The sequence below is a fragment of the Aethina tumida genome, chromosome 1 (genome assembly GCF_024364675.1).
Source record: "Aethina tumida isolate Nest 87 chromosome 1, icAetTumi1.1, whole genome shotgun sequence".
In the NCBI taxonomy this organism is placed as follows: Eukaryota; Metazoa; Arthropoda; class Insecta; order Coleoptera; family Nitidulidae; genus Aethina; species Aethina tumida.
The window spans coordinates 10242330-10499641 of NC_065435.1; the positions used below are offsets into that span (position 1 = coordinate 10242330).

General features: G+C 27.9%; 13 protein-coding genes across 23 annotated transcripts; 5 read left to right on the forward strand and 8 right to left on the reverse strand.

Moving 5' to 3' along the window:
* The first annotated feature begins 673 nt into the window (after positions 1 to 673).
* On the forward strand, positions 674 to 5887 carry LOC109595079 (procathepsin L). Of its 2 annotated transcripts, XM_020010359.2 has the most exons (7): positions 674 to 1512; positions 1558 to 1635; positions 1708 to 1857; positions 1911 to 2161; positions 5030 to 5165; positions 5222 to 5382; positions 5639 to 5887. In XM_020010359.2, exons 1-7 carry the CDS (start codon positions 1402 to 1404, stop codon positions 5832 to 5834), a joined length of 1083 nt encoding a protein of 360 aa, XP_019865918.2. In that variant the 5' UTR covers positions 674 to 1401; the 3' UTR covers positions 5835 to 5887. The 2 variants fall into 2 exon arrangements, with proteins under 2 accessions (XP_019865918.2, XP_019865917.1); XM_020010358.2 differs by lacking the exon at positions 1558 to 1635 and having other exon boundaries at positions 676 to 1512.
* A 688-nt stretch (positions 5888 to 6575) lies between these two features.
* LOC109595073 (phosphatidylinositol 3-kinase regulatory subunit gamma) lies at positions 6576 to 136030 on the reverse strand. Of its 3 annotated transcripts, XM_020010351.2 has the most exons (8): positions 135431 to 136030; positions 131767 to 131856; positions 131636 to 131710; positions 121181 to 121228; positions 75140 to 75243; positions 13587 to 13721; positions 12673 to 13526; positions 6576 to 11031 (listed from the first exon to the last, which is right to left on the reverse strand). In XM_020010351.2, the coding sequence occupies exons 1-8, from the start codon at positions 135621 to 135623 to the stop codon at positions 9621 to 9623; spliced, it is 2910 nt and encodes a 969-aa protein (XP_019865910.2). In that variant the 5' UTR covers positions 135624 to 136030; the 3' UTR covers positions 6576 to 9620. The 3 variants fall into 3 exon arrangements, with proteins under 3 accessions (XP_019865910.2, XP_049817746.1, XP_049817747.1); XM_049961789.1 differs by lacking the exons at positions 121181 to 121228; positions 131636 to 131710; positions 131767 to 131856; positions 135431 to 136030 and having other exon boundaries at positions 75140 to 75908; XM_049961790.1 differs by lacking the exons at positions 75140 to 75243; positions 121181 to 121228; positions 131636 to 131710; positions 131767 to 131856; positions 135431 to 136030 and adding an exon at positions 42302 to 42566.
* Positions 136031 to 136463: 433 nt separating this feature from the next.
* On the reverse strand, positions 136464 to 142282 carry LOC109595084 (actin-related protein 6). Of its 5 annotated transcripts, XM_020010366.2 has the most exons (8): positions 142129 to 142282; positions 141992 to 142073; positions 140991 to 141346; positions 140830 to 140939; positions 140261 to 140778; positions 140080 to 140208; positions 139752 to 140025; positions 137960 to 138161 (listed from the first exon to the last, which is right to left on the reverse strand). In XM_020010366.2, exons 1-8 carry the CDS (start codon positions 142265 to 142267, stop codon positions 138093 to 138095), a joined length of 1677 nt encoding a protein of 558 aa, XP_019865925.2. In that variant the 5' UTR covers positions 142268 to 142282; the 3' UTR covers positions 137960 to 138092. The 5 variants fall into 5 exon arrangements, with proteins under 5 accessions (XP_049818066.1, XP_049818065.1, XP_019865926.1 ...); XM_049962107.1 differs by lacking the exon at positions 137960 to 138161 and having other exon boundaries at positions 138947 to 140025; XM_049962109.1 differs by lacking the exons at positions 140080 to 140208; positions 140261 to 140778; positions 140830 to 140939; ... (1 more) ...; positions 141992 to 142073; positions 142129 to 142282 and adding exons at positions 136464 to 137081; positions 137133 to 137300; positions 137357 to 137545 and having other exon boundaries at positions 137600 to 138161; positions 139752 to 139891.
* Positions 142283 to 142524: 242 nt separating this feature from the next.
* On the forward strand, positions 142525 to 143368 carry LOC109595071 (UPF0547 protein C16orf87 homolog). Of its 2 annotated transcripts, none has more exons than XM_049962110.1 (3): positions 142525 to 142714; positions 142768 to 142941; positions 142984 to 143368. In XM_049962110.1, exons 1-3 carry the CDS (start codon positions 142679 to 142681, stop codon positions 143191 to 143193), a joined length of 420 nt encoding a protein of 139 aa, XP_049818067.1. In that variant the 5' UTR covers positions 142525 to 142678; the 3' UTR covers positions 143194 to 143368. The 2 variants fall into 2 exon arrangements, with proteins under 2 accessions (XP_049818067.1, XP_019865908.1); XM_020010349.2 differs by having other exon boundaries at positions 142533 to 142714; positions 142993 to 143368.
* Positions 143369 to 143589: 221 nt separating this feature from the next.
* On the reverse strand, positions 143590 to 160000 carry LOC109595086 (monocarboxylate transporter 14). The gene is made up of 3 exons (XM_020010370.2): positions 158835 to 160000; positions 145792 to 146031; positions 143590 to 145739 (listed from the first exon to the last, which is right to left on the reverse strand). Exons 1-3 carry the CDS (start codon positions 158983 to 158985, stop codon positions 144172 to 144174), a joined length of 1959 nt encoding a protein of 652 aa, XP_019865929.1. The 5' UTR covers positions 158986 to 160000; the 3' UTR covers positions 143590 to 144171.
* A 6292-nt stretch (positions 160001 to 166292) lies between these two features.
* Positions 166293 to 168298, reverse strand: LOC109595063 (protein jagunal). Its single transcript, XM_020010341.2, has 4 exons — positions 168057 to 168298; positions 167810 to 167951; positions 167530 to 167754; positions 166293 to 166833 (listed from the first exon to the last, which is right to left on the reverse strand). Exons 1-4 carry the CDS (start codon positions 168146 to 168148, stop codon positions 166705 to 166707), a joined length of 588 nt encoding a protein of 195 aa, XP_019865900.1. The 5' UTR covers positions 168149 to 168298; the 3' UTR covers positions 166293 to 166704.
* Positions 168299 to 168534: 236 nt separating this feature from the next.
* Positions 168535 to 170410, reverse strand: LOC109595060 (dual specificity mitogen-activated protein kinase kinase dSOR1). Its single transcript, XM_020010338.2, has 4 exons — positions 169988 to 170410; positions 169299 to 169935; positions 168916 to 169245; positions 168535 to 168861 (listed from the first exon to the last, which is right to left on the reverse strand). The coding sequence occupies exons 1-4, from the start codon at positions 170095 to 170097 to the stop codon at positions 168766 to 168768; spliced, it is 1173 nt and encodes a 390-aa protein (XP_019865897.1). The 5' UTR covers positions 170098 to 170410; the 3' UTR covers positions 168535 to 168765.
* Positions 170411 to 171136: 726 nt separating this feature from the next.
* On the forward strand, positions 171137 to 179731 carry LOC109595052 (myotubularin-related protein 14). Of its 2 annotated transcripts, none has more exons than XM_049970617.1 (7): positions 171137 to 171798; positions 171867 to 172075; positions 175157 to 175537; positions 177072 to 177351; positions 177413 to 177714; positions 177767 to 178045; positions 178100 to 179731. In XM_049970617.1, the coding sequence occupies exons 1-7, from the start codon at positions 171577 to 171579 to the stop codon at positions 178227 to 178229; spliced, it is 1803 nt and encodes a 600-aa protein (XP_049826574.1). In that variant the 5' UTR covers positions 171137 to 171576; the 3' UTR covers positions 178230 to 179731. The 2 variants fall into 2 exon arrangements, with proteins under 2 accessions (XP_049826574.1, XP_049826575.1); XM_049970618.1 differs by having other exon boundaries at positions 171149 to 171798; positions 177770 to 178045.
* Positions 179732 to 183297: 3566 nt separating this feature from the next.
* On the forward strand, positions 183298 to 191553 carry LOC109595059 (long-chain-fatty-acid--CoA ligase ACSBG2). The gene is made up of 9 exons (XM_049960985.1): positions 183298 to 183675; positions 183894 to 183948; positions 188903 to 189110; positions 189166 to 189300; positions 189351 to 189546; positions 189601 to 189702; positions 189760 to 190157; positions 190215 to 191056; positions 191334 to 191553. The coding sequence occupies exons 2-9, from the start codon at positions 183921 to 183923 to the stop codon at positions 191405 to 191407; spliced, it is 1983 nt and encodes a 660-aa protein (XP_049816942.1). The 5' UTR covers positions 183298 to 183675; positions 183894 to 183920; the 3' UTR covers positions 191408 to 191553.
* Positions 191554 to 193314: 1761 nt separating this feature from the next.
* On the reverse strand, positions 193315 to 206565 carry LOC109595085 (protein patched). The gene is made up of 5 exons (XM_020010369.2): positions 205929 to 206565; positions 199863 to 200389; positions 196935 to 197418; positions 196246 to 196872; positions 193315 to 195589 (listed from the first exon to the last, which is right to left on the reverse strand). The coding sequence occupies exons 1-5, from the start codon at positions 206052 to 206054 to the stop codon at positions 193688 to 193690; spliced, it is 3666 nt and encodes a 1221-aa protein (XP_019865928.1). The 5' UTR covers positions 206055 to 206565; the 3' UTR covers positions 193315 to 193687.
* A 15665-nt stretch (positions 206566 to 222230) lies between these two features.
* Positions 222231 to 225070, forward strand: LOC109595082 (ADP-ribosylation factor 6). Of its 2 annotated transcripts, none has more exons than XM_020010364.2 (2): positions 222231 to 222386; positions 222875 to 225070. In XM_020010364.2, the coding sequence occupies exon 2, from the start codon at positions 222921 to 222923 to the stop codon at positions 223446 to 223448; it is 528 nt and encodes a 175-aa protein (XP_019865923.1). In that variant the 5' UTR covers positions 222231 to 222386; positions 222875 to 222920; the 3' UTR covers positions 223449 to 225070. The 2 variants fall into 2 exon arrangements, with proteins under 2 accessions (XP_019865923.1, XP_019865924.1); XM_020010365.2 differs by lacking the exon at positions 222231 to 222386 and adding an exon at positions 222484 to 222781.
* Positions 225071 to 227549: 2479 nt separating this feature from the next.
* Positions 227550 to 239278, reverse strand: LOC109595069 (uncharacterized). Its single transcript, XM_020010347.2, has 6 exons — positions 239199 to 239278; positions 238792 to 239112; positions 228942 to 229166; positions 228349 to 228874; positions 227940 to 228132; positions 227550 to 227887 (listed from the first exon to the last, which is right to left on the reverse strand). The coding sequence occupies exons 1-6, from the start codon at positions 239274 to 239276 to the stop codon at positions 227614 to 227616; spliced, it is 1617 nt and encodes a 538-aa protein (XP_019865906.2). The 5' UTR covers positions 239277 to 239278; the 3' UTR covers positions 227550 to 227613.
* Positions 239279 to 246464: 7186 nt separating this feature from the next.
* LOC109602615 (Na(+)/H(+) exchange regulatory cofactor NHE-RF2) lies at positions 246465 to 247932 on the reverse strand. Its single transcript, XM_020019036.2, has one exon. The coding sequence runs from the start codon at positions 247532 to 247534 to the stop codon at positions 247046 to 247048; it is 489 nt and encodes a 162-aa protein (XP_019874595.1). The 5' UTR covers positions 247535 to 247932; the 3' UTR covers positions 246465 to 247045.
* Between the last annotated feature and the right edge of the window lie 9380 nt (positions 247933 to 257312).

Sequence of the window (257312 nt, forward strand, 5' to 3'; positions counted from 1 at the left end):
ATTTTTTGACTTTTTAGTTATTTTTTTAATTATCAATAATTTTAGTACTTTTTTTTGGTATTTTAGTGTTTTTTTTTATAGAAATTTAGTAATTGTTTGCCTTTATAGTGATATTTCACACTTTTAACCTTCAGATTTTGGTAAATTTTATGGTTTTCAGTGATTTTTTATGTTTTTAGTATATTTTTTTGTATTTTTGTGTTTTCTACGTTTTAAATAATTTTAGTGATTTTGGGGATTTCTTGAGTTTTTAATTATTTTTTTTAATTACTAATGATTTTAGTGATTTTTTACAATTTTAGCAATTTTTTTAGTAACTTTTTTAGTATTTTTTTATATTTTAGTGTTTTTTACGGTTTTTGTTCTTTTTATGGGATTTTAGTAACTTTTTGCATTATATTATATTTATATTTACATATATAATATTATATTATATTTCATATTTTAAACTTTTAACTGTTAGTGATTTTATTAACTTTTTTAATTTAATAATTTTCAGTAATTTTGTATATTTTCAGTATTAACTTAGAATTTTAGTGTTTTTTTTTTTGGTTTTTAATGATTTTTTGTTATTTAGTAATTTTCAGTAATTAATATCTTAATATTAATTCAAACTGAAGTACTTTAGTACAACGTAATTTAATTTAAATTATGTAATTAATTAAAATATTTTATAATAAATAAAATCAAAGGAAATTACAATGAGGTTTGTGTCAATTATGACCTTTAACTTATTGGCAAAAAAATTAAGATAAAAAATCTCCCTTGAAAAAATATAAAACGTTTCCCACTCATTAATTATTGTTTGGGGATTATAAAATTGAATACACATCCTTAACTTAAAATTGTTGTCTCTACTAATTTTAAATAAAAACAAAAGAAGAAACAATAGAGATATAAAATAATGTTTAATTCAAACTCTGTTAAAACAATCTAATGATTTTTAACAGATGTTACTTCCCTTTTTTGTAGAGTTTCTGATTTCATACATCATACTGAGTGACTATTTCTCATTAATATTGTGATTACTATTATTATTGTGTTTTTTCTATGTAAATTTATCCAATGTATCTTGATATTATACCACTCGCCGAAACCTGTTTATAATTTAATATAATGATAATTATTTCCTAGTAGTTGCACACACTATTATTAATTAACAGTACTAGTAATTACTAATTGTTCTGAGATTCACAATATTCTGAATAAAATACTTATTTGTAACGTTCAATTTTTCGCTTTATTGAATATGCTGGTCGAACATATTTGTTTTGTAAATAATATATTAAATTAGCTTAACGACACACAAATTCGTTTTTGCCGATTTAACCGTCAGCATTTTTACAAATTAACTGACGCATTTTTAATTAGAAACAATGAAACCGTGTTAAGTCGTCTACGATGCGTTGGGAATTGATTTTCCTAACGCTGTTTGTGCCATTTTTCTTCGCACCCTGGTCAATATGTCAATTCGTAGAGGAGGATTTGGATAAATTGTGGCAGCAATTCAAGGTACAGACATTTTATCCAGAGGGATTTGTTTAATGGTCGGTTCAGTTTACAGAAAATAACCAGTACATGTATAAACCAATTAAAATCGATAACGAATTAGACCGTTATTGGGAAGAGTTTAAGGTACAAACTAAAATTTATAATAAAACTAAACGAATCCCGTGTTGCGTGGTTAAAATCATGTTTTATTTATAGGAAAAATTTAACAAGACCTACTCCGGATTCCACGACACGAGCAAACGGGCCGCCTGGGAGGACAACGTGAGGAAAATCAGGAAACACAATGAGGAAGCTGCACAGGGACACCATTCGTATTTCATCAAAGAAAACCATCTGTCCGACTTGGTAGGGTTTGCGATTTAATACCGAATCCTTCAATTGACTCATTAAAATTTCAGTCACCCAAAATCTACCTGCAAAAAATGGTCAAACTGACCAAAAGCATTCACAGGAAGACGCCCCACGAAAACCTGATCGGCGACATCTACCACCACATGCACGACTTGCCGGAGGAAATCAACTGGGTTGAAAAAGGTTTTCGCACCCCGGTTTACAATCAGAAGGACTGCGGTTCCTGCTACGCGTTCAGCGTTGCTCTAACCATCCAAGGACAAGTGTTCAAACAAACAAAGCAACTGGTTCCTTTGAGGTAATGTATGTTTTTAGTACAAACAGATAATGTGCGGTACAACAAAGAAAATTCTTTGGGTTTAACCAAACCTGATTAATGTTTCCTGTTTAATATTTCCTGTAGGTTTCGCCGATTATTTTATCCATTGTTTATTGCTGACGGTTGGAAATGTTTTATATTTCGAGAAGGGAGGATTTTATCTCCTATTTTTTGGCATAAGTAAACTTTTGAATTATAATTTTTCTTAAATTTAGAAAATTTTATCAGCAATAATTCACAAATAATTTAATATGTTTCTAGAATAAATTTATTTTATTTATATAGAATATATAAATTTATGTTCTTCTATAATACAATTTTACTATAAAAAACATATAAATTTAAAGCATTTAAAGCATAAAGCTAAAAATTCATCATAATTTCTCTTAATTTTAACCTCTTATTTATATTTTATTAATTACACAATAAAATTATATTTAATTATAATATAGAATCGAAAGAAATTGATTTTTAATAAAATTTTAATTAATTTTCTTATCAACTATAATTTACTTCACAAATAATTGAATTTGTTTCTATAATAAATTTATTTTATTATATTAAAATATGTGAAACTGGAAATTACAAATATAATAATATAAATTTATATTATTTTACAAATTAAATTTATTATTAAGAATATTATAGTTTATTTTATATACATGCAACAATTAAATTTACTTCTAAAATAAATTTGTTTTAAAAATATTAAATTATGTGAAATTGGAAATTACAAATATAACATATTTATATTAATTTATAAATGAATTTTATTATTAAAAAATTTATTCTTTTTATTTAAATGAGCTAAAAATATTTTTATTAGCATATATTTTTTGGCAATAAGTTGAAGCTTATAATTAACTCGAATTCATCATAATTTCTCTTAATTTCAACCTCTTAGAAATAGAATGTTGTATTATAGAATATTTTAATTAATTACACAATTAAAATTATATTTAATTATAATACAGAATCGAAAGAAATTGATTTTTAACAAATTTTTAATTAATTTTATTATCAACTTCACAAATAATTGAATTTGTTTCTAGAATAAATTTATTTTATAAATACTGAAATATTTAATACTGGAAATTACAAATTTTAAATTAATTTAAGTATTAAGAAATTTATAGTTTATTTTTTAAATATGGTAAAAATATTTGTATTATTATATATTTTTTAAAAATAATTCGAAGCTTATAATTGACTCAAATTCATCATAATTTCTCTTAATTTTAACCTCTAGTAATAGAATGTTGTATTCTAGAATATTTTAATTAATTAGACAATTAAAATTATATTTAATTATAATACAGAATCGAAAGAAATTGATTTTTAACAAAATTTTAATTATTTTTCTTATCAACAACAATTTATTTTACAAACAATTGAATTTGTTTCTAGAATAAATTTATTTTATAAATATTAAAATATGTAATACTGGAAATTACAAATATATTAATATAAATTTATATTATTTTATAAATTAATTTAAATATTAATAAATTTATAGTTTATTTTTTAAATATGGTTATAAATATTTTTATTATTATATATTTTTTGAAAATAATTCGAAGCTTATAATTGACTCAAATTCATCATAATTTCTCTTAATTTTAACCTCTAGTAATAGAATGTTGTATTCTAGAATATTTTAATTAATTACATAATTATAATATTATTTAATTATAATACAGAATCGAAAGAAATTGATTTTTAACAAAATTTTAATTAATTTTCTTATCAACAACAATTTATTTTACAAACAATTGAATTTGCTTCTAGAATAAATTTATTTTATAAATATTAAAATATGTAATATTGAAAATTACAAATATATTAATATAAATTTATATTATTTTATAAATTAATTTAAATATTAATAAATTTATAGTTTATTTTTTAAATATGGTAATAAATATTTTTATTATTATATATTTTTAAAAAATAATTCGAAGCTTAAAATTGACTCAAATTCATCATAATTATCCTTAATTTTAACTTCTTAGTAATAGAATGTTGTGTTCTAGAATATTTTAATTAATTACACAATTATAATTATATTTAATTATAATACAGAATTGAAAAAAATTGATTTTCAACAAAATTTTAATTAATTTTCTTATCAACAACAATTTATTTTACAAATAATTGAATTTGTTTCTAGAATAAATTTATTTTAAAAATATTAAAATAGGTGAAATTGATAATTATACCTTTTGTTTAAATATGCTAAAAATATTTTATTACTATATATTTTCTCTCAATAAGTCGAAGGTTACAATTAACTCGAATTCATTATAATTTCTTTTAATTGTAACCTCTTAGGAATAGAATGTTTTAATTAATTACACACTTTTCAACAAAATTTTAATTAACTTTCTTATCAACATCAATTTATTTTCCAAATAATTGAATTTGTTTGTAATTTATTTTAAAAATATTAAAGTATGTGAAAAAAATTACAAATATAATAATATAAATTTATATTATTATATAAATTATTAAAAAAATATACTTTTTTTTTCTGTTAATTAACTTGTTACAGGAATAAAATTATTTTGTAAGTGTTAAAATATGACAAATTAGAAATTACAAATACTAATTACAAATAATTAGAAATAACAGTTTTACTGTTAAAAACAAAAATTTATATTCGATGGAGAGAGAAATTTTATATTTCGAAATAATTGATAATAATTTTTTTATCTGTAATGAACATATTTTCTAATTATTTTCAAAAATTCAGTTTAAAAAATGTTATTTGTGCTTTAAAGTCGAGTCAATTAATTGTTCAGACTTTTCAACATATTTTTTTATCACAAACTTTTGGCAAAATTTCAGCGAACAACAAATAATAGATTGCAGTGTGAAGAGCGGAAACTACGGTTGTGGTGGAGGTTCCCTGAGGAACACTCTAAAATACTTGGATAACAGTGGAGGGCTGATGGCTTACAGCGACTACCCTTACAAGGCAAAGGTAATTGTTCAATGACGTTGGAAGTCCAATACTCGAGTAATATTCAATAATTTCAGCAACAAACTTGTAAATTCGACAAATCCAGGACGATAGCGAACGTGAGCTCCTGGGCCATATTACCTGCAAGAGATGAGAAGGCGCTGGAGATTGCCATAGCTAAAATCGGACCAATAGCAGCTTCCATCAACGCCAGTCCCAGAACGTTCCAGCTTTACCAGTAATTATATATTTTGATTTGTCCTTAAGAACAAAAAGTCTTCGGGCGTGTTGTCACATGCATCTTGCCTACTTACAAACTGGCAATTTAATTATAAGTTCATATTTTAAAATAATATTCCCTTTGTTTATCAACGCTCGAGGGGAAACGAAGAAACGTAATTTCCGATTCAAGTAAATCCCCCGTTTTCGTATTCACTCATAAATCCCCCCGCGTTGAAACGGCATACAAATTATAATTCCGCTTTAATTTTCAGCAAGGGAATTTACGATGATCCACTGTGCTCTTCCAACGTAGTAAATCATGCTATGTTGATTGTCGGCTACACGAAAGACGCTTGGATTTTGAAAAACTGGTGGGGCAATCACTGGGGCGAAGACGGATATATGAGGCTCAAAAGGCACAAAAATAGATGTGGCGTTGCTAATTATGCGGCGTATGCGATTGTATAAATGCTTCTTTTTTGTATAAAATGACTTAATAAAATGTTTTATTATCTAGGAAACGGGCAAAACTTATTTTACACGATTAGTACCACTTGAAGTATACAACTCACATTACATTTCAAAACTGTGATCATAGGAAAATCGTAAAATCTTCCCTCAAGTCAAAAATGAAGCAAGATTCTTTGCTTTTCATAGATAAAATTTAATCCACATATATTATATTATAAAATTATCAGATGATCTAATGTTAAAATTATCAGTTGATTAATTTATCTGATGTAACTTACATCATGTAAGGTATTAAAATAATTCTATAAAATTATCTTACAAAGTGCAATAAGTAATTTTTTATGTACTAATATCTTTAAATACATAGATTACATCGAGTAAATGTTATTTGAAGTTCAATCAATTTGTTATATCCTCTAATTGGAGGAAATTTGCTTAATATATAATATGTTAGTACCTCAAAAATAAATTCGTACTATTCAAAATTTGGAAACATTACTAAAATATAGATAAATAGTAAAATAAATGAATTTACTGTAGAATGTTTATTATAATGGTTTATTTTGTTGAATAAAATACATTTTATTGAAGCTATTATTTTGAAGTTAAACGTTAAAAACATAAATTACTTTTTGTGGTATCTAATATTTATTTAATCATAACTTATTTATGTTCAAGTTATATACTCACCTGCATAAATCTAATTTTAATCTTGCTTAAATAATACAAGCTGCTAACTGTTTTAATTATTTTTTTATTTGAGATGACATTCAACAGTATAAGAACAGTTTTATTACAAATTTAAAAAATACTATATTCAAAACCTTAATAAAATCTTTAAACACTATCAAATATTAAATCTAGTTTTAAAATGGATTAGTTGTACATGAGTTTTTGTGGACTTACATATATATAAAGAGCAATGAAGGGGTAAAATAATAAAATCTCATCACAAAATGTAATTATATATAATTATGGACCTGTTCTTGTTATGCAATGTCGTGTTTAAGATTTTGCTCCCTTCAGAAACACAGTTTTGTAAAAGTCTTTTAAAGACTGAGAGGTATAAATTACTTTTAAACAACTATGTTAGCCATGGAAAATTTATAAAGACATACTAGTACGGCTAGTTCTCCCAGAACTCGACACAATTATCTTTATAAAAATGAAATATTGTAAATTGTTCCCACTAGCAAGTTACATGCTGTTTGATATAAGAGAGAATTGACAACAACATCATTATGAACTTCAAATTGACTGAATTTATCAGTAAGTTTTATAATGGTTGAACCGGGCAAAAGTTTTATATGAAACAGATGCAACCTGCACGTTTATAAAGCTCTGAACTTTATACCAAGGGTCCATTTTCAATATGTACACGAATTGTATGAACAAGCAGTCTATTGGCTTCAATTGTTACATATAACATTAACTATAATTAAAAACTGTTGACATGTATCATCAAATATATTTCAACAAGTTCTTTAAAATTCCATATATTTATCCATTAATAGCAGTAGGAAATAAAATGAAAAAACATTCTAGATATTTCTGCACCTGTTCATATGCATAATAAATACTGAATTAACAGTGCACATTCAATCCGTAATTCAGCTGGTTTGTGGACATCACAAAAATGCTTAGAAATTAAAAAGAAGCGTAAGAAAAAAAAAAATTAAAGAACTTCGCAAAATAAATTAAAATCTGCACGTTTTTATAAAGTGATTTATAAAAAGTATTGGATATAAAATAATACAAAAGTTTGTACTCTTTAAAATTTGCAAGCAAACGTTACTAAAATATAAATAAATACTAAAATAAATGAATGTAAACTGTTTATAAACTACAACATTGCACAAATACAACTAATTACATCACATTTTTTTTCAAAGTTATATATATGATATATATGATAATATATATAGATATTTATATATATATAAATTTTTGTGTTATCTAGAATGCTTTTCTTATAAGCAAATAAAGTACCAGGTAATATACATTATGCAGAATAACAAAAATATCTTAAAGACAGATCACTAGAATAATTTTGTGGGCTTGGCATAATCATCTCCTTCATATGGTCACTTCCAATGCTTTGCTACCAAAAATTGAAAACATATGGTAACGAGCATTTTACATATTTTTCATCACACATATAGTTTAACACAACAAAAACGGCAAGTGACCCTAGTCTTATAAGCCTACAGCACCATACAATTCTAAAACAACATCCTCGAACTACAGCAAGATACAGGCCAGGATAGACACATTAAATTTGGAAAACAACAATAATAAGACAGTGGAAAGTACTCGGTTCCTCGTTTATTTACAGATTCAAATGTGCAATAGGTAATTTATCCATGTAACAAAATAAAAATGTACTCCTCAAATTAATTATTATTAACTTATTACGATTCTGAAAGGTGGGTTGTCAAATAAACGATAATTAAAATATGCATTGAATTTTCCACATACATATTGAATAATAATGTAAGAGATAAACCTGTTTAATTTTCAACCTTGCAATAAAGAATATGAATTTACGTCTCGCAATATCCAATTAATCGCAAAGAATGTACGTTGACAGCATTAATTTTTCCTTTAAGAATCCATAAACAATTGGAAAATACCCATTACAAGTTACCTTACGTTTAAACACACATATATACACGCTTATTATTGTCGTCTTTTGACGAAGAAATGGCCTGGCGCAAATTCATTAAACATTAAACAACCGAATGTAACGTTTAAAACGTGTTGCTTAACATTTGTGTGGTACTGTGTAGATTGGCTGCACCATTCGGACCGATGTCTAAAACACATCGGCGTGGATGCTAAAACGCATCTTGTAGCGTTATAGTTCCGAAACACGCTAAAATTCCAAAATTCAAAAAACGATTATTAATATTATTATTATTATATGCAGCTAAGCTGTAACATTCATGATAAAAAGAAACTAAAACATAAGGATTCTATTTGCTTTCGACACAATTAATGTTAAATAAAAAAAGTTATAACTGTATTTTTTTTGTTTTTAATTTTTTTGAACGTCGGAATTAGCCTAAAATTGTTTGATACAAGTCCGGCCTGTTTTCAAATATTTATCACTCACTCACTATTTTCTGTGCTAATATTCATAAATGTCCATGTGAATTTCTAAACTTGTTTCTTTAGTACACTATCACAGTCAATTTAATCCTGGTAAATAATTATATAAACTGTTCATATTTTTTTCAATTGTAAACCAGTCACATGTATATGTGGAACTTTCATTAAAACCCCACAAGTGAACAGAGAAATACTTTCAATTTCACCCTCACACTTTAAAAGTACGTTCGTGAATCGTTCATTATTTAGTTGTCGCCCCCCAAGTTGCATCATCAAATTGCCCGCAGTTGTTAACGTGAAAAAATGGCACAATGTTTCATAGCTTCGTGATCAAACCCAAAAGTACGGCGGCGCAACTTGATCCGCATCCCCGGGCAAGGCAATAATGACTCCAATTCAGTACATCTAGGCCGGAAACGTTACATTTAATTTCTTTAATTGAGGAAGGTCCACCACAACATTTGGCAGAACTACAACATAATTAAAATTGAAAGTGTTTAAACTGAAGGATCAAATGAAAGTTCCCGCCGCATATGTAAATATAAATTTTATATAATACATACTTTTCGATAAAAATTTGTTAGGGTTTTTTAAAATTATCACCATCACATTATTTTAACATGGGAATAAAAAAGTCACAGCAGCTTTTTAACTATCACAAAACTCCGTATTTTATGTGTAGGAACTGGAACTTAGGTACACCCCCTCATCTGCATAGTATAAGTACTGTCCGTTGATCGGGTATCGCAGAACCGTGTTAAGAGAATCGTTATGGATTTCCAATGAATTGGTGGCATAATGCAATACTAAGTCCTTGAGACTGGGATAAATGTTGTACGGCTCAGTGAAGCCGTATCCCCTATTTGATTGATCAATAATGCAGTGGTTCGTGTTGCCGTTGCAGGCAATAGACAGTGCATACTTGTTCAGTCTTGACGAGTATCTAATCAAAAAGGTGCCGTCCGGCTTCTTGTCCAACATTTTCTCGGCACTCTCCCTGGAGCAGTCCCTAATCAGCCAGGTCTTTTCGTCATTGTGCGGCAGGGTGTCGAGGTCCCACTCCTCAATCGTCTCGCACCTATCGTCCTCGTTCTCGGAGTTTCTATTCAAGTACTGGTTCAGTTTGGTGACGCTGAGCCCTCGCTCTTGCAGCCAACGCACGTGTTTTTGACGCTTCTTGCTCAAAATGTGTATATCGGGTCTAATACTATTCAGTTCTCTAACAACAGATCTATTGTAAGCTTCCATTCGTTGGACTTGCTTCTCCAACTGCTCGCAAGCCTCCTCCATCATTTTCTGCCTCTCCTTGAGCAACCCCGAGTTGATTTTCAGGTTCTTGATTTCGTGCGGCTGCGCCTCGTTGCACAGCTTCTCCTGGATTTTGGTCTGCTCCTTGAACACCTTAACGATCTCCCTGAACGCCTCCAGGGAGTTCTTCTTGTTTTGTATCTCGGATATGTTGTCGGTGTGGATCTTGGACCACTCCTGCAACGACTTGTTCTTCGATATGATCTCGCGGTCGATCTTCTTAAATTCATCGCACAAGATATCCAAGTTCTGCGTCTTGGCGTTCTCCTCCTCGACGCTAAACTTGGATATCGGGTACAGCAACTTAATGTCCAGCGAAGCGTTGTACTGCGACAGCGAGTGGTGCCTGAAGTGATTGACCAATTCGACTACCGACGTGAAGAGCAACGGTTCGGTAAACCCGTACTTCCCGTTCTTGTGGCATATCTTGATCAGCTTGTTGGCACCACCCTTACGCAACGTCAAGGTGTACTCGCCGCATTTGCTCGACGCATCCCTGACGAGGAACGTGCCGTCGACCTGTTCGTTGAGCAAATCGTTGACGTCCTCACGCGTGATGTCGCCCCAGTACCACTCGGCCTCGCTTAACGAGACCGCGTTTCTCTTCTCCTTGTCCATGCCGACGTCGTGCAGGCTGCTTCCCATCCTGTTGTAGACTTTCTTCGGCGGCAGGCTCGGGGCCGTCGCGAATTCGGGTAGCTTTTCTCCCCACTCGCAAGACAACAGCAACAGTTCCACGATACGGTTATGGGCTTGCGTATTGCAAACGATTTGGCTGCAACAATATACGATATTAATGATTATGGCCTGTTATGGGTGGATTATTTCCGTGTTGTACGGTTTTCGCACTCGGTTTGCGTAAGTTAAACTTAAAAGGTTAAAGGCGACGCGAATTCTTCCACTGGACGTTTCAGATAATTATTAATTGTCACATATCAATGATTTGTGCACGCCCAATAAAAGAAAACTGGTAAAGTCAGTTTCGATCGGATCGTATTTTCACTGTAAGTGGTTAATCGTGCCCGGTGCAACAGTATAACGATTAAATAAAGGCTATTGACTTAAAATCATAACCAGGAGCTTACACTTTAATCCAATCATTTTTCTCCAACGTTCAACAACTCACTCAAAACTATTTCAACACATATAAGCATGAATTTAGACCATTAAAGGTTATTTAAATCAATATAACGATTAAATGAAGGCAATTAACTTGAAATACTAACCAGGAGCCTTCTCTTTAATCCAATAATTGCTCTGGAAGGTCCAACAACTCATTCTAAACTATCTCAATGTAAAGATGACTCTTAAAAGTTATATAAACCAGTGTAACGTTTAAATAAAGACAATTGATTTAAAATAGTAACCATTATAACTAGAAGCTTACTCTTTATTCCAATAATTACTGAATGAAAGTTCCAACAAGACTTTGACATCGTAAAGATGACAGAATTAGGCTTTCAAAAGTATTTAAATCAAATCAATGATTAAATAATGGTAACTGACTTAAAATAATTACCAGGAGCTTCTTCTTTATTGAAATAATAGCTCTGGAAGGTCCAACGACTGACTCTAAACTATCTCAACGTAAATTTGACTGAATATGGACTGTTAAAAGTTATTTGACTCAGTATAATGACTAAATAATGACATTTAATCTAAAATAATAACTAGAAGCTTACTCTTTACTCCATTAAGCATTCCAGAATGTCAAACAAGTCACTGAAGACTATGTCAACATAAATATGATAGAATTTAGACTTTTAGAAGTATTTAAATCAGTTCGAGGATTAAATAAAGACAACTGACTTAAAATAACAAACAGGGGCTTCCTCTTTATTCTAATAATTGCTCTGGAAGGTTCAAGAACTGATTCTAAACTATCTCAACGTAAATTTGACTAAATTTGGACTATCAAAAGTTATTTGACTTAGTATAATGATATTTAACCTAAAATAATAACTAGAAGCTTACTCTTTACTCCAATAATCACTCCAGAAGGTCCAACAAGTCACTGAAGACTATGTCAACATAAAGATGATAGAATTTAGACTTTTAAAAGTATTTAAATCATTTCAAGGATTAAATAAAGACAATTGACTTAAAATAACAACCAGGTTCAAAAACTCACTCAAAACTATCTTGACATAAAGGTGACAGAATTTAGACTGATAAATGATATTTAAATCAATATAACGATTAAATAACAGCTACTGATTTAAAATAATAACCAGGTGCTTACTTTTTATTCCAATAATAGTTCACTAACGTCGTACAACTCACTCAAAACTATCTCAATATAAAGTTGACTGAGTTTACGCTATCAAAAAGTTATTTAAATTAGCACTAAACTTATCTTATCAAAACTGACAAACTTATCTTAATTAGCCATCAGCATATCTTAACGGATACTCACATTATATGTTCCCATGGTGGTCTGAGGAATATATGACACATAACTTGAATGAGCACCGTCGGAGGGCTCTTGTTACCCCTGGCGAATTCCATTTGGCACATCCTGCAAAGGTGGATCATGATGAATTTCAAGGTGCTCTTGTGGTGTTCGGGTAGATCGTCGATGAGTTGCTTCAGTATGGAGGTGCACTCCTCGTTGCCCTTCTTGGAGCTGGAGACCGAAATGAACTTGTCGTACCATTTCACCGGTATCAAGGGATCCGGCAACTCCCGCAAGTACTTCTTGAACGCGCTGGCGATGCACACTGGGGTGAACTCGGACAGGTCGACGTTCGACGGGTTGTCCTCGATCTTCTTGACCAGGCTGGCCAGCTGATCGGAGGGTGGGGTGACGCTGTAGATGTTGTACAGCTCCAGATTGGGGTCGTTTTTGGCCCGCAGCTCCAGCTCCTTGGTCAGATTGATGAGGAGGGCCGGCGCAGGAGATTCGTTGACGTTGAACTGGACGCACAGCCCCTGTCCGAAGAACGACTTGAATTGGATGTAGTGCTGCTTGTCGTCGCCCGGACGCGTCGTGCAGGACGGTAGTCCGGTGGCTGCGCAGGTCCTGTGCGCCACCAGTCCGCAGTCCTGACAGATGAAGCCCTGGTGAAGCAAACCTCTCAAGTACTTGTTGCACTTGTCGCATCTTTCCATCGAACTGAAGCTGTGCTGCGTCAGCTTGTGGGCATACTGATCATAGTTGTTGTCGTCGCTTTTCTCATTTGTCATCTTATTATTGTCCGGTTTTTTTATGAGCTCATCTATACAGGATAACAGTGCCTTCTGATGGAACTCATCTTTTATTCCCATATTCTGTAAACGAAATCGATACGTTAACATCCCAGGAGGGGTGGAATGGTACGTTTTACTTACAATTAGTTTCTCCCGGTCTAGATTTATTAGATCGGATCCTTTAATGTCCTTACATCGGAACACGTCCGAGTAAACGTAAAGATTTAGAGCGGCCATCCATTCTACCACGTGTGTTGATGTCCATTCGGATATCGGCTGCAACAAATAAAAATTTAATTAAAAACTGCTATTAACTTGAAAAAGTTTTAATAAGATCTTAAGTTCTGTCCACTGATATGTCTAGTATTTGACATTAGTGAAGACTTAACCAAACTTATTGAGTCTCAGTGTCTTAGTGGTGGTCATTAATCCCCTATTCTACTTCTATTACGCTACTATTAAGCTACGTGTACAATTTCAGGTCAAACCTTGATAATCGTTTTTTTGATTCTTAGATTAGATTGCGATAGCGTTATTTTATTAATTTACATTTCGTGTCATACATCTTCAGTGTTTTTTATTTAAGTGACCTATCTACAAAAATTTGACGTTTTAAATCTGTATATTACATATTTTACTTAATTTTATTATTATTATTTATTGTTCATATGTTTTATTATTTAATGTTAATATTATTAATTAATAGTATTGTGCATTTGTGTCATACTTTTTAGGTGACATTTAGTATTTTAACTGTCATTTTAAGTGTACTGGCAATAATAATATGGTAATATGTTTTGATTTTTATAATTTTTGATATTTCATGTTATAATTTACTCTGTACATCCAATCTAAAGTTTGTGGCATACTTTTTAGGTGTTAATTAGTTGTTTAGTTATTATTTTAAGTTTACTGGTTATAAAAATGTGTAATATATTTTGATTTGTATAATTTTTTGTTATTTAATGTTAATTTTGTATATTCAACCTAAAGTTTGTGCCATACTTCTTAGGTGTTATTTGGTATTTTAATTGTTATTTTAAGTGTATTGGCGATAAAAACGTGTAATATGCTTTGATTGGCACACATTTTTGTTATTTAATGTTATCAGCTTATTCTGTACATCCAACCTAAAGCCTGTACCAATATTTTTTAGGTGTTATTTGGTATTTTAATTGTTATTTTAAGTATATTGGCGATAAAAATGTCTAATATGCTTTGATTTGCATAAATTTTTGTTATTTAATGTTATCAATTTATTCTGTACATCCAACTTAAAGTTTGTACCAATATTTCTTAGGTGCTATTTGGTATTTTAATTATTATTTTAAATGTACTGATGATAAAAATATGTAATATATTTTTATTTGTACAAATTTTTTATATTTAATGTTATCAATTTATTCTGTACATCCCACCTATAGTTTGTACCATACTTTTAGGTGTTATTTAATATTTTAATTGTTCTTTTAAATGCTCTGGCAATAAAAATGTGTAATATATTTTGAGCTGTATAATATAAGTTATTAATTTATCTTGTTCATCCAGTGTAAAGTTTGTGCCACATTAGTTAGTTGTCATATAGTATTTCAGTGCCAAAAATTAATGTGTTCAATAACAAAATAAAGAAGTTATTAATTTATACAGTAGTTCCAATCTAAAGTTTGCCCTCTCTAACAGATAAAATTGATGTGTGCTGTATTGACATAAGTGAAGCCTTAATCAAACACTATAAAGCCTCAGTATCTTAGTATTGGTCATTAATCTGATTCTATTTTTATTACCCACTTTATAATAGTAGAAGGTACGTGTATATTTCCAGGTCAGACCTTGATAATCGTTTTTTCGATTAACAGATTAGATGCGATAACGTTGTTATATTAATTTACATTTTTCCACTTCAAGATTTTTTTCTCAATCGATTTGCCTAAGTGTTGCGTTTTAGTAAATTTTTTTGTTATCTTGTCAGATCGCAATCGGGACGCATAAAACGGAGCCTCTTATTGTTAATTTACGATGACTTTTAAGAAACACCAAAAACGTCCAGCGTTGTCCGACGAAGAAGTGGAACGTTAGAGAGTTAAAAATCGCGGGCATTAAAAATAGGCATGACATAACGTAAAAGCCGATGAGTTTGAGAGCCGTTCGTAATGTATTAAGTAAAAATTTTTTTTTTTTTTTTGAAGGTAAGGCCGCGAAATTGAATCGAGGAACCGTCGTCAGTCCGTCCATTCAGTTTCGGTTGATGTGGAATATATATTGGCGACGTTGCCGCGGCCCGCGGAGGACGGTGAACAAAGTGGATCCCGTTCGAGCGGTCCTCGTCGTGTCGGGAATGCCTCCTGGGGGACGGCACCCGGGGGCGGACGGTCCGGCGTGCATCAATCGATCTTCGGGCGATTGACGGGGCGACAATTAAAACGGCGGTGGGCCGCCGATGGTTGAATAATTGAAGCGGTCGCGACGTACTTACGCGGCGCATGGTAACGCAAAAACCACGCCGAACGAAAAAGATATCTGGCGGAAAATGTGAGCGCGGAACGGCAACGCGGCCGCAATGTAATGTGCTAGGAACACGGTCAGAGGACCGCATAGCAACAACCGACAGCACGAGCCACGCCATTGGCCCGAGCGAGGCCTATCAGATCCAAGTATATATAAAATCGAGAGTTTGCTTCTCCTCTCTGTGGACACATACAGACTTATGTATGTATGTATATATAATTTATCATCGAAATCGTGAAAAGAAATATAATAAATTAATAAGTATGTGGACGTCCCACATAGCCACATAGTTTTATACGGACTGACATTTTAACGTGCCCCCCAGTTAAGGCCGTACTGTTGCCAGTTAAGGTCCAAAATTAATGACGTTTTCGTTTTCGAATCAAATACGAATTCAATTCGGTGTCAACGCACTTCGTTGGGTGCAAATTGAACACAATTTTCACCAAGTCAAACGACAACATCCCTTTTATTATAATGATCGTCTATTAATCAACTAATTAAACTAATATAATTGGTGTGTTCAATGCTTTTAAGTTTACATTAGGTGCAGGAAAGAGGAATTTACTACATTTCTGACGTTTATTATTCAACATTGTAACCAACAATTTATGGTCCTAACCCAACATTTTGAAGGTAACTTCTTGTCACGTAAAAATATTGGAACTAAAGGAAAGTGAACTCTAGTTTTGACCTCTCCGTCTATTAATCAACTAATTAAACTAATATAATTGATGTGTTCAATGTTTTTGAGTTTATGTTAAGTGCAGGAAAGAGTAATTTACTACATTTCTGATGTTTATTCACCACTGTAACCAACAATTTTTCGTCCTAACCCAACTTTTTTTTTAGGCCACTTGCCACGTGAAAATACTGGAACCGAGGGAAAGTTAACCTTAGTTTTGACCTTTCTGTCTGTTAATCAACTAATTAAACTAATATAATTGATGTGTTCAATGTTTTTGAGTTTATATTAAGTGAAGGAAAGAGTAACCTACTACCTTTTTGACGTTTATTCACCAATGTAACCAACAATTTTTGGAGGCAACTTCTTGCCATATAAAAATATTGGAACTGAAGGAAAGTGAACAGTAGTTTTGACCTCACCGTCTAATAATCAACTAATTAAACTAATATAATTGAGTAACTTACTACGTTTCTGACGTTTATTCACCACTGTTATCAACAATTTATGGTCCTAACCCAACTTTTTTTTAGGCCACTTCTTGCCACGTAAAAATATTGGAACCGAAGGAAAGTTAACCCTAGTTTTGACCTCTCCATCTATTAATCAACTAATTCAACTAATATAATTGAGATGTTCAATGTTTTTAAGTTTATATTAGGTGCAAGAAAGAGTAATTTACTACGATTTTGACGTTTATTCAACTCTGTAACCAACAATTTTTGATCCTAACTCAATATTTTGGAGGCAACTTGTTGCCATGTAAAACACTGGTACTGTAGGAAAGTGACCCATAGTTTTGACCTCTCCGTCTATTAATCAACTAATTAAACTAATATAATTGAGTTGTTCAATGCTTTTGAGTTTATATTAGGCGCAGGAAAGAGGAATTTACGTTCCTGACGTTTATTCACCACTGTAACCAACAATTTTTGATTCTAACCCAACTTTTTTTTAGGCCACTTCTTGTCACGTAAAAATACTGGAACCGAAGGAAAGTTAACCCTAGTTTTGACCTTTTCGTCTATTAATCAACTAATTAAACTAATATAATTTAGGTGTTCAATGTTTTTGAGTTTATACTAGGTATAGGAAAGAGTAACTTACTACATTTCTGACGTTTATTCACCACTGTAACCAACAATTTTTGGTTCTAACCTTACATTTTGGAGGCAACTTCTTTCCATATGAAGATACTGCAACTGAAGAAAAGGTCAACCCTAGTTTTGACCATTCCTTCGGTTTATTACGTAAAAAATGAAGAATAAAACAAAGGGTGAACGTTGTAAGACATGGAGAACCAGAACTTTGAGGTAGCTGGGTAGTCAATATGTAAAATTTCACGCCCAGTCCACACAGCCATCAAAATCTTTCTCGACTTAAGTAGTACTTTTCCACCAAGTTTACCAGCTTCAATCCATTGTCTAGACCGACGAGAATTGTCATAATTAACCCATTTTTCTACGTATTTAGGATCAATAAAAGGCTCATTTGCGTTGCGTGCAAGGAGAAAATTGACAATTTATTTTAACTGTCATTTTAAGTGTAATGACGATAAAAATGTGAAATAAATTTTGATATGTATATTTTTTGTTATCAATTTATTCTGTACATCCAACCTCAAGGACGACCTTCATTCTTATTTTAAACCAACGAAACCTTCAAGTACTTTGCATCACTCCAATACACCATTTTAAACTGGAAAAATTGTTTGAAATATGATGCAGGAAAAAATGGATAGCAAATAATATACCCATAGGGTTTAATATAAGTATGTTCAAATGTAATAAAAACCGTATTCAAACAAAACATGAACCAAAAGCGTAAATTACTTTCCCCTATGCCCTGTCCCCCTACAAATTCAATTCGGCGTTAACGCACTTCTATGGATACAAATTAAACCCAATTTTCGCCAGGGCAAACGACAAACAGCCCCGTTTTTTTGGTAAATGCCACGTATTAATTAACTAATTAAACGTTAATTTATACGTTCAATGCGTTTGAGTTTATATTCGCATTCGGTACAGTAACAAACGGCTAATTCACTGGCTTCGGGAGCTTTGAGAGGATTGTTCCAAATCCAGTTCTATTATCCCGAATTGTCCTTCCAATAAACGTTTCAGCAACTATGATTTTATACGAAAGGAAATCGGGTTAAGTAATATTAATATCGTAAAATGTTTCCACCAATTGTCCGGAGCTCACATTCGGTCCGGGGCCCCGCAGCGATTTTTCCATTTAATTTGATTGAAACGGGTTCGATTAATCACTACCGAAAAGCTGCGCTGAAAACACACAAACAGTAAACCCAATAAAATAAAAAGATGTAATTAGATGGAACGGTGAAAAAATAAATAAATAAATAAACCGTTTTTCATTAAACCAACACTCAAGCTTATTCGGCCAATTAATTTACAAATGAGCTTTCACCAACCATATTCGTTTGCACAAAAACTGGTAGGAAACTTTTTCCTCTTCCCTTTCCACGTTTTGCCGGCTCGTTACATGTTTCTTTATGACAACAACACAAACAAGGATTTTTTTTTAATTACGGAATATGTGCCCGTAACTTTTTTAAGGGCCCAAAAAAAATATTTTACATTTTGTCAACCATGTATGTTACAAGTTAAAAGTTTTTAATGATCAAAATATCTTAATGTTATTATTTTAATTATTATTTTAATAACAAAAAAGTTTTTTAACTTATTTTATACATCTAAGCTAATATTTGTGCCATACTCCTTCACTGTTATTCAGTATTTTAATTGTTAATTTGGAGATACTGTACATAAAATTTAAAGTATTTTAATAATAAGAAAAATTACATGTTTTTAACTTATTCTGTATATCCAACCTGATGTTTATACCATACTTTTTCAGTGTTATTGCTTATTTTAATTGTTAATTTAAAGATACTGTTCACAAAATTTAAAGTATTTTAAAACAAAAGAAGTTACATGTTATTTACTCATTCTGTACCTCCAACCTGATGCTTGTGCCATACTTCTTCAGTGTTATTCATTATTTTAATTGTTATTTTAAAGATACCTTCCACAAAATTTTAAAGTATTTTAATAACAAAAAAGTTTGATTTTAACTTATTCTGTACATCCAATCTAATGTTTGTGACATACTTCTACAGTGTTATTCATTATTTTAATTGTTATTTTAAAAATACTTTCCACAAAATTTTAAAGTATTTTAATATCAAAAGAAGTTACATGTTATTTACTTATTCTGTACCTCCAAGCTGATGCTTGTGCCATACTTCTTCAGTGTTATTTATTATTTTAATTGTTATTTTAAACATATTATCTATAAAATGTTGAAGTATTTTAATAACAAAATAAATTACATGTTATTTACTCATTCTGTACCTTCAACCTGATGCTTGTGCCATACTTCTTCAGTGTTATTCATTATTTTAATTGTTATTTTAAAGATACTTTCCACAAAATTTTAAAGTATTTTAATAACAAAAGAAGTTACATGTTATTTACTCATTCTGTACCTCCAATCTGATGCTTGTGCCATACTTCTTCAGTGTTATTCATTATTTTAATTGTTATTTTAAAGATACCTTCCACAAAATTTTAAAGTATTTTAATAACAAAAAAGTTTGATTTTAACTTATTCTGTACATCCAATCTAATGTTTGTGACATACTTCTACAGTGTTATTCATTATTTTAATTATTTTAAAGATACTGTCCACAAAAATTTAATGCATTCTAATAAAAAAATACTTTTTTAAGCTTTGACGTAGCTTCTGGTGATGACCCAAAAGTGAAAACATTATGGTTTTAAAATAAAACAAAACAAGAGCATCGAAGAACATTTTCCAACCCAAAATAAAAAAAATATATATGTCTATCATCCCACATAGTTTAGCTTAAGGGTTATTCCACTCCTACTTCGTGTATAATTTAATAATAAAAAATAAAAATGCGAACTATGCCAACATCTTTTTGGCAACGAGAAATCAAACAGAAATATTTGTTGTTTTTGTGTGTTAGCAGCGTTTAAATCTGCGAGATATTCAGCACGTTTACCCCATAGATAACGTCGTCGAACGGCAATAAAATTGAAAAAAAAAAAAAAAAAAACTAGAACAAGTCAACTGCGTATCATGTAAAAATCGGCCATCACCAATGTAGCCAATATTGTTACTCTATTAATAACAATTGGTAATATATAGCCACCGAATTTATGCGGGGCACAATGCATCTAAAAATACGTCCGCCCAACCAAGATTAACAAACAGAACAACGTTTCACTTGCGATTAATTACATATTTCACGCGAACAATCCAGAATCAGTCTGGAAATAAATAAAAAGCAGTTTAGATCTACTGTAATGTTATTAAATGACAATGAATTAACTGTTGTTAATTATATGCCTCGAGAAATATTTATGCGGTTTACAAATGATGTCTCCACGTGTTATAAAAGTGCACTTTCATATATATATTTACATGCGGATTGTTAAATATTCCGAATTGTTCAAACGTTTTGTTTATGACATTTTTTCCAACTACTCACTGCTCTCGGTTTAAGTGCTGAAGCACCGGCTGTAAACAACGATGTTTTGACGGGAAAATCATCACTTTATTGAATCACACGTTACATAATTATTATATACTTATATAAATGTGTGTTTATACATATACATATATTTCTCATTCATATCGGTGAATCCCTACTACGACGAGCGTGTTTGTTGTGAGCCAGTGGGATTGTTTATTTATCGTCCGACGAAACAAGGAAACCGATGAGTGTAAAACGTTTTATTGAAAGTGACACTCAATGAACCAAATACAACAAACAATGCACAGAAGTCGGGCCAGGCGTTTCGAAATTTTAAAATTTCCACTACTAAGGTTTATTTTTTTGTGAAGACCTCATTTTTCAACACTCTATACTAAAAATAGACGGCTATTAGATTTAGATCTATCTTACGGCCAAAAGATCATTTGACACTTCTCATATTATAATTTGAAATGATTTATTTATAAATGCGCGTGTTTGACAGATACACGTGAATTTTTAATGGCATGTAAATCGTTTCTGCGTCTTACGTTAATTAGCGGAGGCTGAGTAATTTCAGTGGTTCTGTGGTATAATGCACGTGAGGTGAATTTTCCGTTTTTTTTATTGTGATTAGTTGTTGAAGAAAATTTTAATTTTAGAACACAGTTTATAAAATATCCGTTGTATAAATATTTAATGTCAAATAAATAAACAAGTTTAATAAATGATAAATTATTATTACACAAATTATTTATTTTACCTAATAATTTTATTATCTTATTTTAATTTTAAAATTAAATTGTTTCATACAATTATAAATAAAATATATTTATCAATTTTCATCTAAAAAATATATCTATTATTATTTAAATTATAATTTTAATTGAAAAACTTGAAAATTTACATAAAATATTGAAAAATTTCAGAAAATTTTCAATTTTACAAAGTATAAAAATATTTAAATTTTCGACATTCAATTTCTGAAATTATTTTTAATGTATTTTTGTATTTTTTAAAGCTTTTCAGCTTAAAAAAATAATTAGTATAATAATAATTTCAAAAAGTACAAAAATATTTAAATTTTCGACACTCAATATCTGAAATTATTTTTAATATTTTTTTGTATTTATTAAAGCTTTTCAGCTGAAATAAATAATTTGTATAATAATTGTGGTTAAAATTCCATTTTTTTTTTCATCATTTCAACTTAGATAACTTTAAAATAAACTTCCATGCTGATAATTTTTTCTTCCATTTTCTCAAAGTTTAAAAATAAAATTTTCGACATAAATTTCTGAAATTATTTTTAATATATTTTTGTATTTTTTAAAGCTTTTCAAATAAATAATTTGTATAATAATTGAAACATAAAAATGGGTTAACAGATTGTGGCTAAAATTTTATTTTGTCTCATCATTTCTGATATATTAACTTCAACTTAATTTTAAAATTAGTAGAATGTTTTTTAAATTTTTCTTCCAATTTTTCAAAGTATAAATAATAATAAAATAATTAAATTTTCTACATTCAATTTCTGAAATTATTTTTAATGTATTTTTGTATTTTTTAAAGCTTTCAGCTTAAAAAAATAATTAGTATAATAATAAATATCTTATTTGAAGTGGAAAAAAAAATGTTTTGTGTAATTTAAAAATTTATTATTTTTTATTTTTCATTTTCTGAAACATAAAAATGGGTAAACATATTGTGGCTAAAATTTTATTTTTTCTCATCATTTATGATGTATTAACTTCAACTTAAATAATTTTAAAATTAGTAAAACTTCAATGTTTATAATTTTTTTTTCCAATTTTTCAAAGTATAAAAATAATTAAATTTTCTACATTCAATTTCTGAAATTATTTTTAATGTATTTTTATATTTTTTTAAAGATTTTCAGCTGAAATAAAAAATTTGTATAATAATATCTTATTTGAAATGGAAAAAATGTTTTGTGAGATTTCAAATTTTAGATTTTTTTTTCTTTTTGTGTAATAGAAAAATGGACAAACATATTGTGGCTAAAATTTTATTTTTTTCCATCATTACTGATGCATTAACTTAAATAATTTTAAAATTTGTAGAATAAAACTTTTAAATTTGTAAAAATGAAATGAAGGAAATAATAAAAAATGAATAGAAAATGAGAAGACAATAATTTTCTATTTCTAAAATGAATGTAATAATTGTTGAGCAGATGTTCATGGCCTGAACTTCACCCAAGAAGACCGACTGACCGGTGTATATTTATGATAAAAGTGTAAAATGATCAGTTGTGGAAATGTTCTCGAAAACGAACGTGCTGAACAGCGAAATAAATTGCGCGAAATCGAAAAACCATTCGTAATGGCGTAGTTAAGTTTAAACGGCATATGACCCGTGCGCACAACACACAACATCAATTTCATAATTATATTAACAACTTTGGCGCCTCGGCGACATGAAAAATTCAATCATAAAAATGCATACTTAGTAAATACGAAAGAGTCAAAGTTAATAATTGTCGTCGACAGTGCAATTGTGCAACTGGTACGTGTGCAGATGTATAAATAATATAAACCCGATTTGTGTTAGACGGAGAAACAAAATATTGATGGCCTCAATAAAAGTGCCATTGCATTTCCCATTCCCATTGATAATTCGGATGTATCGGGCCTTAAAGAAACTGTACCACGTAGGTGACCCGAGCCAGTTTCTTAAGTCACTTAGAAAACTTCATTTCACAACCAATAAAAATTTATACTGCCGAATATAAAAGAAAGTCACCATTTGCTGTAAATGGTGCTGTAATATAATTTTATACACCTAGCATCGAAGTTGTAAACTCCTGCGATGAAAAATCTGACGGGGAAACAACGTTCGATACGTCGAAACACGCCAGTTTATTAAACCTTTCAATAAACAAACCATATTGCACGGACCCCGCCAACTTCTCACATCCCATCGTGCCATACTAAAATGTTTTAACGAAAAAAAAAACCTGATACACGATATACAGTTGCTGCTGACACCGGACACCCATAAATACAACAAATGCAATTTTAACATTGCAATTCGCCAGAAACAATTTAATTTATAAATAATATGCCATCCAACCATTTGCTTATGGTTTAGTTAGCTGAAAAAATCGCTTAGCCGTCAACGCCAATCTGGACGTAACCGGAATGCGACTACACAAACCCGAATATCGTTTCTGTACATAAAAACTGACCAACCTCAAAAACGTCTTGGATCCAGTTTAGTTAGTATGGCACGTAGGTGTTTCTATGGGTTCTAGCCACGGGACCGTCAGGTACCATAACCCCGTTTCAAAAACACAAAAAATGTTTTTCCATTTCAAATATTTTCGTACAAACTATTTTTTTTTTAAGTTTTATTCTACTATTTTTAAAATTATTTAATTTAAAGTTAATACATCAGAAAATATGGGAAAAATAGAATTTTAGCTACAATTATATATTTCAAAAAATGAAGAAAATTTCACAAAATATTGTTTATACTTTAAATAAAAGATTTATTATTATACAAAACATTTATTTTATCTGAAAATTTCTAAAAATTGATTTTTTCCACTTCAAATAAGATATTTATTATTAAACAAATTATTTATTTCAACTGAAAAGCTTTAGAAAATATAAAAATACATTAAAAATAATTTTAGAAAATGAATGACGAAAATTTAATTATTTTTATACTTTAAAAAATTGGATGAAAAACTTATAATCATTGAAGTTTTATTTTACTAATTTTAAAATCATTTAATTTGAACTTAATACATCACAAATGATGAGCAAAAATAGAATTTAGGCCACAATAAGTTTATTCAGTTTTATATTCAAAAATATTTTAAAAAATCTAAAATTTGAAATTACACAAAACATTTTCATTTCAAATAAGACATTTATTATTATACAATTTATCTATTTCAGCTTAAAAAAGAACAAAAAAATATTAAGAATATCGAAACTTTAATTATTTTTATACTTATGATTTATAATCATTGAAGTTTTTACTAACTCTAAAACTATTTAAGCTGAAGTTAATACTTTAGATATGATGAGAAAAAATGAAATTTTAGTTAAAATATGATTACTCAATTTTATATTTCAGGAAATGAAAGAAAAATCTAAATTACACAAAACATTTTTTTCCATTTCAAATATTTATTATTAAACAAATTATTTATTTCAGCTGTAATGCTTTAAAAAATACAAAAATATGTTAAAAATAATTTCAAAAATTTTTATACTTTGAGAAATGGAAGAAAAATTTATAATCATTGAAGTTAATACGTCAGAAATGATGAGAAAAAATTAAATTTTAGTTAAAATATAGTTACTCAAATTTATATTTCAGGAAATGAAAGAAAAATCTAAAATTTGAAATTACACAAAACATTTTTTTCCACTTCAAATATTTATTATCATACAAATTATTTATTTCAGCTGTAACGCTTTAAAAAATACAAAAATATATTAAAAATAATTTCAAAAATTTTTATACTTTGAAAAATGGAAAAAAAAATTATAATTATTGAAGTTTTTACTAATTCTAAAACTATTTAAGTTGAAGTTAAGACATCAGAAATGATGAGAAAAAATTAAATTTTAGTTATAATATGGTTACTCAATTTCATATTTCAGGAAATGAAAGAAAAATCTAAAATTTGAAATTACACAAAACATTTTTTTCCATTTCAAATATTTATTATTATACAAATTATTTATTTCAGCTATAACGCTTTAAAAAATACAAAAATTTTTATACTTTGAAAATGGAAGAAAAATTTATAATCATTGAAGTTTTTACTAATTCTAAAACTATTTAAGTTGAAGTTAATACATCAGAAATGATGAGAAAAATTTAAATTTTAGTTAAAATATGGTTACTCAATTTCATATTTCAGGAAATGAAAGAAAAATCTAAAATTTGAAATTACACAAAACATTTTTTTTCCACTTCAAATATTTATTATCATACAAATTATTAATTTAAGCTGTAACGCTTTAAAAAATACAAAAATATATTAAAAATAATTTCAAAAATTTTTATACTTTGAAAATGGAAGAAAATTTTATAATCGTTGAAGTTTTTACTAATTCTAAAACTATTTAAGTTGAAGTTCAGAAATCAGAAATGATGAGAAAAATTTAAATTTTAGTTAAAATATAGTTACTCAATTTTATATTTCAGAAAATTTAAAAAAAAAAAAAAATGATATTAAACTTGTTTCACAAACAAGTTTTATCCTATTAGTTTTAAAATTGTTTAAGTTGAAGTTAATAAATCACAGATTTGTATATACAAAAACTGACCAACCTCAAAAACATTGCTGGCTCCAGTTCAGTATGGCACGTAAGTGTTCCTACGGGTTCCACCACGCAACCACCATCAACCAAAACCCCGTTTCGAAAGCGAAAACCAAATAACAAGTTTCATGACCAACGAAAATCCCAGAACAAGAGAAAACCGTCATCTTAACGCTACGGTACTCCCAAACGGAACGACGCGACATCACTGCCGTGTTACCATTTCGCCTCATCGCAAACTCGTTCGTCGAAGAAGTCATTTGTTTTTTCTTATTAAATAATTCATTAGTTTACACGTTTCTATGTTTAAAACTGACCTTTTCGTATTAATAAATGTTACCGTGCCTCGCTTTCGTTCTTCCTTTTGGACCTGCTGCCCACCTGTCAATGCTACCTCATTCTTTTTGCTCGTACCATCGACGAACGTTTATTTTTTCTTTGACCTTCACTCAAAAAGATCGCAGTTTGCATTTTTTATGCGAAGCGTGCGCATTTCAAATTATTGCGCTGCGTCTAAATTTGTACCTGTCTAAAACTGGCGTAATTAAAACGAGGGTGGATCTATTTATTATTAAACCGGGGGGGAGTGTTAGTTTGACGTGTTTACTCCTTAAATTGTCACTTTCGTGCATCGGACGTTGAGATAACTGGGCGAGATTGGGGGCGGCCACGCGTGAAAATTGTGCGGCAGCCCAGGCCTACGGAGGAGGCCCCCCAGCCCGGTCGGCGGGTTTTTTCGTTTTATAAAACTGTGCGTTTAGGTTTATGAATCACCTAATAGAAACATGTAAATGTGGCTTATCAATAAACAATAATGGACATTTACGGTTGTCATTGCTTAAATTTGAATGGCAAATAGTCCTCTATTTACCCCGAACGTTGCCAATTTTATGTAACCCAGGTATCGTTACGGTAAAGACCGGAGGTACGGCGATAAGTTTTAATGTTATTCATCGGGAAAACAAATGGAAGTTCCCCAATAACGCAGCTGGAAAACAGCGGACGTTTTCCATTCGAAAGCGCCGTAACGAAACTGGTGCATTAGAGACGTTAAAAAGTGAAAAGACTCCGTTGCGCTAATATAAAACTCGTTCAATAAGATAATTTTCCGGGGTTCAATTTATAGCCGGCCCCCAGGTCAGGGATTATATTTTCCTTTGCGGAATTATTCGCGAGACAAATAAATTTGATTCCAGGAAATTTCTCCTCAAGGCTGAATTTTCTTTGAATTACGTCCCGTGTTTCTTGTTTATTTGAAATATTACCGACGGCGAATTGAATTTTTACTATCAATTTATATATTTTTCCAACTTTTCCAACGTTGTGAATTGATAAAATATTTTTATGAGTGGACGTAAATTAATATCTGAAGGTTAGACGATTTATATTATGTTTAATTTAATGAAAACTTGACTTTTAATTTAAAATGTCCTTCGTGAAAATTGGCCAAATGCATAAAAATAAACTTAAAGCCTCTCTATAATTATAAAAACTAAAACTGTTCATTTTTATTATCAAATTGTGATATTAAATATTTAAATTAACAAAGCTAATAAATAATCAAAAATGAACTTAGATCTACACATTTTGAAGATTTATACTACAAATTTTATTAAACATTTTTGGAGCTGAATAAATCTAAAATTTGAAATCTCACAAAACAGATTTTTCCATTTCAAATAAGACAATTAGATATAGATTATTTATTTCAACTGATAAGCTTAAAAAATACAAAAATATATTAAAAATAATTTCAGAAACTGAATGGTGAAAATTTAATGATTTTTATATTTAAAAAATTGGAAGAAAAATTTATACACATTGAAGTGATATTCAATTAATTTCAAAGTTGTTTAAGTTGAAGTTAATACATAAAAAATGATGAGAAAAAATGAAAAATTTAAAATTTCACAAAACATTTTTTTTTTCATTTCAAATAAGACATTTATTAATATACATTATTATATTATTTCAGCAGAAATGCTTAAAAAAATACAAAAATATATTAAAAATAATTTCAGAAATTGAATGTTGAAAATTTAATTATTTTTATACTTTGATAAATTAGAAGAAAAATTTATAAACATTGAAGTTTTTTTCTACTCATGTTATCATTACTTAAGTTGAAGTTAATACATCAGAAAGGATGAGAAAAAATAAAACTTTAGCCACAATATGTTTAGCCAATTATGTATCTCAGAAAATTAAAAAAAGTTCTAAATTTCACAAACCATTTTTTTCCACTTTAAATAAATTACTTATTTCAGCTGAAAAGCTTTAAAAAATACAACAAACTATTAAAAATAATTTCAGAAATTGAATATCAAAATTTCATTATTTTTATACTTTGAAAAAAAGTTTTATTCTACTAATTTTAACATTATTTAGTTGAAGTCAGAAATGAAGAGAAAAATTATAATTTTAGACACAATATTGTTTACCTATTATTATGTTTCAAAATACAAAAAAAAATGAAAATTTTGAAATTTCACAAAACATTTTTTCCACTTCAAATAAGGACATTTATTATTATACAAATTACTTATTTCAGCTGAAAAGTTTTAATAAATACAATATATATATATATATATATATATATATATATATATATATTAAAAATAATTTCAGAAATTGAATATCGAAAATTTAAATATTTTTATATTTTAAAAAATTAAAAATTTTCTGAAATTTTTTATTGTTGAAATTATTTAAGTTGAAGTTAATTTATCAGAAACGATCAGAAAAATTAGAATTTTAACCACACCCATTTTATATTTCAAAAAATGAAAAAAAAATCTAAAATTTGAAATTTGACAAACCATGTTTTTCCACTTCAAATATATATATATATATATATATATATATATATATATATATATATATATAATATCAGAAATGATGATAAAGAAGAGAATATTAACCACAATGTTCACCCATTTTTATATTTCAGAAAATTTAAAAAATCTAAAAACTTCAAAAAATATTTTGTTCCATTTCAAATAAGACATTTATTAATATACAAATTATTTCATAAATTGAAGTTGATCAGAAAACATGGGAAAAATAGAATTTTGGCTACATTATGTTCACCCAGTTTTATATTACAGAAAATAAAATAAAAAAATCAAAATTTCACAAAATATTTTTTATACTACAAATAATTATTTTAATTTATTATTATACGAAACATTTATTTTAGCGGAAAATCTTTAAAAAATTAATTAAGTTAGTACATTAATTAACAGAGAAAAAATGAGACAAATTTGGATTTTAGAGAGAAAACATTTATTATTCTGCTTTATGTAAGACATTTATTGTAATAAGAATTGTTGATTTTAACTAAAAACTCCACAAAACAGTTAGTGTTAAAAATGTCAAGAAGATTAAAGAGATAAAATTAAAACTGTACTGTACTAAATTCTGGTAGATAATCACCGAAACTGAATTAAATTAAAAACTAGCATCTAGAACGTCAACTTTTAAAACTGTGCCAATAAAATAATAAATAATTTAAAATTGTAATTCTCATTATCAGTGAACACAGTCTTTTTTTTATTTGAAGTTATCTCTAAAACTACGCAAGATACCTAGAATTGCATCAATTACTTTTTTAATTAGGGCTCATTATCTAGAATTATTTTTTTTGTCAAACCGTATTCTACATGTTCGAGAGCAGTACCTATGTTATCGCTCCGAGTGTGTATATCATTATAATAATGTAACCCTAGGAATATATAGGTCAATTCGGCAATTTTTTTAATTGCTTCTTGAGAAGATAAAAGCTGATTCAAACTCTCAACTACTCGACTCTGACGTACGTACTTATCAGCGTATTAATTTATATCTAGCTCTAATTATGCCACCAGTGAACCGCCGACATAACCAATTTTTTTTACATTTGATGCACAAACGTGATCGTTAAGTGACACCGCCTAATTTGGGACGTGCACGGCGGAAACAATTGGGTGGTTTTTCAATTTTTACGGGCAGGAACTGCCCCCTTAGAACACTGCACACGGCACAAACGCATCGGCCTTCCAAAGTCAGGTGTGGTAAACAATTTCAGGCCATTAATACCATTTGCCTTCGCGTCCGCGACACAATGGCGTAAACGACACGTACCCGCGGACACTAAAAAAAAAATTAAATTTAATTATTCCCCATATTTGTTAAACAGCACGATGAAACATAAACTGTAGTTCTATTAAGCATTAAAATTGAAATTTGAAACTGAGCTTTAACATCCTGCACGTATGCAGCTGACGTCTTAAATTAACGATGATCTAACGCAGTACGAAAGCTATACAGGGCTGTCGGTCGCTAAGGTCATCGAAATCTTTTCTAATTCACATCAACATAATTAATTGATGTATTATTTTAACTGTTTTATGTTTCTGAACTAATAAAATATGTTTGACAATTGTATTATGATAACGTAGTGAGTAATGGCCATTGTGGACGAGTTAAATGTTGAATTTAATCTAAAACTATTTAAGTGATGAAAAACATTAAATGGCCCACAATTATATATTAAAAATAGTTATTAATTATTAGGGGCTTATTTAACCATATAATGTTGAATATATACTACATTACGTTGTAAAGTGATTTAACTGTTGTAAACTGACTTCAATTTGTTTTTTTGTTTTAAACTTCATTCTTTACGATTCAAGTAAAGTAATTCAACAATTTTAAGATGTTTCCAATTTTCATTTTAACAAATTATGAATTCTAAACTAATAACAGATTATTTGACAATCACCTAATGTTCATTAAGTGAGTAATAACCATTATACATGAGTTAAATATTGTATTTCATTTACAACCATTTAAATGGGAAAAAACTTTAAAATTCCTATAATTATATATTAAAAATAGACTAGTTAATAATTATTAGGGGTTGATTTAACCATATGATGTTGAAAATATACTACATTACGTTGTAAAGTGAGTTAAATGTTGTAAACTGACTTCAATTTGTTTTTTTGTTTTAAACTTCATTCTTTACGATTCAAGTAAAGTAATTCAATAATTTTAAGATGTTTCCAATTTTCATTTTAACAAATTATGAATTCTAAACTAATAACAGATTATTTGACAATCACCTAACGTTCACTAAGTGAGTGATAACCATTGTACATGAGTTAAATATTGTATTTCATTTACAACCATTTAAATGGGAAAAAACTTTAAAATTCCTATAATTATATATTAAAAATAGACTAGTTAATAATTATTAGGGGTTGATTTAACCATATGATGTTGAAAATATACTACATTACGTTGTAAAGTGAGTTAAATGTTGTAAACTGACATTAATTTGTTTTCTTGTTTTAAACTTCATTCTTTACGATTCAAGTAAAGTAATTCAACAATTTTAAGATGTTTCCAATTTTCATTTTAACAATTTATGAATTCTAAACTAATAACAGATTATTTGACAATCACCTAATGTTCGCTAAGTGAGTAATAACCATTGTACATGAGTTAAATATTGTATTTCATTTACAACCATTTAAATGGGAAAAAACTTTAAAATTCCTATAATTATATATTAAAAATAGACTAGTTAATAATTATTAGGGGTTGATTTAACCATATGATGTTGAAAATATACTATATTACGTTGTAAAGTGAGTTAAATGTTGTAAACTGACATCAATTTGTTTTCTTGTTTTAAACTTCATTCTTTACGATTCAAGTAAAGTAATTCAACAATTTTAAGATGTTTCCAATTTTCATTATAACAATTTATGAATTCTAAACTAATAACAGATTATTTGACAATCACCTAATGTTCACTAAGTGAGTAATAACCATTGTACATGAGTTAAATATTGTATTTCATCTGTAACTATTTAAATGGGAAAAAACTTTAAAATTTCTATAATTATATATTAAAAATAGATTAGTTAATAATTATTAGGGGTTGATTTAACCATATGATGTTGAAAATATACTACATTACGTTGTAAAATGATTTAAATGTTCTAAACTAAGTTCAATTTGTTTTCTTGTTTTAAACTTCATTCTTTACGATTCAATCAAAGTAATTTAGTAATTTTAAGATGTTTCGAATTTTCATTTTAATAGTTTATGATTTCTAAACTAATAACAAACTATTTGACAATCTCCTAATGTTGCCTGAGTGAGTAATAGCCATTGTACATGAGTTATAAATTGTATTTCGTTTGTAACTATTTAAATGGCAAAAAAACTTTAAATAACCTACAATTATATATTAAAAATATCCTATATTAAGTTGTAAAGTGATTTAAATGTTGTAAACTGACTTCAATTTGTTTTCTTGTTTTAAACTTCATTCTTTACGATTCAATCAAAGTAATGTAGTAATTTGAAGATGTTTCCAATTTTCATTTTACCAGTTTATGATTTCTAAACTAATAACAAACTATTTGACAATCTCCTAATGTTGCCTGAGTGAGTAATACCCATTGTGCATGAGTTAAATATTGTACTTCATCTACAACTATTTACATCAAACTTCAAATTTTCAATTAAAAATAGATTAGTTAATAATTAACATTAAGTTGTAAAGAAATTGATGCAAGTTGTAAATTTAACTAACCTATTTTTAATATGTAAATCGTAGATTATTGCCATTTATATAGTTATAGAAGAAATACAATATTTAACTCATGTACAATGTCTATTACTCACTTAGGCAACATTAAGTGATTGTCAAATAATATGTTGTTAGTTTACAATTCATAAAATGTATAATTGTAAACATTCTAAAACTGCCGAATTACTTTGACTGATCTAAAATAAGGAAATAATTGAAAACTGTTTACATTTCAATCTTTGCAACGTAATATATTATCAACATAAAACTGATTTTTTAGAGATCTCTTTAATCAATATTTAAATTTATTTGGTTGTAAATAATAATGGACAAAATTTTAAATGTAACTGATACACAATATCCATTACTCACTCACTCATCATTAGAAGGTTATTAATTAATATGCTTTGTAATGTTATAAATGAACAACCATAAAACCAATACATTATTTGCTCTGAATTGTAAAGAATCGAGTGGAAACAAGAACATAAATTAAGATTTGTTTACAACATTTCAATAAGTTTGCAACGTAATATGTGTGGTGCATTATCAACATCAGACTGTTGAGTCGGTCTTTAAAAATTATTATTACGTATTTACGTAGTTGTAGGTAAAATATAACATTTAATTGTGGTAAAATGATTATTACCCACTCACTCACTCATCATTATTATAGGACTGTTAAATAATATATTATTACTACATATCATCAGTAAAGTAGATGATTGATTGAAATCTAGTTATTGCCAATTGGGGCAAATTTAGAGAAACAATTTAATAAAAACGCCTCGACTTGTTGAATAAATAATTACATGCAACAGTTTTTCCTGATAACTGTTTTGCATCGATTAATGGTCTAGTTTATAAGACACAATTACTACGACACATGACTTAATATCGATTAATACATATATAAATTCAATTAGTGTATAATTGCTGCATTTCATTCGTCGGAGAGAGAGAATAGGTTTGAAATGTAACGTAGAAGGACTCGTTTCGACGTCAAAGATTTACATTAAATAATCGGTAACCTTTTACTGAACTAGAATATGTATATTAATGTCTGCAGTTCAAAAATTATTATATAACACCCAGTTAATTATTGTAATATTCACAATTAGAGCCGAATGTGACGTTGTGAAATATACGGGGGGGGGGGGGGGCAATGAGATCAAAAAAGAGGCGAAAAAAAATTGGCGACCTCGGAAACGGTTTGGCTGGAGAAATGTGTCCGGAGATTCGTACGAAATATGAACAAAAGTTGGTCGATTTAATGGTAATTATCATATTACATCATTGCCGGTGTTCTTTCCAATGGTAATGGAGCGGGCAATTAATTTTTCACTTGAACCAAGTCCAATGTGCCGCCGCCGCGGCACGGATCTATCCGTCTCGCATACGTACAGATTAAAATGTGCGTTACGTGAGGAAAACTTGTGCAATATCTGTAGGCTTGGTGATATCGTCTAAATATAAATAAATAGTTAGTAAGTAAGTAAGTGAAACGTGTAAAGTGGCCAATATCGCGTTTGACAGGAATATAAAACATACAAGTTCTTTGATAAGCCGAAAGGTCGATCCTTAGTGTCAGAGTTTTCTGATATGCTATCTGACATTTTTTATACTTAATAATTAATATTTCATAACGACCAATGCATAAGACGCTTATATCAATTAATTATTTTTAATGTGGCCGCATAAAATGATGAATAAGAATTATTTCGATGACCTTCGCGACCGACAACCCCGTTGTGGTTTACGAATTGCGCTTCGGATCGTTGTTAATTTGTGGCAGTGGGCTGCGTTCCTGCTGAATGTTCAAGCTCAGATTCAAATTTCAATTTTGTTACTTCACAGAATGTTTAGAGTTCATAAGGTGTTAAAATGAATGACAGTAAACATTTTAAAATTGCTGAATTACTTCTCCTGAATCATTAAGAATGAAATCCAAACTGTAGATCATTAAACTATTTCAATAATTGTAAATGAAATAAAATATACAAGTAATTCAGCAATTTTAAGATGTAACAATTTTTATTTTAACAGTTTATGAACTAATAACAGATTATTTGACAATCACCTAATGTTACCTAAGTGAGTAATAGCCATAGTACACGAGTTAAATATTTTATTTCATCTGTAACTATTTAAATGGGAAAAAACTCTAAAATTTCTATAATTATATATTACAAATAGATTAGTTAATAATTATTAGGGGTTGATTTAACCATATGATGTTGAAAATATACCACATAACGTTGTAAAGTGATTTAAATGTTATAAACTAACTTTAATTTGTTTTCTTGTTTAAAACTTCATTTTTTACGATTCAAGTAAAGTAATTCAACAATTTTAAGATGTTTCCACTTTTCATTTTAACAATTTATGAATTCTAAACTAATAATAGATTATTTGACAATTACCTAATGTTGACAAAGTGAGTAATAGTCATTGTACATGACTTAAATATTGTATTTAATCTACAACCATTTAAATAGCAAAAAAATATAAATAATCTACAATTATATATTAAAAATAAATTAGTTAATAATTATTAACCATATGATGTTGAAAATATACTACATTACGTTGTAAAGCGATTTAACTGTTGTAAACTGACTTCAATTTGTTTTTTTGTTTTAAACTTCATTCTTTACGATTCAAGTAAAGTAATTCAACAATTTTAAGATGTTTCCAATTTTCATTTTAACAATTTATGAATTCTCAACTAATAACAAATTATTCGGCAATCACCTAATGTTATCTAAGTGAGTAATAGCCATTGTACATGAGTTAAATATTGTATTTCATCTACAACCATTTAAATGGCAAAAAACTTTAAATAATCTGCAATTATATATTAAAAAATAGATTAGTTGATAATTATTAGGGGCTGATTTAACCATATGATGTTGAAAATATACTACATTACGTTGTAAAGTGAGTTAAATGTTGTAAACTGACATCAATTTGTTTTCTTGTTTTAAACTTCATTCTTTACGATTCAAGTAAAGTAATTCAACAATTTTAAGATGTTTACAATTTTCATTTTAACAATTTATGAATTCTAAACTAGTAACAGATTATTTGACAATCACCTAATGTTACCTAAGTGAGTAATAGCCATTGTACATGAGTTACATATTGTATTTCATCTACAACCATTTAAATGGCAAAAAACTTTAAATAATCTACAATTATATATTAAAAATAGATTAGTTAATAATTATTAGGGGTTGATTTAACCATATGATGTTGAAAATATACTACAATACGTTGTAAAGTGATTTAAATGTTGTAAACTGACTTCAATTTGTTTTCTTGTTTTAAACTTCATTCTTTACGATTCAAGTAAAGTAATTCAACAATTTTAAGATGTTTCCAATTTTCATTTTAACAATTTATGAATTCTAAACTAATAACAGATTATTGGACAATTACCTAATGTTGCCTAAGTGAGTAATAGCCATTGTACATGAGTTAAATATTGTATTTCATTTTCATCCATTTAAATGGCAAAAAACTTTAAATAATCTACAATTATATATTAAAAAATAGATTAGTTGATAATAATTAGGGGCTAATTTAACCATATGATGTTGAAAATATATAACATTACGTTGTAAAGTGATTTAAATGTTCTAAACTGAGTTCAATTTGTTTTCTTGTTTAAAACTTCATTCTTTACGATTCAAGTAAAGTAATTCAACAATTTTAAGATGTTTACAATTTTCATTTTAACAATTTATGAATTCTAAACTAATAACAGATTATTTGACAATCACCTAATGTTACCTAAGTGAGTAATAGCCATTGTACATGAGTTAAATATTGTATTTCATCTACAACCATTTAAATGGCAAAAAACTTTAAATAATCTACAATTATATATTAAAAATAGATTAGTTAATAATTATTAGGGGTTGATTTAACCATATGATGTTGAAAATATACTACATTACATTGCAAAGTAATTTAAATGTTGTAAACTGACTTCAATTTGTTTTCTTGTCTTAAACTTCATTCTTTACGATTCAAGTAAAGTAATTCAACAATTTTAAGATGTTTCCAATTTTCATTTTAACAATTTATGAATTCTAAACTAATAACAGATTATATGACAATCACGTAATGTTGACTAAGTGAGTAATAGTCATTGTACATGAGTTAAATATTGTATTTCATCTACAACCATTTAAGTGGCAAAAAACTTTAAATAATCTACAATTAAATATTAAAAATAGATTAGTTAATAATTATTAGGGGCTAATTTAACCTATGATGTTGAAATTACTTTGTAAATTGATTTAAATATTGTAAACTGACTTCAATTTGTTTTCTTGTTTTAAACTTCATTCTTTACGATTCAAGTAAAGTAATTCAACAATTTTAAGATGTTTCCAATTTTCATTTTAACAATTTATGAATTCTAAACTAATAACAGATTATATGACAATCACGTAATGTTGACTAAGTGAGTAATAGTCATTGTACATGAGTTAAATCTTGTATTTCATCTACAATCATTTAAGTGGCAAAAAACTTTAAATAATCTACAATTATATATTAAAAATACATTAGTTAATAATTATTAGGGGCTAATTTAACCTATGATGTTGAAATTACTTTGTAAATTGATTTAAATATTGTAAACTGACTTCAATTTGTTTTCTTGTTTTAAACTTCATTCTTTACGATCCAAGCAAACTAATTCAGCAATTCTAATAAGTTTACTATTTTCATTTTAACAGTTTACGAATTTTAAATGAATAACATATTATTTGATAGTCACCTAATGTTGCCGGAGTGAGTAATAGGCACAATTTAAACATTATATTTTATCTAAAACTATTTAAATAACAAAATACTTTAAGTGTTCAACAATTATGTACTAAAAATAGATTACTTTAAATTTTTTGGGGACTCATCTAACCGTGTGTGATCTTGATAATGTATTGTTTTGGACAATTATTTTAATTTAAAGTTCAATTATGAATCAAAGTAAACCGATAGTGTTCAAGATAATAACAATTATCCATTAGTCAATTTATGAATTCTGAACTAAAATATATTAGCATCTATCTGTTACATAATAATGAGTGAAATTGTCCATGAAATAAATAATTTTTTTTATTTATTATTATTTAAATAAGAAACTTATTTAAAGAGGATTCTTTGCCTGTGATTAAACCATTTTAAGTCCACTGTCGGAAGGAACATACATATTTGAATTTGACAGATGGATTGAATAATATTATTCAATCGAACTGCCATTATTATTTTTATTCACCATATTCAACAAAAAATTAAAATCAAGCCAATAAAAATAAGTATATGAATGTTTGTTTAGTAAATTAAATTGCCATTTTGCCCGTCCGTTTTCTACATCCTTAATAACGTAACATTTCAATTCCGTTTCATCTTATTTCCCAAACGTTTCATAATAATTCCAAATTCCGGTACACAAAACAATTCCGTACTTAACAAACATTATCCCGGATCCTTTGCGAAGGTTTCCTTCCCGGCAAATATTTGCCCTGCCCCTTAATTTTTTCTTCCTCCGCCGTTTTTTGTCAGGACCACGCTTTGCGAGGGGGAAGAAATACGGAAAAACTGAGGCCCGCACAAAGATCCATTGTGCGGTGCATGTCCGTCAATTCATTAACGACAGTTGTTGTGTGTTTGATACGTGACATTTTCAATGGTTTTTAAATTAGTCGAGAAGGCTTCCCCGATACGCGGCTCGCCGATTATTTCGTTCTCGGTGGTTAGTGCGAAATATAAAAGTTCTGAACGTTATTGTTTAATTTTCATGGCCGTTCGAATCGTTCGTTTCGTGATTTACGACGTGCGACGTAAGGTTTTCCGGGACGCTGGTCTGTCTGTAATTATCCGTGGTGCGGAGAGTGGAATGAAATAATAAATATCTGGTATTGTGAGTCGTACAACAGGAGTCTGGCGTTTTATATAAGAATTTCCACGTAATTCCACTTGCTTCTCGTGTTTGCACAGAACTTATTCATATTCCTCGTTGCTAGGTTTTTGTATCGCCTTTGATATTTTCGTTTCGGTGCCGAAGAAACGACAAATTCCATAAATATTTTATTAAAGGCGATTTCCAACTGATACGTGTACAAAAGGGACCGATATTCCAGGTCTTATTCTTTCGACAAAGGGGAACAAATGTTAAAAAATATTTATAACGATCCGACGACATAACAAATAATTTCCTTTGTGCGTAAAATACCATTGAAGGACCCCATCTAAAATTATCGATCCACGTCCGGACCTGCAGGGAAAACATGCGATTTTTTATGGAAGACTAAGTAACTAAACGATGAGCAAAAACAAAAAAAAAAAAAAGAATAACGTGTATGTTGCGAACAAAGAAGTCTTTTGTTTTCCTAATTCGGTGTTTTATTATTTAAACGTTTGTCAGGCACAGACACGTTTTAAAAGTAAAATTTGTGTCTTCCTATACTAAAAATTCAAATCAATTATGTATATTTTAAATGGCTATAAACATGCAATAATGGTGTCTAAGTCATTAGAAAACAGCAATAGTTTAGATTTATAAAACAATAAATTTTATTGGTCTATAATTCTTATTGGAAACGTGTCGATTTGTTTGTAGACAGTATTTTAACGGAATGTTTTATAATAAATACGAGAAATAAAAAGGTAATCGATTATTAAAATAATCACAAGGTTCTGCTTATATAATTTGTGTTGATGAATAAAGTAAAAAATTAACAATACTGGAAAGTAATAAAAAATATAAGAAAATAATTGGAAATTATATAAAGGAATAACAAAATGCTAAAAATTATTTGAAATAACTGTGTTAAATAAAAAAAGACATTATAAAAAATAAGAAAATCTTAAAGAGAAATAAAAATGATGAGAATAAAGGATAAACATACAAAAATACTTCGGAATATTTGAAGTAACTGAGTTAGTAAATTATTAAATGTGCCAAATTCTAAGAGAAAAGCATGAGAAAATATAGGAAAATCGCTAAGAAAAATAAAAATGAACAGAATAAAGGAAAAACATACAAAATGTTTAAAATTATCTGAAGTAATTGCCTTTATTAAATTAAAACAATATTAATGTAATGAAATTCTAAAAAAGAAACGAATATAAAATATAGGAAAATCACAATGAAAAGTAAGAGTGAAGAGAATAAAGGAAAAACATACAAAATACTTAAAATAATCTGAAGTAACTGCGTTAGCAAATTATTAAATGTGATTAAATACTAAGAGAAAAACATTACAAAATTTCAGAAAATCACTAAGAAAAGTAAGAATGATGAGAATAAAGGAAAAACATACAAAATTCTTAAAATTATCTGAAGTAACTGCGCTAGCAAATTATTAAATGTGATTAAATACTAAGAGAAAAACATTATAAAATTTAAGAAAATCACTAAGAACAGTAAGAATGAAGAGAATAAAGGAAAAACATACAAAATACTTAAAATCTACTGAATTAATTACGTTAGCAGATTATTAAATGTGATAAAATTCTATGAGAAAAACATTATAAAATATAATAAAATCACAAAGAAAAGTAAGAATGAAGTTAATAAAGGAAAAACATACAAAAGGCTTAAAATTATCAGAAGTAACTGCGTTAGAAAATTATTAAATGTGATAAAATTTTAAGAGAAAAACGTTATAAAATATAAGAAAATCACTAAGAAAAGTAAGAATGAAGAGAATAATGGAAAAACATACAAAATGCTTAAAATTATCTGAAGTAACTGCGTTAAATAAATTGTAAAATTATTAATGTGATAAAATTCTATAAAAGAAACAAATATAGTAAGATCACAAAGAAAAGTAAAACTAAAGAGAATAAAGGAAAAACATACAAAAAGCGTATAAATATCAATATTATTAAATTTGATAGAGTTGTAGGAAAGAAATATCATGAAATACACAAAAATTATACGACATAATAAAGAAAAGTAAAAATGATTCATTCGAGAATAAAGGAAAAACATAAAAATTAACAAAATTATTAAATTTGATAAAGTTTCAGGAGAAAAGCCTCATGAAAATTATATAAAATATTAAAACAACGATTCAATAATAACATACAAAATGTCTAAAATGAACAAAACTATTAAATTTGATGAAGTTTCAAGAGAAATGTGTCGTGAAATACACGGAAATAAAATGAAATAATAAAGAAAAAGAAAAATTAGTCATTCGACAATAAGGAAAACATACAAAGTGCTCAAATTATCAAAATTACTAAATTCGATAAAAGTTCTAGGAGAAAAACGTCATGAAATACACACAAAGTATATGAAATAATAAAAGAAACTAAAATTTTGTCAATCGAGAATAAGGGAAAAACATACACAGTACTTAACTAAGTAAACGTGTTAAAAATTATTAATTTGATGGTATTCTAGAAAAAAGGAAAGTAAAAATTACCTATTTGTAAAATTAGTTGTTGTATAAAAATGTTCTGAATAATGCTTTAACATAAATGTCTTCAGTAATGTCTCGAATTTCTAACTGTAAAATGGATATTAATTAAAACTATATTTTAAACTTTCAAGTTCAAATTACTAATGGCCGTTGTTATCTATTCGAAAATAATCTCGTAGTTTAAATAAAGAAAAGCTAGTTTTATTATAAAAATATAGAATTACCAAACTACATAATGAGTCCGACTTAATAATGAGACTTTCAGAATTTTGATACTCTGTGATTTGAAGTCATCTTTTTAGTAATTTATGACTTTTATTATCTAGGGATAAAAATGTCTTGAAACGAGTAGAAATACTTTATTTTATCAAAGTTTCCTCACTAAAACGTTCCAAGATTGGTAAAGTATTAATTAAAACAATCGTCCACCAACACCAACCCGGACAAAATGAAAAAAAAAAAAACTTCCACCGAGCGGCAAACATCCGCGTCTCCGAATCAATTAAATTTTTTAAAAGAAACAAACTTTACATAAAATCAATAAAACCAAATCGACGTTGAGACCGATCGAAAACCTCGAACGAGCACAACACGTAAAAAATAAAGAAAAACCGACGGTGTACAGTCGAACCGGACGTGAGGCAACGGAGGTGACCGCGTGCAGCCTTGACGACCCTCCCCAAAACCGGGGGGATGACGTGAATTCCGTAGTAGGTCACCCGCCCCGAAATCTCGAACGTCGGCGCAGCAATTGCCCCCGAAACGTAAACACTGTGAGCGCCCCCAAAAAACTTACCCTGAACAATGATCGGGTGTTTCCGAGCATTGAGGCGGACGGTGTGGACACTTCGAATCACTTGGAACGACCGCACAATAAATCACGTATGCAATTGTTATCAGTTATTGTTGGGAGATAAGTATCTATTATTATTTTTTTTTTTTTTTTGTCCTGACGATTCGTACGACTTATATAATGTACTGAGGCCGTACAGACGGTCGCAGGCTGATAAATACATTGCGGTATCTACGGTATCACGGATTTTAAGATAGGTTAGGTCTGCTCCACTTTGTTTACCCGTGATAAGGACTGATCTCCCCCGTTGATATTGATTTTGTCGCACACACACGATTTCCGTGAAATGTGCAGATAATTCCCAGAAAACGGTGTCCCCCTCGTTTTTGAATAATGCCGCACGAACTTAATAAGACAAGTTATAACATGTTATAAAATACACGGGAAACATTTGAAATTGCAATTTGGAAAATAAAGGAAAAAATTAAGAAGTTATTAAATTGTTAAATTTAACTTAAGTCAAAAAATATATGGAAATTATATTAAATAACAACGAAAAATGAAACTATAAATTAGGAAATAAACATACAAAATAATTAAACTTGAAAAAATTAAATGTGATATTAATTTATTTAATTTAATAATGTTATAAACGAAAAAACGTTATAAAATATAAAGAAATATGTAAAATAACAAAGAAAAGTAAAAAATGGTCGATTCAAAAATAAAGGAAAAACATACAAAATTCTTAAAATTATGAAAAATTTAATTTAATGAAATTCTAAAAGAAAAACTTTATAAAATACACGGAAATTATAAGAAATGACAAATTAGAAATTCGAGAATAATGGAAAAACATACAAATTGTTTAAAATTGACAGAGGTAAATGTGTTAATTTATAAAATTTATTAATTTTATACGAGAAAAGCGTTGTAAAATAGAAGGAAATATGTAAAATAACAAAGAAAAGTAAAAATGATCGATTCAGAAATAAAGGAAAAACATACAAAATGCTTAAAATTATCAAAAATTCCTAAATCATTAAATTTAATTAATTTATAAGACAAAAAACTTTATAAAGTATTCAGAAATTGTAAGAAATGACAAGATAAAATTAGCAATTCAAGAAAAAAGGAAAAACATACAAATTGTTTAAAATTGCCAGAGGTAAATGTGTTACTAATTCACGAAATTTAATAATGTTATACGAGAAAAAACGTTATAGAATAGAGGGAAATACGTAAAATAACAAAGAAAAATTAAAATGCTCCATTCAGGAATAAAGGAAAAACATATAAAATGCTTAAAATTAACAAAAGTTACTAAATTATTAATTTTAATGAAGTTCTAAGAGAAAAAACTTAATAAAAAACACTGGACTTACAAGAATTGGCAATACAAAATTAGAATTTCGAAAATAAAGAAAAAACATACAAAATTTTTAAAACTATCAAAGGTAAACGTGTCCCTAATTAAAGAAAGTTAATAATGTTATACGAGAAAAACGTTATAAAATCGAGGGAAGTACCTAAAATAACAAAGAAAAGTTAAAATGGTCGATTCAGGTATAAAGAAAAAAAATGTTTATCAAAAATGATTAAATTATTAAATTTAATGAAGTTATAAGAGAAAAAACTTTATAAAATACACGTAAATTATAAGAACTGGCCATATAAAATTAGGAAATTGAAAATAAAGGAAAAACATACAAAATTGTTAAAACTGCCAAAGGCAAATGTGTCACTAATTCATGAAATTTAATGTTATACGAGAAAAACGTTATAAAATAGAGGGAAATACGTAAAATAACAAAAAAAAAAAGTTAAAATAGTCGATTCAGTAATAAAGGAAAAACATACAAAATGGTTATAATTATCAAAAATGGATAAATTATTAAATTTAATGAAGTTATAACAGAAAACACTTTATAAAATACACGGAAATTATAAGAACTGGCCATATAAAATTAGAAAATTGAAAATAAAGGAAAAAGATACAACATTTTTAAAACTGTCAAAGGCAAATGTGTCACTAATTTATGAAATTTAATGTTATACGAGAAAAACGTTATAAAATAGAGGGAAAAACGTAAAATAGCAAAAAAAAGTTAAAATGGTCGATTCAGTAATAAAGGAAAAACATACAAAATGGTTATAATTATCAAAAATGGATAAATTATTAAATTTAATGAAGTTATAAGAGAAAAAACTTTATAAAATACACATAAATTGTAAGAACTGGCCATATAAAATTAGAAAATTGAAAATAAAGGAAAAACATACATTTTTAAAACTTCCAAAGGCAAATGTGTCACTAATTCATGAAATTTAATGTTATACGAGAAAAACGTTATAAAATAGAGGGAAAAACGTAAAATAACAAAAAAAAGTTAAAATGGTCGATTCAGTAATAAAGGAAAAACATACAAAATGGTTATAATTATCAAAAATGGATAAATTATTAAATTTAATGAAGTTATAAGAGAAAAAACTTTATAAAATACACGTAAATTATAAGAACTGGCCATATAAAATTAGAAAATTGAAAATAAAGGAAAAACATACATTTTTAAAACTGCCAAAGGCAAATGTGTCACTAATTCATGAAATTTAATGTTATACGAGAAAAACGTCATAAAATAGAGGAAAATAAGTAAAATAATAAAGAAAAGTTAAAATGGTCGATTCGGAAATAAAGGAAAAACATAAAATGGTTATAATTATCAAAAACGGTTAAATTATTAAATTTAATGAAGTTATAAGAGAAAAAACTTTATAAAATACACGTAAATTATAAGAACTGGCCATATAAAATTAGAAAATTAAAAATAAAGGAAAAACATACAACATTTTTAAAACTGCCAAAGGCAAATGTGTCACTAATTCATGAAATTTAATGTTATACGAAAAAAACGTCATAAAATGGAGGAAAATAAGTAAAATAATAAAAAAAAGTTAAAATGGTCGATTCGGAAATAAAGGAAAAACATAAAATGGTTATAATTATCAAAAACGGTTAAATTATTAAATTTAATGAAGTTATAAGAGAAAAAACTTTATAAAATACACGTAAATTATAAGAACTGGCCATATAAAATTAGAAAATTAAAAATAAAGGAAAAACATACAACATTTTTAAAACTGCCAAAGGCAAATGTGTCACTAATTCATGAAATTTAATGTTATACGAAAAAAACGTCATAAAATAGAGGAAAATAAGTAAAATAATAAAGAAAAGTTAAAATGGTCGATTCGGAGATAAAGGAAAAACATAAAATGGTTATAATTATCAAAAATGGTTAAATTATTAAATTTAATGAAGTTATAAGAGAAAAAACTTTATAAAATACACGGAAATTATAAGAATTGACCATATAATATTAGAAAATTGAAAATAAAGGAAAAACATACAAAATACTTAAAACTATCAGAATCTACCATTATCAGAAAAAACCATTTAAAATTGTATGAAATAATAAATAATGATATAAAATTAGCATTTCAAGAACAAAGGTAAAACAAAGGTAAATACGTTACTAAAATATTAAATTTAATAGTGTTCCAAGAGAAAAAAAAACTATATAAAATAGATGTAAATTAAGTGAATTATATGAATAAAGGAAAAACATACAAAATGCTTAAAATTATAAAAACTAAATCCATTACTGAATTATTGAATTAGACGTTCTTTTCCGTCGATATTGATTTTGTGCCACACACACACACACACTCGTGCACACAAGCACGGGCGATTCCCGTGAAATGTGTCGATGATTCGAAGAAAACGGTGTCCCCCCAGTTGTTAAGTTTTTGAATAATGGCGCACAAATCCTGTCGCCGTCCGAGGAAGTGGCCGAGGAATACGTGCAAAACGAAACGCGACGGCATCTTGCATTTTCGAGACGCGACGCGATAAAACCGTTGTAATCAAAAGTCCGCCAGTTATAATTCGTTTTTTCGAAATCCGGTTTATACTGAACATTCCATCACTTTCCGATGTCTAATGTGTAAACCAATCGAATAAAATTTTAAAGTAAAAATAGACCACGTGTGTATACGAAAAGAGATGGAAAATAAATAAACATTTCTCGGGCCGATTCTATTTTCAAAGGAGCTCGGCTTATCATCGGATTGTTGGAACTTAATTATAATTATCAGCCATTAATTTATTTAAATAGACAAATTCGGCCGTCGGAAATTTCCACGGCTTGCAACGTACGAGTGAATCTGAAACGTTTCTCTTTTATGATAATTTCGGTGCTGTAAAATATTGAAACTTGCACACACGAGGTTTTGTGATATTAAGTTAGGTATCTGATACATTTCACACTACGGATTTCCGGAAACACTTCCCTTATCACGACTCGTTTGTATAGTAGTAATTTATAGTAAACAAATTTTACAATACCACACATATCACCCAGTCTCAACAGTTTACCATAATCAGAGTGTAAAAATATTTTTCTGAATGTAAACCAATATTGCGATAAATATTTCACTTTTAATCGCGTTGTTTTCAACTTTAACCACTGCTGTTCTCACTTTTTAACGGCTTTATATTAATAGAACATTCTCACATTTAATGGAACACTTTCAAAATTAACAAAACTGTCACTATTTATAATAATTTATTATAATTTTAAATTTATTTATCATTCTAAAGAAAACATTTAAAAAAGGAACATTATCAAATTTATTAGAACATTTTCAACATTAAAGGAACATTCTCCAATTTATTGTGAATTTCTAGGATTTAATGAAAAAACATTCTAAAGATTTATAAAATATTCTTAGTTAAGTGGCAGAAGTTAAATAAAATCAGAGAAATTTTAGTTTTTAATAAGCTTACATATCAATTTTAAAGGTACATTTTCAACTTAATACTGAAATTTAAGGTAACATTCTCAAATAAGATAATAAAACAGATTTCCTATTTTTGATACACCTTCAAGTGTTCATGAATCTCTAAACTATATTGACTTAAATTAATGGAACATTCTCACATTCAATGGAACATTCTTAGTAAGAATGTAAGAAACTTACATATTATCAAATTTATAGGTACATTTTCAAATTAATATTGAAATTTAAAGTAACAATGATAATAAAGATTTTCTATTTTTCTTACACCCTGAAGTATCCATGAAACTTAAAACTTTCTTAACTTACATTAGTGGAACATTCTCAAATTGAATGGAACATAGTAATAATTTTTTGTGTGCCACTAAAACAAAATATTCTAAAATTCTAAATTTATCTTTCCAAAGAAAAAACTCAAAAAAGGAACATTATCGAATTTATTTGAACATTTTCAAAATTAAAGGAACATTCTCCAATTTATTGTGAATTTCGAGAGTTTAATGAAAAAAATATTCTGAAGTTTTATAAAATATTCTTAAGTAGCAGAAGTTAAATAAAACCAGAGAAACTTCAGTTTTTAATAAGCTTACACATCAATGTTAAAGGTACATTTTCAAGTTAATACTAAAATTTAGGGTAACATTCACAAATGAAATAATAATAATAATATTACAGATTCTCTATTTTTGGTACACCCTCGAGTATTCATGAATCTCGAAATTTTATTGACTTAAATTAATGGGACATTGTTAAGAAACTTACATATTATCAAATTTATAGGTACATTTTCAAATTCAAATATTGAAATTTAAAGTAATATTTCCAAATGAAATGATAGTACAGATTTTCTATTTTTGTTACACCCTCAAGTGTATCCATGAATTTTGAATCTTTCTTAACTTACATTGGTGGAACATTCTCAAAGTTAATGGAACAATCTTAGTAAGAAAAAAGGATTCTCAAATTTAATAAAATATTATCAAGTGACAGAAGTCTAAAATATTATTAAATAAAATCAAAAAATTTGAGTTTACATATTATCAAATTTAAATATACATTTTCAAATTAATACTGCAATTTATGTAACATTCTCAAATGAAATGATAATATAGATTTTCTATTTTTGGTACACCCCCAAATATCCATGAATCTTGAAACTTTCTTGACTTAAATTAATTGAACATTCTCAAATTTAATAAAAACTTTGGGTTTTAATAATCTTACTTATTATCAAATTTATAATAAGTACATTTTCAAATTAATATTGATTATTTTGTCAATATTTTTATGATGAAATAAGGAAATTCAAAATTATAAAAAATTACTGTTAATGTGAACACAAATAATTATTATTAAATATTGAGACGAGACATAATAAGGCAAATTATTTTGAGATAACTGTTACAACATTAAAATAACAATTTCCTGAGAATTCGTCAAATTGGATTTTTTTGCAACAGTTAACATTCAAAAAAATGGCTTATACAAAACTGTACTCGTAAAAGAGCATATAATTATAAGTGGATTAGATGAAGGGTTCATGCCATAACAGCAACAATTACAATTATAAAATTGAACTCATGATTATAAACTCGTGCGTTTATTTCAGTCAAAAATACCTGAACGTTTATTTTTGGCCTGTATAGTTTAAAAATAATAACCTCGCAAAAATAAAGCAGTGTAACTTTTTGTTTTACTAAATGCAATTTAATTGAATTAAAAACACCCACGCAACATAAAACTGCCAAAGCGATAATTTACAATCCCCCTTTTGTTAGTCAAATAAAGCAATAAAAGGAAATATTAAAAAGTCCTCCTTGTTATTTTTTTTTTTTACTTAACCATACCTAAAAGTTTCGTTGCGAAGGTTGAAAGAATTCATATATGTTAATGTTTGAGCGTCACTCGTTATCGATTCAACATATCTGATCATCATTTAAAAGATATTGAAGGTGTAGACAGTTTTTATTGGATTAACCAAAAGGTAAATAACCTTGTGTGGAGAAGACAAAAACCAAATTTGGTGAAACTTAATATTATATAATGTAGAAGCAGACCCTGAAATTACCATTTCGTTTCGAACTTCCTATACATATTATTTTCCTAGTACATTCAACGTTGTTTTGACGCAGTCCGAAATTCGTGTGATTCACACTTAAAATTTTTTCAAATTTACGACAACCAGGGGTCAGTAATGAATCTTTTAATGTGGGTCTTAAAATACTTTTCAGTTGAGATATTTTGGAATGTATTATTATCTGGACACGGTCCAATTTTTTATTATTGTTTAAAGAATGACCAACATTCTAAAATGTGCATACTTACAATAGAAAAAGGTTAACACTGGGAAAAAATACTCGAAATTTATCGGTGGATAAAGTTGAAAACAACACAATTAAAAATAAAATATTAATCGCAATTTATGTTCACGTTTCATGGTTGAGAACGTGTCAAAATTAACAAATATCTGCAGCAAAAATTTTCCTTCCACTTGGAAATATTACAGTCGGTTCGACCATTAATTTAACAATGTTCTTACAAATTTGAGAACATTATTTACCTACATTTTATATTTCTGCCACTTTGAAAACATTTTATTCAATTTTAGAATATTTTTTTGTGGCACTCAAAAAATTATTACTGTGTTCTATTCCATTTCAGAATGTTCCACTAATGTAAGTTAAGAAAGTTGTGATACAGGGTGTAACAGAAGTAGAAAATCCGTATTATCAATTCATTTGAAAATGTACCTATAAATTTGATAATATGTAAGTTTCTTACATTCTTAATAAGAATGTTCCATTAAATGTGAGAATGTTCCATTAATTTAAGTCAATAATGTTTCCATATTTATGGCTACTTGAGGGTGTACCAAAAATAAAAAATCTGTATAATTTCATTCGAGAATGTTCCTTTAAATTTCAGTATTAATTTGAAAATGTACCTTTAAATTTAATAATATGTAAGCTTATTAAAAACTAAAATGTTTCTGATTTTATTAACTTCTGCCACTTAAGAATATTTTATAAAACTTGAGAATACTTTTTTCTGTGGTAGTACGTAGGAAATTCTTACTAAGAATGTTCCATTAATTTACGTCAGGAAAATACTTGATTTATTTAACTAATCAATATTTATTACCTCAAAAATAAAATTCGACAACTCAGACAATTGTTATTTGAATATTAAAGCTGTTATGATTTGAAATAATTTGCCTTATTATGCCTCCTTTCATTTAAATAATATTTAATTAGCTGTGTTCATTGAGATTTATTCTTTTTTCATTTTATAATTGCGAATTTCCTCTGTTTTACCATGAAAAATTAATTGTATTAACATTTTTGTTGAATAGTTATTACATTAATGAATCAAGATGTAAAATAAAATAATTAAACATATTCCTAACGTTAAAAAAACGTCGTATGCTTTTAATAATCCAGTGAATAGGCTTCAAAAATCATAAACCACAATAACGAATTTTATATTATTATTAATTGTTAATACTTACATTGTTAAAATTACAATGACATGTTTTGAAACGTGAATAATCGAACAATCGTAATTATTGCCCCTAAAAACGGTTTCAATCGTTCGTAAATTAACAATAAATTAAACAAATGTTTAAATATAATTGCCAATAATTGAATTATATTTGAAATTGCCTGTTAAAACCACATCTGCGATTAGTGGATAATTACCACGTACATAAATAATAGTAATAATTTTTTCTTTAGTTTCCATTGTGAGAAAATTTTATAGGAAATTGTTTGCATAGCAAATCTGTGGAAATAAACTATACATATCTGCACCTTTATTGATTTTTGAGATTCCAAATCAGACATCAGTAAAGGTAAACATTTCGTACATATGTGCAAGCCATTTGTTTACGTTATATAATATAATAGATACTCTCTCACAATAAATTTATTATGTAGGTACCAAACAGTCTGCTAGCTCAGTACACTGTACATAACAAAAAAATTAAATAGAACGTAGATGAGAGATACGCTCAGCCGTATCAAAAAAAAAAAAAAAAAAAGATGAGTAAATACACTTCACACTTATCTCCCTGATAATTTACAAGACTGTATTTTATTTTCTGTTTTGTTTTCTTTTTTTGATATAAATATTCACGGAGCGATGAGACGTTACACTTTTGTCACTTTCGAACACACACGAACACACACACACACACAAGCCTTGACCTCTCTCTTAAAAGATTCAACCTTCAAATTTATTTTATATGCATAATCTTTCGGGTTCGGTTAAATTTGACAATTATCTCTTTAAATGATAAAACCGTACGAAAACAATTCGTATTTAAAATGCCTTAATTACGTTGGCCGTAGGGACGAGCGTCCTTGTAATGCAATACATGTCCGAAATATTTATAAGCGCACCTACACGACCGTCCGTTTTGTTATTTTATTTAATGGCCCGTAGAAAATTGTGCCGACTGAAATTCCCGTCTTTATTAGATTAGATCAATGATAAAGTGAAAAAATTATGTTCGAATGTCACCCCATACTCGAACCGTTGCATAAAGTTTATTGCTGTGTAGATAAAATATGAATATTTATCTTAACAGTGATTATTCTATAGAAATTAGGACATCGTATGGATTACCTTTGATCTACTAATTAAACAAAATTTATCTAGATTATATTCCGCACTTATCAGGCGTGAAACCGTTGATAATATGTGAGATACGATTCTTTTTTTTTTGTCTTAACTGTTGCCAATGATGCGAAATATTCATTATGGCAAGGCAACTTACCATACAATTAGAAAACGGGAGTGTTTATGTAAATGTTGGAACAGTCTCAAAATTTATGGCACAAATATAATGCTATATAATTTTCAAATTATTGGAATATTCTCAAGTAAAGGAAATAAAGTGTTTATTTATTATTTTGATTCTAACATTGTATCTTAAACGACGTATACAAATTGACTCAAAGATTAAAGGAACATTTTCAAATTTAATGGTACACTTTCAAGAATAAGAAATGGTTAAGTTCAACGATTTACAACGACCATTATTTTTGATAATTTAATATATTATTAGATGGAACATTCTCATATTTAACAAAATATTCTTATATTTAATAGAACATCTTGAAATTTATTTAGTAATCTTTCAATTCCAACAAAATATTTAATTTATGTTCAAAATATTTTAAAGTTTATAGAACATACTTAATCTTAACAAAACATTACTAACGGTTTACTTTTGATCATTTTATATATTTATTGACATATACATTTTAAGGAGTGGAACATTCTCAAATTTAACAAAAAAATTCTTACAGTCAAAGAACATGATCAAATTTATTAGTACTCCTTCAAATTAAACAAAATATTTGATTTATTATCAGAAATATTCTTAAATGAATTAGAAAACTCTTCACAGAACATTATCAGGTAACAGAAACTGAAAAATTATATTTGTAAAATTTCAAAATTTATATGAACGAATATTTTTCTCAATTTATTGGATCAATTTTTATATTATGAATTCTAAACAATGTACTGGAACATTCACATTTAAAGAAACATGCATCAAATTCAATTGAAAACTTTAAGTGAAGGAAATGTTCAAAGTTTAACGATTTACAAAAACGACTATTTTTGATAATTTAATATCAAGTAGAACATTCTCCAATTTAACAAAATATTTTTATAGTTACAAGAACATGATCAAATTTATTTCAAATCCAATAAAATATTTAATTTATTTTCAAAAATATTCTTAAAAGTATTTAGAACTCACTTCACAGAACATTACCAGTAACATAAACTAGAAAAATATGTTTGTCAAATTTCAAAATTTACATGAACGAATATTTTTCCCATTTATTGTTTTATTTTCGACATTATGAACGAACAATGTACTAGAACATTCTCATATTTAAAGGAACATTCCCAAATTTAATAGAACATTTTCAAGTAAAAGAAAAGTTTAACGATTTACAAGAATTTGTAATTTTTGGTAATTTAATATATTTATTTATACATTTTAACATGTGGAACATTCTCAAATTTAACAAAATATTCTTATAATTACAAGAACATGATCAAATTTATTAGTACCCTTTCAAATCTAACAAAATATTTAATTTATTTTCAGAAATATTTTTATATTAATTGGAACACACTTCACAGAACATTTTCAGATAACAGAAAGTGAAAAAATATATTTGTAAAACTTCAAAATTTACATGAATGAATATTTGTCTAAATTTATTACTTTAATTTATAGATTGCGAGTCTTAAGCAATTTAATGGAACATTCTCATATTTAAAGAAACATTTTTAAGTAAAGGGAATGCTTAATGTTTAGCGATTTAAAAAAATGTTTATTTTTGATAATTTCATATACTGATTTATACATTTTAACTGGTGGAACATTCTCAAATTTAACAAAAATTTCTTATAGTTAAAAAAACATTATCAAAATTATTAATACTCTTTCAAATTCAACAAAATATTTAATTTATTTTCAGAAATATTCTTATATTAATTGGAATGCCCAACACAAAACATTTTCAAACAACAGAAAGTAAAAAAATATATTTGTAAAATTTCAAAATTTACATGAACAATAACAATATACTGGAACATTCTCACATTTAAAGAAACATTTTCAAGTAAAGGAAATGCTTAATGTTTAGCGACTTACAAAAACGATTGTTTTTGTTAATTTTATATATTGATTTATACATTTTAACAGGTGCAACATTCTCAAAATTAACAAAAATTTCTTATAGTTAAAAGAACATGATCTAATTTATTAGTACTCTTTCAAATTTAATAAAATATTTAATATTCTTATATTAATTGGGACACACTTCACAGAACATTTCCAGGTAACAGAAAGTAAACGAATATATTTGTAAGATTTCAAAATTTACATGAACATTAACAATATACTGGAACATTCTCATATTTAAAGAAACATTATCAAATTTAATGGTACATTTTCAAGTAAAGGAAATGCTTAAGTTTAACGATTATTTTTGATAAATTAATATACTAATTAATACATTTTAACAAGTGGAACATTTTCAAATTTAATGGTAATTTTCAAGTAAAAGAAATATTTAAAGTTTAACGATTTACCAGAACCATTATTTCTAATAATTTAATATACTGAATTATGTTATGTTATTGTTTTAATTTCCATATTGCAAATCTTAAGCAGTTTAGTGGAACACTCTCATATTTAAAGGAACATTTTCAGGTAAAATTAACGATTTTTTGATTTTTAACAATTGATCAATTTATATATTTTTAAAAGTAGAATATGTTCAAATTCAAAATATTTTATTTAATTAATAGAACATACTCAAAATTAGTAAAATTTACATAGAATTTTCTAGTACAAATTTAGTTTGTTACCAAAGAGTAAAAAGACTCTTTGGTAACAAACTAAATTTGTACTAGAACCAGAACATTCTCATATTTATTGGAATATTTATATATTTATTGGAACATTCTCATATTTACTGAAACATTTTCGCATTTATTGGAACATATTTTTTTTTTGGCAAGTCTAGTACATTCACATATACCATGGAACATTATCAAATAGTTAAAATAATGTTGATATAAAATAAGAATAAGCCAATTTAGGACGTTTCATTATTCATTATATTATTAATAAACTGGTTAAAAATATTATAGATTTTAGATGCTAAACACCTGTAACTATTTTTATAATCTTCGAATATTATTAGATTATTGGTTTGTTATATAACAGTAGACATAAATATTGATAAATATAGATACATACAACAAATGAACAAAATGAAAAACTACAAACAATAAAAACTATTTTAGACATGCAGCATGTACGAATTGATAACTCTTGTCAACTTTGATTTGCCAATCACACGCGTGCTGATAGAAACCGCACACACGTACGATGCGGTTAATTTTCCCCCTGTATTCGACCGCACAAAACACAAATACAAAGACAATAAAGTGCGATGCGAAGAAAACGGAACAAAACAAAAATCTCAAGTTTCGCCATGGCGTTTCGTCATACGGAATGCCGAAGCGGTTCAAGCACAGTTCCATTGAAGCGAACGTGTCGGTTCCAGTCAAGGTCGCCTAAGCCCTTCCTCCCTTCCAAAATACACATTCGTTATGTGCCCGTCCCGAATTATGTATTCAAACACATAACCGTGCTCGTGGCTCCGGACTAAATGCGACATTGAAACGTAGCACGGAGACACAGCAACATGTATATGTCATTAAGAAGATGTAAAACAATTTTTATAATGTACGGCCAATTGATAAACCAGTTTAGGCGAAATTTCACCTCACCAATTCGGATCCGGACCGCGGGACACACCTGTACCAAGACGGATCTGTTATACGGGTGGCGCAGTTCACGTGGTCACGGGGTGGCGTAGGTGATCGCCGAAAGGGCGTTCAGGTACGACGTCGCGTTAGCCGATAGTGCATCTTTATCGTCACGGATTTTGGCGTTAGTGGGGAGGCACAGGCTGGAACCTTTCCACTTCCAACACCAGATATAAACCTGGAAGTCGGGGTCTTGAACAAATTCCTTCTCAGGGCCGCATGACTGCATGAAAATAATTTTCGAAAACAACAACTTTTAATTACCTTATAACTGGCAGTTAATTTTTTTTTTTTACATAATAAACACTTATTCACAATTCTAATTCTGATTTTATTGTGGCCGCTCCAACGCAACTCGCTCCAATCGACTCGGAGGTTAACTCCGCACTTCTAATAATAATTTTAATGGGTTGTAAAGTGGTAACGACGATGAATATTCGACAACTATTTAACACCACTAATTACTTTAATTGCTAAATAAGTAATAAATCGACTGATACCTGCAATTTCACTATTGGTTCCAATTAAAATGGACAATTTGTGCTACCGGCCCTTTGTCGATTCTGGACGCACTTTGATCATAATTATTTATTTCATTGTTCGTTGGTTGGCTTGCTCATTGGATAATGTTTTAAACTGTTTAAGGGGGGACAAAACACTTTTACCATACTTAAAAAACTGAATTATTTTGAATTTTAAGTATAAAAATATGTGCTACAGTGGAATTAAGTAAAAAATATTAAGATAGACTAAAAAAAATGTCAGGAAGATATCCATAAAATTTTAAAATTGGCAAAAATATTCTATTTATGATTAATTAATATTAAAATTAAATAAAATTCAATAGCAAAAAAAAACAAAAATATCTGTTATTAAGAAGTTATATAAAAAATATTAAAATATACTAAAACATGGACTATTTTAAATTTACCAAAAATAATTGAGTAATAAAAAAGTTTTAAAATAAAAGTGGTTCAAGCTAAACAAAATTCAATAGCTTATAAAAATATCAAAATCATGAAATATTTTTATGAGAAAATCAAAATTGTGTTATTCAGAAGTCATAAAAAAATATTAAAATATACTAAAATATGGAGAAGTGACAAATGTTAAACAATAAACAATTTTCAATTGAGTAATGAATTATTAATAATTTTTTATTTTAAAACTGTTTTGACACTGAATTTTTACTTTGTTTTTTGTCATTTTTTCATGAAGTTTTAAATTAAAAACGCTTCAAACTAAATAAAATTCAATAGCTTCATAAAACAATTCAAAAACTTGAAAAAATAATTTTTACAAGAAAGTCAAAATTGTATGTTATTCAGAAGTTGTATAAAAAATTATTAAAATATTCTAAAAAATGGAGAAGATATATATATATATATATATATATATATATATATATATATATATATATATATATATATATATATATATATATATATAATTTTAAAATTGCCAAAATAAACGATTTTTAATTGACTAATCAAATATCAAAAATTTTTGTTTTAAAACTGTTTTGACACTTGATTTTTTATCTTGTTTTTTGTCATTTTAACATAAAGTTTTAAAATAAAAACGGTGCAAACTAAATAAATTTCAATAATTAATAAAAAAATTCAAAAACTTGAAATAATTTAATGGGAAAACCAAAATTGTTTGTTATTCAGAAGTTATATAAAAAATTAATAAAATATACTAAAATATAGAAAAGAGAAATAATTTTAAATTGGTAAAAATAAACGATTTTTAATTGAGTAATCAATTATCAATAATTTTTTGTTTTAAAATTGTTTTGACACTGAATTTTTACCTTGTTTTTGTCATTTTTTCATGAATATTTAAAATAAAAACGATTCCAATTAAATAAAATTCGATAACTTATAACAAAATTCAAAAACCTGAAATAATTTTTATGGGAAAACCAAAATTTTGTTTTGTTATTCAGAAGTTATATAAAAAATAAATAAAATATACTAAAATATAGAGAAAAGATTTTTTAAAATTGCCAAAAATAAACGATTTGTAATTGAGTAATCAATTATCAATAATTTTTTGTTTTAAAATTGTTTTGACATTTGAATTTTTACCTTGTTTTTTGTCATTTCCTCACGAAGTTCTAAAATAAAAACGGTTCAAACTAAATAAAATTCAATAGCTTATAAAAAAATTCAAAAACTTGTAATAATTTTAATGGGAAACCCAAAATTGAGTGTTCCTCAGAAGTTAAATATAAAATGTACTGAAATATAGAGAAGAAACACAATTTTTAAATTACCAAAAACAAACGATTTTTAAATCAGTAATCAAATAGATCATTTTTTATTTTAAAATTGTTTTGACATTTGAATTATTTTTTGTAATTGTTTCATGAAGTTTTAAAATAAAAACGGTTCAAATTGAATAAAACTAAATAGCTCAAAAATAAATTCAAAAACTTTTTTATTAGTACTACTAAGTACTACTAAGAAACATATTTTGAAGGGCAAATAAAATAAAATAAAAAATTCCACAGCCCATAAAATATTTAAAACCATAATATATTTCGAAGGGGGAAAAATGCATGACCTCAAACGTGACCATAATATAATAAAATACGAAAATATAATTAATGTTCTTGATTTTATAATTAACAATAAATAATATTGGAAACGATTTTTGGCGCCGTTAAAATGCGATATCTTCCGTATTCAAAAATATTTCTGAATTCATTAAACATTAACCAGACACAAGTAGCAACAAAATAAATGATAAACATTAAACTTGATCTTATAATATTAATCATTTCGTCCTTGTGTCGATAAAAATTTGAATATATTTTCTAGAATCGTACAAGCCAAGATAAAAGTATTTTGAACAATGTAATGCCATCAGTTCCATCCGTAAACACTTATAAATATAAAACAATAAATAATTTTTTTACGCTAAATCCGTTTTGGAGATTTGTGTGTCTGAATGATAATAATAAAATAATATTAATAAATGTGGGGATCACCTTTAAAACCCAATTAATTAACGGATGTAGTTCCATCAATTAACGTGACCATTATAATGATTAATTAATAATGGCACGACAGGAAAGATTTGGATAAGAGTTGTCCAAAAATAATAATAATTATAATAATAATAGGAATTCTTTAGTGGCTGTGTCGAAATCGAAGATCGAAATGTTGTGCTTCAAGGAGACAAAATGAAAATTTTAGTGACAGCATTAAAAATATGAACAACGCACATAAGATACACGTGAGAGTTTAATATGTTAAATGGTAATGTAATATTCAACGCCAAGAAATCAAGTCGAACAGATTTGAATATATAAGAAAATGCAAATTATTATATATTCATTTTATCGACTGTCTGCCGTTCCGAGTTGTTTCTCCTCTGGGTCGGTCGACGTCGTGTTAAAACACTACTTTTAACTTTATTCAATATATATTACAAAACAAGTCTGCAAGAAGGAATATTTAATATTTGATTACAAAACACGACAGTAAATTTATTCAAGATAGTATTCTAATTTTAAAATGGTCTAGCCACTCACAAACGTTCACGATCTTACCCACGTGCACTTTAAAAATTTATACCGTCCGAGTTCAACAGTTCCAACAGCCTTTTCCTTCCTCAAACAACCTTCCCCTTTATTCAGCCTCACAACGCCCAACTCCAACGGCAAACCACACGTTTGTTTTATGAAAAAAAAAAATTACAAAACTAATGTGGCATCAATAGCATAACAGTAAATTCGTTTTATACGACGTATGTTAATTAAAATTACAGCATGTGTGACAAAGATGTTTCGAAAGTCCCGGCGTCGTCTCGAAATCGTCCGGTCGGTCAAGCAAGAAACGAAATCGCCTTCCCGGCAATCGCGGCCCAACTTAACCCCCCGGGGCCACGGACGCCCCATAATTCGACAGATATTTCGTGTTACCGGCCCGACAGTCTCTTATCTCCGGCACTCGACCTTGCTTGGGGCCGCGACGAAGATTCTGGTGACTGTTATTATGTTATATTGTTGGCCGGTGCACAATTTATTTATTTGCATCGGAAAAATTGCAGGTGGTGGAAGAAATTGTTGCTTCTGGAACTAATGGCCAACGACTTTATTTGTAAACATTCGTACGAACGCAGAAATACTGTTTATCAATTCCTCATTATAAACATAATTATTGACAGTGCAAGTTTTGGCACGTGCTTGTGTGTGTGTGTGCGAAAAAATACGCAACATTTTATTTATTAGGATGTTACGTAACTCTAAGATATATGACATGATACAGTTGCATTTTGTGTGGCATTTAAATGTCTACTTTGTTGTGAGTTGCAAGATATTGCTGGCACTTCATTCACTAAAATTTTACTATAATTTAGCACCGTTACAAAAACATTCAATTTGTTATTTTTGTCCTAAACTGTAAATAAACATTAAACATTTACAAATTAATTTGATTAGGGTTTATTTTGATCAATAGAAAACAAGTTGACGCAAAATATTTTTAACACCTAACATATTTTCAAGCAGTTTTGTCAGCTTAGCACTTTACTAAAGACATTTTATATAATCGAAGCTATTACGTCACTGAATTAACTTATGTATGCTTACTACTAGTAAATAAATAAGTAGAAAACTAACAAATCATTTTTTTGCATTTTTTTATTGCCATAAACGTGAAACATGAAATATTAACTTAGCACCACCACAAATACTTCTTCTACTTTAAAAATTAGGTTTTTCATTTTAATTTAATTAAAAAGTATTGACGTCACAATAAAACAATGAAAACTTTGTATTATAAATTATTTTAACATAAGACATTTCACAGAAGTTTTATTAGTTTAGCACCATTATAAAAGACAATTTACTCGCCACATCGTTTAATTATATTTTTTATTTTAAATAAGAAATAAATAAATAGAAAACTAATAATCATTAATTTTTACAATTATTTGATTTCTATTATCATTAAATATAATATAAGATTTAAAGCTTCATCAGTTTAGCTCCATTACAAAAGACAATTTATTCAATTTAGGTTTTCAGATTATTGAAGTAGGGTATTTTTGTATTAAATATTACATAAATAGTCACTTCGGCCATGTTTTATTTACCTTTAATTTGAAAACAAAAAGGGAGAAAACTTAAAATTTAATTATTATTAGTTTTATAATTAGTTTAGCACCATTACAAGTTTTTTTCTACAAAACTTTTCTACTTAATTAAAAATTATTACCGTTAAAAAACAGAAAAAATAAGAAAGGGAAAGTTGTGTTAAAGAAACTTTAGCAGCTTGGCACTGTTACAAAAGATAATTTATAAAATTGAAGCTGTCGCGTTGTAGAATTATTGTAGCATGTATTTTTTTTAAACAATAATTAAATAAATAGAAAACTAATAAATCATTAAATTTACAATTATTTGATTTCTATTATCATTAAATATAAGATTTTAAAGCTTCGTCAGTTTAGCACCGTTAAAAAAGACAATTTATCCAATAGAGGTTTTCACATTATTGAATTGGGGTATTTTTGTTCAAAATATTATACAAATAGTTATTTTTACCAATTTTTATTTACCTTAAACATGAAAAATAAGATACGAAACTTAAAATTTAATTATTATTAGTTTTCTAATTAGTTTAGCACCATTAAAAGTGTTTTCTTTACAAAACTTTGACATTTATTTTCAATTTAATTAAAATTTATGACTCTAAAAAACAGAAAAATAAGAAAAGAAAAGATGTGTTAAAGAAGCTTTGACAGCTTAACACTGTCACAAAAGACAATTTACAAAATTGAAGGTGTTAAATTATTAAATTAGCATGTAATTGTTTTAAACAATTAATAACTAATAGATTATTATTTTTTACAATTAATTGATTTCTATTGTCATTAAATATTATATTTTAAAGCTTCATCAGATTAGCACCGTTACAAAAGATAATTTATCCAACAGAGGCTTTCAAATTATTGAATTAGGGTATTTTAGTTCAAAATATTATATAAATAGTCATTTTTGCCATTTTTTATTTACCTTAAACCTGAAAGATAAGGTAGGAAACTAAATTTAATTATTATTAGTTTTCGAATTAGTTTAGCACCATTTCAAGTGTCTTTTTACAAAATTTTAAGATTTCTTTTTAATTTAATTAAAAAATATTACTCTAAAAACAGAAAAAATAAGAAAGAAAAAGATGTGTTAAAGAAACTTTATCAGCTTAGCACTGTTACAAAAGATAATTTACAAAATTGAAGCTGTTACAAATTGTTGAATTAGCTTGTATTTTTTTTAAACAGTAATTAAATAAAAAGAAAAGAAATAAATCGTTAATTTTTACAATTATTTGATTTCTATTATCGTTAAATATAAGATTTTCAAGCTTCATCAGTTTAGCACCGTTATAAACAACAATTTACCCAATAGAAGCTGTCACATTATTGAATTAAGGTATTTTTGTTTAAAATATATAAATAATGCCACTTTTGCTATTTTTAGTTTGTTTTAATCATGACACAAGAGAGAAAAACAAAATTTACTTTTTGAATTAATTTAGCACTATTATAAGTGATATTTCACAAATGTTTAGGTTTTCTTTCCAATTTATTAAAAAAATTATTACTCTTAAGTGAAAACAATTCAACTTTTAGATTTATTAAAATTTATTATTAAGTGATTTAACTATTTTTCAATGGTCGTATTGGTTTAGCACCATCAAAAATATTTTTTTACAACATTTTGAAATTTTTACTAACAAAAGATCAAATTTTCTTACACTTTTTTTTTGTTTACAATAATTGTGGACCCTTATATTTTAATTCAGTATTCTTAGTATCTTCTTTTTGTACTTGTATTAGTTTAGCACCATTATAAGTATTTTTTTTTGAAAAATTTGAGACTTTCATTGTAATTTAATTAAAATTTATTTTTCAAAATTTTATTACAAGTTCCACTTCTAAACACCATCAAAGATTTTAAATTTTAGCACTATTATAGGACATTTTTTACTGATTTAACACCAGTACGAGTAATTGTTTAAAAAAATTTGTATTTTTCAATATTTTTTGTAAATATTACGGTGAAAGAAAGCAAATCTATGCTCTGTAACAATCTAATACTAATACAAGCTGTTACATCATTGAAGTTTTAAGCAAAAAATACACAAAAAAACTAAAACTTTCGAAGTTATTTTAGTGCTATCGTAAAATTTGACACAACAGTCAAAAACTTAACATTGCACAAGCACAAAATTGTATAACATGCATTTTTAATTAACATTTAACATTAACAATTTGATCAAATGAAGAACAAGCACTAAAACTGACTCGTGTCGCCCATTTCCCGCAACATTTATGCAAAATTCGTGTAAACAAAACAGTAAAAACATCAGTCCCAATCATTAAACAAATTGTTGAGCACCGTTTTCAACAAACTCCTCAACTGCCAATAAGTATAAGTGTGATCAAAAGTTTTTCAACAGCAGTGTGGCCCCGGTATGAAACAATTAAAATTGATTCGTCAACGATAATCTCGTTGATTGAACGAAACAATACGTGGAGGAAACGGCCGTGCCCCCTTCCCAAGCCGAACCGTTTAAACGGGAGACAAATTTTCGAAACGGAAACCGACCGCTGGCGATTAGGCCGCGAACGCGTGGGCCTAATCCGCCGCAATACCGATCCACAGGAATCCATACGAAACACGGACGAATTTTATAATTCGTACGGAATGCCGCACCTACGCCGCTCATAAAACTGGTTAAATAAATTTCTGGGGTCGCCTGAAAATCGTTCATTTTTTTTTTTTAGTTTCGACGCACATAATGGTGCTAGCCTAAGCGGTTCCTTAAAAATCCCGGCACCGCAGTACCTTGGAGCACTCAACAAAACCTGATTGGTGAAATTTAACGAACTCAAATGATTTACGACCTGCGTCGGTTGATACTTAGAAACAATATGCACAAATTATTTATTGCCGTTGGTACGAACGGCTGGGACATTGGACAATTGATTGAGAGCGGCCGACTTGATGACGGTGGGAAAAAAGGGTGTAATTGCTTAATGAGATTTGGGTGTTGTTGTGTCGTGTGCGTGCGCCGAAGAAGTGAGCAACTTGGTACCGTACTGTCCGTGTCCTACGTTCGTGCCGGTGCGGGGTGAGACCGTTTTGTTAGTTAGTGCAAAAAATGTTGAAACAAAAAGTCGTTTTCTATATTTAGACCTAGTTATTTTATATTGGTTCGTTGACACGAAAAAATCCCTGAATTGTAAATTCTTTCGATATCGTACGGTAGCCGTTTCGCAACACATGGATTTTTGGAATCGATAATCAGATGTATATATTATGATCATTCATATTTTTGTGAGTTTTCTAATAATAGTTCTTAATAACGTATAGAATTTCTTGCGTAATTTAGTTTACCAAACAAGCGGAAGTTTCCTTAGTACTGCAAGTTGCTTTCAAAGTCATTAAATTTCAACTTTAAATTTCCTCTTTGTATTTAATGTTAAAAGATAATATAATCTTACCTTAAAAGCTTGAGGATGTTAAAATAAATAACTTATTAAGTATTATTTAACAGAACAACTTTATATTTTATTTATATTTAATAGATTTATATACAACAAAACTGAAACTTTAAATTGAACCAAAAAATTGATGAATTTTTCCTAAAATTTTTTGAGTTAAATAATAAAAGTAATAAAATGTCTAAAAAACAGAAGTTAAAATTGTTTAATTGTCCTGTTAAATATTAGTTTAAAGTATTTTTTTTTACTCTTTTTTAAACATCATATGTGGGTTTTTCTGTTCATTCAACTCTTTTTTAAGTTCTGTTGTAATTTTGGGCATCAAATAACTTTCAATAGAAATTTAAATCAAGCTTAAGAAATTTTAGACTTCATCTAAAGTTTTATTTTTTTATATAAATATACGAAACAAGAGTTAAAGTTATTTATTGTCCTGATAAATAATAATTTAAAGTAATTCTTTCACTTCTCAAGCTTTTAACTCAAAAATTATTTTCTAAAAATCAGTTGAGGGTTTTTCTGTTCATTCAACTCCTTTTTAAAGTTCTGTTGTAGCTTTAGGCATCAAATAACTTTCAACAGAAATTTAATTCAAGCTTTACAAGTTTTAGACTCCGTTTAAAGTTTTATTTTTTTTATATAAATATACGAAACAGGAGTTAATCTATTTAAATGTCCTGATAAATAATAATTTAAAGTAATTTTTTCACTTCTCAAGCTTTTGCCCAAAATTCTTTTCTAAAAATCATTTGAGGGTTTTTCTGTTCATTAAAACCTTTTTTTAAGTTCTGTGGTAATTTTTATGAATCAAATAACTTTCAATAGAAATTTAAATCAAAGCTTTAGAAGTTTTAGACTCCATTTAAAGTTTTAATTTTTTATTTAAATGTACCAAACAGGAGTTAAAATTATTTAATTGTCCTGTTAAATAATAATTTAAAGTAATTTTTTCGCTTCTCAAGCTTTTGGCCCAAAAATTCTTGTCTAAAAATCATTTGAGGGTTTTTCTGTTCATTCAACTCCTTTTTTAAGTTCTGTTGTAATTTTGGGCATCAAATAACTTTCAATAGAAATTTAAATCAAGCTTTAGAAGTTTTAGACTCCATTTAAAGTTTTATTTTTTTATATAAATATACGAAATAGGAGTTAAAGTTATTTAATTATCCTGTTAAATAATAATTTAAAGTAATTTTTTCACTTCTCAAACTTTTGGCCCAAAAATTCTTGTCTAAAAATCATTTGAGGGTTTTTCTGTTCATTCAACTCCTTTTTTAAGTTCTGTTGTAATTTTGGGCATCAAATAACTTTCAATAGAAATTTAAATCAAGCTTTAGAAGTTTTAGACTCCATTTAAAGTTTTATTTTTTTATATAAATATACGAAACAGGAGTTAAAGTTATTTAATTATCCTGTTAAATAATAATTTAAAGTAATTTTTTCACTTCCCAAGCTTTTAGCCCAAAAATTCTTTTCTAAAAATCATCTCAGAAGTCTCAGATTTTAGTTCATTCTACTCCTTTTATTGTACACTAAATAATTATTACAAAATTTTTGATCAAGTTTGGCAAATACTTTTAGAATAATTGAACAATTACCAATAGTTCTAAATCATTCAACAATTCCGATGTTGTCTTAAATGCCACCCAACTTTTTGTCAGCTGCACGTGGTCCAATTCACCGTAACCCATCAAGGATAATTCCTTAAACAATCGCACCCTTTTCACGCCGCCATCAAGTTAACGCTCTTAAATCAATTGTGGCCCCGTCTCTTCAGGTCTTTGTACGCGCTAAAATTACATTCTCCAATTACCGTATTTCAAATTTGACGTTTCTCTACGTACAATCGGACGACAACAGCAATTCACGTTACGCTTCCACGCGACGTTTTCCTTTTATTTTCCAATGCGGATGCGCAAGTGGATTCGATTAATTTGTACGTTTATTTTTTCCTTTTTCTGGTGACGACCGGGCTCGTGGGCTGGTGTTACCGTCGAAAATGTCGCGTCCCGTGCCGGTGCAATAAAATGTGCGGTCTGGGTCGTGGCGGTGTCTGCACCAGCTGCTGGAGTTTTATTTCTCCGAGGTGTTTTACGGCTGCACACGGACGAATATTAATAATTTCGGCGGACGAATTATTAAACTGTTTAAATAAGAAAAAAATTTTTCTAAATATTCTTTCTTATTTAAATTCAAACTATTATTTAACTACTGTAAAATTTGCCATTCAAATCAAGTTTCACAAAATATTGATTCAATTCAAGTCTCAACTTCATACTTAGAAGTACTCTGAACGTTCTTCTGTTTATTTTACAACTTTCTTTTATAAAAAAATCTGTTATATTTTCAAATTCCCGACTAATTGATAATTAATTAAAATAAAGTTTCAGAAATTTTCAGCGTAATTTTATATACAAATCTACAAAACAGAATTTAAAGTTCTTTAATTGTTCTGTTAAATAATACTTCTCAAGTTTTTAGTCACAAAAAATTTTTTTTCAAAATTATTTGAGGGTTCTTTTGTTCATTTTACTCATTTTCAAGTTTGGATGTCCTTTTGTGCATCAAATAACTTTCAATACATATTAAAATCATGTTTTAGACTCTATTAAAGTTTTATTTTTTTATATAAATATACGAAACAGGAGTTAAAGTTATTTAATTGTCCTGTTAAATAATAATTTAAAGTAATTTTTTCACTTCTCAATGTTTTAGCCCAAAAATTCTTTTCTAAAAATCATTTGAGGGTTTTTCTGTTCATTCAACTCTTTTTTAAGTTCTGTTGTAATTTTAGACATCAAATAACTTTCAATAGAAATTTAAATCAAGCTTAAGAAATTTTAGACTCCATTTAAAGTTTTATTTTTATATATAAATATACGAAACAGGAGTTAAAGTTATTTAATTGTCCTGTTAAATAATAATTTAAAGTAATTTTTTCACTTCTCAATGTTTTAGCCCAAAAATTCTTTTCTAAAAATCATTTGAGGGTTTTTCTGTTCATTCAACTCTTTTTTAAGTTCTGTTGTAATTTTGGGCATCAAATAACTTTCAATAGAAATTTAAATCAAGCTTTAGAAGTTTTAGACTCCATTTAAAGTTTTATTTTTATATATAAATATACGAAACAGGAGTTAAAGTTATTTAATTGTCCTGTTAAATAATAATAGCCCAAAAATTCTTTTCTAAAAATCATTTGAGGGTTTTTCTGTTCATTCAACTCTTTTTTAAGTTCTGTTGTAATTTTAGACATCAAATAACTTTCAATAGAAATTTAAATCAAGCTTAAGAAATTTTAGACTCCATCTAAAGTTTTATTTTTTTATATAAATATACGAAACAGGAGTTAAAGTTATTTAATTGTCCTGTTAAACAATAATTTAAAGTAATTTTTTCACTTCTCAATGTTTTAGCCCAAAAATTCTTTTCTAAAAATCATTTGAGGGTTTTTCTGTTCATTAAACTCTTTTTTAAGTTCTGTTGTAGTTTTGGGCATCAAATAACTGTCAATAGAAATTTAAATCAAGCTTAAGAAGTTTTAGACTCCATTTAAAGTTTTATTTTTTATATAAATATACGAAACAGGAGTTAAAGTTATTTAATTATCCTGTTAAATAATAATTTAAAGTAATTTTTTCACTTCCCAAGCTTTTAGCCCAAAAATTCTTTTCTAAAAATCATTTGAAGGTTTTTCTGTTCATTCAACTCTTTTTTAAGTTCCGTTGTAATTTTGGGCATCAAATTACTTTCAATAGAAATTTAAATCAAGCTTTAAAGGTTTAGACTTTATTTAAAGTTTTATTTTTTTATATAAATATACGAAACATGAATTAAGTTATTTAATTGTTCTGTTAAATAATAAATTAAAATTCTTTTCTAAAAATCATTTGAGGGTTTTTCTGTACATTAAACTTTTTTTTAAGTTCTATTGTAATTTTTTGTGCATTTAACACAAATTAAAATCAAGCTTTAGAAGTTTCAGACTCCATTTAAAGTTTTAATTTTTTATATAAATACACAAAACAGGAGTTAAGTTACTGAATAAAGTTTCAAATTACTTTGATAATTATTGGGCAAAAAACAATATCGGAGACATTGAACTGGAAAGTTACGGCTGATAATCGTCGCAATTATTTTATAGGTACTTGCTAAATTATGCTGTAAATATCCATGCGAAGCGTTTTGAATAAAATAGTGATTAATTTCAAAACACCTTGATACGACCGAGAGGAAGGAAGCGGCTGATTTGAACGATAGAAATAAATACAAGGCATCTCTGGCTACGTCGAACTGCTTTTCAATTGCGATTTTTTTTTTATATTTATAACGCAAGGATTGTAATCGAAGGAAATTTATGCCCCCTGAGGGGAATCGATCTTTATAAAAAGTACAAATATCGAAAATAAATATTTAGATTTTATAACGGTAGACTGGTAATGTATATTTTAATCGATTTTCCACCCCCAAAGAGAGGGCATCAATCATGCCGGGACGTGTTTGAAATTGTAATACGAATTATACAAGGCATTTCGGCAAATGGGCCTTTAATAAAATCATAAAGAGCATGTGAAACGTAAGTGTTGGGACGTTTAATTTAAATTTGTCACGTTTGATACGTATTTGAAGGAATGTGATTTCCATGTAGAAATTCGAAGTGGGTTATTGAAAAATTAATTGTAACGGTGGTGGGAAAAAAGGGGTGGTTATTTTAATAAAAGCCACTCGTTGCCGGGGGATATCAAATGTGATTTATTTAATTTCCACCCTGTCTTGTCAGTTTTAATGATTAGTTCTGTTCATCAAAAATACACGAGCGAAATTGCTTTTAACGAGACTTTTATCGGTCCGACGACAAAAGACGTTCGTATCAATATCGTGTCTCTTTCACATGCAAAATAATTGATTAAAAGAAATCTAATCCTGCATGAAATAATCAAAGACTTAAAACTAATTGGGTTTAATTCGAGGCTTGCATGTTTTTAACGTTCCATTCAAAACGAAAGAATGCACGATTCAAGTCGAAAATCAAAATTATAAATGAGATATTGATTTACTATAATTACTGGGCTGTTCAACAAAGGCTGTAATCCGTTGAGAACAATTGCTTAGGGGGGTGTTTAAAAGGTGAAATTGAATAATTGATGTTAGCTAAGTAAAATTGGATTAATACACATTCATTAGTTCGTAAGTTTTAATGGGGTGAGCACGAAAAAATTGATCTTTTAGTGCTCATTCAGATTTTAATAATGAAGATTAACAATTGTTACCAGTTTTGATAAGATTTTTTAATGAATTTATAGTTTAAGTTGTAAATTTTTATTAAAATTAGTATATTTATTAACAATTTTTAATTAAACATTAAAATATAAAATTAATCCTCTGTGGCTGATTTATTTTTTCATTCTTTGTGAAGGTACAGCTTAGTAATAAACATTTAGTTTTTTTAGATTAATTAATAAATTGTTAATAATTTTCAATTATATTTGAAAATAATAAAAATTATTATCATTGAAAAAATGGAATTTTAATAAAATCTTACTGGAATATTGTGAAGTTATGTAAATTAATTATTTAAACCAAGTTATGAAAGTTGAGCTTTTAAATAAAGATTTGTTTTACTTGTACAGTAAATTTTAATAAAAAAAATAGAATATTTTCATAAAATCACAATTTTGATTTAGTAAATCTGTGAATGACTGAATTTTTTTTCATTATTTGTGGAGATACAGCTTCAAATAATAAATATTTAGTTTTTATGGATTTATTAATAAATTATTAATAATTTTTAATTAAATTTGAAAAAAAAAATAAAAGTGATTATGCTTGAAAAAATAGAATTTTAATAAAATATTGTTGGTATAATGTGAAGTTAAATGTAAATTAATTATTTAAGCCAAGTTATGGAAGTTGAGCTTTTAAAGAAAGAAATTTTTCTACTTGTATAGTAAATTTCGATTAAAATAAAGGAAAATTTTCATAAAATCACAATTCTGAGTTAGTAAATCTGTGACTAACTGAATTTTATTTTCACTATTTCTGAAAATCCAGCTTCAAATAATAAACATTTAGTTTTTATGGATTGTTAATAATTTTTAATTAAATTTGAAAAAAATAAAACTGATTATGCTTGAAAAAATAGAATTTTAATAAAATATTACTGGAATATTATATGAATTAATTATTTAAACCAAGTTATGAAAGTTAAAATCACAATTTTGACTTAATCAAATTTGAGAAAAAAAAAAAATAAATTGATTATACTTGAAAAAATAGAATTAATCCTCAGAAACTTATTCAATTTTTACAAAAGACAATTTTTCCCTGTTTTAATATTTAATTAATAAAGAAACATAATTTACATAAAATTAGCTCAAATAAATTTAAATCTGTAGTTAAATTAATTTTTAATTGTCAAATACAATTTAAAATTAAATGTGAGGTTTAAGAAATGACTTAATGTTAAATATAAATGAATTATTTAAGCCATTTTAAGAAAATTGGACTTTTAAAGCCAGAAATTAATTAATTAATTAATTTTCACAGAGCTTTTATTGAGACACGAAAACAGTTTAATTTAAAATAAAATGAACTATTTTATGTGTAAATCGACAGTAAAAGTTGAATAAACAACTAAAAAGTGTTGTAAAAAGTTAAGGGATTATTACAAGGATAATGGACCATTTTAATTATTAAAATAAGTAATTTTCATCGAGAAACCTGAGAATCTTTGATGCAAAAACAAAACTAAACTTGTTAAAATTACTTCTTGCCTAATTAAAATTACGTTTTCCACTTAAAGGCATCTTCAAACGTGCGAACCCGGCGGTTTTGCACAAAACCACTCGGGAACCACTTGCGGCAAACCGTCTCACCCGTCGGTTTTTCTGATCAGCACAAAGGGATGCCGGTTTTCAACGTGGTAGGCAGCCGTGGCGCAATTAATTACCTATTCAACTACATATTAATTTAAATAATAATTGATCTCAGCTTAATTTATGTGTGCGTGGTGGTCGCAACGTGAAATTTATATTTAGAAATGTTACGTTTAACAAATTTTAATAATATAATGTGTTATGTTTTATTATTAGTACATATATATTGTTTCCGCTCTTTTCTGCAAAGTACCCGTCATTAACACGGGCACAACTGGCCGACATGATTGCGTACGACGAATAACCGACTATGCAGACCATTGGGTGGTTCGCGGTTAGTTCGTTGATTTTTCCACGAATCGTTGTGGATTGCGAAAGTAATTTCCTTCGGCTCACACAATTTAGATGTGGCTTAAAATTTATATAACTGAAAATCGGGCGTTCTGCATTTTGAAAAATTGTCTCCGGGGAGAATGAAACTTTATGACGTGCACATAATTTGGAAAATGGAACAGTTCGAGTAATTAAACGAGTTTTAATCAAGAAAACTGACATGAAACAAAGATAAACTTGTGCAAGAAGTGGATGTGTAGAAAAGTTGAGAAGTGTGTTCGTTATAAACGTGAGACTCATATTAAATAAAACTACAAGACGTATAAAAAAATGTGGAAGTAGTTGTTGGAACATTTTAATTAATAAAAATATATAATTTGAATAAAGAAAATCATTAAGAAACAATTTTTGGTATATATTATTTGGGATATATTATTTCTAATGTGTCAGAAACATATGAGGAAGAACATTGGCTTTTGTGTAGAAATCTTAGAACTGTATGTTTGTTATAAATGGGGAATTTTTATTAAAACAAAATGTATAAAAAATGTAGAAGTACTTGGAACATTTTAATCAATAAAAATATATAATTCAAATAAAGAAAATCATTAAGAAACAATTTTTTGTAAATATCCAATTAGATTTATTGGAAAAAGAAGTAAAAATATATTATTTCTAATGTGTCAGAAATGTATGAGGAAGAACATTGTTTTTTGTGTAGAAATCTTAAAAGTGTATGTTTGTTATAAATGGGGAATTTTTGTTAAAACAAAATGTATAATAAAATGTAGAAGTACTTGGAACATTTTAATCAATAAAAATATATATTTCAAATAAAGAAAATCATTAAGAAACAATTTTTTGTAAATATACAATTAGATTTATTGGAAAAAGAAGTAAAAATATATTATTTCTAATGTGTCAGAAATGTATGAGGAAGAACATTGTTTTTTGTGTAGAAATCTTAGAAGTGTATGTTTGTTATAAATGGGGAATTTTTGTTAAAACAAAATGTATAATAAAATGTAGAAGTACTTGGAACATTTTAATCAATAAAAATATATATTTCAAATAAAGAAAATCATTAAGAAACAATTTTTTGTAAATATACAATTAGATTTATTGGAAAAAGAAGTAAAAATATATTATTTCTAATGTGTCAGAAATGTATGAGGAAGAACATTGGTTTTTGTGTAGAAATCTTAGAACTGTATGTTTGTTATAAATGGGGAATTTTTATTAAAACAAAATGTATAAAAAATGTAGAAGTACTTGGAACATTTTAATCAATAAAAATATATAATTCAAATAAAGAAAATCATTAAGAAACAATTTTTTGTAAATATCCAATTAGATTTATTGGAAAAAGAAGTAAAAATATATTATTTCTAATGTGTCAGAAATGTATGAGGAAGAACATTGTTTTTTGTGTAGAAATCTTAGAAGTGTATGTTTGTTATAAATGGGGAATTTTTGTTAAAACAAAATGTATAATAAAATGTAGAAGTACTTGGAACATTTTAATCAATAAAAATATATATTTCAAATAAAGAAAATCATTAAGAAACAATTTTTTGTAAATATCCAATTAGATTTATTGGAAAAAGAAGTAAAAATATATTATTTCTATGTGTCAGAAACGTATGAGGAAGAACATTGGTGTTTATGTAGAAATCTTAGAAGTGTATGTTTGTTATAAATGGGGAATTTTTGTTAAAATAAAATGTATAAAAAAATGTAGAAGTACTTGGAACATTTTAATTAATAAAAATATATAATTTAAATAAAGAAAATCATTAAGAAACAATTTTTTGTAAATATCCAATTAGATTTATTGGAAAAAGAAGTAAAAATATATTATTTCTAATGTGTCAGAAATGTATGAGGAAGAACATTGGTTTTTGTATAGAAATCTCAGAAGTGTATGTTTGTTATAAATGGGGAATTTTTGTTAAAACAAAATGTATAAAAAATGTAGAAGTACTTGGAACATTTTAATCAATAAAAATATTTAATTCAAATAAAGAAAATCATTAAGAAACAATTTTTTGTAAATATCCAATTAGATTTATTGGAAAAAGAAGTAAAAATATATTATTTCTATGTGTCAGAAACGTATGAGGAAGAACATTGGTGTTTATGTAGAAATCTTAGAAGTGTATGTTTGTTATAAATGGGGAATTTTTGTTAAAATAAAATGTATAAAAAAATGTAGAAGTACTTGGAACATTTTAATTAATAAAAATATATAATTTAAATAAAGAAAATCATTAAGAAACAATTTTTTGTAAATATCCAATTAGATTTATTGGAAAAAGAAGTAAAAATATATTATTTCTGTGTCAGAAACGTATGAGGAAGAAAATTGGTGTTCGTGTAGAAATCTTAGAAGTGTATGTTTGCTATAAACATGAAATTTTTGTTCAACAGAACTACAGGACGTACAAAAAAAATGTAGAAGTAGTGGGAACATTTTAATTAATAAAAATATATAATTTCAACAAAGAAAATCATTAAGAAGCAATTTTTTGTAAATATCCAATTACATTTATTGGAAAAAGAAGTAAAACTATATTACTTCTGATGTGTCAGAAATGTATGAGGAAGAACATTGGTTTTTGTGCAGAAATCTTAGAAACGTATGTTTGTTACAAATGTGAAATTTTTGTTAATTAGAACTACAGGATGTACAAAAAAATTGTAGAAGTTGTGGGAACATTTTAATTAATAAAAATATATAATTTCAACAAAAAAAATCATTAAGAAACAATTTTTTGTAAATATCCAATTAGATTTATTGAAAAAAGAAGTAAAAATATATTACTTCTGATGTGTCAGAAATGTATGAGGAAGAACATTGGTTTTTGTGTAAAAATCTTAGAAAAGTATGTTTGTTATAAATGTGAAATTTTTGTCAAATAAAACTACAGGACGTATAAAACAATTCTGGAAGTAGTAGGAACATTTTAATTAAGAAAAATATATAATTTGAATAAAGAAAATCATTAAGAAACAATTTTTTATAAATATTCAATTAGATTTATTGTAAAAAGAAGTAAAAATAAAATATTTCTAATTTGTCAGAAATGTATAAGGAAGAACATTGATGCTTGTCTATTGTATGTTTGTTATAAATGTGAGATTGTTGTTAAATAAAACCACAAGACACAAAAAAAAAATTGTAAAAATGATAGGAACATTTCAATTAATAAAAATATCTAATATTAATTAAGAAAACCACTAATAAACATTTTTTTATACACATCCAATTAGATTTATTTGAAAAGGAGTAAAAATATATTTATTATTTCTAATGTATGAGGCAGAAAAATGGTATTCGTATTTGGTGAGACTGATATTAAATAAAATTATAAGGCGTATAAATAATTTGTGGAAATAATTGGAACACTTTAATTATTAAAAAGATATAATTTTAATCAATAAAACCAACCAGAAACAATCAAAATTATTTAATAAAAAAAAAAAATAATGTTTATTATAAGTGCAAGTAACAAAGGGCTGTATTGGAAATATCCAATTAGAAATGCCTTGACAAAGAATTAAAAATATATTATTTGTATTTGGTCGGAAACGTTAGTGTTTACGTCCATGTTTTAGGAAGTTGTATATTTGTTATAAAGTGTGATTGTTGTTGTTCCGTGTAGTTAGTAAATAAACTGGTGTTTTTGGTAGATGTAACAGAATGGACAAAGAAGCCGGGTGCCGGTTTAGCGTTGATATCGATTTTAGGGCTGAAACCACGAGAGCAGGCAAGGCAAGCAGCGTATCGCCTTTGTCCCTACAGCTGTTGAGTGTTCCAGGTCGTATGCAGAGCATGCGATGTAAAATTGAAAAGAAAGTTTCTGATAGTTCTCTCTTAACTTACCTTGTCATAATCGAGTGTGGCCGGCGGAAGAGCGTCCTTGTTCTTCTGGCATGGATATTTGGAGAAGTAGCGGGCGCAGAAGTTGTGGAAACACGCGTGACAATCTGTGGAACAAAAGGTGCCGCAGTTACAGCAACATGACTTTTCACACGAGCACAACAACGAGTGGAACGAGAGGATCCTGGCACATCGGTCGTTGCCGACATTGTCTGTATCGTCCATTAGGAATAAGCTGCAGCCGGTCTTGGCGGCGGCGGCGGCGGCCGGCTCGACGGCATCGGGCGGCGGACAGTTGTCGCGGTTGTCCGGTACGGTGCCGCCGCCGGCACACGCGTCCACCGGCAACGAGCACTCCTCCACGGAACTGACGCAGCTCTCGACGGTGTAAGAGGTGCGATCGTCCGACGAGGTGTAGGTCACTTCGGCGGTGCACCGGGCCTGGACCGGCCGGTTCACTCCTCGCAGCATGTAGTTTTCGGAGTCGTGGAAAACAATTGGCATGTTCAGTACTTTCGATTCGGTCGCGTGCACCACCCGTTCGTACATTTTCTTCGTGTTAAGCGATTCACAGTCACTCGATTCCTGGCTGTCGGTCTCATGCACAGACATTTTGCCATCAAGTCCGTCCGCTGGTTGGCTACCAATTACGCCTTCGACACGATCACATCGGTCGGTTGATAAAATGACTCGGTACACAAATCGTCCTGACGACTTGCGGCGATCAGAACGTTGCGCCTCGGCGGTGCACCAGCAACTACCGGGCCGTTACTCGGAACTGAACGACTGAAATCCCTCTGCTCTCGAACGTTGTCCGTATTCATTTTGCCGGCTCAAGACTACGCATGCTTGTATTGCCAGTGTCCCCGACACCATCTATACCGATGTTGCTCCATGCCCCGCGAGCCGGTGTCGTTCCAGGCCCGCGCGCACGAGGAGCCACCGCCACCGGCACCGGCACCGGCACCGGCCACCCGGTACCGGCACGTTTCCATTCCGGCTGCGCGCTCGTGACCGGTCGGCTCGCCCGATCCGCCCAACGGATAATGGACAGTACGGACTTTGTTTTGCGTCGGAGCCGCAACCCTCGTCTCGGTTGTGCGTTCGTACGTTCGATTCGTCCGTCGATTTGCATGACAAAAATTGACATACATGCATGCGTGATGGGCTTGCTGTTCTTTGTTGTGGTGATTTTTTTTTAAACGTTTCGTCGTTTGTAAATTAACTATTTATATTAAACAGCAAATAAAGTTTAACTGCACATCGTATATTCTAATGATTATGACATTATTATGGACATTAAAATGTAAATTACACCAATTCCGTTAATAATTATGGAAATCAAAACATCAAACATGTAATCAAACTTGTCTGAAAAACTATTTTCTAATGTGAGTTATTATTATTATACTCCGTTTAATGTCAACTTTTAAAATTCTGGTAAATCTGGTAACGAAGGATATTTTATGGTAAAAAATTAACGTCATATCATATGTGACGTACAAACATCAAGCCAATACAGCTGCTATTTATTTTCATCCTTTCATTTTAGTTAAAATCTTATTTGCTTTACTAAAATACCCTAAATAGTTAAAAACAGTTTTAAAAAGATCAAAAAAACTTAGTTTTAATATTTTGTGAATTATGATAATCAGCCCACAAAATGTATGAATAAAATTGACCACAAAAACTCTTACGTAAAATTAGTTATTAATATAATACTCCTCTTTGGGTTATTATTTAAAGTCCTGGTAAATTTGGTAATGAATGAGTGGCACTCATTAATATTCTGTAAATTAACGTCATATCATTTGTGACGTACAAACTTCCAGCTAATGCAGCTGCTATTTATTTTTGTCTTTTCATTTTAGTTAAAATCCTTTACTAAAATACATTAAATACTGAAAAATCGTTTTAAAAACTTAATTTTAAGATTATGTGGATTATGACAATCAGCCCACAAAAAGTATGAATAAAATTGACCACAAAAACTCTTTGGTAAAATTAGTTATTAATGTTATACTCCTTTTTGGTTTATTATTATTATTAAGTTCTGACAAATTTGATGATAAATGGGAGGCACATTTCCATTGTGAAAAATTAACGTCATATCATTTGTGATGTACAAACTTCAAGTCTAAGCAACTGCTATTTATTTTCGTCCTTTCATTTTAGTTAAACTCTTATTTGTCTCCACCAAAGTATACAAAATACTTAAAAATGGTTTAAAAAGTAAAAAAAAAATCTAAAAATATGAAAAATATCACAACAATTATTTAAATATAATGTTGTTAAATATGTAAAATAAGAGAAATATGTCATTCAAATTTAATTTCATTATATATTTACTGATACTAAATTGAAGCTGTGGACATTAGAAATGTGAAGTATATAAATTCCTTTAATAGTTTTACGATTATTTGAATAATGACAGTCTACAAAATATATGAATAAACTTGACCACAAAAACTGTTTTGTAAAATTACTTATTAATATTATACTTCTTTTTGGGTTATTGTTTAAAATTCTGATAAATTTGGTAATGAATGGGCTACACTGTGAAAAATTAACGTCACATTATTTCTGACGTACAAACGGCATACCCATTTAGCTGCTTTTACTTTCGTCCTTTCATTTTAGTTAAAATTCTCTTTGTCCCTATCAAAATATCCTAAATACTTAAAAATTGTTTAAAAAAATTGGAAAAAATTAATCTTATAATATGAAAAATGTCACAATTATTTAAATATAATACTGTTGAGTATAAAATAAGAGAAATAAATAATTAAAATTTAATTTCATCATATATTTACTGATACTAAATTTAACCTGTGGACACCAGAAATATAAAGTATATCCATCCCGTTAATAGTTTTAATTATGACAATCAAGACACAAAATGTATGAATGATAGTGTTCACAAAAATATTTTGTAAAATAAGTTATTAATATTATACTTCTTTTTGATTTATTGTTTAAAATTTTGGTAAATTTGGTAATGAATAGGTGACACTCGTGGATATTACATTGAAAAACTAACGTCATATCATTTGTGACGTACAAACTTCAAGCCCATGCAGCTATTATTTATTTTTGTTCTTTCATTTTAATTAAAATCCTATTTGTCTCTGTCAAAATACTCTAAATATTTAAAAATGGTTTTAAAAAATTCAGAAAACTTAATCTAAAAACATGAAAAATGTCAGAATAATTATTCAAGTATAGTCCTGTTGAATGTGTCAAATAAGAGAAATAAGTAATTAAAATTTAATTTCATCATATATTTACTGATACTAAATTTAAGCTGTGGACACTAGAAATGTAAATTACATCCATTCCATTAATAGCTTTAAAATTATGTGTATTATGAAAATCAAGCCACAAAATGTATGAATAAAATTGACCACAAAAACTCTTCTATAAGATAAATTATTATTATACTCTATATTCTATTTTCTATTTAAAATTCTGGTAAATCTGGTAATGAATAGGTGGCACAGGTATTCTATTGTAAAAAAATGAACGTCATATCATTTGTGACGTAGAAAATTTAAGTCGTTACATCTGTTATTTACTTTTGGCCTCTCATTTTAGATAAAATCTTATTTATATATCTCTATCAATAATATCTTAAGTACCTAAAAAAGTTCAAAAAACTTAATCTAAAAACATGAAAAATGTATTATTATTAATGTTGTACTTCAAAATCCTAAAAACTGATAATTGTCAGTTTGTCACGACTTCTAGGAATTTAGGATGTACTTATTAAATCAAGGAAAAAATGATTTTGACCAAAAAAAGTGCCAAGCACATTGTTTGTAGATTCAATTCGAGGAAGGTTTGGGAGTGGTGGAATTTGTTGAAAGGAAGCTCCCCAAGAGCAAAGTCAAGAACAACGTTTGGATTGGGAGATCGAAAATGAGAAAATTATCTTGTGGTCAGACGGACCGGAGTTTAATTGGTGGTCATCTGACGGAAAAACATATGTTCGCAACAGTTTAATCTCGACCCCGGAGGTGGATCTGTCACGTTGTGGTATTGCGTGTCTTCGACAAAAAAAAAATCCCGCTGTTCTGCGGAGAATAAATTATATAACCACCAAAAATTTGGTGGAAATCATCATGTTGACGAGTAATGAAGATATTTTGATCATTTAATGGCCAGCTTTGGCGAGGGAAGGAAGTGAATCAGAAACTGAGGGCAAAAACAGTCTGGGATAACTTAAGGACAGCTTGATTGATGACACTGGAAGACCTTCATGGGGGTACTACTGATTTCAACCCCCAGAAAACTTATTTATTTGAAATTTAGAAGCTCAGTGTACAACAAAGTTGGTTATGTAAATAAAATATTAATTCCTGTAACTTTTTTTTGGATATTTGGTGCTTAATTATCTTGTGGCATTAGATGTCGAGTTTTTAATTATTTGGCCGTCATTGTGAGTACAATCAATTAATTTAAAAAAGATTTTTTTAATGTATTCTCCATCAATAAGCAAGATAAATTGATTAAAGTACAATTCGTAGAATTACTACTATTAATTAATTAACTTACTAATGAATATAATACAATGAAATTATTAATTAATTTATTTTTTTCTATATTCGTATACTTTGATGACGATTCACAATTAATTAAAATTAATATAAACAACGTGTAACTAAAAACCACCCCAAATTTCAAAGTTCCAAGAACAACCCTACAATTGTGTCGATAATAAGAAACTACGAACAACCCCCTTAATATCCACAATGTGAATCCCAAATAACTTAAATCAATCAACCCCATTATATTCTACTAAAATACCCTTTCAGGTGCCCTTTAATTTATGAACTCTCACCATGTAAAAGCCTTTTTATTATTATGCGACCGAATTTAGAATTTTGTTTTAATTTAATAAATACTTGAATGTTTCCTTTAACTTTTCAACAAAATTGTGTTTAATTTAAAGTCTATCCTATTACAATAATCCCCATTAAATTCCCCCCTATTCAACAACAAAATTTAAATTAAAAGATGTTAAAACTTTTTGAAAGTATATAAATTAAAATATGAAGTAATAAAAATTTAGATTCTTTCTACATTTAATATGAAAAACACAAAGGACTTATTACTTTTGTTCCTAAAACTGAAAATTATTAAAAATAATTAATAAAATGAGTATTTTTTATAAACTAGATATTATGATATTATAAAACATCACTTTTGTAAAATAATTCATAATTGAAAGAATATTTAAAACGGTTTAATAATTTCATCAGAAAATTAATCGCACTTTCAATTACCTCTAATACCTTTATAATTATACAATCTATATAATTAGTTCTATAAAAACAATTCTTTCATTCATGTTAATTAATTATACTGTCATTTTATGATAGAATGATTCTGAGCTTTTATTATTAAAATTATTTATAATCACACTCTTGTAAGTCAATAAAATATTTAATAATATAACATTTTTTGCGCAATAAATTCACAAATCCAAAATAAACATTCCAAAACAGTTTTATGTCGAATTTTTGGCAGGAACTTGTTCTTGTAATTAAATCGTGGTTTTATAGAGCCATTCAACAATTCCGTATAAATTTAAATTTAAGTAAATAGTTTTACGTCGACTTCATGCCAGGAATTAAATTTTAAACTTCAACTTCCTAATTTGTTTTTTTTTTTCATTTTAAATTCCAATCAATACATAATATAAAATTATTTACAAGTTGTGAAACTTTTAATTTTAAGTAGGGTTTTAAATGTTTGGCTGGCCGTAAATAAAATATAATGTTACCTCTCGAAATGTTGTTTTACCACAGTTCGCTTAAAAAGTTTTAAAACAACGTAACCGGAAGTTAAAATACATTTTGTATAGTGTACGAAATTAGACCACATTCGCATTGTTCCTAATTTTATATTTGCTTACAATTTTGCTATTTCTGAACTGCTGCTTTATAATATTTACTTCTATAAACATGTACGGGGTGGTCTGGATTAATCGACTATTATGAAAACTGATATTTGGCAGACTCCAAATTGAACCACAAAGAATATTTCAAAAATTTATAATTGTATAATTAATGTGAATATATTTTAATTATATTTTAACATTTTTATATTATTTAAATGCTTGTTTAAGCTCTTTCTAACTATGACTTTTATTAAACATTTTTTTGGACTAAAAATGATGTATATATCATATTCATTCATATCATATAATATCACATTTTTATGTTTATTTTGTATTTTATATTTTATATTTCATATTATTTCGTATTTCATATTTTTCATATTTCATATTTTTATATTTTTCATATTTTCCATATTTTTCATTTTTCATATTTTTTATGTTTTTCATATTTTTCATGTGAATATATTTTAATTATATTTTAACATTTTTATATTATTTAAATGCTTGTTTAAGCTCCTGCTAACTGTGATTTTTATTTAAACATTTTTTTGGATTAAAAATGATGTATAAATAATATTCATATTCATTCATATCATAATATGTCATATTTTTATGGTTATTTTCTATTTTATATTTTTCATATTTTATATTTCATATTATTTCGTATTTCATATTTTTTATATTTTTCATATATTTCATATTTCTCATATTTTCCATATTTTTCATATTATTTTACCTATTTTTATATTTTTGATATTTTTTAAAGTTTTCATATTTTTCATATTTTTTATATTATTTTTCATATTTTTCATTTTTATCATATTATTTTTCATATTTTTCATTTTTTCCATATTTTTCATATTTTTCATATTTCTTATATTTTTCATATTTTTTATATTTTACATATTTTTCATATTATTTTTTATATATTTCATATTTTTCATATTATTTTTCATATTTTACATATTTTTCATATTTTTCAAATTTTTCATATTTTCCATATTTTTCATATTTTCCATATTTTTCATATTTTCCATATTATTTTTCATCTTTTTCATATTTTTTATATTTTTCATATTTTACATATTTTTCATATTTTTTATATTATTTTTCATATTATTTTTTATATTTTTCATATTTATCATATTTTTCATATTTCCCATATTTTTAATATTTTTCATATTTTTCATATTATTTTTCATAATTTTCATATTATTTTTCATATTTTTTATATTTTTCATATTTTTTATATATTTCATATTTTATATATTCTTCATATTTTTTATATTATTTTTCATATGTTTCATATTATTTTTCATATTTATCATATTATTTTTCATATTTTCGATATTTTTCATATTTTCCACATTTTTCATATTTTCCATATTTTTCTATTTTCCATATTTTCCATATTTTTCATATTTTCCATATTTTTCATATTTTGCATATTATTTTTCATATTTTTCATATTAATTTTCATATTTTTTATATTATTTTTCATAGTTTTCATATTTATCATATTATTTTTCATGTTTATCATATTATTTTTCATATTTTCCATATTTTTCATATTTTCTATATTTTTCATATATTTTATATTTTTCACATTATTTTTCATATTTTTTATATTTTACATATTTTTCATATTATTTTTCATATTTTTCAAATTATTTTTCATATTTTACATATTTTTCATATTTTACATATTTTACATATTTTTCATATTTTACATATTTTTCATATTTTACATATTTTTCATATTTTTCATATATTTCATATTTTTTATATTTTTTGAATTTTTCATATTTTTCATATTATTTCTCATATTTATTTTTCAAATTTCATATTATTTATTTTATATTACCAAGTTCAGATATTTATTTATGTGACTATTATTTATTTTGATCATTGTTCCAATTTTTTATGTAGCAAACAGTTAATTCTGAGGAGGACGTCAAATCTTAAGTTAACCCAGAATTTATTCATAGAACGTTGTAAAAAAATTGACGATTATAAACATTTAAACCAGCCAATTTCAGCACACTCCGTAATCACATCGACTAGTAAGCAAAAACAAAACTCGTAATTTTAATTTGCATCGATTTTTGTAGCCTTTGCGGCGCCACCAGATTTTCGTTTTTATCAAAACGGAAAGGAAAAAATCGGAGATAACATTGTATTCTGATGTGATTTCGAATGCGCAGTTTATTGTGTTGCCGGAGACGGTGGCATAAACACAACTGTGTGTTCTCTATCCGTTCGGTTAATAAAATCCGAAACGGGCCGGGGGCACCGGTCTACGTATTTAACCAGGAGACTTTACGGCCCGCAGTTAAACCGGGTTAAAGGCTTAAAATTTTCATAATTGAAATATCTGTCCTGCCAAGAATTTGGGCGGCGTCGGTATGGACGTTCTGCATGTTTTCAGTTGACGTCCAAATTTGCTCTACTCGGCTGAAATATGCTTTTTTTAAGTTAACGAAATTACTTTTCGATTTTTGTAATAACAACTTTGAACAATGGGTTTTTTTATTGTTTCTTAAATGATTGTTAAAATTTGACGAATGGGTCCTTGAAAATACATTATATTTTCATTATTTTATCAATAACTTCATGCATTTTTTTATTGAAATACTGTAAAAGGGGATCACCTAATAATCATAAAATAATTTATGGCATTGGCAAAACCATTAATTTTGTCAACAATATCAATTATACGGTACGTTTGGACATTTTTTATTGAAATGTAATTACTTTTATAACCCAACGATAATTAATATTTGGTCAATTAAAAACCCATAAAAGATTATTGGAACTATAATAACGTTTTATTTGTCACCATTAATTTTAGAAACCCAAAAATTTTTAACAACTCCAGGATTTGGTCAAAAAAAAAATTAATCCACGGTGGCTTTAATACTTTTATTGTTATTTCACAGCTTCATAGCCTGAATTACTGCTGGATAATTCTAATAGGCAATTTTTGTTATTAAAAAAATACTTTTTTAGGGCAGTTTTTCTATTTCAATTTTACAAAAAAATATTACCCAGGATGGATTCTTTATATCTAATTCGTTGTTTTCCAAAAAAATATTTCATAGAATACTTAAATCTGAGTAAAAACACAATTAAAGAGTTACATTATATACAGTGACCTGATATGCACAAAAAACAATTCAGAAGTAAACAAGATATTAAAACCCCCCTTCTTTAAGACCACCCTTTCTATTTAAAAAATAGTTCAGAGTACTCAAATAATACTGGAAAATTTGGCACATCAACTTTATGACAAAATTTAGTTAATTTTTATGACCTCACTGTATATATCATATTTATATTAATATTTAATAATTCAGTTGTAATATTAGTTATGTACCTTTCCATTATAAGATTATGGATAAATATCTCTGAGCCTAAGACAGTCCTAGAAGGTAACCATTTTTTTTAACAAGATCTTGTTAAAAAACAATGATTGATAATTATTTGACAAATTTGATAAAATTTTCAAAAAAATTTAAAGAAAGAAGCACTTAACAATGACGTGGTCAGAATAACTAATCACTGTATTAAATAATAATCACAAAAAATGTTAGATTAGATTATTATATACAGTGTGGGCGTAAACAGCAGCCCTTTCTCTTATAACTATTATAAGCAAAACCAACAATTCAGTAAAATAAACGAGATACTGAAACTGTTTTCTGTTGAGTAAATAAGGACCAGTTATATCTATTTTTTGAACGAATATCAAATTTCTTAGAAACAAACATTGAATAGTTTTTTTTTTTTGAAGTTTGTCTAACACATTAAATGAATTGCTCATAACTCTGTAACCAGTCATCCAATTTTTGCCAACAAAGGAGCATTCAATTAAGAATAAAAATAGCTTCCAGATTGTATTTAAAAAAATATGGATAGTGTCCATATGGACAATTTGGCACATCTCAACTTTGTGACTTATTATTTGTCATCAGCGTAAGAAATTGTTAAAGAATTATTTACTTAATATATTTCAAAGGTGTCTAAAAAAGATAAATTTTTTTCTAGTCAAAATATTATTGAGGAAAATTTCTGCTCTATTTTATTTATTTGATGGTTTAAAATAAAAATTATGAATATATTTTAATGCATTGAATAAAAATAAAATTAGGGAATAGGGACAGAAACCGATATCAATAAAATTCGGAAACACGATGAAATTTGATAAATTTAGTAATAGCATAAAAGGGCGAATTTTTAGACTTTAATGGGGATGATTATATTAAATTGTTTCCAGTTCACGTTAGTTACAATGTCGAAAGAGAATTTTATTGGAATAGCAGTAATTTATTGTTTTAAAAATTAAAAATGTAAAAATAACATTAAGTATTTTCATATAATTAAAATAAAATGGTTTTTAATGAAATTCATAAATGTAAATGCACCTGAAAGGTTTAATTTTTAATATTATTCTTTAAGAGTGTTATTATTTTAAATTGTGGCCAGTTTATTATGTTTAAGTTAACAGGGTAGAACTTTAGTGGATCAATAATATTTTATATTTTTCATCATTATACTTGGAAATTCTAATTTTTTAAAGGTCGAGGGAGGCTTATCTCCACATTTATTTATTTTATGGTTTTTTAGCAAAAAAATTATAAATAATTATACATATAATTAAATTAGTATTACTCAGAACAAGACTATATTTCAACTAATTATGTCCTTGAATGGGCATGAATTTAAACACTTTAAAAACTTAAATCTTCTCATAAATAAATAAATAAATAAATTTGATAATTCACTTTTTGTTGTTTATAGAAATAATAACATGAAATTCAAAATTATAAGGAAATCACACAAAATTTTAAAGCATATTTCCTGTTCCAAAAATACTTTAATATTATTTAATGAGATTTCACAGATTCACTTTAATTTTTTATCATCAATTTTAGAAATCTATTTTGATAAGAAACTTATTATTAGTTTTTTTTTTTTTTGCAAAAATTATAATATTTTTTAAATTTATTATAAAAATTTTAAATTATTTAATAATTGTCCATCAGGAACGATTTTAATGTATTTTATGTGAAAAGCACAAAATTCCATTAAATTTAGGCCCCATTTTCGACAACATTTTGGCAATATAATTAAATAATCAATTATAATTAAGCTTTCATACAGAAACTAACGAATTCCAGGAAGAACCCATTACATTTTTTTGTCACAACAAAAAAAAATTAGAGTCGTACTTAGTAAACGAATAAAAAACGGAGATAATTATAAAATTGCGTGAAACATAATGATAAAAGTTTGGCGTTTAAGAATAACTCGGGCATAATGATGATAATGAAGGCGTTAAAGGTAGTCCAATTAATCGAATACAATTTATCTGAACCGGCTACTCTGCAGACGTTAAACAACCACCATCAACTTCCAGCAGCAAGCTACACTAGTTCAAGGACTTCAACGAGAATTTCATGTGAATTCTAGGGTTAGATTTTACTTAGAATTCGAAAATTTTAATTTTTTTAGGCTTAGATCTCGTCTTTGAAACGTCTACAAAAAAGTGACGTGTCTGCAAAGTACTGTACATGAAGGCATATATTGGTCTGTAAAAAATATATTTTTTAAGGAAATTTTCTATATATTTTTTTAATTATAGAGGAAACATAGAGGAACATTTTAAACCATTGTACGACTTTTTATCTGTAGCAGTTTGGCAACTACAAGTAACTGAATGTAAAAATACAATTATTTATAAGCATATTTTCTAATATTTAAGCTTTAAGAATTACAGAAGACAAACAAAAAAATTTTTCAGAACTTGATGGTGTAAAGGGCTCTTTTACAAACATTTTGAGCCCACAAACATATATCTAGTGTCAGGTATTCGACAGATACAGTCATTTAACCGAAAAAGTATATTATATCAAATTAATACACTGGTTTACAAATTTTGATGAATTTCATACTCTAAAACATGAAATTTCTAAGGTAAAATTTTCCGTAGAATTCGAAAATATTAATGGGTTTTTAGAGTTAGCCCTCGTTTTTGAAATGTCCACAAAAAAAGAAATGTATATGCAAAGTGCTCTACACAAAGACACATATTGGTCTGTAAAAATATATATTTTTTAAGGGAATTTTCTATATATTTTTTAATTATAGAGGAAACATAGAAGAACATTTTAAACCATTGTACGACTTTTTAACTGTAGCAGTTTGGCAACTACAAGTAACTGAATGTAAAAATACAATTATTTATTAGCATATTTTCTAATATTCAAGTTTTAAGAATTACAGAAGATAAACAAAAAAATCGTTCAGAACTTGATGGTGCAAAGGGCTCTTTTACAAACATTTTGAGCCCACAAACATATATCTAGTGTCAGGTATTCGACAGATACAGTCATTTAACCGAAAAAGTATATTATATCAAATTAATACACTGGTTTACAAATTTTGATGAATTTCATACTCTAAAACATGAAATTTCTAAGGTAAAATTTTCCGTAGAATTCGAAAATATTAATGGGTTTTTAGAGTTAGCCCTCGTTTTTGAAATGTCCACAAAAAAAGAAATGTATATGCAAAGTGCTGTACACAAAGACACATATTGGTCTGTAAAAATATATATTTTTTAAGGGAATTTTCTATATATTTTTTTAATTATAGAGGAAACATAGAAGAACATTTTAAACCATTGTACGACTTTTTAACTGTAGCAGTTTGGCAACTACAAGTAACTGAATGTAAAAATACAATTATTTATTAGCATATTTTCTAATATTCAAGTTTTAAGAATTACAGAAGATAAACAAAAAAATCGTTCAGAACTTGATGGTGCAAAGGGCTCTTTTACAAACATTTTGAGCCCACAAACATATATCTAGTGTCAGGTATTCGACAGATACAGTCATTTAACCGAAAAAGTATATTATATCAAATTAATACATTGGTTTACAAATTTTGATGAATTTCATACTCTAAAACATGAAATTTCTAAGGTAAAATTTTCCGTAGAATTCGAAAATATTAATGGGTTTTTAGAGTTAGCCCTCGTTTTTGAAATGTCCACAAAAAAGAAATGTATATGCAAAGTGCTGTACACAAAGACACATATTGGTCTGTAAAAAATATATTTTTTAAGGGAATTTTCTATATATTTTTTTAATTATAGAGGGAACATAGAGGAACATTTTAAACCATTGTACGACTTTATAACTGTAGCAGTTTGGCAACTACAAGTAACTGAATATAAAAACACCATTATTTATTAGCATATTTTCTAATATTCAAGCTTTAAGAATGACAGAAAACAAACAAAAAAATCTTTCAGAACTTGATGGTGTAAAGGGCTCTTTTATAAACATTTTGAGCCCACAAACATATATCTAATGTCAGGTATTCGACAGATACAGTCATTTAACCAAAAAAGTGTATTATATCAAATTAATACACTGGTTTACAGATTCTGATAAATTTCATACTCTGAAACATGAAATTTCTAAGGTAAAATTATTCGTAGAATTCGAAAGTGTTAATGGATTTTTAGAGTTACCCCTCGTTTTTGAAATATCCACAAAAAAGTAATGTGCATGCAAAGTGCTGTACAGGAAGACACATATTGGTCTGTAAAAAATATGTTTTTTAAGGGAATTTTCTATATATTTTTTTAATTATAGAGGAAACATAAAGGAACATTTTAAACCATTTTATGATTTTATAACTGTATCAGTTTGGCAACTACAAGTAACTGAATGTAAAAATACAATTATTTATAAGCATATTTTCTAATATTCAAGCTTTAAGAATCACAGAAAACAAGTAAAAAAATTTTTCGGAGTTTGATAATGTATAGGATTTTTTTACGAACATATTGAGCCCATAAACATGTATCTAGTAACTTTCCCAGGATAAATATGGGCACTTTACTGAAAGAGTGTATGAACTACTTTTCGTACATTTCTTTATTTTGTGATGTAACTGAAATTATATCAAATAAAATCTTGTTTTTGACACACGTCAATTTCTACTTATTTTTTTTTTACATTTTGATCCAATAATTGCTGGTTTAAAACATGCAAGAGAGCAATTATTACTATCAAGTAAAGAAAATATTGGGTTTGAGTTACTCTTAATTAGGGAACCAACGTATGTTAGTTATGGAGTCCTATAATGGATTAAAATTGTCGCTATATTTGCTCTATAATTTAAAAAAATCAGGCTAAAATACCATAAAAACTACCCTTTTTGAGAAACCAACATCTATCACCACGTACTCCAATTTTGAAAAATATTAACTTTTGTCAAGGGTTAACTTAAGAAAACCTTCAACATTTCCGAATTCTGCGTAAAACTTCACCGCAGAGGACCCCACGTCCACGTGACACGTTTTTTTCGCCGTGAACTAGTTAGTGCTACCGGCCCGGCCGAGTGAGAGCGGCCGACGGTATGACCGAGTGAACGAGCGTACGAAACCGGCCGTGGCCAAGAACGCCACCGGCCCGCTTCACATCCTACCACATTGCTACCGTACATCGGGACCCAGCTGTTTTCTACCTACTTCTATATTTACAACCCCCCCGATTCCAACTCCTTCGGCACGTCGCCGTCCCGATTACGGCTTCGGGCCGACGTCCCGCCCGGCGTCCGAGTCCGAAAACCCCCCCGGAAAAATGAACGATTAAAAACAAACCACCCGATTGTCGCAACCCCAAACTGAACTGGACGTTGGCCGAGTGTGTGGAGAGGTGCTGGGTGCCCAGGCGACCTTGGTGCACACGCGGCCGTCTCGCCGTTGCCACGTCTACCAACCGTACCCAGACCTGTCATGGCCAAACCGTCAAGGTAATCATTTGACCGGCCCATACTATTCCATCGAATTCGTTCGACGCCGCGACTCTCTTTAAACGAAGATTGTGAATTGCGCCGGCCGAAAAACTGTCCGGTCCGGACGTCCCCCGGGTCTGCTTCCACGTCCACAATCCACCCCTGACTCCGAGCGGTGTTTTGTGGTGATTGTACGAAATTACCCCTACCTGGTGATGAATTTGAGACGATAATTAGACGGTTAGATGGCTCATTCGCAGTCTCAGGTCTCGAGTTAAGGCTCTCATGAGTGACAATCAGTGGGTCAAATTATACACCCTAATTTATGGTCATCTGGGTTTGTTTATTTCCGCCAATAGGTTTATTAGGGCCGTTTGTTAGCTAATTGATCAATTCATTAATTATAATTGGTCTTCCTTTTATTATTATTCAGCTACACACAATTTTGGTTTGGTGTATAAATATTTGTTAATTTATTTCCTTAAGCCACATATGTTCCTAAACCATTAGACATGACATTATGTAATAATTATATATTATGTAAGTTACATATATATTTTTTTTAATATGGAATATTTTATTGTCCTTCGGCTGAGGCAATTAAAAATTATTATTATTGTATTATTTATAAAAGAAACCTTTTAAATTTTAAGCAACATTTTGAAACGACTAAATGGAAATGAAATGGCCAATTTCTTATATAAAAAGTACATAATTATTTTTAATGATTGCAAAACTCACTGTAAATATTATTTAAGAAAAGATGTTCATTTATTTATTACAATTAAAAGATGTTAAAATGAATTTGTGATAAACTAAATTTGGTAAATTTCTTATATTAAAAGAAAATATTATTTTTAATAATTGTAAACGTGACCAAAAAAATTGTAATATTATTTAAACATAAAAATTGGTGAAAATGAACAATATTATACAATATTTATTTATTTTAAGATGTAAGAAAAATATAAAAATAATTTCAAGATTATTTTTTAACTTATTTAAGACGTATTTTGAAAAGACTTTAAAAGGACACATTAAATTGTCAAATTCCTATTTAAAATACACGATTTTTTTAGTAATTCCAAACTTATTTTAAATATTATTAAAAAAATTCTAAATTTATTATTTATTAGAAAAATATAAAAAATAATTTCGACTTTAATAGTAAAAAAATATAACAAAGATTTCAAGATAAAATATTATTTTTTAACTTATTTTAAGACAAATTTTGAAAAGATTTAAAAAAGACATAGTTAATTGGTAAATACTTATTTAAAAATATAAAATATAAATTTTTTTAGTGACTCCAAACTTACTGTAAATATTATTCAAATATTTTAAATTTATTATTTAATAGTGAAAAATATAAAAATAATTTTAAGATGAAATATTATTTTTTAACTCATTTTAAGATATATTTTGAAAAGATTTAAAAAAGACATAATTAATTGTTAAATTCTTATTTAAAAACATAAAATATAATTTTTGAGTCCAAAGATTTTGAAAGGACACATTTAATCGTTAAATTCTTATTAAAAAATAAGATATACAACTCTAAATTTACTGCAAATATTATTAAAAAAATTTAAATTTAGTATTTAATATTTATAATAAATAATATAAAAATAATTTCAAGATAAAATATTACTTTTCTGACTTATTTTAAAATGTATTGTGAAAAGATTTTCAAAGGACACATTAAATTGTTAAGTCTTTACTAAAAAAAATAAAAAAATAAAGTGTACAAATAAAAAGTGTTATTTATTTATTTTTTAATATTTTGAAGCAATTTTAAAGACGATTTTAAAGAAGTGGCAAATTCCTTATACAAACGTTAAAATCATTTTTAATCTTACTGTAAATGTTATTAAAATAAACAGTAAAATTAAAAAATGTGAGAATTTCTTGGAATAATATTGAAATACACATTAAATCGTGACCAACAACCTAAAACCGAAAATAAAATTTTCAAATTAATAGCTGACACTTTAAAAAACAATTTAAATAAAATTAACATTTAAATTAAAACAAAATATTATATTTATAGATAAAATATGTACGATTATCAGTATAATAGGTCATTAACAAAATATTGTATAATTTTTTTTATTAAAGAATACATTAAAATTTGCTGAAACAATGTGCTAATTTTTTATTAAGGAATGTTAAAAACATTCATTTTAATAATTGCAAGGTATTTGTTATGACTAAAAAAATCTAATTTATAATTTAAAATAATTATACCATAATTAAATAATTAAATCGAAAATTTGCGTAAATAATCTTTTAAGAATGATTTCACATAGTAAAAATACAAGAAAGAAAATAAAATTGTAAAATTTATAACCGATAGTTAAAATAATTTGTGTTGGTATTATTTTATTTACAAATAAATCAATCTAATCGCATATTAAAAATGTTAATGTTGAAACTAACTAACTAACTAATGTTTACATTACAATTTATATGGAGTTTTAAAAGTTTATGGCAAAATAACTCTTTTTTGGTTACATAACAAAATTAACTATTATTTTGGAATTTAAAGTTTTCCCATTTCATAAATTTTAACAATGTTTTCTAAAACAAGAAATATTTTAATTACTGCTTATTAGTAAATAAAATGGACAAAACAATAAAATACTACGATTTATTGTTTTTAGCAGAAAATAATTTAAATAAAATTAACGTGGAACGATTATTGGTTTAGTGATATAATATAATAGAACAAAATTTGCCAAAACAATAAAATAAATTTGTGTTACAAAACAAACATTTTTTAAAAATATATATTTATTGTAAAATTGGTCTCGAAACTAAACTAATTGTTCCATGTTTATTCTGGAAAAACAGAATTACTTACTTAATCTCAATTTAATTATACAATCAACCATTTTGAGTGTATTCTTATCAATCAATCTTTTACAAAATTCTAGATAATTCACTTCCAAATAAACAAATACATTGTATTATTATAATTAGAAAGCAATAAAATAAGTTTTCAATTTATTAGATTACGAAAAATCATTTAATATCAACTTAATTAGATAACTTTTTGAAATAAATTTTCTAATTGCATATAAATTTTGGCGTTTACTAAAACAAGAAATATTTAAATTATTGTTAATTGCAAAACAAAATTGACAAAACAGTGTCACACCACAAGTTTAATGTTTCAAATGGACACTTAAATAAAATTAACATTATTGGTTTAATAATAAAAAGATATTTTTTTATTTATGTTTCAAAAGCAATTATTTATTGTAAAATAAAATCAATTTAATGGTCACTCAACATAATAACATTAATAACAAAAAATAAAATCAATAAAATAGTTGAACACTTGTTATGAATCAATAGATTTACTTTGACAAAACAGTAAAAATACTATTTTAATGTTTCAAATAGACGATAGAAGATAATTTAAATAAAATCAACAGGCAATTTATTGGTTTAATATTAAAAAATATATATTTTTTTAAATTTTGTTCAAAGGCACATATTTATTGTAAAATAAAATCAATCATCAAATATTAATAACAAAAAATAAAATCAATAAAATAATTGATTAATATGAATAAATTTGTTAAAACAGGGAAAATACTATTTTAAGGTTCCAAAAGGTAATTTAAATAAAATCAACAAGCAAAAGTTTATTAATAAAAAATATATTTTATAAAATTTTGATTCAAAATAAAAATGTAAAATAAAATCAATATTAAATAAAATCAGGAGGCAAATTATTAGTTTAATAACAAAAATATATTTTTTAAAATTTTGGTTCAAAAACAAATTTTGATTATAAAATAAAATCAATAAAATAATTGACTTGTAACTATTTTAAGGTTCCAAATAGTCATTTCAACAGATAATTTGAATAAAATCAACGGGCAAATTATTGGATTTACAATAAAAAATATATTTTTTAAAATTTTGAATCAAAAACAAACTTTAATTGTAAAATAAAATCAATAAAATAATTGATTTGTAACTATTTTAAGGTTTCGAATAGACATTTCAAAAGATAATTTGAATAAAATCAACAGGCAAATTATTAGTTTAATAATAAAAAGTATATTTTTTAAAATTTTGATTCAAAAACAAATATTTATTGTAAAATAATATAAATTTAAGTTATAATTAATTACAAAAAAATCAATCAAATAATTGATTAATACTTATTATTAATAAATAGAATAGAAGAAATAATTACACAAACATCAAATGTGCATGACTGTAAATTTTCTTTTTTATTTTTAACAATTCCAGATAAATCTAAATCAATAAATAAGGTGTATTAATATCAGTATTTAAAAGCAGTAAAAGTTTTCTAATTATTAAATTATGAAATAAATCCCGTCTTAATTAGACAATTTTGAAATGTATGATTATCAATTTTCATTTTTGTACGACAAACAATATTTTAAATAATCATTTGCAAATTAAACGGTTGATTTGTAGAAAAAAAAATATTTATATAATTATAAGCAATTATCTACTTAAAACCACATCATAAAACCAACAAGAACAAAAGCTTAATGTTAAAATTTATTGCCTTAAATAATAATTTAAATAAAATTAACATCGAAAGTGAAACAAAATTCAATATTAACGTATAAAATATGTAATATATGCGATTGTCATTTTAATAGGCAATAAAAAAATTTTTAAAAATATAATTTATTAAATATAGATAATAAAATAACTTGAGCTGCCTTTTTTTTGATACGTATTATTTATTGTGGAATAAAAGTCGACTTTTAATGCAAAAATTAATAACAAAATATCATACGTAAGTGGCTCAAGGAACAAACAAAATGACAATTCAATCAGACAATCAATCAGACGATATTCGGAATGTATCCCGTATCAATTTTCTTTTTTTTTTTCTATACAATTTTAGATCACATTTTTGGTTCTCAAGGTTTCGTCCGATGTAAACAAGTCTTATCGTTACGGATTTAGATACGCCAGAAATGTATTTCCTTGTAAAAAATGTATTTATTTAGTGTCGACCTGTTTTTGTTATTATAAAATTGGAGCACCCAGCATCCGATTGACGACGATTGGAAATTGGAAAAAATTGAATTATAAACGGCCGAATTTTATTGGAACACATAAAACACTAATTGAGAGTATAAAAATTATCATTTCAACAATAAAAAATGGTTATTTGATCATGAACAATGAACCGATTTTATGAACATTTCATTGTTTTTAATTGAGTAATAAGTTTGCGTCATTTTCGTTCTATTGAATCCATTAATTTTATTTCGGCCATTATTGTTATTTATAATGAAAACCGTGGGCATTAAAATATTAATGTGTTTAAATGGTCGACTGTTTTAATTTCACAGTGCCGCGACGAAATCAATTCAATGGGCAATTCGATTTTTCCACGAGGACGGTTTGTGGAGGCGATTCCGGTTAAAAACGAAACTGTTTTAAGTGCCCGAACGACGACGACGGCGACAACGTTGCTGTTGCTGCTGCTGCTGCTAAAAAAGCGGCAGCACAATTTTACACAATCTTCCTGAGTTGAGTTTTAAGAGAGAGAGTCGACACTTGATAGCCTACGAATTTTAAGCAGTAGTCCGGACCCGGTCAAATACATAATTACCTTGTAGTTTGACCGTGAGTCCGCACGTTTTATAGCGAATATAATTTTTTGGTTAAACGTATTCAGAAATTCCGATTGTAACCAAAACGATTTTTTTCCATTTGCCGATCATATGATGTAATGGTACCGGACCGCGGGCGTGCATGGTGTCTCAAATTCGAAGGTTTTGGCCCTTGGGGCTACTTCCAGACCAGATTATATTTTATTTAAACTGTTGTCTGGGTTAAAAATTGTGTGTTCAAGTTCATATTTACTTTATGAGGTCAAAAAACGCTGTAAAGCAACAGAAGTGGTACGTCATTTGACCAATGCCTTTGGAGAAGATGTTGGGATTTTGGTCTGTTTTAAAGTGGCACTGAATGCACTGAAGATGTACAACGTCAAGGTCGTCCTGAAACCTGTACCAATGAACAAACTAAGCAATATGTCGTCCAAAATCCTTGAAAATATGTTTGGAAATAGGCCAATCATTAAACTGTAATGAATCAACCATTAGGAAGAGGTTTTATGCAATGAATTTTATCAAAAAGTTGGACAAATGATATTCCACATAAATTAAGTAACGATAACAATATTAGGCGTTAGACATTTGTCAATTTTCTCCTCCTTTTCCTGAAGAAAATACAGCCCCTCTAATTTAAATTTCAACAATTGTTTTTGCCTTATATTTTCGTAATCTTTGGTCCAATCGTGTTTAAACTTGGTATGTATTATCCTAAAATACAGATCTACAATTCAATATAATAAACTTTTCCCAAATTGTTACAGTGGCGTAGATTCTGGGGGTTCTCCACTTTTTCCTGCCCTATTTTCTACGCTACTGAATATTTTTTAAAACTACCAACTTTTTTATAGTCTTTACACAATTTAGGATAAAAAGGTACTCTTGATTAATTTTGATTAACACAGCCGTTTTTGAAATATTTCAGTTTTAATGTTTTAAGAAAATTAAAGTAAACATTAAAACTAAAATATCTCGAAAACGGCTGTGTTAATTAAAATTAATCAAGAGCATCTTTTTTTTCTAATTTGTGCGAAGATTATGAGAAGCTTAATAGTTATAGAAAATATTCAGCGGCGTATAAATTAGGGCGAAAAAAGAGGGGAACCCTCACAGATTCTACGCTACTGTACCATTATGAAAATACTGTATTATACTAAATTATAGGTATGCATTTTAGGATAATACATACCAAATTTTAACAAGATTGGACCAAAGGTTACAAAAATATGAGGAAAAAAGTTCTTGAAATTTAAATTAGGGGTGCTGAATTTTCTTCGGGATAAATTTTACAGAAATATTTATTTTCTAAACTTCAAGCCAACAAAAACTATATTTTAATTTAATCTAGTAAAAAAATAATAATATTAATTATATTCAATTTTCTACGCTACTGAATATTTTTTAAAACTACCAACTTTTCTATAGTTTTTACACAATTTAGGATAAAAAGGTACTCTTGATTAATTTTGATTAACACAGCCGTTTTTGAGATATTTCAGTTTTAATGATTTAAGAAAATTAAAGTAAACACTAAAACTGAAATATTTCAAAAAACGGCTGTGTTAATTAAAATTAATCAGGAGTATCTTTTTTTTCCAATTTGTGCGAAGATTATGAGAAGCTTAATAGTTATAGAAAATATTCAGCGGCGTAGAAATTAGGGCGAAAAAAAGAGGAGAGCCCCCAGGTTCTACGCTACTGTACCATTATGAAAACACTGTATTACACTAAATTATAGGTATGCATTTTAGGATAATACATACTAAATTTAAATAAAATTGGACCAAAGGTTACGGAAATATAAGGAAAAAAGTTTCTGAAATTTAAATTAGGGGTGCTGAATTTTCTTTAGGATAAATTTTACAGACATATTTTATTTAGACCTTCTTTCTAAACTTCAAGCCAACAAAAACTATATTTTAATTTAATCTAGTAAAAGAAAAATAATATTAATTATATTCAATTTGAGCAAAATTTATTTTTTATTTAATTACAAAGAATTTTATATTAACGAAGTATACAGTGAGGTCGCCTGATGATTATTATAAGTACAACCAACAATTCAAAAGTAAACGGGATGCTAAAACTGCCTTCTATTGTGTAAATATTGACCTGCAATATATATTTTAATTTAATAATAATAGTTTATTTTTGGAAGTTTATTTAACACATTAGGACCTGACTGTATATACAAATAATTTTAACCATTGTGAGGTTTCACATATTTTCTATTATAAAAATTTTATTAAATATTATATAAAAAGAATCAATTTTTATATGCATAAATTGCAGTAATAAATTGCCATAATTTAAATTTGTGTATGATTAAAAATGATTTATTAGCAGCACTAAATTATTCAAATTACATGACACGGTGTATAATAATTAAAATATTGTTGTAAAATTAAAAAAAAGTAGTCTAGTAATTTTACATGTTGTATTTGTTAAGGAAAATTTTAAATGTTAGTCACTTATAAAATATTGAATAGCGTTTTTTACCATTGTACAACACCCAGAGGAAAGTTTTTTATTGTTGTTACCCGCATACATTCATCCTTTTGTGTTAATGGTTCAAAGATTAATTAATTTCTTTTATTTATCGCACATTGTAATTTTTAAAATGAACGTTTTAACTGTTATAAAATTAAAATATCAATGCCTTTTGGTGTCTGGCTATGAATAGGAGTCACCTACGGAAATTTTTTTCTGGTAAATTGACCATTTTAATAAATCCTTTAAGAAATTTTAATGAGGCGATTTTTGTCGAAGGAAAAGATGAGAATGACTGGTCGCATGTAGACCGCGTTTTTCTAAAGACGACGAGAACGGCTTCCGCCTTCGCCAAACTAGTTTCTGCCGCGACCCAAGAATAGCTCTAACTCCTGTTATCTTCGCTGGCGGATAGCCGTGAAAAAAGTAAGGAAGACGGCAGGATTTTCCTCTTGTACGTTTCTTTTATTTGTTTGTTTGTTGCAAGTTTCAAGTCTACCAGGTTTGGTGTCTTTGAAATCGTACGGGGGGTTCCTAATTGGTTGAGTCAGGATGTTACTGAGTGCTTCCAAACCGTTCCTAGTAATAAAGTACTTTAATCAAAGTTCAACAAGGAGATATATGCCACGAGAAACAAATTCTGAGTTCTTGGAGCTGAAGAAAAAGACTTCATTGTGAAATCCTCTTTAGAATGAAGTCATTTATTACATGAAACATTGGACAATGACAAAAATATATAATAGTTGCTTGGATAAATGACTAAACTATACAAGGAGTTCCTAAAATAATGAAGAAAATCTAAACATATTTTTATTCTAAAGTTTCACCTGAAAAAAATACAGTCCCACAAATTTAAATTTCAAAAAGTGTTTCTTTTTCATATTTTTATAATTTTTGAACCAATCGTGTTTAAATTTGATTATACCAAAAATAATTTAAATAATTTCTAAATTTTATTTATTATAATTTATAAACAGTATTAATTTTATTCAGTATTAAAAATCACTAATTTTTTAAAATTATTATAAAAAGTAAGAAAACAATAAATACTTAAATAAATAATTTATAAAATAAAAAAATAAACAATATATGACACAAAAATCGACAAGATATGCAAAAATGTGTATAATGGTAACAAATTACTTTAAATATAATATAATATACAATAAAGGGTGTAAATTTTGTTACCAACAACTTTAAATTTAATTTTTTTTTATTTGACATCATGAAATTGTATTTTATTTTATTGATTGTATTCTGTTCCTGAATTCTGCTTTACACAAAGATGTATTTATTAAAAATATCTATAATTATTAATGTTTAATATATTTAAAACCATTATAGTTAATTTTACAGATATCACAGCTAAGTAAGAAATAAAATAATGTAAATAATTTTTAAATTTTATTTATTATAATTTATAGAGTTTCGGTATTAAAAAACAAACTATTATTTTAAATTATTACAAAAAATAATGAAAATTTATATACTTAAATGAATATTTTATAAAATAAAAAAATACATAATATATGACACTGAAATCGAAGAGAAACATGCAAAAATGTGCATAATGAGTAAAACTATAATTAAATAAATTTGTTTAAAATTATTATTTTGGTATAATAATTATATTATTTGTTTATATCTACAATATAATAAAGTATATATAATAAAGAGTGTAAATTTGGTTATCATCAATTTTAAATATATTTTTTTTTTTCATACTATGAAATTTAATTATTTTTATTGATACCTGATTTCTGCTTTACACAAAGGTGTATTTATTAAAAATATCTATAATTATTATTGCTTAATATATTTAAAACCATTATTGTTAATTTTACAGATGTTACACAATTAAATAAAGAATAAAATAATGTAAGTAATTTTTTAATTTTATTTATTATAATTTACAATCAGTTTCAGTATTAAAAAACACACTATTAGTTTAATAAATCCATAAAAAATAATATTTTTTATTGATTGTATTCTATTCCTGATTTCTGCTTTACACAAAGATATATTTATTAAAAATATTTAAAATTATTAATGTTTAATATAATTAAAACCATTATTGTTAATTTTACAAATGTTACACAATTAAATAAGGAATAAAATAATATAAATAATTTTTTAATTTTATTTATTATAATTTATAATCAGTTTCAATGTTAAAAAACACTATTATTTTAAATTATTATAAAAAAATAAGGAAACAATATATACTTAAATAAATAATTTATAAAATAAAAAAAAAAAAGATAATATATGTCACAGAAATAGAAAACAAAAATATGCAAAAATGTGCATAATGATTAAACAACCTGTTTGAATAAAACTATAATTAAATAAATTTGTTTAAAATAGTTAGTTTGGTATAGTAATTATATTATTTGTTTATATCTACAATATTAAAAAAATACTTATATATTTTTCTATTGATTGTATTCTATTCCTGAATTTTGTTTTACATAAAAATGTATATATAAATTATAATTATTAATCTTTAATATATTTAAAAACATATTTTGTTAATTTTACAAATGTTACACATTTAAATAATTTTCAAATTTTATTTATTACAATTTATAATTAGTTTCAGTATTAAAAAATACACTGTTATTTTAAAATATTATAAAAAATAAGGAAACGATAAAAACTTAAATAATTTACAAAATAAAAAAATATAGATATATAACACAGAAATGGAAAAAAATATGCAAAAATGTGCATAATGATTAAATATATTTGATTAAAACTATAATTAAATAAATTTGTTTAAAATTATTATTTAGGAATAGTAATTATATCATTTGTTTACATTTTGAATGTTAAAAAATTACTTTTAAATACAATTATAATATATAATAATGGATGTAAATTTGAATTATTAATTTACATTTTTTGATTAAATTTTTATTAATTCTGTTCTCAAATTCTACTTCATATATTAACACCACATTTATTATTAACATCGAAGAATTAATTTACAATTTATTCAAAACTATTATTACACAATTTAATCTAATACAGGAAGGAACTGAAAAACAATGGTTTATTTAAGTGTTTCAGCTTAATCTTGTTTAAATTAAAACGATAAAAGAAAAATTATATATTTCAAAGGTTTCTCAAATAAAAATAAAATCTTGTGGGTAAAATTTAGGTGTGATAAAAAACATCAACGTGAATAAATAGGTATTTGATTAAAATTATTAGTTTATAATTATAAAAAATTGCTTAAAGATACAATTATAATACTTATAACAATTAATATCATTTTGTCCCTTTCTAACAGCGTATTAAAAATATATATAGTTATTTAATTATTTCAAATTATCAATCACTGCTAAAAATACACATAAAAAGACGCATAATAATTAAAATCATTACCATTTAGTTATAACTATATATTTAAGTAGTACAAAAAATATGGAAAATTATAATGAATTAAAATATAATTAAAATTTTTTTTTAACAAGCTAAAAATAGTGCATAATTAAAATGATTTATAATTAGAATTTTATAAAAATATTTTTTTTTATATATGAACTGGAAATAAATCTTAAAAAATTATTTTCCACTTAAGATTATTATCTGGTTTATGGTAAATGTTTGTCGAATTAATAATGAAATTTAACATAATTAATGTTTTAACTTTTGCAACGGGAAAAAGTCCACATATTTTAGATAACAATCAATTATTTATAGTGTGTTTTTAATTTTATGTTAAGACCCCAAAACTTTTTGACTGCATTACAATAATTTTTGAATGAAAACAAACACAACGGGCATTTTAATTAACCCAAATTACGCGTATAATATATTAAAAACGTAAACTGAGATATTTTAGATGCATTTTTAAATTTTATTATGTACAATAATAATTTAAATATTCAAACAACGCATCCCAAAAATTTAATTAACGTGCCTAATATCCGTGTTTTTTATTATTTTTTAAACTGAGGGTAATTTGATCGATACCGGACTGGAAACCCACGCACTGCATAGTTTGATGTTCGTTGTATTTATAATGAAAAAATCACCCAATCATCACACCGACAAATATCGAATAATTGCGTTAATTAACGGAATGGTGGAAAAATAACTGATCGTATTCCGTATTCGTGTTTTACTCAATAATTTTCATTAGCAACACTATGCAAATTTGTCAATTAAAATTTGACAAAACACGATTGAAAATGATGTGTTCCCGGACACTTTCAAGCGAAAGTGTTTCCCGCAACCGAATCGAATATCGGTCGTACCGAACACGAAAGTCGGCCGATGATTCACGCCGTTTTATTTATAATAGTTGTACTTGAGTTAATATATTACATGCATATTCATCAATGTCGCCGTTCGTATAAAAATCCACCGAAAATTTCTTACAAATAAAAAAAATTGTGAATATAAATAAGCGTTTTGTGAGAGGTGCGATTTTAAGCTATCCATTCGAATTATAATTAAGTTCGTCTACGTGTTCGGAAACATGTCCGACATGATTGCTTTTTATAACTTATAATAATGTTTGCGTTGTTATCGTAATCGCAGATGACTTCTCGTTGCGCGGAAGGTGATTCTTGTGAATCAGCATCGTTCCGTGCATCATAAATTACAAAATCAGGCCACATATATCGCCTTCGTGGAAACAATTTGGCTACCACTAAATTAAATGGTGTTACGGTGATTTTGTTCTTTCCGGATGACCTACGAGATAGGTCATGGATAACGTGAATATCATGATATTTATTGGAAATGTCAAAACATTCGATATTTACGACATAGGGTCTTTCATTTTTGAAAATTCTGATATTTTCAATAAATATTATGTTATTTACCACTGCAACTTTTAGAAAGAGTAGAGATAGGCCTCTTCGACACTAAGTTTTACTAAACCTAGTACTTATTAGCTTTTCTCTAACCTTGGAAAATATGTCACAAATATCTGATATTTTGTTATTCTTAATAAATATCATTATATTTACGATTGCTACTTTTGGGAAATGACCTTTTTATTTAAATTGTTACCAAATCTGGAAATTTTTCACGTTTTTTTAGGTTTCAAAAATATCCAGTATATGTCAATATATCTAATGTATATAATAAAAATCTGATATTTTGATAGTTTCAATAAGTATTGTGATTTTTACATCTGCAGGTTTTGGAAAGAATAGAGAGAGAATTCTACGACACTATATGAAGTTTTACTATACCTAGTACTTGTTAGCATTTCTCTAACTTTGGAAAATATATCACAAATACCTGATATTTTGTTTTTCTTAATAAATATCATTATATTTAAGATTGCTACTTTTGGGAAATGGCAGAAACAAACCTTTTTATCTAAATTGTTACCAAATCTGGAAATTTTTCATGTTTTTTACGTTTCAAAAATATCCAGTATATGCCAATATATCTAATATATATAATAAAAATCTGATATTTTGATATTTTCAATAAGTATTATGATATTTACATCTGCAGGTTTTGGAAAGAATAAAGAGAGAACTCTTCGACATTATATAAAGTTTTACTATACCTAGTACTTGTTAGCACTTCTCTAACTTTGGAAAATATATCACAAATACCTGATATTTTGTTTTTCTTAATAAATATCATTATATTTAAGATTGCTACTTTTGGGAAATGGCAGAGACAAACCTTTTTATCTAAATTGTTACCAAATCTGGAAATTTTTCATGTTTTTTACGTTTCAAAAATATCCAGTATATGCCAATATATCTAATATATATAATAAAAATCTGATATTTTGATATTTTCAATAAGTATTATGATATTTACATCTGCAGGTTTTGGAAAGAATAAAGAGAGAACTCTTCGACATTATATAAAGTTTTACTATACCTAGTACTTGTTAGCACTTCTCTAACTTTGGAAAATATATCACAAATACCTGATATTTTGTTTTTCTTAATAAATATCATTATATTTAAGATTGCTACTTTTGGGAAATGGCAGAGACAAATCTTTTTATCTAAATTGTTACCAAATCTGGAAATTTTTCATGTTTTTTACGTTTCAAAAATATCCAGTATATGCCAATATATCTAATATATATAATAAAAATCTGATATTTTGATATTTTCAATAAGTATTATGATATTTACATCTGCAGGTTTTGGAAAGAATAAAGAGAGAACTCTTCGACATTATATAAAGTTTTACTATACCTAGTACTTGTTAGCACTTCTCTAACTTTGGAAAATATATCATAAATACCTGATATTTTGTTTTTCTTAATAAATATCATTATATTTAAGATTGCTACTTTTGGGAAATGGCAGAGACAAACCTTTTTATCTAAATTGTTACCAAATCTGGAAATTTTTCATGTTTTTTACGTTTCAAAAATATCCAGTATATGCCAATATATCTAATATATATAATAAAAATCTGATATTTTGATATTTTCAATAAGTATTATGATATTTACATCTGCAGGTTTTGGAAAGAATAAAGAACTCTTCGACATTATATAAAGTTTTACTATACCTAGTACTTGTTAGCGCTTCTCTAACTTTGGAAAATATTTCACAAATATCTGATATTTTGTTTTTCTTAATAAATATCATTATATTTACGACTGCTACTTTTGAGAAATGGCAGAGACAAACCTTTTTATTTAAACTGTTACCAAATCTGGAAATTTTTCTCATTTTACAACAAAGCCTCAACAATATCCAGTACATATCAACATATCTGTTATATCAAATGTTTTCCTATTTTTAATAATTCAATTATTACTGAAATCTAGTCACTGTTGAAAGTTTTTCATCTTTTCCTTGTAAGCCTATAATAGGTTACTTTTTCCTCTGTAACACCGTGTCATTTTTGTATAATAATACACCATTAATAAGTGTATGACGTTTAAAGATTATCACCACACAACTAACAGCAAGCAACAGCATCATGGAAAACTACCGAACAATTTCCAATTATCCCAAGCACCAGGACACCCGTACAAAAAATAACGATATGGTTTTTCATTGCAATCCGATGAATGTGAACGCATTTTTTTCCTATTATTATTTCAAATCGAGACGTAATAACACAGCTAAATTCCATCGGTATCAGTTGCGGTTTTATTCATGATACACTGAATATATGGGTTTTATTATTGAGACGGCCGAGCATTTTGCGGTGCGGATCGGACAGTCCGACCGGCCCGGGCCCATCTTGCGTTAGAAATTGAACGGCGGCGCTACGGCACGCCACACGCGACAACCTTGGCCGCGGCTAAAAATCCTCTCATTCCGCATCGGTGTTAAGGTAGAAAAATCAAGGGACTAAATAAACATTTACTCGCACATTCGGTTTCAAATGCGAACCCAATAAATCGTCTCATAGAAAACCGGCGGCACCGGCTACGTGTCAGCGTATGTGTTAATGAAAATTATTCCGCACCGTTTCCTGTTTGCAATGGACTACGGCATTACCGGTTAATAAAATTCATAATTGCTTCGCGACAAAAATAAGAAAAATGCCAGCCCCTAATTAACCTTACCGCCACGAACGCGCACACCTACGCACGTCTTCCGACACCCGATCCAAACAATAAGGAATATTCAGTGGTGGAAAAAACATGGCCACTATTTTTTGACTCGGAAAAAAGTGTGGAATATTATTCTATTTGGGGTCAGTTGTACTAAAATTCTTAACATCTTCGGTCGGTTTCAACGTAGTAATGCCTAAACACGTTTACTTTTCACTTCAATTTAGGAAAAGGGTAGTTGAACTTTGTGAAAGTGGCCCAAAGCAATGTAACGTGGCAAAAACATTGAATATTTCAGCACTCAAGGTGGTGTTGAAAATCGACGTAAGTCAGGACGTCCACGAAAAACCACTCCCAAGGTAGACAAAATTATAAAAAGGGTCCCCCTCAGACATCCTGGCAAAACATCAAGACAAATCAAGGAGGAAATTTCGACACAATTTAATCTAGAACAGTGAGAAATCGCCTTATTGATGCGGGACTAGATGGCAAAAATAAAAAAAAAATGGAACAATGGATCTAAAGAATCTAAAGAACATTCTAAAGAATCTAAAGAATCTAAAGAATCTAAAGAATCTAAAGAATCTAAAGAATCTAAAGAATCTAAAGAATCTAAAGAATCTAAAGAATCTAAAGAATCTAAAGAATCTAAAGAATCTAAAGAATCTAAAGAATCTAAAGAATCTAAAGAATCTAAAGAATCTAAAGAATCTAAAGAATCTAAAGAATCTAAAGAATCTAAAGAAACTAAAAATTCTAAAGAAACTGAAGAATCTAAAGGATCTAAAGAATCTAAAGTATCTAAAGAATCTAAAGAACCTTAAGAATCTAAAGAATCTAAAGAATCTAGACAGTATTTTTTATGGTATTTTAGTCTAATTTTTTTTTAATTGTAGAAGAAAGAAAGACAAACATTCAAAGCCATAATATGACACCATAATTATGGATGGTCGTCGAAAAATTATGAATAAATGAATAAGAAAAAGTAGTAATTTTTGCCTCTTATTCTCCATATTTTCCATCTTTCAAGGATTAAGAATCATATGAAAGGGAGCAAAACCAAAGATTTCTTTACATTGTATACAGTTTGACCCGTCTGAATTTAGAGAAAGACATCATGTATGACAGAGACAGTAAAAGTCTGCTCCATAGTGGGAGACTTACTGTCACTATTGTACATGATGTATTTCAGGATTCAGATGTATCACTCTTTTCCTACTGTACAGAAATCTTTTATGAATATTTTTTGACACATGTTACTCTCATCGTTTTTTGTTTAGATCATACGTTTTTTGACTTGGAAAAACTATGGAATAGTATGATTTTTTCACAAACAAGACAATGATAATTATGTTAAAATTGTTTAACATTTACTACTTTTAAGACCACTACCATAGGTGTCAGTCTGTTTTTAAAAATGTGCATCCTGCACTCTCATTTATATTACTTTCCTCCTAATTTAGAAGCTGGAAATAAGGTTGCAAGATCATTGGAAAAAGAACATGCTGGGTGATTACTGATGGACTGTTATATCAGGTACATATTATAAGAATTATAAAAACAAATTTCTCATTACAAACAGTGAAGATAACTGACATTATTTTATGCTGTAAAAAAGGTGAAATTGTTTTATCTGGTTTAATTTCAGTCAGCTAGTTACAGCCCAAAATCTACGAAAAGGTGAACTATAATAGTCTTAATCTTTTTGATTAAATTTATTATCTTTTGTTATGGAAAAAATGAAACACTGTCCTTCGGAGTGACGAAAGTAAGTTTAATTCCTTTGGTCGGATGGTAGAACATTTGTGAGATGGCCAGTGGGGCAACGATGCCATTTTAAATACCAAATTCCTGCTGTTAAACATGGTGGCGAAAGCATTATGGTTTGGGGATGTTTTTCTCGATGCAAAGTTGGACCCTTGATTCAAGTGGAGGGTAAAATGAATCGTTTTCAATACAGGGACATACTGGAAAACACCATGTTTCCATTTGCCGAGGAAGAGACGCCACTTCTTTGGATATTTCAACAAGACAACGATCCCAAACACACGTCTAAAATTATTAAAGAGTGGTTTCTAATGAAAAACTTAACTGTGCTTTGATGGCCATCTCAGTCCCCCGATCTAAATCCCACTGAGCACCTTTGGGAAGTATTAGACCGTCGTTCCTGTTGTTGGATTGGTAGATTATCAGGCTAGAGAATGCCCACCAGTGATAGAAGCCATAAAATATTGGAATATTTGAGTTATTGCTCATTTTTTATGAATATTAATGAAACAGTCCATACTTTTTTCCAGACCAAATTGATTTTTATTAAAAAAAAAAATAAAAACCTGTGTATATAATGATTATTGTGATCTTGGAGTAAATTATATTTGTTCAGAGTTGCAACAGATTACGGAAAAAATTAAGTAACATTTGTAACAGGTAAATAAATATTCCATCCTTTTTTCCACCACTGTACATGTAAAAAATCGTGAGAACTGTGAACTGTGAAACGAACACATTATTTTCAGATCTCGGAAGAAATGATTGATGTTAGCTATTTTCGGGGGCCCAGTATACGTGGCTAAACAAACAACTTAATTTCGCCGGGACTAATTTTAATGCACGGATCGATTTTTGACTCGCCCAAGAGTCGGGCAAATTGATAGAGATGAGCCGTGAAATTTTTAACAACGAGTTATTTTATTACGTGGAAGGCAGGCACGTACCCAGGGGGGAAGCCGTCCAGAAATTTCACAATTTTCTGGCGCTTAAGGACCGAATTTCTTGGTTTAATGGGTGAAACTCGCTTCGACGTTGACGGTGATGGATGTAATAAAATATACAAAATTTAAATTAACAATTCAAAATTTAAATACAAAATTTCAGGCTGGAACCAAACGTTTAATATTTTTAATTAAATATCCAAACTCTCAATTTTTTTTCAAAATTAATCTAAATAATTTTATTTTTATTATCAATCAATCAATTATTCATTTCAAAATATTTTTTCATTATATTTTTTTTCTGGTTATAATTAATTTATTTTAAAGAGATCTTTAGAGGTTAAAGAAAATATAAAGTAAAAACTAATTTAAATAATTGTTAAATATTCTTTAATATAAATTATAATCAGTCACATTAATTAAAAATCAATCTATTGTTCTAAGAAATTAACAAAACACTATTATGAATTTCAAATAACTTAAAAAATAAAATTCTATAAAATTATTATAGATACCAAAGTGTTTTTTGAAAGAGTAACAGCTTTTATCGAACTTTCCATTGATTAACAATGTAAAAGATAATTTTAAATTTAAATTTGTTTATCAAATACAGCATTTTCTATTCTTTATTTTAATTAATATATTCTGTAACTATTAAGTTATTTTTAAAGAGATCTTACATGGTTAAAGAAGATGTAAGGTAAAAACTAATTTAAATAATTGTTAAATATTCTTTAATATAAATTATGATCAGTCACGTTAATAAAAAACAAAATATTGTTCTAATAAATTAACAAAACAATATTATGAACTTCAAAGAACTTAAAAAATAAAATTCTATAAAATTATTACAGATACCAAAATGTTTTTTTAAGAGAGTAACAGTTTTTATCGAACTTTCCCAATGATTAACAATGTAAAAGACAATTTTAAATTTAAGTTTGTTCATCAAATACAGCATTTTCTATTCTTTATTTTAATTATTGTATTCTGCAACTATTAAGTTATTTTTAAAGAGATCTTACATGGTTAAAGAAGATGTAAGGTATAAACTAATTTAAATAATTGTTAAATATTCTTTAATATAAATTCTAATTAGTCACGTTAATAAAAAACAAAATATTGTTCTAATAAATTAAAAAAACAATATTATGAACTTCAAATAATTTAAAAAATAAAATTCTATAAAATTATTACAGACACCAAAGTGTTTTTTAAGAGAGTAACAATTTCATCGAACTTTCCCAATGATTAACAATGTAAAAGACAATCTTAAATTTAAATTTGTTCATCAAATACATCATTTTCTATTCTTTATTTTAATTATTGTATTCTGTAACTATTAAGTTATTTTTAAAGAGATCTTACATGGTTAAAGAAGATGTAAGATAAAAACTAATTTAAATAATTGTTAAATATTCTTTAATATAAATTATGATCAGTCACCTTAATAAAAAAACAAAATATTGTTCTAAGAAATTAACAAAACAATATTACGAACTTCAAATAGCTTAAAAAACAAAATTCTATAAAATTATTACAGACATCAAAGTGTTTTTTAAAAGAGTAACAGTTTTTATCGAACTTTCCCAATGATTAACAATGTAAAAGACAATTTTCAAATTAAATTTGTTCACCAAATACAGCATTTTCTATTCTTTATTTTAATTATTGTATTCTGTAACTATTAAGTTATTTTTAAAGAGATCTTACATGGTTAAAGAAGATGTAAGATAAAAACTAATTTAAAAAATTGTTAAATATTCTTTAATATAAATTATGATCAGTCACCTTAATAAAAAAACAAAATATTATTCTAAGAAATTAACAAAACAATATTACGAACTTCAAATAACTTAAAAAATAAAATTTTATAAAATTATTACAGACATCAAAGTGTTTTTTAAAAGAGTAACAGTTTTTATCGAACTTTCCCAATGATTAACAATGTAAAAGACAATTTTCAAATTAAATTTGTTCACCAAATACAGCATTTTCTATTCTTTATTTTAATTATTGTATTCTGTAACTATTAAGTTATTTTTAAAGAGATCTTACATGGTTAAAGAAGATGTAAGATAAAAACTAATTTAAAAAATTGTTAAATATTCTTTAATATAAATTATGATCAGTCACCTTAATAAAAAACAAACTATTGTTCTAAAAAATTAACAAAACAAAATTATGAATTTCAATTAACTTAAAAAATAAAATTCTACAAAATAATAATCATCAAAGTGGTTTTTAAGAGATTAATATCTTTTATCGAAATTTCCCAATGATTAACAATGTAAAAGTCAGTTTTGAATTTAAACTTTTTTATTTAATTACAGCATTTTCTATTTTTTATTTTAATTAATGTATTCTGTGACTATTAACTTATTTTAAGGACATATTCATAGTTAAAAATTTTTGAGCATTTAAAATAATTATTTTAAAGATAAAATATTCTTTTCACCAATATTACTTTATGTTATGTGAAAAACTTGTATTCTTAAATATTTATTGTGAGATGAATATTTTCCACGAAACAAATTACTATTAGAACATCTCCGGAAAGGAATTTTTGAGTAGAGGCCTGCGGGGAGACATTAATTTCTGTTCTAGCTCTAACGGAAGATGAGTCCCGACAGTTTCTCGCAGACTACGAAATTGAAACCGAATATTCGCCATCGGGATTATTTTTCGCGGGGGAGACAATAAATAAAAATCCTTCGTCTGTCACTTAATGCAAAACAATTTGTTTCCCGCCGCAAGGGATTACATTAAATTCGTCGGCGAATCGAAAATTATGTCGTGTGGAAAGTGATTTTTCCTCTTCTATTTTCATTTTTAATTTCCGCGAAAACGCGGCGGCCCCGAAAACCGGAGCGTTCCCGCCGTAAAATATAATTATCCAATTGCAAACCTCTCGTTAACCGTAGGAAGTGAATATTACCAATCAATTTATATCTCATCCCGGCTTTAACGGTCCCACCCGGAGCGAAAGGACCTCACTTCCTGTTACCAGGAAACACACAAACCCACCGCCCCGTTCCGCACACTCCTCCACACGTCCTCTAGGTGGAAACGGGCACGTCGCAATATATTTTTTGACGTGGAATTGTAAATTGTGAGACACTTTGCCGGCGAACCGTTCTCAAGTGGTATTAATGCACTTCCTTAAATTATTATCATTGCACTTTTTCCGCTAATTGAAATTTAATGGCTGTACAGAGATTAGATTGGATAAGAGCGTTTATTTAACAAGTTTAATTCGGTTTAAAGTTCTGGTGCAATCTAGGAAATCAGCCAAAGAAAAAATGTCAGTGGAGGGCCAAGTATTTTAATCTTATCTTCGAGAAAAAGTAACTTCTCCATTTGAAAAATTTCAAAAGTTTCTTGAGATAAAATTGAATTTGGGCTATTTTTAGACTCTTTAATTCTTCTTTTACTTTTTTAGGCTCGTTTATTTAACTACTTGTTATTGGATATTTGACATAATTTAGTATGTTTTTTATACTTCCAGTTACTTTCTTTCATACGTGTACAAATTAATAAAAACTAGTTTACATTTAGAAATTTAGTTTACAATATGTTTTTAGAAATGTTATTAATACCATTTAATAAATATAGATAATACAAAATTGTTATAATACTTTGATGATTAATTATTTTTTTTCTTTTTATTCATTTATTCATAAATTTATAAAAAATATATGATCATTTAAATATAATGTTTAGCATGAATTATGCTTCCATTGTTTTTAGAATTTTTTTAGAATATATTTCGTTAATTTAATAGTTCGCAAAAATTACTATTTATTTAATTCATTCGAAAGAAAGGAAAAATATGGTTAAATAATTTTTGTATGTTTTTAGAAATTCATTTTATATTACTAAAATAATTTAATATATGTTATTAGAAATTATATTTTATTATACATTTATATAATTTAATAATTTGTAAATGTTTTGACGATTATTTAGTTAATTTATTGATTAAACTGTTTCCAGTAAATTAATTAATTTGTAATGTATAAATTGTTTCTGTATGTTTATTATACAATCATTAAACAGAACAGTTCAATTTATGTTTTTAGAATATCTGATAATTTCTTCTTTGTTCTTGTTTATTTAACAAAATTTTGTATATTTAAAAAATGTATGGACTACTCAAATTATTTGGGTAGTTTTCATAATACTTAATTGATATTTTTTGTTTTTAAAAATTTTATTAACTTCAATGTTTTTTTCGTTTACTTATTCCTAAAGAATATGTTTATGTTTTTAGAATTTTCGATAATTTCTTTTTTACTCGTTTATTTGACTAAATGTGGTTTGACATTCTTACAAATGTATGAACTACTCAAATCTTTTGTTTAGTTTTCATAATACTTAATTGATTTTTTTATGTTTTTAGAAATTTTATTAATTTCAGTGTTTCTTTCGTTTACTTATTCCTAAGAAATATTTAGACGTTTGAATTAAATTTTTATATTTATCATTAAACTTAAACAGTCCAGTTTATGTTTTTAGAATTTTCGATAATTTCTTTTATTTACTCATTTATTTAACTAAATTTTGTGGATATTCTTACAAAATATATGAACTACTCCAATCATCTGTCTACTTTTCGTAATACTTATTTTATTATTTTATGTTTTTATAAATTTTATTAACTTCAATGGTTTTTTTCGTTTACTTATTCCTAAGGAATATTTAGATTTTTAAATTAAATATTTTATCAATAATTTTAGATAGCCCAGTTATGTTTTTAAAAATTTTGATAATTTATTTACTTTTGCCCATTTATTGAACTAAATTTTGTTGGATATTCTTGTATGAACGATTCATCTATCTAATTTTCATAATATTTAAAGATTATTTTGAACAAAATAGCCTGTTAATTATCACTTGAATGATTTTTGTATGTTTTTAGAAATTTTATTGATTCCATTATTTTGTACACATATTTAATATAATTCAGATGTTTGGTAAAATTATACTTGTTTAATTAATTTTTTCCTTCCGTTCATTTATTAATATATAAAAAAATTTAATTAATTTAATAACTGTTTATAATTACTATAATTAGTGATGATTCAGTATGTTTCCAGAATTTTTTTAGTCACAATTAGTAATATGTGTAATTTACTTTTGATAGCGTCTTTTTATACATAGTTTATACAAAATTTAATGATTCTTTTATTGTCATGATACTTAAAGACTTAGTTTATAATTTTAAAAATTTTATTATCAACAATTCAACAAATATAGATAACATATAAACCGTGTAACGTATTTAACGATTTTAGATTCTTTTTTTGTTTATAAAAACTAAATGATCACTTAAATCAAATGTTAAAGTAAAAATGAATTATGGTTCTATTGTTTTACGGATTTTTTAATTTATTTATTTAATTATTAGTGTATGCAAGTTTATTTATACGTAATGAATCATTTAATGAATTTATAATAATACAATAATTTACTATGATTTTGTAAATGCATTTTGTTTGTTTATTTATTTATGTATGAAAATGTGTAAATTGATAATAATGGATAAGGGATATTTTTTAGAATCTTTTTCATTTCTTTGTCTTTTTGTAAATTTACTAATATCGAAATTTATTTATAGACTTTTAATCAGAATTTTAATTAATTTCTTACTCCTTTTAGTTTTTGCGTATTTAAAAAATTCCAAAACTGATGTCAGTTGACACGTCCGGGTTGTTTTTTTTAGTGGCGGCGCAAAGATTTGGCAACGGCGTTATCTCATAAATTCACAGCAATAAAAAAACACATTATTTTAAACGTGTTCTTAGTCATAAAGTTACATACAGCTCCAGCCTCTAATATTAAAAGTGAAGGCGAAGCTATTTACAAATTGTCCTCTAAATTCCGTTTGGGCATGCAGAAAAAAAGGAGGTGACAAAAGTTGACTAATTTACTTCCGAACGATCCGTGACACATGTAAAACGATAAAGTTAACGCGGTACGGCTGAACACACGGTGTGCCAGTGAAGTTTAAGGCCCACGACGTTAAATGTTGTTGGGATTAAATTTTTTCGGTGGCTCTGTCTTATTGAGCCGCAGTTTTCGATAATTTAAGTCTTAACGATGGTGATGTAGACGTGCTAAAGTAAGGAAGGTCTGAGCTTGCGATGCTGTGACGTCATCGCATCGTAACGAGACACGACATAAACGAATACCGAGTAATCGTTATTGTTTGCGACGTGATTTTTCCATTTCGTATTGTGTTATAACATAGAGATTTGTTGAAATGCGTAAGCCTCCATTTTTTGATATCTGTGTCGCACATAAATTATTTTTAGTTGACACCATACTGTTTAATTTCAATTTATAAAAAAAAAAATATATTATGATTTATGTTACAGTTTACGTAATTCACAAGATAAGAAATAAAGATTGAATATAATTTAGTTTGTGTTCTATTAATAAAAATTAGTTTACATTAAGAAATTAGATTTCGTTATGTTTTTAGAAACTTAATTAATTTCGTCCTTGGGTGCAATTCACAAAAAATAATTGATTAATTAATAATTATCATAATTGGTGACGATAGTATTTTATATAGATTTTTTAGGTACCTTTCCTTATTTAATTATTTATTTATAAAAATTAATAAAAAAATTCACATATAATTTCAGATTCTTTTTAACCATTTAATAAATTTAAATAATATTTAGAAAATGTATATTTATTACAATAATATAATGTTTTGTATGTTTTTAGACTATAAATATTTTTCATTTTATTCGTTTATTTATGTATTTATTCAAAATATAACAGAAAAAAAGGTATGAACCATTCAAATAATCTAATTATTTTTGTGTTTATATTAATTCCATTAAAATATGATGATGATGATTCACATAATTAAATGATGTGTATGTTTTTAGACTATTATTTATTCTATTATATTAATTCCACTAAAATTTAACAAGATTCATATAATTTAATAATTTGTATGTTTTTCTATTTTATTCATATATATATATATATATATATATATATATATATATATATATATATATATATATATATATATATATATATATATATATATATATATTCAAAATATGATAAGAAAAAAGTACAAATCATTCATATAATTTAATTATTTTTATATGTTTTTAGAATCTTCATTTATATGTCCACTAAAATTATTTCCATATAATTTATTTATTTGTATGTTTTTAATCTATTATTTTTTTCTATTTTAATCATTTATTTATATATTTATTCAAAATGTGATAAAAAAAAACTATGAACCATTCAAGAAATCTAATGAATTTTGTGTTTTGCAAAATTCCACTGAAATATAACATGATTCAAATAATATAATGTCTTATGATTCACATAATTCAACATTTTGTATGTTTTTAGACTTTTATTTTTTTCTATATTATTTATTTATTTATAATTTATTCAAAATATGATAAGAAAAAAGTACAAATCATTCATATAATTTAATTATTTTTATATGTTTTTAGAATCTCCATTTATATTTCCACTAAAATTATTTCCATATAATTTATTTATTTGTATGTTTTTAATCTATTATTTTTTTTCTATTTTATTCATTTATTTATATATTTATTCAAAATATGATAAAAAAACTATGAACCATTCATGTAATTTAATTATTTTTATGTTCTTAGATTTTTTATTAATTCCTCTAAAATTTAATATCATTCATATAATTTATTAATTTAGTATGTTTTTTTTTCTATTTTATTCATTTATTTATATATTTATTCAAAATATGAACCATTCAAGTAATCTAATTATTTTTATGTTTTTAGAATCTTTATTAATCCCACTAAAAATTAACATGACAACACAAAGTATGAACTATTCAAGTAATTTCTTTAATTATACTGCTTAATTGGTTTTTGTATGGTTTTAGAATTTCTATTGATTCCATCATTTCATAAATTCAAATTTTTTTTATCATACTTGGACATATAAGTTTATGTTTTTAAATTTTATGCCAACTTCATAGATTTTTTAATACATACTAAAATAATTTATGTTTTTAGAAATTTTATTAACAATTCTTTAATATAGATGTTTTTAGACCTAATAGTTAAAAATGATTTTTGTATATTTTTAAAAATTTGACTTATTTCACTATTTAGCTCATTTGTTTGTTTATAAAGAATGTTCAAATTTTTATCATTATTTACCATTTTAATTCGACATATGTTTTAGACTTTATATACTAAAATAATTTTTTAGAAATTTTACTAATACTTCTTTAATAAATTTAGGTGATAATTTGTCTTATTAATTTATTAATTTGTTTTTAGACTTAAAAAATGATCATTCAAATAAAATATTTATTAAAAAATAGACTGATAATATTTAAATGATTTTTTTTATGTTTTTAGAAATTTTATTAACGTCACGTTTACGTATTCATAAAGAATGTTTTTAAATATTTAATATTTTTTTCAAATATTCATTAAATTCTTAGTTTATGCTGTTAAAAATGTCTTGCTGAGGCTGAATTATAATGTTTCTTACAGTTTTACTTCGACCAATGATAAATAATTATAACAGACAAAAGATAAAAATAAATTTACAAAGAGCAGTGAAGAACCATAAAGTAAAAAGTTACTTTAATTTTGTCCACGAAAAAAGAAAGTAGCCATTTTTTAAAAGAATAAAATTAGATTGGCCAATTGCATAGTAGATCCAACAATAACTGAAAACACAATAAACATAATATATTTTAAAAAGTTGCTACAATTATGGCCATCATTGTATATATTAAAAAATATCTTAAGTCTTCTTAATTGAAGAAGTTATTTTTGATTCATACAAATTTTACTGTTTAATTAACTTTTCTAAATTTCAATGAATTTTTTATATAGATTTGATTATTACTCTTTCTTCTTCATATACTTATATATACATATTAATTGAAGATTTTCAAATAATTTTAAATGTTATTAGATAATTTTTCAGAATTTTAACGTGTTTATTAAACAAATTTGATGATTATTTGATGATTTTTTAATATTTCACATTTTTCCACGTATAGAATATAAAATTTTAACAGCAAAATTTGAGGATCAAATTTATAAATAACCTTTAAACGTTATGAATGAGATACAAACGTGTTAATTGCTTAAATAAACTACACATTTAGCAAATCCTTCAAAACTAAAATCGGCAAAATTCCACCGCGAATATTCTCGCTATATTAAGACGTACCCCGACAAGATATTGGCTGCCAGCGCATAATGTGCCTTAAATTTCAATTGTACACGTATTATTTCCCCACTGTGTGTTTTTTGTAGTATACGGCACGTTAGTTTTATTGTTTTAGATTTTTCACGGATCGTTCAGAAGCGAATTATGCGAGTTTTTATTGGCGTTTTTAGGTCTATTAAATGTTAATGCCAGACGACTGGTAACAGCTTCTCCACAGCAAATTTAAAACGTACGTTTTTCTTCATTAAGATTTTCCTTTTTTTTTTTTCGTTGTTTACTTTTATTGTAACTTTCCCTCTTTACATTGCCAAATTACGTTTTATTAGGGCTGAGCAAATTCAAATAACGGTGGATCGAATGTTTTGGAGAGAGCAAGGTCGTAATAAACTCTGTTCCTTCGTAAATATTAATTTTTACGGTTACTGTTCCATATTTTGAATTAAACAAATTAATTTTATATAAAAATAGATTTATTTATTTTCTGATAAATATACGGAAAAAAATACGAAATATGATCTCAAGAGTATTTTTATGATCAAGGTTGATCAACAACGTGGTATCAAAATATTAGATGTTTATTATTGTTTAAATCAAAGAGTCCTAAATGAATTATAAGTATTCGAATGTTTTTTTATAGATAAATTATATATTTAATTCAATTATTATAATATGCAATAATAAAAAAATCGTCAATTACTTACTACATATATTTTATAAATAATTAATAAAATGAAAAAAATTAAAGAAATTTTGAAATCTTCCAAAAATGAAATCTAAATGTAAAGAAAATAAAGGATTTAAAATATCTAGTAAATTACTCAGCTTTTTTAATCATCTTCATTAAATTAGTTAGTGAATATTCCTAAAAGAATTTAATGATATATATAAAAATTTAAACCATTTAATTTTTATAATTTAATAAAAGAAAATAACGGAATTAAAATAAATTCAAAAAACATATAAAAAATATCGAAACATTAACAATTTAATGAATAAATTAACCAAATCATTTTCAAAAATTTCTAAAAAGTCTAAAAACACACTAAATCGTCATAATTATTAAATAGCTATTAAATTAATCATATATGTATGGAAGTAACTAAAATTTCAAAAAAAAAAATCTATTTTAGGTCAAATCTTAGTCAAAATTTAGTTAAATAAACAAGAAAATAATTATCAATAAGTTCCTATAATAATGACCACTACTGTACATAGAACAATATAAATTTCAAAATTTTCTGAACAACTGAAACTTTTGTTACTTATTCAACATATTTAAAAGAAATTTATAATTTTTTACTCTTTAAATACTATTTTAAAAATTTTTAATTCTTCTGTATACGAACAAAAATGTAATGGTCAAATTTTTAAGTGTATAAAATATTTAACATTTTAAAAAATTCCTATAATACTGACTACTACTGTACATAATATAAATTTCAAAATTTTCTGAACATCTGAAACTTTTGAAAATTAATAATTTTTTACTTTTTAAATACTACTTTAAAAATATTTAATTCTTTTGTATACAATTAAAAAAAGTAATGGTCAAATTTTTCAGTGGCTAAAATATTTAACATTTTAAAACGTTCCTATAATAATGACCACTACTGTACATAGAACAAAATAAATTTTAAAATTTTCTGAACAACTGAAACATATTTAAATGAAATTTATATTTTTTTACTCTTTAAATACTATTTTAAAATTTTTTAATTCTTTTGTATATGAATAAAAAAGTAATGGACAAATTTTTAAGTGGTTAAAATATTTAACATTTTAAAAAATTTCTATAATAATGACCATTACTGTACATAGAACAAAATCAACTTCAAAATTTTCTGAACAACTGAAACTTTTGTAAATTATTCAACATATGTAATTGAAATTTATAAATTTTTACTCTTTAAATACTATTTTAAAAATTTTTAATTCTTTTGTATACGAATAAAAAAGTAATGGACAAGATTTTTAAATGGCTAAAATATTTAATATTTTAAAAAGTTTCTATAATAATGACCACTACTGTACATAGAACAAATTAAATTTCAAAATTTTTTGAACAACTGAAACTTTTATATTTTATTCAACATATTTAAATGAAATTTATAATTTTTTACTCTTTAAATACTATTTTAAAAATTTTTAATTCTTTTGTATACGAATAAAAAAAGTAATTGACAAGATTTTTAAATGGCTAAAATATTTAATATTTTAAAAAGTTCCTATAATAATGACCACTACTGTACATAGAACAAATTAAATTTCAAAAATTTTCTGAACAACTGAAACTTTTATATTTTATTCAACATATTTAAATGAAATTTATAATTTTTAACTCTTTAAATACTACTTTAAAAATTTTTAATTCTTCTGTATACGAATAAAAAAAGTAATGCTCACATTTTTAAATGAAAAAAATATTTAACATTTTGAAAAGTTCCTATAATAATGATCACTACTGTACATAGAACAAAATAAATTTCATAATTTTCTGAACATCTGAAACTTTTGTATCTTCAACATATTTAAATGAAATTTATTTAATTTTTAATTATTCTGTATACAAAGAAAAATAAAAGTAATGGTCTAATTTGATGATAAAAATCATTAAAACTTTAAAAAATTATTTAAAATGTAAAATTTGAAAAAATATAATAATAATTAGTTTAGATTAGAACTAATATAATAGAAGTAGAAGTAGTAGCACCAAACCCTTTTGTACTTAGCACAGTAATAATAATAATATAACACAAAATTCAAATTAGTCAAATTTCAAATTCAAATTAGTGAAATTAAAAAAATGTATATAAGAGAAAATTTAGGAATAAATTATTAGTAAATACTTCTTAAGGTTTTTTTTAAATAGAAATAAAAGTAGTAGGTAACTCTAAACTCTTTTGTTCTTAGAACAATAGTAGTAATATAGAACGAAAATAAATGATAATTTATAAAGAATAAAAGTTATGGTAATAAGTTCGTTTGAACCAGAAGTGTTCATAGAAACGTATCGATTGAGATAAAATTAAAAATCGTGTCGATAATGAGAGTTGGTTTATTTTAAGCGGCTGCTGTACTTCCTGCCTTCCAAGAAACACTTATACAACAATGTTTGAAAAAAAAAAAATAAAGCAGTAAATTAATAGTGTTAATAAGAACAACCGATCGATCGGTGTTGTAGTGGCGATAAGGAAAATTCGATAGACTCGACCGGCATACGAACTAGGTTTCATAACTCCGCACGTAACAAACAGAAGTTACGAAACGACAGAAGAATAAGTAATATATTTAGCATATATTTATTTTCGTGTAGCCCAGAAACGGACGAAAAAGCAATCTTGTAAAATATGAAGTCGGAGGGAATGTTGAATACTTTCCCATTCGAGTGTTCTTAACGTTTCATTGTTAATAACGGCGGGGCCCGTTCGAAAATTTCTAAGGCTTCCTGAAAAGTGACTGGGGAATAGCGCGGCGAAAACATTTAAAATGCCTTTTCCGCGATAAGGAAGCACCTCGATAATGTATTTTTCGATAACCGTCTAAGCCGCCTTCGGGTGGTGGGAACCTTGAAAATTATATTCAACTCGTCGCCTTTTATACACAAATCAACGGCAACCGGAGCACATAATTCTCAACAAGACTATATGTACTAACGATTTATCTATGAGTAAATGTTTATTTTACGTCCCATGTGAAGTAATTACGATTTAACGACACGGTGATAAAATAAAAAAATAAAAACTTTTTGGCTTTCTGTCTTACCTTTGCACTTGACACCAACACGGCCCTGGCCCCAAATGTAGTCGTTACCTATAATAAAAGAAAACACACTAGTATCAAGACCGTTTTATTTGTCTAATAACTACAGGGTAATAAAACGTGAGCCCCTCAGTATTATAAAATTAGCTCACACTTTATTCGTACTCGGTGTGGATGTTTAACTATAGTCCTTTGATTTAGACACAACTAAAAATATGCCGCTGTTAATGATAAACTCTAAAAATGTTTTCACACAGTTTGCATAAAAATTTATCATTGAGGTGCATAATTTTACTGTTAACTCAAATGGTATCATAACTAATATACATTTTATCTTAAATATTACTTTTAGCACTGCATAAACTAAAATTCCCTACAATAACAATTATTGTTTAAACATAATCTTAAAAATTTGTCTATGTATTTTTATTTAGAGTAGTCACAAATCAATTTGTTTATGTGTTCATAAATTTAACTATATAAAGATATAAAGTAGTAAAAAAAATATTTTCCGTTTTTGGTTCATCAATTATATGAATTAATTTTTATTTATGATATATTTGTATTAAACTGTACATTTTTTTTTTTTTTTTGAAATTCTATGTTTAAAAATCAGCTTCGAGCAACAGAAGTAGTACTTGCATGCAGGCAATGTCTTTAGAAGAGATGCTGTAGGTGATGAAGTTACTCAAATTTGGGCTATTTTAATATATTTTTCTTTAACAAATTTGATATTTTATTTAAAAGCTTTTTTCATGAGACAAAAATTGTGTTCTCAATTCTGCTAAATTTGCTTTGTATTTAAAAAATCAGCATTGAGCAACAGAATTGGTACCTCTTCCAGGTAATGTCTTTGGAGAAGATGGTGTAAGTGATGAAGTTGCTTGAATTTAGAATATTTTAATATTTTTGTATCAAACTTTATATATTATTTAAAAGCTTTTTTATGCTCTTTATTTGTTAAAAATTATGTTTTCAAGTCATATAATTCTGCTAAATTTGCTTTAAGTGTTCAAAAATCAGCATTGAGCAACAGAATTGGTACCTTTTCCACGTAATGTCTTTGGAGAAGATGATGTAAGTAATGAAGTTGCTTGAATTTAGACTATTTTAATATCTTTGTATTAAACTTTATATTTTATTTGAAAGCTTTTTAATGCTCTTTATTACTAGATTGTTTTTAAAACATTTTCATGGGTTAAAAATTATGTTTTCAAGTCATATAATTCTGCTAAATTTGCTTTAAATGTTCAAAAATCAGCATTGAGCAACAGAATTGGTACCTTTTCCAGGTAATGTCTTTGGAGAAAATGGTGTAAGAGTGAGTAATGAAGTTGCTTGAATTTAGACTATTTTAATATCTTTGTATTAAACTTTATATTTTATTTGAAAGCTTTTTAATGCTCTTTATTACTAGATTGTATTTAAAACATTTTCATGGGTTAAAAATTATGTTTTCAAATCATATAATTCTGCTAAATTTGCTTTAAGTGTTCAAAAATCAGCATTGAGCAACAGAATTGGTACCTTTTCCAGGTAATGTCTTTGGAGAAGATGATGTAAGTAATGAAGTTGCTTGAATTTAGACTATTTTAATATCTTTGTATTAAATTTTATATTTTATTTGAAAGCTTTTTAATGCTCTTTATTACTAGATTGTATTTAAAACATTTTCATGGGTTAAAAATTATGTTTTCAAATCATATAATTCTGCTAAATTTGCTTTAAGTGTTCAAAAATCAGCATTGAGCAACAGAATTGGTACCTTTTCCAGGTAATGTCTTTGGAGAAGATGGTGTAAGTAATGAAGTTGCTTGAATTTAGACTATTTTAATATCTTTGTATTAAACTTTATATTTTATTTGAAAGCTTTTTAATGCTCTTTATTACTAGATTGTATTTAAAACATTTTCATGGGTTAAAAATTATGTTTTCAAATCATATAATTCTGCTAAATTTGCTTTAAGTGTTCAAAAATCAGCATTGAGCAACAGAATTGGTACCTTTTCCAGGTAATGTCTTTGGAGAAGATGGTGTAAGTAATGAAGTTGCTTGAATTTAGACTATTTGAATATTTTTGTATCAAACTTTATATATTATTTGAAAGCTTTTTTATGCTCTTTATTTGTACATTATATTTAAAACATTTTCATGGGTTAAAAATTATGTTTTCAAATCATATAATTCTGCTAAATTTGCTTTAAGTGTTCAAAAATCAGCATTGAGCAACAGAATTGGTACCTTTTCCAGGTAATGTCTTTGGAGAAGATGGTGTAAGTAATGAAGTTGCTTGAATTTAGACTATTTGAATATTTTTGTATCAAACTTTATATTTTATTTGAAAGCTTTTTTATGCTCTTTATTCCCACATTGTATTTAAAACATTTTCATGGGTCAAAAAGGATGTTTTCAAATGATATAATTCTGCCAAATATTTTATTTTAATATTTTGTTTCCGGTATCTAAGCACGGAAACATTTCCTTGAAACATGTTCAAAACTCAATTGTCTCTAGGTCTTTTGTCTGTAAACACTTTTCGCAGTTCACAAATTCAATATGGTGCCTGAGTCATTATAAGTGTTTTTAAAAGTAATTAAGATAACATAAAAAGTAAAAATTAAATATTTGACATATGAAGGTTACAGTATCACTATAAAACAAACAATCAGATTGCATGTAATTAATTATTAAATATTGCTTTAGCGGTAATGCCTTCAATGATAATTTAAATGACTGGTAAATTGTTATATTGTTGTCAATATATCAAAAGCAAATAGTGCATACTTAACGTCTTTTTTTAACTGTCCGAAAATAGCAGTGAACACAATTGTTATCGGTGCATTTAAATTTCGAATCTATACATATGAAAATTTACTTTTAAAGGGAACAAATGTGACAATTATATTTTGGTACCAAATGATTGTAATTAACCTTTTTATATATAAATATTTTTGTGTTAAAAAAGGTGTATTCAAGTGCAAATTTGCTTTATGGGTTCAAAAATCAACAGAAGGGCACGTCAGATCTGTCATTTGTTTAAAGAAAATGCTGCAAGATGTAAGATTTTGGTTTCGTCTGTTTAATTGATGGGTTGAAGATGAACAACGTCAAAGTCATCCTGAAACCTGTACCAAAAAAGAAATTGGACAATTCTCGTCATTAAACTGAGACCCTTAGAAAACGGTTCAAGTTGGTAAACCTGAAGGAACTCAGTTGTTTTAATCAATAGAAAGAGTGTTCTGCTTCTTTATTATAACCTTAGATCACATATCTCATTAGAGACTAAAACAAAGCTTTAAAATATTTTATCTCAGCCAAGTTGATCTTTCCTTCAGTTTCAAGAATCCAGAACTTCTTGTATTGTCATAAATTTGCTTTTAGACCAAAAAATTGTTGATTATACTCATACAATTTTATATTTTGGACACTTAAGTCACTTTTTTTCTAGTTAGTATAGAAATAATCAGTCACAACCAAAGTCAACCTGTATAATAACATCAAAAATTTTAAACACTGAAATATTTTAAGTCAATTAAATATTTATGAATGGATATAAGTAAGTAACAATTAGGTGTTTTGAGAACAACAATACTTCACTTAAAATAATGTCATTTATTTTGACTCAATTTGTACATGTTTAAAGTACTTAAAATAAATTTTAATGCTGAATTTTGTTATCGTTTATTATTAAAATTAAAATTCCGATTCGACTTGTAAATTGAGATACATAATGCCTGATAAACATACACATTTTAAATAATTTATTTCTTTTTAAGCTTATTTATATCAAACTTAATAATTTGTTTGGCTTATGGATAATTAAACTGATCATTGATTAAATTATATAAATTTTACTTAAATATCAAATTCAGTCAAATGTGGCACAGAACAATGTACACAGCGATTTATCAAAGCAAACAAGACTAAGCCAACAATTATTTCAAAATGATTAACTCACAAATTATCGTCCAATTATTTAATTGCCTACGAAACTCTAAAAATAAAATCGGATTTAAAACAGATTTCACCTTGTAAGTACACAAAATGGACAACAAAAAATCGTTCGTATTTTACAGCAGTGTATTTATTTAGAGAACGAGACAAGTTTTATTATTCTTGTGCTCCATCTTCTCACTGTGCCATTTTAATCAATTAAGCGACTAATTAAGAACAAGTTGTTTGTTGTTCGTTGTTTAAGGATTCGCAGTTTAATTTGAAATGATGTTAAGATTTGGATTCTCAATCGGATTTTTTACCTCGTGGATCTGGTAAATCTATAAATCAGATAATTGGGTATTCCGATGCACAAATTCAACGTTCCTAACTTGGTTTGTTGGAAAAATTAAATTGTAAATCGTTTTACGAATTAAGCTTTTATCAATTTGAATTGATTGATGTGGTTTTCTATCGAATAAAAGAATTAAAAATGAATATCTTTAATTGTACGTTGAAGTTTTACAGATTTAATTTTAATCAATTAACTAATCGACTAATTAGTAATATTAAATAGATATATTAGAACATTAGTTTAATAATTATAAATATCAACTTTTAGTTACTAAAATACAATGCAATTTAAAATAATATTTTCAATAGATTATGGATTAGTTGTGAATTATATATTGTGATTAAAATTCATTTCAACATTTATCTGGAACAACAAAATTGTAAATTATTTTCTAAATAAAAAATTTTGCATCAGATGAAATGTTTTAATAAACAATCTGATTGAGCATTTAATATATTGTTAATTTGTTCCTTTTTAGCCATTTAAAGATTTTTAACAAATTAATTTAAAAATAATAGACTTTAAATTGGATAGTTTTAGATCCATAAATCTGATAATTAAATAAAATTGGCAAATTCACATTTTGTTAAAAAATTAAATTGACCAATTTGCATAGATTGAAATGTGTTTTTATTAAATAAAAGAACTGAATAGAATTTTAAAGTGTTTATTTGTTTACTGAACTAGTAAATATTATATAATTATTTAATTATTACTTGTTAAAATGTATTTAGATTTTATAGTTATTATTCTTGTCCTCCATCTTCCCACTCAACCATTCCAATTAACTAGACGATTAATTAATAATATAGTATTTACAGTTTAATTGATTGATTTACTTTATTTACAACTAACGATTTGTTTAATCACTAGGTTTGATAATTATGTGTGCTGTACTCACTGAAATATTTCTTTCATTATTTACTTTTAAAGTTAATAAAATATTTAATTAATTGTATATTTTTAGAAATGTATTTAACATGAATTTCAATTGAACAATTTTGGTTGAAACGTTAAATTATAAATTATTTCCTCAGTAATACGTTTACAAATTCGCATAAATTGAAATGTGGTTTTATTAAATAACTAAACTGAAATGCGTCCAAATTTTAATATTTATATTTAACTTGTAATACAGTTATTTGCGTATTTTTGGTTAAAATATTATATAGGTTTTAGTGCATTTAAATATTATAATGTTTATTTAAACCATAAATTAATTAGTAGTGTTTGTATTTATTTAAATTTATGTTTTGCAATATGTTATGTATTGGAAAGAAACTAATACACGTGATTTGGTGGTACTTGATACCAATTAATTATTACAATAGTTTACCACTTGCTGTAAAAAACAGTGAGATGTGCCGATGAAAATTTGGTAAGTTGATTACTGTAGTGTGTGCTAATCTTGTTCTGTTCGCAATAAATAGTACTTTATGGAGTACGACGCAGACATGTTTTATTTTTCTAGGCTAATGAATGGGCTGAAATAGCTTACTTATAACAAAATTTAGATGGTTCTGTTTGATTTCTAATTTACCTCGGATGTGGTCAATCACCAAGAACTGTGTATAAAAATCTTTTACGGTTTGAATGTTCGTAACTCCGATAAACAAAATCTTATTTCCATCCGAGAAATTGCAGAAGTAATCAGAAAAATTATTTGAAATAATAAATATGTAATACGGAAGTTTTATTAGCTAAAGTTGTATCATTAAAAATTATAAAATATATTCCCTCCAGTAGGGTTGTTCGAGTTGTACTCGATATAACTTTTAGAGTTACTCCCTTTGCCGTCTTGATGTTTAATCAAAAAGTTCATTCCGAAGTAAAATTAACTACACCAAGTAGTTAAAAACTATGAAATTATCATAGTAATTATTGTAATAGACTGCTGAAAACTTTAAGTGAAAATGTTACATTCAAATGATAAACTAAAATAATAATAATACTTATTAATACACCGTTACGTAACAAAAAAGTAAATACAAAGATAATAGTATTTAAAATACATCAAACAGATGCTGAAACTTTGTTGGTGCTTCGAAGGTAATGAAATGAAATTATTATTGTTCTGTGTAATGGTGTGTCTGGAACGTAAGAATAGTTTGAGGATGTGTCCCATCTTCATGTTTAACTTTACTTGATCAATAAATGGGTTAAACTAGTTTGCGTATAAGACAATTTTGATGGTACTGTGCGATTTTTAATTTAACTCAAATGTGGATCAACCATCAGTAACTGTGGATAAAAACCTTCAATCTTTGAAGTGACCAAAACTTTTATAAATGTCTAGTTGCTACCATCCAAGAAATTAGGGAGAAAGTACTACCAAATGTAACTTTTAGAGATCCTCCCTTCACAATATTAATGTTATATAACTTGAGGCAACAAATATGTAGTATAGTAAGTATTATCATTAGAAATTGTAAAATATATTCTGTCCAATTGGGACGCTGAAATTTGCAAGGACTTCTCAGGGAGAAAGTACTACCCCATGTAACTTTTAGTGTTCCTCCCTTCACGATCTTGGTGTTTAATCAAAAAGTTAATCTCATGTAAAATTAACTACAATAGTTAGTTAAAAAACTAAGAAATTATTTTACTAATATTGGTACTGCTGAAACCCTTCAGTGAAAATGTGACATCCAAATGATAAAGTAAATTGATGACAACGTTTATTGATATATTGATTCAGATTACATCATTACAAAATATATCCACAAAGATATTTCTGTGGACAAATCACACAAAACAGATACTGAAACTTCATGTGCTTCGAACGTACTGTGTAGTTGTTGTGAATCTTGGATTATGAAATTATTCTTGTTCTGTCTAATGGTACTATGTGTGGGACATAAGAATGGTTTTAGGAGGTGAATTCCATCTACAAGTGTTACTTTTCTTGGCCAATAAATAGGCTAAAATAGTTAGTCTATAAGACAATTTTGACGGTAATGTATGATTTCTAATTTAACTCAAAAGGGGATCAACCACCAGTAACTGTGGTAAAAAATCTTCAAACTTTTAACAGTTTAGCTATTTCCATCCAGGAAATTGAAGTGGTAATCAGTTATATTATTTGAAACAATAAATATGTAAATAGAAGTTTTCGTAGAAATTATAAAACATATTCTGTCCAATTGAGACGCTGAAATTTGCAAGGGTTTCTCAGGGAGAAAGTACTACCCCCATGTAACTATTACAGTTCCTCCCTTCACGATCTTGGTGATTAATCAAAAAGTTTATTCTTAAGTAAAATTAACTACAGTAGTTAGCTAAAGAACTAAGAAATTATTTTACTAATATTGGTACTGCTGAAACCCTTCAGTGAAAATGTAACATCCAAATGATAAAGTAAATTGATGACAACGTTTATTGATATATCGGTTCAGATTACATCATTACGTAACAAGAAATAACCACAAAGACATTTCTGTGGACAAGACGCACCAAACAGATACTGAAACTTCATTTGTGTTTCGAACGTAATGTACAGTAGTTGTAAAACTCAGATTGTGAAATTATTCTTGTTCTGTGTAATGATACTGTGTGTGGGACATAAGAATCGTTTTAGAATGTGGAATTCCGTCTTCATTTTTTACTTTTCTTGGACAATAAATGAGCTAAAATGGTTTGTCTATAAGACAATTTTGATGGTACTGTATGATTTCTAATTTAACTCAGATGGGGAGTTAACTGTGGTTAAAAAAACTTCAAACATTTTAGTGATTGAGACTTCTATAAATGTTTAGTTATTTACATCCAGGAAATTGAATTGGTATTCAATTATATTATTTGAAACAAAGAAAAGTATTATCATTAGAAATTATAAAATATATTCTGCCTAAACGGGACGCTGAAACTTGCAAGGACTTCTTAAAAAGTACTACCCCATGTAACTTTTCCTCCCTTTACGATCTCGATGTTTAATAAAAAAGTTTATTCTTAAGTAAATTTAACTACAGTAGTTACCTAAAAAGCTAAAAAATTAATTTACTAATATTAGTACTGCTGAAACCTGTCATTGAAAATGTAACAACCAAATAATGAACTAAATTAATGACTATATTTATTGATATACTGATTCATATTCCATATACAAATGATATTAAACAGATATTGAAGCTTCGTTTGTCCTTCAACATAACTTTCCTGACTTAAGGCACCGTACCACTTCTCCAAAACTCACAAGTTATGACATAACATGGCCCATTTTTGCATAACAACATTCCCATCCATCGTAAAACCGACAAACACGTTGTTTTTAACTTCCTACTTCAGTGACGTTTCGTACAGAAAAAAAAAAAACCAATAAAAACAGTTCTGGTACGTGCGATGCGGGAATGCCGGCACGAACCGAATTAACGGTTTCGATTGGCTAAAAAAAAAATAACTTTACGACCGTCCAATATCGGTACCTGGATCAAAAGGTCCGATATGTCGTCAGCTTTAGAAAATTTTACCGGTAAATCGTTTCTTCGTGACGTAAATTAAAATTCACTGTGTACCCCCGTTTGATCGAATCACCCTGTTGTAGTACTCAGGTTGCGCTTGTCGACGTTTTATCTGCACAAACAATAATTGAAAATAGTCGTCGGTATGCGTTCAATTATGGTCCATGATTAAGCTATTTCAAACAGGATTTCTACATAATTTATTTGCCATATATGGTGGAAATATCATTTAAGTTATTAATATTATTTTTTGTAAGTCTTGATCCTCTGACCTAAATCAACTATTCGATGGATATCTGTGTTTCTTTCACATTTATTTATGATATAAGTTTTTGCATTGAATTTGTTGGGAGAAAATTTATGGCTTAGGTCCTTTGACCTAATAGTTTAAATGACATAATACAGCTGAAAAAATTTAATGACATCCTCATTTAAATAACAAAATGATTTCCTTAAAAAATCTAATAAAAGCTCAACTCACGACAATAAAATTGGATGTCCACAGTAAATGAAACATCTAATAAAATAAATTGTTGTATAAAACAATGAAAGTCATGATGGTGACCTTTAGATTCAATTTTGACAACTGTTTTATACATTAATTTAATCTAAACCAGTCTTGGATGATTCAGTAGAGGTAAAAAATCGTAATTTTAAAAATTTATATGTTGGATTTTTTTCATGAAAACCACTTATTATTTAAAGGATCATAATTTTAAGCATTACAGCGGATAAAATGGAATGCACAGCTACTTATGCATAAGATTTACAGTTTGTTATGTTTCCTTCATGGAAATCATTACAATATTTTAAGATTTTCTGATCCACCATACACTTGTGTAAGTTATATTTAAAATTTACTGTATACTCAGGCCAGGGAATAGAAAAATATGATAAGCTACTATTTTTATTTTTCCTACAAGTTTTGATTTATGAGAATTTTTTATAAATGTTACAATAAACTGGGGTAACCTTCCGAATAATTTATTCTTTTACGTCTCGGTCGTCTTATAAATTGTACAAAAAATAAAACCTGATAATTCAGTGCACAAATTAATGCCGGGCACAAAAGTAACAAGTTAATTAAGGATCAAGTTTGCTTGGTTACATCCATTCATTCTGAAGCAAAACTTAATATTTTATTTGCGTGTCTTTAATTTATTAAAATAGAAGTACATTAAATAGCAAAAGGAAATGAAAAAGAATTTAACAGAGAAACATAGTTGAAATTATATTTGTTGTATTTTTTGTTTATTATCATAGTAAAGTGGATTTATGATTTATTTTTCTTTCAATATACATTACACAATAACATAGAAAAAATTAAATGGCAAAATAAAACAAATAAATTAATACAAAGGTAAAATTCAATTATAATTTCCATTCAAAACCACAATAAAAGCTAAAAAAAGTCGTGGCTTTGAATGTTTAATAAATTATATTACATTTATTAACAATAACTGTATAATTTAACAAATGTTGCTGATATATAAATGTAATAAATTTCTAGATGGAATTTCCAATTTTGTGGGGGGTGAACAATGGCCCCAATAAATAACCAACATAAATCAATTTTCAAGTGTTGTTCACAGATCATAAAATTTGATAGTTATATAAAAATGTTTATCAGTCGCACACGATATTGTTTTAAAATTTATACGTCTGTAAAAATGTTAATTTAGGTGATAGAACACAAAACATGACAAAACTTACAATGCCTGCACAAAATTGGTGTTAAGAAAAACACATCGGTCAACTTGTGCGAGTGCGGCTGCCTCAGTTCGGGATCTGAAACATTAATTGATTGAGCTTCTATAATCGATAATTGATCGTTCGTGTACTACCTTGGACGGCCAAAGCTGCGAGCGGCACCTCCAGCGTATTGTAATAGTGTGACTCGCCGATACTCGATTGCATTAACTTGAGACAATCCTCTGAAAAAATAAGATAAAAATGATTATTGTGTACTTTTAATGTTTTGGTGCAGTTCAAATAAGAGAGATAAAATTAATGATCAAGTAGAAAATTAAACAAAGGCATGCGTCATTAAAACTATTCGTTTCGTTCTACACATATAATTCGACAAAAAGTCTACGAACTGATAAGGTTCTAGTTTCGATTTCCTGTTACGTAATACAAGATTACGGTAACGATAATGACAATTATTTAGATACAGCACGATAATGACAAACGCATTAGCTACAGTAGATTATGTCCTCAAATATTGCCTTGGTTATTTGATAGCTTTATTACTCAGAAATGAATAATGCAATTCGTGATTTTCCAGTTTTAACAGAATTTTAGTCCAGCATGGACGAAACGTGGCCATTTATTCTCAAACTTGGTTAACATCAAGTATTGAATTAAGCATAGCTTTGGAATAAATGGACTGGGATTATTTATTGTTTGTCGCAGTCGCATTTCTGCCACTGAATTTAATCCTAAATTAAATGATAATATATTTTTAGTCACAGTATTTCATATTTACAGTAATTATACGAAATGAAACACTTTATAAGATATTTTATTCCAGCCAGTATAAAAATTATGTTTTAATAATACTTTTTTTGCTTTCTTTGTCACACATCTGAAAAACGACGGAGATTTTCTTTTAAACACACATGTTAGTCTGATATGGTTGGCCAAAAAAACACCACATCCAAATATATTTAACAGTAGGAATTTATTTTTAGTAGGATTAATATTATTTTATTTCAGTAGAAAAAAAAACAAATATTACACACCAGAGAAGAGAAAAGTAATAATTAATATGAAACATCAAGGTCCAAATATTGCTGACATAGTTAAGAACTTAAGATATTCCCAAAAAATGGTTTACAATGTTATTAACGAATATGAAAGGACACACACTTTTGATAATCCAATAAGAATACATCCTAACAACAACACAACTCCTTTTATAGACAGACAAATTGAAAGAATCAGTAAACGAAATCCTTTCTTGTCTTCTAGGCAAATAAAAAATGAATTAACTGAGTCATACAGTGTCTAGCGGAACAATCAGACGTCGACTGAATGGAAAAAACGTTCAAGGATGTATTGGAAACCACTGAAACCACTGGTAAAAGATTATTGGAACAAGACTAAAGTTTACACAAAAATATATTAATTATCCTCCAGAAATTTGATGTAGAGTACTCTGGTGTTCAACATAATAGGAGTTTATCAGCCAAAATAACAGTTTATACCCTAGATTCACCACAAAAACTTTAAAACTCTGTGGAGGAAACCTTATGCTTTAGAATTCCTTTTCTTGACATAATATTGGAGATCACTACACAAAATGTTTGCTGAAATGGACCGTTTAGAGATATGAGAGATGCAATGGTACCATTTGCCAACGATAATTTACCAGTTAAATTGATTTTAAAAGCATGCATTTTAAAAATATGAGCTGTACTCCTTGAATTGGATGCCAGTATCTATAATATTTATTTTTTCTATTATTGTTGTGTCTACTATGCAACTGGTCAATCTAATTTTATTTCTTAAAAATTTGCGTACTTTTTTATTTTTCAATGGACAATATTATAGCAACTTTTTACTTTATGTTCTTTCAATGCTCCCTGTGAATTTACTGGTGGTTTCTTGTTTATTATAATTATTTAATTATTGGTCGAAGTGAAACTGTAAGAAAAATTATAATTCAGCGTTATCAGTACCGAGAGAAACAAGAAGAGAAGGCTAAACCTGGAGGAAAGGAGACTTGCTTAAATTAGTTCAGGGACTGTGAGAAGATGATTAGTTGATGGGGGTTTTACCAAAAATGTAAAAGTCGACTTTTGACTTGCTTAGTACAAAATTATAAAACAAAAAGGATATTATATAAAGTGTTAATGTTAATTAATTTAATTTTAATCATAAAAAATCCCTTTCCAAATTAAAGTTGATACATTTATGTCCAGCTCAATTCAAAAATATATATGTAACATTTTATAAAATAAGATTACAGTAGATTTTATAATACTGTATAAAACAACTATTGTAAATTATCATTTTAAGATTGCTATACTAATGTCCACTACTGTACGTGTAGGAATAGACTTCCTTTTAGTTTCATGGCATTTCAGATAAGACGCATTGAAATTTCGAATAAAAACGTTTTTAAATCTTCGGAATTCAGACAATTCGTTTTTAGATCGACGTACAAAAATAATTTAAAACCCCAGAACGAAATTTCTCGTTGAACAGTGAATCAGGAGCTGTTCGTCACATTTTAACGAATTGCTGATGTATTTTTGGGATTTTATTGACCCCGTTATGCAATTCCTAACTAACAAAATAAGTATCAAGTTGAGTGTCCTTGTGGCAATAATACACATTTATTTTTGACAGAAATATCGATTGTGCATTAGTCCACTAGACGTTTTAACATAATACATACACTTGCTTGTATATTGCTCCTCTAAAAATTTACAACCACTCCCTGCTGGAACGACAATAAAATGCATAAAATTTGTCCCAGTTCCAAATAATTATTTTTACGACTTATATAGCTTGCACTTCATAAACATTTTTAGGATCAAGAAAGCATTTTTTAAGTGTACAATGAATTATTGCAGAAGAAATATCTAGAATAAATGAAACAGTTTATCAGACATTGAATGTTTTATCAGTTAGTCACAAAGTTTATGCTGCAATTTATGCATTTATTCCAAACACAAACTTAAAGCTACGCTTTAAAGTCGCCGACACTCAGTTTCCTTTTTATGTGAACAGGTTTTATATCAATTTTAAAATTTATAATCACCCATCTATTGAATTTGTTCACAATCTGGTACATAATATTTGTAAAATTATTAGATACAATTTGCCCCCTATTATTCAACTTTAAGAAATTTATGGTAGTAATATCAGTAAAAAATATGATATAATCTAAAAGTTATTATTTAATTTTATCATAATGATTAATTAAGAAATTCCAGGTATTCTGAGGCGATTAATGATCCAATAATAGTCCTAATTTAGAAATTATCACAATTTGGACTATTTCTATAATTCCTGATAGTGTTTACCACATCCTATTCAACCACAATTAAGTCATGTGTCGTAAAAATTGTTAAAAAGAAAAAAATTTGATAATATGATTATAGTTTATTTTACTTGTGCACTGAAAATATATTTGTTTAGGCATCTTGTGTGTTCATGATTTACATTCCAGGAATTAATGTGTTTACAGTCAGTACAGTCTTTAATTTGTTTCTAATGTACTAATGAAGCATATGAGACAGTGCAATTAAGACAATGAATATCACAATAAATAGATATGTAAACTTTTCCATTCTTCCTCTTCATTTTTGCCATTTGTGTCTATTAATAGGAAATGATTAATGTGTTATTGCCTCCTGCAATTGATTGACAGAAAAATTAATTTTATCTCTGTGAACTACTAGACAAAGTTATTTATATTCATACTGTATAATAGCCTTTAAAATATTGTAACAGGGTTATTGTACAGGTTTAAGAAAGGAAAATATATACACATACCTGGCACATATCCTGTAGCCTCGGTTCTTAAATTATATGCCCAAAACCTTCTGCGTAACTTATCAGAATTATTGGAAAAATAGTTGTCGGCCCTAATTTTAATTATATCATCCTTTATAAATTCGATGGATGATTTATCATCAGGTGGAGGTTTAAATGACTGGGTAGCCTGACATAATACATAGTCCCCCATTTCAAACCAGCATCAAATGCTAAGGGAAGAGCACATTTTCTCTGCATAACTACTAGAAACTGTTGCATAAAGTGTTTAGGTACCATAAATAAAGTACTGATCATTTCCACTCCATCAACAGTACCAAATCTTTTTCTTAAAAGTCCAATCGTTTATTATGTAAGTCATATTGATAAAACTCCTCTTCGAGCTCGCAATTTATTTAATTTACGGTTTATTATCAGACACTGGGCCTCACAAAACAGTCGAGGGGTGCATTTGTTGTGACAGCTACATAAACACTTTCAAAACCGCACTGTCCAATTTCGGTTTTTCTCACATAATCATCGAATTTAGCCGGAACTTCAATTCATTCAATTACTAATTATCCGACTTTCCACCAACTACAAACAAAACAATGTCTTTAAAAGCTGCGTAATGGCGTCCACACTATCGCAAATTATTACTAAACGTTCGGTAAACGTCAAAATGATACCAACATGGTGCGCGTAAATTAACCAGATGCTTCTCCCCGTATCGTTTGTTGTTACATTGGTCGTCGTCTGTTTATTTATAGATTCATTATTTATCTTCAAATTTTCTATTTTTCATTCAAGGCTAATTCGTAAAAATGTTGCACGCTCGGTAAATAAATATTAGCAAATATTTAATAATTTAATATACACCTTTAATTTAGATTTTACACGTTTAAAATCTTTATCGGGATATTTCACTTATTCATTTGATTTAATTTGGTTGAAGACAACTTGTAAGTAAAAGTATTAATGGTTCTTTTAGTTTAAGCCACAGTTTCTAGCGACAATTGCGAATACATGGACAGGATTATAAGAAAAAGTGCAATTTAGTAACACTGCTAAATTTATTAACAAACATGTAACATAAAAATAATTAAAAATGGTGATTAGTTGACAAATTAGGGGTTTTTCCTTCTTTAACAATCCTTAAAGCTCTCAACACAGATACTTTATCCAGCTCAGACTGAGATGGCTTCTCGTTGTCCAAACAAATATCCTTAGACCTGTCACCAAAATATTCCAGGACTTTTATTCTATAGTCCACTGATGTAGCGACATTATTCCCTGTCAGAATTAAATTTTCCAAGTTTGGCAAGTCTCCAATGTAGGAAAGCTCTTCCACGTCCGTTATTTTATTTGAATTTAAGTCCAGAGTTTCCAATGAATACAATTTGTTAAATCCTTTGAGTGATACTATGCTATTTTGAGATAAATTTAAATACAGTATATTACCAACTTTGGTATGGAGTTGATTGCATATTGTTATTAAATTATTTGATACACTTAAACTTGTTAAATTGGATAGTTCAGAGAGATTCGTTATTGTTGATATTTTGTTATCATTTAATATTAGTGTTCTTAGCTTAGGTATTAGGTTTATTGTTCTATCAATTTCTGTTAAATTATTATTACTTAAATCCACTTCTTCCAACTCTGACCACACCTACAAAAAAGTATTTAATAATTAACACAATAAAAAAAATTGAATTCTTACTTCACTTCCTTCAACATTATTTTTATGAATAACATCACATTGTAAAATACTTGCTATACTAGTGGTAAATGTGTTATTAACAACTAACTTTTGGACTGTATTTCGCAGATTACCCAGTGAATAAATCATATCAAATGACACATTTTTACAATGCAGATTTTTTAATGCCTAAAACGTAAGTAAGTTTAGCACTGTTAGTAATTTCGGTGGTACTCAACTCATACTTTAAAAGAAGACAGCTCAAACGATAAACTGTTGGGGAAAATATTGCTTTTTAAATAATTCCCAGTAATACCATTAATTTGTAAAGAGATTAACTGCGAACATAAATCCAAAACTGGACTTAAATCGAACCTTGTAGCACCTTCAACCAGTGGAAATGGATTCTTTTTAAATTCACTCACAGCATGTAACTAAAATAATAATGATTTCTATAAAGTTATAATCATTTGGTTATTGTAACTTACTTCAATGGGTGTTAAGGTGTAACTTTTTGTGGAATCAAGTATTGAATCAGCCTCATTAAACAACTTATCAGCCATATCTTGGAGTAAAAAAAATACATCATACAGGTGGAAATCCAGGAACTTCACAAATATTTTAGGCATAGTCCTTTTGAGATAATGTAGCACATTCTTTAAATAATTTTCTAATCCTTTTCTTCTGGTTTCAATAAAAACAGGACACTTGTTTCGTATAACTTTCTTTGATGGCAGAATATCTTTTGAGACTCCATGGTCTATTACCAGTTTGTTGTGCATTTCGAAGAAGTCATTATATCTATGTGAGACAGTCCATTTTATGTCACCAACTGTGACTCTTATTATATAGTATGTAATATTTGATATTTCTTCCACCCCTGTTATGTCTATCACAGTTTCGTTATAATTATTCCAAAAACTCGCCATTTAATTATTTTTATAATTATAGAACAATTAAATAACTAACTCGTAAATAGGTTCATGTTTGTTTTAAAGAAAGGCTGTAAGCCTTCTGTAACTCCTCCAAATTATGCCTTATAAGGTGGACCTAAAATAAAAATAGTAAAACATTATTATTAAATAGATGACACAACTATTATCAACTACCTACAAAACATAACCTCGCTTAATAAATAATTAATATAAATTGCGCAATAATTTGTTTCAATTTGCGCTGCCACAGAATGTTCAAAGATACAAATTGTAAATGTTTTGAATATTTTATTGCGACCTTTAGTGTACTCGTTCAAATTTGGTATTTAAATTTCAAAATAAATAAAAACAGGTGGGCAGAAGGTATGCAACTAATTTTACACATGGTAATTTAAAGAATTGAGCTTTATAAAGTCTATCACATTGAAGATGAAGACTGTTTTGTATACATAAATTAGCAACAATATCGCATATACAAAATTATCAGTGAAATTGATGGTTGATTTTTTTCGTATTATTTGCTTTAAACCAGCGAATAATTTGTAACATTTCTTTAATAATGCATTCGTTATATTTACTCGACACCTTTTCGAAACAATAAACCTAATAGTGTAGAGTTGAAAGTTGAAATTCTGTTGAAGGAATAGACATTATCACTCCATCAGCAATCAGACATCCCTTATATAGAGTGATACGATGAAACCAAATGCCGTGGTACAAAAAATCATACGTTTATTAATAGTTTTAGAAACAAAAGTAAAAAATTATCGTCGGCAAATCCTCATCCTATGCAACCCACATTACACACGTGGAATTTTTACACAGTATAATGCTTATGTAGATATATACTTTAATTCTATAGGTCATTTAGTCATCAACAATAAGACACATTATCTTTATATAGATCTATATTTTCATGTTTCATTATATAAAATAAAATTACACTTATACGTATATACATGTATAAAAAGGAAATAAAAAGTTTGGGGAATAATTTTAGAATAAGTATAAGTATATACAGTTGTATATGCATGTATAAAAAGGAAAATAAGGTAAATGATGAGTGAACATGTTTCATTATATAAAATAAAATTACAGTTGTCTATATGTATATACACGTATAAAAAGGAAATAAAAAGTATGGTAAATGTGTAAAAACACAGTTGTCAATTTATATACGTATATATAAAAAAGAAATAAAAAGGCTGGTAAATGATTTTAGAATAAGTATAAGTATATACAGTTGTATATGCATGTATAAAAAGGAAATAAAAGGTAAATGATGAATGAGCATGTTTTGAGGTAGTAGATAGTCAATATAAACTAAATACTTGAACAGAGCATGAAAATAATAGCAACTGTAAGACCTGATTCGTGCTACACATCTGCTCTTTAATCAGCATAAATCATAATATGAACCTTTTTGACGTATCAACTAGATACACTGTACAATCAATCCGTACATCGAAAAAAAGAAAATGATTCAACAACGTAAAATGAGATCGCAAATGTATCAAATATAATAAATATAAATAAATCGCTTCGAAAAAAAGATGAAAACATCACAAGTTCAGGAAAAAACGAGTCCGCAAATGAATTAAATGTACGTATGTGTACCGAATGGAAAGAGTTCGACATTATGAAACGGATTTTCATCCTGAGGCAGCACTAAAGGTGGTTCTGACCCCTTTTTCTTCTCTCTTACCTTTAGCTTTTTCTGGAACAAGTGCTCCTTCCCAGCCATCAATATGCTGTCATCACTATCAGGCTGTGTATCCATTGGAGTGCTTTCAGAAGTGCCTGGCACGCTTTGAGCTTCAGGACTGTCTTCTGAAGGCGGTTTTCTGAATGGATTGTTTGTCACTGGGACTTCATAAGGGTCTTCTTTGCCAAAAATTGATTTACCCTTAATGTTATCTAAGATACTGTACACCACTACTGGTTTAGGTGGTTCTTCTTCTTCAACAACGCAGTTATTCCTGGAAAAATCATTGGAATTTTATCTTGCATTTGTTTAGAGTAATTAAACTTACCAGTAGTTAAATCTCTTTTGTATCTGACTGGATCCCAGCTCTTCATAATCTTTCTTAGTAACTAATAAATTTTTCAGATTAGGGTGCTTCAGAAGGGCATTATGACTATACCAGGCATACGTTATTGGACTTAAATATACAACTTTGTGATTTAAATTCAAATTTGTTTAATGTAACTTACTCCTCTGGCATATGTATCAAAACTTTCCAAGTATCTGGCAGTCTAGACCTCAATTCACTAAACAGTCTCTCTTTAAAGCCTCGGAACATGCAGTTGCCCCCCATTATCACTATGTTTTCTGATAAACTGCGCCTATACTTTGGTGGGCACAAATTAATTGACTTGATCACAGCCTCAGCAATTCCCATGCTTTTCATACCAATGTCGGACGGATGAAATAGAATTTCTGGTACTAAAAATCTCTCGTTATTCAGTCTAAGGATCTGACAATTTTCTGCAGCCTCATCTGGGGTATCACGTTTCTGAATGTACCCTCGGCGGATGTTATTAAAATCGGGTAAAACATAGTTTTTTACTATGTCATTTTCTTTACCCGTTTTGGCCGATATTTTTATCTCGTCTATGGCATTATCAGCAACGTAACAAGCATCCTCTTTCACTTGGTTTATGACGTACGTTTCCTCCATCACATTATATTGCCTGTATGATATAATGTCCTTCAAATGATTTGTCAGAAGCTACAAGAAAATTGTATTACAAATAAGAACAACAATAAATATCATTCACACCTTTCCTCCCACATTAATCCTCTTAACTGCTGGTAAGTACTTGTTACCATTAATATATGGTACAACATGTGTGAAACTATAACCAGTGTCAACAAAGATAATTGGTATATCTAAAAACTAAACATATATAAAACCACTTAACTATTGACTAATAAACAAACCTTCAGGCAAATCATGATCAGAAATGTACTGCAACCTAGTAAAATCAGTAGGGTTTGCTCTAAACATTGATGACACCTCATATTCTTCAAAAAACAACTCATCCATACACTCCTGAATTGATTTGAAGTTGAAGACTGGTTGTGTCATGATCACAGGCAAATCATTGATTGGGCAAACATTCTTGCTGAAGGTGTAATCCCATATTGGTTTTTGTACATCCCATTTCGTAATGTAGCCCCTTTCACAGGGCAATAAATAGTATAACCCTGAGCAGTCCCTACATTCACTTATCTGGTCACCAATGAATAGACGCTTCCTTTCAGACTTTGCCTTCATGATGCAGTTAGGTATAATCCTAAATAATTAAAATGATTTATTATCATATATTTTAATGAAATATACAGGCAGGTTGGTGTTGGGGGGTTTAGTATGGTCTAAAATATGTTAAAACTCTAATAAACATGGGCCCAAAACTAAATAGTTTCCAAAAGGATTATTTATTTCTGTTGAATTAGTATACTTATTTATTTTTATTAAAGAAAATTTGTCAATATTGTGTTACAGGCAATTGTTTTATTCACCCAGGCAACAGTTAAACAATTTAATTGTTTAACTGTTGCCACATAAAAACAAAAGGTCTCCAAAACAACTCATTTCCACATTTAAGTTTATTAAAGTTTTACTTCATTCTTAAGACCATCCACACTTCTTACATTTTATTACCCATTATATTATATTTCAGAAAAAATATTTTATTGTTTCAATGTAATTTTAGCTAGAATTTAATAACTGTTGTCACAAAACTATGGTAACTAAACTGAAACAATAGAACACCTGAAAATCTAAATAGACTAGATACCTGCTTGGCTGTCTTTTATTAAATATATACTCCAACTTTACTGCCATCGTAGTTAAATATTACAAGAAACACAGAGTCCTATTGGATATATCTTTTAAATGCATTTAAAGAATATTATATAAAAAATAAATGGGTACTTACTTGGGCTTATTAACGGAGGCATACCCGACTTTGATGCTATAGCCACCGCTATCCATAATAACAGCGTTAAATTGTTCATTTGCTGAAGAACAAAATGAATTAAATAAACCGCAAATGTCAATATATAATTTACATACCTTGTGTGTTTATTTGCGTTGCACTACCACTTCGTGTTCTTTTAGCGGCCCTGGATTTTTCCGGCCGTCTTGGCGGTGTTTTCTGCGACTCGTTCATTATTGTATTCAAACGCTTGGCGCAGTTGCGGGTTACGGCCATAGCCGAACAAGTTGAGGTTAGTTCGTTTCTATGACATCTCGCCACAGATGTTTAAAGTGTAGACAGGAAATGAAAAGTGAATATTGATTTAATTGGAAATATTTCAATTGTTTTACTTTCTACAGACAAATAACAAACTGCTCAATTAAATTTTCAATCAATTGTTTTTAATGCCTTCTTTATTTGTATTTAAAAATAAACAAAATTGTTGCTGCGTTTTAAACGTTTATGAAATAATTCAAGGTGATAGTGCACACCAACCTAAAAATATAATGATGTTTACAAATAGATTTATACAATTTGTTCAGTGAGCATTATAGTCATAATTATTACCAGTTTAATAATATCTGAACTCAACAATTAATATAATGATAAAAATGTAATTAACTAACCATAGTATTATTATTCAAAATGATTGCTAAAGGGTGTCCGAAGTGTGAACAGCAAGTATGTAAAATATTGTTTCTTTGAGTCCCCTCTAACATTCCCGTTCGTTTCAGGTTCCCGTAGCGTGTAAAGCTTGCCGTTGTGGCTACTCATTTTTTAATGCCAAAAGGGTGGCCACTAAGGTCCTATCTCCAACAGTAGACAGCTGTCGACGAAGAACACAAAGAGTGAGAAGGGAAAAACCCAACTACTACGACGCATTAGAGTTTGACAAACAAGTTCGAAAGGTTGGTTTGATACCCTAATGGAATATTATTTAACTTTTTTAGTTATTGCAGACCAAAAGGCGTCATAGTGAATGTGATTTAGATGATGAGATACAAAAGGGGGGCAAAAACAAAAGGCGAAAGGTAAAAAAGGAGGAGGAAGATGACGATGAGGCAATTAATAATCTTTCACCTGAGAAACAGTATCAATGTGCTTTGATATTGGAGGAGTTGAATAGAAAATTGCAAATTGTTACATGGAAACCAACTTAGATTATTTTAATTGTTGATCATTTAGATAATATGACTCACTTAATTTATTGATATGAAAATTATCTTTATGGTTAGTTATATGTATGTAATATTATTTTAAATTCACAACAGATTTATTGACTATGGTTTAATTTTTTATTTGTAAACAATCATAATAAAATATTTTTGGCATATATATATATGATATAATTTCGCAAAAATTTTGTGTTAAACATTAAAAAAATAATAAAATTAAATAGAGGAAAATTTATTTTTAATTTTGTACCAATATTATATTTAAGCCAACTAAGAAAACAAAGAATTTCTAATAATTATTTGTTTAATTTATTTCTAATATTTCTTCACTTAATACACTGGATTTCTATTTTTGTTTTTGTTGAAAATGTAAAATAAAACTGCTTTATATTAACTATATATATTTTGGAAATAATTACATTAAATTATTTTATATATCACAATTTATGTAAGTATAGAAATATGACAATAAAATTACAATATAAAAATACAAATACTTGAAAGCACCTTTAATTGATATGGAAAGTTTTTTAAACATAACTGATTAACATCAATATATGTTGTATTAAGGACAGGTGTTTCTTTGAGTATATGGAGTTTATATAATTATAAAACATTTAAATTTATAATATATGGTAAAAGTTTCAATGGAATGCTATAACATACAATTTAATATTTGCATAATAAGTAATGCAATCTTATATAATTTTGTAATATAAATTTGATATAAAATTCAATAAAGTAGAAATCTCGTTTAAAAAAAGCCTGTTTAATAGTATAAAGTGTTCCAACATTGTCCAAACAATAGATTTTTTAAGATATTCGTCAGAAAATTGTTGGACAGTTCCTACATTACTAAATTTGAATGTCTCTTTCTTATAGCTACCACTGTCTTAAAAAACAATAATAAAAATAATTAAAATTACATAAATACACTAAAAATTGTTCTATAAATCCATCAGACTATGACGTTTCTTCTAAATCTGTTTCCACTGTCTTGTTCTTGTTTTTGACGAACGGCATGAATCCCCAAATGAGGGAACCACAAACAATAATTGCACCTAAACTGCAGAACAATGAGAAAAATGACTTTGTTCTGTCATACCAAATTCCACAAATTGGTGGCCCAACTAACTGCAACACCCCGTTAACAAACAGCGAAATGCCATACGTACTTTGTAACTTCTCTTCGCCTAACATATCAGCCATGATCACAGCCGTGATACCCACATAAATTCCAGACGCCAATCCAAAGATGGAACAAATAACCGCAATTACATAATACGCCCTAAAGAATGGCATGATAAATAAAGATACGCCAGAAACAAAGAGTCCTCCAATGAAATACCAGTATTTTGGAAACTTCGTCACGTCGGACAGGGCAGAACCACCTATTCTGCCCACAAGATCCAAAGCGGAGACAATGGACAACAAATACGCCGACATATCTTTATCATCGTACAAATGATTGGCATAATATGGTAACAATATAATAAAATTGGTATAACCTATAGCGTTTGTGGCATTAGATATAAGAATAATAAGGTAAATAGGATCGGCCAATACGGATATATCAAAGAACTTCTTCTTAGGAACCTGTTCTTCCGGTTCCACCGACTTATTCGTTCGAATGGACCTCAAGCTGAAGGAACTGGCGAACGTCTCCGGCTGGAGCGTCAAAGTACTACCGTGGTAGGGCGTACTGATATACTGAAACGAGCTAGTAGAAGGGCTTCTCTTCGGCACCCCCGTCCTGGACCTCCTGTTGCTGGGCAGGCGCCCCTGGGAGTACATATCCATGGCCCCGCCGCCGTTCTGCTTCTCTGGCACCGAATGTAAAGCGGAAGAACTGTTCATTATACTGTGGGAATTGGTTTTGGCACGCATGACTTCGTTCCGGCCCGTCGGCATGCTGATCTTTCTCTCGCGGCTCGTCGGGTTCGGCTTCAGATTCTGGAATGCCGCACTGGAGACGCTCCTGTTGAAGTTGCCCGTTGAGGTGTCCAAATTTTCCAGGAACGAATCGTTGTGCGGGATGTGCTGCAGCGAAGGCAAGCTGTCTTCGGTGCTGATTGTGAATTTGGCTGGCACCAAGGCGCTGTCTTCGGCATCCTTTTTCTCATCATCTATTGGCACCTTCTTCATGTGTTTTTCCACTGGATCGTAGAACAAGGCCGCCACCCACACGTTCAATGTGATGCCCCCCATGAGGAGCACCGCTCCCCTGTAGCCGTACTCGTTGAGGATTATTCGCAGAAGTGGTGGCAGAATAATGGAGCCCAGAGCTGAGCCTGATATACAAATTCCGTTGGCGATGCCTCTCAGTCGGACAAAGTAACTGGTGACTATGTAAACAGTTGGAGGGAATGATAGACCTGCACCAATCCCAACCATTATCCCGTACGTTATGTACAACCATATTATCGACTGGGCCCAGAAACTGATGATCATCCCGAAGGCCGCGAACGTTCCTCCAACTAAGGTGACCGTCCGGTAGGAGAATCGCAGCGACAATATGCTGGAAACGGGACCTGCAAACACCTAACGTCAGAACACCATTCGATGGACGAATAAGAAACTTACCTAAAGAGCTGTACAAAAAGTAGCAGAGAGCAGGTATCCACATTCCTGCAGACGGGGAGGCATTGAAGACTTCGAGGAACTCCAAAAATAAGACGCCGAAGGACTTTATCGTGCCAGGTACTAGAACGTTGACTAAGGTTGAGCCGATCAGGACTAGCCACCCCCATCCACCGTCAGGTGGGACCTGTTTCCACTTTTGCATCTTTTTCTTTTCATTATTTTGTTCTGTGATTACAACGCCTGTAACAACCATAAACATTCCATTTTAGACAATGAAACTGGTTTATTACTTAATTTAATTTACTCGTGCAATAGATTTCATTGATCAGTGCGTGATCCTTGACACAATAACCCATAATACATTATTTTCAGTTAGATAAGAACTAGATCAACGCGCTTTAATCTGAATGGATTATGCAGGTAGGTATTACCAAATAGTTTAAACATTTAAAACAACAATCGATATAAAAATGTGACACATTTCTACTGTTGTCAATAAGAGGAATATGCATTGTGATTAAACAAAAACATAATCTGTGTTTGTAAAGTTAGTCATCTATTTGGTTTGTCTATTGACAACAAATATTTGGTACATAAATGTGATAATTTATTTGTGACAACTTAATACTTTACCATCTGTTTATGGGGAAAATATTTTTAAACAATTTTTCCTTAAAAAAATTCATTCAAAAGTTTCTAATTCATTCATAAAATTATGTATTAATTAATTTTTTCTTTGTTTATAATTTTTTTTACCATTTTAGTTGTACACAACTGCTGTTTTAATATTTTTCAACTTACTTAAATAATCTAATCTAATTAACAAACAATTATTTATAAATTGGTTGAGGTTATAGAAGAAAAGATGAATAAAATGTTTCCTTAAAACTTAATAGGATTATCGATTTACTTACATTTGTTCTCGGTTGGAAGAAAACACAATACTTGTAAAAATTTTCTATAAAATGATAAAATCTAGTAAGGAAACACCGGTTTTACATATTTGTAAAATCGATACTGCAGGCGGTAAATTCAATCTTACATAGACTGAAATTTGGACTCAAACGGTTAACTTTTTATGAATCAAAAAATTATAGAAAGCTAAGCTAGATTAGGTAAATTTATTCTAGTAACTAAAAATATATTATTTCAATTAAAATTAAATCTTGTAATGAAGATCTTAACAAAAACATTTAATATATTTATGTATTTCAAGAAATATTACATTTTTATTACTTTTTTAACTTTTTTTAAACATCTTGTATATTTAAAAAAGTAGTAACTGAAAATATATTATTTCAATTGAAATTAAATATTTTAATGAAGATCTTAACAAAAACATTTAATATATTTATGTATTTGAAGAAATATTACATTTTTATTATTTTTTAACTTTTTTGAAACATCTTGTAATTTACTGTAATTTTAGAAATGGTAATAATATAAAATTACATTTCAGATTAATCTTAGCAAAAAATAAATTAAGAATTAATTTGGAATAAAAATTTGATAAAATAAAATAAATATACAGTGGTAGTCATTATTATAGCACTTCTTAAAATGTTATATATTTTGGCCATGACACTTTTATTTAAAAAAAAATCCTATCGTTGTGTTATAATTATTATAAAAACTACTATATACTTGTATATTATGTATTAATTACATTATTAAATATTAATATATTATATATTAATTATATTATTAAATATTAAATACAAAACTTATTTTAATAAATAAATATAGTTTCTGAAGAGTTTCTTCACTTTTTAATATTTTTTTATATTTTAATGAATATATATTTAATAAAATTATAATAAATGTATTAATATTATTTTTTTAACATTTTAAAAAATATATATTCAAAAAAAAATATGTTTATAAAATGTTTAAAAACTTCAGTTTTGATAAATAAATATAGTTTCTGGAGATTTTTTATTTTTTAATATATTTTTTTATTTATGTGTTTATAAAATATCAATTTTTTAATATTTTATTAATATAAAATAATAAAAATTATAAATGTTAATTAAATTTTTTACAAAAAATTCAGTTTTTCCTTCTTATTTATGATATATTCATTACATTATTAAATATTAAAAATAATCCTTATTTTGATAAATAAATATTATTTCTGAAGATTTTTTTAATATTTTAATATTTTTTTATTTATATATTCATAAAATATTATTTTTTATATTTTAATGAATATATATTTAATAAAATTAAAATAAATTTATTAATATTAATTTTTTAATATTTTAATAAACATATTTTCAAAAAAAACACATTTTAATTAAATTTTTTGGAAAAACTTCAGTTTTGACCTTAAATATTAAAAATAATAAATAAATAAATGTATTTTTTTATATTATTTGATATTTTTTATTTATATATTCATAAAATTTTAATAAATAAATATTTCATAAAAATTTAATTAATCTTTTTTAATATTTTAATAAACACATATTTAATAAAAATAAAAATTTTTATAAAAATATATATTTTAAATTATTATATGTAATTATTATTAATTATTTAATTTAATAAAATTATAATAAATTTATTAATATATAACTTTTTCAATTAAAATTAGATTTTTTAATTGAAGATCTCAAAAACATTTAATATATTTATGCATTTGAAGAAATATTATATTTTTATTATTTTTAAATATCCTGTATATTTAAAAAAGTATAATGTAATAGGATATTTATTATTTACTATAATTTTAAAATAGTAGTAATATAAAATTACATTTCAGATGTTTCATATATTTTTCTGTATTGAGCTGGACATAAATATGGCAACTTAAATTTTGAAAGGGATTTTTAATCATTAAATCTGTGTTATTTAATTTAACATTAACATTTTGTGTGTTTCAGGTTGAAACATTTTTATTAAGAGCATAATTTTTTCAATATACGGAAGCAAATTATTGTATATAAATCAGTCTAAGAGGGCCTACGTCAGAAGAATTGAATCATTCCCATAGCATAATTGGACCACCATCATGTTTCACTGTGGACATAAAAACCTTTTTGTGTAGTTTTGTCCCTCTAGAATGTTTAACATAAGCAGAAATTTACCATTTATAAGTTAAATTTAGGCTCGTCACTAAAAACTACTCGTTCCCACTGTTCTGTGTGGTTCAGTGAATGTGATCCTAAACAAGTCAAAATTGGACATTTTCAATAGAAACCAGTGTTTTTGTTGTAGCTCTGGGGTCAAACGAAGCCCCATCTACTAACCCATAGTCCTTGAACTAATTTCAGCAAGTTCCATTTCCTCTAGGTTGGCTTTAATTTCAGTTGAGGATAAGATTAGATTGTTTTTTGACTGAATTATCCAGTTATCAATTTTCTTACAAGTTTTTCGAACTCAGACAATTTTTTTCGTAGATACCACTTGGCCAGTTTATCTAAATTTTTTACTAATACAGGAAACGATTGACTTATTTAGCCGTAAACTCTTAGCCATCTCTTATTATTTCTCTCAGTCTTGGTAACGTTGAATTATAATTTTTCTTACAGTTTCATTTCGACCAATGATTAAATAATTATAATAAGCAAAAGACCTCTAGTAAATAATCGATTTAAATGCACAGAAAGACCATAAAGTAAAAAGTTGTTACAGTTATGTCCAGTGAAAAATAAAAAATAAGCAATTTTTTAAAGAATAAAATTAGATTGACCAGATGCATAGTAGACACAACAATAACACAAAAATCAATATATGATACATCGTAAAACTAAAAAATAAAGATGAAATGACGCATAACCGATGTACGTTATCTCTAAAAGAGTATTTATTATTCACACACGGATGAAATGTGAGTGGAATAACAATGACAAAGATGTTATCCAAGCAGAAGCCCGATCCGAGAAGGCTATTTTAAGTACCATCATTTATCTTCAAGAGTAAATATCTGATATCAAGGAGAAACCGTACATTACAAACAATTAAAAATAATTTATTGAATGAAAACATACAAATGGATTTAAAGGCAAAATCTTCGGTATCGGCTCCTTTAATCATCGCAGCGGATTAATCACATTTGTGTACCAAAGATCGGGGCCTTGTCTTATTAAACCTGTTTCAATATCCGCCGGTAAGAACAACAATACGTCCAATAAATAACCGTTACTTTAGTCAATTAATAATTTTTTCAATTCCGAATGTACTGTACTGTACACACATTTATCGCCATGCGAGGCGATAAGATTTTTCTTGAACTGTTACATATATTTCCAGTCGGCCCAAGAGTGTGCGCGTTTTTACGCAGATAATCCAGATAAACGTATTGTCCAATACATAACATTGAAATAAGATAAATAGCGTATGTTTTTATGTGCCGTGTGTATTATGCGGTTTTCTCGAGCGAAGCAGATCGATCTGGAAACTGTTGCAATTACATCGGCTGTATTTTCCATAAAAATACACGCGTTTGTTGTATGGACTGGAATTTGTTTTAAGCACAGGATTGTACTTAAACTAATTTTCAACGGAATTATTTATGTAATATTAATTCGACCTTTGTATTTTTATTTGCATTATTAGTTGAATTTTAAAGCGTCCCATTTTCGTCAAACACAATCGATCATTCATTAATTAATCATGTTATAACTAGGACAAATGCACTTTTCTGTCATTTCTGTGTATTCTGCTTACGTGGTATATATTTTATAATTTATTTATTAGGTACGATTAATTTTAAAGCAGCATAACTTCCTTTTATGAAACCAAATAATCACCATTGTAATCAATAATTTGTTGCCAATATTCTACAAGTAAATTCATATGGGTCTTGGAACTGCGTAAAAAATTGGACAATGACAAAAATAGGAAAGTATCTGGACTTCATGGTGGATGAGGCTGAGCCCAATTTATCATTTTAAACCTTTTTTTGAGTCTCTAAACTTACGTGGATGGAATCTTACATTGTCATGAAGAAGCACAACGAGTAACTGGTCAATATTTGAGCAGTAAACAGTAATTACATTCAAAGTTCATCATATATAGTCATCAAAACATTCTCTGGGTTAATATTTTCTTAAGTATTGTTCCACCAGGTTTCCCAGCTTCGACCCATTGACAATATACGGAAAAATTGTCGTAATCAACCCATTTTTCGCCGAATGTAACAAACAGACAGATAAGAAGTGGCAATTGTCAAACGCCTCATATTGTTGTCCTCATTTAATTTATGTGGAATCTAATTGTACAACTTTTTAATGTAATTCAATGCATGAAGTATTTCTAATGGTTGATTTATCACAGTTTAATTACTGACCTAATTACATGTTACATGACGATTTTTCATGAGATATTGCTTAATTTCCTTGTATGTAGAGATTTCAGGACGACCTTGACATTGTTAATCTTCAAATCATTATTTGTCACTTTTAAATCAAGAATTATATTAAATTATCAATTTTTTCCCATGTTTTTTTATTGTAATTATACAAAACTTTATAAAAAATATAAGAGACAATTTTATTATTATAATATAAAGAAATAATTAAATAATATTCAAATACTTCAATATGTTTTTAATATAAATTTAAACTAGCAAATATTTTTCGTTGCACATTTTAGCATTTTAATATTATTTAACCTATAATTTCAAAAATTTCCTTAAATGTCACAGATTTATAAATTAAAAAGATTGATTCATAAATATCTAATAACAAATGCTAATTTGTTTTTTTTTCTTCCAAAAAAATATATATCTGTGTATTATGTTATTTCATTTGTATAATTATATAATAAAAACATTATCATTAATTTCCAAAGAGCACATTTATTTAATATTTATATTCATTGTAGTTATTATTGTATATGTAATTATATAATTCAAATTTTTATAAAAAATAAAAGACAATTTTATTTTAAATTATTCCACCGATTTTTGGAATAAAATAATTGATTATTTAATACTGTAATATCAAAAGTAAAATTTTTTTCATGGTTTCCAAAGAAAATATTTATTTATTATTTATATTCATTGAATTATAAAATAAGACACAATTTAATTTCAAATAATTCCACACACTTTTAAAATAAAATAATTAACTATTTAATATTGTAATATCGAAAACAAAATTTTTCCAAAGAAAATATTTATTTATTATTTATATTCATTATATTAATGTATATTTAGTTAGACAATACAAAATTTTATAAAAAATAAGACAATTTAATTTTAAGTAATTCCACCGACTTCTGAAATAAAATAATTGATTATTTAATAAAATTGTAATACCAAAAATAAAATATTTCTAATGTTTTTCAAAGAAAATATTTATTTACTATTTATATTTATTGAATTATTGTTTATGTAGTCGTATAATACAAAATTTTATAAAAAATAAGATACAATTTAGTTTTATATAATTCCACAGATTTTTAAAATAAAAATGTTGAGTATTTAATACCACAATATCAAAAAAAAAAATTTTTCCAAAGAAAATATTTATTTACTATTTGTATTCATTGTATATGTTGTTGAATAATACAAACTTTTATAAAAAATAAGACAATTTAATTTAAAATAATTACACTGACTTAAAATAATAATAAAACAATTGAGTATTTAATATTGTAATATCAAAAACAAAATTTTTCCAAAGAAAATATTTATTTACTATTTATATTCATTATATTATTGTATATTTAGTTAGACAATACAACATTTTATGAAGAAATAAGATAGATTAATTTTAAATAATTCCAACGACTTCTGAAATAAAATAATTGATTATTTAATACTGTAATATCAAAAATAAAATATTTCTTATGTGTTTCAAAGAAAATATTTATTTACTATTTATATTCATTGAAAGATTGTATATGTAATTGTATAATACTTAATTTTATAAAGAATAAATTATTTAATTACTATATTATATTAAATTAAAATTTTGATTCTCAATATTTTATTTTTAAAATGATTAAAAATGATTTTATAATTCTAATAAAAATGCATATAGTGTAATAACAAACTCAATTTTTTTCACTTTTTCCAAATAAAATATTTATTTGTTATTTATATTTATTATCATTTATTAACAGCTGTCCAAATAAATTTTCTAATCCCCTAATCTCACAAAGCAATATAAACTTTCCACTAAAAACAGACCTGACTCAAATGTCATTTTTGATAAACAAACGGTTTACTCAACAAGTTTTTAAATTATATATTAATTTATTCGAGAGAAATTCTTCTATTATTTTTTTTAGTAAAATTAATGTGACTGAACCATTCAAAGTTCGATATTTGTAAAATACTAGTTTGTTGTGATTCAAAACATTATCTCACTCTTATGGACAAGAGGCGGAACTGGCAATCCAGACGATTTACATTTCTAAGAAGTTTAATAACTGGTCTAATTCACTTAATTTCTATATTATATAACCGAATTAAACGCAATGAAGCAATGAATATTTGAGTCACATCCTGCAGATAAATAATGTCCAAGTTCTATTGTAATAATTTTCCATAATTTCCACTGGATGAACCTAACTGTGACCTTCATATAATTCGCTGACTGATAACGGACAGCGGCATTAATAATTAATTCAATATGAACATATGCAAAATCGTTCGTATTGGACGTTAAAACATTGCTCATGTATAAATAAATATGCATAAATAAATTCATTTTTTTGTTTGATGCACCTAAAATTATAATCAGGAATGTAGGACACTTGTTTAAGATCAGTTACCCGAGTTAAATTTAACCGATATACGGGGTGTTTTACCCTAATTGATTCCTTAGAAGTTTTAGAGATCTATTTTCAAACAAGCTTTTACTTAGTTTTTGTCACAATTTGTTTTATTTAGTAATTTAAACTAAATATTTAACATGCCTAGAGTACGAAGAAGGAATAATTTTAACCAATTAAGCCAGTTTGGCAGAGGGTGAAGCAGAGATTTCGTCCGAAAAATAACGTGGCGTTTAAACATAAATGTGAGTATTGTAATACGATGTGGTAGTCATGGAGTGAAGAGGGCAAAAGAGGTAGAGGAGCAGGTTCCAGAAGACCCAGAGCTACCACAGAGCCACCAGACCGTCGTCTTAGATTATTGGCCCTAAGAGACATGATGAGTTCAACGCGGATGATTGTTGATGAATATTTTACCGATGAAGGTAAGCCAATTGGTGTTCCATGTGTTCACCTCCGTATAAGGTCTTTTGGGCAACGGATTTATCGCCCTTTTTTGGATTTACTTCTACCAGCAAATCAGTGACTGGTGTATGGAACGTCAACAGTTTGATGAGGAATGGAATCACATTATGTTTAGTGATGAATCACGTTTTTGTTTGGGCACAATGGTCATCTATTAGTAAGACGCTGACGTGGAGAAAGACGTGATTCTCGCTTTGCTGTGGAGAGTCATATTCATAACACTATGACTTAATGGTATGGGGTGCTATTGCTTATGGTAACAGGTCACCTTCAGTTTTTATTAGTGATAACATAACGTCGCAGCGATATGTGGATGATGTTATGGAGCCTTATTTTCATCCTTACATAAGAAGAAATCTCAGACTAATTTTTCAGCAAGATAAAGCCCGTCCACATATTGCCAGGAATACATTAAACTTCCTGGAGGCTTCCCATGTAAATTTACTACCTTGGCCACCCAGATCTTCAGACCTTTCCCCAATCGATCTTATATGGGATATGATGGGGTGACGCTTAAGGAATTTACAGCCCCTAAGACGTCAGATTCAGTTCGTCTGGGATGAGATACTACAAGAAAATGTTGATAATCTTCTGATTTTCACCCATGAAGTAACTAACATGTGTGTATTACTAACAATTGTGATGTTCAAAAGTTTATTCTTCAAGTATTTCAAAATATTATACAGGGTGTTACACAATCCTCTTGTCAAAACTTTTTGAACATATCAAAATATCTCAAAAACAAATAAAGATAAAAAACGATTCAAAGTACAGTAGATGCAGAATTTTACGTAGAATTTAAAAATGGAATAATATGTATAGGCCCCCGTTAGAAAAAACAAAGTTAACGTCAAATCTGCGTCATTTTCGGCGAAAACAGTCAAGTGGCCACAACAATTTGGAGTGTTCCTTTTCCGCGAGTGCCCAATTAAGTGGATGTACTCAAAAATTTCGAGAGCTCTTAAAGTTTATTTGTATTAAAAAAATAAATTTTTAACAAACCACTCATTTTGGTGCGGACATGTGTTTGATATAATCACTATCGCATCCATGTAAACACTGCCTGCCAGATAAGTCCGTAATAGTTAACAATAAAACTGATAATAAATAATGTAAATGTATTTTGTGGGTGTGCATTTTAAAACCGTCCGTTTAACGATGATTAACATGCACATGTCAGATATGCAAGATCTTAATAAACACCCGAGTGAATTTGCTGACTAATTTCTTGCACGCCGTGAAAAGGTGCATAAGCGGTAAACTGTACTTCGAAACCTGTTGTTTTTAATCGTAATTTCTTTTTAATTAACACATTTTCTACTATCTTGCTGGAACAAAGGAAATTATGCTTTTTCTCGTATCGTTGCTGTTTAATCTCCTTACGGGCTGAAGCTTTTTTATGTTGAATGCAGCAAATATAAAATCTAAAATTAACGTATTCACAATTAATTCATTACGTTTGACCTAGCAAACTATAACAATCACCATATACATTTTTAATTTATTGTTAATTGTGTAACACAACAATTGGAGCGTTTAATTTTAAAGCTGTTTTATCGTAATATAACAAAAATTGGGTAAAAATAAATCGTGTAAACATGTGATAAGGTAAATACCTTGATTAAAATTTGGACCGTGTACATTCATTTATTAATTTAGGATTTACTGTATTTTTTAACTGAGGATTCATTTCCAAAATATGAATATAACAAATATATTGTGTTAATTTAAATTGTAAGGATAAAAAATTAAAAAAATATGTATATATGACAAATAAACTTGTACAAAAATTTTATTTTATAGTACTATTCGTTTCTTGAAATTTTTTACGAAACTACTAATATTAATAAAATTAATTATATTTTTAACTTGCAAATATTAAATTTTCTATTTCACCAGTTTTAACTTGTAATAGCTCAGCAACAAAAACAGTATGTCACTTTAAATTTTTGATAATAATTTTAATTATTAATGCTTTATGAGAATTTCAAATTATGGAAAACAAATTTATTTTATACAATTATATTTTAATTTTTTGTCCTAAAAATGAAATTATTTATAATTTGTTCCGAGTTATTGATATTGAGAGGCTTTAATATATTTTTTAGCTTTCAATGATTAAATTCTTTATTTGACAATAATTGTATCAATAATATAAAATTCAAATTGGTTGTATGAGAATTTCAAATTATGGAAAAACTAACTTTGTTTTATACTATTAACATTAACAATTTTCTGTCCTAGAACTGAAATTATTCATAATTTGTACTAATTTACTAATATTAATAGAGTTTATTACATTTATTAACGTCCATTTAGTAATAATTCCAGTTTTTACATGAACTTAAGACTTGTAAAAGCTCATGTAATAAATAATTTTAACAATAATAGTGTGTCAATTTAAATTTTGACAATAATTGTAATAGTAATGTAAAATTCAAGTTGGTCCTATGAGAATTTCAAATCATGAAAAAGCCAACTTTATTTTAAACTATTAAATTTTAATTTTTTGTCTAAGAACTGCAATTATTCATAATTTATTCTAATTCACCAATATTAATAGGGTTTATCACATTTATTAACATCCATTTAGTAAATTCTCTGTGTGACCAATTTTTATATGAACTTGAGATTTGTAATAGCTCATATAGTAAATAACAAAAATTTAAATTTTGATAATAATGGTATTAGTAATGTAAAATTTAAGTAATGTGTCTTAAAAACTGCAATTATTCCTAATTTGTACCAAATTACTAATATTAATAGTGTTTATTATATTTTTTAACTTCCAATTATTAAATTCTCTGTTTCAAAAGTTTTACATAAATTTAAGATTTGTAATAGTTCATGTAACGAATAACTTAAACAATAAAAGTGTGTTAATTTAAATTTTGACAAAATTCAAGTTGGTTGTATAAGAATTTACATTTACATTTTAATTTTTTGTCTTAAGGACTGCAATTATTCATAATTTAGTGATATTAATAGGGTTTATTACATTTATTAAATTCTCTGTAATTTGTAATAGTTCATATAATAAATAATAATAGTGTGTCAATTTAAATCTTGATAGTAATTGTATAAGTAATGTAAAATTTAAGTTAATTATATGAAAATTTCAAATTATGGAAAAGCTAACTTTATTTTAAACTATTATATTTTCACTTTTTGTCCTGAGACCTGCAATTATTTATAATTTGTACCAAATTACTAATATTAATAGTGTTTATTATATTTTTTAACTTCCAATTATTATATTCTCTGTTTCATAAGATTTTACATGAATTTAAAATTTGTAATAGTTTATGTAATAAATAAGTTAAACAATAATAATATGTCAATTTAAATTTTAACAATAATTGTATTAGTAATATAAAATTTAAGTTGGTTATATGAGAATTTCAAATTATGGAAAAACCAACTTTATTTTTTATTTATTATATTTTAATTTTTTGTCCCAAGAACAGCAATTATTAATAATTGGTACTAAATTACTAATATTAAAAGTGTTTATTATATTTTTTAATTTCCAATTATTAAATTCTCTGGTACATCAGTTATTACATATATTTAAGGCTTGTAAAGGCTCATGTAATAAAAACTTAAACAATAATAGTGTGTCAATTTAAATTTTGACAATAATTGTATTAGTAACGTAAAATTTAAGTTAGTTGTATAACAAATTCAAATTATAGAAGAGCCAACTTTATTTTATAATATTGCAATTTAATTTTTTGTCCTAAAGTTAAAATAAAGTTAAATAAATAAATAAAATTTATAATACTGTTTGAAGAGTTTTTGGTTGTAATTTTTTGACTTAGGAGTATTCAAAGTGAAAGTATTCAAAATTTACATTAAATTAATTAACATTAATTACTGTTTTAACTTACAAATTCTTTGTTCATCAGTTTTTATACAGACCTCTGACTTGTAATATCTCAATTAATCTACAAACTAAACTAAACAATGTGTGTCAATTTACATTTTTAACATTAATTGGAGTAATAATATGAAATAAAAATTGTTCCCCGACAATGTTGAATTATGGAAAATACCAACTTCAGCAGATGTTTTGTTTCAATAAAAGGAACTGAAAATAGTCTGCCCTCAACTGCTGACTTGCAACTGGTCTTTGTTTCTCACGAATTTACTGCTTAACTGCATTATCTCAACGAAAATAAACTGGTAACAATAATTCTGACTCGACTTAAAACTGTATAGATAATACAAAACAAACTATGGAAAGTTCTTTTTTATAATATTATATTTTGATTTTTTGCCTTACAAACTAAACAAAAAATAATTTCAAACCAACTTGTAACTGATTATTAAAACTTTGGTTTTTTAAAGTTAATTAGTTTTTCAATTTAATTGTGTGCCAAAGTACCAAATTACATAATGCGTCAAATGATCATAATATCGTTAAACAAACATAAATATAAAATATTTTGCTGGAATAATGAATATTTATTTTGCACCGTACAAAAATACCTTGAAACTTATAATAACACTAAGCCAGCTTAGAAATTACTTGGAAGGACTAAATTTTTTGTTTGTGTCTGCACCATTCAAATTGATAAGACTATTTAAATTAAACGCACCACTGACTAGTCATTTCCACGTTTTAATCTCGAATTGCGAAACAAAAGAACATTTCTGGCAACACACTTACGGGGGAGTCCACACTTCGAACGTCAAGGTTTCCGGGGAACATTCAACAACAAGAAAAGAAAAAAACAACATTCGATGCTGTTAATGACCCAAAAAGTCGAACAACATCGCGTACGAGTCGTTCCCAGAACCGCTGCTGCAACGCACGTCGTAAACATCACCGATTTTTTATCACTTACTTTTGTTCCTGAGCAGGCTTTTTTCCTTGTGGTTCTCCTGTCCGTTCTCGTCGATCCTCGAGTTCGGCGGTCCCCTGATGCCGGGCCGCTTTTCCGGACTCTCCAACAGCGGCTTGTTCGCATCGCTGCTGGGCGATTGTGGGGTCGTCATTTTTTCAATCGGCACGCAAACATCAAACGGCACCGGAGAGCCCGCACTGACGACGCTTCGCCTTCGACACACGCACACGTGGTGGCGATCAGCTGATCCGTGGCGGCGACAGGGAGCGAAAAAAACCGCACACACGAAACTGGGAGGTTCGCACGTTTGGCACGGTCTTTGCGGGTGCTGACGGGGACTCACATAATAGTCCGGTAAAACGGCGGTATTGTCGGTGCGGCGGTTTTTCGTTTCGGATGCAAGGCCAACTTGGATGTGTCGCCGAAGTCGCTCTCGCCGCGTTTCCTTCGATCAATCACTCAAAGTTCGGACGCGATTTGCGTTGTCGCTCTGCGAACATGTTCCGAACGCGGACGCACACAGTCAGTCAGCGACGTAAAATTTTCATTCAGTTTAACGAACTGCGAATGACTACGACGACGACGACGACGGCGACGGTAAATTGTGGGGAAGAATTTTTCGACGAATGCGTTAGCGTGCGACGTGCGGAGCGCCGCGACAATATCGGTACATTTTATCTTATCTTTGGTGTTCAGTTGTTCAGTTTGCGCCTTTCGCTTTTGTTTTTTTTTTTTTTTTCTTCTCAATTCGTTCGCGTTTCGCGACCAATTTTACACTGACTCGCTCCGGCTCGAGGCAGAATGTTTAATTGGTGTAATGAAATATTAATAATATTGGTTAATGCTAAGCGAGGAATTTTACTTCACTGCTTTTTTTTTTTTTGCTTTCAAAGAGGTCACCGTTCTTGTTTTGCGGCGACGATTGTTACGTGTGCACGCTATGTTTCGGTGATTTTATTAAATTCCATGATAAGTGAATTAATTTTTTGTTAATGTTAACTTTCGGTTTATTTGTTTTGAACTACATTTGAATTTGTTTTGACACGAACAATATTTTGACACTCTTTTACATGTTTATGTACATATTTACCTTTATTATTTTATTGATTTATTTACTTTCCTAATATTAACATAGGCAGTGTTATTTATGATGTCAATAAAGATATGATTTCTAGTTTTTTTTAATTTTAGATTGCACAAATTTAACAACTATTAATGTGCACATTTTTATTGTCCAGTTAAAAATAGTTTAATACTCAATAAAAGAAATTGAAATAAAAAAATAATTATAAAAAAGTTTTTTGTTACTTCTACTGAGAATTTAGTTTATTTTATAACAAAAAGCTATTTCATTAATCTGTTTTTAACATATTATTAAATTATATATTAATTCACTTCATAGTTTATATACAGTGTGACCCATTTGAAACCTAAACATTCTCATTTAATTAGTATTTCTTGTCCGATTTTAACAAACTTTTTTTTTCAATTGTAAAGCATTTTCACAAAAAAATATATGCATGTAACAATTAAAAATGATATTCTTAGTAATTTATATTTTTAATTAAGTAGTCTCTGGATTAAACTGTCAAAAATAGCAAAAATTATCTTATTTTTCAACAATATTGGAATATTATAACAATAATAATACTATATTATTTATACTATACTCATGCTAATACTTTTAAAATTTAAATTTTAGTAAATTTGTGAAGTCTTAGTATAAGTAGTATTATTAGTATGATATTATAATAATTTATTCCATGATTAAAAAAATAAATTCATAAGAATAATTATTATATTTTCCACAGAATTATGAATATGTATAATTTCTACGAACTTTTGTGTATAACCATTTCAGGGGTATTTAACCCAGTGATGCTATTATGATTTCTTCAATACTTAATAATTTAAGATTATTATTAAAATGGTTTATTACTAAAAAGAATTACAAAAGATTAAATTAAGAAAGCAATAATAAAGAAATTGTTTGATACTTTCCATGGAATATATTTTATTTCAGAAAAAATAAATAATTTCGTCAACTTGTTATTAATTTATATATTAATTCATTCATAGTTTATATATTTACATAAAATTGACTATTAAAATATTCACATTATATCACAGATTTCTTAAATAAAAGATTTTAAATTAAAATCAGCTACATTTTGTTTTATTTTTAATATCAATGTATACAGAGATATATAATTTTCATAATATTAACACATCCAATGTCACTTGTGATGTCAGTAAAGATACAACATCTACTTTCTTAAATTTACATTGATAAATTTCATTTAAATTGCTATTAAAGTAAACCTTGTATGTGAGTATTTAAAAATAGTTCATTTTTCAATTAATTTATTATCAAACAAGATTAAAATATTGCTAGTTAAAGGAAAACACAAAACTATGTTTTTAAGTATAGTTGATTACTCAAATAATTTGAATTTGTTAGAAAAATAGCTTTTATTAAGTATTTTAAAATGTTATAGTTAAAATAAAATACAAAAAGTTATATTAAAAAAATATAATTTAATAATGAGATTTTTTGTTATTTTTGTTCAGAATTTAGTTCATTTTTGAAAACAACAATTGTCTTAATCTCTTTTAACAGGTTAATTTAAACGTAAATATTTTTAAAAAATATTCATATAAATATCATTAAAATAAAAATTTAACAAGTTGTGCGTACATACAATTTAATGTCCCAATAACAATGTAACAATTAATACAATTTATTATAATTTATTACTTAAATATATATTTTTTCATAAAAATTTATTAAAAGTTGCTTATTATTCAGTCACCTGCACAATTTCAATTGTTCCAGTAACTATTTAATAGAATTTAATTTATTAGTGAAGTAAATTGTAGACTAAGAAATTAAAAAAATTATAATTTATTTTAATTAGGTATTTATTTAAAGGAATTTAAAATATTTTAATTTTAACTTGTACTTCTACATTCAATTTGTTTATTTACACAACAAAATTTGTTGAATAATAATTTGACAGCTTTTTCTTTAAATTTATGTACATATTTACCACAAGTTATTTTATTGATTTATTTGTTTTGCTAATATTAACACAGTCAATATTATTTATGATGTTAATAAAAATAAACGATTTCCAGTTTTTTTTTTTAATTTATTTTTAAACAATTTTACCTGTTGTTATTAAAAAAATAATAAATTTTTACTGTGGAAATTTTTAATTTTACGATGGCAAATTTGTAATTTTTTTAAATAACATTTTTTTATAATAAAAAAATAAAAAATAAAATAAATAGCTTTTTAAAATATTAATACTCCGAAAGAAACACAAAATAGTTTATCACTCTAATAACGATTATAATTCATAAAGATAGAAATTTATTGGTACTTCTATTGAAAATTTAAGTAAAAATTAAAAGTTTAAATTTATATTACCAATGAAATAAATTGGAGACCAATAAAATAATAATTACGTATTTATTTAACAAGAATATATATCTAATTTGATTATTAACATTGGACTTCTATAGTTAGTTTATTTATTTAAACTACAAAATATGTTTTGACTAGAAAAATATTTGACAGTTTTTTAAAAATTTATGTACACATTTACCTATTACATAGGTTGTTTTATTGATTTATTTGTTTTCCTAATATTAACATAGTCAATATTATTCCTGATGTTAATAAAAACAATTTCTAGTTTATTTTGCTTTACTAGTTGCCATAGAAGTATAAAATTTTAATGGGTAATTTTACAGTTAATAATAATAAAATTTGAATAGTTTTTTTTTTAAATATCTAAAAAATAATATATATAATTTTTAAAAAAAAATAAACAAACCACTCAATTAAATAAATATTTTTTTAGTTGAACTAAATGAGACATTCTTTTCAAAAGTAAAAATTAACATTGTTTAGGAATTTTATAGAATCAAAAACAATTCTATTATTCTACTATTATTAAAATAATAGATTTTTAATATAATTTTTTTACATATACACATACATACATATAAAATCAACTTAAATAAAAATTTTAATTAATGTGGATGAAACTAATGAAAAAATAATTTATTTTTGTGTTAAAAACCAGTTAAAATTAGTTTTTTTTGATAATAAATATAATTAAATATTAAACATTTTAGGTTACAATTGTAGTACTACGCATTGTGTAATTTACCATTTTTAAATACAATTATTTAACTTAAACTAAAATAAATATTTTTATTTTACTTACACATGAACTTTGAAATTCAACAACATTTGTTCTTTATATATCCACAATGATAAATTAAGAAGTATTTTTAATTGTGACGTAAAGACAATATCAATTATCTTGACGAGCAATATAAAATAATGTTTTCCTTGAAGACTATTTTCTATAAAATTTGAACTTATTAAGTAATTTTAACTAGTAAATATTTGTTTAATATTTTTATAATATTATATATATGTATATATATATATATATATATATATATATATATATATATATATATATATATATATATATATATATTCAAATATTTTGTAATTGAAGAATTAATTGTTTTAACTTAAATTTAAGCAACAATTAATAACATGAAATAAAATCTGACTTACGTAACCAGTATAAACAAAGTATCAATTTATATCTAGAAAAAAATTGAACTGAAGGGAATCATTGTAATCTGTTAAAAGCAATTTACTAAACTATTATCTCAAGCACATTAAACAAAATTAAGCTCTCCAATTAAAAATCGTATTAGCAATAAACTACGCGCACATAAATGTCAATAAACGCTTTCAATTTACGATTTACAGGAATATTAACCAACATTTTCCAGTTTTCCTGAGCAGTTTTACGCATGTGCACTGTCTCAGTAACAATTTATTCGTCTTAGTTACTTCAATGATTTAATTTAATCATTAATCATTGTTGATTCTTCTCCATAATTTACCGTCTGCAATTTTCGTCGAGATTAATTTGCTTTTACATTTAATTGTCTCAATGGACACGTCAATATTGACAATAATTATTATTGTCAGCATTAACCAATCACGAAATGTAAACAGTTTTCCTCTGGGTCGTTTTAGGAATTAATTAGATGGTATTAAAATTCAAAAGTTAGTACTCGTCTATGTTCTGGAATTAATGAAGCAACACGTGTCGAAGAAGAGAAATTAAATTGTGAAACTCAACGAGCATCTCTAATTTAATCGGTATTTCACCAGAGAAAAGCTTTAGGCCTCACTTTTCTTCGTACTAATCATACAACGGCGGAGTTTCTTACCAAAATTAAAAAAAAAAACACTATTAGCACACCTTTAAATTCCGGTCGTACTTATCAAACTGCATTAGTTTTCATAGTCGCAATGGTTTATTCAAAATTGTGAAGGTCAACTATTTAATTAACTTCCCTATCGGCTATTTTCCATCAACGTTTTTATCAAAAATTAAACGATAGCGCTTTTATCGCCATTTTCAAACAACAACCGTTTCCAAGAATAAAACACATCTGGACAGATGTTTGTTTTTAGTGCCATTCATCAAGACGCATCAATTTTATTATCTCGTTGCCGTTCAGCATCACAATTCGATTTCACTTTTCAACCATCTTAATTACTCGTACCACTGACTGATTGAATAAACACGAATACGGCCAACCGTTTTAATGAATTTGTTTATTTTGCGGTGCACAAGAGGCGATTCACGACGAATGACCGACCGGAGTAAACAATCATTTCTAAGCGTCGTTTCGTTTGTCTGTTTTCTAATTAGGTTCAACTGTCTAATTAAGTCAGATCAAATTATTTAATTGTTATCGAATTCTGGATAAATTGGACACTTCCCTTTAATGGAGCACACATGGGAAATTACAGTTACGTATTGTGTGGGTTTTGAATGCTTCATTGATTCCAGGGAAATAGTTCGAGATGATGTTGGGAGTCAAAGGAAGGGTTTATGCTCTGTCATTCAATTAGATGGAACAATTACATCATTGAAATGAAATTAAAGAAGAGTAAGGACTGGATATAGTCTTTGGACTGGATCAAAGAGCATTTTCACTTCAAAAAAGAATAAGTTCATGTTTATTAAATTAATAAAAAAGATACACTAAATGTGTTTTTTTTTCATTTTTTGATTATAAAGTTTAATAAAAAATATTAAAATATATAAATAATAGCTGTGATAATAGAAATTAATCAAGAGTATCTTTTCTTATAAATTTCCCAAAGAATATGAAAAGCTTAATGGTTTTAAAAAATATCCAATGGAGTAAAAAATAGGGAGAGAAAAAGAGGGGAATTCCTCAGAATCTACGGTACTGTAACAATATGGAAAGAAGAAACTTTAGAATAAAATTTTATTTAGATTTTCTTTATTATTGGACGTGTTCTATCTGCTCCCAAATTTTGAACACCTTGTATATGTAATTTATAATTGAATAATTCATAATTATTTAATTTAAATTTAGAATAAGTTACTTAAGTTCAGCCAACTTAAGTTGACTTAGGTTAAAAATATAATATAATTTCTTTAAAACCATCTGTGAAATTTTAAACGATAATTACTACACTCAAAGACTTCATTTCTTAAGAGTATAAAAGTAGATTAAATTTATAAGTGAATAATTAGTAACTATTTAATTTTCATTTAGCCTAGATTATTATAGCTTAGTCTAAGTTAAACTAGATTGGAGTTTTATGTGAAATACAACTTTACATTCTTGGATAAAAAAGTGAAATACCATAATAATATCTCCAAAGGGAGAAATAGACTTTAATGTTATCACATTTAAAGTCAATTTCGCATCTGTCAGCACGTATCAATATTTTAAATTTATCAAGAGGATTCATAAAACACAATTTACTTTTACCCTTTTATTGGTGTTCAATCAGACCATAAAATCAAATTTTTTACTATAATGACACGTAACTTTTAGGACTTTATTGAAAACTGATTATCAAAAGAATTACTTATTAATTTTAATTAACAACATAATTATTAATTTGAACATTAATAAATCAATTTATTTCATTGTCATTAACTTATTCTTATTTAATACTGTTGGTCCATCACAGTCATCTCAATAAAATTCTTCCAATATGAAGGAAAAATGTAAAAGTAATTTAGTATCTATTGAAAAGTTTCAATAAGCTTTTTATATAAAAAACGAATAATAAATGTTTAAGGGTCGATTCCTTCTTATAATTTGTACAGAACGGAATTTCCCTTTCTGTTACATCAATTATATTACTCAAAAGTAGTAATCCCATGAATACATTCAAGTTAAATTAAAAATAAACTTGTTGGACCAAACAATAACCTTTTTGTTAAGATCTTCAAAGGTTTTCGTAAAATGAATACAATTTTATTAATAGATTTGGATGTTTTAACAGCATAATTACTTGATGATGTAATGTGGGAGCATATCCATTCATTTTTATTTTAAAAAATGAAAATAAAACATGACTTAAAAATATATTTTATATTAATTTAAAATATAACATTTCCGAAAATGTACACTTTAACAACATAAAACAGACATGACAAAACAATTATAACTATTGAACACAAACATATGTGGTAAACAACAATCCAAATGTTCAGTTTTGTACTTTATTAAGCCAATTGTGTATTTATTATGCATAAAAGGGCCATCTAACATACAAAAAGATATGCTTCCACCAATTAAACTACGAAATATTATTGCTTTAATTTGCTGAAAGGCTCTTTTATACACAAATAAAAACACGCCTAGAACAGACATACAAATTTGTAAATAAACATTGAATGTCAAAAAATTGTACAAGTATTAAAAAATACAAAGCTGCAAAACTTTTGGAATAAATAATAATTGTCTTTCAATGTGTAAGTGAATTGTTTTATTCATTCTTTTTTGTACCCTTTGATCGCCATGCTGAAATTAGATTCCATGCAAAGTGCATGGAGAAAAGATGCACCTGCAGGGCCAACAATATAAACGTATACCAAAGGAGTCCATATGGGTAACCCTGAAATAAAAACCGCTCCTTAATAAACACAAAAACGTAATATTTCAATAAGGACTTCTCCCACAGGTTTGATTTCAGTTAAAATAAAATAGAAAATCATCTACGAGTCTACTGTTTGTCTTACCAGTACTTTGAGAAGAGAAGAATAAAATTACACCATTAAATTTGATATAAAGTAAGAAAAGTGTGTCTCTCTGACAGTTATTAAAAACTGGGAATATTATTTGTTTCTTGAACGAATGCCAAACATATGTATGTTAATTTGTTGGTTAGCACTAAAACAATAACAACGTGTTGATTTAATTTAGCGTTAAATTAAATTAGTCAATACTGACAAAAATGGCAACAAATCTAGATTTGATGTATTAAAAATTACCACCATATTTTTTTTTGCTACATTTACTATTGATGTTTACAGAACATAAATTATATATATTATTTATACTAGGGTTGTATTTTTTAGCACCAAATTGTAACTTGTCAAAATAATTATACAAAAAGATATATGTAATAAAATATGTCAAAAACAATATAAATAATATAATATATAAATTAAACGTACTAATAAACTGATGTAAAAAAATGTTAGTTAAGAAAGCAGTACATTTTGTTTATGATTCACAACCTCTATTATAAATAAGGCTTGTGGAAAAATAATATTTATCTTTACTTGTTTAATTTATGACTTTTAATTACCTGCCAAAATTGCACATCATCAAGTTCCTCCTCTTCTTCGAATGTGAGGTAAGTCCATACATCAGAGAAGTAATAAATAGTGGCATAGAGAATAGGTAAAAATCCAAACAATACCAGTCCAACCATATAGTTTCTCATGGGTGCTACACGGTTCTTTTTAATTGCATCAAGTCCCAGAAAAGACAATAACAGACTTATGCACCATATGTATTCCCACCATAATGGCTACAAATTTAAAACAATCATTATATGTTGCATATTTGGGTAGATTTTGTGTTACCTGAGGAATGCTAAGTTCTTCAATTTCTAAAATAAATATATCTAATTTGTCTAATATATCAGCAGAGAGCTTTGCTAGCATCGCAAAGAACAGCAGGTAGTGGAAAAATATACAATACTTTAGTCTCGATTTATTTAAAGCACTGAAACAAGTCTTAATTATTATGTATTTTATAGTTTGAAATTTTGGCATTAATTCAAAAGTGTTGGCATAGGGCAATATATAAATTTAAGGTTAAGAAATTTACCTTTTTTGATAATGAGTTGCCACTCGTTGCCTGAAGGCATGGTCCAGTCCGTCTGTACCTGGAGGGGTGTAATGTAACCCCTTCGAAGCCATTTTCAGTTATTTATCATCGAAATTCTTTAAACCTAATTATAAACTCTACGGGGAAACGTCAAGGAAGTAGTTCAATTTTAACGGGTATTTGTCATAGGTGCTGTTGGCCGACGTGTTTCACAACAATTGTGATGTGGCACACCTGACTATTTATTAAATACTCTCAATTAATCACCTTTTATAATTATTCAAGTGTCACTTAAATTGAAACTCCAAATACGTATAATTTTTTAATTTAAATCTGTTCCGTAAAAATAAAATGCTTATATGCAACACGTGTTACGCCACTTCAAACTACCATAGATTTGTTTATAATTTGAAATAAACATTAACTGTTGTTTTTATCGTTAGATAAGATTATTAAGTGGGAAAACAACAGCCAAATAAATTAGTAACTCTTTATTTTAATTATAGTAAATAATTTCTTACATATAAAAGGACCTGAAAGACATTCGTATTTGACAATATTTGATCAAATTACAGAATAATTTAACAATAACACATTTTAAACATCACCTAGAATTACAAATTTACTTATAAACAATGACTTTTTTGGTAAAATGGCTCACTTTGAAACGCGTTCAATTACACTTGAATATTGACTTGAAAGAACCTAATTATGTTCTGTTAGGTGGTTGAATCTCCATTGTTTTACACACCCAACTTGCTATGTCCACATTTTCAGATTCCGCCTTTTTAATCCATGGATGGTTCTATAAAAAACTACAGATTAATATCAGGATTTTAGTTAGTGTTGTTAGTTTTACCATTAGAGTTTTGAGGTCAGCCCTTTCATCAGGATTTTTCCTAAGACACCTATCAACAAAGTCCTTAAAATCATCAGTGAAAATCCCTGATGGCAATTTCGGAGGTGGTTCGTTAACGATGTAATCTAACAATTCGAAAATGGCCATGGGACGAGGCTGACTTTTTGAATGATCCGGCGATTCGTCGTTGCCAGACCCGAAAATTGCGGCTAAAGTTTTGGCGTCGGGCGTTGGAATTGGATACATACCGATGGCCATTTCCACCAGAGACAAACCCAGGGACCATATATCACTTTGCACTGAGTAGTGAGTACCTTGCAACCTTTCCGGCTGAAAATTTTCATTATGAAACATTGAAATACTGAAATGAAGTAAAAACTTACAGACATGTAACTTCTGGTGCCCACAAATGAGTTCGCCATGGAATCAATAAGCTGTCCAGACACTCCAAAATCACAAATCTTAATTTCCCCACTGCTGTTAACCAAAATGTTGCTCGGCTTTACATCCCTGTGCATGATGGCGTGTTTATCTCTTAAGTAACTAAGTCCCTTGAGAACAGCTGAGGTGATTTTACCGAGTATATTTTCAGGTATCCTACCAGCCTTTTTTAGTATTAAATCTAGAGAGCCTGCATCCATGTACTCCATGCAAATACTGATTTCCCCATCACTGTGGAAGGCCCCATAAAAGCCGACGATGTGGGCGAAATTACATTTGTGTAGAACTTTAAGTTCGCGAATGATTTGTTTTTTGATCGGCGGCTTTACTTCTAAATGAATCAATTTTCTGGCTAGTATTAAACCACTGGATTTGTGCCTGACTTTGGTTACAACACCTCCATTGCCTGAACCAAGTTCACCTAGTTTTTCGAAGTCATCGTCGGTTAAATCACCGCCGATTTTCTCCTTTTCCCAGAGGAAGACCTCTATTCGCCTACGTTGCGTGTCGTCCATGTCCAGCTCCTCCAAGTGGGCAGTCAAGTGCTCGATGTTGGTGCCCATCACTAAATTGCCAGACCTACAACAATAATTAGTTAATCTGTTGGTTGTGAATTAATTGTTTATCTTACTGCGACGTTTGATCTTGATACGACGGATTCGTTGGGGTCACAGTCGGTGTTTGATCAATCGAACCCGGCGGTAGGGTTAAGTTTAATTTGTTCTTCGACATCTTACTCATTTATAACAGATTTCTTGCAACACTATTCGATATTATCATAACTGCGGACCGGCCGCTCGAAAATTTGACCTCACTCCGTCAACTTCGTCTCGAGTTTGCAACCGGTGGTTGTTTTGACAATCACAACCTAAAGGGAAAACGTCAGAAATGACACATTTCTGCCTTCGTACCGGCCGTCAATTTTAACGTTCAACGGCAAACACGAATTAATTAAATGGCACGGTATCTTTCATTCACGAACGCGACGCATTTGAAAAACCGAAAACGGTGCGGGCGGGCTAATAAAATCAACTGCGCCAAAAATCAATGACCCACCCACTATAATTTAATTAAGTTTGTATGCAACCAGTGTGGCCGCACGGCAAACCAATTTTATGTGGACTGGTTATCTTCGTTAGACGCGTTCGGCTGCTTTGGACTCGGTACGATTCGGTTTCTGAATCGGAACGAACTGTTCTATACCGTCATGTTTATGTTGGCCACGAAGTAAACAAGTGTTTTGTCTTTTCTTATAAAACTACATAAACTTGAACATTGTTGTTTATATATAATTGAAATTAATACGTAATATACAATATTTAGTTGGCAAAAAATCAAAATAATATTAATTAATATTTAATATTTGGTATTTAAATAATCGTTTTAAATATTACTGTATAACAATTTCAACAACACACGAAGAATAGTTTTATTTCATATAATTATTGAAACGAAGTTTTATTCTAGTAATACAAAAATCACCAAATAATGTCCACCGCAAATCTTATTTAATATGTTTTACGGCTAAATATAAAACTAATATCCAAAAATTACATAAAGATCCGCGGTCAAGTCGCGTTTCCTATCGGTAACCGAAACGAGCCGAACGTAGTAAATGAAAAGGAACCCTCCAAATCAGATTGGACTCCAGAAAGTCGGTTTGCCAAATGGCCACACTGTATGCAACCACCAATACGCGCACATTTATTGTTGTTATTGTTAATGTCGATTGATTGCTTAATGAAGCTAAGATTGTTTATTTATGTTATTCGAGTTTGTGAAATGATGCAGATAAGAGATTTGACTTAGACGGAATTGTTTAACATTACGGACGTTTCCCACCTGTTGTTTTTGCATTGAACTTAGTGGGACGTGTTTTTGGGTGTTGTTAAAAAATGTCGTCAAAAAATTTAAAGTTGCACATCAAAACTGTACCGGAGGCTTCGGTTTAATTCCACTATCAGTTGCGGCTTCGCATTTACTCAAGGATGACCTTCCTTTAGTGCTAACAGATGCCCAAATTAAGTCGTAGCTAAAATATCGCATGTACGCAGTATTTTATTGCGCATTCTTTAAAAAAAAAAGTCGGACCTACAGGGGGAATATCCGCTGGAAGGACTGGCAACAGCGCAGAGCGCGACACACTTTGTCGAGTGGTGGAGACTCCGCTGCGAGCACGTTTGATGGCACCAAAACAATTGGATTTTCAATTGTCCGTTCATGTGTTTATTTGACAGGTTGTCCGAAGGTTTTTGTTGTGAGCGTGTTTTTAACGATACGGCGCTGAGAATGTGTGACATGTTAAGAATGGGGACCGACTCGCCAACTTTTCCGGACGAGTTTTCCGAAAATGTACCAGTCAACATTTCCGAACAGGACATCAAAGACTTGCTGGTTTACTTCGAGAAGAACGAGTACGAAGCTGCGTCCGAATCCGTGGAGGTAAATTAATTTGGTCACATTTTTTTTTCGGTCTCAGGTGGATTGAAACTACGTTGTTTTTTTTATAGAGTTCGCAGATTATGAAATGCGCTCTGGAACTGCTGAAGAGGGACTATAAATTTATGGTGTTGAATAACAAGAATGGTAACATTTGCCCCACATATCCGAGTCATCTGCCAATCATCACAGAGGACAAGAATGTGGATGACTACAATGACACCTACTCATTCACCGCTGAAGAACTGTACACAATGTTCTTAAAGTCAAAAGATGCCAGGTATGTTCATTTATATATGTTAGTTAAAATCAGTTATAAAAACTCAAAAAAAAAAAAAATTAATTAAAGCTAAAAAACATGCATGAAATCTCCCTCTGCTAAAATTACATTTGTTTTACAACTTATTGCATAAATTGTTATTACCTTGTTTATGGATTAGCAATTGTATTATGTTATCTTCATAATATTTAATAAATATTATCTGGCATTTTTATAAACTTATCACATGTCCCTTGTTTTTATCTGTTTTATAAAATTTTCATAAATGCGTGTTTTTAATTAATTTTATATTTATATTTATATCGCCGATTAATGATTAAATAATTATGGTGCATCAATATGTTGATGTTTTTTAATGATAATGTGTTTTATGGCCTCAAAAACCATAAATTTGAACTGTTTACTTTTAAATAATTAATTAAGTTTGAAACATCAAAATTAGGTATCTAGGACAAGGTATTTAAAATAGAATTTAAAAACACTTAAAATTGTTATGTTCACTTATTACCATTTCAATATTTTAAATTTGTTCAGAAACCAACCTTTTAAATTATAAACCTATCAGAATTTAAAAAAATATTTGCCCATATTTTTTATATTGTTTTTATTGTACAAACATATTCTTCAGTATTTTAAATGAAATAAAGTAAAATTAGTATAACAAAATTTAATAAAATCTTGATTATAATCGTATTAGAAATTAAAAAGGTAAAAAAATATTTTAATGTCCCTATTTTTAATGTTATTTTTATGATACATAAACATTTTTCAGTATTTTGAATAAAATAAAAAAAAAATGTATATCAATCAATGAAAATATATAATGAAGAATGTCTATTTAAACTATATTTATTTTTAATTATATTAGTATAATTTTTACAGAAATTGATTTTAGCATTGCAATTAAAATAAGTTGTTAACATTTCGTGCCTATCATATCTTTTATATCTTAAATTTATCACAGAATAGAATGTCTGATAAATAATAATTATATCAAAATCTAAATACGCAAAAAAATATTTTCATGTTTTTGTGGTACAGAAATATTTATTCTTTAGTATTTTAAATTAACTAAAAAAGTGTAGGATAAGAGAATTTAATGAAAACATGATTAATTTCTTTTTTTGTTTAAAATTTTAGTTATAAAATTCAAGAATATTTACTAATATCATTAATGTAACAGTTAGAGTCAAATTAGATTTTCTGATAAGTTATTATCATATCAAAATCTCAAAAAACAACAATATTTTAATGTCCATATTTTGTAATTATGTTATTTTTAATGTGTTTCAGTATTTAAAATAAAATAAAATAAAAAAGTGTAGTATAACAATCAATACAAAAATATCAGAATATATGTAAACTATATTTATTTTTAATTTTGATTTTCACAGAAACTGAGTTTTCTAATAGTTTATAATCATGTTAAAATCTTTTTTTATGTTTATATTTTAATATTGTTTTTATGATACATAAATATTTTTCCGTATTTTGAATAAAATAAGTAAGTGTAGTACAAGAATCAACATAAATAAGTCACCAAAAAACTATGTATATCAAAATCTAAAAAAGTAGAAAATTATATTAATGTTATTTTAATTAAATTTATATTTTTACATGAATATTTTTCAGTTCTCTAAAGAAAATAAAAAAAAATATATATAGAATTTAATATAGAAGAAAAACAAAATAAATAAATCGCTGTTTAAAAATGTTTCATTCAGAAACTGAATTTAAAATAACCTATGAGAATATTTTTGCTAAAAGTAATATTAATTGTAGTAAATTATTAAAGTATTAACAGTAATATTTGCCTAGAATTTAAACAAACCTTGACCACTTTTATCAAATAATTCTTACCATATATATATATATATATATATATAGATAAAAATAAAAATATAATTAATATATGATCATATTAATTTATATTATAATTAATTAAAGTTGGAAAAATTTGTCCTCACTGTTATATAAATTTAAGCAATTACCAGAATTATATTTAAAAAATAAGCAAGTCAACACTGATTTATTCTGTTTGTTTACAGTGTAATTGATTTCATTAAAATTATGTAATGCATACGTTTTAAAAAACATCTGTTTATCATATTGTTATCAATTCCTTGTAGAAAGATACACTACTAATACGTCAATTAAATTGTTAGCAGTATGTTAAAATAGTTGATAAAGTACAAAATACTGTATGGTATATCTTTTTTTACTGCTTATGATATTTTCTATCATGAGTTGAGGGAGGCCATTGTTTTCAGCTGGAAATAATATCAATTTGTCATATTGTTATCATAATATTAAAGAAAATATTGATCATTGTATCACATCATTTTTAATAAGACAATTAGTAATGCTTTAAAATATTTTTATTGTTACGTGCTTAATTCAAATATTAAATGCAATCTTTAGCTTAATAGAAGTCATTGTAATACAAATTTCCTCTATTAAATTAGTCATATTTTTCGAAATACAGTGGTGGTCATTATTAGCAATTTTATTTAATGTGAAGTGCCAATATAATTATTATAAAAACTACTATATTCGTATTCTATAAACTCTTAGCCACCTCTTCTTGTTTCTCTCGGTCTTGATAACGTTGAATTATAATTTCCCTTGCAGTTTCACTTCAACCAATAATTAAGTAATTATAATTCTAATTAATCAATTATTTACTACCGATATTTTGGTAATTTAAATTCACAGAGAGCAATGAAAGACCATAAAGTAAAAAGTTGATGCTGTAATTTTGTTCATTGAAAAATAAAAAATAAAAATGTATTAGATTGACCAGTACAGCTCATATTTTTGATACATTTTATTATATTCTTGGTTGTAATAAGATTATACGATTGCTTTTATTTTCAGTGAATAAATGCCAGTCAATTCTTTTTAACAAAGAAAACCATTTAATGAGATTCAATTAAAAACACTGTGCCAGGCATTGTCAAATCCAGACAAAACGATACACTTTTTTTACTTTAATTACGGTTTCTTAATTAAATTGTCATTCATAATTATTATTGCGTTTAAAATGTATATAATTAAATACAAGTCACATTGAATTTTCAGGTGTCGCAACCGCACGGTGATGCCGGTGATCTTCTACAAGAACAGATACGTGTGCCGGTCGGCGACGATTTCATGCGGTTGCGAGATGTTTCTGAAGCGGGGCTTCAGCTTCTTCTACAGGTTGTTCGGCTACGAAGCCGAGGACGCCGTGTGTCGTGGTGCCTGTTGCGACAGTGACCTAACGGAATCGGAACGACTGAAAATCGAACCGCCGGTCGTGAATAACGACGTTGTGCCGGACAACGAGGACGAACAAGTCGAGAGTTTCTTTAACTCGCACAATACTTTGCGTGGCGCGGACATTAGGGTCCTTAAGAGGTTCAAAGTTAAGGGGATTGTCGATCTGATGGTCGAGAAGAAGAAATGCAAATACGGACTTAAGTAAGTTGGGTGTTGAGGTGACTTGTTGTTTTCTTTTTTTTAATTTGGAATGCAGTTATGTGAGGTTGTTTGTATTATCATCAGTTGGCGGATATTGATTTCAATGTCAAATTAAACATTCGTGACATAACATGCGGAATACAAAAGGAACGTTTTTTTAAATACCTGTTGGGTTGCTTGTTGCTTAATGTTAAAACAAATGTAAGGATATACATTTCCCTCTTTTGTAGTCACATTTTTATATATTAAAAATGTAATATTTTTGAAGGAAGTTAATTAAACTGGGAATCAATATTTACTGTACTTAACTATTTATTTTTAATTTAATTAATTTAGTTTTTACAGAAGCTGAATTTACTAGAAACATCAGTAATTACGTATCCATGACAAGTTTTTCATTTAGAGGCCAAAATAAAATGCAACAGACTTTTGTTGCTTCTTTCGTATTGTTAAAACACTTCTGTTTTAGAATAACAATGATCTTTAACAATGTTTGCATATTAAGTATGCGATGTTTTCATTAAAATTAAGTATGTACGTACTCATTTTGAAGGATGCCATTCAATTGTTATCATTCTTATCTTATCTTAAAAATCTAGTTATAAATAAAGATGTTACAGAGGTGTAATTTCTAACATTTTCTTATTCTTTATAAGTTTGGAAAAAAGGAATTTAAAATAATATTATTGGAGCTAAATTTTGCCAGACTGTTTTCAGGTGATACATAAAATTATTAATTTAAATAATAGTCTGTAAACTACATAAAATAAATGTATTTATAATAATTTTTCCTTATCAAGTGGCTCCACAGTTATATTTTCTAAATTAAGAGTTCCTCAGCATATGGCAAAGACCAACAGCAAATGATGTGTTAGTAACATGTATGGATTTATTTAAAAATTGCTTTTTGTTATCGAGTTTTCTTCAATTTACATATACAATCAAGTAGTTAGCCTCATTTTAAATGTACTGTGGTAGAGGTCATAATTACAGCAATATATACAAATATATTATAAATATGAGCTGAATTGATGCAGGTGATTAATATAATTTAATTTTTTAGAAAAACTGTACGATTTTAGTTTTTTTTTTCATATACAGTCGTAGCTAGACGAATAGCACACACTATTATTTATTTTATTTATTGTTAATTAGGAAATGTATATCTCTAATTGAATGAAATCGAAATATTTTATATTTTATTTAAAATAATTACACTATATAACTTCTATAATTATTCATTTTATATCCAAATCAAAATAATTTCTATTTAAATGAAATCTTAAGAATAAAGTGTTACCATTAAGAGTATTGTTAAATAGTGGCACATAACGTACATGTGCAATAGCACATTGATACAGTATTGAAATGGTTTTATGTACTTATTGGGCAAATTTTGAATTAAATCCTACGAAATATCTTAAATAATGTTTAATTTTAAATTTTCTAACTCCTGAACACTGTGAACGAATGAAACACCCACAAAACAGGAAAAATATGTATAAATTCATTGTTGATTAAATTTTTTTTTCAGGATTTCATCGTCAGAAAAAGTCGACAGAGAGAACAGATACTTACAGTTTAAAATAATCGGCCTGCCATACCCTGGCTGTGAACACTTCAGCAAATTCACCGAGAATGGCTTCGAAGCTAGAGACCTGACATTTTGCTGGGACCCCACATTCTGTGATGCCAACTTAATATTGCCGGGTTCACCGCCAATCGAGACCACATTGGAGAACGAGGCCTTCCGCCATTGGGACACGGTGACCCTCACGCAAAATTACCTGAAATATATACTCAATTATTTAGAGGTACCACTTGGGTTGGACTCGATTAAAATAACACTTTGTTAACTGTTGTTTTTGTTTTTAGAAAAGCGATGACAGTATATTAGTGCACTGCATCAGCGGTTGGGACAGGACTCCGCTGTTCATTTCGCTGATAAGACTGAGTTTATGGGCCGACGGCCTGATCCACCAGAATCTCGACGAGTATCAGATATTATACTTTTGTATAGCGTTCGATTGGTTCCTGTTTTCCCATCGGCTCAAGACCAGGATATCGAAAAAGGAGGAGATATTCTTTTTCTGCTTTTACATGCTCAAATTCATCGAGGACGATGAGTACAGCTTGGCATCCCTAAACACCTCGGGCAGTGAAGACGAATCCAACGGGTATGGTTTAATAGCATAACTAAAGCGTCCAAGTTTTAATTGTGTTGTTCAGCAGGAATCCATCAGGAAGCTCGTTATTGGATGTGGGATCAAACCAAGGGAGGAAATCGTTGTCGCCACCCTCGCGGAAGAGTCCAGTGCAAAGGACGTCTCCCATTAATGTACCAGATTCGGTTTCTGGTAACAGCAACAACGATTGGCAACTCATAACTGAAACTGGATCGTATTCATCGCAAGACTTGAACTTGAATCCGCATTCCGCCACGTCGCCGTCCAGGGAGGGATCGTTGTCGCCGGCTCGGCACATCGGAAAAAGACAGCCTTTAACGAGGTAACTATTTAAAACGTTCGCACAGGACTTGTTGTTAATGCTTATGTATTTCAGGCGCAGCAGGCTTCAGAGGGTTCGGAAAATCTTCTATAAGACCTATCACAAGACAATTGGCCACACAACCGTTGGCTACACGAAACAATCGTTCATGTCTGGTATTGTCAGAAGAATAACCGGTTATTAATAATAATCCTTTTTAATTTTATTGACTGATTAGTGTAAGGATTTTTGTATGTAGTCAATAGTTAATTTATTTTTGTTAAAATTTTTAATGTGTTCAAATCTTAAAATTACAACCAAAGCCAAATAGTGTTCCTTTATATTTATAAAGCCATATCGACTGTGACTGATAGATTTATATTTTTGTATTTATTTGTCGATATCAAAAATATACTTACAGATTCGCGTTTTATAAATTTAAAGGTTAAATTTTCCATGTTGTGAACTGCCAAATCAATTACATCATTTGTAAAAAGACTTTTAACAGTTACATAATAGTAATTTTATTAAATCACTATCGGAAACGCATATTTATTGATACGTGTTTTCGTTAGTGCTTGTAATTGGTGGAAAACTGGAAACATTTACTATTCTGGGACGCATATTTACAAGACCTTTTGTTAACACTTCAAATGTTCCCAACTCATTTCTGCCAATAGAATCAGGTGTTTAGTAGGTTCACTCTAATCACTACAATTTTAACAAAGCTTCCATGGAAGCTCCTATGAAATTAAAGAGGACTTTAAATATCCATTTGTTCTTCCGATTACAGATGTCATACTAAATAACTTTGGACAAGTACACTGGATAACTAACTAACTGTATTGACAATACACGAACGTATAATTATTTATTAATTTTATTCCAATTGTTTTGATGCTATTTCAAACATGCTTTAGCCTACTAAACTCCTACTTTTTTACAGTATTTTTGTATCAAACGTTACATGTAATTGACTTTCACAAGACTTATAATTCACATTGAATTTTTAATAGTTATATTGTTAAATCTGGTGGATAATTGCTCATAAAGTCTATTTAAGAGTACATATATAACATACATGGCTCATTCTAAATGTACATTGTAAGTGTTCCTATAAATTCAAAGATGTTATAAACTCCATCAGTGACTAAATGAATGAAAAATGTGTGTTTCACGTTGCAGTACTAGAAAATTTGCAATAAATTGACAATACTGGCAAATCAGAGACTTTAATAATCTATTTCCACAAATGCATTTAATTTTTAACATGATGTGATGTGTGAGTTGTTTACTTGTGAGCCAATTGTTGAGATTTAAAAGAAGTTAGCTTCGTCTGACTATTTTTATTCCACTATTAAATTTTAACCCATCAGATGTTGCTAATGTTGAGTGATAGTATGCTTTAAGATATTATTATTGTGATTTATTGTGTGTTTATTTATATTGTGCAAAAAAAAAACATTGGGGGCCATGGAAAGCAAGTGTTCTTCGAGGCTGAGTTTGCGATGCTTGTGTTCCATGGTTCCTTAATAAACCATATTAGCGGCGAAGTCGACGATTACATGTTAAAAACTGTGTTATTTTTAATTGTGACGAATAAATGTTATTTATTCGTATTAAATGGCTTAATTTATATGTAAAAAAAGTAATTGGATTGTCATTTCAAAGAAAAAATTGGAAATTGAAATAAATTTTATATTTGTACTTATTGTTTTTATTTAACCCCAACCAACACTTCATGGTATTTAAAAACAGCATTAAAGTACTGTACAAAACGGTTTGCTGAATGGAATATATTTTTACTTCAATACAACTTCAAAATAAAATAAAGAGATACTCTAAAGATATAGATTAATTGTAGCATATTTATTTAATAATATGACGTCTAAACTCAGTATTTTGTGATAAGACAAACGAATGTTTTCATGGAAGCTTCTTTGAATTGAAATTAAAGAAGACATTGAAATAGCCTTTCCTTCTTCCGGCTGCAAATGCAATTAATGTCGTAATAAATAACTTTGGACAATTACACTGAGTGACTAACTGTATTGACAACACACGAACCTATAATTACTAATTGATAAAATACTTTTTAATATGTTTCTAATTGTTTTAACGTTTTAGTCTCTAAATTCCTAAGTTACTAAAGTATTTCTGAGTCAAATATCATTTCTAATTAACTTTCGCAAGACTAACATAAATATTTATAAAAATGGCGGATAATTATTCCTAAAATCTCTTTAGGAGTTCATACATATGTAACATGGTCCATTCAAAATATATAAATTGAAATAAATTTTATATTTGTATTTATTAACTTTATTTAAACCCAACAACACTTCATGGTAATTAAATACAGTATTAAAATACTATAAAAAATTGTTATCAGAATGAAATTTAAAAATATACAACAATACAAATGTTAATACACTCCATTGATAACGAGATAATTAAACACAACGTCAAAATAAATAAAATATTATTTAAAGATATAAATTGTCGCAGCATATTTATTTAATAATGTGTAAACCAAACACAGGATTTTTGTGCTTCCAAGGAAGCTTCTTTGAATTGAAATTAAAGAATACATTTAAATATCCATTTGTTCTTCCGCTTAGAAATGTCACTAATGTCATAATAAATAACTTTAGACAATTGCCCGAACAGTATTGACAATGCACGTACTTACATGTAATTATTAATCGATGAAAAAATATTTTAAATTACAAATTATTTAATATGTATGTGACTCACCTGTTATCACCACTTATTCATTAGAAGTTTACGGTGAACGAAAAAAGGTATTGATTTGAAATTTTTATAGAAACTATAACATGACTTCAACTACTTTTATAATTTATTTTGAACAAAATTTCGTTTCCGGTTTCGCCGGAAGCGGCATCAACTTTGTTATTTTCAATGGAACACGCTGTATATTTTTATATTTTTAAATTTTACATGTTATTGCAAATAAAATGACTATATCTCGTCCTATACCTAAATCCAATAGTTTTTGAGTTATTAATTTTTTTTCAAAAATTTTGACAGATTGATGGCCTCTCTGTAAAGGCACCAATTTTGATGCTGGAAACTTCATTTTTGACATTCACATTAACCAAGGATCATTCTATAAGGAGCCATACTCAGTATTTCCAAATATTATACAGGGTGTTCGTTATTTACGTTTAATGTTGTGCTTCTCAAAACATCAATAACTTTATTATTTTCAATGTAACACCATGTATGTTTTAACATAATTAAATTGAATATTAAAAAACCTTTCGAAAGATATAAATAGTCTTTATTTATAAAATGATTATTAACTGAGATAACTGAGACTGCCATTATCAGTACACAAGGAAAATCAGTGTTATTTTTATATTTTTGTTAAAATCTCTGTTAATATTCATTTTTTGTATAGACAATCCTTATATCAATCGAAAGATTTTTTAATATATAATTGAATTATGGTAAAATAAAGATAAGGTTTTGTTGAAAATAACAAAGTTATTAATTTTTGAAAATGTACACAATTAGAGACAAATACCAAACACCCTATATAAAATTTTGAGAGCATTAAAAATGGCTCTTTATAGAATGGACTTTGTTTAACGTGTGTGGTAAAAATAATCTTTCCAACACCAAAATTGGTGGCTTTTCAGACGTTTTATTTAGACCATCAATCTGTTAAAAATGTTTGGAATAAAGTTAATAACTCAAAAACTATACGGTTTAGGTATAGGACATGGTATAGTCATTTTATTTGTAATTACATGTAGTTTTAAAATTTAAAAAAATATACAGGGTGTTCCATTAAAAATAATAAAGTTGATGTCACTTCCGGTGAAACCGGAAATTAAAATTTATTCAAAACTAATTGGAAAAGTAATTGAAGTCAACTTATAATTGCTATAAAAATTTAAAATCATTTTTCCGTTATCCATAAGCTCACAAACAATGAGTGAATATGTCTATTGGAAAAGCTTTGATCTTACTGAATTTTGAGAGAGACATCATACATGACATAGACAGTAAAAAAATTCTCACTTCGAAGCAAATTTGCAGAGTTTTTCTGTCTCTGTTGTGCATAATATCTCACTCAAAATTCAGTCGGATCAAACGATTTTCGATTGGTATATATTAAATAATTTTAGCCCAACAAATATTGTTTATGTTGAGTGATAATAACTTCAAATTAAAATTAATATAATTTATCATAACATAATTAATAATATGTGGTTTAAGTCAGTTTTCTTTTTAGATAATTTAATCAGCTCACATTTTAATGTTTATAAATAGTTAAAATATTAACGTACACAATTTTCGGTTACTGAAAACTATAAATTTATTTTTAAATTTTGGCGGATTCGCCATAATCTACATTAAATTCAATATTTTGATTTAATTAAATTTATAAAATAATAGTATTATCCACATTAATAATAAATACCTCGATTAATTATGTAAAACTAATTGAAATTAAATGCGAAAATAAATTTGATTTTGTTTAATCTCTTTATTACCATACTTGCATTGTCAATGTACCGACGTAATTACTATTATAGTACAACGTGAATTTATAAACATTTGCCTTTAAAATTAACAGATTAAACAATCCGTTCAGACCCACACATCAGCTATTATTTATTTGGCAAACATTAAAACCAGTTTGGTGTTGTTTAAAACTAAGCCATCTAATATGTGTGGTCTAAAGTACATTTTTTTAATTAGGTTGATCTTTAACAAAATTGAATATTATTATTTGTTTGAATAAAATGTGGAATAATCAATGAATAATCCCGCTAGACTTTATTGTTGCCTTGTTGTTAGATCACCCTGAATAATGTTATCTATTTACTCATTTTATCCAGAGAAACAGATATGCAGACAGAATAAGTCACCAGAATTTCCTGATAAGATACAACAGAAAGAATCCCGATCAATTTATGAACAGGATATTGACTCAACGGGTCATAAAATTTACACTGAGAGCACCTAAACCTAAACCAACTAGTAGTAAATTTTTTAACAAATTTAAGGTCCATTGTTTCCGTTTCTAATCATTAAATTAGACGAATCAAATTCCATTTGCGGACAGGAAAATGGTGTTGCGTTTGGTACGAGCACAGTTAGAAATTCGTATTTGGTACGCGGCCACGAAGAAAATTTTTTGGGCACGGTGCTAACGGGAACTCCGAGTGTCGCCGGTTCGGTCGCGGTGCGACCGCTTGTAGACCCGCTGGGACACCTCACACCGACCGCGGACATGGACGGCGGACGGTACGCGATTTGAAAAGAACAACCGGAATCCGCGGGTTGGTTTCGAAGTGGCGAGATAACGCGAGTCGGGGGCAGAAACGGTGATAAAAAATCGATGCGAGGATCCGGGTGCCGGTGGTACCAGTGAGATGTTCACGCGGTACGACGCGTCGCGTACTTCGATATCCGGTGGTTGTTGGTGTTGCTGATCGTGTATTAATATTGAAACAACCTTTTTGTGTCCTTTGGTTATGGGTGATTAGGATACGGCCTGATAAGCGGTCGACAACAAAACTCCAAAAAGAGATAACCAATTTGGGGTCCGGCGCTTAAATGAGTCGAACGTGTTTTAATTTACGCACCGCAACACTTACGACATAATTATTTAGGTGAGTACCCATTTTTTTTTCCGTTGAAGTACTAATTCAAGTGTCTAATTAACCGACGAAAATTTCTAATGGTTAAAGTACAACTGCACATGCATGTAATCACAATATATTATTACAATTTGCACTTTAGTTATTCAATGTGTTTAGTTGCGTTTTGTTTCTTTGCGTACGCGGTAGTGACCGATGCGATATGATTCACTTGTCGTATTAATTTTCAGGATTAAAATACTGATACTCCGCTCATAATGGACGCAAACCCGGGACCGAATAATGGTGAGTTAAATGTTAAATAAGCTTATTTGAATATTTAGTGGGACAACGCGTGATTTTATACAATGCCTGCACAAAATACTGTCCACTGGACAATTTTATACTTTAAATTTTGGCTGACCACACATTTTTTTTTACCTGTCCTCCAATTAATTTATATTAATAGTGCGGTGAGGCAATTAATAATAATAAAATCTTAGCCTCAAATAATTTATTAACACAATTACCCAGTGGTCACTTAAGTTAACAGTTAACAGACCACAGTGTGACATTTTCTAATAAAAATATTGCAAATTTACCAATAAATCACATAAAACTGCATAAAAATATAAAACCTCAGGGAAAAAATCTAAATTTGACGTTGTCATTTTGTTTATTTTATGATTATTCCAAGTATTTCCAGGAATAAATGTACAAAATAATTAAGTACATAATTTCCCATTGATGCACCTTATTTTATAACAACAACCTGATACAGTCAGTTAAGAGGGTTAATCCCTTAAATTACTTTTTATCACCTTTTTATGATTGATATCACCCAATATGTGTGAAGACCAAACTATATCAGATTCCAGTGAATGTTATCTAAATATTGTACATTTTTTGCAACATCACTTAGTTAAATAAATCGTTGAATATCCCAGAAGCTAATAATATAATAATAATAAAAATGAATTTTGGGCTGTACACGTGAGATAATGGTTAATTAAGGTGTAATTCATGCTAAAAATTATTGACGATTGTTGTAATCGATTGTTCGTCCTTACGTTAATAACTTGTTACGTGAATTTGTTGAATGACGTCAAAACTAAGACATACATATTTGACCTACGTACTATCAAGATGCATCTTAATATCATTTATGATTTTGTGCACGTGTTTAACCACTTTCAGTCACGTCTAAAACAACGAAGAAGTTATTGGAGAGATAACTGGTTAATGATAACCTTGAAGATCTGAGGCATTATTGAATAATGAACCTCTTTTTAATCTTCCTTATGTCAAATGTCATACACACTAATTGTATGTGTAGACTTATCAAAAAACCGTGGAATATTTTCGGTTTGTTTACATAAAATCTGTCTTTGGGCCAATTTTATTGGGAGAGGAAATGTGTTGACCTCGATAATCGGCCAAATTTTGTGTTCCAAACGATTTTCGTTGTCGTTGTTTGAGCACAAAGTTCACCAAAAGTACACAGCCATTAAACATGACCAACTGGTCTTGTCTTCCGTGTTTTTTCTCAGATAAGATATTCAAAATGACCTCCTAATATTGATTGTGTTTTAATTATCTTTTCACAATGAAGGAATTTCAACACCTTCGATGTGTGTGTGGGTCCTAAACTTATTAAAAAAAAAAACAATTAAAACTCAAGCACAGCAATTATTTCATTATTTTGCATTGCCACCTTCGTTAACCAAGGTGGTGTTTAATTTTTTTTAATACCCCTTAATTCCTCATTGGAACTGTTAATTTAAACTTCGATTGTGTTATTTCGTGCACGTAAAATTTCACGTTGCAGTGTCCAGGAAGTTATAATGACATATATTTTTTTAATTAAATTACTAACAATACCAGCGCCGGGTAATTAAAATACGTGCGTTTTTATTTGAAATGTCCACTTAAGAAATCGACAGTGCAAGCAATGAACATGAGAGGTGAGTCCACAGCACAATTTATTGAAATTCAAATATTGATTTTAAAAATTATTTTGTTGGGCCATAAAATGGTTAATTTGGAAACGTACCGAAGGTCTTATTATTTAAATTTTCTTAATTGTTGGCTGTTTAATTAGATATTAATAGAGGAGCTTTTAATTCATTTTTGTTCTACTATATTTGGTTGCTGATCACAATTTCTAAATTGTTGATTTTGTTTAGCCTTTCACTGTTTATCCAAATATTTAGACGCTGTGACCCAGATCTAACCACGTTAATTTTAATAAGAAAACCTCTGAATATATTAATGAAATTGGTATGAACGACGTCAATGAAGTGGTACGACGTTAAAAGTCTCCACGTCAACCAATTCGACTAAAATAAAAATAAAAAAACAAGTGTAAATTACACAAAGAAACGTTCTGTAAATTTTCGGGGGCCTAGAATAGTTATAGGGGACTATATAGTCCTAACACAGCCATTACGACAAATCAATTCGTTATGGACGGCTTTGGTTTGTGACTAGGTATTAAAATTCATGAGCCTTTAAAACTTTTACGATTTTCCAAATGAACCTACAATGGTGTGTGAAGCACATGCAGAACAAATGAATTATCGTTAAGTTTGGTGTACCATGCCCGGCCGACACTAGGAATCAAAGAATGTTTTTATTTTTACTTATGGTCACGTTTCACATTGTCGCGTACTGGTGTACGAGTCAAAACAGTCAGCTAAATAAACGTATCGATGGCTGAAATAAAATTTTACTACCCGTAAAATTAGTTGCGTGTCCCGGTTTTTTGTTTCAGACTGAAACTTAGTGGTTGTAATGATTGAGGTGGAGTGGCGACTCGTTTTGATCAGATTTTTGTTAGTAAAGATCAAATACTTTGTCACCAACTGTATGTAAGATTTTTCTCCATTTTTATCTTGTTTCAAAAACTACAAGTTTTGTAAATTTAAGTGTAAGAAATTAATTTTATACATAATGCAATTTTTTTTATTTTAAGAACCGCAAAAGTTTTAGTAGTAATTCATTTTTATGAGATTTTGTTGATAAAGACAATTACATTTTCTCTAAAAAATACATAATGTAAATTGGTTTTCCTCATTTTTGTGTTATTTTAAGAATCACAAAAGTTTTTGTTGTTCCCTGGTTTTGTTTCACTTTAAAACTTTTTGGGTATAAAATTTGATATAAAGTAGAAACTCATTTTAAGATATTTTCTCCATAAAGACAACTACTTTTTCTCAAAAAATATACATACTGTAAACTATTTTTTCCTCATTTTTATCTTGTTTTAAGAATCTCAAAATATTTGGTTGTTCCCTGGTTTTGTTTCACTTTGAAACTTTTTGGGTATAAAATTTGAGATAGAGTAGGAACTCAGTTTAAGAGGTTTTCTCAAATACTTACATACTTTACTCAATATACATACTGTAAATTGTTTTTTTTTTCATTTTTATCTTATTTTAAGAACCACAAAGGATTTAATTGTTCCCTGGTTTTGTTTCTCTTTGAAACTTTTTGGCTATAAAATTTAAGATAAAGTAGGAACTCATTTTTATGAGATCTTGTTGATAAAGTTAATTACATTTCCTCTAAAAAATATGTATAAATATATATATTCTTATTTTTATCTTATTTTAAGAACCACAAAGGATGTAATTGTTCCCTGGTTTTGTTTCACTTTGAAACTATTTGGGTATAAAATTTCAAATAAAGTAGGAACTCCTTTTTATAAGATTTTGTTGATAAAAAATAATAAATATATTCCCTCTAAAAATATACATTATGTAAATTGTTTTTTCTTCATTTTTGTGTTATTTTAAGAACCACATAAGTTTTAGTTGTTCTCTGGTTTTGTTTAACTTTGAAACTTTTTGGGTATTAAATTTAAGAATAAGTAGGAACTCATTTTTATGAGATTTTGTTGATAAAGTTAATTACATTTCTTCTAAAAAATATGTATAATAATAAATTGTTTTTCCTCATTTTTGTGTTATTTTAAGAACCACAAAAGTTTTAGTTGTTCCCTGGTTTTGTTTCTCTTTGAAACTTTTTGGGTATAAAATTTAAGATAAAGTAGGAACTCATTTTTATGAGATTTTGTTGATAAAGTTAATTACATTTCCTCTAAAAAATATGTATAATAATAAATTATTTTTCCTCAGTTTTGTGTTATTTTAAGAATCACAAAAGTTTTTGTTGTTTCCTGGTTCTGTTTCACTTTAAAACTTTCTGGGTATAAAATTTAAGATAAGGTAAAAACTCATTTTAAGATATTTTGTTCCTCTAAAAATATACATACTGTAAATCGTTTTTTCTTCATTTTTGTGTTATTTTAAGAACCACAAAAGTTTTAGTTGTTCCTTGGTTGATTAAAATTAAAATTTTCCCATAAAGTTGATGGTTGCGTCAGAAAATGAGAAAAATGTCAAAATTTTAAATCAATACAAAATAACTTTTGAAAAAATGAATAATAACAAAAGTTTTAGTTGTTGTCTGATTCTGTTTCACTTTAAAATTGGGTATAAAATTTGAGATAAAGTAGAAACTCATTTTCAAGTGATTTTGTTGGTAAAGGTAAATACTTTTCCAATAAAATATATATATGAGGTAAGTCGTTTATTTCTCATTTTTATCTTGTTTAAAAACCACTAATGTTTAGTATATTGCATCACATAGAAACTATCTGCTTAAACAATTTAAGGCGAAGTAATAAATCAGTTTAATAAAAATTTTGTTGCACAAACAAAAACTTACTTGTTGATTTGGATTTTATTTTAAATCTATTAATATCTTTGTTTTTCAATTAAAATTATCTACATGCATCATTGCAAGTTATTATTTCTTTGTTCGGAGAACCATAAAAATTTTCATGTCGTTTTTAATGCATCAGCATTAATTGTTACTAAAAAATTTACTTAAAACAATACCCATGGTACTTAAATCGAGATTGTGTATGAAATAAATAACAATTTATGTGTTTAAAATTATATTGCCAAATTAAATTACTTTTTTACTACATCATAAACAATATGACAATGTCAAAAAGTCTTCCTATACATGTGACATGTAAATAATTGCTGATTTGCGTAAATTACAACATAATTTTCACCATCTTACCACTTAGCAGTACCTTCACTACTAGTAATTGATCCATGTTTTTCATTTTAAATTAATTATATATATTTACCGAGGACATTAAAATAATAAGACTGTAAAGTCTAAAATTCCCTTTAATTAAATTAATTTGTTAGGATTACTCGTTAATGATCACTCATAATTTCAGGACCAGACCAAATTTTGGAAGCTGAAAGTACCACAACAACAGATATCACATCCAGAGTAAAATTACGAATTCCAGAAAATGGCAAGGCCATTGAAACAACTCCTCCGGTCTCAGTTCCCGGTCTCTTACATAGAGCCGCCAAGAAGTACGGCGACAACGTTGCTCTTGCATACAAAGAACAAAACAAATGGAACACTATTACATATACGTATGTCTAAACTGGTCTAATTTATTAAATAGTGGTCTCATATTGGAAATTTTAGAGAATATCTTAAACAAGTGAGAACATGTGCCAAGGCGTTTCTGCACCTAGGTTTAGAGAGAAGCCATTCAGTTTGTATTATAGGATTTAATAGTCCCGAGTGGTTTATATCAGACCTGGCAGCTATATTTGCAGGGTATTGACTTCTTCCACTTCAATAGATTCCATCTAATAGTGATTTTTTAGTGGAATTGCTACGGGTATTTACACAACTAACTCCAGTGAAGCGTGCTTCCATTGTGCCAACACCAGTAATGCCAATATTATCGTTTGTGAAGATGAAAAGCAATTGGAGAAGATCCTTGCCATTAAATCCAGATTGCCCCAACTGAAAGCTATAATACAATATGTCGGTGAACCAAAGGCTGAAGGTGTTTTGAGTGTAAGTCCAATACTGGACCAATTAGTTTAAGTGTACTTAAGAACTTTGTTGCAGTGGAAGCAAGTCATGGAAATTGGTGAAAAGGAAGACGATCAAAGGTTGGATGAGGTGCTAAAAACAGTCGCCGTCAACGAATGTTGTACCCTCGTGTACACGGTGAGTATTTCAACATTTGTAGCTCCCCCAGTTATGTTACAGCCAAAATTTTTTTAGTCAGGTACAGTGGGAAATCCTAAGGGTGCCATGTTGAGTCACGACAACCTGACGTGGGACGCGTTGGCGATTTCCGAAAGGGTAGACATGCACGAAGGCAAGGAGGTCATCGTCAGCTTTCTTCCTTTAAGCCACGTGGCAGCTCAGGTTGTGGACATATATCTTACGATGACCATGGGAGCAGCCGTCTATTTCGCCGACAAAAATGCTCTGAGAGGCAGCTTAGTGAACACCCTCCAAGAAGTACAACCCACCAAGTTCCTGGCTGTGCCCAGAGTTTACGAGAAGATTTACGAAAAGATGCAGCAAATTGCGGCTCAGAATGGATACCTCAAAAAAACTATTGCTGGTTGGGCTAAGCGTCAAGCTCTGGAGTACCATTTGGGAAGACTTAATGGGTAAGCTAATTAAAATAGGCAGTTTTTGAGGTTGTACAAGAAGCGTTTATGTTTCAGTGCGCAGGCGCCCGGCTGGGGTTACTCCATAGCCTCCAACTTAATATTTAAAAAAATTAAACAGGCTTTAGGCTTAAGCAGATGTACTTATTGCGTGTCGGCAGCTGCCCCCCTATCGGCTGATATCAAGAAGTATTTCCTCAGCATAGATCTGCCAATCAGCGAGTGCTTCGGCATGTCGGAAGCCAGCGGGGCACACACCATTTGCACCGAATCCGAATGGAATTTGGAGACCATCGGCAAAACAATCCCCGGCATGAAATCCAAGATCGCCAATCCTGAGGTCAGTGGCCAAGGGGAACTGTGCATGTACGGCAGGCACGTCTTCATGGGCTACTTGAACGAAAGAGCCAAAACTGAGGAAGCTTTGGATGAAGACGGTTGGTTCCATACCGGTGATCTTGGAAGAATAGATGAAAATGGATTCGTTTACATCACTGGCAGGCTCAAGGAGCTGCTCATCACCGCCGGAGGTGAGAACATAGCACCTGTGCCCATTGAACAAATGGTCCAGGGTGAGCTCCCGCACATCAGCAACGCGTTCCTAATCGGCGACAAACGGAAGTTCCTGTCTGTTCTGTTGACTTTCAAGACCGACGTCGACTCCGAAACTGGAAAGCCTTTGGATACCTTGTTGCCCACCGTGCAAGAATGGCTGAAAAGCTTAGGATGTCCGGCCAAGACAGTGAGTGAGATCCTTCAGGCTGGCCCAGACTCTCGCCTCTTGGACGCACTGAAGGAAGGCATCGACAGAGTGAACCTTCAAGCTGTCTCCAACGCCCAACGTATCCAGAAATTGTCCATCTTACCGGCGGACTTTTCAATTCCCACAGGCGAATTAGGTAAATTAAATGTTCATTAACACATTTGATACAAGAAACATTGCCATTAACCTTTCCATATGATCCATAAGGTGCTAACATAAAACGTAACAAACAATGATCGGGTAACAGTGTCATAAAACTTGAGTTCACACGTAACGGTATTGCTCAGGAGTTATAACCTTTGCAAGGTCTTGGCCTTGTTTTATGTAGCATATTTCAGCTGCTTCATATGCTCTGTTCTATATTTAGTTGCTGTTTGAAATATGATTCCATTTAATAGATGATTGTTTTGCAGGTCCAACCATGAAAGTTAAAAGGCGAATAGTGGAAGAAAAGTATTCTGCAATCATAGAAAAAATGTATGAGTAAAATCACCACAAAAAAGTTATGCTCATTATATAATGTTAGAGGACGTAATCAGGGGGAAATACTCTAATGATATAAAATTATTTTTTTACTTAAAAGTTATGTGCAAATATGTATACATATGTATATTATATTATTTTACAAAGTAAGTGAATGATAATTGTATATATTATTAAACAAATTGTGTTTTATTTACCTTAATGATCGACGGTGTCCTGTGGTAAATTTGCATTTTTGATGAGGTGTGTAGGTCTTTATCAGTTGTTTAACCTTGGCAGTGAGCAAAAACTAAATACAGTTTTTTTTTGGTAGAATAATTCACACAAATGTAAAATAATCAACTTGTTGTTACAATTTAACATATATAAATAAAAAATTAAACTTTAATATTTGGATTTTTATACCTAAAATATTGTTTTAAATGTTTGTTATTGTAATAATAATGCTAATAATAACAATATGATTATAATTTTTTATAATATTAATATTGTGATATAAAAAATATTAACAATATGATATTTTTAAATTTATGTGAAAATTTTAATTATATTTTTTAATGTTCTCAAAATTTATTTCTAATATTTGTCTTTTTTTATATTTATTTCAAGTTTCACATATTTAAAACAAAAAAAATTGTATGATATATTTTAATTTCATTTTTTTGGTGGTTTTTATACGTAAAAATCTATTAAAATATTGTTTTAAATGTTTGTTCTTGTAATAATTATAATGATATTAATAACAATTTAATAGAATTATTTTAATATTCACTGAAATTTTTTATAATATTAATATTGGGATATAAAAATATTGATACATTAAAATTTATATGAAAATTTTAATTATATTCTTTAACATTCTCAAAATTTATTTTTGATATTTATCTTTTTTAATATTTATTTCGAGTTTCATAAAAAATTGTATGACATATTAATTTAAATTTTTATACGTAAAATATTATTTTAAATGTATGTCTTTGTAATAATAATGATATTAATAATAATTTAATTGAACTATTTTAATATTCAATGAAATTTTTTATAATATTTTTAAATTTATGTGAAAATTTTAATTATATTTTTTAATATTCTCAAAATTTATTTCTAATTTTTTTCTTTCTTGATATTTATTTCGAATTTCACAAAAAAATTGTATGTTATATTTTTAATTTCAATTTTTTGGGAATTTTTATGTATAAAAATGTGTTAAAATATTATTTTAGATGTTTGTTTTTGCAATAATAATGACAATAATAACAATTTAATAGAATTATTTTAATATTTATTGAAATGTTTTATAACATTAATATTGTGATATAAGAATATTAAAAATGTGATATTTTTAAATTTATGTGAAAACTTTTAGTATTGTCATTTTTTTTTAATATTTATCTTTTTTAACATATCTTTTAATTTCAAATTTTGTTGGTGGTTTGAATAATTGAATAATATCTAATTCTTAATTTTTTTTAATAGTTATTCCCATATTTAAAATCAAAAAATTGAATGATACATTCTTAATTTCATTTTTTGGTGGTTTTTAAACGTAATTTTTGATGGAATATTATTTTAAATATTCTTTCTTGTAATAATAATAATAATATTAATTAATAATTATTTTAATATTTATTGAATTTTTTTATAATATTAATATTGTGATATAACGATATAATTTAAAAGTGATATTTTTAAATTTCTTTTAAAATTTTTAAATGTTTTATAATATTTTAATTTTTTTCTTAAATATTTTGATATCTTTTTAGTTTCACCTATTTATATTAATCAAATTAATTTTTAATAATTATTTCCTTATACGTACCTGTATTTATAGTATATTTCTTAATAAATATTCGTCAACATTTATTTTTTTTACAATATCAGGATAAAATCGGGGTAAAAAATACTCTAAAGTGATTGTCAAAATATTTTTTTACTTAAAAATAATATAAATAATACCGTTGACATATATTTTTAAAATTATACACTATACTATCTTACATTGTCTTTTAATAAATAAGTGAATGGTATACATATATGCAATATAAACAAACATACTATTTTACATGGATTTTATTTGATCCTTACATGGTAACAACATCATCAATATTAACAAAAAAGACATATAGCCAAGAAAATGGTAAAGAATTGTCAGGCCCTACACACACCCATAAACTGAAACTAAAACATGCCAAACGTTACCATAGTACAAAAAAAACCATTGAATTTTCTTTTAAGGTGTGAATAAAGCTTAACAAGTCCAAAATGAAAACAGACGCAGAGGATGCTAGCTGCTAGCACGGCATGTTTCAGCCTCGGTAGTATCAGTCTCTAAACTGCTATCACTACTATCGGTAGAGTCTTGTTTACAACAACGACAACGTTGATGAACGCCGGCCGGATTCGATCTCTGACTATTGCTGTTCCTCCTGTTCGTAAAGCATTTGTTTGACCTATGACACTTGCCACATTTCGACGATCTGTATACGGGCGCCACCAGTTCCACTTTAATGTTTGCGGTCGCCGTCACCTTGGTGGTGTACTGGCCGCTGGAACTGGACTCGGGGCTGCTGTACTCGACGGTCACTTGGGGCTCGACCACGATGCTTTGGTTACAGCTCTCCTCGGTGATGGTGGTCAGGCTCGGCTCGCGTGTGGCCTTCGAATGCGACGTCGTCCTTCTCGTGGGTCTGGAGTAACTGGAGTTGGTGCTGTTCCTGGAATTGCGCTCGGTGATCACCGTCTGGTGTGGCAGAACTGGCGGTGGAGGCGTGGAGATGCGGTCGGTGTGCTCCAAGGGCTCCAACTCGGGCTTGGGGCCTAGAATGGTGAGCAACAGTGGGAAGAAAATCAGCGAATTCAGCAGGGACCCTCCGACGGACACGACGATGGATGTGAAGAGGTGCTGCTCTATGAATTCGAAGTGCGAGGTGACTAATACTGCGGTGCATACTAGAAGACCGATGTCTCCTTTAATGATGGCCTCGGTTGTCACTTCCAAGGACATCCTCAATCTTCTTTCTCTGCTACCAATCGCACACAAAAAGCTAGTCATGATTAATAGAATGTTCCTGCTTATTATGATGAAGTGCAAGGCACCCAATGTTCCACTTAAAGCATTTACGTCAACAAGGCACATCAACAACAAACTGGTCAAGGCACTGAACAATGGACAAAGCAGTTTGGTCCATTGTATCGAAATGGATGCTACTAGGGCTGCGGCCATCATTGTTAGGATAAACTGGGCCGCCAGCAGTCTATCCAGCAGCAAGAACTGGTTGAAGTAAGCGAATATCAATCCCACCGGGTAGTTTTTCAGTCCTTTGCTGTTGAATTCCTCACTTATGTCCTTGATTTGCTTCAACGTTGTCACAATGTCCTGGGTGTTCTTCAAGTTCTTAAGGTAAAATGGCATTTGTGTGTACACCAAAGGGTGCGACTTTGGAATCTTCAAATCATATTCAGTCTTTGAGCTGAAGAACGAGAACGGTTTTGGTATTAGATTGGCCTGCGAACTGGTATAAGATATTTGGTCGTTACTGTTCCAAACAGTCAGATAGTTGTAAAACGCCTTCGGATCTATTATGTTGTTTTTGACCAGTCTCTTTTTAAGTATCTGACTTTTGTCCACCGGATATTCCACCACCCCCGTCTGAGCTAACAGCTTGAAAGCCAGAACCGCCTTTTCAGTCGCATTGGGGAACCATTTTTCACTGGTAACGCAGCTCAAATTCCTGTTCCTGTCGAACTCCTCCTGAAGATCGGTGAGGAACTCCCGGAAGTTCGACAGCCAGAAGTCGTTCATGTTCAGCCCGCCGTTGGAGTCCTTCAGCACGTGCGGTATGTTGGTCAACGACGAGTGGTACTCGTACAGAAGCGGTTGCTGCAACGGATACTCCAACTCGGTGGTCACCAAGTAGAAGTTGTAGAATCCGAAGTACTTGTTCTGGGCCTCGAGGTATTTGTACTCTTGCGTGTTCTTCGGCAAAAACGTCGAGATCCTCACGTCGAATTCCAATTTGGAGCCGTTGAAGACGCAGAAGATGATTAAGACGACGTACGTCAGGCAGAGCAGCACTTTCACGAACGGTTTGAGCAGCAAGAGGGTCAGGTAACGGTTTATGAGCCAGAAAATGTTGGCCTTCTTCTTGCAGTCGATATCTCCCCTGAGTAAGTTGGCACCGTGTTCCTGTAATCAAATTGTTACGAATGAGTCCTGCGTAATTCCGAGAATTTAGTTTATGATTGTTATTGATTGTTGTGTGTAGGCAATAGACGTGTCATTTAAAAGATAAGGGGATAATTAAATGCACCGATCGACACATTTAATTGCTATTGATTTCAATTGTCATGTGCCATAAATTAAGACTTGTGGCAACTGTTGTATACAAAATAATCTAAGTCATGAAGGCAACATTTTAAGATTGATGGCATTAAAATTTTAGCATTTTATAAGTATTAGATACAATGTATGGTAGTAATGATGACTAATAACAGCTTTGAAGTCTATGCAGGTACATTAAACAAAGTACTGCTTCATTTAGAACAAAGATTAAAAGCGGTACTCACGAAGAATCATAAAAGTAATTACATTGTAAAACACAGCTTCATAAAAAAATTTAAAATCAAGACGTCAAGCAGATTTCGACGTTGATTCCGAGATTAAGGTTCGGATAAATAAACAAGTTCAGCCATCATAATAATTTTCATAATGCATATGTTTAATAATGTGAAAGTTCGACTTGCCCCATTAATTTTAATGGTACTTGTCGTTTAACTTATGACCATTCCGTTTGAATACATTTCTCTTACAAAGTTTCAGTGTAAAAAAGTGGACTTGCTTACCGGATCATTGTTGTTGTTGATAGGATGATTGGCTTTGGTCCGCACCTCCGACTTGAAGCAAGGTACGTCGCCCTTGCAGCATCTTTGACGCAACGCCAGGAGCGAAGGAAATACGATGATGAGAGCTGCACAATGGAAGATTATCAACACTCCACATTGAAGGCAGAACACCCTTAAAGCAGGAACTGGTAAAATGGCAGCTGCGGCGAAGGCCGCAGAGTTAATTAAAGCTGAGGAAATTATATTTGGACCAGTGCGTTGCAGCACTTCGGAAGGTGTGAGATTCCGTTCCGCCTGGGTCGATAGTATGAGGAACATCTCTCTCATGGCCAGACCCACGGTTATGAAGGGTAATACTTGTGTACTAAGTAGATTCATTGGAAGACCTATCAGACTACAGACTCCTAGGGCAGCTGTCGCTGAACTAGCTAATACTATAACACCGAATACTGCTATTCCGGATTGGGCTACCCAACTGTATAAAGCAACTACAGCTAATACTATTCCCAGTTTAATCAAATCAGTCTTAGAATGCTCCTTAAGTATCATGTTTAAGTTAGCAGTTGAAAACGTGTGGAACAAGTAGGAGGTGGAGGACTCTTTGCTTTTGGACAAACGGACCACTTCCTGCAACAAAACAACAACCATTAAACTCCAAGCCCAATTGTTAAGTGGTAATTGTGTCTTACCTGCGCAAATTTCTTCTGCCAAGCATTTAAAACAGCGGTGGCCTTATCTGGATTCCACCCAGCATGATGCACTTTGTAATGGCCGGACCAATACTCGTAAAACTCATGCTCCCCCATTAATTGTACAACGGTTTGTAAAGCTTTGGCTTGTTTTATATGACCAGATTTGTTTTTCTGTGCACCACCCACAATTAAGTCCTCGGGCCAGTGCATGTACTTGGCGGCGAAACCGTAACAACCGCTGGTCAGTTCAGCACCAACGTCCATCGGTTGGGTGGTGTTGAAGTTTGGCGCCGTCTCCGGACACTCCGGGTCCTGGGGATTGAGGCACGGCTTCTCCTGGAAGCCGGTGGTGATGCCTGCACGCTTCAAATAGTCTTCGAGCAGGTGGTAGTCGAACTGGAGGTCCTTCTTCTTCAGCATGTTGAGCAGCTTCATCGGATTGAGGTTCGTCCATTTCAGCTCGTCGCTTGTTGGTATCGTTCTAAACAGAAGCCAATATTAATTAATTAGTTGGTGGTTACAATTAACATATTAATTATTGTAATAAAACTCAAATTTGAAAACAATTTTGGAGCAGACATCTCAACTAAAACAGCCGGTGAATAAATAATAAAATAACTGTCAGACATTGAAATTCTAGCAGCAATTCATGGTGCCAAATAAAATTTAATAATTATTTGTTCCTATCTGTACGATTTAATTCCGGAACATTATACGATCATAAAATTTATTCAACGACATCAAAGCACGACTCGAGGAGAGATAATAAATTTGAAACGGACGAAATAAAATGAAATGTTGACGGCACGCCTATGTGTTGCAGCGGAATATCTTTAACTAGATCCGAACTTTGTGTTATTTTTAAACCAACTGTGATGTTTAAAAAATATTCAATTATGTAAGGTTTAATGACACATATACGGTACAATGTAATCTGTTCGTTTTTTGAAAGTAAAATTGAAACGTTCAATGTTTATATTTTGTACGATTGTCTGTTGAATTTTAATTAAAAATGTTGTTTTCTTAGTCCGAACGAAAATGTTATCTCTTGATGATTGTGAATTAATAAGTTGAATGTTATGATTTGATGATGATTTTATCGCAATTTTTGGTAGGCTGTAGTAACATATTTACATCATCAATTTAAGACATTTATAAACAACTACATCAAAAAAAAATTCAGTAAATTCTTTAACAATTTCTAGTTTAGAAAAAACAAGTGCAAGTTTTTTTTTGTAAATATTGATTATATTAAACTCAGATATTCTAAATATCAAATATGTTTTTAAGTAAAATAACTTACTTAATCATAAACTTTAGAGTAAATTCTTTAAAAAATTATATGTTTTAAATAATTGTGTGAAAGTGAAGCTGTAAATATTGATTACATTAATTAAACTCAGACATTCTAAAAATTGTGAAGTATCAAATATGAAAAAAGCTTTTAAAATAAGATAACTTTCGTAATTATAAACTCAATAACTTTATGTAAAATGTCGTTGAACAAAAATGTTATATTTTTAATTAAATGTTATGATTTAATGATGACAATTTATGACAATGTTTAGTTGGTTGTGTTAAAATGGAAAATAACATATTTAAGTTATGAATTCTTATAAATTAAATTTAAGACATTCATTAGAAATTAATCAAACAAATAACTTTATACTAAATTCTTTAAAAATGTATAGTTCTTAAATAAAAGTGTGAAAATTAAGTTATAAATATTGATTATATTAATCTCAGACATTTTAAAAATTGTGAAGTATCAAAACTGGAACAAATTTTTAAGATAAAATAACTTTCGTAATCCTAAACTCAATAACTTTACGTAAAATGTCGTTGAATTAAAATGTTACATTTTTAGTTAAATGTTTTGATTTAATAATGAGTTTACGACAATTTTTAGTTAGTTATATTAATATGGAAAACAATATATTTACGTTAAGAATTCATATAAATTAATAAATAAAAATACAACTTTAGAGTAAATTTTTTAACAATTTATTGTTTTAAACAATACTGTGAAAGTCAAATTGTGAAAATTGATTATATTAATCTCAGACATTATAAAAACTGTGAAGTTTCAAAAATGGAAAAGCTTTTAAGATAAAATAACTTTCTAACCCTAAACTCAATAACTTTACGTAAAATGTCATTGAACAAAAATGTTTTTAGTTAAATGTTTTGATTTGATGATGAGTTTACGACAATTTTTAGTTCGTTGTATTAATATGAGTAGAAAACAATATATTTACGTTATGAATTCTTATAAATTAAATTTAAGACATTCATTAGAAATTGAATAAAGAAATAACAATTTATGGTTTTTTTAAATAATAGTGTGAAAGTCAAGTTGTCAAAAATTCATTGTATTAATCTTAGACATTCTGAAAATTGAGAAGTATAAAAAATTAAAATAAAAAACTGAAAATTAGAAGACTTTCATAACCATAAACTCAATTATTTTACATAGAACGTAATATTTAATTAGTATTTATGTTTCCAATGCACAAAATTACCGAAGACAAATTATTTGCTTTTTTTTTGAGATGTTTGATGCTAAAAAATGACATTTGAATTTTTATTTTACTTAGATTTAACCCGTATATTGCAACAATTACTCAATCATTGGCAATAAAATAGTAAACTCCAGTTAACATTAATTATAATTTATAGAAACGCTGATCTTGCAAAAAAAACATTATTGACTTCTGATTTAATTCATTCATTAGTGGTTGTTAATTATTGATAAGTTCATAAACAATGTGATAAAGCCGACAGGCGTAACTATTTATGTTGATGCATGGATTAAACATCCCGATTTAGATTAATAAAATCGGTTTTCATTTATTTTTTCCCTTTTTTAGAATGGATATTCTGAGTTGTGTGTTGGACTAGCAATTTACTCGTCGGTTGACTTACGGTATATGGACGGGAAAGGGTGGCCCCAACAGCTTTGAACCTTCCCAAAAGCAATCCAATGGAGTGACTATCGAGCAGGGCATCATTTTCTCGAAAATCGTCTCGATATTGTAAATATCGATGTTGGGAATGCTGGGCGACTGGCACAGGTCCTTCAGCCGCCAGGTGATGTCGTACATGGTGATGGTGACCTGCGTGGCCCGCTGCACCAACGCCAAATGTTCCAGCAGACCGTGCGGATGCAGCAGATTAACGTCCTCATCGATCCCGGTCTGCACGACCATTTGATGGGTGGACAGCATTTCCGGCGGCGACGAGTCCGGATTCGTCGACGGCTCGGCCCATAATAGTTCGATGTCGGAATGAAATGTCATGCTCTTCAGGCCGACCGAGAAGGTGGCGATCGCCAGAAAACTGACGAACAGGAACTTGCCGGCATGGCCGTCCAGGATGCCGCCCAGCGAATGCAGCTGCCTTTGAATTCGGCCACGAACCCACAGAATGCCACGGTCTCCGTTCGCCTTGCCCTGCAACAGAGTACAACATGCATTTATTTGTGGACCACCCAGGTTGTGGAGCTGACGTCACCCAGACCACCCAAGTATATACATAAGCAGCATACGGATATGGCGTATGCCGCCGTACTCCGAGCGTACTCCTTCGGCCTCCCCACCCCGCCCCGCACGGCCGTATCATCCGTACCATCCTGCCGCCTTCATAGACGTACACATGGGGAACCCACCGAGACCACCTGCCCCTTCACACATTCGATCATTCCAAACCAATTCTACGCTGCGCATTTATTTCACACACACACACACACAACTAAACTACATTTGTGTATAATTTTTATTTTAACTGTTGCCGCTTCGTTTTACGTTTACGTCAGGCACATAGTTAATCGGATAGCTGCCACCAATGCGATTCTTAATTGTTTTAATTAATGTTACAATGTTACCGTTTTTTACTTGTCTTGATTTTGATATAGTTTATCTGACGTAACCTTGACCAAACAAACGTTTCTATGGGTTTTAAACACAATTAACATAAAAAACAAGAACTAAAAAAACACAATAAATTATTTATTGACTTCCATTCATATTCATAAAAATTTTTATTAATGTGGCACTTTAAATGGTGCCATTTTTTTTAAATTTTCTTGGTTCATTAATAAGAATGTTTACTATTTATGGGGTCATTGTAAATGAGTACATAAACAATTTTTAATAATTAAGTTGATAATCATTTTTATAATGCACAATATTTTGAAATTAATATTATAAATTTAACCTTCAATATCTAATTTTACAGATGAGTTTATTTATTTTCAAATTATTTTTAATACGTATTTAAAATTGATTGAATTATTTTTGATTTATTTTAAGGTTGAGGTTTTATTTTTTATATAACAGTACATTTTTAAATATATTTTTTTTAATTAAAAATTAAGTCAAATAAATGTTTATTTTCCTATATTATTAGAATATGGACTCTAATAAAATTGTATTAAAAATATAAAATTAATTTTAAACACCCTATATATGAACCAATAATTGAAGTTGTACATTTAAATATGGACCACCCATGCAGAACTGTACCAGACAATTCCTATAATTTTCCTATTATCATACAGATTTTAAATGTATAAAGTCAATTTTAAACACCCTGTACATCAGACTTGAATTAAGAATTACTTCGAAGTTGTATGTTTAAATTTAGACCACCTATGTAGAACAGTATTAGAGAATTCCTATAATTTTTAAAAATTATGTAACCTCATTAACAATTTAATAGTTTTAAAATAATAATAATAATTTTCAATACTGAGTTAATATTTTTACAAATTTTAGCTATTTATTCAACTAATGATTTTATTATATTAATTAGATAATTATTAATTAATATTATTTTATAAATATATTTGGTAGTAATAAAAATATGTTTTTTAATTAAATAAATCTTTATTAAGCTCTAATAAAATTGCAATACTTGTTTAAAAAATATAAAATTAATTTAAAACATTTTGTATATCAAATCTTCAAAAAATTATAATATATAATTATATAAGTAATAATAATATAATATAACAAACTTCAATAATTTTTTTCATCTATTTATTTTATTAAAATTAATAAAAATATAATTTTTTAATTAAATAAATAATATTCACTGTTCTTTAGTATTAAAATTCTAATAAAAATTTTATACAGATTTAAAATATATAAAGTAAATGTTAAACACCCTGTATATTAGAGTTGTTTATTTCAGTTTAGACCACCCAAGTAGAACAGTACCAGACCATTTTTATAATTTTTAAAAATTATTTAACATCAAAATTTTCAATAAAATTAAATAATAATTATAAATATATGTAACAAAGCTAAAATATTATAATTAATTTCAATGACTTGTTCATCTATTTATCTTATTATAATTATCAGTTAATCATAATTTTTTTAACATAATTAATAAGAAAAATTAAACAATATTTTTTATTATTAAAACTCTTATAAAATTGTCATACAGATTTAAAATACAAAAGTTAATTTTAAACACCCTGTATTTAACACACTTGAACCAACAATTCTTCGGAAGTTGTTTATTTAAATTTAGACCACCCAAGTTGAACAGTACCAGACAAGTTGTATAACTTTTTAAAATTATTTAACTTCATTATCTTCAATAAAATTATATAATAATTAAAAATATAACAAAAGTGACTAAGCTATAATTTTTTAATACATTACAATGACTTGTTCATCTATTTATTGTATTTTAATTATCAGATAATTATAATTTTTTTTAATTAATAGGATTTTTAATTAAATAAATATTCACTTTAGTATTAAAATTCTTATAAAATTGTGTTACAGATTTAATATATAAAAGTAAATTTTAAACACCCTGTATACCAGATTTGAGCCAACAATTCCTCGGAAGTTGTTTATTCAAATGTGGACCACCCATGTTGAACTGTACCAGACAATTCCCACAATTTTTAAAAATTATTTAACCTCATAAAATTTCACTTTTTAAAATCAGTTTTTGACGAGTCATTTTTTATAATAATCTTCAACAAATTTATGTTATAATTAAAAATATTGATATATAATATTTCTGTAAATTTAAGTGATCTGTTCATGTAATTATTTTATTATATCAATTAGATAATTATAATTTTTTTACACAAATATTTTCTTGGAATATTTTTTTAATTAATCAAATATTGTGTATTGTTTTTTTTTTATATATAATGTCCGAACACTCTGTGTATCAAAATTAAGTCAACAATTCTTTGGAAGTTGTTTGTGAGTGGACCACCCATGTAGAACAGTACCAGACAATTTTTAGTATTTTTATCAATTATTTAAGGTCATTAATAATTTAATACATTTTATGTTATTTTTGACAACTAATTTTTATAATATGTAATCATTATTATAATAATTTTCAATAAAATTATGTAATAATTAAATATTGGTACAAGTTATTTTTTAATTAACCAATATAAATGTTATATAATATTGGAATTTATTTAGTATTGAGTAATATTAAAATATTAAATATTGATTGTATAATTTTGTTAGTTGTTAATTAAAAAAATATTGCTTAATACTTAATACAGTTGTAAAATAATTCTGCATTTAATTATTGTACATCAATTTCCTTTCCCTTAATTGAGTAAAATGACCCGCAATAAAACTGTCACACTTCAAAACTGGTTCAGACTATACAAAATCAATTTCAAACACCCTGTGTATCAAATCCGAGCCGTCAATTCTATGGGAGTTGTCTATTTAAATGTGGACCACCCATGTAGAACGGTGATAACCCACTATACCATGTTCCAAGCAAATCATCTACTTTCCTTTCGATAATAAAACCGTTTCCGAGTATTTCGCAGGTCAGATTCCGTCAGAAGGCAACTTCTTTAATATTTTCGTAAAATTGTAATTGTTAATGAAACAACAGACAATAAACCTCCGGAACGCTCCGGTTTTACAATGACACGAATGTGTTGATTTGCCCGTTAGAAGCTGGACCACCCGAGTGGTGCTGTGATAACCCACAAGCAAATAATTTACTATTGTTTGATAAGAGACCTTTTTCCCAGTATTTTCAGGTCAAATTCGACCGAAAACGAAAGAAACCACACGAGACTCAGTGAAGTGGTAAAATCGTACATTTTTTTTTTTAACAACAACACATCCAACCACAAACAAATTGTTAACAACGCATAGTTTTTAACGGATTGTCGGAGACCACCCATGCAGTACCACCTACGGAAGTTCAGTTTCATCGTTTCGATATTGTTATTGTAAAACTTTTTTGGAGGCACCTCCGAGTGTCGTAAGTCTGCTTCAAGAATTCCTGAGTAATGACCCTTATTTTTCCTCTGCCCTTTGCGCCGCCGTCATTATAGAAATATCAAAGGAACCACCAAGTCGCCTTATGAGTTAATTTTGTCATTTGTCAAAAGTCGAGACGGAGGCCTCTTTTATGGACGCAGCCCTTTAATAGAGCAGGGCGGTCCCATCCTTCCAAGAAGGATACCACCGAAATTATTGCCACAGGATCCGCACCGAACGATTAAAAAACCATAAAGCGCCCCACATATTTATGCAAGAACACCCCGCTCAGTTCGACGTCTGCGTTTCCACCGCCGATTGGCGGAAATTACCTTTTTGATTTGCACGAGTTACGACGGCCACGTCGGACCAATCGGCCCGGCCACAATGCGGATGCTTATGGCCTTTTTCCCAGAAAACTACCTGTTCGAATTATCGTTGCACAGAAATTTTATACCTACAGGGTGGTTGACAGATGTTCAATTCCCCCGTTGGCCGAATGAGACAAAAAAAAAAAAATGAAGCGTAGCGCCCAACTAGACCCGGGTCTTATTAACTATTTCGGGCATGTCCCGAGTACGTTCGATCAACGTTCGACGTACGTGAACGTCGAAACGGTACCGGGACCACGAAACAAACACAAACCCACCAGAATCAACCACTGGTTTCCGTTACGAACAATAATAATTTTATGCTGTTACGCTTCCAACGGGCGCATTTATTATTAATGGGTTTCGGCATTCCTGGAAGTACCGAGACATTTTAATAAATTTCGAGAAACCGTGGGTCGATTAGTCGCCTTAACAGTTTTCATGAACGCACAATTCGGCCGGGTTTTTTTCCAACATGGCCGAAGGTACCACCGGAAGTCGAAATTCTCGGTACCGTCCGATGGGCGACCCATCATCAGATGTGTCGGCGCTATTAAATTAAATAATTGCTCAAGTCAGCGCTAATCAAATGATTTTATAGACGGCTCAATATATGGATGGAATGGTGTCAGAAGCAGACGGAGGGGGACACATTGAAATGTGTCGGAAATAGGTTGGTATGGCGGCCCAGTGGTGTCCCTTTTTAGGGGGGTGAGGCTCTTGTAAAGGTATTTGTGGAATTAATTAAAATGAGGTACGATGTAAATGGTCATAGTCAGTACCGTAGCAAATACTAAATAATACGAAGACCTAATTGATTCGAGACTACAAGATCGCAGATATATTTAATTGCAGTTTATATGCTTATAAATATTAATAAGCCTGAATAGATTTAGAATGATTAGCGGAGTAATAGAATGAATTAGTTTGTAATAAAGTCCAAGTGAGTACCAGTATTTGGAGGAACATTTGAATGTGCAGCGGTAGGGTCCGAAGAATAAGAATGGTGATAAGGGGTGTGCGGTACAGGTAAAACTAAGCCGCTAAGCTAGCTGAGGACCACACAAGCAGCTATGCCGGTGGTCCGATGGTCTTACCAAGGCTAGCGTAACACGGCTATACAGCGCCCACCAGACATTGATCAGGTCTGGCTCCAAAACATCTATCACACCTGATTCAACCACCGAGACAATAAATATAATTCAGAATTCGGCAAATGCACACAAAAAAAAAAGCCAAGCAACGAGCCCCAACCCAAAGTAATCCCGTCTCTGTCTCTCGAGGAACGAAGTGCCATTTGTTGTGGTCGTGTTTATGTTATGACATTTATATTATTTATAAATTACCTGGTCCAGTTGTCCTAAAGCGATGTCCGCATCTACCCATCCGGGTCTCGTGTACAAATCCGATTGATGTCTTTCTCGATCTGCAGTTTCCGTAGGTGACGATTCTGATGGCCCCATGGATGCCATCGTCACCGAGCAAACGGTTCCAGCAGCTTCTTTTAGCTTTCGGGCTGATCATAGGCAATGGGGTGACCCGCACAACACATTATGTCTCACAAACACACTTCCTTCTATCCGTTATGCCACTTACACCCATCCTATTTAACCCCCTACGTTTAAATCAAATACTGTTTACTAGGTAGAAAATTCTTACTGTTCGATTCAGTTCCCGTAACATTTTACGTTGCGACGACTAACGTTGCTGTTGCTGTCGCTGGTCATTACTTCTTCAGCGACATTACCGAATTTTAAGGTGAACTATTATTTCACAATCACACGAAAATGTGGAAGAAATAAAAAAGACACGTTGGGTACTATCTGCACTCGTGAATTCGTCCAAGTCCCGTTCAAAAACACCGTGAAACCATCGTTCGAATCACTCGAACAGTGCACGCAAGCCGTCGGTTCACGTGTCGAATGAAATTTTGACAGTCATATGCAATATAAACATAAATAAATACAAAATACGTGCGACCAAGTCCACTGGCAACTAACAACACCACACTCCACAAGGGACTAGCGTCGAATTCAGTCGGTTGTGTACAGAACACAAGAGTGTCTCAACTCTCTCTCAGCCGGCGAGCGCTGGCGAGCTTCTCCGAACCTGGACCACCCACAGCATTATGTTTGAATGTAAATTCTCCAAATTACATTACTTACGATTTTCACCATCGCATTAGGATCCTTAATGAATCCGTGTCGTTGTGCCTTATTAATATTTTTCGTCCTGATAAAATCGACACGATGTCAAGGAAAAAATTAAAAAAATTAAGGCTCCGGCTACTTCCAGAACTGACTGGGTGTTTTTGCTTTGAGAGTGCTAATTATTTTATCGGAGTTGTCGTTACGGTGGCACCGAGGGAAAAAAAAAACCACTTCCAAAGATGCACACACACGGAACGCATGGTCCTTAATTAAATTAAGAAGCGATGGAACAGTTCCAGGCTATTCGAGAAAATTTCAATTGCAACGGCATTTGCATCTTAACAATTTTGCAATAAAATTTAAAGCGGACCGTGCTGTTATATATGTATTATGCATAAGTTTGGGCGCCATTTCTTTCTCATTAGAATATTGAATATATCCGTAATTTTTTTTAATTCGTTTTAGTAATATTCATAAATACATGTGAGGTAGCTTATTTGTTGTTTGTTTTTCGGTTGTGGTCAATTGTTTTTGGCATACAATGCGTAAGAGTAAAGGTTACGGTGTAACTGAAATTTTAATTTTGTTTTGGTATAATTTAAATGCACGAGGCTTCGGAGTTGGGCGCCCAAATTGAGTTGACGCCTCGTCAATGAAATGTTGAGAATTGTTTATTATATATTTACTAATAATAAGAATTTTGCAATAAACGTTTTATTTATTATATGTGATAAATTAATTATAACGTAAAAACAAATATCAATTAGTTAAAATTAAAGTTGGGCGCCAAAATATATTTATAATGTCTTTAATTATTTTATATATTTAAAAAATTAATTTTATTAATACATAACAATAATAAATATATACTTAAATACATCTGAAAATAATAAAAATTAGTTAAAATCAAAATTGGACGCAAAAATCGAATAAGTGGATTCAAAAATTGTAAGATACATTTTTTTATTAATAACGACTTCAATTATTTCATATCTCTAAAAAATCAATTATATTATGACTAACAATAATAAATAAATACTTAAATTTATTAAAAAAACGAGTTAATTAAAATTAAAGTTGAGCGCCAAAATTTTTTTATAAAGTCTTCAATTATTTTAAATATATAAAATAAAACTATTTTTTCTAATAATTAACAATAATAAATATATGCTTAAATTTATATAAAAATGATAAAAATTAATTAAAATTAAAGTTGGGCACCAAAATAAAATAATTAGACTCTCTTTATAATTCTAAAATTGTAAGGTACATATTTTTATTAATAACAACTTTACGAATTATTTCGTATATCTAAAAAATCAATTTTATAATAACTAACAATAATATGCATAAATTTATTTAAAAGAAAACGATATAAATTAATTAAAATTAAAGTTGGGCGCCAAAATTTATTTATAATGTCTTTAATTATTTTATATATTTTAAAAAAAATAATTTTATTAATACATAACAATAATAAATATATGCTTTAATTTATTTAAAAATTATAAAAAATCGTAAAATACATTCTTTATTAATAACTAACTTCAATTATTTCATATAACTAAAAATAATTTTATTTATAAATAAGAATATTAAACACATTCTTAAATTTATTAAAAAAGCAATATAAATTAGTTAAAATAAAAATTGAGCACCAACATTTATTTAGAATGTCTTCAATTATTTTTTATATTTTAAAATAATCAATATTTTTAATAATTAGCAATAATTAAAATCAAAGTTGGGCGCCAAAATTAATTTATTTAACTCTATGATTTTAAAATTTTTTATTAATAACGACTTCAATTATTTTATACAACTGAAAAATCAATTTTATTAATTACTAACAATAATAAATAGATACTTAATTTATTTAAAAAAACGATATAAATTAGTTAAAATTAAAGTTCGGCGCCACATTTAATTTAAAAACACATTAATTATTTTATATATTTAAAAAAATCTATTTTGTTAATAAATAACAGTAATAAATGTACATTTAAAATATTTGAACATGGTGAACATCACTTAAAATCAAAGTTGGGCGCCAAAATGAAATTATTAAACTCTTTTTATTATTTTAAAATTGTAAAGTACAGTAATAACAACCTCAATTATTTTATATAACTGAAAAATCAATTTTATTAATTACTAACTAGATAAATAGATACTTAAATTTATTTAAAAATGATATAAATTAGATAAAATTAAAGTTGGGCGCCAAAATCTGTGAATCCTTTTCATTTAATTTTAAGGTAAATTGTCTCTTGATAATGACGTGAACTACATATTTTACAGGTGTAAAAAATCAAAATTTTAGTAATTAACAATAATATTTAAATTTATGACAGAATTATAAAAATGACCTAAAAAAAAAATAAATTAAAATTAAAGTTGGGCGCCAAATTATACACTTTTTACGATTGTTTTAATTGTGACCTCATAAAATTTAGTCAATTTACTTAAAACAAATAATAAAATAACAAGATATCGAATAGGATATGATAAAATGTATCATAATAATAAAAAACTATATGATTATTTTTTATATAATGTCTAATTTTAGTTGATGCCAAAATCAATTTATCAAATCTTTTCTATAACTATCCTAATATAAAAATAGTTTTATATATATAATTGAATATAATTGAAATAATTATGTTATATGTTCATTTAAGAATTTCAGTGTGGTTTTAATTTAATATATATATATATATATATATATATATATATATATATATATATATATATATATTTAAATTGCCTAATATTATATTTCACCATCAGATTGGGGTCTTTAATGAATATGTTTGTAAACATTATTAAAATGTTCCCGCCGTTTAAGATGAAAACAACATATTGAGGGCCAACGTGCTCGCAAGTTCTGGGAACGTCCAGAATTCACCAGATTGTGGAGAGTACTGGAGACTTCTTTACAGTAGTCTAGAACTGAACTGAAGGTCTTAATTAAATGTAAGTAATGTGTCTTGGAAACAATTCGAGAACAGTTTTATTGGTTTTATAATAAACTGTGCTGTTATATGTGTTGAGCCCCATTTATCTTCCGTTAAATGCATCTATAATTCGTGTTTGTAAATCAATGCATAAATAAAAATAAATTATTAAGAGTAATGTATTATTTTTTTCTTCAGGTAACTTCGAATGTTTGTAACATGCAATATGTAAAGCTGGAGTTTGCATTATAATTAAAGCTTAAATTTATTTAAAGCAATTTAAACAGCACGAGGCTCTGAAGTTGGGCGCCAAAATTATATTGAATTTGAATTATTTACAATTTTATAATGACAAAATATATTTAATATGTTTATATATTTGGATTCAAATTATTTAAGTTAATTATATTTAATTTTGAAATAAAAAAATATTTTAAAATAATTTTTGTTATAAATTAATAAACCAATTACTTTAAAGTTGGGCGCCATGTTGAAATATTCTTTTAAACTTAATGATTGTTTTCCATAAATTATAAATAAATTACAATTGAAAGAATCATTAAATTACAAAATATTGGTCAATAAAATCAACAATTTTTTTAATCTTTTGAATATTTTTGTTTCTCACCTAATTAATTTTATAACTTAAACTAAAAAATAGTTAACATGATTATTAAGAAAATTCATTAATAGATTAGATATTTGTCAGTTAATTAATCTTATATTTTCTTAATTACTATGCATAAATAGAAAATCAATAATTTAATTTAAGATTATTTTAATAACGTAGGTTTTGGGTCAAAAATTTTGTTGATATAGAAATTATAAAACTAGCTAAAAATAGAAACAAAATGCGTATTGATAACAAAATTGGTAAATCAATCGATTGTTTTCGTCGTTTGCTAAAATTATGATATTCATCGGGAGCACCTTTCCCAATCCCGGTTTATCGGTAATTTACATTCAATTTTTGAACATTTTAAACCAGTTCTTCTCTTTGACGATTTTTTACAACAAAATTTTATCGCCGAACTTGGACCACACACAACATTATGTTGTAATATAAATTCTTGAAATTACGTTACTTTACGATTTCAACCTTATTATACGCCCGCAAGTTCCGGAGGCTTGGATAAACAGTAAACAAATGATTTTACTGTACTAATTAGCGCCGGGAATTGCACGTGAACGTCCCACAAAAATAAATCGTTGTCGTTCAATTAAAAATAACGCTAAAAAATAGGTTTTTAAGTGAATGTACAATCGCAATTTTAGTGGTATTTTCTACTATAAAAAAATTTTTATTTTATTGCAACCTATTAAAATTAAGTGGGCGATTCTAAACACATCGGGCGCCAAAATCGACTTTAACTTTGGACCGCTTTTATGACCGTTTAACGTTAACCTTTTACGCACAAATTTTTATGCGAATTATATGGGAACAGGTAACTAAAATGAAATTTAAATTTTAGATAAGATAATTAAATTTATATGTTCCTATTATTAGTGTTCAAAATTTAACAAACAAAATATACAAATATATTTATGTCTTTATATAATATTGGTATGTAAAAGAGTTATTATGTATAGGAATCCTTTTATGTGTTTTTAAATAACAGAGGAAACATAGAGGAACATTTTAAACCATTACACAACTTCGTAACTGTAGGAGTTTGGCAATTACAAGTAATTAAATGTAAAACTACAATTACTTATTACCATATTTTCTAATATTCAAGCTTTAAGAATTACAGAAGGCAAACAAAAAATCGTTCAGAACTTGATGGTGTAAAGGTCTCTTTTACGAACATTTTAAGCCCACAAACATATATCTAGTGTCAGGTATTTGACAGATACAGTCGTTTTACCAAAAAAGTGTATTATATCAAATTACGACGCTGGTTTACAGATTTTGATAAGTTTCATACTCTGAAACATAAATTTTCTAAGGTAAAATTTTCTATGGAATTCGAAAATATAAATGGATTTTTAGAGTTAGTCCTCGTTTTTGAAATATCCACAAAAAAGTAACGTGTATGCAAAGTGCTGTACACGAAGACACATATTGGTTTGTAAAAAATATGTTTTTTAAGGGAATTTTCTATATATTTTTTTAGTTATAGAGAAGACATAGAGGAACATTTTAAAGTACTGTACGACTTTATAACTGTAGCAGTTTGGCAATTACAAGTAACTGAATGTAAAAATAAAATTATTTATTACCATATTTTCTAAAATTCAAGCTTTAAGAATTACAGAAAGCAAACAAAAAAATCTACAAAAACTTGATGATGTAAAGGACTCTTTTATGAACATTTTGAGCCCACAAAACATATATCTAGTGTCAGACATTAGACAAATACAGTCGTTTAACCGAAAAAGTGTATTATATCAAATTACGACACTGGTTTACAGATTTTGATAAATTTCATACTCCGAAACATAAAATTTCTAATGTAAAATTTTCAGTAGAATTCGAAAATGTTAATGTTTTTTTTAGAGTTAACCCTCTTTTTTGAAATGTCCACAGAAAAGTAATGTGTATGCAAAGTGCTGTACAAGACGACACATATTGGTCTGTAAAGGATATATTTTTTAAGGGAATTTTCTGTAAATTTTTTTAATTATAGAGGAAATATAGAGGAACATTTTAAACCATTGTACGACTTTATAACTGTAGCACTTTGGCAATTACAAGTACTGAATGTAAAAATACAATTATTACCTTAAGAATTACAGACAAGGAATAATTTTTGTGTTTATTTTATTTAACACATTCATGTTAGAAAATTCAGTTGTACAGAATATTTTCTAGAATATCGGTTTAGACTTTTCTAAACGTTGTTTTCGTTGTAAGGATTTGAATTAAGTGAAAATCGGCGATAAGCAAACGAAGAGAGATTTCCCCTCGTATGGAAATAAAACAGGTTTTATCAATTCACACCTACAGTGCAATAATTCGCGAAATCAATGAGCCGATTTATATGCAATACTGGTAAAAATAGTATTTTAATTTTATCAATGAAATCAGGTTTTCGACGTTTCGACTAGTCAGGATTAAAACTGAGCCCGATACACATATATACATATTTATTTTTTTTTATTACTTCCGAAAGAGTCGTTTTTAATCTTTAGTGTCCTTAGAGGCGACGACATGGAGTTTCTTAGAAAAAGGACCACCCATGGCGTTATGTATGAGCGTATATTCTCCAAATTTATTGCTTACGGTTTTTACCATCACATTAGGTTCTTAATAAATCTATCCGAGAACCTTATTAATATTTTCGTAATTAAAATCCTACAATTATACCATAAAAGGACTAAAACAGCGTGAGGTCGTAAAAAACGGCGAATTTATACAGATATTAAAAAATATAATGATCGTGGTACTTAATAAGGATCTACAAATGGCTCTTATTTAATTGATTACGAGAAATTGTCAACACATCCATGCCATTTTGAATAACAAACGCGGCTGTGTCCGCCATAAATGCAAAAACCCATTTCTCACTGCTTCACTGGAATACGACGTAAATGGTAAACGCTATTGATTACACTAGTTTACACACAAAAAAAAATGAGGCACGTGGAAGTTAACGTTTTTATGCTAAAAGGTTTTGTAAATTGGCACACATTGGGATCGAAAAATTGTATTTTTTATGGTATTTTAGTGATGATGGAAGCATTTTTAAACCATTATATGACACCATAAATATGTAATCTAAGTTGAAAAAGTATTTTTTTACATATCTTCCAACTTTCAAGCATTAAGAATCGGGGAAAACAGATAAAAATCAGTGATTTATATACACGATTGTGTAAAGGGCTCTTTTAAGAACATTTTGAGCCTACAGAATGCATCTAGTACCTCGCACAGGATAAACAGGGCCATTTTACTTAAACTGTATTTTATACTGTTTTTAGTAACTTTCTGTATTTTGTCCTGTAACTGAAACTAAATCAAATAAATTGATTATATTATATATATTTCAGTGGTTACTCATTTTTTGACAATTTCATCCAATAATTGATGTTTATTATAATATAATATTTCATTATTAATTAAAAAATGATAATTTCATCCAATAATTGCTGTTTTTTATAATATAATATTTCATTATTAATTTAAATTGATTTAAATTAAAAAAAATATATTTAATTTAAGATAATAAACAATAAAATATTCGAAGTAAATTAATTTAAATTAAATATACTTATTTTTTTATTTTAAATCAATTTAAATCAAATATTTTGTTGTTTTTTTAATATATTTAATTTAAATTCTTAAAAAATAAATAAATATTAATTTAAAATTAAAAAAAAACAATAAAATATTTAATTTAAACAAATTTAAATTAAAAAATAGATATTTTAATACAGATATAGATTTTAATAGATAATATTTAATTTAAAGTTAAAAATACAATGAAACATTTAATTTAAGTGAATTTAAATAAGTATTTAATATTAAATAATAAATTAAGTATATAATATTAATTAATTAATTAATAAATGTTGGAAGATTTTAACACGAATTTGAGTTTTTATGGAATTATTTGACTATTTCAGTAATAAAATAAAATTTTGACACAATTTGAGTTGTTATGAATTTATTTGACTATTTTAGTAATAAAAAACATACTATATCATTTTTTCAAAAGAAAAAAAAGAAAAATAAAATTGATAGTAAATTTGATTTTGTGTCACATAGTTTAATTTAATTATAAATAAAAAAGTGACTATAATAAATGATGTATTTTAAAAAATCATAAAAAAGTAAAATTTTAGCACCAATTTGAATTATTATGAATATATATTTAATTTATTATTTTAATAATATAAGATTTATCAAAAAATTAAAAATTATTATATTAAATAATGGATTTTAACAATTAAAAAATTAGTATCGGAAGATTTTGGTACTAATTTGAGTTTTTATGGATTTATTTGGCTACTTTAGTAATACCTTAATTACATTTATATAAAAAAATAATACAATTTTATCACTAATTAGGGATATTATGAATTTACATTTATCTTATAATTTTAAGTGAAAAATATATACAGTTAATATATAATAAAAAATATATGTAACAAGTTATAAAATAACAAGTTATAAATAAAATTTTAATAATACCTTTTAAAAAATAAAGTATAAGATTTATTTTAATAATTTTAACAATGAAAAATAAGTTGTTTTAAAAATTACAAATTGAAACATTTATCCTTCAAAACGAGTTTGAAATCCAACCAAAATCAGCTCATAGATCCTTTAAAAGGTTTCCGAAAATTTAATTTACTTCGCCTTTGTTCGATATTTTAAGTTTATAAGTTCAAAACTTTTTTTCGAAACTTTAATCTCATAGATTCTCGCCAATCTCTAAGCGGATTAAGTTTAAAACCAGTGACTTTTATGCCAGAATATTGTTATTAAATCCTTTTTTTACTTTTCTCCGTATTCGAATTAGTTTTTCAGAATGTTAATTAAAACTTAACTAACCTATACAATAATAAATAAATAGAGAGGACTCGCATGAGTTTAAAATTCCTTATGGGCACATGTATTTTATAACCAATTAGTTTTTATGCATCCATCAACATTCAAATAAACTGTTATCGTATGCATATATTGCAATATATGCTTAATATAATCGCATTGTTCTGGAGTGAAATTTGCGTTTAATGCAATAAGAAATAATAAAAGTTTTATTGACAATAAAAGTATATCGTTGTTTTGCGTTTCGTACCTTGAATACGTATTGTTCAAGACTCAATTTTCAGACGGATAGGACTGGGGGAAAAAAAATCTGTGAATGATTTGTCCGTATTGTCGCCTTCGGATGCGGTTTCTTAGAACGTGGGACCACCCACGCCGTGTGCATTTTCACGTTGCATTAAAGACGATTTTTTATTTTCGAAAGGAACTGTTAGCGATGCTTATTAATTTTTAATTTAACATCGGCATCCGTACGACATTTATGAAGAGCTACCATATTGTGTATCGTTTATTGGGGATCCGATCGGCATTGTTTCACTGTCGCCCTTGCACAGATTACATTTCAATATTTTAACGACTTCACAGACCACCTTGGAATTACCGCTGTACCAATCAATTGGAATGCATTTATCGCCGCATCAATCTAATCTTCTCGAAACGTTTACGTTGGGTATCTCGCGAAATGAACAAAAAAATATTATGTACCGGGTGGCCCAATAGTGGAGGACGTCTGTCATATCTCAGAAACCACTAATCGAATAAATACATTTACATAATAAAACTCATATGTTAATACATAATACATACACAATAATTTGTGTAAGTAATTAAAGCATATAATTACAAAAAACTAGCTCAACATATTTTTTATTATTGGAAATAGTAGAAAAAAAAAATAATTTTTGTATTTGAAAGCTATTTTATGATATTTCTAGTCATACTATTTAAGTAGTTGAATTTAATTTCATTAGTTTATAAGTGCACTGAAGATGTACAACATCAAGATTGTTCTGAAACCTTTATCAAGGAAGAAATTAATCAATAACTTGGTCAAAATCCGTCTACAAGAAGTTGTAAAGTTAATTTTTGTATTTGAAAGCTATTTTATGCTCTTTCTAGTCATGCTATTTAAGTGATTGATTTTAATTTCATTAGTTTAGAAATCCATTGAAGATGTACAACATCAAGATTGTTCTGAAGTCTATATCAAGGAAGAAATTAAGCAATAACTTGGTCAAAATCTTTCTACAAGAAGTTTTAGTTTCAGTTAATAACCATTTCTCATATAAATTTGATGGTTTTTGGTGTTTTAATAGAGACTTCATGTCATTCCATAAGTTTTCAATTGGATTTAGATCCGGACTTTGCACTGACCAATCGAGAATCTCAATATATCTTTTAACCAGTTTTGAACAACTTTGGATGCATGCTTCGGATCATCATCATGCATAAAAATCAATATATCTGATAAATTATCGATGGCAGATGATTCTACTACTTCTCTCATAATTTCTCTATACATGAAACTGTCCATTTTACCAATAATTTTCTGTAATGGTCCTATATTATGCCAAGAAAAGGAACCCCAAACCAAAATGTTTTCTCCAAAGTGTTCCAAAATTTTTGTAGTGTATCTAGGGTCTAAACTTTTATTTGGAGGATGACCAACGTATTGTTTACCATCTGATCCTTTTCTATTGAACTTGGATTCACCACTCCAAAGTACTCTTCGCCAAATTCAGGAGGATAATTAATATACTTCTGTGCAAACTTTAGTTATGTTCGAATATTCTTTTTTGATATCAATGGCTTCTTTACTAAAATACATCCTTGCAAGTTTTGTTCATTCACTCGACGTTTGATTGTTCTACTAAACACACTGATATTGTATGACTCAAATAATTCATTTTTTATTTGCCTAGAAGACAAGACAGGATTTCATTTACTGATTCTTCCAATTAATAACCACAATTCATCTAAATTGGATGATTTCTGATGTTTTAATAGAGACTTCATGTCATTCTTTAAGTCTTCAATTGGATTTAGATCCGGACTTTGCGCTGGCCAATCGAGAATCTCAACATGATTATCTTTTAGCCAGTTTTGAACAACTTTGGACGCATGCTTCGAATCATTATCATGCATATAAATCAATGTAACTGGTAAATTATCGTTGGGGGATGGTTCCACTATTTCTCTCATGATTTCTCTATATATGAAACTGTCCATTTTACCAATAATTTTTTGTAATGGTCCTATATCATGTCAAGAAAAGGAACCCCAAACCATAATGTTTCCTCCAACGTCTTCCAAAATTTTTGTAGTGTATCTAGGGTCCAAATTTTTATTTGGAGGACAACCAACGTATTGTTTACCATCTGATCCTTTTCTATTGAACTTGGATTCACCACTCCAAAGTACTCTTCGCCAAATTCAGGAGGATAATTAATATACTTCTGTGCAAACTTTAGTTATGTTCGAATATTCTTTTTAGATACCAATAGTTTCTTTACTAAGTACATCCTTGCAAGTTTAGTTCATTCAGTCGACGTCTGATTGTTCTATTAGACACACTGATATTGTATAACTCAAATAATTCATTTTTTATTTGCATAGAAGACAAGACAGGATTTCATTTACTGATTCTTCCAATTAATAACCACAATTCATCTAAATTTTATGATTTCTGATGTATTGATAGAGACTTCATGTCATTCTTTAAGTCTTTAATTGGATTTAGATCCGGACTTTGCGCTGGCCAATCGAGAATCTCAACATGATTATCTTTTAACCAGTTTTGAACAACTTTGGACGCATGCTTCGAATCATTATCATGCATAAAAATCAATGTAACTGGTAAATTATCGTTGGGGGATGGTTCCGCTACTTCTCTCATGATTTCACTATATATGAAACTGTCCATTTTACCAATAATTTTCTGTAATGGTCCTATATCATGTCAAGAAAAGGAACCCCAAACCATAATGTTTCCTCCAATGTGTTCCAAAATTTTTGTAGTGTATCTAGGGTCCAAATTTTTATTTGGAGGACGACCAACCATCTGATCCTTTTCTATTGAACTTGGATTCACCACTCCAAAGTACTCTTCGTCAAATTCTGGAGGATATTTAATATACTTCTGTGTAAACTTTAGTCTTTTTCGAATATTCTTTTTTAATATCAATGGCTTCTTTACTGAAATACATCCTTACAAGATGCACTGATGTAGTATGACTTAATTAATTCATTTTTTATTTGCCTAGAAGACAAGACCGGATTTCATTTACTGATTTTTTCAATTTATCTGTCCATAAAAAAGTTTACATCTCGTATTTTAATAAGTTGTACCCATTTTACTAGTTAGTCATAGTTTCTGTGACATGGCCGGTGGCCTCGACCATTCGGCCACCCCGGTACAAGCCACAGGATCAATCGTTGCCTCACACCAATCATCCACTTCATTCCCATCGTCGATTTTTATCGAAATTAACTGGAATGCCACGTCTGCGTTGTTATTAAAAACAATTTGAACGCGGATTCGTGTCTTGGCTACCGCATGTTTCGACTTAATAGGATTTAATGCACCGTCTAACGTCGAAACGGGCAAATCAGACGTGACTGAAATAAACCAAAATAACACCACCGCCGCCGCCATTTCGAAATCTGTCCGGCAAAATTATACGCGAAAGCTCGATAATAATCATTATCCCGATCTTCACGCGCTTCCGCGGATGCCACCGCGTTAAATCAAATTAAAACCGAGCCCGGACTTTTTTCTATCACCCGTTCTATGACGGCGCACGGATTATACGAATTATTGTGCAACAACTAAAACTGAGGCCCGGTTGTTATCCCTTTAATCGGACGGTTTTTTTCTAATTAACAACGCAACGGCCACACACAACAACGTCCGTCGTAACATGTGAGCCATAAAGCGTGTACAAAAAAAGCATAAATAGATAAATTAATACATTAGGGATCGTAAGCGTTGCGACTAAAACGCAAGTAACGTAATTTGGAGACTTTATATTCAAACAGACGTCGTGGGTGGTCTGCCCTGGTGTGTGTGTGTATACTCAACGTCGGCCGCTTGCGAGTGGAATCATGAACGAACCATGATTATTTTCGCACTGATTGTTTTTTAGTGTTTAAGTTAAATGGAGTTTTAACAGTATTGTTTTGATGGGAAGCGAACAATAATAAATATGCACGGTGTTTTGGTTTAAGGGAGGATGTCAGACTAATGACTGCGTTTATTAATGTGTAGAATTTTATGCACCGTTTATCGTATCAATGTGATTTTAATTACTTGAAGATTTACGTCTAATTAAGTTTTTCTGTGGATAATTGATAATAAATCATCGGTAATTAAAGTAAAGCATCGATGTTTTGTCTTTTTCGTCTCAATCTACAGACATCTACCCCATAGAAAACATGGTGGGTCAGGTTTGTACACATAAAAGTTTTACAAATTTAAATAAACTCATCACAATAATTCAAGAAGCTTGAAGGAATATAGATTTTGGTGTTATAACCAGTCACAATTTTGGATTTTTGTTTGGGGTCGTTTTTATATTGATACACATTTATAAGACCATCATTTCTTCAATATATGGAAGAAAATTGTTGTTTAATATAACCCTGTACATAAATCGGTATAAGGGGGCTTACGCCAGAAGAAATGAAGCCCCATAGCATAATTGAACCACCATCATGTTTCATTGTGGGTATAACAAACTTTTCATGTAGTTTTGTCCCTCTAGAATGTTTAACATAAGCAAAACCATCATTTTTTTATAAATTAAGTTTAGATTCGTCACTAAAAACTACTTATCACCACTTGTCACCACTGTTCTATGGTCCAGTGAATGTGATCCTAAGCAAGTCAAAATTGGGCAACCAAATTTTAGTAGAAACAAGGGTTTTTCTTGTAGGTTTGGGGTGAAACGAACCCTCATCCACTAAACATCTTCTCACAGTCCTTGAACTAACTTCAGCAAGTTCCATTTCCTCCAGGTTGGCTTTAAGTTCAGTTAATGATAAGATTGGACCGTTTTTTGAAATTCGAATTATCCAGTTATTGATTTTCTTTCAATTTTTTCGTGGCTACCACTTGGTCAGTTTCTCTAAATTCAAACGATTGACAGCCATATTTTCTTGTTTCTCTCTGTCTTGGCAACGCTGAATTATAATTTTTCTTACAGTTTCACTTCAACCAATGATTAAATAATTATAATAAGCAAAAGACATCTAGTAAAAAATCGATTTAAATTCACAGAGAGCAATGAAAGACCATAAAGTAAAAAGTTGCTATAATTTTCTCCACTGAAAAATAAAAAAGTGGACTATTTTTTTAAAGAATAAAATAGATGACCAATTACCATCCATTTCAAGTATCAAAACTCATATTTTGAATATATTTTAATAAGTTGCTATAATTATGGCCACTACTGTATATAAATAATTATGAAAATTACTTCATATTTTTAACAGCAAACCAACAAAAATGGACTATTTTTTAACGAATAAAATAGATTGACCAATTACCATCCATTTCAAGTATCAAAACTCATATTTTGAATATATTTTAATTAATTGCTATAATTATGGTCACTACTGTATATAAATAATTATGAAAATTACTTAATATTTTTAACAGCAAACCTGTAAAAGTGGACTATTTTTAAAGAATAAAATAGATTGACCAATTACCATCCACTTTAAGTATCAAAACTCATATTTCGAATGTATTTTAATAAGTTGCTATAATTATGGTCACTACTGTATATAAATGATTAAGAAAATTACTTTATATTTTTAACAGCAAACCTGAAATTAATTCTCTTTAAAATTGCAATGAATTATTGTATAAAAAGTATGAATATAAGCATAAATTATTCATCAATAAAGATCCATAAGGTGTGCATAAACATTTTACGTTACAATGTAACGAATTTAAATTAACTGTTTAACGTTATGTGAGTGATGAATTTTAAATTGACAACATGACAATTGTCACGAAAACCAATTTTCCTAATTTAAGTGTCGAAAAATATGTTTAAATAGCATTTACTCTTACTAATCATTTTAATTACAGAACAAACAAATCAATAAAAAAAAATTATGTCCAGATTAAGGTATTCAAATTGTCTCATTAATTATAATTGTCTTGGGAAGGATTTTAATCCTGAAAATATTTGTTGAAACTCTTTGAAATTATATTAATTTACCAAAATTATTATTAATTAGTAAAGATAAATTGTTACATACTATAAAAATAATTGTCATTTTTCGAATAACAATTTTATTTCATTATATAATACAATTTAATATATTCTTCACTGAAAATATATTAAATATTATATTTAAATATGTATTTAATTTTTAACAAAAATAAAATAAGCACCCAAAAATAGACAAATTATAATGTTATAAATAATTGTTATTTTTCGAATAACAATTTTATTTTATTATATTGAAAAAATATACAATTTAATATATCCTTCACTGAAAATATATTAAATATTCTATTTAAATAAGTAATTAATTTTAAACAAAAATAAAATAAGCACCCAAAAATAGACAAATTATAACGTTAAAAATATTTTCTGGTACTGTCATATTTATTTATATTTAAAAATAAAAGAAATCAATAAAATTTATTGCCTTGTAGGGAGTAACATGTATAGAAAAGGATGCGGAAGTATTGATTTTAAACCTTGCAATATTAATGAATATGTCATGTTGTTTTTAAATATTTGTTATAAATTTTAGATTTAAATTAATATTGTTTCGCATAAACAACGACGTATTAACCGAGGCACGTTAAATTAATAAATTGTAATTCCCAGATTTGAATTTCTTACATTATTGGTAGGTAGGAGCCATCTACTGACCGAAAAGTAAAACACTAATTGGAGGGAACTGTCAAATTAGTTCAGTAATTCAGTGTTTACGTTTATTTATATTTAGCAAATAGTAGTTAACATTCCATCTAAATTGTGGCCCGCAGTCTAATTACGAGCAAATCGGCAACGCTATTTTATTAATATTTAAATTCAGGGACGGTTGACGTTCGTCCAGTTCCGCCGTTCAAAATTCGGTGCTCGTTCCAGTTCGGGACCTATTGCAATATGGAGCGTATTTTGGTGGATAAGTGTCGTGTTGTGTGGATTTTGTAAATACCGTCAATGTTTAATGGTATGTAATTTAATAGCTATCGATAATTAACGAACAATGGATTTGACTGTGATGTTTGCACCGGTCGCAGAGGAATGCACTTCTAGTGACTCATCACCGCCATAGTGAAGGAACCTAACACGCCTATTTTCGATTTTGATAATTGTGCTGTCAAATCATATGTCACGCTGGGACATTAATCTTATCAACAGGAAAATAACGGATAAGGAGTCTTAATTAAATAGGAGTTGTACTTTCGTGTAACTGGCGAGTAAATTGGCGAGAGAAAACTTGGAAGCGGTAAATCATAACATCCAACTAACTGACGTGTACAGTGCAACATCAAACTTTGATTTTGTTATAAATTGTTATGACATGATCTGTAGGAGGTTATTTGATAAAGTGCTAGTCGGATCGTAAGTTTAGCTTGTGCACACACTCATTCAGTCAAATCTGTTCCTGGTTGATGGGTTTTTTGGTTAGGTGACTTACACTGTTTTATTTTTTAGATAAGTGCTCTTATAGTAAGGGTGGTCGAGCTCCAGATCCAGCAAGATGGGGAAGCTATTGTCAAAAATCTTTGGCAACAAGGAGATGAGAATACTGATGTTAGGTCTGGACGCAGCAGGAAAAACAACAATATTATACAAACTAAAGTTAGGCCAATCGGTGACCACAATTCCGACCGTCGGTTTCAACGTAGAGACAGTAACATACAAAAATGTGAAGTTCAATGTTTGGGACGTTGGGGGACAGGACAAAATACGGCCCCTGTGGCGCCACTACTACACAGGTACGCAAGGTTTAATATTCGTAGTGGACTGTGCTGATCGTGATAGGATCGATGAGGCTAGACAAGAACTGCATCGCATAATCAATGACCGCGAAATGCGGGACGCAATAATACTCATCTTCGCCAATAAACAAGATCTGCCCGAAGCAATGAAGCCGCACGAGATCCAGGAGAAGCTGGGACTCACCCGTATACGCGACCGCAACTGGTACGTGCAACCGGCCTGCGCCACAACCGGGGACGGATTATACGAAGGACTGACTTGGCTCACCAGCAACCACAAGTCATAGCATCCAGGTTCAAATCAGACTCACACTCATTTTAGTACATGACTGCTGCATAAATATCTAGGTGTTTTTTTAATACTTTATTTTTGTATCAATCGGAGGTGATTCTTCAATTTATGCTTGTTAGGCAGGTGCAATACCCTGTATAGTACACACCACACTGATCCTACTACTTATGCCAAGTCTCACCTACTTTTGAATGTCATTTTAATTATTAATTTTTTAAACTAGGATCAAGGTACGCGACAATAGATTTAAAGCAGTGCAGGCATGTTCGATGAAAGGAGTAAAGCTGTCCCAAGGGCACAATAGTTCCTAGTTTTAGGTCATGTACGTTACACTATTTCTATGCCAAGATTCTAGTATTTTATGTACACAACCGATCATCCATTTTTATAACATTGGCTAAATTTTTAACCGCAATAACCTGATATCTGAAAGTAGGAGACACCATCAGTTAAAACTTTCCTGTTTGGAAATTTTTACTGACATAAACATGCCCATCTTAACTATACTAATACATTCCAAGCTGAAACAGCCTAAATTATATAAAATCATAGTTCAGATGATGCTTGTTTCTATTAATTAAGTGTGGTGCTTTAAAGTGATGTGTGGTAAATATGGTAAGATTGTTGATTTGGGCCAGTCAGGTTGTGAGCATGTTTATTTTTGGACCAGAAGAAGACCTCATACATTTTTGTAAATAAATTTATATAACATATATTGTAATAATTTCATTGTTTATATTGTAAAATATTGTTGCTGCATTTAAAGTTAAGGTGAGCGTTATTTTTTTGTTCTTTTATGTACAGGGTAGAAGATGATTTGTATTCTCTGTTTGGACGCCACCTTCTCACACAGAAATCAGTAATTTCATAGAATTGCACTATTAATTTGGTTTGGCATTTTTGTTGTCTAATTGAAGGTGGTTAGTCTAAATGGAGACGTTTATCTTCCAACCTATAATATGTCAAAGTTAAAATTCTGTACTCATTGAAACTGATTGAAGTGACGAATGAAACCTTGTTGGGGGTTTGCTAAAAGCTGTATGAACAAAGTATGGAAATTGACAGAGACATATAACCAAAATTCCTATTAAACTAACAATTAGATATAGTTTGAATTGCCCAGTATATAATTTATTTACCGTTATTTTAAATTATTTAATTGTTAAATAATCTAAATGTTTCGTCTTTTATTTTTTGTGATAGATGAGAGTAAAATCATTTTAATCAGACTAAATTTTAAAATTCTTATATGGCATAGCCGTATTTTTGAGAAGTCTGACGAAAATTTTTGATAGACATTGTAGCTGCTAAGGTAAGAACAACTTTTTTTAAAGATCATCACTAGTCTATTAAGGTGTGTCTAACAGTGATTTTCGCCAAGAAGACAACTTTGTAAGCAATCTGCAAAAGTCCATTGTATATTTAGAATTAAATGCAAATTTTTAAATATTACATGCAATACAAATTACTAGGTGATTATGATTGTATATATATATAAATATTTTCGATTATGTTCCCAATTAAAATTATTTTGATTTTTGCTTTAAAACAAACAAATTAGTAATTTTTAAAATGTAATAAATAATATAGCTCAATTAAAATGTATTATTTATCTAAGTATAGCTTTTATTACCTTTTCCTTTTACAGAATGTTTATTACGACCAGTAAATTTAATTGCTGGTTGCTCAACAATAAATAGACCAATTTAATGTGTCATTTTTTGTCTCTAATAAGAGATAAACGGTTTGTCGAAACAGGATATCCTTTTATCATCTCGGTCCTTGAACGGGTTATATTTATTTACTTTAAAATCTATTTTTTCTTTTGATTATTGTGGAGGAAGTTCGTCAATCTCTTAAGTATAATTAATATAAAAATAACGTTCAGCTGAACATTATCATTATCCAAATATTAAATGTTAGTCATAATTATTTTATTTAATGTGAACTGTGTAACTAATATTAATTTATTATATTTTACAGTATTCTAAAAACTTCTACAAAATGTTACATATGTTTTTTGAATAACAAATCATAAACATTATATATTCTGGCATCCAATCCAAGTGGTACAGCTCATATTTTATATATAAACTCGTGTTCATAAATGAAGGATATTAATCTTTTTTTTTTTTTTTGAATTAAAATATATTCACTCTAATTGTACTTGATTGTATACATATGCAGTGGTTATTTTATTAATTTATATGAGACTCAACTCAAAAGATACAGAAAAAATTGTATACGTTTTTAAAGAAGTCAATATAATGTGTTAAATTTAGTTGATAATTGATTACAGTAGTGTTTGCCCCGTTTTTTATCGAAACTTTTTGTGATAATTATGCCTAAACGTAAACTAACTGCAGAAGAGAAAGGTGGAGCAATTGGAATGTTGGGATTAAGGGACTTTATTGACGATAATACTCATCCAAGTCGCTCAGGAATTGTGTTGAGAGACTTGAAACGGTGGGTATTGGGACCTTATAACTTCCTCCGAGGTCTCCTGACCTGAATCCTATCGTTAATGCATGAGATTTGTTAATACGACAGCTTTCAAACCATCAACTCCTCCCTAATACTCCTCCAGAGCTTCTGTCACCAACATGGGCCAATATATACCAAGAAGAGAAGAGTCACCTCATAGAAGACATGCAGAGGAGGTGACAGTCATCACAGTGAACTAAATTTTATTTATGTATAAATTATTGATTTATCATCTCAGTCCTTGAACGGGATATATTTATTTACTTTAAAATCTATTTTTTCTTCTGATTATTGTGGAGGAAGTTCGTCAATCTCTTACGTATAATTAATATGAAAATAACGTTCAGCTGAATGAGATGTACTCTAGTGAACATATTCATTATCCAAATGTTAAACGTTACAGCCATAATTATTTTATTTAATGTGAACTGTTTAAGTAATATTAATTTATTATTTTTTGCAGTATTCTAAGAACTTCTACAGAATGTTACATATGTTTTTTGAATCACAAATAATTAAAATTATATATTCTGGCATCCAATCCAAGTGGTACAGCTCTTATTTTATATATAAAATCATGCTCATAAATGAAGGACATTAATCTTTTTCTGAATTAAAATGTTTTTATTTTAATTGTACTTGATTATTTATATAGGCAGTCATTATTTTATTATTTTTTGTTTAATTAGACACAAAATATATAGAAAAAACTTGGTGGATGTTGGAATCTAGGGTCTTTATTGACAATAATACTCATCCAAGTTGCTCAGGAATTGTGCTGAAAGGCTTGAAATTGAGACCTTATAACTTCTTCCGAGGTCTTCTGACCTAAATCTTATCAACCATGCATGGGATTTGCTAAAACGGCGACTTTCAAACCATCAACTCCTCCCCAATATTCTTCCAGAGCTTCTATATATAATATCACCAAGATGGGCCAATATATCCCAAAAAGAATTGAGTTACCTCATAGAAGAAATGCAGAGGAGGTGTCAAGCAGTCATAGATGCTCATAGGGGACACACCATGTACTAAATTTGATCAAAAATAAAAATTGATAATTTATGTTAAATAAATTAATTCTTGTATTTTTTCAATAAATAAATGTTATTTTTCTATTTTTTCACAAGGTCTTACTTTTAATTATGAAATTGCAAAAGATAAAATAACAAAATATCAATGAATAAGTTGCTACAATTATGACCACAACTCATGAATAAATCTCAAAATACCAAAATAAACATAAAACTCTGCCAATATTGTTGGAATGCAGCTGTCTTAATACGAGGTCGTTTCTATATTATTGATCATAATATTTTATTAAAACAAACACTCTCTAAAAGGTGGAAGTTCATTAAATGATTAATTATGTAAAGTACAATTAAAATATTTACACCTACCTACATAGTTTGCATTTCAATCAATAGATGTACAGGAGTGTAATATAATTCTTTGGGTAACTTATAGGTGGCGCTAAATACCCTAATATTGAAGAAAGAAGAAACCACAGAACTGGCTTTCTGGTTTCTGCACATACAACAATATCCAAAGTTAACAGTACTTTAAATACAAAGCAGTATTAAACGGATTTTAATGAATAAAACCATGTACATCAGATTAACGCGTGTATTTTGTACAAAACCTTATCACAACTAAAAGTACTAAACCTAAGTGTCTCATTCGATGTCAGTGTTGAGGATTTTGATGTCCAAAATGATTTTACTGGCGCAAGAAGTGATCATATTCAGAGTTTTTGAGCTGAAGAATATGCCCTTTTTGCAGTCTTTGATTTCCTGTCCGGAAACGCCGTTCAACGAAAATACCGAACTCCTAACGCTCAAAAGTACGTTGTCCAGTTCTTCGTTCTTCAATTCAACCTGCATTTCGTAGTCCCTGGATGATTTCTTCGACCCCAAGTACCAGATCCATATTAAAACGTCCTTGGCGAACCTAAAAATGACAAGTTATAAACAAAGATCCACACATGATGAGTTGGTGGTACCTTTCTGAGTTTTCGACGCTCGAAGACTGATTCAACAGGATCTTAACGAAGAACGTGTTGCCCTCTGAATTGACGACGTAGCACAGATCCCGCTCCTCAATTATTTTGGCCAGCTGTATCTTAACGTGGGTGCTGAAGAACTGCACCAGCGGCCCGTTGTGGCTCAACTGGAAGTGCTCCAATAAATTTTTCCCTGCAACACAATCAAAACAACAATTTAAGCAATTTCCTTCGGCATGTCATATCAATGTCAGTGATAAACAATGCTCTTTTGTTTGAGGGAATTCCGATAAATAGCCGGCCTTGGTGACTAACGAACGCAACAAATGTCAATCTCATAAACAATCCCCAACTCCATTCATTTTATTACCTCCATTGATTTTAAGTTATTGTCAACTAATTGACTTACCGTTTAACAGCGTTGGGCAGTCGAACGCAAACGGGCAATGGTACAAAGCTGAGTCTTGCGTTACATAATCCGATTGTAAATATGTCAAGTTGCCGTTTATTGGCGTGACTTCGTCGATTTTCCTGTCCAGAGATTCGAAGGAACCATGGTAGGAAGCGGGTCGATTGTCATTGTCTATGTTCAGCGATTTGTTCCTTTCGTTCCTGCTTATCCGCGTTATTGAGCCAGTCCTAGACACTGGCGGAGTTTCGGATTGGAATATTTCATTGGTGGACAAGGACTTGGCTTTTAAACCGTTTTCGTTGGATGGATTCGGTGACAACAGCTTTGATGTTGATGACAGGTTGTCCACCGACGAAGCCTTTCCAATTAGCTTTTCTAAGAACTTGTTGGTGTGGGACTGGGTTATTTTTATGTTAGGAACGTTCTTGTTTTTTCTTAGTTTGAAGATTTGCTGGATTTTCACTGATTTCAGCTCGTCTGACTCTTCTTTTAGGCCGAAGGCGTCTATCACTGAGTTGTAAACCTTGAAAATTGAAGGGTTAGGGATAGATAAGTCATGTTGAGGGTCCAAAGAGCTTAGCTTTAATTACCTGGTCGGCCAATAATGATCTTCCCCTGTTAAATCGAAGCCTGCATACTGGACATCGTTCAGATTTGGCCCTACATCGGATACATATTAAATGGCCGTTATCGCATTGGTATGTGGGTGGTTGTATCGTATCTAGGCATACTGGACATTCTAAAAATGCCAAGATCGTTGACATACACGCCGACAGTCTCTGTAAATTGTTTGGCATTGGTCCACAGCAAAGAGTCTGAAAAAACGATGATTATTTTATCATGTGGCCATGATTAATTTGCCAACGCATTTTATTATAATATTGTATAATAAAAAATTGTTTTTTGACTTAAATTTTCATAGTATAATTAAACAATAGTCCATTAAATGTGTTATGATAAAAATTAATTGTTTTAGTTCGTGCCAGCAAGCTGCAGGATAAGATTTAGGCGAAAAATATCAATGATAATACCAAACACCATTGTATGTATTACCGGTATTTTTATAGACTCTTATCTGGTTTATTATAAAACAAGGAAATGCCCACGACTGGCTAAAATTGCGATATGTAACGTTACAGCGGTCAAACATGAACTTTCTTATTAAAATCAGTCACGAATCATTTTAATATTTCTAATTAATTATAAACAATATAAAAAAAATATTGTTTTTGTTTTGCTTAATCGATCTAATTGACCAAACTGTTGGGTTTAACAAACTCATACAACGTTCACACCGCATAATTACTTTAGCACATTTAATAACAAATGCAGACGTCAATGGACAAAAATGTAATAAAATTCCGGACGATGACGTTTTGTAACGAATACGTGAATTGTGAAATTATAATTACTTAAAGTGGGGCAGACATTTTTATGAATATTAATTCATGTACGTTTTTATTTTTTAATCTATTCCTACGTAATTTACGATAAGACTATTTTGTTAATACTCATCAATAAATTAATAAGTTTGTGCTGTATTGGGAGTTTTTAAAAGAAAAAATGTTATCTCCGAATTAATTCTTATCAAATGATAAGTGAAATAAATGAGTACAACTAAAAATGTGTTGTTTTAATAAAAATAACTTCCTTTAACTTTCCTAATTTACGTCTGTTCCTCGACCATTGTGTGCCACACATAAAACATAAACGGTGCACATAATTTGTGAGGTGACAAACTGGCACGTTAAATATGTGTGACCACTAAAATAGATATAAAAAGTGAAAAGACATTTTCACTTAACAAAATTCAAACAACTAATTCCACGTCTCGCTCATTGTATCTAAGGAATATTAATTAAAATACCGATAAATGACCTTATTGGACTATTCAGTCCGAATACTTTTTCTTTTTATTTAAAAAAAATGGGCACATCGGCAGCAAACCAACCGGAATAAATGTTGAATTTAATTTCACCGCTAAACGAAAATAATACAAGTGTTATGATTCAGTGCCAATTTTTATTTGTGTTTGAACTAGACCAGTGCATCTACCATTTAATGGTATTTTTGTCAGGGAAAGTTGAGACGGTTGTGATTGTTTTGCGAAACGGAATGACCAAAAATTAAACCGGGTTTTTGGACAAACGATTTTGTTTAATTGTGTGATTTCGACAATGTAAACGAATTGACATTTAAAAAGAATTTTAAGGAGTTCCATTTACATCCGATATTAATTTCTGGGTCGTACATATGCAATATTTTATTGGAGAAAACTAATTTCATTTGGTAATAAACGCTTTAACATCGTGCCAATTTTTACTCCTCCTTAGAATAATGAATAATGAATGAATGTTTGAAGGAAAAACATTGCTCATATTGAATTTAAGTTTTCTATAGTAAAATTTTATGTACAATTGAAAAATGTTAATGGTGCTTTTTAAGTTAAGACTCTGTACTATAATAATAACACTAGATATATGTTGTGGACTCATAATATTCGTAAAGAGCCCTTTACACCATACTGGAAGATTTTTTCTTAGTTTTCTGTAATTTTTAAAGGTTGAATATACAATGAATATACATTCATTTTGAATATATTTTTACATTCAGTTACTTGTAGTTGCCAAACTGCTACAGTTATAAAGTCGTACAATGGTTTAAATTGTTTCTCTATGTTTCCTCTATAATTAAAAAAATATATAGAAAATTCCCTTAAAAAACATATTTTTTACAGACCAATATGTGTCTTCGTGTACAGCACTTTGCATACACATTACTTTTTTGTGGATATTTCAAAAACGAGAGCTAACTCTAAAAAACCATTAATATTTTCGAATTCTTTGGAAAATTTTACCTTGGAAATTTCATGTTTCATGTTAAATTTCATGTTAAACGACTGTATCTGTCGAATGCCTGACACTAGATATATGTTTATGGCTCAAAATGTTTATAAAAAAGCCCTTTATACCATCAAGTTCTGAAAGATTTTTTTGTTTCTTTTCTGTAATTCTTAAAGCTTGAATATTAGAAAATATGCTAATAAGTAATTGTATTTTTACATTCAGTGACTTGTACTTGTCAAACTGCTACAGTTATAAAGTCGTACAATGGTTTAAAATGTTCCTTAATGTTTCCTCTATAATTAAAAAAATATATAGAAAATTCCCTTAAATAATATATTTTTTACAGACCAATATGTGACTTCGTGTACAACACTTTGCATACACATTACTTTTTTGTGGATTTTTCAAAAACGAGAGCTAATTCTAAAAAACCATCAACATTTTCAAATTCTTTGGAAAATTTTACCTTAGAAATTTCATGTTTCAGAGTATGAAATTTATCAAAATCTGTAAATCAGTGTAGTAATTTGATATAATATACTTGTTCGATTAAACGACTGTATCTGTCGAATGCCTGACATTAGATATATGTTTATGGGCTCAAAATATTCGTAAAAGAGCCCTTTAGTCCATCAAGTTCCGGAAGATTTTTTGTTAGTTTTCTGTAATTCTTAAAGATTGAATATTAAAAAATGTGCTAATAAATAATTGTATTTTTACATTCAATTACTTGTAGGTGCCAAACTACTATATTTATAAAGTCGTACAACGGTTTAAAATGTTCCTTAATGTTTCCATTTTCCAAAAAATTCGAAAATGTTGATGGTTTTTTAGAATTAGCTCTCGTTTTTGAAATATCCACAAAAAAGTAATGTGTATGCAAAGTGTTGTACACGAAGTCACATATTGGTCTGTAAAAAATATATTATTTAAGGGAATTTTCTATATATTTTTTTAATTATAGAGGAAACATTAAGGAACATTTTAAACCATTGTACGACTTTATAACTGTAGCAGTTTGGCAACTACAAGTCACTGAATGTAAAAATACAATTATTTATTAGCATATTTTCTATTATTCAAGCTTTAAGAATTACAGAAAAGAAACAAAAAAATCTTTCGGAACTTGATGGTGTAAAGGGCTTTTTTATAAACATTTTGAGCCCATAAATATATATCTAGTGTCAGGCATTCGACAGATACAGTCGTTTAACCGAAAAAGTATATTATTTCAAATTACTGTACTGATTTACAGATTTTGATAAATTTCGTACTCTGAAACATGAAATTTCTAAGGTAAAGTTTTCCAAAGAATTCGAAAATGTTGATGGTTTTTTAGAGTTAGCCCTCGTTTTTGAAATATCCACAAAAAAGTAATGTGTATGCAAAGTGCTGTACACGAAGACACATATTGGTCTGTAAAAAATATATTTTTTAAGAGAATTTTCTATATATTTTTTTAATTATAGAGGAAACATTAAGGAACATTTTAAACCATTGTACGACTTTATAACTGTAGCAGTTTGGCAACTACAAGTCACTGAATGTAATTTTACCTTATAAATTTCATGTTTCAGAGTATGAAATTTATCAAAATCTGTAAATCAGTGTCGTAATTTGAAATAATATACTTTTTCGGTTAAACGACTGTATCTGTGGAATGCCTGACACTAGATATATGTTTATGGGCTCAAAATATTCATAAAAGAACCCTTTACACCATCAAGTTCTGGAAGATTTTTTGTTAGTTTTTTGTAATTCTTAAAGATTGAATATTAAAAAATTTGCTAATAAATAATTGTATTTTTACATTCAATAACTTTCATTCGGTGACTTGTAGTTGCCAAACTGCTACAGTTATAAAATCGTACAACGGTTTAAAATCTTCATCTAAGTTTCCTCTATAATTAAAAAAAATATATCTTTTACAAACCAACATTACTTTTTTGTGTATATTTCAAAAATGAGGATTAACTTTAAAAAACCATTAACATTTTCGAATTATACAGAAAATTTTACCTTAGGAAATTCATGTTTTAATGTATGAAATTTATCTAAATCTGTAAACTAGTGTAGTAAATTAAGCTGACATTTTCAAACGATTATTGGTACCATTTCCAGCAACTGGCTAATTTTAAATATAACTAATTATCCACAAATCACGTTATTACGGCATTTTTCCCACATTAAAGCCCGATGCATCCGTTTTTCATCTTCGAATCGTATCCTGCAATTATCTTAAATTGATTACAATATAACTGTGTATGTCCTTTTAAATAAACAAACTATTTTTTTTCTAAAATTATATAACAGCATTGTATTCTAATACGGACGGCTAATTGGATAATTATTTTCATTATTCGTAATCACCATTTTATGAATTCGAGGTCTTTTCTAAAACACCATGAAAAGTGGCATCATCACATCACAAGTTAAAATCTTGACGAGCGGTGCGAGCTCTTACATTAAATTTCCTTCGCATGCTCCGCCGTTTATTGTCTGATTTATGTAACTGCAGCAACTGAAGAATGTATATGCGGATTTTTGAGAATCCCGTGCAACGGCTGCGAAATGTGCACATGTTTGTTCTCGTACCAATATTATTGCGTCACGTATTTAATTTAATATTCACATCCAACGAATTATTGATTTAAACAACGTTAATCACGACGAAAACGTTTTTATTTTTCGTATTAGCATAGCTATGTGCATTTAAATAAAATTGCATTAATTCTGCACAATAATATGCAAAATTAATTGTCCTTTAATATTAAATACAACATAAACGCAAATAACCATTGATAATTGAAGATTGCGTGGCAAAATAAATTTTAGCGCACGAAACCACCAATGAAAATGTGTTTTTAAATACGTCTGTGTATTTTTATGGCAACCGCAAACACCTCGTGTGTACTAGTTTAATTATAAATATTGATGTTAGTTACAGTTTTCGAATTGATTTTGGATTAAGTTTGTTTTTAATTAATTTACTTTATTCAGAGCAACGAGGAGAGACAGCTAAAACAAACCAACTTGATGGAGGTGTTAAGTAAGTTTTAATTTATTTATGTTTTGTCTATTGTAAATATTATTGTTTAAAAAATATATTAAAATATGTTTATAAATAATAAAGTAACAATGGTGAATGAGGATTTGTACCTTTGTTTCTATTGACAATATTTTACTAAAGCAAATATAAAAATATTACTATCATGACTTTTTTAACATCAACTGGAAGAATCTAAAGAGTCTAAAAAATCTAAATAATCTAACCAATCTAAAAACCTAAAGAAAGTAAAGAATCTAAAGAATCTAAAGAAACTAAAGAATCTAAAAAATCTAAAGAATCTAAAGAATCTAAAGAATCTAAAGAATCTAAAGAATCTAAAGAATCTAAAGAATCTAAAGAATCTAAAGAATCTAAAGAATCTAAAGAATCTAGAGAATCTAAAGAATCTAGAGAATCTAAAGAATCTAAAGAATCTAAAGAAAGAATCTAAAGAATCTAAAGAAAAGTACCTAAAGAATCTAGAGAATCTAAAAAATCTAAAGAATCTAAAAAATCTATAGTATCTAAAGAATCTAAAGAATCTAAAGAATCTAGATAATCTAAAAAATCTAAAGAATCTAATGAATCTAATGAATCTAATGCATCTAATGAATCTAATGAATCTAAAGAATCTAAAGAATCTAAAGAATCTAGAGAATCTAAAGAAAGAATCTAAAGAATCTAGATAATCTAAAAAATCTAAAGAATCTAATGAACCTAATGAATCTAATGCATCTAATGAATCTAATGAATCTAAAACATCTAAATAAAATAACGAATCTAAAAACCTAAAGAAACTAAAGAATCTAAAGGATCTAAAGAATCTAAAGAATCTAAATAATCTAACGAATCTAAAATCCTAAATAATCTAAAGAAACTAAATAATCTAACGAATCAAAAATCCTAAGAATCTAAAGAAACTAAAGAATCTAGAGAATCTAAAATATCTAAAAAATCTAAAGAATCTAATGAATCTAATGAATCTAAAGAATCTAATGAATCTAATGAATCTAATGCGTCTAATGAATCTAAAAACCTAAAGAAACTAAAGAATCTAAAGGATCTAAAGAATCTAAATAATCTAACGAATCTAAAATCCTAAAGAATCTAAAGAAACTAAAGAAACTAAAGAATCTAAAGAATCTAAAGAATCTAAAGAATCTAAAGAATCTAAAGAATCTAAAGAATCTAAAGAATCTAAAGAATCTAAAGAATCTAAAGAATTTAAAGAATCTAAAGAATCTAAAGAACTAAATCCAATTGAAAACTTATGGAATGACATGAAGTCTCTATTAAAACACCAAAAATCATCAAATTTAAATGAGTTGTAGTTATTAATTGGAAGAATCAGAAAGTTTACACAAAAATATATTAATTACCCTTCAGAATTTGGCTAAGAGTACTTTGAAGTGATGAATGAATTCAATAGAATAGGATCATATGGTAAACAATACGTTGGTTGTCCTCTAAATAAAAGTTTGGACCCTAGATACACCACAAAAACTGTGAAACACTGTGGAGGAAACGTTTCTTTTCTTGGCATGGTACAGGACCATTACATAAAATTGTTGGTTAAATGGACCGTTTCGTGTATAAAGAAATCAAGAGAGATGTAATGGAACAATTTACCAACGATAATTTACCAGTTATATGGATTTTTATGCATGATAATGATCCAAAGCATGCGTCCAAAGTTGTTCAAAACTGATTAAAAGATAATCATGTTGAGGTTCTCGATTGGCCAACCCAAAGTCTGGATCTAAATTCAATTGAACGACATGAAGTCTCTCTTAAAACACAAAAAACATCAAATTAAGATGGGGGTTATTAATTGAAGAGTCGTAGAAGAAGTAGACTGTTAGTCGAAAAGTTTATGTATTTAAATGATTCTTTCGTTCATTTCAAATACCATTAGTTCAAAGGCATCCAAATTTTGGTCATCTAGTTATTCAGACAAACTTTACCAGACCTTGAGTCTCATGTAAAGGTGACATGGAATGAGATACCTCATTAGATAGAGGCCAAGGCGAGTCAATGAGAGTGTTCATTATTAGAGAAATAAATGATACTGGCCATTCCCATTAACCTAAACTTTACATAAAAAATCATTGAATTTATGAGTTCTATTTTCTCCGAGTATATTTATAAAATACAACAAAACATGTTTATAAATAAAATTGTTTCACTCACAAGGAAGTATTAAAAAATTGCTTACTCACCAATACATAAAATATTCTAAAAATCATCCATCATGAATTTCTAACATTGCTTATTGTATTAAAACTTCATCTCTCTTACGATAATAAAATGGTTTTGGCATCCTTTTATGAAAGCTAATAGATTTAGCACAGATAAATCTTCTATAAAAAGCCATATCATAAACAAATTACATATTTGGTATTACGATTGAATAAATTATTAAAAACTTCATCGAAGAATTTCTGTCGTAGTTAAAATTGGTCATTCAAGGAAATGCAAAGTTCAACCACCTCGGATTAGCATGATCAATTTTATTTCAATTTAGTAAATGTCATGGTTAAAGCTGTTATTGAAAAATATCGAGAAGCTAATTTATAAACGGAAGAACATTTCGGAGAGGCATTTACAACGACATAACATTGACAAATTTAAAATGCATCATTGATATTATATTTTATGTTGTTGTGCAATGTTAATGTTCTTATAAAAGCTACAAATTGTCCATGGACAAGACACCATTATTTTATAAAGAAAAGAAAATCATTAAATTGTACATTATTATTATTATTATTATTATTAGTTTTCTAAATGAGATTTTAATTCAATTTTTACGGTGAACTTGATGCAATTCAGCTTCTTGTTATTAGACTCGTAATAAACTAACAATAAGTTAAAAATAGGAACATTACAAAATCAGAGTAAAATGTACGGCAAAAATAATGGGTCACCAACTTTAACCACACCTCAAATTATATTTAATTTCTTTTGTAACTAATGTGAATTGTTAAAATAATATTAATTTATTATTGTTGATTTATACAATATTGTAAAAACTATAAAATGTTTCATATATTCAACTTTAAGTTTGAAAGGAATTTTTAATGATTAAATCCGTGTTATTTAATTTAAGATTACCACTTTGTATAATATCCTTTTTGTTTTATAATTTTCAAAATATATGACAAGTCTATATTCTTCAATTGTTGTGATGAGTTCATTTCAATTTGCAAAATTTTTGTGTCAAATTTAGTCACATAGTGTTTTGTCTTTTAACCAATACGTCACAATGTTGGATTTGTATTTAAGTTTTCATGTTGAAAATCATTTTTTAAGAGCATCATCAATCTATAGAAGCAAATTGTTGTTTAATATATCACTACATAAATCTTGGGGGGCTACTCCAGAAGAACTGAAGCATCCCCATAACTTAATTGAACAACCACCATGTTTCACTGTGGGTATCACAAAGTTTTTGTGTAGTTTTGTCCCTGTAGGATGTTTAACATAAGTAGAACCATCATTTTCTATAAAATAAATTTAGACTTGTCTCAAAAAACTACCCCTATCCACAAACCTTCTCACAGCCCTTGAACTAACTTCAGCAAGTCCCATTTCCTCCAGGTTGCCATTAATTTCATTTAACGATAAGATTGGATATTAGAATTATCCAGTCATCGATTTTTTTAAAAGTTTTTCGAACTCAGACAAATTTTTTCGTAGCTACCAACCACTTGGTCAATTTGTCTAAATTTTTTAATAATAGTAAATAAATTAAGGCCACTAGTAAATAATCAATTTAAATTCACAGAGAGCAATTAAAGACCATAAAATAAAAAGTTGCCATAATTTTATCCATTGAAGAATAAAAAAGTTAAGTTTTTAAGAAAAAATATGATTTATGAAGGTAAAAAAATATAAAATATAACAAATAATTGTGAAATTTAAGGAACCAATCTTAAAAAAAGAGGGTTCATTTATAATGGACTAAAATGAAACTAATTATGATTATTTTTCCTTATTTTTTTTTAAGTAAAAGTAATTAATTAAAACCACAATAATATAAATTAAAAAAATACACATTTATGGTTTAATTACACAATGCCAGTGAACTTGTAAGAGTTGCTAAAATCCAGATTTTATACTTTCTTTGAGTATACAAACATTTTAGTACTAATTAGATTGTTGACACTTCTATTATAATATGTCTGTCAGTGACAACTTGTCATTAAGAAAGTGTACAGAAATTTAGTTATTTAATATTCATTGAAGGCAATAAAATAATTATTATAGAAAACAATAATTTGTGAACTAAATAAGAAACAATGATGATAACTCTCCCAGATCTAATGTATGTACTTTCTTCTCCAACCCGAGACGGTTTACATTCTGGCCGATTAAAGTCACACAATCATTCCCATTTTCGCCGTTTTGGAGGTTAAACCCGATTTAGCAACTTAACCATCGACTTATGCCACACAATTATACAACCGATAATGAGACACTAAAACAATTTCGCAACACGTGCGATGCAGACGCGGACCGTAACGTATCAAACGTGTAAATTACCTCTGGCGAGCATTGCTGGTCGATGCCGGCGTTCCAAAACAACAACGACACGGGTCCACATCTGGCTTTCACTAGGTCCGCAATCTCGGAGATCCTCCGTCCGACCACGTCGTCGCCGTTGACTTCCAGAAGACAGTCGCCGGTCCGGACGCCGGCCCGGTGGGCCGCCGTGTCCCTTTCGACGCTGATCACCCACGGGTACGGGTCCCATTTGCCCCTGGTCAGCTTGAAGCCGCAATTGGTGCCGTTCTTCTCCAGCTCGACGAGACGCACCGACGGATCGTAATGGTCGTCGGCATCTGTATCAGACAACATGTTGTACTGTAATGATTACAACCTTAGCGTTAATACTTTCATCTTTATTTTCACCTTTATGTTAATTTTTTCAAGGCATTCGTCTTGTTTACCTTGCCGAGATTGCAAGCGAAGTTCGTGTGTACGTTGTGTTTTTTTTTCTCTTTTAATCGGTTCAGTTTTGTCCGCATCAAGGAACTGGCAGGCGTAGGTTTCAGTTCCGATATTAATGGCATTAGGATATTGAAGAAATTGTTACGTAGACATTCCTGTCACGTAATGGGCAGATTAAGCTCGAGTTAACTGCTGTTATTATCCGTGTGGTTTAATTAATATATGCGTTGTATTTTTTTTTACGGTGTCATATTTTGGTTTTGTCGCAGGATTATTCTTTTGCCTCGACCGAGTGATTTGAGTACAAATCAAGATCACGTGTGTACGGGAGGTTAATAGGAAGTATTTTTTTTTATTATTTGTTGTAAACTGTTGACTCACTCTATTGTTAATCCCACTTTAATTATAATTATTATTTTAATTCATGTCTATGTAAAATACGATTACCTTCCTTTCAGGAAATGTATTCGTTAATTCTTTTATTTGTCTGGAACTTATTTCTGCTTTTTATTTTATAATAATTAATTAACCATTTATATGCAAAATATTTTTTTCAATTAATATTTAAATTAATTATGTATATTTATTTGTTAATTGTTTTTCTTTTTCTGGAATTTACGTTTATTTTTATTTTCCAATATTTATAAAATTAACAATTATATTCAAAAATTAAGTTTAAAATTAAATTTTTATTTTTCTTAAATCTATTATATTTTCATTTAATTCTCCATATTTAAAAATAAATTAAAGAATTACATTCAAAATATAGTTTTAAAATTAAATTTTTCAGAAATTTATTTAGATTTTAATTTTTCAATACAAATAAATTAATTATAAAAATATTCAAAATTTAATTTTTAAATTAAAATTTAAATTAATTTTGAGGAAAATTTATTTTTTAAGTCTTTTATTTGTTCTAGAATTTATTTGGAATTTAGATTTCTAAATAACCAGATAAATATTCAAAATTCAATTTTGAACATAAAGTTTAAATTAATTAAAAAAAGTATATATTTTAAATTAAAAAAGTATATATTTGTTAATTCCTTTATTTATTTGAAATTTATTTTGATTTTTTCCCAATATTTGTAAACTATATTGAAAATTCCATTTCATAATTAAAATTTAATTTAATTTTGAGGAAAATGTATTTTTTTATTTTTTCTGAAATTTATTTGGATTTTAGTTTCAATATTTATAAATTAACTATACAAATGTTAGATAAATAATAAAATTTAAAATTAATTTAAAAAAATATATTTTTTAAATCTTTTATTTTTTCAAGAATTTATTTGAATTTTAGTTTTCTATTATTTATAAATTAACTAGATAAATATTCAAAATTTAATTTTAAAAATAAAATTTAAATTAATTAAAAAATATACATTTATAACTTCTTTTATTTATCTGGAGTTTATTGTGATTTTTTCCAATATTTATAAATAAACTAGACAAATATTCAAAATTCAATTTCAGAATTAAATTTTAAATTAATTTTGAGGAAAAAGTATTTTTTAATTCTTTTATTTTTTATTTCGTATTTATTTGGATTTTAGTTTTTCAATATTTATAAATTAACTATACATGTTCAAAATTTCATTTTTAAATTAAAATTTAAATTAATTTTGAGGAAAGTATATTTTTTAAATCTTTTATTTTTTCTAGAATTTATGTGGATTTCAGTTTTCTAATATTTATAAATTAACTAGATAAATATTCAAAATTTTAAAATTAAAATTTAAATTAATTGAAAAAAATATATTTGGTAATTCTTTTATTTAACTGGAATTAATTTTGTTTTTTTCAATATTAATGAGTTACTTATCAAAATTAAATGTAATTAAAAAAATTTATTTTGTTAAATTAAAATCTAAATTAATTTTAAGAAAAGGTAACAATAAAAAATGTTTACAATACAACAAATGGAACGTGAATAATACAAAAACAATAAAATCAACAACACAATAAAAATAATCTAAAACAATTCAAAGCTAGTGGTTTTAACATAGCAGTTAATAAAACGTGACATTATTCCACAGAACGGGAATAAAAACAAATAATCAACCATTCAAATGTCGTTACCTGGTGATTTATATTTAAAGTAGTATAGATTAATTAAATTAGAAATTAATGGTAAATTTTAATTATAAATACAGAATTTTTACAAAAATAAACTATTAAAATAAATAAATTTATGTTTTTTTATTATGTACAGATTTGATGAATGTTTATGATGAATAAAATATTTCATTTCAGTAGAAATTAACAAAATGTGAAATTGAAAAAAATAAATTTTCACAAAATTGTTAATTAAATTTTCACTAAATTGTTAATTCATACTCAAAATTAATTATTATTTTTCTCTAAAAACTGTTAATTAAAATTTAATTGTTAAATATTCAAAATTCTTATGGAATATATTATCAATATATGCCCATTTGTTACAACTGAATAATTATTTTGTTATTAATTATTAAAGGATAATTTAAATATTTTTTGTAATAATTTTGTTAATAAATAATATGTTTATAAAAAAAATAATTGAAAAATAATATAATTTCTGTTTTTATCTGTAATAACTGAATAATTATTTTGCTATTAATTATTAAAGGATAATTAAAAATTTTTTGTAATAATTTTGTTAATAAAAATAATTGAAAAATAATATAATTTATGTTTTTATTTGTAATAACTTTAGTTTCAGCCCCCAAAAAATTACTAAAAATAATGAAATTAATTTTTAACTTTTTTTAAATTTTGGTGGAATATCTTAAAATAAAATAAATAAATCAATACACTGAAATTTTATACCCACCTCTTATAAAAGATTTTTTTATTAGTAATTATTAATGTACAATTTAAACATTTTTAGTAATAATCCAATTAATAAAAAATATGAAAAAAAAATTGAAAAATAGTATATTTTTTTCTTTGTAATAAATTGGATAAGTTTCAACCCCCCTAAAATACTAAAAATAATATAACCTCTTATAACTGAATATATATTTTATAAATTTGTTCTATTCACAATTAATTAGGACAATTTGAATATTTCTTATAATAATTCTATAAAAATTCTTTTTTTATAATAAATTGACTTGTATCAATTAATTTAAAAAATTCGTTTCACTTTCGTTTATTGAAAAGCAAACAGGTTCAATGCAGACAATACATTTTCATTCTGTTTTTAAACGCGGAATTCACCATTCATTTTTAATACCTGGTTATTAATTTTCGAATAAAGATCAATTCCCATGACGCTATTAAGGCATTACCGTGTCAGAATTAGTAATTAACCTATGACAATGCCTTGTTTTTTGTAACTTAATCAAGAAACCAAGGATTTCAGGAAAATGAAAAACAAATTAAAACGTTATCAATTTTTATTTTTATACAGAAGTCGTAATCTCGTAATTGAACTAAAAGTAATTTCTAAATGAATATTAATCTTTTAGACTGTAACAACTTTGTAAAGTCAAAAATACAACAACAGAATGATTGATAATAACTAATCGAACCCTATCAAAAATAAATATTATTTGTGATTAGATAAAAAAACGCGTTTCAGCGTTTTTGCATGTAAATTACAGGTTTTTCGATGGCTTCCTTTGGAAAAGATCATATTGGTGTGTGAGATTGCGTGTCACTTGTAGGAACTGGACGGAAATAAGGGATTTAGAGACAACTTTCCGGATGATTTGTGTCAACTAACTATTTATAGAACACCTGTATATTGTATAATATCCATTTCAATGTGATTTTAGCAAGGTCACTATTCTGTAATTGTAACACTGTAGCAAAACGTTCGTGTGTGTGTGTTCACTGCACATGAAAAAGTGGAGCGAAAACTTAAGCATCAAAGTTAAAGTTTCTGTACAATGTCGAACTTCTGTTTGAAGCCCATCACCTCCTTTTTCGGATCGAACATCTTTATTTAATTTATATTTAAAGTAGCATTAATTAAATTAATGGTAAATTTTAATTAAAAATAAAGAATTTTTACAAATAAAACTATTAAAATAATCTAAATAAATAAATTTAATTTTTTTGTTGTGTAAAATCTTTTAGTTTGATGAATGTTTATCAACCATATAGAGAAGGATAACGGAAATAAAATATATTTCAGTTAGAAATTAACAATATGCAATAAATAAAGGAAAAAAAATAATTAATTTTTCACAAAATCGTTAATTTAATTATCATAAAATTGTTAATTAAATTTTCACTGAATTGTTAACTCATAAAATAAAATAAATTTAGGTTATAAAAGTCCATATTTTATGAAGTTATATCAACTACTTAAAAATGATAAAATAGCCTTCACCAATAAATTTAAATTACATTGTCAAAATATGTTTAAAAGAAATAATTTTATAAGTAATTTAAAAATAAAAAATTTTAGATGCAAATAATAATGTTTCGTTACTCTTTACTTAATTTCATCAATATTCACGGATTAAAATTGATTGTGGACGGAAATAAAGATTTCACAAAAGCAAAATGATTGCTAAATTGTTATAGTGCATAATTTATAGAAAACTAATTAAAAATAGTAATTTTTAACTTAAATGGTCCACGTATTGTATGATATTTTATAAAATTGTCGGATGTGTTGAAATAATGAACTACTTAAAAACAAATAAATTATAAAAAATAATGATATTAATTTTTAAATATTAAACTATGAATTAATATTGTGATGAAATAAAATTCAATAAAATAAAAATAAATTAATAAAGGGATACCCTTCATATCTAAATCTATTTTTTATAATTTAGTTAACAAAAAATATTCAAAATTTCAATAATATTCCTTTTAATTTTTTATTTGTAACAAAATTAATATATTCGAACAACTTGGACTATAAACAAATTAACAAAATCAATAAATTAATTATTGATAAGGATAATTTAAATATTTTTCCTCATAATTTAGCAAATAAAAAATATTAATACAAAAATTAATTATACAATAACATAATTTGTTTTTTTTTTATTTGTAACAAATTTAGTTCTCAAAAAATTACTAAAATTGAGAAATTAATTATTATTTCTTTCTTAAAAATTATTAATTAAAATTTAATTGTTAAATATTTAAAATAAAATAAATAAATTAATACTCTGTATTTTTATACCCACCTCTTGTAACTGATTTTTTTATTATTAATTATTAGACAAAATATATTTCGTAATAATTCAGTTAACAAAAAAATATTAAAAAATTAATTGAAAAATAAGGTTTATTTTATTACTAACACATTTGGTAAGTTTCAGCCTCTAAAAGTTACTAAAAATAATGAAATTAATTATTTTTTTTTTCTGTAAACTATTAATTAAAATTTAATTGTCAAATATTTAAAATTTATGTGGAATATCTTAAAATAAAATAAATAAATTAACACATCTGTTAATATATTTATAAAAAAAAATAGTTGAAAAATAATTTATATTGTTTTTTATATCTGTAATAAGTTTCAGCACCCCAAAAATTACTAAAAATAATGAAATTAATTATTATTTTTTTTTTGTAAAAACTATTAATTAAAATTTAATTGTTAAATATTTAAAATTTTGATGGAATATCTTAAAATAAAATAAATAAACCAATGCATTGAAATTTTATACTCACGTCTTATAATTGAATAAATATTTAACAAATTTCTTTTAGTTCCACTTAATTCAGCCGTCGAAAATTACTAAGAAAAAACAAATTAATTATATTTTTTTCTATGAACTATTAATTAAAATTTAATTGTTAATATTTAAAATTTTGGTGGAATATTTTAAAATAAAATAAATAAATCAATACATTGAAATTTTTTACCCACTTATAATTGAATAAATATTTAACAATTTTCTTCTAGTTCTAATTAATTATTAAAAGAAAATTTAAATATTTTTTGTAATAATTCAGTTAATAAAAAAATATTCATAAAAAAAAATAATTGAAAAATTATATTTGTTTTTTTTATTTGTAACAAATTTGGTAAGTTTCAGCCTCCAAAAATTACTAAGAATAATGAAATTAATTTTTTTTTCGTAAACTATTAATTAAAATTTAATTGTTAAATATTTAAAATTTTGGTGGATTATCTTAAAATAAAATAAATAAACCAATACATTGAAATTTTATACCCACCTCTTATAATTGAATAAATATTTAACAAATTTCTTCTAATTAATTATTAAAAGAAAATAATTGAAAAATTATATTTTTTTTATTTGTAAAATTTAGTAAGTTTGTCAAAAATTAGAAAAAATAATGAAATTAATTTTTTTTTTCTAAAAGTTATTAATTAAAATTTAATTGTTAATATAAAATATTTTGATGGGATCTTAAAATAAAATAAATAAATTAACACATTGAAATTTTATACCCATCTTTTGTAATTGAATAATTTTTTTATTATTAATTATTAAAGAATGACTTAAATATTTTTCGTAATAATAAAAGAATATTTTTATAAAAAAAAAATAGTGGAAAAATAATGTAAATGTTTATATATATATATATATCTGTAATAAATTTCAGTTTCAGCTCCCCAAAAATTACTAAAAATAATGAAATGAATTATCTTTTTTCTTAAGAGGTATTAATTAAAATTTAATTGTTAAATATTTAATATTTGAATATCTTAAAATAAAATAAATAATTTAATACCCACCTCTTATAACTGATTTTCTATTATTTATTAAAGTACAATTTAAATATTTTTTGTAATAATTCAATTAATAAAAAAATATGAAAATATAATTGTATATAGTACTTTTTTATTCTTAATAAATTTGGTTTTAGCCCCTCTAAAAATACTAAAAATAATATCACCTTTTATAACTGATTAAATTCTACATTAAACAATTAAAAAAATTCGATGATTTCACATAAAAGTTATGCAAAATATTTTTAGCTGAAAAAAGTAAGAAAATTTCACAAATAATATAATATAAAAAATATTAAGGCTCAGGAATGTTTCTTTAAATTTCATTTTAAAAATTTAAATATGAAATATGCATAAATCACTTTTATCACTTTCGTTTATTGAAAAGCGAACAGGTTCAACGAAGACAATACGTTTTCATTATGATTATAAACGCAAAATTCACCATTCATCTTTTAATAGCTGGTTATTAATTTTCAAATAAAGATCAATTCCCATGACGCTATTAAGGCATTACCGTGTCAGAATCAGTAATTAACCTATGACAATGCCTTGTTTTTTGTAACCTGATCAAGAAATCAAGGATTTCAGGAAAATGAAAAACAAATTAAAACATTATCAATTTTTATTTTTATACAGAAAGGTATATAACATATCTTACAAAAATATAAGGCCTGAAGACCATTTTAAAACAAAAAAAAAAAAGTAATAAGTCGTAATCTCGTAATTGAACTAAAAGTAATTTCTAAATGAATATTAATCTTTTAGATTGTAACAACTTTGTAAAGTCAAAAATACAACAACAGATTGATTGATAATAACTAATCGAACCCTATCAAAAATAAATATTATTTATGATTAGATAAAAAAACGCGTTTCAGCGTTTTTGCGTGTAAATTACAGGTTCCTTTTGGGGAAGATCAGATAATTGGTGTGGGAGATTGCTTGTCACTTGTAGGAACTGGACGGAAGTAAGGGGATTAGAGAAAACTTTCCGGATGATTTGTGAACTAATTATTTATAGAACACCTGTATATTGTATAATATCCATTTCAATGTGATTTTAGCAAGGTCACTATTCTGTAATTGTAACACTGTAGCAAAACGTCTTTTTCAAACAAATGTCCGTGTGTGTGTGTGTGTTCACTGCACATGAAAAAGTGGAGCGAAAACTCGACCATCATCAAGTTAAAGTTTCTGCACAATGTCGAACTTCTGCTTGAAGTCCATCGCCTCCTTTTTCGGGTCGAACTTCTTCTTGGCCGCCAGCTGCGCCCTCAGCTCGGCCGCCGTCATGTTCAGGTTTAGGGTGCCGTTCTCGTGCTCCTTCTTGTTCGACACGTCGTTCCGTTTCTCGTTCTCCGCATTCTTGACGGGCTCGGTGGGTATGATGGTGTCGTCGGGATCGACGACTAGCAGCTTGGTCTCGCCGCTCTGCGCCTTGATGAGTTCGACCACCTGTTTGTGCGTCTTGTTGGCGATGCTCTCGCCATTCACCTCCAATATGCGGTCGCCCTGGCGCAGGCCGGCCGCCTCGGCCGGCGAACCTTCGTCCACCTTGCCTATGTACTGGCCGGGCTTGCCCTTCTCGGCGTGCAGGTTGAACCCGTAACCGTCGAAGTGGTCCCACTTTTTTATGTGGCACAGCCTCTGCTTCTTCTCCTTTTCACTGGACATCGCTTAGCACTGCGTAGCACCAGGACAATCCCGATAACACGACGACCACTCGGACGACCGAACTAATCTAACATGGCAAGGCACTCGTTGCGGCTGTGGCGTTTGTTTTTTCTCCTCTGTATTTTGTGTGAGTGTGTGTGTATATATATATATAATTTTGTAATGCGATGGCAGCGTGAGTTCAACACAGGTGCGGTTCGTACACTCTCTGGCTCGCTGCTGACTAGACTGGAGTAGAATGTCGCGGTGATGGAAGTGGTAAGGTGAGTCTTGCGTCCTTTACCCCGGCTGTCCCCTCTGTACACAATCACCGTGTCCACTAGTATTCACTTGACTTATCAGCTGAGTCACTCGTATAATCCGATGTCCGATTCCGATTCACCTAAACCTCCGGCTGCTGCTCTCCCGAATCTCCTCTACTCTGGCCAATTTCCAAGAAAATTCGACGATTATCGTCGTCATCGTCGACAACAACGACTGCGTCATCTGACTCTGTTTTCTGATCTTCTCTCTTTTTTTTTTTTTTTTTTGACGGGCTCTCGAAGATTATCTCATGTGTGACTCAGATTTTTGTTCTCGAATGAGATGTAACGTAAACTTTGGTTCCGGAATCGCCATTCATTGTCAGTTACTGAATTAGCTCTTAGTAATTAACTTGACACAACAACTACATGGCAATTAATTTAATAACAAAAAATTTCGTAGAAATTGGGAAAATTTGATTACCTTTATTATTGATATGTTTTTATTTTCCTAAAAAGTAATTGACTTAAATGAACTTAAGAAATTAAATAAATTATTTTATTTTTGAAACTTTTGCATATTTTTTATTTTACTTCTTAATATTATTATTATTATTAATTTACAGAAATAATAATTCATAAGTCATAATTTGTTCATTCATAATATTATTTTTAATAATAATTTTATTATTTTTTTATATTCGAAATGTATTTAATGAACCTTTTTTTAAATTAAATTTTGAAAAATATTCTGAATAAATTTTTCATTTTCAACATTTTAATGTACTTTATTTAATATTTTTAAATTTCTAACTATATTTTTGATTATTTTTATATACTATTATATATTTCATATAGTTTGATAAATTTATACTCTAAATTCAACTTTAGACAATTTTATGAATTCTTAGATAATTTTTGTTTAATATATTTTTTTATTAATTTAATTAATGAAGATAAATATTTTGTTAAATTAAGTCGTCAAAAGAAGTTAAAAGTTTTAAATTTTAATTTGCACTTGGTCACAAAAATACCAAATTTTCTTAAATTTTAATTATATACCATTATTATTTTGTTTTTTGATTTTTTTTGTTGTATATTTAATGTCAATGTATTCTTATGAAAAATTAATGTTTTAGGCATTTTATAAATATTTATAAATCATGATAAATTAGACCTTTTTAATTTTATGTAGTTCGACAAGTTTAAACTCCAAAAAACTTTAGAAAATCCAGATTTCCTATTTCCTTATGAAAATAAATATTTTGTTTAATTAATTCATCAAAAAGAGTAAAATTTTTAAAATTTTAATTTGTACTTGGTCTCATATATATCAGATTATACAATATTTGAATTTCTTTTTATAAATATTTGCAGATTTTTTTAAATTTTTGACTTATTATTATGATAAATTAGACTTCTTTGCTCAATTTTCTATATTTTTTTATATAGTTTCACAAGTTTATACTTTAAATTCAACTAAATCTTTGAAATTTTTCATAGTGTCAATGTTTTCTTAAGAAAAAAATTAATGTTTTATAGATGTTTTATTAATATTTATGAATTTTTTGAAATTTTTGACTTATCATTATCATAAATTAGTCCTTTTTTGCTTATTTTTGTATACTTTTTTGTATAGTTCGACAAGTTTATATTCTAAATTCAATTTTAGAAAATATGAATGTATTTTTAAGATATTTTTATTTAATATATTTTATAATATTTCTGGTTTACAATACATTAATGAAAACGAATATTTTGTTAAATTAACTCGTCAAAAAGAGTAAAAATTATTACAAAAATATGAGATTTTCCAAAATTTTAATTATGTACCAATATTATTTTTTATAAATCTTTGAATTTATTCATAATGTATTTAATATCAATGTATTCTTAAGAAAAAATTAATGTTTTAGACATTTTTTCAATATTTCTTAAAATTTTTTACTTATTGTGATTAATTAGATCTTTTTTGCTCATTTTTCTATACCTTTTTTTTCGTTTAATATATTTTATAATATTTCTGATATCTTATTTTTTTACGAAAATAAATATTTTGTTTAATTAACTCGTCAAAAAGAGTAAAAATTTTAAATTTTAATTTGTACTTGGTCCCAAAAATATCAAAATTTTCAAAATTTTAATTATATACAACTATTATTTTTTTATAAACCTTTGAACTTTTTCATAATGTCAATGTATTTATAAGAAAAAATAATGTTTTAGACTTTTTATATATATATATTTACAATTTTTTTAAAATTTTTGACTTAACTTGATAAATTAGACCTTCTTTAGTCAATTTTCTATATTTTTTTATATATTTATTCTCTAAATTCAATTTTAGAATATTATAAATATATATTTTTAGATATTTTATGTTTAATATATTTTATAATATATCTGATTTACAATATTTTAATGAAAATAAATATTTTGTAAACTAACTCGTCAAAAAGAGTAAAAATTTTAAATTTTAGTTCGTACTTGGTCACAAAAATATCAGATTTTCCAAAATTTTAAGTATATCTTCTTATTATTTTTATAAATCTTTGAATTTTTTCATAATATATTTTTAAGAAAAAAATTAATGTTTTAGACATTTTATAAATATTTACAAATTTTTTGGAAATTTTTGGCTTATGATAAATTTTTTGGACATTTTTTTATACTTTTTATGTAGTTCAACAAGTTTATGCTCTAAATTCAATTTTAGAAAATATTATGCATATATTTTTAGATATTTTTATTTAATATACTTTATAATATTTTTAATTTACAACATTTTATTGAAAATAAATATTTTGTTAAATGAACTCGTCAAAAAGAGTTAAAATTTTTAAACTTTAAATTGTACTTATATCAGATTTTTCAAAATTTTAATTATATACCACTATTATTTTTCATAAATATTTGAATTTTTTCACAGTGTATCTAATATCAGTGATTTAGATATTTTATAAATATTTATGAATCTTTTGAAATATATAACTTATCATTCTGATAAATTAGACTTTTTTGGTCATTTTTCTAATACTTTTTTATATAGTTCGACAAGTTTATACTCTAAATTCAACTTTAGAAAAATATTATGAATATATTTTTAGATATTTTTTGATTAATATATTTTATAATACATCTTATTTACTTATTTATTAAATTATTAATTATTATTATTATTATTATTATTATTATTATTATTATTATTATTATTATTATTATTATTATTTTATTTCCTTATTTATTAAATTAAATAAATATTTTGTTTATTTAACTCGACAAAGACTAAAATTTTTTAAAATTTTAATTTGCACTTGATCATAAAAATATCAGATATTCTAAAATTTTAATAATATATTACCATTACCATTATTTTTTATAAATCTTTAAATTTTTTCATAATGTATTTAATATAAATGTATTCTTAAGAAAAAAATAATGTTTTAGGCAAGTTTATACTTATAAATTAAATATTCTGAATATATTTTTAGAAATTTTTTATTTAACGTATATTTCATATTACTGATTTTTTGATTTTCACACTGTATTTAAATATGTGCTCCGAAGAAAAAGTATTTTTTAATGTTTTTATGAACTTTTCCACTACTAAGAAACATGAGGTAAGAACACACCTGATGCTAATTATAAAATTTTCCATATTGAACCGACCATTTTAAACAAAGCTTCAGAAATATTTCAATATTTATTAACATATCGAGAAAATTTATAAATTAACGACAGCTCTTATAATGCCCCCATGGATTATTACTCTTATTATCATTCAAATTGACTTTCTATTCTTAGAACCAGACAAATCCAAAACCGAATTTCTTTTTTATCAAACCATATTAACCCACTGAATCGTTCGAGATCATTTCGTCGTCCATGTTAAACAAGTCAAGTAATAGTGAAACTCATTCAAATAGAAGACAAACATCTCAAATTGGGTAGAGGTATTTTATGTTGTAATCAGTGTGATTCCAGCCAACTTACGTTTTATTATATTATACCAGACGTTCCATCGAACAGTCGGACAATATGCTGTATATTAAACGCGATGATATTTTACGTCGATGTGTATTTAAATAATTATGAAAGTTTTAATTTGCGTTTTTCGCATTTGGAAATATTATTGACACACAAACAAGTTATTTAACTATTTATGGGCTGTTCGCATTTTAATTATGCCGGCACACATTAATTGGTGTAATTGGAATTGAACGCATAATTATTTTGAACAATTGATCTCGATTTTGCTGTTTGATTTAGTACTTTTTCGACCTCACTCACGTAATTTCCCCACAATTTGAATGTCCAGATCAATTTTTGAAATTGTTTATTTAATTGCAGGTATTATATGTAACACAAACACAAACAAATTGTTTTGAAATATTGTTTATATACACATGGAGTGGAAATTTTTAAATATTTCGTAACGTTTATTACTATTATGATTAAAATGATTCTATAATCGACATTTATATATATATATATATATATATATATATATATATATATATAAAATTCACAGATAAACATTTTTTAATCTTAAATAATAAACCGCAAATGTGTCGAGTTTCTACGAAAATTGCATTTAGCTCCTTGACTTATTTACATAAAATTTATGTTAAAAATAAACTAGCTGACCCCAAAAACCATAAAAAGTTATATATCACACATATTTTATTCACTGTTTGTATAAATAATATGTTTTCTTTATTCTATTGTTCATATGTAATTAGAAAAGTAGAAAGGTGAGGTCTTAAGAAGGCAAATTTTATGTCTTGAGCATATTTAATTGGTTGTTAAAATAGATATGTTATATGTAAGTCGATTTTACATTTATTTGTCATAATTTTTATCAGTTTTATTATGGTATGATTCAATTCATATCCATTTATATTAGGTACCGGAAAAAGTCATTTATTTCGATATGATATATTTTAACATTTTTGTATTTTATTGTGTGCAGTATTTAAAAGGTTTTTAGGCTCCTTTTGATAAAGCAATTTGTTTATTACTGTTTATTTTTGGACAATGTTTATTGTTTCCCTGTTATTGTTGTGACTACTATACAACTGGTCAAAATAATTTTATTTTATTAAAAAAATTAACTTTCAATGGATAAAATTTTGGCAATTTTTGCTTATTATAATTATTTAATCATTGGTTGAAGTGAAACGTAAGATATATTATAATTCGGTCTTACCAAGAACGAGAGACTCAAGAAGAGATGTATAAGAGTTTACGACTAAATAGTCGTTTCCCATATTATAAAAAAATTAGAAAAACTGGCCACAAAATTTGTATGAGTTTGAAAAACTCGAAAAAAATCAATAACTGGATAACTCTAAATAAAAAACTACAAAAGTCAGCCTGGAGAAAATGGGACTTGCTGAAATTATTTCAAGGACTGTGAGAAGATAGTTAGTGAATGAATTTAATTTATAAAATGATGGAACTGCTTATGTTAAACATCCTACAGGGGTAAAACTACACCAGTTTGTATATACACAGTGAAATATGGTGGTGATTCAATTCTGCTATGGAGATGCTTCAATTCTTCTGTAGTAGGCTCCCTTAGACTGATTTATGTACAGGAATATATTAAAGAACAATTTGCTTCCATATATTGAAGAAATGATGCTCTTCATAAATGTGTTTCTACATGAAAAGATCTCAAACACAAATGTAAAACTGTGGAGGATTGGTTAAAAGACCAAAGCATCAATGTTTTGATTGCCTGTGCCAATCTAGAGACATCAACCCTATAGAAAACATGGGAGATGACGTTTATAACCAAATTTAACATACAAATTTTACGAATTTAAATGAACTCATCGAGGCAATTGAAGAAGCTTCGAGTCTATGCCTCGAAGATGGGCCAAAATTATAAAAGGAAAAGGATATTATACAAACTAATAACTGGATCATTCTAAAGAAAAAGAATCCAATCTTGTCGACAACTGAAATTAATGCCAACTTGGAAGAAATGGGAGTTGCTGAAATTAGTTCAAGAACTGTGAGAAGTAGGTAGGTGGATGGGGGTTCGTTTGACTCCAGATCCTCAAGAAACACCCTGGTTTCTACTAAAATGAGAAGGTCCAATTTTGACTTGCTTAGGATCACATTCACTGGACCACAGAACAGTGAGGACGAGAAGTTTTTAGTGACGATTCTCAATTTAATTTATAAAATGATGGTGCTGCTTATGTTAAACATCCTACAGGGTTAAAACTACACCAAAAGTTTGTATACACACAGTGAAACATGGTGGTGATTCAATTCTGCTATGGAGATGCTTCAATTCTTCTGTAGTAGGCTCCCTTAGACTGATTTATGTACAGGAATATATTAAAGAACAATTTGCTTCCATATATTGAAGAAATGATGCTCTTAAAAAACGTATTTCTACATGAAAACGATCCCAAACACAAATGTAAAACTGTGGAGGATTGATTAAAACACCAAAGCATAGATGTTTTGTCTTGCCCGTGCCAATCTAGATACATCAACTCTATAGAAAACATGGGGGATGACGTTTATAACCAAATTCAACATACACATTTTACAAATTTAAGTGAACTTATCAAGGCAATTGGAGAAGCTTCGAGTCTATGCCTCGAAGATGGGCCAAAACGAAAAGGATATTATACAAAGTGTTATGACAGATTTAATAATTAAAAATCTCTTTTAAAAGTTGCCATATTTATATCCAGTAACAATATACAGCAATGGTAAATTAATATTAATTTAATAGTTTACAGTTAAATGAAAGGATTATGGCTAAAATATTTATTATTTTAAAAAGTTTTACTGCATCTAATATTAACATTATTAAACCTTCCCGGCAAAGTCGTACCCACGAGACGAAACGAATTTATACTGTTTTTAATTCGTAATTGAACGCAGCAAAGTCGTTCTTGGGAATGCTCAATTATCCGTTCGTAATTCCAAGGGAAATTTCCTTCATCACTGACTGGAAAATAAACCGCATTGTTCTGACATTGTGCATACGCAAATATCGAAACAAATTTGTTGCATGTTGCGGTTTTTCTGGCGGGCAATAAAATTAAAAGTTCCAACGTTAAAACGCCCAGCCACAGGTGAAATGGAATTGCCATCGTAAACCCATATTTGTGACTTAATGCACCGGTGGTGACGTTCTTGCACACGATGATACTTTAAAACTAAAAAAAAAAACGACTAGGCTGTCTTGAATATTTATGCGGTTATGCAATCGGTTTTTCTTACACTAACCTGTTCAGCGCACGAGTGAAAGTATTTTTGGCGTATAGACTTTTTAGTTTTAATTAGGCTAAATAATAACCATCACGTAAATAAATTTTCCAACGCCGGATTCGTGCTAAACGATATTTTGAGGCATTAATTAGTCAATTACGTGTAACAGTATTATATTCCGACGCCAAATTATTACCACTAATGGAGATAATTATTGTACGTGTTCTAATATTTATTTAAAAAATTTCTGGTCCCCGTTACGCCTACGAGGAAGTCTACACGTAAGGAAAAAAACTATTTTAACTGTAATATTAACATCCAATCACATCATCATTAAACATATAACCATTACCGTCATTAAATTCATAAAAATTGTGTGTTGTAACGTCATGCAATTAATAAATGATAAATAAAATTCTTCAAGGATCGCCGGCAGGAAGGTAAATCGAAATTGCAACGGATCCTGGAACGCAACAATTCAACGGATTACACAGAAAATCACGTGTCCATTTAAAACTAAAACAGAACAACCTTGAATGTTTTTTTTTGTTAATAAATAGATTTGCCACAGTGTGTTATTGAAATGAATCCGTATATTGGGGAATTGTACGAAAATAATAATAAGAATATAAACAATGAGTCAGTTATGTATAATTAATTTCAAGGTATCAGTGCATCCCATCGTTAATATCATTTTTATTTATACTCAAGTTTATCTCGTATTTGCATTACCTATTATTACACCAATTTTCAATAATTATCAGACACAATTTACGTATAATTTCCAAGCCGCATTAGTCTTTTTTTTTTCTGGGCACAGTTCCGGTTGTTAAGAGACTGCCAAGATCGTTTAATATACTTTTTATCGTAACTAACTGTTGAATTGGAGGATACTGGGTGAATCAGAACCGGTGAAAAATTCTAATGAAGAAGTACACGGCCTTGTACTGGGTACGGTGGGCGTGAATTTCTTTCTAAAAATATTTGAAAATGTTAATTTTATGTAAATAATACCTGAGTTTCAGTTTTAATTAAAATCCGCATAATTGTCATAAAATCGTTTTGCTTTATGGCTTTGGATGTTTTAATGGTCTTGTAATTGTCGGAATAATTTATTACAGATATTTGCTGTTGAATAACAAATAGACAAATAATGTTTCTCACCTTCTCATATACACTAAAATAGCTCCTGTTAAATTAAATTTGGTATACACAAACAATTATGAATTGTTATACAAATTTCGCGGTTAATTATTTGAATATTACGACACAATTGTATAATTCACCTTGTTATCTGGGTTGCATATATTAAACTGACGAAAGTATGAAATACAAATAAAATAAAAATGTTTTTCTAATTAAATATTATTTATAATTGTATAAAGTAATATTTTAACTAAATGCCACTGAATCTGCAATAAATTTACATAAATATTCAGAATGTTAACTACTATATTAAAAGGCTATTGAATTTATTTGTACAAACATGTTCCTATTAATAAATAATTAATATTGATAAAATTGTTTTTTCTTATTTGTTAGTGAGAAAATATTTTTTGTTTTGATTGGTATATTTCCTATTATAATTTATTCATACTACTTGGCAACAAAAGTCCATAGGTTGTATGTATAAAAGCTTAAGGTACTTCAGAAAAATGATTTACAATGTTATTAACAAATATGAAACAACACTTTCTTTTGAAAATACATTAAGAAAATATTATTACAAAAGAATCAGTAAACGAAATCCTTTCTTGTCTTCTAGGCAAACAAAAAATGAATTACTTTAGTCATATAATATCAGTGTGTCTAATAGAACAATCAGACGTCGATTAAGTGAACAAAACTTACAAGGATGTATTTCAGTTAAGAAATCATTGGTATCAAAAAATAATATTCGAACAAGACTAAAGTTTGCACAAAAATATATTAATTATCCTCCAGAATTTTGACGAGGAGTACTTTGGAGTCATGAATCCAAGTTCAATAGAACAGGATGAGATGACAAACAATACATTTGTCGTCCTCCAAATAAAAGTTTGGACCCTGGATATACTACAAAAACTTTGAAACACGGTGGACACCTTATGGTTCTTGGCGTGGTACAAGATCATTACAGAAAATTTCTGGCATGAGAGACGTAATGGAACCATTTGCTAACAATAATTTACCAGTTACATGAATTTTTAGGTATGATAAAGAATGAATGAAGCAGCGTCCAAAATTGTTCAAAATTAGTTAAAAGATAATCACGTTGAGGTTTTCGATAGGCCAGCGCAAAGTCCGGATCTAAA

Coding starts and splice junctions, on each gene's coding strand:
- LOC109595059 (XM_049960985.1), top strand. CDS start 183,921: ATGGACGCAAACCCGGGACCGAATAATG. Junction 189,111..189,165: donor TGGAACACTATTACATATAC/GTATGTCTAAAC, acceptor TGGAAATTTTAG/AGAATATCTTAAACAAGTGA. Junction 189,547..189,600: donor AGGCTGAAGGTGTTTTGAGT/GTAAGTCCAATA, acceptor ACTTTGTTGCAG/TGGAAGCAAGTCATGGAAAT.
- LOC109595071 (XM_049962110.1), top strand. CDS start 142,679: ATGATTGCTAAAGGGTGTCCGAAGTGTGAACAGCAA. Junction 142,715..142,767: donor GTCCGAAGTGTGAACAGCAA/GTATGTAAAATA, acceptor CGTTCGTTTCAG/GTTCCCGTAGCGTGTAAAGC. Junction 142,942..142,983: donor TTGACAAACAAGTTCGAAAG/GTTGGTTTGATA, acceptor TAACTTTTTTAG/TTATTGCAGACCAAAAGGCG.
- LOC109595069 (XM_020010347.2), bottom strand. CDS start 239,276: ATGCGGACAAAACTGAACCGATTAAAAGAGAAAAAAAAACACAACGTA. Junction 229,167..238,791: donor ACCAGCAATGCTCGCCAGAG/GTAATTTACACG, acceptor TCGTTTTTTCAG/ACTCTTTGCTGTGGACCAAT. Junction 227,888..227,939: donor AGCGTCGAAAACTCAGAAAG/GTACCACCAACT, acceptor TGTCATTTTTAG/GTTCGCCAAGGACGTTTTAA.
- LOC109595079 (XM_020010359.2), top strand. CDS start 1,402: ATGCGTTGGGAATTGATTTTCCTAACGCTGTTTGTGCCATTTTTCTTC. Junction 1,513..1,557: donor AATTGTGGCAGCAATTCAAG/GTACAGACATTT, acceptor TGGTCGGTTCAG/TTTACAGAAAATAACCAGTA. Junction 5,383..5,638: donor AGAACGTTCCAGCTTTACCA/GTAATTATATAT, acceptor TTTAATTTTCAG/CAAGGGAATTTACGATGATC.
- LOC109595060 (XM_020010338.2), bottom strand. CDS start 170,097: ATGAGTAAGATGTCGAAGAACAAATTAAACTTAACCCTACCGCCGGGT. Junction 169,936..169,987: donor TATCAAGATCAAACGTCGCA/GTAAGATAAACA, acceptor TTATTGTTGTAG/GTCTGGCAATTTAGTGATGG. Junction 169,246..169,298: donor GCACCAGAAGTTACATGTCT/GTAAGTTTTTAC, acceptor GAAAATTTTCAG/CCGGAAAGGTTGCAAGGTAC.
- LOC109595073 (XM_049961789.1), bottom strand. CDS start 75,748: ATGTCTGTGCATGAGACCGACAGCCAGGAATCGAGTGACTGTGAATCG. Junction 13,527..13,586: donor TAGACCGGGAGAAACTAATT/GTAAGTAAAACG, acceptor TTTCGTTTACAG/AATATGGGAATAAAAGATGA. Junction 11,032..12,672: donor CCACCATGGGAACATATAAT/GTGAGTATCCGT, acceptor ATATTGTTGCAG/CCAAATCGTTTGCAATACGC.
- LOC109602615 (XM_020019036.2), bottom strand. CDS start 247,534: ATGTCCAGTGAAAAGGAGAAGAAGCAGAGGCTGTGCCACATAAAAAAG.
- LOC109595084 (XM_049962107.1), bottom strand. CDS start 142,267: ATGGCCGTAACCCGCAACTGCGCCAAGCGTTTGAATACAATAATGAAC. Junction 140,779..140,829: donor GGATTAATGTGGGAGGAAAG/GTGTGAATGATA, acceptor ATTTTCTTGTAG/CTTCTGACAAATCATTTGAA. Junction 140,026..140,079: donor CAAAAGAGATTTAACTACTG/GTAAGTTTAATT, acceptor TGATTTTTCCAG/GAATAACTGCGTTGTTGAAG.
- LOC109595063 (XM_020010341.2), bottom strand. CDS start 168,148: ATGGCTTCGAAGGGGTTACATTACACCCCTCCAGGTACAGACGGACTG. Junction 167,952..168,056: donor GCAACTCATTATCAAAAAAG/GTAAATTTCTTA, acceptor GACTTGTTTCAG/TGCTTTAAATAAATCGAGAC. Junction 166,834..167,529: donor ATGATGTGCAATTTTGGCAG/GTAATTAAAAGT, acceptor TTTTTATTTCAG/GGTTACCCATATGGACTCCT.
- LOC109595086 (XM_020010370.2), bottom strand. CDS start 158,985: ATGACGACCCCACAATCGCCCAGCAGCGATGCGAACAAGCCGCTGTTG. Junction 146,032..158,834: donor AAGCCTGCTCAGGAACAAAA/GTAAGTGATAAA, acceptor TGGTTGTTACAG/GCGTTGTAATCACAGAACAA. Junction 145,740..145,791: donor CTTTTTGTACAGCTCTTTAG/GTAAGTTTCTTA, acceptor AGGTGTTTGCAG/GTCCCGTTTCCAGCATATTG.
- LOC109595052 (XM_049970617.1), top strand. CDS start 171,577: ATGTGTTTATTTGACAGGTTGTCCGAAGGTTTTTGTTGTGAGCGTGTT. Junction 171,799..171,866: donor CTGCGTCCGAATCCGTGGAG/GTAAATTAATTT, acceptor TTTTTTTTATAG/AGTTCGCAGATTATGAAATG. Junction 177,715..177,766: donor AGTGAAGACGAATCCAACGG/GTATGGTTTAAT, acceptor TGTGTTGTTCAG/CAGGAATCCATCAGGAAGCT.
- LOC109595085 (XM_020010369.2), bottom strand. CDS start 206,054: ATGGCATCCATGGGGCCATCAGAATCGTCACCTACGGAAACTGCAGAT. Junction 196,873..196,934: donor GGCAGAAGAAATTTGCGCAG/GTAAGACACAAT, acceptor GTTTTGTTGCAG/GAAGTGGTCCGTTTGTCCAA. Junction 195,590..196,245: donor TCAACAACAACAATGATCCG/GTAAGCAAGTCC, acceptor ATTTGATTACAG/GAACACGGTGCCAACTTACT.
- LOC109595082 (XM_020010364.2), top strand. CDS start 222,921: ATGGGGAAGCTATTGTCAAAAATCTTTGGCAACAAGGAGATGAGAATA.